The sequence below is a fragment of the Rhinolophus sinicus genome, chromosome 2 (assembly GCF_057876585.1).
Source record: "Rhinolophus sinicus isolate RSI-liver-muscle chromosome 2, RSI-T2T, whole genome shotgun sequence".
Lineage (NCBI taxonomy): Eukaryota > Metazoa > Chordata > Mammalia > Chiroptera > Rhinolophidae > Rhinolophus > Rhinolophus sinicus.
In genome coordinates this window covers 185,021,113-185,264,905 of record NC_142502.1, presented here as the reverse complement: position 1 = coordinate 185,264,905, position 243,793 = coordinate 185,021,113, and the positions used below count along the sequence as shown (strand labels likewise).

The 243,793-nt window shown below is 43.7% G+C and overlaps 5 protein-coding genes, 1 long non-coding RNA gene and 1 pseudogene across 15 annotated transcripts; 5 read left to right on the top strand and 2 right to left on the bottom strand.

Moving 5' to 3' along the window:
* Nucleotides 1-944: 944 nt before the first annotated feature.
* Nucleotides 945-70,276, top strand: TAF1B (TATA-box binding protein associated factor, RNA polymerase I subunit B). Of its 2 annotated transcripts, none has more exons than XM_019755962.3 (15): nucleotides 945-1,078; nucleotides 2,392-2,490; nucleotides 5,924-6,011; nucleotides 8,161-8,258; nucleotides 9,518-9,613; nucleotides 13,496-13,649; nucleotides 19,152-19,308; nucleotides 24,655-24,754; nucleotides 45,883-46,030; nucleotides 51,059-51,236; nucleotides 51,802-51,848; nucleotides 54,356-54,446; nucleotides 58,865-58,935; nucleotides 59,447-59,669; nucleotides 66,737-70,276. In XM_019755962.3, the coding sequence occupies exons 1-15, from the start codon at nucleotides 1,061-1,063 to the stop codon at nucleotides 66,936-66,938; spliced, it is 1,770 nt and encodes a 589-aa protein (XP_019611521.3). In that variant the 5' UTR covers nucleotides 945-1,060; the 3' UTR covers nucleotides 66,939-70,276. The 2 variants fall into 2 exon arrangements, with proteins under 2 accessions (XP_019611521.3, XP_019611523.3); XM_019755964.3 differs by lacking the exon at nucleotides 66,737-70,276 and adding an exon at nucleotides 61,536-61,957.
* A 12,976-nt stretch (nucleotides 70,277-83,252) lies between these two features.
* Nucleotides 83,253-134,025, top strand: GRHL1 (grainyhead like transcription factor 1). Of its 4 annotated transcripts, none has more exons than XM_088796303.1 (16): nucleotides 83,253-83,390; nucleotides 87,375-87,561; nucleotides 90,212-90,282; nucleotides 92,152-92,542; nucleotides 93,740-93,816; nucleotides 95,337-95,493; nucleotides 95,687-95,798; nucleotides 96,787-96,881; nucleotides 115,139-115,297; nucleotides 121,866-121,953; nucleotides 124,067-124,206; nucleotides 125,273-125,310; nucleotides 127,465-127,556; nucleotides 127,899-127,984; nucleotides 131,102-131,166; nucleotides 132,313-134,025. In XM_088796303.1, exons 2-16 carry the CDS (start codon nucleotides 87,496-87,498, stop codon nucleotides 132,425-132,427), a joined length of 1,752 nt encoding a protein of 583 aa, XP_088652429.1. In that variant the 5' UTR covers nucleotides 83,253-83,390; nucleotides 87,375-87,495; the 3' UTR covers nucleotides 132,428-134,025. The 4 variants fall into 4 exon arrangements, with proteins under 4 accessions (XP_088652429.1, XP_074187781.1, XP_074187780.1 ...); XM_074331680.2 differs by lacking the exon at nucleotides 83,253-83,390 and adding an exon at nucleotides 84,020-84,211 and having other exon boundaries at nucleotides 121,866-121,917; XM_074331679.2 differs by lacking the exon at nucleotides 83,253-83,390 and adding an exon at nucleotides 84,021-84,211.
* Nucleotides 108,583-109,085, top strand: LOC109460508 (ubiquitin-conjugating enzyme E2 L3 pseudogene; annotated as a pseudogene).
* A 26,105-nt stretch (nucleotides 134,026-160,130) lies between the features above and the next one.
* KLF11 (KLF transcription factor 11) lies at nucleotides 160,131-170,196 on the top strand. Its single transcript, XM_019755957.3, has 4 exons — nucleotides 160,131-160,363; nucleotides 161,985-162,254; nucleotides 163,509-164,469; nucleotides 167,552-170,196. The coding sequence occupies exons 1-4, from the start codon at nucleotides 160,322-160,324 to the stop codon at nucleotides 167,830-167,832; spliced, it is 1,554 nt and encodes a 517-aa protein (XP_019611516.3). The 5' UTR covers nucleotides 160,131-160,321; the 3' UTR covers nucleotides 167,833-170,196.
* A 4,256-nt stretch (nucleotides 170,197-174,452) lies between these two features.
* CYS1 (cystin 1) lies at nucleotides 174,453-187,995 on the bottom strand. Of its 2 annotated transcripts, XM_088796300.1 has the most exons (5): nucleotides 187,856-187,995; nucleotides 186,766-187,769; nucleotides 184,072-184,275; nucleotides 177,554-177,606; nucleotides 174,453-175,343 (listed from the first exon to the last, which is right to left on the bottom strand). In XM_088796300.1, the coding sequence occupies exons 2-5, from the start codon at nucleotides 187,615-187,617 to the stop codon at nucleotides 175,238-175,240; spliced, it is 1,215 nt and encodes a 404-aa protein (XP_088652426.1). In that variant the 5' UTR covers nucleotides 187,618-187,769; nucleotides 187,856-187,995; the 3' UTR covers nucleotides 174,453-175,237. The 2 variants fall into 2 exon arrangements, with proteins under 2 accessions (XP_088652426.1, XP_088652427.1); XM_088796301.1 differs by lacking the exon at nucleotides 184,072-184,275.
* A 23,513-nt stretch (nucleotides 187,996-211,508) lies between these two features.
* Nucleotides 211,509-233,991, top strand: RRM2 (ribonucleotide reductase regulatory subunit M2). 5 transcript variants are annotated; one of them, XR_016020504.1, is made up of 13 exons: nucleotides 211,527-211,709; nucleotides 211,801-211,884; nucleotides 212,228-212,371; nucleotides 212,648-212,764; nucleotides 213,318-213,451; nucleotides 214,987-215,081; nucleotides 215,207-215,340; nucleotides 216,201-216,305; nucleotides 216,392-216,505; nucleotides 216,584-216,747; nucleotides 227,208-227,297; nucleotides 229,515-229,688; nucleotides 229,767-233,991. XR_016020504.1 is itself a non-coding variant. In XM_019748247.3 (11 exons), exons 1-10 carry the CDS (start codon nucleotides 211,608-211,610, stop codon nucleotides 216,734-216,736), a joined length of 1,182 nt encoding a protein of 393 aa, XP_019603806.1. In that variant the 5' UTR covers nucleotides 211,509-211,607; the 3' UTR covers nucleotides 216,737-216,747; nucleotides 217,760-219,059. The 5 variants fall into 5 exon arrangements, 2 of the variants coding, with proteins under 2 accessions (XP_019603806.1, XP_019604050.1); XR_012496247.2 differs by lacking the exon at nucleotides 229,515-229,688 and having other exon boundaries at nucleotides 230,644-233,991; XR_002138822.3 differs by having other exon boundaries at nucleotides 229,515-233,991.
* LOC141571500 (uncharacterized) lies at nucleotides 219,094-228,606 on the bottom strand. The gene is made up of 3 exons (XR_012496248.2): nucleotides 228,007-228,606; nucleotides 224,587-224,724; nucleotides 219,094-219,424 (listed from the first exon to the last, which is right to left on the bottom strand). It is a non-coding gene; the product is annotated as an uncharacterized LOC141571500 (long non-coding RNA).
* Nucleotides 233,992-243,793: the final 9,802 nt, after the last annotated feature.

Here is a 243,793-nt window from a genome sequence, read left to right as displayed (position 1 = left end):
GTGTGTTCACCACCCAGTCAGTTCTCCTTCCATCACCAGTCAAATTCCTTAGAACCACATGTTGCCCAATCACATTTTCTACTCTTCCTTTAGCTCACTGTTCCAGCCACTTACTGACTACCTTGCTGATCCTTAAATGATATGGCATGAGGCTCAGAGCCTTAGTACTCACTGTTCCCTCTGCCTGGAATGCTGTTCCCAACTTGGCTCTTGCTTCCTTGCCTTAAAGGTCATCTTCTCAGTAAGACTTTTCTTGACCACCCTATTAAAAAGTGAAACCATCTTATAGCTCCCATTCTCTTTCCTGCTTTCTCTTTGGTACCCGTCACCATTTATCATACCACGTATTTCCTTATTTATTTTTGTCTCTCACCCCCCAAAATATAACCTCCATGAAGGCAGGGACTTTTGTTTACTTTGTTCACTGCTGAATCCTCAGGGTCTAACGAATAAATCAGGGAATGAATGTGCCCAATGAAGGCACAATAAAAGCTAAATTTAATGAGCACTTACTACGCGAGGCTCAATTAGAAGGGACTCATAGGTAATAGCTAATTTTTACAGAGAAGGAAACTGAGGCACAAGGAAGCAGAAAAGCCGTGATTAGAAACCCAGGTCTAACTCAACCTGCATTCTTTCCTCCAGGACCCTATGCCTCTGCTGTGCTATTAAAAGACAGTACGAAGTGGAAGGTGCCAGCGGTCCGAGAACGTGGGCCTCCATCGCTTCTCCTGCAGCCGGAATCAACACGAGGGTCTTACTGATTCAACACCGGCTGGATTAACTGCTGTCAAAGGAGAGCGTGATGGATCAGTTCCGTATTAGGCACCGCCCAGTTTCTTACTGGTTGGTTTTAGTTGCCTCGACCAGGAAAGGGATGCTGTCTGGGAGAGGGATGCAGGATTTGCGTGCTTCTCCCCAGGGGTGTTCCCGGCAGCCGTGAGGCCCGGAACCCAAAGTCAGTGTCTCAGTTTCCCCCCGGAGGGCTGCTTCCGCTGCTCCCGGAAGCTGCACTCGCTGCGCGAGTAACAGCCTGGACTGTGTCGGAGGCGGTGCCGTTATGGACCTGGAGGAGGCGGTGAGCGGGCCGTGAGCCGGGCGGGCCGGGACAGCGGGGCGGGAGGAGAACGAAGCTGAGGAGAAAGGGTTGGAGGACGCGGACACGCTGTGGGGGCGGCCCCAGGCCGAAGGAGGGCGGGGCGGAAGGCTGCGGGGCGGGGAAAGGAATGGGGCTGGCGGGCGTGTGAGCTTGCGATTTGGGGAAAGAGGATGGAGGTTCTGGCAGGATGAGGTTGTGGGTGAAGGGGGAGCGGTATTAGCCGATATGGGTGTGTTTCAGGAGAAGGACGAAGTTGTGGATTGTGTAGGGTGGCCCCCCGCATGGCTCATCCTCTCTGGAGAGGACCACCTACAAGTTCCCTTTGATGTTGGGGCGGGCGAGGGAGCGCCGGGGTTGAAAGCTGAATGCCCCCAAGTAACCCCTGCCCGTCTTTGGGAACCCTCGCCACCGTTTGGTGCAGGGATTCCAAATTCGGTTGTGAGGACACTCCCAGTATTGATAGTTATCAATATGGGGTTAACGAAAACTTGACTAACTTGTCGAGATAAATTTGGCATTCATTTTTCACGTACTACATAAAATGCCGCACTCTTTATTAAAGGAGTATTCCATAATTAGATCAACCATAATAATGTCAAACACCAAAGAGTTGGAAATCAGTAATTTAGGAACAGCCTATGTATGTATAGAAGAATGATAGAAATAGAAGGCCTTGCTTATTGTAGATGCTCAATAGATGTGTATTGAATGATGGGTGGGTAACATCTGTAAATGCTGAGTGAATGCCATTAATCATAACTCACCATCAGCCTGTATACCTCTGAGTAGGGATCCTGTCTACTTTGCTCACCACTGAATCCCCAGCACTTAAATGCCTGGTACTACATAGTTGATACTCCTTGTATTACTGAATAAGTTGAAACTGGAAACAACCCTGATAAAAATCTGGTTCCTTTGTAGCGAGTACGTGTTTAGTGTCCTGGAGGAAGTTACAATGTATGCTATTTCTATTTTTAAGTCTCTATACTTAAACCTTGTCATCTTTTTTCATCCTAGCATTTTCAAGTTTTATTTACTCACCTTTTTTCCATTTTACGCCTACCGCCTTTTTTACCCCCATTTTCTCCCTCACACACTGCATATTTTAGAAATTTTAATTCCATTTCAAACTGCTCAGGAAACCGAATCTCTTTTCTCCCCATGTATAGGTAATCTCTCTGATATGTTTTCTATGATTTTTAATGTATAGGGTAAAATTGCAGGGAACCCTGTAGTAGAACTGCAGGCTTTAGGGACAATGCATTGAATGTGGTTTTCCTCTTTTCCTGCAGAAAGAGTTCAGAGAACGCTGTACTCAGTGTGCTGCTGTCTCTTGGGGTCTTACTGATGAAGGCAAATATTATTGCACTTCTTGCCACAACGTTACAGAAGTAAGTAACAGATCTCATATATAAATTTGCTCATGTTTTAAAAATTGCAATTTCAGCCTGATATTTGAGATAGTTCCTAAAGAATTGATCTATTTTTAATCACTCATGCAATGCCCAAATTCCAAGAATGTAAGTAGTCTTCAAGTGCTTACACAGGGATTAAGGAATTTGTAAATCAGATTTAGGGTGAGTTTTTGAAATTATGTTGGGCCATATATATGTATATATATATAAATGATTTCCAGATTCAGACAGTATAGTCTAAGGGGAAATAATTAAAATTGTATTTAGAAGATAATGCATTTTTAATTAGTTAATACTTATTTAAGAGTTTTTAATGTGTCGTGGTAGCTTAGAAGTTTGGAAGATGAAATGTTAGAAAGATTGAGGGCTGTTGAGAGTATTGGAAATATGCTTCATTATTATTTTTCTTCGTACAGTACCTTACAGATTACCAAGTCTTTTCTTACCCATAATTGAATTTCCCCCTTGTAACAATAGTATTTGAGATATATACTATTATGCATACCTGTAGACGCAGCAAGTAGGGCTCACCAGTAGAATGAGTTTGCCAAAGTCACACAGTTATAAAGTGTTGAGGCAGGAATTGAACCTGAGTCTTCTGACTTGAGTGTTCATTTTACCCCACTGCACCTGCCTCTTAAAATAGAGATTGTCATACTGTCCTATGCGGCATTGGTAAATGAGGTTACCTTCACCCTGAGGGGGGCTAGGTCCTGTTCTGGTTACACATCTTCAGGAAAATAACCAAAATAATCAAGGGTATGGACAGCCTGCTGCTGTTGGACAGGCTAAACATGCCAGGGCTCTTCTCTGGAAAAGGATTTGCTCAAAGTCTACAGAGCCAGGGAGGAACAAATATTACCTTCACCACATTGGCTTAAGAAAGGCAAATTTGGGACAGATGAAAGTAACTGTGTAGACTTCTGCTGCTGGCCAAGATGGAGTAACAGGCACCTGATTTACCTTCCTGCCCTAAATAACTGAAAACATGGAAAAATATATGAAACAAGTAAAAAAATATTTTCCCTTGAGAAAAGTGGTTAAGTTAGCTTGCAACTCAGTCACACAAGAGCTTTTCCTTTTCAATGACTGAGATAATCATTGTTCTTCTGTCTGCAGTGGCAATTCTTACGTCTCCTTCCCATTTAGTCACACCGTATTAAAAACATAAGTGCTCATTCAGTGAAATTGTTGGGGTGATGGATCTGTTTATTTTCTTGATTATGGTGATGGGTTCATGGACACACACACACACACACACCATATTGTATACTCTACTATGTGTAGTTTGATCCTCTGCTTTGATGCATGTTAAGGCACACTGGTAGTTTTACTCACTGTTGCTTTTATACCAGCAGTGCAAGTGTAAACACCATGAAGGAAGGTTCTGTCTAAATAGGCTGTTTGTCATTATCAGGTGAAGCCCACGTACAATTTTTGTAGAAATTAGACTACATTAACTAATTGCTTCTTTTATTTCTGTCTTTGATAATGTTTTTGTTCATTTCTGTCTGATGCAATCTGCTGCAATCATATTTTAACCTGAAAGATCCTGATACCACTCCCTAGTTCCATGTTTGAAAGGTTGTCAACCTGTATGGAGTAACTTCTCAAGAATGTAGCATTCTTGAAAGTGAACAACATGTTTATATAGGCCAAGAACTTAACTCGGGCCCTCCATACGATGGACAAAACTGTGTGGTTATTCTTGGCTTTGTGGCAGTCCAGGCATGGTCTTCATAGAGAATACAATGTGATAGGTGCTTCCTGCAGGGTGGTATTGTAGTGTGGAGGTGTTGAGATCCGGTGGGCGGGGAATGGCTGAGGAGACGGTAGGTGCACCTATGAAGAGTAGAAGTCATGGTACAACTTAACCTATTTTCCTGTCCCTTTCATTGCCCTCCATCTTACTCTGTATATAGTCCTCAAGGTCTAGATACTCTATAATCTGGAAGAAACCTTCTGAATTGGTCAAGGAATTGGAATGTTCTCTTGGTATAATTTATTCAGGAAAAAAGTTTTCAGGTCTTAAATCTGGCCAATTTGTATAATAGATATTCTTGCAAGTATTTCGTGGGCGTTTAGTAAAGGTGTAGTAGGTTAGAATTGTGGGAGTTTACTAGACTTATGATTATAAGAGCAAATTTATTGTAGAAAATTTGGAAATTATGAAGATGAAACCTAAACTCACCAATAATCTCAACTCACAACATTTCAATAGCTTCCATTTAGTCTCTTTTCTTTCTATGTATCAGAAGGGAAAGGGGATGTGGGTAAGTCCTGTTGAATCTTCTGTCTTAATAAGTGAAATGTTTCCCTGAGTCATCCTAAATATCTGTGGACATTTTAATTGACTGTTTAAATAGTCCACAACACAACCAACCATTCAGTAACTTAATTAAGTACAGCTCCAATGTAGATATTTAGCTTTTTCTAGCTTTTGGTTATTTTAAATTTTATCTAGTCCAGATTTGAAAGCCCTTTTTTTCCTGCCTACTCTTGAGATGTTTTACCTGTGTCTCCTGGGTAACTGCTTTGGTATGTATTCTGCCGTGTCTTATGTTCTTACCGTGGCCAAGCAGGTTCACCAGAACTGCTTTGAATATGGTGTCTGTGACTAGGGAGATGGGTTCCAAAAATCCTGTTGCTGGAGACATTTCTTTTATTCTTAAAGTTGAAGATAAATTTCATTCTAAATCTCTAAATTTAGAGACGTATATAAATGTTCCCTGTTGGTTAAAACTCTTCACCTTTTTCCCATCATTAGGACTTAATACTTGTGTGTGTGTGTGTGTGTGTGTGTGTGTGTGTACACGCATGCACGTGCCAGCCAGAATATTAGGTATCAGCTCTTGAGATCACTTGGAATTGGAAACTTTGGGATGAATTGTACTCACCATCTTGTCATTCTAAAAATCTGATAAATTCCATTAAAAATAAAAAGTAATACTTTTATAATTTCATAAATAAAGCTGTTTTAGAGTATTATTCAAACACACAGAAAAGTAGGATGAAACTAATCTGTGTGTAGGTTTGACATTGCCGATTACAATAAATACAGAAATTATTTTAATTCCAAAGTGTGCTTTGGATGCAGAGAAACGTGAATATATTTGACTTTACTTTGGTTTAAAACAATTAAAAAGTGATTTGAAATAAAATTAAAGTTTATTCATCTGACAGACATTTATTTAGTGTTCACTATATTCCAGACACTGCTTTAGGTACTGAGTAATTTTGAATGAGAAACCAACAGAAAGGTTAATCAGAATGTTCCAATTTACATAATTTTCCCAAAATCATTGGTCCTGGCACTCATTTGGTTCATTATACTTCCAGAACATGCTTAGAAATATATTTAGGGAGCTGTAAAGCTGTCTTTTTAATGGTCTATTTCTGTTTCCTGCAGAGATCTCAGGAAGTTATAAGCACCGAGGCTATTCCTAATACTAAAATACAAGCCATAAACCGGGGACTTAAAAGAAAAAGAAAACTTGGTAAGCTCTGTCTTCATAGTGCTTAGCATTCTTCAGTCATGTTTTTCACCTTCATGAATTGGGGATGTGGAATGGAATATTAAACAGATTCTAGAGAGTTGCCAGAATTTTAAGCAGATAATCCAAAATGGAATTAAAGTGGGTCATTATTCATGGTAAAATTGGAAGCAAATGTTGTAATGCATGTCTTTTTTTATCCTGCTTATTGTCAATGAGTTACTTTTCCAGTGGAGCAACTATTATGCAAAAAATAGTGATGGCAAAAGGAGCATATCTCTTTTTATCTGTTGGCATATGTTTTTCTGTTCTATATGTATCATCTATTATGAATATGGTTTTCTGTGCTTTTAAAGGAAAATGCTTATTTTCTGAAGTGATTCAGCTGGAATTGTCAGGTTAGGTGAGTTAAACCTGTTACTCAACTTTTAGAAATCCATTTTTCACATTGAATTTTGGACACACCCTCTTAAAATATGGAAAATCATTTTCCATTAATATAGCCTCAGCATGGGTATGCTTTGAAAGGTAATCTATTTCATTAATCCAATATGTTTAATTAACCATTTTTGAGAAGAATCTGATGTAAAGTCTATGATGCCTTTTATTTCTGTGACTAATTACCTAGGACCAGATTTTCAAGTTTGAACCTAGACTAATGATAATGGTGGACCCTTCTACATGAGGTATATTAAGCATACACACACATGAAATATATTTTATATATACATATAAATTTAATGAAATACATTGACACTCTTAAATGAATAACAGAGAGAATGCCTAAATGCTAACTTGCATTCCTGTTTAACTTTTAATAGTAACTATTTTTATTAGACTAAACCCTGAATACTTTTAATTAAATTGTATTAGGGTAAAACCTGATTAATTTGAACTTGACCTGTGTAAATAATTAAAATGTACAGTTTAAACTTAAATTGCTGAAAGAACTTCAGGTGCTTCAAATTTGATGCCAGGTGCCTTAGATTCAGTCTCAGACCCTAGTACCCTGTTTGTAAAATGAGAATGGTAATTCCATTTGTTATGCAAAATAGGAGCCCAGACACAGAACTTAAAGTACAACTCCATCAGTTTGTGAGAACAGTGTGCAGGAGAAATGAGAGCACACATGTATACAGCTTATAAAGCTTAAACTCCTTCAGCCTCAACTTGAGGGGGGCATCAAAATTACTGGCTTTCTAAGACCCTTTCCAGACATTGAGTTAGCAGGGATGGGGAGACCATGGGACATGGAGGTGAGGGCAGGGAGTAGGAGTCCCACGACATGGTGTAGAGATCTTGGAGTCATAGTAACAGACTTCAGAAGCTATGTGTCAAAAAGCTGATCGCATACTTTTCGAAAAGTACAGTATTTGCCCCGCAGGGATGGGTAAAACATAAGGGTCTTACCAGATTTTGACATTTTCTTTAACTGGTAGTTCTATTTAAACATGTGGCTCTTGTCTATTATGGTGGCAGATGTCTTCACAATTCCTTAGAATTGTTTTGAGGATCGAAGAAAATAACCAGTTTACAATCCCTAGCACACATCTGGTACCTGGGCAGAACTCCTTGAGTATTTGTTTTTTTGCTTTCAATTTCTCCTTATAACCTTGAACCATTTCCAGAAAAGCAGAATGCCATTGAGCAGTTTATTATTTTTGAATGTTCTTAATGCGCTTTCTGTATGCCTGCACCCTCACGTCTTGGCTTTTGTTCATTTATTCTCCAAATACTCATTGTTCCCTTTCTTTGTGAGTTGGAATGGAGGAGTGTCAGAAGCAGTGGATGAGTACAGAGTATTCTTCCACTTAGGATGCTACTTGGGATATTCAGAACAGTATAGAGTTTTTAAATTTATTTTATTTTTTTTAACGTGACAGTTTTTCTGCCTTTTACATTAATGTTTCGGGAAAGTTACAGATAATTTAAAATATTTAAAATCTGATAAATTATGAAAATAATATTTAGCTTTAGCTTTTGTGGACAAATTTGCCACATTTGAAACAAGAGTAGGTAAGAATGGAAACCCTATTCAGGGATACAAAACAATTCCAGTAGCAATGTGTAAAACACAATTGTAACTATGTGGTAGCATTACAGTTAGTAAGTTAGGGATGCAAATGTCTGAAACATGTTATTTGTCATTTAGAGAAAGGCTGGGATTGGTATGTGTGTGAAGGTTTTCAGCACATACTTTGTCAACAAGCAGAAGCCTTAAAGACCCTTGGAGTAGGTCCAGAATTAAAGGTAAGCCCATTTGTGTCTAGGTGTTAGCTTCACATTTTGTTTTTTGAAGAATAGTAAGATTTAGAGTGAAACTAGAGTTTTGAGGAGAAAAGGAGGGTTATCGGTAATAACAGTAGGGCTACTGGAAGAATCCTTTTTCTGATATTTTTGTTTTAATCCTTTTATTAGATTAGCATTTCTCAAACTGTGTTCTACAGGATGCAAAAAAGCAATACATCTAAAAGAAAGTAAAGGTTTGCATCATCTGATATTTAGGAAACATTAGGCTAAACAAAGTAAAGCAACTTGGCAGACTTACTGGTGCCTTTTATGTGTCAATGTGCTTGTTTCATCTCCGAGGGCATGTAGTATGCAGTATTCACAATTTGAGAACAGAATCCTTTGGTGTGTGTATGTGTGTGTAGCCTCTATCAGGACGTGAGTTCCAGAATGCACTTTGGGGAGTGATACGTTAAACCAGTGGGTCTCAAACTAGCATTTGTGTTGGAATCACCTGGAGGGCTTGTTAAACTACAGACTGCTGGACGCCATTCCAGAGTTTCTGATTCAGTAGTTCTGGAGAAAGCGCCAGAGTTTGCATTTCTAACAAGTTCCCAGGTGACACGGGTGCAGCTGGTTCAGGGACCACACTTGGACTTCGCTGCCTCACAGGAGTACCGTAATAGCCCTGTTATTATTTGAATTTCATACTTCTTCATCTAGTTGAAGCCTTCTCAGGAATTATTTAAAAGCCAGTTACTTAGCAATAAGTGGTTATTGTACATTTGTTCCATGCCCATCACTGGAAACCAAGTGCTAAGAGATCTGGCCAAGATGGAGAGAGGGTTTTATGCATATGTGGAATGAATAAACACAACATTATATAACTGTATGCTCATAAGTGACATTAAAGGCAAAAAGAGAAGGGAGAAAGATCAATGTGGACTGACATCACCAAGGAAAGATTTGTAGAGGAGCCTTTGTTATTCAGACCAGTGTCTGGGGCAGCCAAACAGAACGGCCTCTAGACCAGTGCATGGTCTGAAAGGACTCTGGGCCTACCCTGAAAACTATTCTAGGAATTAAAAACTCAAAAATGTGAAACACCAGAGGTTTATGCATGACTGTCATTGCATTAGGTAAGATTGCTAGTTAAGGCAAAGTAGGTAAGAATACATTTAGATGGAGGGCATTATATAAAATACAAGCAATTTGGTGGTGTAGACGTGCCAGTGTACTTCTCATGACCTGAATCACCACTCATTTCCCTTCCACCTTAGAATGAAGTTTTACATAACTTTTGGAAGCGCTACCTTCAGAAGAGCAAGCAGGCCTATTGTAAAAACCCAGTGTATACCAGTAGAAGGAAAGCTACGGTAAGTGACAAGTCTGGAAAGTGGGTCAAAAAGATGTTCGTAGTAAGAGGTAGAGATAAAGATGGGTTCAACCCTCTCTGGGTTTATGATGCTTGTCAGAGGATTTTCAGTGACAAGGTTTTATTACAGTCCAGAAGGACGGGGTCACTGATCTAACATTGGAATTAATTTTGAGTTCTTATTTGACTAGTTGAAACATAAAGAAATATATGGTTCAGTTCTAAGTAGAAACTTAAGAAATTTCTATAATTGTACCATTAAAAAATTTTTTTGCATATGTTATTCCTTTTGCTTGGAATACCTACTTACTTTACCTGACATTTCAAGATTTAGTTCAGTTATTGTCTCTTCTCAGGAGCCTTTATGTGAAGAAAAATAAGTTTGGGTGTCTTACAAGCCTCCTCTCCTCATTCCCCAGAGCAGCTATATTTTCAGCAGTTTTCTTTTAAATGTGCCATGGTACATTTTATTTGGGGTAGGGGAGGCTTCTACTGCTGAGAAAGGCAGGTTTGGTAAACTTCGATGTGTTTGTTTGTGGTTCTTATTCTCCAGGGCTGAAAAGAGATTCTGAATCTATTTGACACGTATTTGTTGAGAGCTTGCAAACTTGGCCCAGTGTGTTTCCTTGTCTGGTTGGGGTCTCATGGGTCCCATATGCAGAGTTTATTGGCCCAGGACTGAGAAACCCAGGTCTCGTGAAAGGAATCGGTCGAATAGGTCTAAGAAGAAGAAGTTTAGAGGAGTCAAGCCATACAAGATACAATGATAAAAGTGGGAATAACCTAAGGAAATAGCTTAGGAAATATCCATTCTAAACATGAGACAATGAATTTAAATAAACTCAAGAGAAATTTACTTGAGAAATTTACTCAAGTAAATTACTGGGAAAAGCAACATGTTATAATCATAGAATTATGAAACATTATTCTATCTTGATTCAGGAGGCAGGTACTTCTCAAGAAAAGCAAAAGATGCTATGTGATCCTAAGGTGACCTTGGAAAGAGAAAAAAAACACCAGAATCATCCCAACTATTAAGAACCTCATATTTAAAATTAAATAGCTAAGGTATTTGTTGGTTACATTTATGCACTGAGGCTTTGCCTAGCACATAGAAAATTTGAATCAGAACCTGGGATTTTCTCTGACACTTTAATATTTTCAGGTTAACGTAAGATATTTAAAAAGGTTTTGTTGACTTGAGTAAGCACACATCTAAAGTACTATTAGCATCACACTAAAATCTTCCTTAGTGAATAAATAAGCGATAAGCAAAATTTTAAACTGATATATAATTGGTGTATCAGTTATATATGATTTTTATCAAAAGAATACAGCTATACTCTCATTTGAAAAGAAAAAGTGCTTTTAAACAAGTGCTTTTAAATTAAAAGCTAAGTTTTCTCAATTACTCAGTAACCTCATCTTGGTGCTTCGGGTGTAGATACTCCAAGAATAGGTCTACATGTGAATCCTGGCTCCACTGCTTTTGACTTGTGTGATCTTGGGTGAAATAAATTACTGAAAACTTACACAAAAAGCAAGCAAACAAGCAAGTATATAAATCAGGGTCAGGGGAATAGAAAATGGGGCAGCAACGAAGGGTGCTATTTGGTCTGGAGTGGTCAGGGAAGGCTTCCCTGATGAGGGATCATAGGGAAGTGAGAGAGGAAGCCCTGAAGACAGCTAGGGAGAGAAATGTGGGCCTCACCCACAGCTACTGAATCAGTCTTCGTTTCAGCCCAGCTCCTAAGTGCCTCCTGTCTGTGCTCAAGTTTCAGAAGCACTGCTCTAGATGAGCATCGATGACGTCTGGGACCAGCTGGTAGCAATGGCAATGATAAGTGATAGGATTCTAGATAAACTTTGGGTAGAACCAACAGAATTTCCTGATGGATTGCATGTGGGGTGTGAGAGAAAGAGAGAAGTCATCAAGGATGACTCTTAAGGATTTTGACCTGAGCAGCTGGAAGGAAGGAGTTGCCATCAACTGAAGTAACAGGTGGAACAGGAAGCTGAATGGTTCAGTTTGGGCATGTTAAGTTTGCGACAGCTATTAAACATCCAAGAGGAACTGTCAAGTACAATTCTTCAGTTTAGAAGAGGGGTCTGGGCTGGAGGTACAAATTTGGAAGCTGTCAATTTATACTATAGTCATCAAATCTAAAATGCCGTTTGTAAGATGCGCCATGATTTTAGAATTGAAAACAGTATAGTAAGTGGAAAACCACAGGATGAGATGACATCACCAAGGAGTGAAGACAGAAGAGGAGAAAGAATTGAGCTCTGGGCCACTCTAGGACGAAGATGTCTGGGGTAGAAGAGGAACCGGCCAAGAAGTCTGAGGAGCAGCTGGTGTAGCCAAGAGAGTGAGGGGCTCATTCTGGAAACTAAGGAACAAAGTGTTGCAAGAAGAGGGGAATGCCTGCCTGGTCAGGAGGGCAGGGAGCTCAAAATTGATGAGTGGAGCAGTAGGACCAAAAGATTTATTGGAATGGGGGTAGAATGTAGACCGGCAGGAGAGTAATTGGAGACATCAAGTCTGGACAACTCAAGGCATTTTTGCTGCAAGGAAGTACAGGCAGACCTCAAACATTGCGAGTTGAGAGCCAGACCACCGAAATTAGTGAGTATCTCAATAAAGCAAGTTGTCATTGTTTTGCTGGTGGAGGGTCTTGCCTTCAATTTGTGAAAAATGCAACATCTGTGAAGTGCAATAAAGTGAAGCGCAGTGAGACAAAGTATGCCTACACAAAGAAATTGGATCATAGCCGGAGTCAAGGAAAGTTTTTTGTCACGTGGGCTAAATGAGAGCATATTTATGTACTGAGAGGAATGATACAGAACAGAGAAGAAATGTTCAGGGGAGGACGAGAGAGAAAAATGAATGATAATCTTTGAGGAAAACGAGAGGTGAGCTTGAATGCACAAAGGAAGAAACAGAAACAGGCTTTAGATGGGAGCTGCGAGTCCGCCAGAAGAATAAGACAGATGGTCAGCAGATGGTTGCCTGCATGAACCTGTGGAAGTTTTCCTCTGATTGCTTCAGTTTTCTCAGGGAGCCCGTGCCCATCTGCCACTTTATAGTGTATCCAGCGTCTCATGTGCTTGCCTGCAGAGAGGGATGTGCTTCACAGAGGACACATGCATCTTATCCCGAATTGTTGTTTTGCTTTATTCTCTGAGTTTCCGTAACATCAGTCTTATTTCCTCTTAATAAGGTTGAGACTCTTGGCCTGCATGGCTGAGAGTGTGGCTTTTTCACTGTGATCAGTTCCCCCTGAGAAGTTAGTGTCAGCCAGCGGACCTTTCTCAGGAACTCTATAGCCACCATTCCAACCAGAAATGCGTGAACAATTAAACAGTGCTGTGAGGTAGTATGTGCTTGTCAATTAAGTGTTGTAAATAGTAAGTGCCACAGGAGTTCAAGGAAATAAGAAATGACTGAAGAAGAGTCTGTTGGAAAGATGGTGTGATAGAGTAAGTAATGAGTTGGAGAGAGGGAGAAAAGATAGTCCAGGCAGGAGAGATGGAATTAGCAAAAGTACCAAGAGAAAAAGTTCCCCGGGTGGGCTCGGTAAGGAGAGGCCAGCGGTGTGCATGAGTCATTCTCGGTGTAGTCACAGGGAGAAGGAAGCTGGCAGCCTGTTTCCTGCTCACCCTTGTCTGTAGCCCTTCTCTGGGAAGCGCTGCCGGGAGCCTCCTGGGAGCCCGGGTGGGAGTGAAGGTCTTTCAGTCTTAGGGGCTCAGCAGACAATTGTGATTCTCTAGAGTGGTTTCTCTTATGGTGCTAGTGATGGTCAGGAATTCTTTAAGGTCATGGAAATTAACTGCATTTTAAAATTTCTACACAATAATTTTATTTATATTATTTTGCAAATAGGTATTAGAAGAAAATCCAAGTCATTCAGACTGGGATAGTGCGCCTGAACTGCTAAGTGACTTTAGCTGCCCTACTTTTGTTGAAAGTGGAGCAGAGTCTCAGCCTGATGACCACATTCGAAGGCCTTTCTCCATCAGCAAAGCATCACAGTCAGGTAAAAATGAGCATCAGATTACCCAGAGTTTTAAAGCTGGTGCTGCATCTTAAAAATCATGTAGTCCAATCTCTTCATATTCCAAGGAAAGGAACTTGGCCTAGCAAAATCATACGAATAGGAGAAAGGTAAATTAAGTGAAATCTTAGTGTAATTTTTAGAAACGTACATTGTCTCCACATTAGTATTTTTATGTGATGTTGAAAGGGAGCTAAACAGTAAGTAGATCCAGAAAGAAGGAGGCTAATTCAGTAAAGGTCGTGTGTATGTGGGGGCTCAGAATTTTCTAAGAAAATTTGCAGTGGAGAAATGGTAGAACTTAGCCATATGGTAAGATAGACAGAAGTCAAAGATGATATGCCCAATTTCTAAGCCTAGACCAAAGCAAGCTGAATAAAGCTTCCACATTCCATGTGTGTATGTGTATCTATTTTCTGATTTATTTCATAATTTAAAATAGCCAAAAAGTATATTTAAGGTTACAGATACAGACCTTCTCCACAAAGCATTTATTCGTGATTTTAGTTGTTTTCATACTACATTAAAAAAAAAAAAAAAAACACGGTGGAAAACAGACCTCAAAGAACAGACCAGGCCTTACTGTATATTACTCAAGTCTGGGTGTGTGCAGATAGAATCCTTTGGGAGATACATAGTAGCTTCCAAACCCTCAGGTGTTAGATATTGTTGGAATCTGGGTTAAGTGTTGTTATATAAAATTTTCAACAAAACATTTCTTGTATGGGCTGCTGCTTTGCAAGCCCCTTGCCCTCCAAAGGTTAAAAACTTCTTTTATCAGCATATCTGCATTTCTTGCTAGACTGCACGGTGACACAGATGTCAGCTAAGTTACTTTTCTGTCCCAAGAAGTAAAGAAGTTAGATTCCTAGAATAATTGGGCAGCTGTGAACCTCTGGAGTTTCCTTCGTGCTTTCAGGAGCCTGAACTCCTAGAGGACTGTGACTAAAACCATCCAACCCTTTTAAAGCATCATAATTGTTTCCGTATGTGTAGGGTTTTGTGTGTTTGTTTTTTAGTAAGTGATGATCCTTGGGGCTTTATTTTAGTATTGACATTAAAAGTAACTATTAATACAACTCTTATTACAAAACTACAAAATACATGATAGTTCCAAAGAAAATGAAATCACCAGTTATCATACCACCCAGAAATAGCCACTATTGCTGTAGTAGATCATTCCAGAAAGTTCTTCGTGTGTGTGTGTGTGTGTGTGTAATAGAAAGGAGTTTTGTTTTTTTAAAAATGTGAACTATTTCTTCATTCCTTACCTTTTTACTCAAAATTCTATATGCACGTAATTAAAATATATTTATAAGGCTTGTTGTAAAAGTTTTTTTAAATAAGAAATATAAAAATTGTAGTCCACTGTTTCCGCTAAATGGCCTGCTTGTAAAAGGCCTTCGTTTTCAACTTTTCTGCAGCCTTTACATCTCTGTGTCACAGGGTCTCACACTACGTACTGATTTCTGGTTTGGGATATTAGCCATTAAGTTCCCTCCATGGAAGATGAAGTCTTAGCTCTTTCACACTTTCTTCACTGCCTCTCCTCCCACATAGTCACTAGTAACAATTTTGCATTTTTTACTCTTTATCTGAAATTATAATTACATAATTATAATTTTTTGCTAGATCAATATTTAGTGCTTTGATTATTATAAATGTATAAATGCTACTCAGAACTGAGCCACATAACTTACCATGATTACACTTTTTGCACATCCTTGGTTTTTCTAGTACTGGTAATTGTCTCATTTGTTTCATTTTCTATTTATTACTAATGTATTATTTATTAATAATGTATCTCCATACTTCTTCCCAGTTCTGAAGTAAATCTCTCAACTACTTGGATGTTCTGTCAGTTTCATCTTCTAGAAGAAGGCTTTCTGGAGCACCTGACCTGCTCTGATCTAGAATAAGTCTCTAGACCTGTGACCCGGCTGTCTGGGATCTCTTTACCACCACCCTAAGGTTTCTGTCACTTGTCTTTCGTTAAATTCCTTTTTCCTTGATCCCATTTCATCTTCTTTGCTGGTTTACCGCCTCATTTTTGTGGAGCATCTTTTCTTATTTTGCTGAGGATATTAATGATATTTCTACCACCCAATTTGACTGTTTTGGCCCCTGCTTTTTATACAGTTATGCGCCATATAACGACGTTTTGGTGAACGAGGGACTGCGTGTACGCTGTGGTCCCATAGATTATACTGGATTATAAGCAAAAAGTTTGAGATGTTAGAAAGAAAGGTTGGACCCAACCCTGATGATGAATTTACGGCTGGCTCTGGGTGCTTTACATAGAGGAGGAGGCTTCATGTGGTGTTTACCTGCCATGTGCCCCCAGGGCTGGGACCCAGAGTTGGGGAGGGAGCGACCATGCTGGGGAGGAGGGGAAGCCACCCTACTCCTGCCTCCTGCATGCACACGCCGTGTGCACAAACTCACTTCCCTTTGCTCCATTTGTCTCTTTCTCTTTCTTACCAGCCCCATTCCTCTCATTCTCAGTCTGAGTCTCTCTCTCCTCCCATTCTCTCTTTTATTATTTGTTGTCTCAAGCTTTAATCTCTCCGGATCTCTTTTGATCTCTGCTCTCCCTTTCTCTCCTCTTCTCTTCCCTCTCTGCCTTCTTCCTTCCCCCCCTTTCCCTCTGATGGGCTCCTCCCTCCCAGCCCGCCACCCCCAGAGCACCTAGGTGTGTAGTAGGCTATACTGTCTAGGTTGGTGTAAGTACACTGTATGAGGTTCCCATGACAATGAATTTCTCAGAACGTATCCTTGTTATGACTGTATTAGAGGCTTTCTTCAAATGTTTAGTGAGCCTAAGGCGGCTACTCCTGTTATAGAATGGAGACTAAAGGGTTGGTTTAAAGCGTTGTACCATGGTGAGTCGTCAGCTCTGCTCTGCGTGAGAGGCTGATCTAGCTGGGTTGTTTTCTTAGTGATCATCCAGCAGTCTTTTCCCCCAGAGCTGATCAGATTTCCCAGAGAAATCTCGTGGAGTCTTCTGGTTGGAGGGTGTAATCCTGGCTGTTCTGGGAAGTGGGCCGGAAGAGAGGGCCTGAGGGGAGTGGGGGTTGTTTCAAGACTCAGCATGTAAACTTTCACTTAATCTTGCTATTTTCAGTGAGATACTCCTACACTCAACTGACATGCCTTATTCCAGAGACCCGTTTTTTAGTCTCTCTAGAGGAGAAACTTCCGATTTTCTGCCAAGTTTGGGGAGGAGCAATCATTTGGCTGCATGGAGTTGGGGCAGGAATCTGAGTAACTGCTTCTTAATCAGACTTTTAAGCAGTTGTCCTGGTGTTAGCCCTACCTTCACCCAATTTCCAGGGGTACCTGCTTCAACCAGCTCCTGAGCCTTCTTTAGAGACTTTAGGGGGAAAACAGATGGGATTTTGGCTTTCCCTACTGCTGGCTTTGAGTCCATCTTTCCCAGTACCGCTAAGGCAGTAATCACCTGTCCGTATACTTTCCAGCTTTTAAAATTTTATTGCTGTTGTCTCCTTTTCCATGTTATTTGTTCTTGGGTTTATATATTTTAAAAAGTCTATATAATTGTTGTAGTGAGACAGAGCAGAGGCTAATGTGTGTTTCCAATTTGCCATCTTAACTGGAAGTAGTTACATGTTTCATATCTATATTTTTTAACATAATATTTTATGGAAATCTGTGCCCTTATGTATTCTTTTAAAACAGTCATCCTCCAACTTTAGCATCCATCAGGACCCCTGCAGGGCTTGCTAGAACACAGACTAGTACAGCTCATGGGTTCTCATGTGATGCTAATACAGCTGGCCCAGGAATGACACTTGAGAACCACTGAGTTAAAACATTGTATAAATTGCTATGTAGTCTACCATTGTATGGCGATATTTATTAAAATTTCTATTCTTGTCACTTAGGTTGTTGTAAAAATTTTTTTTCCACATCATAAACAGTGCTGCCACAACACGCCTTGATTCTGAATCTTCGCATGTTTTAAAAGTCATTTCACTAGTATGAAAATCTTAGAAGTAGAACTGTAAGACCTGTTTGCTCCCAAATACTTGTTGGATTCCTGCTCCGTGCTGCGGCCGTTCCGGGCGCTGGGACACTGGTGTACGAGGCTGTCTGCCTCCAAGGTGCTTAGGTTGTAGTGGGTGGAGCTGGGCAATAAATGCACATAAGAAAAGGTCAGGTACTGATAAATGCCCGAAGAAAGCATTTACGGGATTTGGGAAAAGGTATTTTCAGGAATAATTTGAAGAGTTTTTGTCCAAGAAAGCTCGGAGTCTCTCAGGGTCATTCCCACTCCTGCTTTCTATCTACCCTCACTTCTGGCTTTAGAATCCTGGATTCTAAAATTCCTTTCTCTAGCCCTGCCTCTCCTCTGAACTATAGATTTTTATATTCAGTTGCCCCCTCAACATTTCCATTTGTACATTTAATAAGATCTTACACTCACCATGTACAATTACGATATTTTGATTTCTCTCATCAAACCTCTTTGCCATCTTCCTTGTCTCAGTAAGTGGCGTCTCCATTCTTCTCGCTGCTCAGACCAGACACCTTCGGATCACACTTGTCTTCTGTTTTTCTGTCCAGTCCTTTAGCAGATCCTTTTGACTCTGCCTTCAGAGTGTGTTCAGGATCCCGCCATCTCTCCCCTGCAGTGTGTCCCCGGTCCAGGAGCCGCTCATACTGTGCTGGAGGGCTGCGGGCCTGTGTCCGCTCGCCCTCCTAGAGCTCCATGCTTCATCTAGCAGCCAGTGACCTTTGTAAAACGTAAATGAGATCAGGTTCTCCTCTGTTTACAACTCTCCAGAAACTTCTTATACTTAAAATAAAATCCAAAGTACAAGTCATGACCTACCCAGCCTTACGTAATATGCTTTCTTACTCTGTCCTGTGTCATCTCCTACCACTGTCTCTTCACCCATGATGCTCTTGCCCCACCGGCTTCCTTGTCCCTTCAGGTTCACTCCTGCTGATACACTTGGTGTTCTTCCTGAGATCCTCAAGACTTCTCTCTGAATTCATTCGGGTCTGCTCAGATGTCACCTTCCCCAAGAGGCTTCTCTGACCACTCAGATAAAATAGCACGTCTGTCCCCTTCCCTTCTCTTTCTTTGCATGCCCCTACGTTGCTATGTGCTATGTAACAGTTACCACCATCTGTCAGTTGTAATTTTTTTGTTTATTGACTGCCTCCCATTACTAGGATGTAGGTTCCAAGAGAGATGAGATGCTGTTCACTGTCATCTCCCCAGACCTAGAACAGTGGCACAAAGAAGTAAATAAATAAGTGTTGAATGAGCGAGTGAGGATGAAATAATGTCCTGTGCAGAGGATGCCTGGAGGATGGGAGCGAGAGGAGGTGCTGCCCTCGCTAGTGTCTGGGGAGCCTCTGAGAGAAGGGGGCTTGCAGGACAAGGCCTGGCTGGGAGGCTTTACACACCTCGGGCGGTGCTCTGTAATTGCACGTGTCCTCTTCTCCCCTCAGAAACAGCGTCTGTCTGTTCCGGATCCCTTGATGGAGTTGAATACTCGCTACGGAAGGAGAAGGGGGTTGTGAAGATGACTGTGCCAAGTACACTTGCTTTCTGCTATCTGGCATTGCTTTGGCAAAGAGAGACAATTACTCTTTCCGATCTTCTGAGGTGAGCGGGGCCGCTCGTGATGTTTGCTGATTATCTGTGTGAACTAGGGGACAACCTGTGGATATTTTGAATTTTATAAGGAGACTTGAGCTGAGGAAGGGACTGAAAAGATTTGGTAGCCTGAGTTCTAATTCTGATATTTAATCCTTCCTGAGCTAGTAATTCATCTCCTGGTTTCCTTATTTAAATAGTGGAAATAATAGTATTTACCTTACATGGGGTGTTGGAAAATTAATTATCTACTGTGAGTAAAATGCTTTGAAGATGAAAAGTGACATTTAAATACCCGAGTAGTGTTATTAAGTATTTTTCATTTCTGAGGGAGAAGATGAACAGATGACCTTCCCATTGGCAAATGGTTATTAAGTAGTTACACAAAAGCATACATTGGTGTTGTTAAGAGCTAAAATATAGGTTGTCTATGTTTATAAGGTAAAATTGAAAACAGAACTATTGGAAGAACCTGTTATGTAGATAGCATTTACGTTTTTCAAGATAGTCTACAGTAGGGTTTTACAGTCATGAGTAAATTATGGCATTGTGTGAATTTCTCATTAAATAGAAGATGTGCCAAAATCATTAATGTGTTCATTTTTCCCTCGATTTGTGTTCTAATTAATAACATCTGGGTTTAACCATTTGTAGAGTGGTTTTAAGAGCACAGATTTAGAACCAGACTCCTGGGTTTGAATCCCGGCTCTGCCACTTGTATGTTATGTGACCTTGAGTAAATTATTTAATTTCTCTCTGCCTCTGTTTCCTCATTGGTAAAATGGCTCTAATAATAATATCTACCTCATTGGGTTATAAAGACGCGCGATAATTAGTACTACATGAAAAGCACTTAGAACAGTACCTGCCGTAGTAAGAGCACAGTGCTGTCTGTCGTTTTGCAGTAGTCGTCGTCTTCTGTCTCCTCCTCGTCTTCTGTCTCCTCCTCGTCCTCCGTCATCATCATTATTGGCACTAGGCCCTTTGATTAAATAAAATGCCTCCAGTAAATGATGATAGTGCCTTTGAATTTGGCCACATCAACCCAATAACAAGGCTTTCTCAGGTGCGATGAACTCTGCATGCAGATAGTCCATGATTCAGTGAATTTTACTGTTGAGTTAAAAACCTCATCTTGCTCTGGATGCCCTCATTGGGTGATCTCATCTTCTCCCTAGGCTTTAATTACTCTCTCTATGATGATGACTCCCAAATTTCCACCTCCAGCCCAGACTTGTCTGCTGAGGGCCAGACCCACGTATTCGTATATACAGCTGCCTGCTGGACACTCCTTGGGTGTCTTTATGGTATCTCAAAATCAGCATGACTAAAAGAGGTTCATCCCCTTTCTCCTCAGTCCAGCTCCCTCTCCAGTGCTTTGTCTCTTCATCAATACCGTGCACCCTGTTGCATCCAATCCGGAAACCTGAGCATCGTCCTTGACGCTTTCCCCTCTTTGCATGTACATTAGTACATCCTATCAGGTGTACTTCCAGAATAACTCATGAAACCATTTTCTCTGCATTCCCTCTGTCTCTATCTTCACCTGGACTTCTTAGCTGCCTCCCAGGTGAGCCCTGTGCCTGTAGTTTTGTGCCATTCCTATCTATTTTCCTCCATAACCAGAGGGATCGTACAGAAACCGCAATTTAATCATGTCGTTCGTGCTCGATAAAGGGCAAGCCACCCTACCCAGGGAAATCTAGAAGGGGATAACAGAACTCTCCTAGAAATCTAGCAAGATGGAGAAAACAATATTTACTTGAAATTCTTTGCAAGGAGAATATTATATGATTGGAAGGATGAGGGTAAGATCCTATGCCTTTGTCTCTCTCTCTCTTCCTCTCTCTCTGTCACTCTCTCTCTCTCTGCCCCTTTCTCCCCCTCTCTCCTCCTCTCTTCTCCTCTCTTCCTCCCCCATTCTCCTCCCTCTCCCTTCCTTTGCCCACCTTCCCCTGCCTCTTTCCTCCCTCTGAGGGGAATTCTACAGTGCCTTCAAGGAGACTGCATCTAGTTAGCTGGAGGGCTTTTATTTTGCTCTGTGCACATACAAGTTTGGGAACTGAGCTTTATTGCTTGGAGTAATAGGAGAAGAAACTTTCACCACTGATCCTCTTTGCTTTTCTGGGAGAAAAAGCTCTAAGTCACGGGTTCTCAAAGTGTGGTCCCCTGATCACAGCAGTATCACCTGGGAACTTGTTAGAAATGCTAACCTTTGGACCTATTCTAACCTTCCGAATCACAAACCAAGTAATGCCTGGTAATCTCTGTTTTAATAAGCCCTCCCTCCAGGGGATTCCTCTGGATGCTGAAGTTTAAAACTACTACCAAACTGTGAAACAATAGTTAAAGAACATTGATTTGAAGAGCATCCAGGATTAGCCCGGCCACAGTATCCACATGTGTTATACTGATCCTGCCTGTCACTCCCCTGTTTAAATCCTTTAGCAGCATCCATAGTCCTTAGGGTAAATTGATAACCCTTAAAGTAGCCTTTGAAGGACCCCGCCAACCTAGCGATAACAATAATAAATAAAGATAGCGAACATATATTCATTTCACAAATGTTTATTGAATATTGACTGTATGCAAGTGTTATTTTAGTTTGGACCCTTTAGATACAGCTGTGAACCATATAGATCAAGTCCCTGCTCTCGTGAAGTTCAAGACTAGAGTAGGAAACAGATGAGCAAATACAAAAGTAAATATGAAACAGTGAAGTGCTGCGCAGAAGACTGAAATCGGATGATGTGACAGAGAATGATAGATGGCTACTTTAGATGGTTATTAGGGAAGCCTCACTGTGGTGGAGTTGAGGCTGTGCTTGGAATGAAAAAGAGCTCACAGGTGAATATCAGAAGGACTAGCATTCCGGGCAGAGGGAGGTTGCTCGTGCCAGGCCCTAAAGCAAGAGCAAGCGCTGTATGGTCAAGGGGCAGGTGCGGCAGATGAAGCTTATTTGAAAGAGGAGGAAAATGAGGGCAGGGAGATAAAAAACGGGCCAGATACAGGTCTTTGCAAGCCAGGTTAGGAGTTTGGATTTTTTTAATGGAGGTATAATTCATATACAATGAAATTCACCCTTTTAAAATACAATTCAGTGATTTTCAGTATATTCACAAGGTGGTGCAACCATCTTCTGTGTCTATTCCTCGACGTATCCATCGCTCCAGGAGGACACCCCATACTCATCAGGAGTGTGACAGTAAGCCTCTGGGAGATTTAGCAGGAGAGACATGATCTGATCATTCAGGCAGCTGTGGGAAAGTGGATTCCAGGAAGGCAAGGTGGGAGCAGAGAGACCAGGTGGGCTTTTGCTGGGAGATGGTGGCTTGGGTTAGGGTGGTGGTGATGAAATGAAAAGAGGTGAATGGCTTCAGGATATGTGTTGCGGGTCGACATGACTTCTCTGTAATGCAGCACTTCTTTTATTATCTGCAATGAAGAAACAATTTGTTAAATTTCCAATCTGTCACAGATTAAAACTTTTAAAAAATACAATACAATTATAAACAGAGACTGTTTCCAGGGGACGTGGCTAGAGTAGCGGTCTGTTGGTCAGGAGGAACTTTTGGTCTGTGGCATCCCTCTGTCAGCTTCCAAAGACCCAGCCGTAATACTTAACAAGGAACAAGGGAAATAGATCGTTCAGAACTTTGACTCAGTAGCTAGCTTTTGGAAAAGTATATATTTTTCTAAAAGAAAATTCAAATGGAAAAAAATATTTTGGAAAGAAATTAAGAGCAGCATTACGTATAAATGGTGAAAATTATTAAAACCCTAGATGCCCAAGACCTCTGTGCAGACATCTCTGCCTCCCCTGGGCAGGTTTCCGGTTCCTTCCTCTGCTCCTGCAGCACAATGTGTGCCTCTGTGGGGACACTGTGGCACCGTCTGTGCTGACACATCTCCAACCTGTCGTCTGACCTGCTCTCGTCATGGTGGGAGCTCTTTATGTCTTACTCATCGCGGAACACTTGACACCTCATACGGTGCTGGCATACATACATTATCACATGGGGGCATTGACTGGATAGATTGTGAGTTGTATTAATATCGTGGAATACTAGAGAGTTGTAAAAGTGATAAGCATGTGCTACATCCTATATACAAAATAGTATTGAACCAAAAAAATAGTTCTGAAATAATGTGAATACTGATTCTTATGTATAGATACTTTTATATAAATTAAAATAATGAAAACCTAAGTGAGGTGATTTTCCCTGTAGGACTGTTCTAATGAACCCTATTTCATCATAAGCTTCATCAAACACCATTCTTACATGAAATATTTACTTTAATTCTCAACTTTCAGTAGACTAAAGGTTAAAGAAGTCACATTTTTCATTTGAAGTTTAATTTCATTTGAATATTGTTCTTTAACTGTTAGCTCTACCAACTACGATGACTGATGCAAACTGTTTCGTATACTAACTTATTCCTGTCTCAATCTTATTTTCCTTAACAATTTTCTGATTTACAAAATCTAACATATAGCCATGTATATATAAATGGCACAGGTTGCGATACCCCATCCTCATTCTCTTCTTCCCTACTTTATTTTTCTCCTTACTATTTTTTTTTTTTTTTTACCTAACATACTATAGATTTCATTTATTGATTTTGTTTGCCATCTTTCTCTTTTCACTAGAATGTAAACTCCTTAGGCACATGAATATTTTCCTGTTTTGTTCACTGCTGTATCCCCACAGCCTAGAATAGTGCCGGGTGTATAGTACTCAATAAATTTCTGTTGAAGTAATTGTAAATAAATATGTATGTGTATTTATTTATGCATGTGTGCTATTTTCTTCAAATTCAATGATTTACTCAAAAAAATTTGATCACCTACTGTTTACCAGACATTGGGATGGAGTGGTAAGCAAATGGGTAAGGTCCCTGCCCTTAAATGTTCTTCCGGCGACAAGCATGAACCATGCACTGTCATAAGTACTGGGGACAAAAGGGTAGACAGGGGAGGTGTCCTACCAACACAGGGGTCAAGGAAACTGAAGAAGTGATTCAAAAGATGAGTAGGAGCTAATCATGGGATGGGAGCTGCGGAGAGAAGGAATGCCGCATCGCAAGCCTGGGGAGAATTGACAAAGAAGACACACACTTCTTAGAAATAGTTCGTCTATGTAGCCAGAAACTGACGAGATCATTAGGTAATTGACTATGTTTTCTCCACACCTGGGTACAGAGAATAATAGATGATTTTAGATTTATCATCCTTAAAAATATAACAACATGCTGATTCTTACTTTGTCTTTGAAATAACTTTTTAACTCTTTCATTTACTTTGCTGAATCAGTACTTATCTCTTACTGAAATTCTTTCTTTCTAAAAATACAGATTTGTTGAAGAGGACCATATTCCGTACATAAATGCTTTTCAACATTTTCCAGAAGAGATGAAATTATATGGACGTGACAAAGGAATCTTTGCTATAGAGGTAAGTTATTTCTTTTTTACTTTGCAGTCACTCATAAGATACAAGAGTACTGTAGTGATTTATATTCCTTGCCTGACTTCTTAATTTGATGTTGGAGGTTTTTTTTTTAAATGTCATCTAGTTTTTGTTCTATCCAAATATGGACCATTAGTCATAACTTAATGAAGGGTAGATTTGTTATTTTTTATTTTCCTTGTGTGGCTTCTTGTAATCCTTTAGGTTATCCTCAAAATATAGCTACAGTGTAAAGTACACACCTTACAGTACAAATAGGTATATTGTTGAGACTAAACTTTAAAAGCTTTATATAAGGACCTTTAAATAATTTCAAATTTTCTAAAAAGTGTTTTTTGTTGTTATTTGTACACTATGTTGCTTTGGAGAAAATAAAGTTATTACCTTGTTTCAAGAGACACTATTTTAAGTCCTTTGCTTGTGTTAGTCTTTCAGATGTCTCCACTGCACGGGCTTCTGTCCTTTAATTATGAGTCTTTATCACTATTTATAGTACTCAAATGTTGTCTGCCCTTTGTCATCAGATGGTTGTCAGTATACTAAATGTTAATATTAAAGTTTATCCACCATTTGCCCACTTGAGGAGTGATTTTCATAGGCCTTCCTAATCTTCACGACCTTCACATTGTTTGCAGTTGAAGTGGAGAGACACTTGTGATCCTTACTAAACCCCTGCATAAGTATGGTTCACTTTATCCCAATTTTACAGTGAGCAGACCCCTCAGAAAGGTAGGGCGATTTGCCAAGGTCATGCAGTTGGTAGTCTTAGACTTGGAACTACTACGCTTTAGGCCTTTGGCACATTGTGTCACCTTTGCTCTGTTTGCCTGCTACTCTGCCCTCCTCCTCACTCTAGTTCTTTAGAACATTTAAATAGGTGCTATGGAAATACAACAATATAGTGTGCTAATTTTGAAGCATTGAGCCAGAAGGAAATGGATGGTTGAAATGCAGATAAAGAAGCTTGTAACATATCATAACATTTTACATCTGAGGTTGTAAATATTAGCAGCACTTTATTGAATTAGAATATTGGTCACTATGAATGATTTGTAGAGAACATTCGATGTTTAAACCGGAAATGGCTCCACCCTCAGAACAACTTGTGTCAGAGTAGTTCCTCTAGACTTAGAGAGTAGAAAGCAAGCGTGGAGGTGGGTGCCCAGGGCTGCTTCCTCATCGTCACCATTTAGTTCACACCCAGGGGAGATCAGGCGAGTTCCAAATGCGTTTGCCATCCTTCGCAGCACAAGGAAGGAATGTAGAGCTGCAGCTACCACTGATCTGGAAAAAACAAAAATGAAATAATAGTAGTGGTAGCGCTTATTATGTACCAGGCCCTGTTTTAAATACTTTATAAGCTCATTTATTATTCATACCAACCCTAGGAAGTACATAGTATTATTATTACCCCATTTTATAGACAAGGAAACAGACACAGAGAGATTAGGTAATTTGCCTGATATTCTCACTGTGAACATAGTCCAGCGTGGCCAAGGCAGTCTTAGTTTGGAAGGAGATGAAAAATAGGGACCATACCACACTGTGAGGATTGGGTGAGGGGAGCGGGGCAGGAAGCAGCGAGGGCAGGAAGTGGGAGTAGGTTACTGAGGCAAAAAAGCGGCTCCAAACTGGTTATCGAAACCAAGAGGTGGCCGTATGGCAGAGATGGCACCCAGAACCAGAAAGCATGGCTAGAGGGTCCTACTGGAGGGGGGTCCAGGCTAGTAGTGACAGTGGGGCAGCGAGTACATGTGTCCTGGCAGGAGGCACAGCTGGCTAGCTAGAGCAGCCTTCTTGAAGGGTGAACCTTCATATAATAAAAAGGCAACTTAGCCTATTTCTCAGCTTGGGCAGAATTACGATCGTTTCGTTAAAGGACTAGACACACAGAGGACACATCTTGCTTTTCCAGCCAGCACTCCAGACCCCAGCTAATTTGTCAGAGATATGGTGGAACTGGCATAATATCGGGGAGGTAAATACTGACCTGTAAGGTACACCTAACACCTTAGGAGCCCTGTTCATGTCTGGGAAGAGAATAACAAGGTCTTAGTTTCAGAACTAGCCTGGACTCAAGATTGATTGGTTTTTCATCTTTTTTAATGGCATCTCATGCTCAATGAGACAGGAAGTGTGGACTTCCTGGGCATTCCTTGGACTCTGCTGATGCTACCCCGAAACTGTCACATAGAAGGAGGTTTTCTGTTGTTGTTGTTGTTTTTGTTATTTTAATGATTTAAAAACCTGTATGATACATTAATTCGTAATTCTAAATTTAGCTGCTAAAAATCGTTTATGGCTAGTCGTCTGAGCCTTGTTTAAATGTTCTGCTGAAAGGAAAAGACGGTTGGCTCAATAGTCCCAGGTGTGTGTTTTTATATTTGTTCAGTTTTCCTAGAGGGACCAATGGAACCGAGTTACCATTTTTGCATTAATTACCAGCTTAGTCTTGGTTAATAAAAGAAATTCTGTGTTTCCTCTCTCTCCCTTCTTTTCTCCCCTCCTTCTCTCTCCTTTTCTCCCTCTTCTCTCAATTCCGAGTATATTCTTTATTTTACATCCTAACTGACTGGGGTTTAATCTAATTTCTCAAAGCCATTCACCATTCAATTTACATTGATTTTTGCTTGGTTGAGGTTATTTGTATTTTTTTCTGGTGCCTAAAATTATTATTTAGCTGTCTTTAACAAATTGTAAGCTTCTCAGGAATATACACCAGAATCTTTTCTATAAAATCATGGAATATTAAAGCTGGAGGGAAATTTAGACATCACTTAGCCCACTTTTCTTATTTTTCCAATAAGGAAACTGGCCTAAGGAGAAATGTGATTTGGGAATACATATAGCTCTACTTCATTAGGGTTCTAATGAGGATTATTTGAGATAATATATTCACAATGCAGGCATATTGCAGATATTCAAATGGTAATAGCCTCCCTTCCAGGGTTCTGGATGGAAAAACTTTTCATCTAAGGTAGGGATTAAGAGTGTAATCAAGCTGCTTGGAGGATAAAAATGTATCATTTTTGGAAAATAAAGTTTTCAATTGTGCCCATTTCTTAGTTTTCTCAAAGTAGTTTTCAGGAAGTCCACAGATATGACTCTTGCGTTTCATTCTGATATTTTATAATTTTGGTTATCATAAATTCAGCTTCTTGGAGAGGGTAGTGCTTCCTGGGCTCATTTATATGCTTAGGATGTATAACTACCTTTTGAGTTAAGGAATTTGGTTTCACTTTATGCATACTCACATAGACACTCAAGTTTCACTCTGTAAAAATCATTATTTAAAAAACATATTCTCTGTATCCTTTCGAGTAGTAATGGATCCAGGTGTTGCCAGATGTTTAAATGACTGCAGCAGTGACATGTTATGTGCAGAATCGAGACTGTCACTGTAATAGCCAGTGCAGCTCCTATTTCCCAGCGTAAACTTCCTAGCGTAAGCTTTTAGTTCAAGTTTGCACTGCCTTCCTCTGCGCAGTGTGGTTAAGAAGTGCCTGCAACTATTACAGTCGCATTTGTTTCTAGTGATGATGCAGGGTTTCAGCCTGAAATATTATGTTCTTAGTATTGCATCAGATCTAAATTGTTCTCTGCCCCTCCTAAGTTTTTACAACTTGAGACAAGTTTTGTAATATTGGTAATATTTCTTGTTCTAACATCAACCTTGTCTGATATTAATGTAGCTACTCCAACTTTTCTTTTTTATTAATGTTTGCAAAGTATATCTTTTTCCAATCTTTTATATTTAACCTGTCTGTGCCTTTATATTTAAAATGTGTATTTGGTAAATACACATTTTGTAGATAAGTTTTGATTTTAATCCAATCTGATAATCTCTGCCTTTTAATTAAAGTCTTTAGACCATTTACATTTGACATAATCATAAATATGGTTGGGTTTAAATCTACCATCTTGTTATTATCCGTCCCATCTAGTCTTTATTCCATTTTTCCTCTTTTTCTGCCTTCTTTTGAATTAAGATTTTTTTATTCCATTTAATCTTCATTATTGATTTGTTAATTATACTTCTGGTGTTTTTTTCTTAAGACATTTTTATTGGGGAAGGGTAACAGGACCTTATTGGGGAACAGTGTGTACTTCCAGGACCTTTTTCCAAGTCAAGTTGTTGTCCTTTCAATCTTAGTTGTGCAGGGTGCCATTCAGCTTCAAGTTGTTGTCCTTTCAGTCTTAGTTGTGGAGGGCGCAGCTCAGCTCCAGATCCAGTTGCCATTGCTAGTTGCATGGGGCGCAGCTCACCATCCTTTACAGGAGTCGAGGAATCAAACTGGCAACCTTATGTTTGAGAGGATGCGCTCCAAGCAACTGAGACATTCGGGAACACAGCAGCAGCTCAGCTCAAGGTGCCGTGTTCAATCTTAGTTGCAGGGGGTGGAGCCCACCATCCCTTGTGGGACTCGAAGAATTAAACTGGCAACCTTGTGGTTGAGAGCCCACTGGCCCATGTGGGAATCGAACCGGCAGCCTTCAGAGTTAGGAGCATGGAGCTCTAACCGCCTGAGCCACCTGGCCGGCCCTATGTTTCTATTTTTAAGAGGTTGCTCTAGAATTTACAATATTCATTTTTAACTTACCACAGCCTACCTTAAATGATAATACACTAGTACATGTATAGTGTAAGAACCTTGCAACAATATACTTCCACTTTCCTCCTCCCAGCCTTCAGTAGCAAACATTTTACTTTTACCTTGTTATAAATCCCACAGTGCATTGGGATTCTTTTTGCTTTAAGTGGTCATCTGTCTTTTTAAGAAATTAAAATGAGGAAAACTACTCACGTATTTGCTATTTCTGGCACTCTTCCTGTTTACAAAACATCTTTTAACATTTCTTATAGTACAGATCTGCTGGCAATAAATTCTTTTGGCATTTCTTGATCTAAAAAAAGTCTTTATTTTGCCTTCATTTTTGAAAAGACATTTTCACTAGTAGTATATAGAATTCTAGATTTGTACTTTTCTTTCAGTACTTTAAGAGATGTCGTTCCGTTTTCTTCAGATCTGCCTGATTTCTTTCTGTTTTTTTCATTATTTTATTTTATTTTTTTCCGCTTGAGGTATAATTGAGGTATAATTCACAAAATTGTAAGATATATAAAGTGTATGTGGTAGCGATTTGATATATGTATGTATTGTGAAAGGATTCCCCCCATTGAGTTAACACTTCATCCCCTCACATATTTATTTATTTAGAACATTTAAATTCTACTCTCTTAGCAAATTTCAGTTATGCAACAGTGTTTTCAACTAAAGTCACCATGTCTTACATTAGCTCTTCAGACCTTATTTATCTGATAGCTGAAAGTTTGTACCCTTTTACCAACATCTCCCTATTTCCCCCACGCACAGCGCCCCCAGCGTCCGGCAACCATTTTTCTACTCTCTGTTTCTATGAGTTTCATTTTTGTTTTACATTTCACATATAAGTGATAGCATACAGTATTTGTCCTTCTCTGTCAGTCTTGTTTCTCTTAGCATAATGCCCTCATGTTCGTTCCATCCATATCGTCATAAATGGCAGAATTTGCTTTCTTCTCATATCTTCTGTTCATTCATCTGTTGACAGATACTTAGATTGTTTCCATGTTTTGGCTATTGTGAAAAATGCTGCAGTGAACATGAAATGCAGATACATCTTTGAGATCCTGTTTTCGTTTCCTTTGGATGTGTACCCAGAAGTGGGATTGCTGGATCATATGGTAGTTTGATTTTTAATTTTTTGAGAACCTCCATACCATTTTCCATAGTGGCCGCACCAAGTTACATTCCCACCACAAATGCACCAGGGTTCCTTTTTGCACATCTTCACCAACAGCTATCTCTTGTCTTTTTTATAATAGCCATTCTAGCAGGTGTGAGGTGATAGCTCATTGTGATTTTGATTTGCATTTTCCTGATGATTAGTGATGTTGTGTACCTTGTCATGTACCGTTTGGCCATCTGTATGTCTTCTGTGGAAAAATGTCTGCTCAGTTCCTCTGCCCATTTTTTAATCAGGTTGTTTGTTTCTGCTATTAATGTATGTGAATTCTTTATATATTTTGGTCATTACCCCTTATCAGATGTAGGATTTGCAAATATTTTTTCCCATTCTGTAGGTTGCCTTTTCATTTTGTTAATGGTTTCCTTTGCAGTGCAGAAGTTTTTAGTTTGATGTAATTCCATTTGTTTATTTTTGCTTTTGGTGTCAAATCCAAAACAATCATTGTGAAGACTAGTGTCAAGCAGCTTACCTCCTGTGTTTTCTTCTAGGAGTTTTATGGTTTCAAGTCTTAAATTTAAGTCTTGAATACATATTGAGTTGATTTTTGTATATAGTATAATGGTCCAGTTTCATTCTTTTGCATGCGACTGTTCAGTTTTCCCAACACTATTTATTGAAGAGACTGTCCTTTCACCATTGTATGTTCTTGGCTCCTTTGATGTAAATTAATTGGCTATCTATGTGTACATTTATTTCTGGACTCTCTATTCTGTTCCATTGACCGATGTGTCTATTTTTATGCCTATACTATACTGTTTTGATTATTGAAGCTTTGTAATATAGTTTGAAATTGGGAAGTTTGATGCCTCCAGCTTTGTTCTTCTTTCTCAAGATTGCTTTAGCTTTTTGGGGTCTTTTGTGGCTCCACACAAATTTTAGGATTTTTTTTTTTTTTTTTTCTGTGAAAAAGACCATTGGTATTTTGATAGGGATTGCATTGAATCTAGATTGCTCTGGCTAGTATGGACATTTTAATGATATTAATTCTTCCAATCCATGAGCACAGACTATCTTTCTATTTATTTGTGTCTTTTTAAAATTCTTTCTTCAGTAACTTATAGTTTTCAGTGTCCAGAGCTTTCACCTCTTTGGTTAAATTTATTCTTAAGTATTTTATTCTTTTTGATGCAATTGTAAATGGTATTTTTTTTAAATTTATCTTTCTGATAGTGCAGTGTTAGTGTAGAGAAACACAACTGATTTTCATATATCGATTTTGTATCCTGAAATATTACTGAATTTATTATTTCTAACAGTTTTTTGGTGGAATCTTTAGGGTTTTGCATATGTAATTTTATGTCATCTACAAATAGAGTTTTATTTCTTCCTTTCTGTTTTGGATGCCTTGTATTTCTTTTACCTAATTGTACTCACAAGGACTTCTAGTACTCTGCTGAATAAAAGTGGTGAGAATGAGCATCCTTGTCTCATGACTAATCTTAAAGGAAAAGCTTTCAGTTTTCACTGTTGAGTATGATGTTAGCTGTGGACTTGTCATTTATAGGCCTGCTTGATTTCTGATGAGAAATCAGTCTGCTGTCAATCTTATCTTTGCTATTTTCTATGTAATGTATCTTTTTTGTCTGTAGCGATTTTTTAAGATTTTTCTCTTTATCATAGTTTTTCATTAATTGGATTGTGACATGCCTTGGCATAATTTTCTTTATGTTTCTTCTGCTTGGGATTCATTGACCTTAGGTCTATAGGAGTATAGTTTTCATCAAATTTGGAAATTTTTCATCCATTATTTCGTCAAATATTTTTTTCTGTCCTTTAATTTCTTTTTTCTGGGATACCAATTACATGTTAGACCACTTGATATTGTCCCACAGCTCACTAAGACTCGTGTTCTTTTATTTCTTTTTGTCTTCTTTCTCAGTGTGTTTTTTGGGATAATTTCTATGGTCGTGTCTTCAGATTCACTGATATTTACTTCTTGAGTGTCCAATCTGCTGTTAAACGCATCTAGTGTATTTTTTCATTTCAGAGTTTGAATTTTTCATTTCTAGAAGTTCCATTTCAGTCTTATTTTTTCCATTTCCGTTATTATGTTTGTTTTCATTTATATCTTTGAGTATATTGACAATACTTATAATACCCTCTTTCCCCGAAAATAAGACCTAGCCAGACAATCAGCTCTAATGCATCTTTTGGAGCAAAAATTAATATAAGACCCGGTCTGATAATATATAAGACTTGGTCTTATATTATAGTAACATAAGACCAGGTCTTACATTAATTTTTGCTCCAAAAGATTCATTAGAGCTGATTGTCTGGCTAGGTCTTATTTTGGGGGAAACATGGTAGACAGCTGAAGGTTCTCATCTACTAATTCCATTGTCTCTGTTGTTTCTGAGTCTCTTTGTATTGATAGGTTTATCTCTTAGTTATGTGTCATATTTTCCTATTTCTTTGCATGCCTGGTAATTTTTTATTGTATGCAGACATTGTAAATTTTATGTTGTCGGATACTGGATTTTTGTTTTGGTATATAATTAGATAACTTGGAGATCAGTTTGATTGTTTCGAAGCTTGTTTTTAAGCTATTTTATGGCTGGTCCAGGGCCTTTATGCTGGCACTAACTTAGCCCCTTAGACCCTCTCCTTAGACCACTGAGACTTGTCTTTGCAGAAGACTCTACCCAATGACCCTGTTATTATGAAGTCTCTCCACTCCGGATGGTGCCTGTTTGAGCTCTGGGAATTGTTTTGAGTCATTGAAAAAAATCCAATGATTTTTCTCCCCTCTCTCAGGTTTTTTCTCACACATGCACAGATTGGTACTCAGCCAAAGGCTTGACAGGACCCCTTTTTAGATCTCTGGAGTTCTCTTTCTTTGCAGCTTTATCTTCACTGGTATTCTGCCTGCAAATTATAGCCACCTCAGCTTCCAGAAGTTCCAGTATTTGTCTCCTCAATTCAGCAAGTCTCACTCCCTGTAGTGCAGCTTGAAAACTGCCTCCAGGCAGTAAACTGAGGCCATTTGTTTCTCTTCTCTAAAGTGTGATAGTCCTGTGCTTCCTGTTGTCCAGTGCCTGGATCTGTTATTTTATACATATTTTTTCTAGTTCTCTGTTTACAGTGGGAGTCAATTCACATAGTATTTAATCCTTCATGGGCAGAAGCAGAAGTATTCCAAATGCTAATTTTTAGGCATTTAGAAATTGAGTCAATATTCAGATGCTTTTAAGTAACTTACTTAAACAGTTGTTTCTTAAATTCCTAAACGTATCTCATTGCTCATTCATTCTTGGATTTTTTAAAAAACTACTATCTCTATTCATGAATATGGTCAATAGTCTGATCTTTGCTTTAAAAATTCCCCCCAACTGGACCATGTTATTGGAAGATCGTGGTTATAAGCTTTTGTTTACACGAAATACTTTTCACAGTAATAATTTACTTTGACTTTTCTTTTCCCCCACACCCCCAGTTTTTAAGCCATTGTTTTCTCGGTCTAGTTGTAGGGCACAGCTCCCTGGCCCATGCTGCTGTTATGAGCCTTGTGCCCCCCCTTGCCCCTCCCCCCCCCCCCCCCCCGCCCCGGCTGAGGCAGTCGGTCGCCGGTCGTTGGTTGTTGGTTGGCTACTCACAGCAGCTCATGGCAGCTCTCATCAGCTGCCGGCCACTGCCGGCCACACACTGTCTGCCTGCCAGCATAGCCTACAGCAGCTCACACCGAGCTCGGCTATTCATGGATTCATGGCAGCCCAGCTTCAGGGAGAGCCATTGTTCACAGTCTTAGCTGTAGAGGGCACAGCTCACTGGCCCATGTGGGAATCAAACCAGTAACCTCGGTGTTAGGAGCACGCTCCAGCCGCCTGAGCCACTGAGCTGCCCTGACTATTTTGAAGTTACTCTTGAGTAAGGAGACGGGTAAAATAGGTGAGTAGTTTGTTATAGAGATGTTGGTACAAAGTATTAGTATTAAAAATAATACGAGATTATGCTTTGGTAACAATAACCATTGTACTTTGCCTTTTTCACTTATATCTTGGAGAAATTTTTTAAGTAAACTTTTTATTTTGGAAAAATTTTAGAGTTACAGAAAAGTTGCAAAAATACAAAAAATACAAAAAAGTACAAAGAACACCTGTATATCCTTTACCCAGATTCAATTATCGTTAACATTTCATCCCATTTGTGCTATCCTCTCTATGTATGTACATATGTATGTATGTATGTATGTATGTGTATCTATCTATGAAATTCCATTTCTAAATCATTGAAGGTAAGTTACATTACCCCTAAATATTTATGTATTTATTTTCTAAGAATAGGGATATTTTCTTACATAATTGCAATTTACTTATTAACTTACTACTTTTCTAAGAGCTACGCAATGTAGATAGGCCACAATTTACTTAACTAGTTCTCTATTGATGGAGTTTTGTGTTTGGGGATAAAAGGTAGAGAAGGCAGCTAGGTAATGTAAACACATAGCAAACGAAACTAGAAACCATCTAAATGTCTGTCTATAGGAAAATGGATAAAGTATGACCTAGTCAGACAATGAATGGTATATTTAACAATTACAAAAATGAATGAGCTACATTCACAAGCCACGTGAATGAATCTAAGAATCATTCTATTGCATGTAAAAGGTGAGACTAAGAAAGTTATACAGTATGATACCATTTTTCTTAAGCTCAAAAGAATCTAAAATAAAGATACTTATTTAGGTATATTAATGTGCGTGATAAAACTATGTTTAAAAATGCGAGTTCGTGATGAGCACAATGCAGAATACTGATTACTTCTGGAGGGGGAGGTAGAGGGTGGGACAGGGATGGAGAGTGCGCTGCTGGCTGCAGTGGTGTGGTGATGTTCCAGTTCTTCAGTCAGGTAGTAGAGTCATGGGTATTCGTTTTATTATGAATTCATTATTCATTCATTTATATGCTTCATAGCTTGCAGATATATCACATATATTTTTTGTATTTTTCAAGATTTTAAAGGCAGATAGAGGATGCTCTCTAAAAAGAATTTCTGGAACAAAGGAGTAAAAGGCAATATGTAATACATGGGCTTATTTGTATGAGTCTTGTATCCCCAATTATTCTTTGAGAGTAGGGACCATATTTAATGCTTCTATTTTATTATTCATAAGACCTAATGTAATTCTGTATACGTGGTAAGGACTCAGTCTGTGTTTATTGATTAAATGGTTTGAAATAGCTGAAAAAAAGAATAAGTTTAAATACTTTATTTTCAGATCTCAAATTGATCTGTTGGGGAGTATTTTCCACCTAAGTAGGAAACTTCCAGACTGCTTTTGGTGTATTTGTTACATAATATATCAGGAGGCCATTAAGTAGTGGCATTTGATGGAAAAAACTAAAAAAGCATTCTTATTAATATTTTAGTGGTAAATATGTAAGGGTTATAATTTCTGCTTATAAGCAAGGTTATTTAAAAATGCAAATTATGGGTGTGTTGGTATCACTCATGAAAACCAGTGTGAGATAAATAATCTTATCAGTTCATTTGTAGTCTTTACCAATATACTGAACACGGTAACAAATTACTTCGGTCAGAAAATATCTGTGTGAGGTTACATTGACGGCACTTCTTTTAGGAGAATCATACCTCGTACCGTGTTTCCCCAAAAATAACACCTAGCTGGACCATCAGCTCTAATGCGTTTTTTGGAGCAAAAATTAATATAAGACCCAGTATTGTATTGTATTGTATTGTATTATATTATATTATATTATATTATATTATATTATATTATATTATACCCAGTCTTATGTTATATAAGACCGGGTCTTATTCTTATATTAATTTTTGCTCCAAAAGACACATTAGAGCTGATGGTCCAGCTAGGTCTTATTTTCGGGGAAACACTGTATTTGCTAAGCGAAACCAGTGATTTTATGTGGATTATCTGTGATTTAGTTTGATCCTGGGCCGATTCCCTCCCCACTACCCAGCGTGCTCAGCCCAGGTCTCCCCTTACTTCTACTTCCCAGGAGAAGAGAATGGGAAGCCGGTTGTATGCTAGCCTAAAGAAAACTGAGTAACAGCACAGGTGATTCTGCTGCCAAAAGAATCACATAACCCTTCCAAAATCAAATAGAAATTATTTTGGGATTATCTACTTACTCTTCTGGATACCAGCTTTTAATCTTCTGTAGAACAGACATGTGAAATTTGAACATAGCTGTGCAACAGTCAGCAGAAGGCTGACTCCAGTAGGTTTTTCCTACCTCCGATCCTGGGGCCAAAACAAATTACTGTCTCCTATTCAGTTGCCAAATCTTCATTGGTCATCAGTTCATACATTTTTATTTATTCATAAGATTTGTCTGTCTGTGCAAGTCGACAGCATTTCTAAAATGGTCTCACCCCCAGAACCAAGACTATATTCACATAAAGCAATGTATTTACCATAGACTTCCAGTTGACTAGCCTTTGAACATGAAAAAGTATTTTTTGTTACTACTGGTAGATTCACAACCATTAACATAATTCCAGCAGGCTGAAATGAGAGGTAAACTGTTTTTGTGAATCATAATACATGTGGGATTCATTTTAACCTTCTTCCGTAAGTGTAGTGCTTTGTCATTACTTCTGACATTACTTTTATTTCTTATTAATTGTCCTTTGTAATAGAAAGTCTCGTTTTAAGTTTGGATTAACAGGTGCATATAGCATTAGCTTTTTCTCAGCTGAATCTTTGCTTCAAAACAACAATAAGAATAAGGGTGAGGCACTGCGCTCTTGTTTTAAATAGCTAAGCAGGAAGTTCACCTCTGACAGGCTATTATAATCAGGTTTATCACAAGAGTCTGCTGTTGTGTAACAGAAACTCTAGCTTGTCCTTACCTGTCTTAAGGCATTGCTTCATGAAGGAAAATAAACTCGCTGAAATATTTGTGAAATTCAATAAAATGCTTTCCCAAGCACTCTGTTTTTAATGCATGCTAGGACAATTTATTATAGCTTTGTAGTCTTTTACAAAACATATGAACCTTGTGATTTTTTACTATTGTAATTAAATGAATCTGTGTCACTCAAGAAGCTCTGTGTGTCATATTTACTATACCTCTTAGACACATCTCCACCACGTCTAGTAATAGTCTACATTCCCTCCACTTGTCCCCTCCTTTTTCAAGAAAAAGGGGGAAGGTTGGGATGTCTTCAGGTGACTGTTTATTTAATTGACAGGCAGCTTTTCTTCATTGTGTGCTTTCTCTTCGCTCACAGAAGTGCATTCACTCTTCCATAGTATGTTGAAACTTTTAAATGGAAACGGCTTTTCATTAACAAAGGAAGCATTTTCTTCCCTCCTTCCATGTCTTAGCTTTCCCCACTAAGTCTTGGCTTCTTCAGCAGCCGTACCTCCACCAGAAATGACAAAAGGTGCAATTGTTCTAGGAGATGGCGATGGAGATAATGCTGGTGGAGTTTTGTGTGTGTGGGCTGCCGGGGACTGTTTTTCTTCTGTGTTTGGTTTTGTTTTGTTTTTGTTATTCCAGAAAGTTGAGCACACCTTAAAAACAAACTAAGGGGGGAAAAAAGCAGCTTTAAAGACCCTTAAACCTTTATCCTAGGTGAACTATTTCTCTCCATTAAGTTGTTCTGTAGTTTTTAAGTAGGCCTCTCTGTCCCAATAAAAACAAATCTGACAAACAAAGCTCACTTAAAACATAGGGGAATGGTATACAGAATACAGAGAGTATTCATGTGGTTTGTTTTCTTTTTCCAATCAGGCCTCCTGTCATTACCCTGCCTTAAGAGCAAAGCTCAGGAAAGGAGACAGGTGTACTAATTTTTATTTCCAACCATCTCCTTTTTCTGAATTGTGATTCCCAATTCCAGGTGGATGGCCTTTTATTTTTTTTAACATATATTTTGAAGAGATCCTCCTCCTTTATCTGCTTCTGCCTCTTCTGCTGTTTTATTTTTTGACTCAAGTTTCTGGAGTATGGTGCTGATTCAAAGCGTCATTTACTTCTAGCAAAAATCTTTTAGTTCATTTGGTAGAATAAACTGAAAATCTGGTCTCTTTCTGGGACACCTTCTCTGTCGTACAGAGGACCAAATAATCAGTCACTGCTTGAACTGAACTTGGGCCTAGACACACTTGTCTGTATCACAGATACAATGTATTCTGCCAGTGGGGCTAGTACTTCAATCTTTTCAGCCTGATTTGCTTGATTTTTATATAGTTTCCACCCACAGACCAATTTCTAAACAGATAATATGTAACACATATTATTCTGCCGTGGTCCTGCTCCATGTTTCTAAACACTCTCGAGAATTAGTCATTTCGTCATCCCTCACTAGACTGAACACGAAAGGATAAAGAGGAAACTGGAAATTCATTCCGAAGCACATTTCCAGTGTTTTGAATGTTGATCAACAGCATTCTGATCTTCTCTCTGAATGAGTAAAAAGAAAGATGTCATGCAGGTTCCGCCAAACCCACTGAGTGGCACTTTGCCACAGTGACTCATTTTGCCTTGGAGCAATCTTACACCCTCTGTGAAACTAGGTCCCTGTTGGTTGAAGGAAGAAAAGACTCCTTCGGAGCTGTTGGTCTTTTCCATCGCCCCCAAATGAAGGCCTTATTGGATCCAGTTTCAGCACCCTGTGGGTCTTCAGACTTTATTCTAGACTCGTTCACAATCGTACTCTGTAGGCCCCATGCAGCTCATGGGATTGTTTGTGCAATAATAATCTGACAGGTTTAAAGTCCACCTGCGGGAAATTAAGGCAAGTGTAATGATAACAGGTGTTCTCAGTTTCTCTCACTCCCACTCCTCCCTTGCAGAATTACGCTGCCAGACAGCATGAATAGAAACCAGCGATGTTTTCTTTTCTTCCTGGCCTCCCACAACATCTGACTATCCTGGAATTTATGGGTGCACTTCTGTTTTCAGGCTTGTGGAGCAAGACCATCTGGGGGCTCTTTGAGCCTGCCAGAAAAATGAGGGTGGGAAGCCACTGCCTTTTATGTATTCATTCATTCATTCATTCATTCATTCATTCATTTACATAAGAATATCCTGGAGAGCCTGTTTAAACTACAGATTCTTAGACCCAACATCAGAGATTGAGTCAGTAATTCTGGTGTGGGATCTAGGAAAATGCATTTTTAACAAGCATCTTGCAGATGATTCTGAGATGGTGCTTAGCAGTACAGACAAGTCTTATCTCTCTACCTCTGTCTGTCTTTCTTTTGTTATTCCATAAAATATTTGAGGTTGAATTAGACTGATTAGCAGATAACCAAAGTCCAGTATAAAACAAATGCTGTCGTGCCTCACTAAACATGCCAAGTTTGCACAGGATTCTGGTAGACCTCCTATTCTACTTACTCCATACGCCTAGTGAAAATGTGGTGCGAATACCTAGCAACTTCTATGAGACCCTTCCCTTGGACATGCTCTGTACGTGAATGCGTTTTCTAAAATTCGAAATCAGATTGTTCTAACACAGTCATTAAATGTTTACTGGAATTATTATGTGATAGTCATCCATGTTTTAGAATCTTGTCAAAATTAGAGCCCAACCCCCCGGGCAAGGACAATGAGACAGAAGCAAAAATGTTTCACTGGGGTCTTATTCTCTAAAACAATGTATGTGACAGTGCTCTCCGCCTTCTGCCAAAGGTTAGCCTTTGCTGAGCTGGTGGTACAGTTGGAATGGGAACAGATGCATAGGAAGGTTAGTCCATAGCCAAGCTGTGTAGTGACAGTTGGGCCAAGTGATGATGGAGGCAGAAGGTAGCATTCTGATCCTTTTGATGACACTCCTGGACAGAAATGGCAGGTGGTGGTAACGTCCAGTTATCACTCGTACCTCATTTGAGTTACTAAGAAGATCTCTTTCAGTCTTGTGCTAGAACCGTTACGTGGTAATCAAGTATTCTCTCTGGACAGAAAGGCCCTGAGCGGGGGATTCGGCAGGTATTATATTTTCTTTTTGCTCAGTATCTTGGTATTACATATTTAATAGTTACAGTTTAATCATTTCACACACACCCCCAAATGTATGTTTCTAGTGCTAGGATATTTTACATAAGGTAAAAGTGGATATTAGCAAGTGGTATAGATTTTGAATGCTTGTAGATTTTATGTATGTTGACTTTTTTAAATCTTCAGTTTTATTATTACATTTAATTGTGATGTCTCTAATATGTTGGTTTTTTCCCCGTTAAATGTTGTTTAGATTCCTTCTTTATGCTTTCTTAAAATCATGGTAAAATATACAAACCATAAAATTTCCCATTTAAACCATTTTTATGTGTACAGTTCAGTGTAATTAAGTGCATTCACATTGTACAGCCATCACCATCATCCATCTCCAGACCTTTTTCATCTTCCCAAACTGACACTCCGTACCCGTTCAACACTGACTCCGTGTTGCCCTGTCTCCCAGCTCCTGAGGTCCACAGTGACCTTCTGTCACTGTGAGTTTGTGCTAGTGCCTCAGACAAGTGGAGTCGACAGTATTTGTCCTTTTGTATCTGGCGTATTTCATGTAGATTAATGTCTTTAAAGTTTATCCATGTTTGTAACATGTGTCAGAACTTCATTCCTTTTTAAGGCTGAGTAATATTCTCCTGTGTGGCTAGACCATTTGTTTATCCATTACTCATGGACATTTGGGTTGTTTCCACCTTTGGGCTATTGTGAATATTATTGCTGTGAACATGGGTGTACAAGTATCTGTTTGAGTCCCTGCTTTCAATTCTTTTGGGCATGTAACCAGAAGTGCAATTGCTGGATCCTATGGTGATTCTGTTTAAATTTTTAAACCACTGTAATATGTTATTGAATGCTTTTTTTTTCTTATTATGAAAATAATATGTTCATAATGATTAAAAAGAATGTAGAAAATAATGAAATGTATAAAGAAGGAAGTAAAAATCATCTGTAATCCAATTTCTCATGGATGCCATTAACATTGGGTATTTTTTGATTGTCTTATATAATGTGCATAAAAACACACTTGCAAACTTAGGATTGAAGAATATATATAAATTTTAAAAATATTTAGAAACAAATTTTTAAAATATTTAGAAACAACTAAATGCAAAATATTTTCAGTATTGTACTGTGAGTATTTTCCTAAGTTATGGAATAGCTATTGAAATGATTTTTAATAGCTGCGTCATAGGGATACATGTAATATATATCTAACAGCTATCCAATAATAAAGGGTTCATAAAGGAGAATATTTTCCAGTCACTCAAAATGATGTTTTCAAAGGCTATCTCATGACAGAAAATGCTCACAAAATGTTAGGTGGAAATGCAGGAAACAAAACTATATATACCTAATTTTCAACTTTTACAAAAGTTCTCATGTAGACAGGAGCTTAGCCTAAGAGCAATGTAAACTATTAAAGAGATTTTAGTAGGAGAGTGACATATCAGATTTGTACTTTAAAATATCACTCTTGATAATGGTTGCGAAGAGGCAAAAGCAGATATGGGGGTAGCGGTTAGGAGGCCTGGGTGTGGTGGGTTAGAGTGGGGTAGTCGCAGCGGAAGTGATGAGAAGCAGCAGCAGTCATGACCCCGCTTTGAGGTGGACTCAGCTGTGTGTGGAATTGAATGGATGTGGAGTGTGAGACAAGGGAGCTTTCAGGGATGATTGCCAAGCGCTTGTTTTCTGTGACTGGGTAAGGAACACCGATGGAAGGATACGACTTGGGGGTGTGGAAGATGAAGAATTCAATTTGGAATATGTAAGTTTGACATAGGGGAGAGATATCCAAGTAGTGGTGTCAAAGAGGCTGTTGGATTTAAATCCCAATGTTATAAATGTGGATGTGCCCCTAATGGCTGAGAGGAAAGTCCACCGAGACCCTAAAGTAGCTTTCTCTAAGTTGTGAGCAATTTTTTTTAAAGATTTTATTGGGGAAGGGACAGGACTTTATTGGGGAACAGGGGGCGCAGCCCACCATCCCTTGCAGGAGTCGAACTGGCAACCTTGTGGTTGAGAGCATGTGCTCCAACCAACTGAGCCATCCAGCTGCCCAGGAGCTCAGCAGCAGCTCAGCGGCAGCTCGTTGTCTTTATTCTAGTTGCGGAGGGCACAGCTCACTGGCCCATGTGGGAATCAAACCGGCAACCCTGTTGTTCAGAGCTCGCGCTCTAACCAACCGAGCCACCCGTCCGTCCCGTGAGCAATTTTTGTTGTCTTTATTATAGATTTTCTGTTTCATAAATTTTTATAATGATCATGTATTAGTTTATAATCATGTATTAGATTAAATGTTGCTGAACAGTGCGTCATGATGTTCATCATGGTCTTATTTATATACATATGAAAACTAGAAACAACTACATGCATAACAATCATTCTACAATTTAATAAGTAGAATGATTATTAAAAACCTACCCAGCTTTTAAAAAGTGTTTTCAGTGTCATTCAAAAAGAAAAAGTCTATTTAAAAATAAATGAAATTTATTTTTAAAGTCAGAGCTACTAACCTGAATTGAAACTGGGAGACTCTAAAATCAATTGTAAACTATAATATAAATATGTAGATTCACAGAGTAATTATTTCATCCTCAGTTCATATGTGAAAGAATGGTGGCCTATTTATCTATGACACTAAAGCTGATACTGTACCAGCTTTTAGTATAGACATTTAAAAAATATACTAAATCTCGTTAGCCTACTAGATTCCTATTCATTAATGGCCTTACAATTACCTGTCATGAACTTATCATCTATTAAATTGGTTTTTGAAATGATTATTTTTCTAAGGGGAACAGTCACTGCTCTATGTAGTGTTTGTTTTGTTTACAGATAAAAGCACTTAATTGTATCCCCTACCTGCATTATTGAAAAGGATTAGAGTTGCCATAAATCTTGTCAGTAATCTTAAAATTGTCTTAAATTGAAAAGATGCTTCAAATTCTGTGCAAAATGAAGCAGAGGTCTAAGTGAATGAATTTTGTAAAGAAAAAAAGAAGATCTCTGTCTCCCAAAGATCACTGAGTATTTGTTTTCCTTTTTTCTCTTTTAAATTCACAAAATAAAATACAATTAATAGTATTTCATTCTACAAGTAGAATTATTGTATATCAACATTAAAAAAAGACCTAAAAGGCTACATTGCTACTTTGGATTGATAGAAATTTACTTTGTATTCTTCAGCTACGGATAATCATATATTAATAATATAACATAAACTGAAGGCTTTTTTCCCCCTAATAAAACTCAGAGTTTAGATGCTGAAATAGTTGTATCAAAATAAATATTATGCAAAGATTGTAGCTTCAGGCAAAGTCAAATCAAGCATAATTATAAAATCTAGAAATTAATAGTATAATTTTCTAATAACCATACCCCTGTACCATTATAAAGTATTCCCTTATGCTTAAAATTATACATAAGCTGAATTTAACAAAGTAAAATTTAACAGAAATATTCATTCCTTCAATTGGCTCCCAAGCACATTCACACATTTAGAAGATGTTCAAGATACGACTTAACAGCAATATTTTTTAAACAACTTGAGGGTTTAATTGACTATAAACTCAAATTGGGAAGCAGATTTTCACTTAAAATACGGAAGAACTTTTTAATGATTAGACCCATTAAAAATGGACTAGAATACCTTCAGAGAAGGTATTGAGTCCCCACCACTGGGATTTACGATAAGGGCCAGACATCTGCCTGCTAGGGATCTTGTAAAGTTGGACCATATACATCTAAATGTCTTTCTAACTCTGAATTCACCAGTTAGATTATTTCTCTTACAAAGGGGATATGTGAAGTGGTCTGTTACACAAAATGGTTTACATAACTGTCATTCTTTCTGTTTCTATATTCTATCTTTAACTTTTTAAAAACTTTTTGAGGTAAACTAGACATACAGAAAAGTGAATATATCACAGATGTCCATAGCTTGATGAGTTTTCATGGGCTGAGAAGGTCCCCCCGCCACTGCCCCCCCGCCCTGTCTAGAATCCACATAACTTGTACCCCAGAAGCTCTACCCTTTCTCTTACTTCCAGTCATTGCCTCCCCTACTCCAAGAGGAATCACTCCTGCCTTCTAACCATTCCGAAGCTTGGTGCTGAGTTGCTGAGTTTTGTACTTTATGTACATGGAATCATTCTCTTTTGCATCTGGCTTCTTTCTTTTAACATTGTGTTTTGGAGATTTGTTCGTATTGTTGCATGTAGAGCGTTCATTTCTTTGCTGTATGTATTCCATTGTGAGACTGTATCAAAATGTACTTGTCTATTCTATCATTGACGGCATTTGGGTAGTTTCCAGTTTGGGGCTTTTATAAGTAGTGTTGTTATGAACGTTCTAGTACGTGTCTTTCATGGACATGCCCGCACGTTTCTCCTGGGTATGTGTAGCTCGGAGTAGAATCGCTTTGTCACAACGTGCACATGCTCAAATTTTATAAATACTGCCAAAGAGGTTTCCAAAATGTTTGTATTCAGGCCCAGTTTGAACAGGGTCCTACCATATTAGAAATGTTAGTTTTTCTGAAATCCCATAGCTTTTTTTTTCTTCAATTTTACTGTAATACTTTATAACTTCCTATCTTGTACTAAGGTCATTTTTACACACCTGTCTCCCCTTTAGATTATAAAGTCCTTGACGGGATTGTTTCATTCATCTTTATATTTCCCAAAGTATCTCACATAAAATAGACTCTAAATTTAATGTTTTTATTAAATGGGGGAAAAGTATATGTAGTATTAATATCACAAATGTTTATAAATTGTAAAAATGTAAGTAGCATACCCAATAAACTACAGGGGTAAACCTTAAAGTAAGCAGAATTTGATAGTATTAGCTCATAGATTTTCTTGAATTCTATAAGAAAATTTAATATGAATTGTGGATTTTTAACTATTAGATTTAAACCCTGGTGTTATCTCCCACATAGAAGCACTTGAATATAACAGCGAGCTAAATTTGTTGGCTGTGAATTTGAAGATTAATGAGAGGGTGCCTGTGTCAGAGCAGTTATGACAACATCATAACTCCAATTAGGTCAAAGCTTTATCCCTTCGCAGAAGAATATGGAATATTCTTCTATGACTGGCAATAAGTAATGATCTCGCTAGATCATGGGTAAGGCCAGTAAGAGTTTTATGAGCCAACATTTATGGAATGTTAGTGGCTTTTAAATTTAGTGTTATTACTAAATTTTGTGTTATTGCTAAGTTAGGATATTAGGGATTCAGGGGGGTTTTCTCTTCATGCTTTTTCCACATCCCCAATTTTATTCAGTGAATACATATTAGTTTTTAAATCAGAAAAAATATATTTTTTTTAATTTATGTTGCCAAAATCGCTAGCTTGACTGTCTCTCTTTTATTTCAGTCTTGGCCTAACTATGAGGAGATCCATAAAAAGATGATTGAAGTTGCCACATTTCTAGATTTGCCTCGTTTCCCAGACATAACCGAAGACTGCTATCTGCATCCAAACATCTTGTGTATGAAATACTTGATGGAGGTCAACCTCCCTGGTGAGTGTGTGGTATTGATGAGGAGTTTTTTCCTCCTAGAATCTTAGTGAGCAAATACAACATCCTCTCAAATCCTAGACTAGTAGAGCCAACTGACAGGGTCCACAGTAACGTGCAGCTTAAGTTCAGAATCCTTTCTTAAAATATTTCAGGCCATTCAGAAGTGAAGAGTTCTCTTTTGGTGTGAGGGACATGCTTGAGAGAACATTTGGTTTTGGCAGTAAGTTTGTTGAGTGCAAGTAACAAATGTTTCAGTGTGTGTTATTAGTGACCTGGGTGCACCTGCCCCCCCCCACTCCCCTCCCGCCCCAAGAAAAAGCACTTCTTCATTTACCTGAAGCATGATTATTACATGATAAATTCTAATTTTTTAAAATCCCAGAAACTAATTTATGGTAACATTTTTATTGTTTGGTGACATAATGCTATTTCCAGTCCCTAAAACAAATGGGGACCAAAGTCCGATGGGGTCACAGTGTACTCTTTAAGGCATCAAAACACAGAATATTAAAAGGGCCTCATAGACCTTATTCACAATATACTGAGACACAGGGAGATGGCATCTGCCAATGGAATCCATTCCTGAATTTCTTGCTAAACTAGAAATGTGAGTTCAGAACTTTCATTTTTAAGAGAAAATGCAAACATGGTGTGACTATACTGTTGCTTAAGCAATATCAAAAATGTGATTGAATGTATGTTTACTAGAAAAGAACAATAGATATGTGAGAAAAACAGTGTTTAAAACTATACGTATAATGTAATTTTAACTATAAAATAAATATAAGTATGCAGTAATACATATATAAATGTAAATATTAAGTCTGTAATTTTAAAATGTTTTATAAGGGAACAAAAATCGTTTAAACTTTTCAAATATATTATCTATTAAGCTAAAGAATGTATGTCTCTTGTTGAGATTTCAGAAGTCACTATTTGATTAAGATTTCAGAATTTGGAAAGTCTGATTTCTGCGTTTTTGACATGTTGGATAGATCAGAATTACTATTTTGGAGTTTGCTTTTTTAATTTACTTTTTTTATTGTTCTTTCAAAATCTGAAAAGTTCCTGTGTTCTCTCCTGTACTCCAGAATCTTGAACTTACAAAGGGAATACTAGGTGTGAAAGAAATAGCAGACATTACTAAAATATAACCAAATATAGCTGGGTTAGGGCAAGCACGGAGCTGACATGGCTGCAGTTGGACAGAGAAAGTGGCAGTGTTTTCTGGCCAGTGTGTGTAGTTTAGCAGTATTTGTCACCTAACTCTTCCTGAGAGTAACAAATAGAATTAAGCCCATTGTAACATGCAGTTCATCATGTTCATCTAATATTTATTAAGTGTCTTTTCGAAGACAATATTGTAAAAAATCAGGGTAGAGAAATTTCACTTCTCATACACTGTTCAATAGAAATAATTTTAAATTAGAAAAAAGTTACACGTAAATGTTATTGACCTCCTTATTTATTATACTGAAAAATCAGAAATAACTCAAATATCCGACAGAAAGTTTATGACTGAGCAAACAGGGGGGTGTGTATTCAGTGAATATTATACAGCTTTTAAAATCATGTTTGTGAGTTTAGAAAAGCATGGAAAATGTTTATGTTATAATAAAAAATGAAATAAGCCAAATTATAAATTATATATAAAATGAAAATATTCATAAAAATATTAGAAATAAATATACCAAAATATTAAAGTGCTATTTTTAAGTTACAGTAATGCATTTTTTCCTTTCTTCTACCTTTGTGTCTTATAAATGTCCTATATTGAGTCTGTATTACTTAATAGTGGGGGGAAAACAATAAACAAAATGGCTCTACAAATTAAGATGTGATAGTCCCTGCACCTTAGGATTTAGATTCTAAAATGTGACACTGATGTGCTAACTTCCCACAAGATTATAAGCAGACCTCTAGGATGTCGCCATTTTCAGTGTACAAATATACTCTCTATAGTGCCATCTGTTCTACGGTGCTGTTAGTCTAAAAGAAGAGACCTGTGTATTTGGCGCTTTGACAAAGAGAGGGTTTAGGCTTCCCAGAAAGCTGGAAGTAGTTTTTAGCATGCTGCGGTAGCACATGCCCTCCCCAAACCCTTTGCAACACATGCCCTCCCCAAAGCCTTCACGCATGACCATGTGGGCTCTGGAACTAGGTAGAAAGGTTTCAGCAAGCGTGTCTCACACACACACCCTTCCTGAGTGAGCACTGACTCTGACGGCTTTGAATGAGTTCCAAACACATTTTCTAGTATTGTTAGTCATACTGGGGCAGACACGCCTGCTAGAGAGAATTTCTGGCAGCTTTCCCGATCACATATGTAATTTGTGGGGAACTTGAGCATTTCCAAAGTGCTTCCATATATATATGGCAAGGCTCTGTGACACTTAACTGGTAGGCGGCAGAGTGCATACTTACAACCCAGTCTTCACATTCTAAAGCTACTGTTCTTTCCACATTATGCTCTGGTTCAGGATCCTGTACTCCTTCGTTTTTCTCTATTGTGCCTGATTCCTTTCTCGTAATTTCTTCCATTTGCTTTCTTATTACTCTGTACTTTTGGTGTAAGAGAAGTAGTTCAGGATATTAATTTTAAAAAATAGAGGAGATAGTTTTCGAGAAATGTCAATAATAATAAGTCAATTTTTAAAGCAGAAGTGACTATAGCATCTATAACCCGATACAGATAATACATAAAATTTTAGTAAATGTATTTTTAAAATTTTTTTGTCATGGTTTAAGTGTACGTGTTTGAAGGCGAGTCCCAGCTATTATTTTTCTGGTTTCCTCCATCATAGCACGATGTCTTTTACACAGTAAGCAGTAGACAGTCAGTAAATGCTTGTGGAATTGAGCAAAATTGTGCGTCGCCTAATTGTTTTGCACCGAATAATTCAGATGGAATCTGTAGGTTGAAATAATCTTAACAATAATAAGTCCAAATCCTCCATCACCAAATTCTCTGTTGTACAGACCTTCGTGATCTCGCTCTGCCTACCTCTCCTCATTCAACACCAAAGCCTTGTGTTGAGCTATTTGCATTTCCCCGAAGCACCATCGCATCTTTGTCTTATCCTGATTACATGGCATTCTAATTACTTACACGTTACTAAACCATGAGCTCCTGGAGAAAAAGGGCTGTGTCTTTATCTCCGAAACCCGAGCACAGTTGATGCTCAATAAATGTTTTTTGAAAGAATGGGTAAAAGCAAGTGAAACTGTAACTAAGTTATTAGGATCTGGTAGACATATAAAAATACTTTGATGCGTATTTTGAATTATCGTTGTTACATATGTTCTATTTTTCTGTGAACAGAGCATTGTTTAATCAGTGGAAACTTTTTACTTAAACGTTTTAGGAAAAAAATTACTTTTGTGTTTTACTCATTCTTCACCATAAACACATAGGTTCCACCAGTGATGTATAGATCGCTGCAGTTAGAAAGACAAATAAAACAAGGCTGCGTCTACCCTCAAGTTTAAGAGGGAGCAAAGAAGTAAACGCTTACAGTATGCAGTAGTGGGGTAAATGCCAGAAGAGCTGCTTTAACATTCAGAGGAGGGCTAATCGAAGGTGACCGGTGTCATGCAAGTGTTCTTAGAAGAAATGATCGGTATAGTTGAATTCTGTAAGATGAGTGAGACTCCACCCTACAAAACTTGAGATGAGAAACAGGGAAAAGAAATTGGCTTCCTAGGCAAAGGGACAAAAATATTTGTGTAAAGCAGAGGCCAGTGAGACTATGGCTTGTGTGGGTAACTGCAGAGATCTATTTAATGGGTTAGTGAGAGCAGGGGAATGAGATGATGGGATCACAGCAAGATCAGACAAGAGGAAGGAAGACCAGTTATGAAGGTGAAGTAAGGTGCAGCAGTGCAGTGGAGAGGGAAGAGACTGGATGGATTTGAAAGTAGTCAGCATAATAGCTTGCATTTATTAAGTGCCCACTCTGTGCCATTCACTGATCTAAACGCTTTAGGTATGTTAATTCATTTAATCTTCACAATAACTGTGAGGTAGGTACTATTGTTATTCCTGCTTTATACAGATGAAAAAAGCAGAGACACAGAGAGGTCATGTAACTTGTCCAAGGTCACTGAGCTAGAAAGTGATGGAGCAGGGATCCCAGTCAGGCAGTTTGGTTCCATAGTAGTCTACTCTATAGCTGCTGTATTGTGCACCACATTAGAGGAGGGGAATCAATAGGACATGGTGACTGAATGTGTGGAGGAGACTCAGTTCAGTTCACTACACTTTATTATGCTCTTGTAAATAATAGCTATTCTTCTTGAAATTAAAATAGAATATGGTACTTCTTAGATACTTAAATTAGTGAGTAAAGCAATTTAGAGTTTTCAACATCTATTCACTTAATACTGTCTTATCCTCACCATAACCCATTTTACAAATATAGAAGCTGAGGTTAAGTGACTCTAATCCTGAGTCAAAAGGCTAATGATTGGAAAACCTAAATAAAAGCCCTGGGTGTTCTGGTTCTAAGTCCCACATTATTCAGACTGCATCATAGATGAAGTCTATGCTGAGCATGTAATTTCTTTGGGAAAGCAGTGCATGTAGTTAAACACATACTGAGGCTTCCAGGTGCTTGCCAGGTGTCAGCCAGCCAGGGAGCGCTCATTCCTGCAGAAGCTCTTGGTCTCACAGGGGACTTAGTTTCAGGGAAGCGCTAATTGCTATAGAAACACAGACAAGGGATGTGTATGAAACAATAGAAAACTGATGTGTGCCTGATGTATTAGGTACCAAGGTGGGTCCTATACATAGTAGATGTTTTAGGAAGTCAAAATAGGGAAAGATATGCCTCGTCAGGGTCCTACCATTAGTTTTTCTATACAGATACCTTTTTTTTTTTTGGTTTATTTTATTCACAAAATGTGTGTCTCCAAGTTCTAGCATAGTACCATGTTTTATGATAAAGCTTATTTTATGGAGATATGCATTAGTATGGTCTAGTTAGCCAAAGAATTTAATTCACATTTTACTGGTTTTATCTTCAACAGATGAAATGCACAGTTTCACCTGCCAAGTGGTAAAAATGGCTGGAATAGGAGAAGTGGATTTTCTGACATTTGATCCAATAGCTAAAATGGCCAAAACTGTTAAATATGATGTACAAGCCATAGCTGTCATTGTAATAGTATTGAAACTGCTCTTTTTATTGGATGACAGTTTAGAATGGTAAGTGTATGCCACTTGTATAAGGGAAAAATTGTATTGTTTTTACCTAAGTATTCTGAGGGAGGGACTCCATACTTACCGCAATGAAAATAGAGACGCTCGGCTGTTACAGAACATTGGCTAGTAGCAACAATTGCTTCTTACTTAATATTTTAACTCAGCTAGTTGCCAGAGATTTCATTCTACCTTAGTAAGTTGTTGATGTTTTATTTCTATTTTTTAGGTAGGTACACGTTTCTCATTGTTCCACTGATTCCCAAGTTTTAAATCATCATACACAAATCCTAAGGAATTGTTTGGCACGTCATCTACATGCCTTTAGGCTCCTGGCACTGTGTCTCAAAGATTCTTTTGGAAAGTAGTCTTAAAATGTTACCCTCCCAAGTGCCAAAAAGAGTGGCAGTTTTTGCAATGTCTTCCTCCCCGTTTCAGGGATTGCGTCTCCATTCAAGTTGGCATCAGTTTCAAATACTGTTACATACTCTTCTTTCAGAAGAATTCAGAATTTCACTGTCTTCAAATAAGTGATCTCTAAATAAATTGACTTCTTTATTGGTATGTCTAGGTCTTTGTCTACGATTGCTGAGAAGTATAATGAAGAGAACAAAGAAGGTACTTAATTTTTTTATCAATCAAATTCAAAGCGTAAGCAATGGATTAAAAAGACACAATAAACATATGAAAGAAACTGAAAATATGCATGTACACACATACATATACATGGATAGAAATTTTACCTCGTACCAGGATTATTTTTTCATATAGTTATCTAATTACATCTCTATAGTTACTAAAACATTTCATTGACTTCCTACTGTGTGTAAAGTCCAGCTTGCTTTTTTATTCCCAGCGTCTACTCACTAGCCATAGTAGACCATGAACTTGAGGACCATTTTGTCACTGTGCCATCTATTGTAATGCCATCAACCTTTTTTCACACTGGTTCTCCTACCTGAGATGCTCTTTCCTTCTTATCCCCCAACTCTTTTAATCCCTGGAAAATCCATCCTCATTCTTCAAGATACAACATAAATGCGCTCTCCTACCTTCTCTCACAGCCACTCCCCACCTCACCATTTTCCACATTAAAATTAATCACTCCTGCTACAGCTACTACTGTCCAAACTTCTGTTAGATGTTTAGCACAGTGCATTACAACTAGTTGACTAATATGTCTGTCCCTATTGGATTGTCAATATTTGTAAAGTGCTTAGAAGACTATTTGGCATATAATGAGTCTACATAAATGATAGACAGGTAGATTGTAAGCTTCTAGAGAAAGGGATCATATCTTTCTTACTTTATTTTTTCCTAATGTATCTTTAGTGCCTAACATAATGACTGGCCTAAAAGCAACTCAGTAATGTTTGATAAATACATGAATTCTTAAATTCAATTCTGGTCTCTTAATGTTCTCACTAGGATTTACGTTCATTGTCCTTTTTTTTTAATTTCAGCTTTATTGAGGAGTAGTTGACATGTAAAATTGTAAGACATTTAAAAGTATACATTGTGGTGATTTCATGTATGTATACATTGTAAAATAAGGATTCCTCCCATTCAGTTAATTAACACATCCATTACGTCACATATTTTTTTGGTGAAAACATTTAAGTTTAACTCTCTTAGCAAATTTCAGTTATGCAATACAATGTTATCAACTATAGTCACCATGTTTTACATGAGATTCCCCAGACCTTATTCATCATGTAGCTGAACGTTTATACACTTTTACCGACCTCTCCTTCTTTCCCCACCCCAGCCCCTGGCAACCACGTTTCTACTCTATTCTTGTACAAATTTGACTTTTTGTTTTCTTCCATACGTTTGTTCATCGGTTTTAGGAGCTTAGATTTAATGGTAGCAGTTTGTGTGTTCTTTCCAGAACATGTGCAGAATCCTTCCTTCTGCACATTGCTTCACGTTGGCTCCTCTGTGGAGTAAAAGGTTGAACAAGATGTCTTCTAATGTCCCTTCTCGTGCTCAAGGATCACCTTAGACTGTGTAGATATTTAAGAGTCAATAGAGCACTTTGACACATTGTCTCCCCTAATCCTCAAAATAAATCTACACTGCCAGCGACACAGGGATTGCTCTTCCCTGCTGCCCACTGTCCCCACCTCCCCCATCCTCCACGAGGGGCTTTCCACCTCACTTAAAGTCCAAGGACCTTGTGTTTAATTGATCGTTATAATTTTCCTCTATCCTTATAGGTCGGTGGTCATTGCCTCGCCTCTGTGGTTGTATCCCTATAAGTCTCTATTAGTTTAAGTCATTATTTTGGCCAGTTGAAAAGATTTTTATCTGGACATTAAGAGAGACTGTCTTCATTGGAGAATATGTAAACAATTAGGCTTTCACTCAGCCATCTTCCTCCTTTCAGTATTCCTTCTAACTCCCTCACTCTATAATCTTCTGTTTTACCTTTTATTTTCCTTTTTTCCTTTTTTCCTCTTCCCACCCCCCCATACAGAATGAATAAAAGAGTGAGGAGTGACCCTATTTAACTACATTCAATGCTGTTATCTCTCAAACCTTGACATCTTGAACATACACTCACACCAGCTGTCCAATGCAGTCTACTTTCTTACCCCTAGAAGCTTTGGATTTGGATTAGTAATAGAAAGAACAAGAATAGGAGTTGAAATGGAGGAATAGGAGATGAAACTGGGTCTGGATTTAGCTATTATAGTGCCATTTCACACATCTGTTAATCATTTGTTCCTTAATTCATGAATTCTCAAACATATTGAAGCATATGTGCCAGGTACTGTGCTGGGTGTTGGGTTGGGAGGAAGAGGCCTTATTGTGTAGTGACAAAACAAAATATGTCTTCTGTTCCCAAGGAGGTAGTAGTCACATCTAGGAGAAACAGACATATAACAAGATGATTTTAGGATAACCTAGTTTATGGCCGTGCTATTGGTAGAAACTCAGAGGAAGAAGTGACTGATTGCTCAGGAGTCATGTTAGAGTACTGAGACAGTGACTCCATCCATAATTTCCAAGGGCTATTATATAAATATTTAGTTATGTCTATGAATGAAGATTCAGATGAACAGTGTAAATTATTGTATGTGACTTATTTGGTTAATAATTGTGGATTTCATTTTTTACAGATAAGCCATGGTTTGATTTCAGAAAATGGTACCAAGTTATGAAGAAATCTTTTGATGATAAGAAACAAAAATGGGAGGAAGCCAGGGCAAAGTATGTTATTTCTTTTAGTTTTAGGTTTACCTACTTTATTTTCAAGTCTGTTACTTTACATTTCAAAGCTGAAGTTTCATCAGTATAGGCTCATCAGCACTGTGACATTTTTCCTAGAAATGTTAGCCTGATATTCTAATTAACTTTCTTCTTTAATTGGAATGTTGTCCCAAAATAAAGATCCCTATAAAAATCAAAACAAAGGGAAGCAGAAAGGGAGTGTATTTGATTCAGCCTCACTGTTTGACTTTGAACTTGCATTCTGATGTAGGTCCATCATTGTAGAGAGGAAAGATTCAGTGCTGGGTTTGAATCCTGATTGTATTGCCGGGCTCTGTGATCATGAGCAAGCCATGGAACCTCTCAGCCTCAGTGCACTGAAATTCAGTTTGCTCAGAAATTTTCTGAGATACTATATCTTATATAATATATACTGCATTTCTGTTGGTCTCTGATTTGCAGTTTCATATGTATTTATAGAACTTTGAGTCTCTATGAGACTTTGAAGCAAAAGTTAATATCTCTGTGTTTTATGTAAATTTATAATAATACTCATTTGATCAAATAATTTATATCCTTTGAGAAAAACCAAGGTTCCTCAAAGTAGTTAAATGATTATTCATTCGGTTCTAGTTTCCTCATAAATATCAATAATAATGGCTGCTTTATGCTCTAAGAACTAAATTTCTATTTTCAGAGATTGAACTAGATTATATTTCTCTAAATTTAAAAGAACTTTGAAATAGAGAAACAGACTTATAGGGATGAATAAAGCACTATGGGGAAGAGGGTTCTTGCCAGAAAGGGGAGAGGAATAACAGTTTCCTCTCACTATTCATGCTTGATGCACAGTGAGGAAGGGAGGTGAACTTACTCTGGCAGCCCATGGATACCTAGGAAATGGGGTTTTCCTCTTCCTTGTTGGAGAAGAAATGTTTCTTTAGTCATTGGGTCTCCATGGGTGACACAGACCCAGGGAAGAGATTGTCCAGGAAATTTATTACCAAGATCCCACTTCATAGAGTAGATGCTTTGGGGTAAGTGAAGTCACATGGAAATCACTACAGACTAGTGTTTGGGTACAAAGCCCCTGTGCATGCTGGTTACCTGTCTGTTTCGGCCTATCCAACCCCCACTGTTGACATAAATTTCTAATTTTTCTTTATGCTTCTGGATGTCATGTTCCATGTTGTCAGATGAAAGTTATTAAAGCATAAAAGAAAATGATAAATTGGATTTCATCAGAAGAAAGAACTACTGCTCTTCCAAGGACACTTGTAAAAGAATGGAAAGCCACAAGCTGGGTGACAACATGTGCAAATCACATACCTGATAAAAGATTTATATCTATATAAAGAATTCTTTTTATATAAAGATTTATATAAAGAATTCTCAGACAATAAGAAAACAACCCAGATTTTTAAATGGACAAAAGATTCAAATAGATACTTCACCAAACATGTACAGATGGCACATGAAATGATTCTCAACATTCTTAGTAGGGAAGTGCAAATTAAAACCATGATGAGATAGCATTACACACCAATTTGAATGACCAAAAAACAAAACAAACAAAAAACTGACCGTGCCAAATGTGAGAATGCAAAATAGTGCAGCCATTTTGGAAAGTTTGGCTGTTTCTCATAAAGTGAAACATACACTTATTATACTGCCCAGTAATTTTCACTTCTAGATATTTACCCAAATGAAATGAAAGTAAGTTCACACAAAACATATATACGGATGTTTATAGTGGCTTAATTCATAGCGACCCCAAACTGGCAACAACCAAATGCCCTTCAGCTGGTGAACGGATAAAGAAACTGTAGTATACATACCTGAACACTGGAATACATTCAGAAATAAAAAGGAACAAACTTCTGATACATCGAACAATATGTGTGAATTTTAAATGCATTATGCTAAATGAAAGACTCAAAAGATTACATACAGTATGATTCCATTTATCTGGCATTCTGGAAAAGACTATATTATAGGGACAGAAAAGCAGATCAGTGTTTGCCTGAGATTAAAGATCTGGGGGTTTGGAGAAAGGTTGATTATCAAGAGGCCTGAGAGATTTTTGGAGGCATGGAGCTCTTCTATATATTAATCATGGTGGTGATTACACGACAGTGTGTGTTTGTAAAAGCTAGCAGAACCATACACTGAACAGGATGAATTTACTGCACGTAAATTACACCTTAATTTTTAACAATGGGAAACAAATCATATAGAGACTGGAGGGAAACATACAGGACTTTGTGGTATGTCTCTGTTTTTTGTAGCTTTTGTAGTTTGGGAAAGAGGTAAGCAAAATAAAGTCCTAAAGAAGGAGTCTGAAGAAGGAGTATAAACAGAGTTGTTATTTTAGAGCGCCTTCCCCATTTTCTGGGCATATGACCCCAAAGGAGTAACAATGCCTCCTTGGCTATATTATCATTGACACCTGTGTGGGCATTTGTTATAAATGCATAAGAAATTCTATCTAGATTAGGTATTCACAAGGAATTTTTAGCAGTGGGGTTATCTACAGATTGGGATTAGACTGTTTAGGGAACTTCTTTATTATTTGAGATTTTTTTTACCTTGAGTATGTTTTTACTTTTATTATTTAGGAAAATAAATAACAAAAGAAAGATATTTGAAAGAATCACAAACTCATTTACCATAGGCATAACATGACAAGCTTTCTGATATATTTTAAATGTGCTGTGGCTCATTAAAATTTAGTTTACACATAATTTTCAGGAAGACTATCATCTATCAACATCGATTACATCTCTGCTGCCCCCAGATGATGAGAGAAGTTTCATTTCTATTCTTAACATTTTTAATCATTGCGAGAACTCAAAGTAAAAAGTTAACAACTCTATTTTATATAAAGTCAAGATTTTACTGATTTTATCAAGTTCTTTTTTAAATCCTTGAGAAAAATCTCAATTCTTAAATTGGTTAAAATGATTATTTCGCTAGCAGAATGTTACTAAAATGTTTACTTTTTATGTGCATTTTCTTTCCCAACATTAAAAAAAGAATGGCAAAAAATTACCCATTATCAAATACCATAAATTTTTAAAAAAATATTTGAATTTTTGACTTTCTGTTTCTTATCAACTTTTTTGTAGAAAACCTACAGATATTTCTTGAGTGTCTACTACCCAGACACTCAGTCAAGCACTGGATAATAATTACTTCCAACAATGGTGTAGATTTAAAGAACCATTACATGCATTATCTTAATTGTACAGAACAACAACCCTGTGAAAGTAGAAGACAGATTTAGAGATGTTGAATTCATTTGTTCATTTGCTCATCCCGTCATTCTTTTTAAAAATATTTGAATGAGTCCTTACCATGTGCCATTCACTGCCAACACTAGGGCCATAGAGAAGGGTGAGACAGTCTCTAGTCTGCCCTTGAGAACCTCCAGAATTCGTCGCAAATGACTTACACAAGGTCATACCACTAGGAAGTGGTAGAGCTGGAGTCCTCTGATTCAGTCCTCTTCCTATTGCCACACTGCCTCTCAATAAGAAAGGCCTGGAATCAAGAAGAAGGCAGTTGTTATTTTTTACTATAAATTATGAAAATCCTCCACTTTAGGAAACTCAGAAGAAAAATGAGACTAAAAATGAACATTAAGTGTGATCTTTATTCCAGGGCAGCAGTCTGCTTGGCCAAGTTTAGCATGGGCCCCTGGAACTAGAAATAGAACATGTCACTTCCCTTTTAACCTGACTCCAGACTGGTCATCCCCAACCTGGAAGAACCCCACATGGCTCTTGGTCCTTTCTCTGGAGGAGGCGCTATTATGTACATTTTATAGATCAGTGCAGGATCTCCATTTTACAGGGGGCCTCCCTGTCTGGCACTCCCTCGGGAAGGATAGGTTAAGTCAGTGCAGGGCCCATTAGGACTGTCATACTGGAATCCTGATCTCATTCCCACCAAGGATAGGGTTAATTTCCAGGCACTAATGACAGAAGACTCGAACACATTGTTCACTTTGTCTGACTTATCAGAATCACAAGAACCGCTAAATCCTCAGCAAAAGGGCAGTTGGGCAAAAACACAGAGAAACAGTTTCTTAGGTGGCTTTGCTCTGTGAGAATAGGCAGCAAGGGAATTTCGTGGTGAGGGAAACCATCTCTACACTTTTTGTATAATCAACAGCTCCTTCAGGATTTCATGGCATCTGGGAGCAGCACATCATTCTGTTGGCTTGTTTTCTCCTTCAGGGCTGCGTGCTTACGTAGGACATAAGCTCTGCAGACACATGTCAATTCGTCATTCTAAGCCAGAGCTTTTACACTGAATATCAGGAATTTCAGGCATTGCTTCAGAGAACCTTCTCTGAAATGTGTTTAAGTCCATTTCTTCCCCATCCGCTCCAACTGTCTTTCTACCTTGTACAGGTATGTGTGGAAAAGCGAAAAGCCGCTCTACCACTCGTCCATTGACAGATCAGTGGTATATAAAAGAAGAGGTGAGTTGCATTTTCTCTTATGAATGCCAAGTAGCAACACCATTGTAGAAAAGCTAAATATCTTGAAAGTGAATGCGTAAGTAATTTTTTTCTTCTGTAACAAGTATTCAGTGCACATCCAAAGACACATCACCCGTGAGAAATCTCCACAGAAATCTATGTATTTCAGGAACGTGCCGTTATACCAAGCAGAGCTTAAGTTCCCACCAAAATATAAAATCCTGTATTTCTGTGACTTTCAGAACACTTTGTTAAGAGCCTTTAGATTGTCTTATTCATTTTTTAAAATTGTGGTAAAATATGCATAACATAAAATTTACCGTTTTATCCCTTTTTAAGTAGTTTCCCTCCTCCAATTTGTTTCCCTAATGTTATCCTCTTACATTACCACTGCATCTGTCATCCTAAGAAACCAGCATTGGTACATTACTGTCAAGTAAACTACAGGCTTCACCTGTAATTTAGCATTAGTTTTTGTTTTATTCCTTTCCTTTTTTTCCTCCATTTCCAGAAATGGTGGTAAATCTACAAAAACAGTTTAGCACACTGGTCGATTCAACACCAACTGTTGAAAAAAAAAGTCCTTCAAGTTTTCAGTTCAATTGGACTGAAGAAGACACTGATAAAACTTGTTTCCATGGACATAGCCTCCAGGGAATCCTGAAGAAGAAAGGCCAGTCACTGACAACCAAGAATTCACTATATTGGCTTAGTACACAGAAGTTCTGTAAAAGGTATGTGATGCTTTTAAAAATCAAAGGATAAAAACATGATAAAACCTCTAGTTTGGCCTGAAGTAGTATTCTTTTCTAATTAAAAAAGTCACATGTAATTTAAAGGAGTTGGCTATAATGAGAGCCAGATAGGTTGTTTGTTGGAAATAGAAAATGGTGAGCTCAGAATCAAGAAAATTGGAATTATGCATCGAGTCTCTTTTAAGAGTTTTAGGGATGGAGGTGTTAACCAATCTTGTGATAATTTCACAACCCATTCATGCAACCAATTGTTACATTGTACACCTTAAACTTACATGTCATATGTCAATAATATCTCAGTAAAGCTGGGGAAAAGTTTTAGATTATAAAGACTTTTGTCATTGCGGAAAGTCTTTTCTTACTAATCTCATTCCCGTATTGACTTACAAATTGTCCATAAGGCAGTTTCCCACGGTAGTTAAGAGGACTTGCTAATGAATCTGGCTGTTCGTATCCCATCTCTGCTGCTTGCTCACTGTGGGCAAGTAACTTACCATCGAAAGACCCTATGGAGCCTACAAGCCCCTGCTGTTCTCTGACCTCTCCTGCTAACTTCCTTTTCGAGCTCACTGCTCCTGTTTACACCGGCCTCCTAGCTGTTCCTTCAACTTGCTAAGTACGCTCCCCATGCAGGACTTTGCATGTGTTGTATCTTCAGCCTGGAATGCTCTTCCCCTGGGTATTCATACAGGCTCACTTCTTTCAGTTTTTTGCTCAAATTTCACTGTCTTGGAGAAGCCTTTCTTAACCATCCTGTTTGAAATAGCACCAACCCACCACTCGCACCTCGTCACTCTCTGCCTTGCCTGTTTTCTCCTTATAGCTTTTGTCACTATTAAATATAGTATTATAGATTTATTTTGTGTTTGTCTGCCTCCTGACACTAAAATGCAAGGTCCTTTAGCTGAGACTCTGTCTTATTTAAAGAAAAATCTAAGAGGCTAGAACAGAGCCTGGGTGCTCACCAACTATTTGTTGAGAGAATGAATGAATGAATGGATGGATGAAAAATGGAAGCTGCTCCATAGGGTTTGTATGGGAGTTAAATGAGATATTTGGTGTCTGTCACATAGTAAATGCTCAATAAATGATAACTATGATCACTATTATTATTTTAATCGAAACTAACTTTTTATTAACAAGTTTCACTTCCTGAGTTGAGTATCAAGATAATAAGATGAAGATGATAAAATGAGGTTATCTGTATTAAAATTAACTGCTCAAAAAAGTTTAGCTGAATCTAGAATGATTAAGGAGTAGCAGCAGCAATGAAAGGCCAGATCCCAGTCGCAGGGACAATTCCACATTTAAGACACTGCGTTCCTTTACAGTGGTCAGTGCAACATAGTACTTTCAGATTTTAAGATTTCATTGAGAGGAAGAGAGAAGGGTGTAGCCCAGGCCAGTGAGGGGACCCGCCGAGACCTCACCTGTCGCAGAGTCGGTCCTGAATGACTTAGCGGGGAGTTCACACCTTTTCCTTTTTCAAGTAGCACAATCAGTGGATTTTTGGATGATCTTCACAGATTTAATAGTGTAATATAAGACAGTCGTTATAAATAGACCTGGGATAATCAGAGATGAAGTAATTGAGATTGTTTTCTCTGCATGAACTATAAGGCTAAACACTAAAACCTACAGACAAAACATCAGTGACACCGTGACTTTATGTACTGAAATTCCTGTCAGCCCTGCTTCTTTGGACCATAGCCTAGAACCTCTGAGTAAGCACAAAAGGCTTCAGCCACCCAATAAAAATGTCACAAAGCCCATGACTAAGGCTTCTGCACTTGTCTCAGGAAGCCCATTAGTCCCTCACTCAAAGCCTCCTTACTCTGCCTTCAGGTGTGTTTCTGACAGGCTGAGTCGCCTCATTTCCAAACTCCTAATCATCTAAAGAAAGTAAGAGGGAGACTGAGAGGTGCTCTGCTGAGAGGCATCTTGACAGCAAACATAAATGACATCCGGCTGACAAACAGTGGAGGAGCCAGCATTGGGATCAGAAGCTGACAAAAGAACTCAGATTCCCGTGGTGTGAAGTTTATTCATGAGACACAATTAATAGCGTCACATAAGTTATCAACTTTAACACAGAGCATGTCCCAAAACTGTGTACATTCTCTTTGATTTCGGCTCTCTTACTGTATTTTCTACTATTTCCACAATAAAAATGGACGTGTAATAATATAATTGTAAAGGCTGAAAAAATTATGTTGACTATGCCCTAAGAAAATCAAATAATGTATAACTCAGTTTTTAAAGATTTGCATCCAAAATGGTTAAAATGAAATGTTTTGACGCCTAAGAGAGCAGATCTTCAATGACGTAGAGCATTTTGTTATGCAGAAGGTCTCATTTCTTAGGGTTCAAAGAGACAAACCCTCGTTTCAGGGTCCTGTAAAATAATTGTGAGAATACTCAGGCCTTGAGAACTAAGCAGAGAAAGGCTGCAAGACCACTTCAGATATGGGAGGTTTATCCTTTTTCTCTGAGGCAGAGCTAACGATCTTAATGAATCTAAATGCCCTTAATATTCCTCACATTTATAGAAGTCCCCATCTGTATATAGGCCAGTTACTGACAATTCGCTAGGTCCAAACACCTATCGTAGGCACTGGCTAATAGCATGTCTATGCCTGAGCTCCCTGAGAGGGGCAGGAAGCGAACAGCCAGGATTTCTCAAGTGGTCTTCCACGTGAAGTGGAGGGGTTTGGGGTATCCCACAGAAGTTTGATTTGAATTTTTAAAGATTTATTTTTAACTAATATTTTAAACTATAGTAAAAAACAATACTCAAATATGTCATATGCCAAATTTGAATATACTCGAAACCACCAAAACATTAACTTGTGTCACCTGGTTATTATATGTGTGTGTGCAGACTTTGGACTATTCCTTTGGCATACATTTGAACTTCTCATAAGGAAAGTTTTACCTTTACACTGCCCTCTCTTTAAATATAGATGTATGTGTATCCAATCACAGGAAGTTATTTATATAAGCATATTCATACAGCATCCATTTGCCACATGCATTTATTTTCAATGTCACACAAAGCTCAAGGAACATCACTTGACACATGTTCTACTCACAGCAGGATACTTGGCAATAACAAATTATTGTATATTATGTTTGGTTTTATCTCTTATAACTCTAGGATAGTTTTCTGAGTTTATGATTAAGAATGTAATCCTTATAAGGTATCATTAGTAACTCAGAAATAAAAAGTCCTTACTTGAGTGAATAATTTATGTACCTTTTCTTATCATTGTAGTGTAGAAACAGAGCTTTCCTTATAGTCCCTAGGTGAGAGAAATAATACTTTTATCCTTTTTGTGATAACATTTTGCCTGAAAGAATCGCTCTCAAAAAAGCTGAAGTTAAAAATTAGAAAGTAAGAAAAGTTAAGTGGCCACCATATTTATGAGAATTCCTATAAATAAAATGGCTTGTATTTTATTTCTATTAAGTCAATCAATGAACGATCAGAAATGAAAGAGGAAAAGTGACAACTAACACCACAGAAATAGAAAGGATTGTAAGAAAATACTACAAACTATTATATGCCAACAAACTAGACAATTGGGAAGAAATGCATAAATTCCTAGGAACATACAATCTTCCAAGACTGAATCAAGAAGAAATAAAATCTGAACAGATTGATTACTACTAACAAAATCAAATCAGTAATCAAAAAACTCCCAACAAACAAAAGTCCTGGACCAAATGGCTTCACAGGTGAATTTTAGCAAAGAAGAATTAACACCTATCCTCAAACTATTCTAAAAAACTCAAGAGGAAGGAATTATTAATTTTACAAGGCCAGCATTACCCTCATTCCAAAACCAGACAAAGACATTACAAATAAAGAAAATTATAGGCCAATATCCCTGATGAACATAGGTGCAAAAATCCTCAACAAAATATTAGCAAACTGAATTCAGTAATACATTAAAAAGATCATACACCTTGATCAAGTGGGATTTATTCCTAGGATGCAAGGTTGGTTCGATATCTGCAAATCAATTAATGTGATACACAACATAAACAAAATGAAAGATAAAAATCATGTGATCATATCAATAGATGCCGAAAAAGCATTTGACAAAATCCAGCATCTATTTATGATAAAAATTCTCAACAAAGTGTGAATAGAGGGAACATACCTCAACATAATAAAGGCCATTATGAGAAACCCACAGCTAACATCATACTCAACAGGGAGAAGCTAAAAGTGTTCTCCTTAAGGTCAGGAACAAGATAAGGATGCCCACTTTCACCAATTTTATTCAACATAGTATTAAAAGTCCTAGCCACAGTAATCAGACAAGAAAAAGAAATAAAAGTTATCCAAATTGAAAAGGAAGAAGTAAAACTGTCCTTATTTGCAGATGACATGATACTATATAGAGAGAACCCTAAAGATTCCACCAAAAAACTATTCAAACTGATACGTGAATTCAGTAAAGTAGCAGGATACAAAATTAATATTCAGACATCTGTTGCATTTTTATTATACACCAATAATGAACTATCAGAAGAGAAATTAAGAAAATAATCAATATACAATTGCATCAAAAAATACCTAGAAATAAATTTAACTAAGGAGGTAAAAGACCAAAAAAAAATCCAATTAAAAAATGGGCAAAAGACCTGAATAGATATTTCTCTAAAAAGGACGTACAGATGGCCAATAGACATGTGAAAAGATGCTCAACATCACTAATCATCAGAGAAATGCAAATTAAAACCACAATGAGATACCACCTCACACTTGTCAGAAGAGCCATCATCAATAAATCAACAAACAAGTATTGTTGAGGATGTAGGAAAAAGGGAACCCTGGTGCATTGTTGGTGGGGTTGCAAATTGGTGCAGCCACTATAGAAAAGAGTATGGAGGTTCCTCAAAAAATTAAAAATAGAACTACCACACGACCCAGCAGTTCTATTTCTGGGTATTTATGTGGAGAAATCCAAAGCACTAATTCGAAAAGATATGTGCACCCCTATGTTCATTGCAGTGTCATTTACAATAGTCAAGATATGGAAGTAATCTAAGTTCCCAGCAATAGACGATAGGATAAAGAACTGGTACATATATACAATGGAATATTACTTGGTCATAAAAAAGAATGTCATCTTAACATGGATGGACCGAGAGGGTATTATATACTAAGTGAAATAAGTCAGACAGAGAAAGACAGATACCACATGATTTCACTTGTATGTGGAATCTAAAGAAGAAAATAAAACAGAAACAGACTCATAGATACAGAGAACAAACTGATGGTTGTCAGATGGGAGGCGCTGGGTGTTAAAAGGTGAAGGTATTAAGTACAAATTGGTAGTTACAAAATAGTCATGGGGATGTAAAGTGCAGTATAGGGAATATAGTCAATAATATTGTTATAACTGTATGTAGTACCAGTTGGTTACTAGACTGATCAGAGAGATCTCTTGGTAAATTATATAAATATCAAACCACCATGTTGTACACCTGAAACTAATATAAAATAATATTGAATGTCAACTGTAACTGAAAAATAAAAAATAATAAAAATCAATCAATGAAAAAGCCATTGAGGCCTTTAAATTTCCTACTACTGAACATAGTAGGGTATTGGCTTTATTGTATATTATTAAAATACATAGCTTTAAGATTTTAAGTGCAATTTTAAAGTAGTATAGGGGAAATTAACATTTTTGGGCCTTACTATGAGCCAACTATTGAGTTAAGGGCTTAATATATATTCACACTTAGTCCTTTTATCCATCCTATAAGGTAGGTACTGTTATTTTTTTCTGTTTTACAGATGAGAGAACCAAGAGTAATTATCTGTAGTCACAACTGTTGGGTGGCAGAGTTTTGTAGTGCAAATATAAACGTCCTTTCAGGAATTTAGGACGATATATATTTATAAATCATAATATCTAAAAGTTTATATTCTCTGTATCTTACTTGTTTTTTAAACTTTTTATTATGCAAAACTTTAAGTGTATTCAAAAATAGAATAGTAGAATGAACCCTCCTGTGCTTTGTCATTCAGCGTCAACAATTGTCAACAAGACTAGACTTGCTTCATCCCTGCCCCAACTCAGTCCTCCACCCTCATCCCTAGATGGTTTGGGAGCAAATCCCAAGCATCAAAACATTTTCAAAGCAAAACCATAATATCGTTAATCAGACATTTAAAAAAACTTGATAGTAATTCCTTAATATTATCAAACATGTAGTCACTGTTTAGATTTTCCCAATTGTCATGCACTTTTTTAAATAACTCAGAATCCAAATGAGATCCTTACGCTGCAAGTGGCAGAGATATCCCTTAGGTGTTTTAGTTAGTAAATTCCTCCTTTATCTCTTTTTTCCCTTGCAATTTACTTGTTGAGTAACCCAGGTCATGTGTTCTGTACAATTTCCCACACCCTATAAATGGTATAGTTCCATGAACCATTAATATGTTCCTCTGTCTCCTGGGTAAACTATACCTTGGTATAGTTAGAGTTAGTTGGAGATTGGTAATTAGAATTAGAGATTTGGTGGTAGTTAGAGATTTGATCCAATTCAGGCTCTACTACTTTAAAATAAGTGAAATTGCTTTGTAAGTTCTTCTTTCTATTAGACATACAGGACTGCAAGCTACATCATCAAGTCTGGTGTCTTACTTTGGGGGGGTTGTGGATTATTTGTTTTCACTTGTTTGTTTTAAAAATATATACAGAATCTCTCCCTGTGTGCTTTTGTGTGCCTTTATCATGGTAAGAAGTGGGGGCCCGCCTGGAATGGCAGCCCCTCTGGCGAGGAGTTGTGAGACCTGGCTGTCCAGTACCACCTGTGTGTCCCTTGTGTGGGCAGTGCTAAAATGTTTTCCTTTGTAAAATTAAGTTTTTCCAAATTGTTCTAAGTTTTCCTTTCAGCTCAAATTACTATTTTAAGCCTAAACATATATATGTTAAATTATTTGGGAGATGTTCAAGGGACAGATGCATCCATTTCTAAATGGCCATGTAAAGTTAACGTCTTCCTTTTTTTTCCCCTTCTAGCTATTGTAAACATGTGACAACCTATGAAGAATCAAATTTCTCTCTGAGTTATCAGTTTATACTAAATCTCTTCTCCTTCCTGCTAAGAATAAAGACCTCCTTTCTCCATGAAGAAGTGAGCTTAATCGAAAAGAGGCTTTTTAAAACAAAATACAGTAAAACGAAAAAGAAATCTTCAAGATCCAGGAAAGTGAGAAAATGACAAAAATAAAATAGAAACTTTCTTGGGAAAATATTTTAATAGTGACAGTAATGTCAGATGTAATATAACATTCCAGAGAATTGTGGAAAACAGAATTTTTTGCATATATATCCATCCATACATAGATGTGCATACAAATATTTACATATATATATCACTGTGCTTATAAAAATGTATATTGGAAAACAAGTGAGCTTTGAATTTGTTTTTTAAATTATGAATTTTTTTTTAAGAAAATTAAAGCAACAATGTTACATAAATGGTATGCAGAAATTTGTATTCATTGTATTTTAGAGCTAAGTTTGCTTTTTAAACTAGGTCACTTCCTTACTCTTTATGCCCCAGAGTAAATCCGAGATGGATCAAAGACCTAAAAATTATAATCATTTATATATACATACATAAAATATTAGAAGAAAACAAGTGTGAATGCTTGGATGGTCTTGGAGCGGAGAAGGACTTCCTAAGTATGTCTCAAAACCAGAAGCCAAAGGAGAAAATTGATAATGTGACCACAAAGTCAAAGGCAAATGACAAACTGGGAAAAGGTATTTGTAGCATATGAAGGATGAAGGAATAATTTCTTTAACGTATCAATAGCTCTTGTAAAGCAATAGGAAAAAGACAAACTGAACAAAAGATATGAAAGGATAGCATTTTGAGAAAAATACAAAGGCCCCCAAAACAGGATAGTATACTCAACCTAACTCAAAGAAATACAAGCTAAAATAAAGAGATATTATTTTCCAGATATTAAACTGGAAAAGATTATTAAGGCTTCTAATACCTGGTGAGGATATTAAAAATCGGGCATTTTTATTGTTTGTTTATTCATGCAACACATTCTTACTGAGCAGCGTCTGTGTTCCAGGCACATTCTAGGCACGGAAATACAGCATTGAACAAGATCCCTGCCTTTAAGGATCTTCTAATTGGGTGGAGGCAGACAGTAAACAGATGCATAATATCTGGGGCAAAGAAGAAAGAGCAAGGTAGGAGCTGAGTAGTAGCGTGGGCCATTTTATAAAACGTAATTGAGGAAGAGCTCTCTGGGGAGGGGACATTGAGCCAAGACCAACCGAAGGAGCAAGCCCTGCAGCTTTCGCGAGGAAGGCCATTCCAGGCAAAGCAAAGATGCAAAGGCTCTGAGGCAGGATCGCGCTTGGTGGGTTCAGGATTCGCAAGTTGTTAGGGCGGCTGAGTGTTGTGGCAGGAGGGGAGATGGTAGCAGATGGGATGGAAGACGTCTTCACGGTCATGGTAAGGGCTTTGACCTTTATCCCAGTTGTCACAGGAAGCCATTTGAAAATTCTGAGCAAAAGAATGACGCAATCCAACCTACGTCATAAGAGGCTCATTTAGACTGCTCTGTGGTGAACAGACTGCAGTGGGAAATGGGCAGAGATGCAGAGAGACCACCTTAGAGAGTGTGGTACTGGCTCAGGCTAGAGATGGTGGTTGGGACTGCAGCCTGGAGTGGAAGTGAAGTCGGGAAGTCCCACATACAGTTTAATAAGCGTGGCATGAGTAAGGGTTTGGGGATGGGTGGGTTGTGGGCGTGAGAAATCAAAATGCCCATATTTTTTTCCTGAGCCACTGAGGTAAGGTACCATTTATCACAATGGGGCTGCTTTAATTGCCTTTGTATTCATCCTGTTTGTAAAGAAAGCTATTTCCACCCCAGGGTTGTAGGGATGGCTGAACACTTGGCAGCCAATACTGAACAGATGAGACCAACAACAGCAGCTTATTAATCCTCGCACATACACAGGGCCAGTGGAGACACACTTGGGAGCAGTGAACAATGGACTGTGGGAGGCAGGCTTTCTAGTATCAGGAGGATGGGTGACCCCAGTTCCTGCAGGAGGGTATCGTTAGCTAGTTAGAATAATTTTGTGAACTGGCAGGAAACAAACCCACTACTCAGGGATAGACAGGAACTGCTTCTGGTCGTCTTGACAAGGTGTGTTTGGTTAGGGGACTTGATTCATGGGAATGCAGTGGAGGGGAACTTGTAGTTAGGATATGTGAGGCCCTTCTGGTTTCACCAGCTGTCAAGGCAGCACATAATGTTGGGCCTTAATTTTAGGTCTTCTACCACAGGGAACTCTCAGAAGAGTGGGGATTGCGAAATCAGTTCTGTTTCGGGCATATTGAGTTTGAGATGCCTATTAGATGTGGAAGAGATGTCAAAATAGACAGTTGCAGGGAAACATCCATAGTTCAGAGGCCTGGGGCAATGTAAACGTAGGACTCACCAGAATATAAATAATATTTAAAAACTCTGAAACTAGATGGGATCTCCTAAGGAGTTAGTGTAGCTAGAAAAGAAGTCTTCACAGATTTTCTTTATGAGGCTGAGTAAGTTCCCTTCTATCCTTGTTTGCAGTTTCTTCTTTAAATCAGGAATTAATGTTGGGGTTTTTTTTTCAAATGCTTTTCTTGCATCTGTGAGATGATGGAATGGTTTTTCTTTTTAGCCAGTTACTATGGTAAATTATGTTGAGTTTCAAATGTTAAACTAACTTTGCATTCCTAGAAGAAACCTCACTTGGTCATGGTCTATTATTCTTTTAATATATTGTTGAATTTGATTGGCTGAAATTTTGTTAAGAATTTTTGCCTCCATGTTCATAAGGAATGTTGTTGTGTAGCTTTCTTTTCCTGTGATTTATCTGGTTTTGGTATCAGAGTAATGCTGGCGTCTCAGAATGAGTTGTATCTCAAAATGAGTTGTGAAGCTTTCCCTTCTCTCCTGTTTTTATTTTCTAGGAGCATTTGTGTAGTTATTCCTTAAATGTTTAGTATGAAGCTTATATGGTCTGGATTGGGAAGGTTTTCAACAACAAATTCAATTTCTTTAATGCATATAGGGTTATTCAGGTTAACTATTTCTTCTTTGCTTTTCAAAAGACACTTTTATGAAAATGAAAAGTCAAATCACCAGCTGGGAAAAAATATTTGCAAAACATATATCTGACAAAGGATTTATATCTACAAAAATAATTCTTACAACTCAATAGTAAGAAAGATACCAAATAAAAATGGGCAAAAAATTTGAACAGACACTTCATCAAAGAAAATATACAGAGAACAGATAAGCACATGAAAGGTACTTGACATTATTAGTAATCAGGAAAATTCAAGTTAAAACCATTAGGAGGGCCGGCCTGGTGGCTCAGGCGGTTGGAGCTCCGTGCTTCTAACTCCAAAGGCTGCCAGTTCGATTCCCACATGGGCCAGTGGGCTCTCAACCACAAGGCTGCCAGTTCAATTCCTCAAGTTCCGCGAGTAATGGTGGGCTCCGCCCCCTGCAACTAAGATTGAACACGGCACCTTGAGCTGAGCTGCCACTGAGCTCCCGGATGGCTCAGTCGGTTGGAGCGCGTCCTCTCAACTACAAGGTTGCCAGTTCGATGCCCATAAGGGATGGTGGGCTGCGCCCCCTGCAACTAGCAACGGCAACTGGATCTGGAGCTGAGTTGTGCCCTCCTCAACTAAGACTGAAAGGACAACAACTTGACTTGGAAAAAAGTCCTGAAAGTACACACTGTTCCCCAATAAAGTCCTGTTCCCCTTCCCCAATAAAATCTTTAAAAAAAAAACACCAAAAGCCATTAGGAGATATTATCACACACCCGCCAGAATGGCTGAAATTTTAGAAGAATGGCCATAGTGTTAGCAAGGATTTGGAGCAACTCGTGCTCCTACTGCTGATGGGAACATTAAACAGTACAACCGTTTTAGAAAACAGTTTGGTAGTTTCTTAAAAGTGAATAATATATCTACCGTATGTTCCAGTCACTCCACTACTAGGTGTCTATCCAAGAAAAATCAAAGCATATTTTCACACAGACGTATACATAAATAGTCACAGCAACTTTTTTTGGAATAGCCAGAAAAAGAAAACAACCCAAGTAGCCATCAACAGTTGAGGGATGTGGTATATCCATACAATGGAATACTACTTAGCTATAAAAAATGAAGGAACAATTGAAACAAGCAGCAACACTTCTGCTCAGGAGAGGGATTTGGCAGGGTATATAAAATGCTTACATTCATTGGCCAGAACTGCATCATTTGCCCAATAACTAGCAAAAGGGAATAGGATTACCATGATCGGTTTAGATTATCACAATGCTTTCCTACCTTCCCCAGGATTGAGGCTCTTTGTCTAATATTTGAGCAAAATTAGGGTACTGTTAACAAGGAAAGATGGGGGGACTGTCTGCTGATAAGCAATGAACAGTGTATATGTAGTTTTTTCTCTCAAGTTCAAAGTCTTAACATCTAATTTGTGTAAAATATGATGCTATAGTATTATGGGTAAAACAATTCCTAACATCTGTTAATGTTAGATACTTTATAGCTGTTAGCATCCAGATTTGTTCTAGTCTTATAAGACCTAATAATAAATGCTTACATAATGTCTATTATGTACCACTTTTCTAAGTGCTTAATATGTTTTTTCATATATATTAACTGAATTGAATTAATAAATAAGATATTAATTTTATGCTCACAAAACCCATGTGGTGTATGTACTGTTGTTCTCATTTTACAGATCGGGAGCCTGAGACACAGAGGGGATGAGTAACTTGCCCGAAGTCTCACAATTAATCTGGAATAAACTATTGCAATACACTGTCTCTCCAGAGACTTCAACAGTCTTTGCTCTCAAGGAACTTACAACATTAGCAGAGTCAAAATTTATTTCACTACATGCAACATACAAAAACAATGCCATTTGACTTTATTATCTACTTTTCCCAAGCCTTTATTCTGCTGGGAGGGCAGCAAAGAGTGAGAAATACCACCTTGAACCTTTAATCTTACCGATTAAAGATATCTTAGTCTCTTTGGGGTTAAAACAGTCCCTTTGGAATAGATATTTAGTAAAGTTCAAGTTCAGATCCCTATTAGGGCTGTTTTTACTTCTGTCTCCTTCCTCAGATGGCCTCTGGGTTCAAGGGTGAGATGGCAGAAGAGACCCTGCTCTACATGTGTCCTCTGGTCCTTGGCAGTCTCTGATGTACTGGTGCTGGCCAAGGGGCAATAGGGCCCCCACAGCAGAGCCTGGTCAGGGGAACCCCCTGCTGATCGCTCCTCTCAGCATCCTGTGCCCTCAGGTCTGTCTGGCGGTCCACAAGGCTGCAGATGCTGAGTTCCACCAGCTGCCTTCCGTATCCTCACTGGGAGCATGAAGGTGCTTCTAGAGCCCCTCCACCCTCAGGGGTGCCTTAGTAGGCTGGACCGCCATTTCTCCTCTGCTGCAGTCACCCTGTATTGTCACAGGGCACTCTGCAGGTGATCTCCACAAGCCCTATGTCTGCCTCAGCTATTTCTAAGCTGCGGAGGTACACAATTGTGAAATAAAGCAGAAGCAGGCTGTGCCATAATAGATGTACGAACAGAGCTCAGTGGGAGCATGGAAGAGGGAGAGATGGACGCCACTGGCAGGCTCAGGGAACCTCAGGGAGCTGGGTGCCCAGGGAAGCGTCCTGTCGGGGGCAGGGATCAAATGTTTAGTCTCCTTTCAGGGGAAGTTTGCCACTTAGAGTGTCTCGAGATATTTGTTGATTTGGGTGGAATCTCTTTTTATGAGCAAATCTTATTTTTTTTAAATTAAGTTCCATACCGCTGCAGAAACATAATTTTACTATCCAGGTGACCACCCTAAAGGGAAATAAAACCAAGTGAGATTTCACATAATCTCAGATCCAGTAACTATTGTAATAGTGTGAAATCAGATACTTCTCAGGGCTGAAAATAGAATGTAGCAGATACTTCTGGAAAAAATACTTTCAATTTTTTTTTTGTCTCAATAATTAGTAAAACCTCATAGCCATGTAAATATAGCATATATGTGCTGAAATTGAGTTAAGTTTTATGTTTTATTTGTCTTCAAAAACATCATAGAAAACACAGGTGAAACATTTATTAAGCACCTACTGTGTTTCCCCAAAAATAAAACCTAGCCAGACAATCAACTCTAATGCGTCTTTTGGAGCAAAAATTAATATAAGACCAGGTCTTACATTATTATTATATTATATAGGACCTGGTCTTATGTTATAGTAAAATAAGACTGGGTGTTATATTAAGTTTTGCTCCAAAAGACACATTAGTGCTGATTGTCTGGCTAGGTCTTATTTTTGCAGAAACACGGTATCTTGTATAAAATATTTTACGTGTTTTCCCATTTAATCTATCTACAAGTGTAGTAATTAAAGATGTGGTCACAGTAGATTAAAACAAAAACGTTTTAAATTTCTAAAATTAAAAAAATTAAATCAATGAATATACCATGCAAGTCTTTTCCCACGAGAATACAGAACATTGGCCTAAGTATTTCATAATCTACAGACATATCTCATACATTTTGAACATAGTTTTTTTTTTTTTTTCTCTTTTAATCCTTCACAAAAAAAATGCAGTTTTCTTTAGGCAGTTTGAGATTCTGTGTTAGACTTAAAAGCAAAGGGAGTGTCTTCTACCTGCGAGCTTTGGCTCCTCTCCCATCAGGTCAATCAACATTATTATGGGGATGTAATGATGGTTAAGGGCTATGAGCCACGGGGTGCGTTATCTCACCCAAGGGGACACAGCAGGCCTGTCATTGCAACTTCAGGAATGGAGCCTTCTAACGCCCAAAGGAAGGAGGAGAGCCCTGGGCTGGGGGCGTATCTATAGTTCTTTGTTATCTCTTTGGGGTTTTTTTCCTCCATTGGCACAAAGCCACCTAGAAAAAAAAAATCGGTATTAACCCAACCCTATATTTACAGAAAAAGATGTATTGCTTCAAAGAAGAGAAGGACACTGAGTCTTAAGGAAAACCATGACTTGAATTTCAAAAGTGTAGCTGCTGTAAAAGTTCTGTGGACATTGCAGACAGTTAAAAGTATGTATTTTTATCTTGAGTATGGAGACGATAACTTGTACATTTAAAATGCCACTGCGTTCTTGAAAACTGAGTAAATTCACACAGTATTAAGTTCTCTCACAAAATGTTTTCAAGAAGCTCTTAGTTTATGTTTCCCGTGTTTTGTGCGCTTGTGAAGTATTTAAGCATAAAGTGATTTTAGTGCCAGACTTGCCTGATAATTCGCTACGGCTTAAGAAGAGCTTACAAAGGAGTTCTTTTATTGACTTTATAAATTAAGAACCTGGTATTTCAGCTCACTTGGCCTTTTGCCCTTCTGCAACAATTATTTCCTTCTGGAACAGTTAGTGCATGTTTGATGGATATTTGGGTTGAACTGGCTGACTCACAGATATTCCCAAAGGAATTTTTAAGTTAAAAATCTCACTTAAATATAATACCTTTTGTCACCGTTGTTGTCCACGTTAAGTCAGATGAAGTGATGAAGTTAAACATTACCCCCAATGAAAAGGTGGTCTATGAATTTTAAAACTCCCAAGGTGAAAAGTAGGACAAATGTGTTCTTTACCATGTTAGAGGTCAAGAAACTATTATAAAACACCTTTACTTATTTTTACCTTTCTTGCCTTAGAAATTCACACCAGAATAAAAGTCTCCCTGGGAAGGTCTCTGCTTAGAGTCCCTTGTTTCCTAGGCGCTCCCCCAGCTGGGGCCCTTGGGCTGCTCTCAGTCCTGCCAAAACACAGTTTGCAGGTCCGCCCTGCTCCACTCCTCACTCTCTGCCCAGTTTCTCCAAGTGCAGCCCAGGGACCTGCCTCTGAATCAGGGTGATGCTTCTTAGCTCTACCCGGGGCTCCCATGCCAGCTCCTCCTCCACAAGGCCGGAGGATCAGAGTGGTGGGGTGGCCTCAGAGCCTGCCCTTTATCACCCAGCACCCCACACCCACCCGATGCACAGAGGTGGGGCTGCCCAGGCTTCTCCCTGCCTTTCAATTCCTCAGTACGCCCTTGTTTGGGCATTTCATATGGACAGCCTATGCTTGTGTCCTGTTTCCTAGCTTTGCTAAGCCTTTGAGACTGCAGCCGTTTCTCATGGCTCCCTATAGAACCCTCCATCTAATAGATGTTTAATAAATGTCTCTGACGAAAGTAAAGATGATAAAAAAGGGGAAAATTACAAAAAGCTTCCTACTGTCTGGTCAGTTATAACAGTGCAAGGTTCAGTATTTCACGAATGAACTCAGGTGTCTGTCTTCCAAATGTTGGTTTTTAGATCAAATTGAAGTATTTTTGAAACAAGGGGGAAAGATGGGCATGACTTTTGCCCATGGTGTATCCGTGGCCTTCCCAAATACCGTGTTTCCCTGAAAATAAGACCGGATCTTCTATTAAGTTTTGCTCCAAATGACGCATTAGGGCTTATATTCAGGTGATGTCATCCTGAAAAATCATGCTAGGGCTTATTTCCTGGTTAGGTTATTTTCAGGGAAACACAGTCTATATACAGTGCTTAGAATGTGCCAGACACTGTTATGAGCATTTAACATATGCCTACATCGCCTCTGTTAATCCTCTAAATGATCCTAGGATGTGGTCCTGTGTTATTTTACAAATAAGAACACTGAGACCTTCTGATCCCAGGCAGTGTAGCTCCAGCATCTGTACTTTTCAGCAGCTTCCAGCCTCTCAAAGACCTTAACCCCTGGTGATGTCGGTTTGGAACTTAAGAACCCCCGTGCTACTGCAAAGACGAAAACATTAGCTTTTATGACTGGAGCATATCCTCACCCACCCCCTTCCAAACCTGCACCCCAAACCTGTTTGTCCTCTATGCTCCCTGTCTCTCATTACAGCACCATTCACCTAATCACCCAAGCTATAAATCGCCAACCCCTCCCTATCTGTCACCCCCAACATCTCATCCGTCACTCACCCTGACAGTTCCCCCACCAGGTACCTCTTTGGCTGGTCTCCAATTGGTCTCCAATTCTCTGGAGACATAGTCACTTCAGCTCAGGCCCTCATCATCTCCTTCCTGGTGGGTTGCAAAATCTCTCTCCGTTCCAAACATTTGTCATTCCTCTGCCAGTTGTTTTCCAAAAATAGATGTAAGAACGCTGTGAGACTCAAAATCCTTCGATGGCTCCTTGCTGCCCACAGCGATGGCTTGGCAGTGGAGGTCCACTGGGGTGTGGCTCCTACACAACTTTTCCTGTCACCTGCCCCACCCCTGCTCCCTCCATCTCAGTCAAGGGGCTCCCAAGCAAGCCAGGACATCTCCCACCTCAGGGCCTTTGTCCCTGCTGTATTCTGTCAGAAATGTCCTCCCTCTTCTCAAGAGAGCCCGTATTCTTCCTTTGTGACCCTGTTCCAATGCCGGCTCCACTTTCCCCACCTCAGCTCCCCCAGGCAGAATCCACCATTCCCAAAGCATATAGCATACACCCCCATGGGGCACTGACAGCATTTGTGCTGATGTGACCGGTCTCCAGATGGAGCAACCTGAGTGCTGGACCACATTTAGTTATGTACATATGTACCTGAGGGCTGGTGCGAGATTTTGAGATTAAGAAACATGAGACCTTATGTGAAAAATAGAGTTCACAAAAACAATATGGGCAACACGCCAAAGAAGCGTATCTAGGACATTTTACACATGTAATCTGTAACAATGGAGTCTGTACAAGGAATTCCACCTACCCCCAATGGCTCATCAGAAACTTTGCAGGACCGCTCTTCCATGCATTTTCAGGGAGATGCCTGTCCATTTGTTTTGCTTGTGAAGGACCACATACCTACTAAGTATTTTTTGTGCTTTGCCTGATCCTTCATCTACATGTTAAAATCCTCAGACTTCCTGTCTCAGAGTTAGTGTCCCCATTGGCTAGTGGAGTTATTGTCCCCGCCGTGTGGCCTGCTTGGAGTTTTGTGATGCCTTGGGGAGCTTTCAGTAAAAGGGCTGAAGGACACCAAAGCAAGGACACCAAAGTAAGTGATACGCGACAACCTCCTGATACCCAAGTAATATGGGCTCGGGATCACTTCAGACCAAACACATACCAGTCCCCCCTGCCCCCCTCCATGAGAAGCAAACCCACAAGTGGAAAAGCTGATTCCATTTCTTCTCTCTCTCTTGATGCTGTCACAAAATTCTCCTGATTTTTCCCTCCTTTTTTTTTTTTTCCCCAACCACTAGTTTTTCCCTTCCCCATAACCACCAACAGGAATAACTCAAAATTCCAGAGGCTGGAATTGATAGTCTCATAGTTTAGAAAACATATACAAAAGTGAGTCAAAAAATACTCGAATTTCAAATAAAAGAAACTCTCATCTGGGGAAGGATTGTACGACTCGTTATACGACTCGTGTAATAAAATGTCAGTTTGGGGCAAGTGACGTAATCCCTCTCTTTGCTGGCTACCTACAAAATGAGGATAGCATCTCAACAGTTTAATATGGACATTGTTGTGTAATGAAAATGTTTTACCACTAGTAACATTTTCTTCAAAGAGTAAAATACGCAAATAGGAGCCAGCAAACAGAGCCCTGGCCTCCCAGCTCCCATCTGGGGTATTTTGACTCCGGGTGGTGAACCCACAATGCAATATATAGATAATGTATTATAGAATTGTACACTTGAAACCTATATAATTTTACTAAACAATGTCACCCCAACAAATTTAATTAAAAAAAAAAAAGGGCAGTAAGCATAATACCCACCCCCCAATTTGTCACAGGCAAGAGAAGTTTACTAGAGGTTAAGGCCAGTGTTCCTCAGTCCGGAGCCTTCTGGCAACTGTGTTACAACTGCTGAACCTTCACTGGAAAGATCGATCGACAGTGAAGCCATAGGAAAAGAATGTGAGATATCTTGTTGCCAGCAAGCGGGTGACACCCAACTCGACATAGCTTCTGCCTCCATTCACAAACGGAGTGAGCCTGGATCACATCCCAGTTGTTCGACAAGACTCACCTGAGACTGCCGTCATCCTGGCATAACAGGCAAGCACGGTGGGGAAGGGGCAAGGCCTTCCTGAGCAAGTACACTCACAATAATGCCACTAAAGACATTTGAAAACAGTGCATGGACACCAAAACATGGAAAGAGCATCCTGAGAGCCAACGTGTTCTCTGCATGTGAGAATCAACTCAGAGAATAATCAAATGCCATCTTCCAAGCCAGATGTCTCTAGGAAGCCCCAGCCATGGCTCTGCCACATTTCAAGTGTCCACATTTCAAGTATCATGGTGGCCACCGGCTAAACCCAGCATATCAGTAAGAAATACGTATCAGCAGTACCACCACTTAGGAGGGAAAGTGTGGGATTCAGAAAACAAGAGTCTGGGTCAAGTCCTGAATTTACTGGCCATGAGACTTTGAATACATCATTTGATCTCTCTGGACCTCGTTTCTCCATCGCCAAGATGAACATATCCCTGTCTACCTCAAAGGGTTGTTTTAAGAATCAAACGAGTTCAGGTATGTGATCGCTGAACACTACCAAAAGAAGGTTAACGTCTTTACCACCCTGAATAACAAGTGTTGATCCTCTATTATATGCTTATCCCTATGCTAGATAATGAAGGATTTTTTCTTTAATATGAAATATAGTTTCTGTCCCTTAAGCAGCTTATCATATAGTGAGGAAAACTGGGGAGGTGGAATATTTAATGTTTATTGAGTTTCAATAGGTCTGACACGCTTCACAAAACAAAATAAACAAAACCCTTGGTGATAGGAATTATTATCCCATGTTCCCCAGTTGAGGAAACTGAGGCTCAGAGGTTATATAACTTTCTTGAGTCATAGAGCTCGGAGGCAAGGGTGGGGATGCCACACTCTCCCTTCCACACCCCATTTCTCCAGAGTGGAAGACTTTCATCTCACAATAGTGGAAGTCTTGCCATCTCACTGGCAAACAGCGTGAGACACAATGGATCTGGTGAGCTGGGTGGGACAGACTCTTGGATGTCAGGCAGGGAGGTTCTGCCATTATCTCGCAACTACTTCAGATGTCCCTTCAATACAAGCTGTGTCATCAGAGTGAGGCCCCTACGTGCATGTGATGAGCCCTGCAAATGGTTGGTGTGGTGAGGGAGGATTAGGTTGCATGGCCAACCAGCAAGCGCTTGGAGGAACTGGACAGGGTTCCTGCCCTCTTAAGGTGGAGGCCAACTATCAAGTATCTTTGTGCCAGGCACTGTGTGAGATTCTTTAACTCCATTATCATATTTAAGTCCACAAAATTTGATATTGTTTCCCTCATTTACAGATGAGAAAACTGAGGACTGGCAGAGAAGTAGATTGCTGAAGGTAAAAATAGGAGGCAGATCTGAGATTTGAATTCAGATCTATAAACTGTGGGGATCTAAGATCAGATCTACTCTCAGAGCCATGGGACATTGGACATGAAAGGGACCAGATTATCTATCCAACCTCCTCCTTTTTCTGAGACCCAGAGAGAAATGACTCAACTGAGGTCACCCTCTGGGTCAGTAGAACTTGAGCTAGAACCCAGATCTCACTCACCCCACCTCTTTATTTCCACAAGTCTGTTAGAACCATGTGTTAGGACTACTGGGGAGGTGTCCAAAATTCATTCCCTACTCTGAAGCCCGTGATTTGGGAAGGTACCTCAAAGACCCACCTGCTCTTTAAAAAACATGGCTTCATCCTTGAACTTAAGAAAATTATTGCAAAACAGATAAAAAGATGCTAAACCTCAGTCATAATTTTTTAAAATGCAAACCAAAACAATGAGATGCTATTTTGCATCTAACAGACTAGCAAAGCCAAGTTAGATAATGCCCATGGTTGATGAGGGTATGGCCCTTTAGGCAGTCCGATAGCCCATTGATAGGAGTCTAAGTGGGGTAGCCTTTTGGAAAACCATTTGGTAAGATCTCTAAAAATCAAAACTATGCGTACCTTTTTCACAGCAACTCCAATTCTAGGGATTTATCCTATGGCTGTATTTGATCGAGTGTGCAAAGTGTATAGATGGATATTTATTGCAGGGTTTTTGTAAGTGTGGAAAATTGGGGAGAAAAACCCTCATTACTCACCAATAGAGTCTAGTTATCAGACATCAATACGAAGAAATAATATGCAGCCATTTGTAAGTGCATTGGGTTTATTTGTGCTAACATGGAAAATGTTAAAATATAGGAAGTTAGGACGTAGGAAGCAAGCAACCTGAGGAGAATGTGTACAATATGAGTCCCATTTGTGTGAGAAAATAAAACATAAGTATATTGGCAGATACATAGGAAATAACTGAAAAGATACACAAAAATTGTTAACAGTGGTTATCGCTAGGGAGAAGGATGGGATGGAGAAGGGAGTACTCCACTCTAAACCCTGCATGTTTTAAATTTTCTTTCTTTTTTGTCTTTACCTTTTTTGTTTACTTGTCCCTCTCTTTTGGTTTAGCTTTTTTAAAAAAATACTATGAACATGTATTATTTTTATAATTTTAAAAAATAGTAAGAAAATTCAAAATAAGGTATTGCCAACAGCTCATAGGTATGGGTTTTAACTTCTGTTTGAGGGAGCTCTTAGAGACAAACTAAATAAGCCTACATTCAAATTTACAAGATAGACCGAACCTAAGTTCTAGTAACCTGGGGCCCTTACTGCTCTTATTTTTGCTTTTATGGCTTGATATTTATTCGTTCACCCCATATGTATTTTATGCCTACTGTGTATCCGGTACTGGGACTGCAGCCCGAGACCCATCGTCTTCTAGCGCAGGAAGATCATGTAAATGAATCCCAGACGGGGTACAGAAGGGAGGAGATTGAGAGGCAGAACAGATGCCTACAGAGGAACGTACCCACTCAATAAACACCTACTGGGTATTTTCTGTGTGTACACCAGGAGGCCGGGGACTTTCAAATGACAACAATACAAACCCTGCCTGCCCTCTCTTGAAAAGTTTCCACTCTGGTGGAGATAGACATAAACTGAAAATCATGTTATTACCAACAGAACGTGGTAGTGGGTGATGCAGAAGGTACGGTGGGTGTGCACACGACACGTAGCCCAGCCTAGAGGGCCAGGGAGGCCACCTGGAGGAATGGGGAATCCTGGCTGAGTCTGGAAGGTTGAATGGAACTTGACAAGCAGGAAGAGGAGGAGCAGGGAACTCTGGGCAGGAGGTTCTTATCGGAGAGCAGCCCTGGGGAAGGAGCAGAATTGCAGAAGAGCAGATGGAGCCATTCATTTACCCGCCCTGCTAAGGAGTTTGGACTTGATCTTGAGTGTAGTAGGGTAACATGATCTAAAATGGGGCTTTAGAAATGTCACTCTGACCACATTTAAAGATGGATTCCAGGAAGAAGGGGAAAAAGCGAGGGGGGACATTGTTTCCCAACTTGAGTTACAGTGGTACCTCAGTTTTCGAACGCAATCCATTCCAGAAGACCATTCAAGTTCTGAAACATTAGAAAATCGAGGCATGGTTTCCCCAAAGAAAGTAATACAAAATGGATCAATCCATTTCAGACCTTTAAAATCAACCCCTAAAACTGCAAATTTAGCATGAATTTTACTATCTAATGGTACCATAGAGCCATAAAATTTACGGCGTTCGTAAACTGAAAGGTTTGTCATTGGAGACGTTCGAAAACCAAGGTACTACTGTACTTCAGTGGCACAATTCAGATGATTTACACCATATCTGTGGGCCACCCATACTATTATTTATTTAATACTTTTCTTAGATCATTTAAAAATATAATTTATTTAAACAGCAAACCAGTGAATAAGAAATAAGAACAAGCTCCATGCTCCAGCATTGTACCCAGGCTTAACGGATAGAAATTGGAAATGGCTGGATGGGACAGTGAAAAGTGTCTGGTTGCTGATTTAGATCCCAAGAGTCCTGGAGAACAGGGAGCAGGAAGCTGGCAGAAGTAGACGAGGGACAGCTGGTGCTGAATGATGGCCACAGTGTTAAATCATTTTGCGAAATCCTGGTTTTTGTTGACCTCCTGGAAGCAGGCAACATGTGACTTGCTGACCACGCCTTCCTCCTATCTCACTTTCTTCTCTCAGCTTCTGCAATTCCATTTTTCTCCTACATTGATGATTCCCACTGTCCCCTCCATTTCCGTCTCCTCTGCTGGATCTTCTCCCACTCTCTCTGTGTTGGAAGTGTTGGTCCCATACTTTCTTCCCTCACTGCCATGGAGATTTATCCCATCTCCAGGCTTTCAATACCACCTCTGTGCTCATGTCCTTCAGCCCAGACTTCTCCCCTGGACTCTAGACTCATGTCCAACGTCTACTGATACATCCACTTGGATCGCTAATAAAAATCTTGAACTTACGAGTATGCCCCACATGGGACTCCTGACCTCCCTGTCCTACACCTGCAGTCTCAATGATGATAGATCATTTCAGCTTTCAACTGAAGACCTTATATTAATAGTTGTCCTCGACTCTCTCTTTTTTTCCCCCCTCATACTCCATATCCAACTTTCAGGACATATTGCTGATCCTACCTTCAGACTAGATCCAGAATTTGTCCACTTCTCCCCACTGCACTCTACCACCCAAGGCCACACTACTAGCGTCTACTTGGTCTCCCTGCTCCCACCTTTGTCCCTCTACCATTCAGCAGCCAGATTATGTAAAGACATGAGTGAGATCACGTCACTGCCCAAATCCAAACCCTCCAATACTTCCCCATCTTGGTAAAAACCAAAGGCCTAAACGTCCCCCGTCCTCCTCCTCTGTCCCCTCCAGCCATACTGGTCTCCTGCTGTTCACTGTCCCCACCTTCTGCAAAGCTGTGCCTTTACTTGGACCACTCCTCCCCACCTCCTTGAAGGCCTTTCCTCCTCAAGTCTTCTAAGCCCAGCTCCACCCCATGCCCCCCAGCTGCCTGCTCTGCTTTATTTTTCTCCCACAGAACTTGCCACTTTCTAACACACCATGTAATTGACTTGTATTTTTATGGTCTGTTACCCAAGTAGGATGCTGGAGGAAAGCAGGGAGAGATTTTGTCCCTTCTGTTCACTGGCTTATCCCCAGATTTAGATCACTGCCTAGGATATAATAGGTCTTTCAGTAAATATTTGTTCAATGAATGAGCAGACCCGGGATAAGAAGGAAGCTTCTGATCAGGAAGGAAAATTTGGGCCTGGGGTAGAGGTGGAAACGAATGGAAGGGAGGTGGTTAAGAGCAGTGGGACTGCAATAGGACCGCTGGAAGGAGCAGAGTGGCTAAGCGAGATTGAGGAAGGAGCTCCGGAGGGGACGGGAATGCAGGGTGGGGGAGTTGAAGCCCAGACGGAGGTTCTGAGGCCAAGGGCTAGGTGGAGATTAGAAGTGGGAGACTGGTGGGGCCAGCAGTGAGGTGGGGCCCAGAAGAAGGGGAGCGGGGGGCACTTGGGACAAGGTGGCTCAGGCGAGGCTGATGCGACCACTCGGCAGGTACCCACCCTGGCCTCACCCTAGGCGGGAAACATCGGTTAGGAGACTGTAGCAGTTGTCCAGTGACTGTCACATACCGGACAGTATGAGATGGATGAGCAGAAGGTTGGAAAACCGGACAGCCGAGGTGGGTAAGGCGAGGAGGGAGACATCTGATTTTTCTCGGGTAGAAGCCAGAGGCCTCCTAAGTAAGTGGACGCGGACTGAGAGGTGAGGGCGGACATGAGGAGGGCGGGGCGCTTCAGAGACCCCAGGGAGGAAGGTGCATGAGGCGGCCGAGCAGGGAAACGCGGGGCGCCCGTGAGGGGTGCGGCTGCCGGTAAGAATCCTCCCCGGCTGGAGCAGCGCAGGGCGTGGGTGGGCGGGCGCCGAAGGAAGAGCTCCAGCGCCCAGGAAGACGGAGCCAAGTCACTGTCCGTCCCGCAGGTGGGCGAGCGAGGGCGCGACCGAGCGGCGACACATCGCCTGGGTGCCCTTGGGTGGGCGCGTGGAGGCCTATCGGGGGGCGGCAGGTGCGCGCCGGGGCCGCGCGGCCCCACGAGTCGGAGCCCGAGGGAGGTCACTACAGCCTGAAGGGCTACAGAGACGCGGCTACCCCCACCCGCGCCGCTCGGCCCCGTCGCCCCCGTCCCGGCGCCCTGTGCGCCAGCCAATCAGATGGCACCGCTGGTCGCCCGGCCCCAAGGCCCCGCCCCGGGCCGGCGCGCCGCCAGCCAATGGGCGCCCGAGTGCGGGCTCCCAGTGCGCGCAGCCCGCGCGGAGCCGGCTCAGAGCGAGAAAAGCGAACCCAACCCGTCGGGGCCGCTGCTCCGGACCCGCAGCCGCCGCCGCCGCCGCCGCCGTCGCCGCCGCCTCCTCCCCCCGGATCGGGTGTACTGTCCCAACCCGAAAGTCCAGTTCTGCGGCCCGGCAGCGGCGAGCGAGCGCGATGACACAGGAGTACGACAAGTGAGTGAGTGCCGGCGCGCGAGTTCGGCCGGGCGGCCCCGGGAGGCCGCTGCCCACCGGGCCGGCCGCACCTGCCGCGAGGCCGGGCCAGCCGAGGGCGGGCGGGGGGCGCGGGTGTGAGGCCGGGCTCCCGGGGTCCGAGGCCGGGCGAGGCGAGGGCGGGTGGGGGGCGCGGGTCCTGTCGTCTACTCTGCGGCAGCCTCTGCCCCTCAGCACCCCCCGCCTTTGTTTCACCGAAACCCCTGTGGAGACCCTTGGTGTTGGGGTTGGACTCCGTAGAGGAGCCCTTCACCCCGCCTCGGCGTCCTCGTCGGGAGGACCACCTCACGGGCGCGCTCCCTTCTGTGGTGTCCCGGTGGCCCCGGTGCGCGGAAGGAGATTCGGGGGCGCCTTGCCTCACGGGCTGCGGCGCTAACGTGCGGATGTGCCCCGTGGCCCCTACCCGGGTCGCTCTTGCTCAGTGGAGCCAATGGAGCTCTTGGGGAAGCGCCCCGCGGCTGGAAAGGTAGAGGTCTCCAGGTAATCTCTTGTCGCTAGCCGTGTCATTGGGCCGGACTGCTAGAACTCCCGAAAGGAGAAATTCAGGGAAAAGTTGAAGTGCTCCGGTGTTCTGGCATTTTCTTTCCCCTGGCTGGTTGTGAGAGTGAGAAAATTGCTGTAGGAGTTATTTTGCCGCTTGCATCATTGATGGTAATTACAGATATACTGTAATTTAAAATACTCAGTAAATATCAAGAGGATGAAACTTCGAAATTAGGGTGATAAGCTTGAAAGTACTGTGCTAATGTGTGCCTTTTGGAATTTGTGATTAAAGAAATGTTTTGACAGATGTAAGGTGGTAATATATGACATTAACATTAGAGGACACTGGGTGAGGGATATTTCTGTATTTGCTTTGCAACTTTAATGTAAATATAAAATTGTTCCAAAATAAAAAAAGAAATTATTTAAAAAAAAAGTAAATCGCACCAAGCCAATCAGTATATTTCAGGTCAGTAAATCCAAGGCGAAAGGTATACCTCCCAGTTTTACAATTATTTCCTAAGGATCCCTTTCTTTAAGTGTACTCTTTCTGGATGAGAAGGTTACATATTATGTATGGACTATTTTAAATAGATTAATCTTTGTATAATGTGCAGTTAAATTATCGCTTGAAATATAGTATTTCGGAAGTCTTTGAGAGATCATTGATGAGGGCTTTAAGATTCCCCCAAGGCAGTGATGAGCCTTTAGGGACTAGCAACAGCCTGTCATATGAGGAAGTAGACTAAGAAAAGCAGCTGGTTTCATGTTTATTTCTCTCGTACAGTTTAGATAAGACAAGTTTCCAAAGCTAAAATTTTGGCTTCAGGCACACTTTGGAAATGTAAGACACTTTCAGGGTGATCACAAACAAAACCTTTTGCAAAAAATACTTTATTTTCTGCTGCTTCCACAAATCTGGACTAGGCGTGGGAGAAGAAGGGAAGCTGAAAAACTAGCGTTATGGGAATTGAATGAGCCAAGTACTATCATAATCTTTTGGAAGTAGCTATTACACTATTAATAATAGCTTAGCAGTATACCAGTAAATCACCCCAAGGTAGCTCTTATGCTCTACCCCTGGTGACATAGGGAATGCCCCTTTGTGTATTTTTTTTTTAATTTGTGTAAATAGTCTTCATTTTTAAACAAACTGTCTGCTTTGAACAACCCATTGTGTTTGTTTTGTGTTAAAATACGACACCACCTTGAGACTTTTTTCTACCAAATATAAGCTCCTATGACTTTATGCCTAGACATGAGTAAAAAACATTGCCTTTGAAATAAGACTTAATTTTGACTGAGATAAATTAAGTTATTGGATTCTTCCCCACCCCCTTTTTCAAAGATGTTCTCCTTTTTCTAAATCTGTATCTGTTTTTAAAGGGCCTGGGTGACTGCCAAATCCTAACCTTTGTTGATTACTTGAAAAGATAATCAGTCTTTCTACATTCACTTTTCGAGTAGGTAGGTCACCTTTAGGCCATTTACATATTTCATTTGTGTGTTGCAATGAGAACTGATCCTTAAATTTGCTTGTTAGAGTAGTGATAATTTAGAGTGATTCTGAACATTAAAATTTTTTTTCCTTAAAAAAACAACAACCAAACCCACTTCATTTTGCTGGAGTTAGTGTTCCACTTTTTCTCTTTATTGACTTATCAAATAGTACCAACTGAACAGTTGTAGAGACTGTTTACATTTCAGGTTTTTGGAATCATAGTGTTTGCTTTAATCTTTTAAATTAAATCTTCTATAAGAGTTTACTAAGATTTACATTGATTTTCTGGAGTTTTCCCATCAAACTACAGTGTTAAAATGAAACAGTTCTTGCCCAGTGTGGAAAACTGGTAAAGATTTTTAAAAACAGATTTCCCCACCTATTTTCTTAAAAATCTTTTTGCTCAGTGGCTTCATTTATTGTTGTAGATTCTTAAGTGTTTATCTCTAAGATAAACAGTTAACTCCCATGCAAGAAAATTATGCCTCCTTATTGATTTACAGTCCCCTTTGGCCACATTCCATGTTCAATCTGCTGGTAATCAGTAGAATATTCTAACTTTCTCATATACCCGGGAGGATTAAAGAAGTATCCCTTTTTCATTCCACCCCCTCCTCCACTCCCCTTTGTTTGTAGGTAGGAAAGTTTTTAAGACATGGCATCAGCAGGAGAAAGAGAGAAATAACATGTAGCAGCATGATAATTGAACCATATATACTGTCTCGAAGAGGGTACAGTCCTGATTGCATATGTCTAAAAGAATAAATGTTCTGTTTTGTCTTAGTTTGTCCTTATGTTTGTTTATGTGCAGTGTTTGAATAGCCTGCATTTTTTTGGAGTGTTGGTTTTTGTTTTTTCCTCCCAAGTAGTATATGCTGCATACCATGTGTAGGTTAACTGTAGGTTCCTTGGCTGCCTAAATACCCTGTATCTTGCTGGGTGACCCATTGGCTTGCTTTTCAGTGGGTTGTCTTCTGGTTTTGTCTTAATTTGCTTTACTAGGATCATTGATGAAACAATGGACTATTTTATGGGAATATCAGTGAATTGGTTGTTTGGTTCTTTAAAAATTAGCTTATGATGCCTTGCAGTAGAAAAGTGTGATATATATATATATATATTTTTTTAATTTCTCTGCAGCAAACGGCCAGTGTTGGTTCTTCAGAATGAAACACTTTATCCACAACGGCGCTCCTATACCAGTGAGGATGAAGCCTGGAAATCCTTCCTGGAAAACCCTCTCACTGCAGCAACCAAAGCGATGATGAGCATCAATGGAGATGAAGATAGCGCGGCTGCACTGGGCTTGCTCTATGACTATTACAAGGTAGGTTGGCCTGCTCTTTAAAAACCCTTAACAACAGTCCACGATGCACTTGATTCAACGGCATATAAAACAGTAATTTGCTGGGAGAATAATGCAAGTTGCTTCTGTAGTGACTATAAATAGTTTAATGAGTACTTTGAATTACTATGGTTCAAAGCTGAAAGTCTGCGATCATAGAATCAAAGAGTTGTTTTTAAAACATGTGAAGTAGCCAGCTGTTCTGGCTCTGTCTGCCAGGTAAAGCTACCATAAAAGAAGATGGTAGATGTGTCTTATTGAGATTGAATATTTTCCCAAAGGTAGTTCTTAGTGCCATCAGAGTGGACAGTGGTTCATTCCTCTGTAGTCAGAGTGATTTCCTTTTCCCTTAATGATATTACAGAGCCTTTGATTTGATTTGATTATAGGATTCATGAAAAACAAAACAAAACATTATTTTCTAGTCTTTGACTTTCTAGTTCTAAGATCAGAGCATATTTTGTTTCCTGTTTCTGGATGAGAATTAAATACAGTCTCTTCTCTGCCTGGAGATTTATGTGGTGTTCCTATCTGGACATGAAACCACTGATCTGTATCATCATTGTCCTAATAATACTAGCTACCACCTACTGAGTCCCTGTACTGTGCTAGCCATGGTAACAGTGTGGGTGTTATTTCTGATGCTTCCAGGATCCCTGCAAAATATGTGGTATTATCCCTAGTTTGCAGATGAGAACAATCAAGTTCTCAAGTCACACAACTAGTAAGTGTTGCAGCCGGATTTCAGACCTGGTCTGGTTTGTGCCAAAGCCATCCTCCAGTAATGCCATACCATCGCCTGTGGGATGTGCTTTGCTTGCTGGATTCTTTCAGACCAAGAGCAGAATGTGCAGAGGGCTACATATTATAGTTTCTTTTTGTCATCGTATGGTTTTTAAACTTCCAAACCTATAGAAAACTTAAAATAACAGAATAATGAATAATTAAATCCTGAGTATTTTCACTTAGCTTGACCAATTGCCCGCTTTTTGTTACATTCTGACACTATTCTTTTCTGAATATAAGAAATGCAGAGGGAAAAAAACAAAGAAGATAGTTTGATTATCAAAATTAAGGTGGGACCGAAACAAAAGATTTAATTGTTTTCTGGTATGAGTTCATGTGTCCAGCTTGTTGTGTTTGAGAGACTGAGGTAAGGATATTTTTCTTTGAATCTGAATGGAAACTTGTATAGTAACTAATGATGCAGGAAGAAAGCCTTGCCTGGGAAGTGTATCCACGAAGGGTTCTACTTTATAGTAGAATTTGTTATATATCTGTACTGTTTATGGAATGTTTTATTGACTCAATCAGTGTAAAAACCGTAAGTTCCTAAGTACTATGAAGTTTAAAATTACATATTTTTAATTGAAACTTTTGAGAATGGGAGAAAACCACCAAGTTTAGTGCCAGAGAGACTGACAGAATGACACGAATTGCAGTGGCTGTATATGTGTGTTTTAAATAAAGGGTCCTTAGGGTATTATACATCTTAGGATGAGATAAATCCTCATGTTTGTCCATTAATGGTGACAATCTATGTCAAGCTTCTTTTGGTAGGTGTAGGGTTATTATTATTTTTCTTAATGAACTGTTTTATTTGTTTTAGTTCTTTGGATGTAACCATCAGTCAGTTTTACGTAACTTTGTTAAAGCTTGAAGGGCACATTGTTAATACATGTTAGAATTTATTTTGTCTTTAAGGGTAAAACAATGTAGGAATAGAATTCCTACATTCACGTTGAATACCAGTTTCAGACATCTTAGAAATGTTGGAGTACGTGTTGGGAATAAGTCTCAGTTGGGCTCATGTCAACAGTACACCCACTAATGTTTGCCTGCTTTCACCTTCAATGCAAGGAAGAGCAGACTCAAAAGAAATAGAACAAACTGAATTCAGTTTGGCCTTTCGATAATGGACAGTATGAATTCCAAAATAGCTAAAGAAAATTATCATTTGAAACCAGCGTTTGGATCTTGGGAATACACTGGTAACACGGCTGATCCTTTTCATTTTGCATTTGATCTACAAGGAACGGTAGCAGAAAAGAGCAGCAAGAAAGTTTGAAGAGCCCAGTTGTGTTCTCAGTAGTTTATTATATTATTTAGATAAATGGATAAAACCACTGGAGGTTTTTTTTTTAAGAGATGAAACCCAAACTCAATGACAAAATAAATTTGTGATGCCCGGAGTTTATTTGGTAGTAAATACAGTAGTACCTCAGTTTTCGAATGTAATCCAGAAGACCGTTGGAGTTCTGAAATGTTTGAAAACAGCCCACAGCTAGGCCTCAGGATCTTCCACTCAGTGGAAGCCGCATGATATGTTCGACTTACGAGGCGTGTTCGAAAACCGAAGCATTTATTTCCAGGTTTCCGGTGTTCGTAAACCAAAGTGTTCGTCAATGGAGATGTTCGAAAACCGAGGTACTACTGTAATTGGTTTTTACATATCAACCTCGTGACCAGATTGAGGGCAGACACTGTCGTATTCATTGTGTTCTCCCAGAGCCTGGTGTTTCGTAGGCATTCAGTAGACATATGAATGGTTGAACTTACTGAAAAATAAAAGGCTGTATCTGTACTTCACTAAGTAAGGACTAAGTTGTCATCATGTGTGTTAATATCTAAGGTTCCAAGAGAGAGAAGATCATCAACAGCAAAGGCAGATGTTGAGCATCCAGAGGCAGATCACAGCAAAAGGTAATGTCTAACACAGAGCATAAAACAGTGCTCTTAAAAAATGCCAGGTTTCTGTGAAAATAAGATGAGCGTTTATTTAAACGAACAAGCACTAGTGGAAGAGATAGATAAGTTGGAGTCTTAATTCACATTTCCTCTTACTAATTATGATTCTATTACTCTGAGAAGTTACCAGTTTTTTAGATGTAGTTGCCTTTTCTAGAAAACAAAGCATTAACTTTCTCCTCCTCCAAAGGGATGTTTTTAGTAATAACATAGTGTTTGCTGATTTGTCTTTGATGTTCTCTTAAGAAGGATGTGGCAGTGGTGGGTGTCTATTAAAAAACATTAAGTACCAATGATCTTGAATAACTGCCTAAGCAAAACTTACTAAAGTACGTTTAACTGTATTCCAAACTCCTGTTGAAGTTATTTTTGAAATGCTTGACTTTAGAGCCATGAAAAAAATTAAATATACCTTTTAAATCACCCTGTGTTCTACTAGTAATAAAAGAATACAACATTTTTAAAGAAAGAATGATTACTCACAATCCCACTATCCTGACGATGTATTTCTTTACTCTTGGGGTGTGCATGCACGTTTTATGTGGTTGTGGTTGTGGTTGTATTCATGGATAGGATTTGGTAGTAAGGTTACTCCTATTTAGTATGTTTGATGAATATTTTCCATGTTGCTGTTTTAATCTTCATAATTACCCTTTGGCAAAGGCCTTATGGCCTTTATTTTCTATTTTTTTATTATGGGCATTTTCAAACATAACAAAAGTAGAGAAATAGTATAAGCCCACACCAATCATTACTAGCTCCAGCAGTTATCAACATGAATTCCTCCTGTTTGATTTACCCTTCTTCTTCTCTAACTTTTAAATTAATTAATTAATTTTTAAATTTACTTTTGCTGGAGTATTTTAAAGCAAAACGTAACTATCCTTAAGAGTAAGGCTGTGTCTAATGTTTTACTGTTGTAAAGCTTTAATGAACAACTTTCTAGATAGTTTTTTCCTTACGACAAATTCCTGGGGGTGAATTTATAGTTCAAGGTTTGGACATTTTATTTATCTTGAAATGTATAAAATTGTCAAATTGCTTTTTTTCTTAAAGGTGTCAGCCTGTATGATTTGAAGGGGCTTTGGAAATTCATTAATTTTGCCCTAGACTAGAAATCATCTTACACTGCCCAGGGTATTCATTAAACCAAAACTAATTTTATGCAGAGTATCTACTGGTACAATGTAATCATAGATTTTCTTTTGGTAAAAGAGAAAGCCAAATAAGTACTAGGAAAAGTGGTGGCCAAGTAATAATAGCTCATATTTCTTGAACTCTTGTGTGCCAGGCATTATTGCACACATTGCAGTGTATCATCTCATCTTATCTTCATCACAACCTCGTGACAATAGATACCATTATTGTCCCCATTTTATAGATGAGCATGTAGTTACTAAGAGATGAAGTAACTTGCTCAAGATCACATAGAATTGGAACCGAGACAGTCTGACTTTAGAGTCTGTGCTTGAACTATCATCCTAGACTGCTCCAGCTAACCACGTTTGTAGCTTCTGGGTTCTAGTAAAATATGATAATTTTATTAGGATTATTGACAATAAAGTGTAATAGAGGAGAGCTCTGAGTTCTCAGTATTCAAATGAAATTTTACTTATGGCTTTTGGACTTGACTTATCTATTAACTATGAAGTCTTTTCTTTCTCTAGTAATGGGTTGTGCCATTTTCTGTTTATTTGGTTTCTACCAAGTGTATTATTATTGCGCAGGACCCAAGAGTCCAGTGCCATTAGGAAAATAAAAACTGTCAAAGAACTGTGTCAGCATTGAGTTTGAAAACACAGTTTTGTTTTGTTTTTCTTAAAGAAACAGCATACCAAATGTGACTGAGCAGCCCCTCATTTCTGCTGGAGAGAACAGAGTGCAAGTTCTGAAAAATGTGCCATTTAACATTCTCCTGCCCCATGGCAACCAACTGGGCATTGATAAGAGAGGCCATCTAACAGTTCCTGATACAACAGTCACTGTCTCCATAGCAACGATGCCTACCCACTCCATCAAGACAGAAACCCAGCCCCACAGTTTTGCTGCAGGAATCCCCCCAGCAGTGTATCATCCTGAGCCCACTGAGCGGGTGGTGGTTTTCGACCGGAACCTTAATACTGACCAGTTCAGCTCTGGTGCTCAACCCCCAAATGCTCAAAGGCGAACTCCAGACTCTACCTTCTCAGAGACCTTCAAGGAAGGCGTTCAGGAGGTACAGGAAACAAAAGCATCTTCCTAAGATTGCTGTGTGTTTGTATAAGTATTGGGTTCCACCTCTTCCTTGTTATGTAAGCCTGAAACTCAGCCTGAAATGAATGGATTAGGAACAAAAGTGATTTTTTTTCCCCCCAGAGAAAAGGCCTATGGGTATAATTTGTAAACTAAACCCATAAAACCAGAAATTATTATCAAGAGCACATGGCTAATCTTACCAGCAGCTGAGTTAACGATTATGATTTCAGCTATGTGATTTGCTGGAGGAGAAGGAGAACCCCATACATAATTTTCCATCGACAACAGATACACCGTTTCCCCGAAAATAAGACCTAGCCAAACAATCAGCTCTAATGTGTCTTTTGGAGCAAAAATTAATATAAGACCCAGTCTTATATTATAGTCTTATATAAGACACGGTCTTATTTTATTATAAGGAGCAAAAATTTTTGTTCCAAAAGACAGATTAGAGCTGATTGTCCGGCTAGGTCTTATTTTCAGAGAAACACAGTATCCACAGTCTGTTTCAGCTTTTGTCCTACATAGACCAAAACAAGCTCCCTGCAACTGGTCTTATTATAAAATGATTATCATGTGTTTGCTTGGTATGTCTTAGTTGGTAGTTTGTTAGGAAACAGGTGGGTCTTAAAAAATGCATTGTGTGAAATTTACAAATGAACTGCAAATACTTCTGAGGGTTTTGTGGTGATGAGCACTTTAATCAGATGAAAGGTAGAGACTGAAGATATTTGAAACTGTTTAATGATGGTTTGGGGGCGGGGAATTTCTGCTTAAGGAGTTAGGAACAGAGCAGTAACCTTTCTGGAGAAAGTGCATCCAGCTGAGTGCAAACTTGATGCAGTGGTAGCACCAACTCCTGAAAATCATGAGACTTTGGTTGCAAATTCTGGAATTTAACCAGAATTGGGATGTGTGGGAAAGATGGGAAAGGGCGTATTGAAGCACTTTGTGTTGAGTACCTATATAGATTGCTTTAATGCAACTGACAGACTTATAAAATGACTGTTTCTTTTTAATTTTCTAAGTTTGCATAATTAAAATTTATATTTTCAAACGAATGTTGAAAGAGTAGGGGTGGCTGTAAGCCATGAGCTTTCATGCTGTAATGGATGTCGGTCTTTAGTCAGCCTGATAACCAGTTAAATAGCTGTGGTTCATCACATTGATATTTCAGGTTTTCTTCTCCTCGGACCTCAGTCTGCGGATGCCCGGCATGAATTCAGAGGACTATGTTTTTGACAGTGTTTCTGGGTAACAGTTGTCTTTTAATTTGACTTTTCACTTTCAGCTTTTATGGTATTTCTTTTTAATTTGATACTGAAAAATCAGAGGTGGCTTTAGCGGGCTTTCACCTGTATCTTCCTACAGTTACTGTGGTAATAAAATCTTTCGCTGCTAGAGGCCATTTGCTTCAGTGCATTCAGTTTTAAACTCTGAGCTGTGTTTCATGTTTCCTTAATTCTTGGTGTTGGTGCTTTTTCTTTCCTTTGGTTTCTCTATGTGATGGTATTAGAATGGAATCTTAAAAAAAAGAGATGAGGGGATTAAATTGCTCTCTGAGATCTCTTGTGTTTCCAACAGTGTATAATTCTGTGTGAATTTAGGAATAACTTCAGGTACATAACCTTTTATTTTTTTAATTAGCCTCACTAATGATAAAATAAATGAAGTCAACATTTTTCTGACCTGATAACCTCTTTTAAACTTCACAAAATGTTATCTCATACTAGTAATATGAATATCTTCCAAGTTAATTATGAGCATATATAAACACCTTCAGATTTGTTTGAAAGGGTCTAGGATTTCATTTTATAATTTTGCTTTATGCATTTTTATGTGTCTATATTCTGAAATAAAAAAAGTTTTATTTAAAAGTCTACGATTTTATGGGAATCAAGACTTCTCTTAAAGACCTGCCTCAGGGTGCAAGAGTTACAAACTCAAATGCCTTTAGGATCTAGGCTCTAGGGGTTGGCAAACTTTTTCTGTAAAGGATCAGATAGTAAATGTTTTAGGCTTTATGGGCTGTACAGCCTCTGTTGCAACTACCCAGCTCTGCTGTTGTAGCACAAAAGCAGCTGTGGGTGATGCGTAAACAAAAGGTGTGGCTGTATTCCAATAAATTTTTGACAAAAATAAATGTACTTCATATACAAAAACAGGTGTGATTTGCCAACCCCTGGCCTAGGTACATTATTAAACAACTTCAGGGGGTATACAGATGGTACTATAAGGTAATAGGAAATGTAGAGAATTGTGGAGTGCCCATCTAAAGACATTTAAACTACAAGCAAAAACAACAAAAAAGTTCCGTGTAGACCAAATCAAATTTAATCAGAGAACTGCCAGCCACCTATTTGCAACCTTTGCTGGGTAAATACCAGACTGGCAGCATGTTTTGTGAGATTTCCTTCCAAAGTCCTTTTCACTTATTAGTATCTTTAGTACCCTGGGCCTTCAAACTTCTTCTAATGGTTAACATTACTTCATGAAATTTCTAGTAGGCACTGTGTAGTCCATCTGACAGATTTGAGAATTTCTTAATTCTCAAGTTAAGATTATATTTATTCTCAATCTTAATTCTCAAATTGCTTAAGATTATATTTATCACAGAAAAGGTAGCAAATGCTACTTCTAATAGGACATAGTCCTATTAGATGTTTCCTGGTAGTCTGCTGTTTCCACGCTGAAGCATTTCAAGATTGAGTTAAAACATAATAGGAGCTTCCAAGAGAGTGGATTAGAGATCTGTGACTTCTTTTGTTCTTTAGGAACAACTTTGAATATACCCTAGAAGCCTCAAAATCGCTTCGACAGAAGCCGGGAGATAGCACTATGACATATCTGAACAAAGGCCAGTTCTATCCTGTCACCTTAAAGGAAGTGAGCAGCAATGAGGGAATCCACCACCCCATCAGTAAAGTGCGAGTAAGTTATACTCTAAGTCCTGTTGTCTGGGAAAGCTACCAGAGCTTCATATTTCCAGGCCTGAAGCAGATTTAATAAATGAAATTCTAAAACTGCAGTTTTAAGCCTTAATTGTAAAATCTGACACTGAATGAGTTTTCCAAAGAAACTCACCCCTTAGTGTCTTTATGTTATAATGCATTCTCTTTCCTAGAGTGTGATCATGGTAGTTTTTGCTGAAGACAAAAGCAGAGAAGATCAGTTAAGACATTGGAAATACTGGCACTCCCGGCAGCACACAGCCAAACAAAGGTGCATTGACATCGGTAAGTGGCTCCAGAACCTGCTTTTATTCCCAGAGGCGCAAGCATCCAGTTTTCTAAATCCAGTTATTTTTGGCAGTGGTCAACTTCCTGCCGAAAACATTTGCATTTTTATGCCAGCTACTGATCTGTTCCAAACACTGTCCTCGGCCTCCTGGAATCAGTGCTCTTAACATTACTTCCTTCGTAAGGACATGTGCCCCATGCAGTGGTCTTCCATATGACACTGGGGCCAGAAGCTATGTAGCCAGCTCACATAAGAATGTCCCGCTTTGGGGCTGTAAATTTTTTGAAGGGTAATGTCTTCTTTAAGAGATTTTGATTATTTGGAGATGGGGGGGGGGGAGGAGGGGGGAGGGTGGGGGGGGCGGGGCAGGCCAATTAACAAGTAAGAAAAGACAATTAACAAGTAAAGAAAGAAAGGAAATACTGCCGATGTGCAATTACCTAACAATTTTCCCTAGTTACATGGTGAGTTGCAGTGCCAGGCTCTTGTATCTATCTCTAAATAGACCCAGAGAGTCATCATCTGGGGGGACAGCAGCAGACCTGTGCAAATTCGTAGTGAAGTAGCTTTATGAAACACCCCTGCTCTTGCTGTATATGTAATTTTTGCATAAAACTATTATTGTGTTATAAGATGACTCTTAATCTTAGTGTTACTTCTTTGTCTCTTATAATATTCATGTTCTCTTTCCAAAAGAATTAAAAGAACAGAGTTCTAATTGTGGTTCTTGACCTTGGGACAATTATTTAAACTTTTCCAGACCTAATATTCTAATTTTGACATAATAAGATAAAATTATATCTAAGCTTGCCTCCGTTACAAAAATTACTTTTCTTCATTTTTTTGAATGTCTTTCAACCCAGCAGAATGTTAATTTAAGTTATCTAGTGGTGATAATATGAAAAACTGAATCTTACTGTGAACTATAATCTCACGTTGGAACAAGAAATCACAAATGTCTTTTTCTTTTCATCACTCATATAGCTGACTATAAAGAAAGCTTCAATACCATCAGTAACATTGAGGAGATTGCTTATAATGCCATTTCTTTCACTTGGGACATTAATGATGAAGCAAAGGTAGGTACTGAAGTCCAGGGACTCCTAGACTTCCAGCTGTTTGAGGATGGTGGGAGGAGCTTAATGATTTGACAGCTGAAATTTTTTACAGTTCTGCATGTTTTCTTTGCTAAGGAATGGGGAGAATAAGCTCGGCTGAGAAGATAGGTTATAGTCATGAAGTGCATGAAAATGGGACAGAACTTTGGGAGGAGAAATAGCTATTATCTCATCAGTGCTATGCTTTCTTCCTGTATTTCAGAGCCGACTGGATTCTTTACGTTCTCTCTTTTCATTATTTCAGATTTTCTGAAAGTACAGCTTCTCCCCAGATGTTAGGAGACTATCCTCCCCTTTCTATCCTCTCCTCCCTCAAAAAAAGACAATTTTTGTCAACACACTTCCATACATGTAGTGCAGTGTGTGAGCCATCAGAGTGGGGTCAGAAGCTATGGGTAGGAGCCTGCCACCACTCACTGTTTGGCCTCAAGTCTGATTCCTCATTTACTCTGCTTCCTTTCATGATTTGCAAAGTAAAGTTTAATACCTGTCTTCCCCTCCTTCAGGAATGTGGGAAGGATTGGAACAATGTAAAGCTGTTGGAGTTTCTTCAGAAAGGCCCTTAAATACAAGTTATCATTAGCAATAGTCTGTTTCATATCGTTGCCTTTAAAGACAACTCATGTAAGATTCTTCTTTATCTTGGGCTTTTACAAGTGAAGAATTGCCTCCAATTCAGATGGTCATTTGGATAATTGGAATTTTTAGTATCTTTTAAGAAAAATTAAACATATTCTTAGGTCATTTCTGCTTTTCCCACAGCATTCTTCCCTTTTAGTAGAATTCCTCTCTTCACTAATTTGAGTTCTGGTATTTATTTCTTTTCATTAGTTTAAAAATCGGGAGTTCAGGCAGCACAATAGAAACATACATTATTTTTCAGACTGTTGTTAAAATAAGGTTGATCTTTAGTACTTGTTGTAATATTAGAAATACTTTTCTATATCAAGGACCAGGTACAAAGTTATGATCACTTTTCTGTCTTCTCTCAACCTTTTTTCTTTTATTTATTCAATAAGGATTTTAGTAATTATGAAATGAAACACTGTATTAGGTGCTAAAATATTGCAGAATTTCATTTTTCACTACCTAGGATTGCTTTCAAAAAATCATATGATGGGATTCTTGAGAACCATGTTAAGCTTTATTATAGTTGCTTTCCTTTTTTATTGTGGTCGTTGTGTCTAAAGCAAAAATGTGTCTTTAAGACTGCAGGATGTGGTAACGGGGTCCTCCAGTCTGTACGGAAACTTAAGTTATTGTAATCGCATTATTTTCCTGCTGACCACTCGATCCTATAGACATATCCTCAGGCTGCTTTAGTCCAGAGTTTGGTGCTGGATTAAACAATGAATTCATTACAGAGGCACTACTTTGAGGAAACGTAAACTTTTCATTTTATATAACTGTTGTTACAGTTATTTTGAAATTAAATATCATAATAAGACTCAGTGTACTGGCTGCTAACAGCCTTTAAGAAGAGTTGGCCCTGTGCCCTCCAGGTACTTCTGTTCTTAAAGCAAACTAGAGAAATACTTCCTGTTCGCCACTGAGGACTAATTGAGAAATTTTGGAGGAGCTGAGTAAGAACATGAAAACCCTGAATTCACTATTCTGACATATTTGTGACCTTGGGTTAGTCTCTTGGTTCACTAGTTCAATTTTCTCCCCTAGGAAAATAAAAAGGCTGTATTGGCCAACTCTCTTCTTTGTTGGAGTGTCGTCAGGATTAATAAACACTTGTCAGGGTACGTGGAGAGCTGGGCAGAAAGGCCCTGCAAATGGGCAGGGTGCTCTGTTTGTTTGATGTGTCACTCTTTGGGGTGGGAGTAATGAAAGCCAAGATGACGGGTAGGGATAACAGCTGGTTTTATTCTGAAGGCCTTCAGCGTATTTGTTTTGAAGAGAAATATTGTTGGAGGCGTGTCCTAAGTAGCTTTAATAGCATCGTTAATTGATGTAGGTAAATTCATTTTCATTTCCCCTTTCAGACCCCCCAGCGCTGACTTGATTTTTAAGCCTTTACCTGCTGCTGGAAGGGGGTTATGCCATTTCTTAATGAGGCTGCTACCTTTTGAAGCTGATATCAGGCATCAACGTTAAGTGTGTGTTGGAATTAAGGATCTGGATTCTTTGCTTTCCCCGGCCAAGTCGATGTTTTCTGTTTTCACACTTAAAGTAATTGATGCCTTAGGGCAGCTGGAGTGAACACGTACATGCAGAATCCTGTAGAGACTGTTTTTTTACTTCTTTTTCCGAAAGTATCCACTTGCTTGTTCTAATTTAGGATACGTTTGTTGATTCTTCCAGTTCATTCTTCCCCACAAGCATAAGGGTTTATTGGAGATACATGACATTCCCTCCTCCCTCTCACACACTTTTTTTTGTTGTTGTTAAAAGATATCTAATACACCCTTTTGGCTGTTCCAGGATCAGTAAAACCAGATTTCTGGCCCATTGTTGACATCTGAATCTTCCCTGTAGCTTCTGCCCATTTGAGAGGTGACTGTATTTTGAGGACATACCAGGCTGAATCTTGAACACCTTGTCTGAGATTCCAGTTTGGGGAAAACACTGTCAAAGCTAGACTCGTCTTGTGCTGTCCCTGTACACACTCCGTTCATCAGCGTAATCATATACCTGCTATTACCATGGAAACTTGAAGTTGCGGGACTTGTAAAAAAAAATCATTAGTTTTCAAAGTAGTGGTGGAGAAGGAAGTTGGTTTGCAAAGGAGAAAGATTTTAGAAACAGTCCTCGAGGCATCACTAATCTCGCCCCTGTGTAGACCTATTTCATTCATTTTTCTGTACTCCACACAAAGTTAGATTTGTTTGGGTAGTCGGGATCTTTTAAAGAGTTAGAAATCTCTGGACAAGTTAAAGTTCATCAGATATTGACATTTCATTGTGAAGTAACTTAATCAGATTTCTTCCCTCCTGATGTACAGGTGAGATCGGGCTGCTTAAGGTAATGTTGGCAGGAAGAAGCAGCAGTTACTTTTGAAACATTAAAAGATGGTTCTCTGGTGAGGTGCTGAAGTTTAGAATCTGTAAGCTAGGAGGGCACGAGTCACTTTGGGAGAGAGTGCTAGGACATGAGGGGGTGCATGATGGGAGGAAGGTAAACACACACTTGGCCTGTGTCAAGACGACCTAGAGCCAGCTGGGCACCTGGCCCCTATTGCAGGAATTCATAACTTGATCTAACAAATATCTGAGAGCCTGCTATGTCCAAGACATTCTGCTGGATCCAGGCTAAAACACTGAGATCTTAAATATAACATGATTTCTAAGGAAAAGTGTGCTAATACCACTTTACAAATAAACTTTGGAGACACAATTTATAAATTGTGGTTATCTGTTCTGCTCATTTCAATAGTCCCAAAACCAAGTGAGTCATTCTTCATAGGCTGCACATCTTGGCCGAGGGTTTAATTTCTTGCTTGGATTGTAAATCTGAGAGTTTACAACAGCATTGAGATTTGGTTAGTGATATGAAGTAAGGGCCTCTCGAGGCCTGAAGAGCTAAGATAAATAGAGGCAAAGGCACTTACGGAGAGAGAATTAACTTCTTTGAATGACTGTTTTATGCTAGGCGCTGTGGTAAGGAGTCTTACCTGTGTTCACACCTGCTTAGTACCCATAAAAAGTACTTCGTCCTCCAGATGGGAGCGAGTTTGCTGCTTGGTTGTCAAAATGCGGCAACCCGAGGAGGCAAGAATCTAAACATTGAAATGGACAGAAAGTGTTCTTGATGGGAGAGTATTTAAAAGTGTAAGAATTCTTACTAGCTGAGTAACATTGTGGATTCACTAGTATAAATTCCTATAGTAGAAAAGCAGTTTTGCTACCAGGAAATAATTTATCTTGATTGTTAGATGAGTGATGTTTAACTACAGAAGAGGAGAAATTATAAACCAAAAACAACTGTATGGAAACAAGTGAAAATTGGGCAACCAACTCTGAATCCAGGGCAACAAACGGGAAAGGATGTCTCTTGATGGTATACGGACATAGTTGATTATGGTTAACTAGACGGTATGGCAAATAGGCAAACCAGCTACAGTTCAGAGCAGCGCTCAAGGTTTCTTTGATCATCTATATGTAGCTGTGATCTCCATGAGTAGTAAGCAAACCTTTTAAAGATGTAATGAACCCCAGAAGTACAAAATAACTCCCAGGTTCTTTCCAATAGTGACTTGCAAGTCTTTATGCTAGCACGGAGATTCCGCTGCAGCTGCCATTCACACTTTCATTTTTTAAACATTAGGAGCAGAGAACTTAACAGTCAGACCTGGACCAGGCTCCTGCCAGAGTGAGCACTCAGAGAAGTTAGACAGATGTGGGGTCTAATTTTGTTTTATTGTACTGTGCTTCCATGGCTTAAAACAGCGTGCAGCTTGGGGCGTTTCTCCAGCAGTGCTGCTGTGGGGCCTGGTTCTTTTGTCACATCCTCACTAGCGCTTCAGCAGGCAGCACTCGGTTTCAGTTTGTGACCAGATTTCTCACAGACAGATGTAACTGCATCTTTTTCTTGGTGGTATGATCTTCTCTCTGGGTGTGCTAGAGCCAATCTCAACACACTTTTCGTCTCTGTGGTTCAGTTCCCTTTAGTTTTTTGCCTCTGCCTCCAGTGTGGTGTCATGGCCTGTGGAGAAGGGAACGGCAGTCAGGGATAGGACAGAATCAGTGTCCCATTCCCCAGAGGAAAACCCTGCCAGTGAGAGCACTTTGTGCTTCTACTTAGATTTCTATTCTATCAGCTCTAAGAAGGAATTGCACGGCCAAATCTTTTATGTGCCATGTAAAGGCTTGTGTTAACAAAAGAAGGAGGATTAAAATAGAGTGCAAAGCCCAACTAGAGTACCGAGAAGTTTCACCACGAGGGGCCTGTGTCTGGATGAAGTCTTGCTATCTTTTTCCCTTTTGTCTCCTTGTCTCAGCAAAAATGCATGGAGTTCCTGGTGAGGGATTATTGAGGCTGGCAGAGTTCATTCTGTCAGAGGGGTGTGACCATTCTGGTAACTTGAACTTAAGATTTTCTGTGTGTGCTTGTGAGATGCAGGTTTATGAGTTTAATAACAGTTTGTTGTTTTGTCTAAGCATAATATTTGGAATTCATTGTGAGAGTAATTTTTAATTTGTTTGCACTGAGCATACTGCCTGCATTTATAGGGATTCCATTCTAGTGAAGCATCAGTCAAGTGCTCCATTAAAATAAGGTGTTGCCATGTTTGGTTGCGTTAAGCTGAGACAGGTTTGGTTTGTTTCACAACTTGAAATTCCCAGTGTGAATAGGAGGGAGGAGGGAGAGAAGTGAGTCAAATATCTTACTTGCAATTGCAATTAAATGTAGGCAGGAGATTTAAAACAAAAGTGTCTACTCCCTGGCCTAAATAGAAAAAGAAGTTAAGAAACATTGTTACTTTTAAAACAAAGGATAAGAGACTTTTTTTGAAGTCTAGGCAGACAGAGGCAAGGCTGACGTCATTGAACTGGATTATCCGTGTTCCATCCTCAGATCCCCAAGGAAACTCAACAGTGGCTCTGCAGGCTTCTGCAATGATGTTTCTTCCACTCTTGCGGTTTCCTTTTATGCAGCTTATACATACACATTTATCAGAGTAAAAAGTTAAAAATTTTGGTGCCAGAAAGCCACATTCCTTTGTAGAAATGAGTTTGATCAGTATTGGAAATGGCAACACATTTTTCTCCATTAGATATTTGTGGAAAATGCCTTTAATTAGCTGACATGAAATAATAAGTTCTTTACTTGGCAATGGGAAAGTTTGCTTTGAAAAAACTGTTCCGGGTCTGATTATGAGGAAGGTTTCTCCTTGAAACTTCTTACACATTTTTTTTTAAAGTAAGGTTTGTTGGACTTCAGCTTGAAAGCGTATCACAGAGTGTACTCCAGTGTTTAAGCAAGAGGTTCTGTCCTGATGTAAAATAAAATGCACTGACTCCTGGGGGAACTTCAGAGTCCGCAGGTAACAATAGTGCACATTTATCATAGCACACGCCTGAGGGTAGGTAAGGGCCAAGTGCATGATGTTTTTGATTGGACATGGGAGACACTTGGCAGCTGAAGAAAGCCTTAGTTTGATAGTGAAACCTGCATCTTGTGAAACAGGTTTGAAGCACCACGTCTGTTTAGCCACAATTTGTGCTGTCACTTGAATTAGTTTTCTTTCTTTCTTTTTTTTGGGGGGAGGAGAGTTCAAATTTTTCCCCTTCTTCCACCCTACCACTGTCAAGAAACAATAAGCTCCTCTGTAGAACTTTGCACTTTGACAGCTTGTCACTTTAACCCTCCTTCTCCTAGGTCCTTCCTGGAAATTCCATCTAAAGCGGTTTTCTAAATCTGTCATTTCAACCAGTTTTGCTACTTGTGAGCTAAATCACAGAGCTTTGACTCTGACCTGACATTATAGTAGTAACTGAATTTACCAGGACTAGAGATTTCAAGGCAATATGGGGCCATGAAGTTCAGGTTTCTTTTATATGGCAGATCTTCTTCGTGTGAGACTCCAAATCTTTTAGTAAAAATATAAGTGAACTCTACATTAATTACTCACTTAGGGACTTTTTCTTTAGCTTTTTTTAAAGCAGAAAATATCTTATAAGAAATTTTGAGTGGAAGTCAGCTTGCCTGCCAAGTCTCCCCTATTACCCATATGCTTCCCAGTCCTATTCTGTACCTAGAGATGCTGGAATGTGGTCTGTGTTTGCCTTGTGTAACACCTGCATCCAGTTCTGCATATTTCAGAGCAAACATTCTACCTATTTGGGACAACAGGTGCCAAATCACTGTATCTGCCAAGTATCCTCAAGTTCACCAGGTCTAGGATATGACAGAGGGAAGACAGTGTGCAGGTACCTCCAGAATCAATCAGTATCTGTCTACATCTCTCTCCCTCCCTCCCTCCCTCCGTCCTCCTCCTCTCTCTCCTTCTCTCCTTCTCCTCTCCTTCTCCTCTTCTTCTCTCCTTCTTCTCTCCTTCTCTCCTCTCCTCGCCCCCTGGCTCTCTGTGCAGAAACTAAAGGTGCTGTGTGGGTGGTGTGGGAAGGCCGCACTGTGGCAACAGTAAGGGTGATGACTACATCCTTGTTTTTTCTTCAGGGAAACGCCCCACGTAGATGTGAGAAGATTTCAAATTAGTGCTTTGCTCTTCCCACATCCCTCTTCTCTCCATCCCCAGCCTTCCAGTTCTTTTTCTTTTCTCTTGATGGTCATTTGACAGTCTGAGAAATAATCCAAATACTAGTTGCATATTTGAAGGCTTTTAGTCCATGTTGATATTCTGTGGTGGGATTTTTTAATCACCTCACATCATCCGAGCGCTGGGGGAGTGTGACTTTCCTAGGATTAGCCAATGAATTAGTGGTGGAACTGGGTTCTCCTTCTGCGTTTATGACTCAGTCTTTGGTACCTTCTTGGGCTTAATTAGGCCTGCACACATGGAATAAGTAGGGGAACTACAAGGCTTATACAGAACTGAGATAGTCGGTTTGGGGGTAGGGGGAGTTAGAGGGCAAGCAATATTGATTAGGATTAAGTGTCTGCTTATAAAGCTGAATAAATGTTCGTGTCTAAGTGGACTTCAGCCAAGAACTGGATCTTGATTTTTTAGTTTAAACTGTTCCCCACTCCATTGGGTTCAGTTGACATTTTTTAAAAATTTATTTATTTTTTAATTTATTGGGGTGACAATTGTTAGTAAAATTACATAGATTTCAGGTGTACAATTCTGTATTACATCATCTATAAATCCCATTGTGTGTTCACCACCCAGAGTCAGTTTCAGTTGACATAACTTCATATAAACATGTTGGAAAATGATGATTTTATTCTCTTTAATTAGTGGTGTTGGATCTGGGAAGAGAATAAGCTATGTTATTGACCTCACATTGTAATTTCATTTGTCAGGGGTTTTCTAACTAAGAAGAACTATTTAGAAATACTTTAGAGCAATCTTTTTGACTGATATGGAAGACAGTTAAATTAAAATTTGTTTGAGTGTCTGCTTTCAATTTAGTAGATCATTTACATTCTAGGAATGAAATTATGGGTATTATATCAACCTTCTGCTCACAGCTATTTGGGGATCACTTTTTCCCCTGTTTTTGTACCTCACCAAGCAGTTTTTCCATTAGATGCTTCTTCAGCTTTCTGTGCTTCATTGTGGCAGGGTGGTTTTGAGAGCATTCAGTGTGGACCATGAGAGACATAGGGGCTTTGTCTTTGCCATCTGTTTACTGTGTCTTTTACTGCCTGTGTCTTCAGAGCCTGAGCCTCAACCACAGCTAGACACTGCCTCTCTTGAGTTAAAAGGTATTGAGTAGCCAAACTCTGAAGCATATGATGCTCATGTTAAATAAAGTTAAATGTTTTTAGGGTACACAGCAAGGATAAGTGCATTTTTTTTAATGTAAAACATTTTTCATTTACCAACTTTCTGAAGCATCTTGCATAGATAAATCAACCCACTTTTCTTTCTTCTTCCAACAGACCTTTTTTTCTTTTCTTATATTTACCAGGCAGAACTCACTTGAATTATCTAATTGTGCGTCATAATACACAACAATGTATTAATACTGACACTGCTGGTCAGACATGCTCTCAGCTCTGTATGCTAAAAAAAGTCTGCTGCGTATAATCTGATTTAACCATTCTCCCTGGAAGTTTGTTTGTTTGTTTGTTTGTTTGGGATTTTTGGTTTTTATTTTTATTTTTGTGTTTTTGTCTTTATATAGCAATTTAACTCATTTCTAACATCCCAGGAAATTCTATGTGAGGTAATTCATCTGTTACTACTGTGTGGAAGAACTGGCTTAAGTCATGTTGCAAAGAGTTGACTTTCTTAACTATATGCATCCATCCAGCAAATTATTCACTAGTGTACTTCTCTGTGCAAGAACTGTGAGAGAATTTTTAAAAAAAATGATTCAAGCATAACACCTGTCCTCAGAAGAGATTACAGTTTCTATGTAATGATAGAGGTCATAAGTGAGGTTATAAAAAATACTTCTAAGATTTCTAAGGAAAAAGAGTACTTTCAGCTAAGGGAGCCAGAGAAGGCTTTATGGAAGAGATAGCATTTGACATGATTCTTTGAAAGATGCACCTGCAGAATATTTTTGCAAAGTCTGTCTGATTGGACCGTTTTTCTTTTTCCTTTTCTCTTCCTCCACAGAGTAGCTGTTGTAAATTTAAGTGGAAAAGAGGCAGCTGGAATAGCTTAGTCTACTGGGGTGCTTTGGCATATTGAGGCCCAGACATTGTGTAGTGCAGGAAACAATTGGGACTTGTCTGCTGCAACAGCTGAATCTAAGAAAGTTGTAGACATTACCACACCTGTCAACACGACACGACGCTCCAAGTGAAGGGATAACGTGCTTAATTATCAAATACAAAATTGTTAGGTGCCTGCAGTGTCTATAATGTAAAAATGCTCATTGTAGATAACGTTTTAAAGTATAAAAGTGAATAGATGCAACAGAAAATTACATCATAGCTCATTATGTGGATTTATCTCTGCCCTAGAACTTCCTATCTCTCTCTATACATATGTCAGTGAGCCTCTAAGTACGATAATCTTTTCCAAATATATTGAGAGAGTATATATAGTTAATTATTCATTTAACAAGTAATTATTTAATGTCCAGTATGTGTAAAAAGCTGCTTGGCATTCTGGGTTCTATCAAGATGACTTAGGTGTTGAAGTTTGCTTGGAGGAAAGATGTGAATGTAAATAACCTGTGTACTTGGGCAATAAGTTACCTAACCTCTATGCCTTGGCTTCCTCATCTGTGAAGTGGGGTCAGGATAGTACCAATTTCATAGGTTGTTATGAGGGCCAAAGAGTCAGGTACGTTGTAAGAATGCAGTAAATGTAGCTCAAATATAATAACAGCACGTGGTGTTATTTGGCTGGAGTTGAGGAATTTGGGGATATTCCTTTAGTGAACATGTGTTTCTTATTGGACAGGCACTGCCAGGAATCTGGGAATGTAAAGATAAGTAAGACATGCCCCATTTCTCAGAAAACTGAAAATTTAGTGTGGGAAATTGCCACTCTAGTAAGTACAGTCATAGAAGTATACACAAAGGAATAGAACTTCCCCTAGAATAAAAGATCAGAGAAGTTTCCTTGAGGTGACACTTGAGTGAGTCCTCAAGTATAAGAAGAACTGGCTAAGTGTTCAGAGCCCAGCATGAATGAGCCTGTAACCTGGATGAGTCTGAGTGCAGAACTGAAACTCTTGGAGCTTGACATCTGAGGCAAACAGTGGTGTGGGGACGCGAGGCGGGAGCTGTAGGGACCTGATCCTGGGAGCCCTGGGGTGCCCTTGGAAGGACCTTGGACTTCACCCTTTAAACAAGTTGTCTCAAACTGTTGGGTCTGTGGACCAAGCATGTGAATATTGGGATTGGAGTTTCTCTGAGATTTTTAATGCTGTCTTTTCAATTCAGTGGTAAGACTTGTTAAAGTCAGAAATATATTCTGGATGTCAGTTGTTGCTAAGAGATTTCAGTGCTAGTGTTTGTCTTAGGTACTAGATTTGAGCCAGGCAAAGGCCAAATGAGTTCTTGGGATGCTGTGCGATCAAACGTTGTGCAGCAGTTTGAATAGAGTAGTATTTCTCAAACTCGGATCTGTATATATTGTTAGGGGTTAAGCACTTTTTTCTCTTTTAAAAGGGGTACACATACTACTGGTATTTGAGAAATACTGCTGTAGGTGGTAGAAAATATGGCTGGAAATGTAGATTGGAGTCACGTATAGCATCTTAAATGCTAAGGAATTTAGTAATAAAACGTGGACAGTGGTGAGCTATTGAAAAATTTTGAGTAAGAATAAATTATTAAGATTCTGTAGTGATGTTAGTATTTGGCGATTGCCTAATGTCAGTGAAGCGCTCTCTTTTTTTCATCTCATTACCTGCTTTGTAGCCATTTTATTGTTGAGAGGGCTCTCTACTGGAGGTTGGAAGAAAGAAGGGTTAATTTGTGTAAATTTGTATTAGCTTTTTTTTAGTCTAGTTTTTTGTTGTTTCTTTTAGGGGACACTATTGTGTATATTTCAAGTTTTGTGAAGATTTGAAACTTGTTAAATTAAGATTGGAATATACGATGTCGATTTTTGTATACCCCTGATTTTTTTCTCTCTCATTACCAGCATTTAATTTAGTACCATTTAGTAATAGGCATTGGGAGAAAAAAAAATGTGCCAAACACTGAAATAAATTTAAAAAATGAATCACACATGATCCCTGCTGTCAAGGGACTTAGAGCCCTTACAATTGCAGTGTGACAAAGTGACAGAAGTGTTAAATAGAGGTGGCATGTTCAGGCTCATGAATTCCATTCTCTGACCTAGATGACCAGGGCATAGAAACATGGCTCTTCACCTGAAATAGAAGCTCATAGTCTGGCCACTGTTATGAGCATAACACTTCGTTACTCTATTTTAGTTTAAAAATCAGAGCCTTAGAAAATTATCCAAACTGTCATAAGGTGGTTCATATAGTTCTTAGCAAATCTAAATATTCACATTTTGAAATATTCTATTCTACTTTTTAAGAAAACCATTTATGAAAGTCAAAGGAAATTGTTTTCGCTGTTATAGCAGCAATGTTATAAAAACATGCAAAATTCGGGGAAAGCAGCAGCACCAGATCCAAGATGGCAGCCAGCAGGAGGCTGAGGAAGGAGCTTGAAGAAATCCGCAAATGTGGGATGAAAAACTTCCGTAACATCCAGGTTGATGAAGCTTATTTATTGACTTGGCAAGGGCTTATTGTTCCTGGTAACCCTCCATATGATAAGGGGGCCTTCAGAATCGAAATCAACTTTCCAGCAGAGTACCCATTCAAACCACCAAAGATCACATTTAAAACAAAGATCTGTCACGCCAACATTGATGAAAAGGGGCAGGTCTGTCTGTCAGTAATTAGTGCTGAAAACGAAGCCAGCAACCAAAACCGACCAAGTAATCCAGTCCCTCATAGCACTGGTGAACGACCCCCAGCCCGAGCACCCCCTTCAGGCTGACCGAGCTGAAGAATAAGGACCGTAAAAAATTCTGTAAGAATGCTGAAGAGTTTACAAAGAAATACGGGGAAAAGCGACCTGTGGACTAAAATCTGCCGCGATTGATTCCAGCAAGTGTGAACAGAGACCCAGAGCAGTGCAGACACCCCGCAAAGCAGGACTCGTGGAAAATTGACACGTGCCACCACCTGGAGTTTGCTTGTGGCAGTTACTAACTTTCTACAGTTTTCTTAATCAAAAGTGGTTTAGGTAACCTATAAAAGGATTAAAAAAAGAAAAAACCATGCAAAATTCTACCTGAATCTCTCAGTGGGAAAAAAAAAGTTAAGACTATCTTATTTGGATGTTGGGATCATGAAGAATAATATAGAATGAGCATTACTGTTAAGGAGTAAATTTTTTAACAGGAACAGCTTTTCGTTGGTTCATTAAAAAATCCTAATACCATGTAGTTAAGTTAATCACTTTTCATCATTTAGCTTCTGACTCAACTATTTACAGTTTTTGTAACTTTTGACTCATGAATTCCAAGTGCTTTATTAACACTTTCCCTCCGTGAATTAGGTCGGTAAAAAATATTTCTATGATTTCTACCCACAAAGGAAATTCACTTGTGAAAGCTCACATATCTGACTGCTCTCTTTAGACAGCACATTTTATCGGAATTGTGGCTGGGTGTGTGGTATTGATGATAAAGCCCCCATAGAGTAGGTGAGTTGGGCGGGGGGAGGAAGGAGGTTTATCAAATTTGTTCTCAGTTGCCTTCACTTTATTGGCTGGGAAATGAACCTCTAATGGTGAACTGTGTTTTGAGCATACTGTTTTCTTAGGTCTTTCTCGCCCTGTTTTTTTCCCCACCTTGAGGAGTAAGAGTAGAGAAAGGAGCTAGTTCTGTGAACAGTATTGTGTGGCTGCCATAAGGTTTCCTGGAAAAAGCATTATAAATTAGTCCAAGATCTGATTTCTTGTTGGTTCTGTGCTTGTAAGCATTGGGAATAAAAAACCCATATAATATAAATCTTTATTTTGTTGTTTTCCTCTGATTTTCAAGCTGAGGTTTGAAGGAAAAATTAAATCTTTTGAAAAGTTCTAAGTACGTGAATTCTCAGCCAAGAATGAGGAACTGTCTCAGGAAAGTGGGCTGGACGTTGGAAAAGGAATCTCGCAGAGCATCTCTGACCTGTTTAGCAGTTTATTTTTGTGGTTAGTTTTTTTTTCTCTTCTAGTGATTTTGGGTGGGAACATAAATTGCTCATCTTTTGAGATTTATGTTCCAATTATTTGAATAAAGCAAACTTTTCCTCCAAATCAATGGCAAGGAAGGATGAAAACAGAAAAGGTCATCATCATTTGAGGTCTTAAAGATCTGTGTACCATTCTAGAGAAGGAAGGTTGTGTATCATTCAGCCTACTCTCAGAATTCAGGACTAGGACGTTTTAAGAGTATTTTCTAGAGGAGTTGCATGTGTGATAATCCATCTTACTTTTTACCTCTTTCCCACCCTCTGTAGGAGATACTGGGATTTTTCTGTAATCACATTATAGAAAGTATTTTTCTACACAGTGAGAGTGGTTTGAACATTTGTTTTACCCGCACTGGGGTGACTTGGCCTAGTGTCCTGCTCATTCAGGGCGTTAGGTAGAACTACCATAAATCTTAGTGCTGTGAGGAACAGAACACGCCTGTCTGTTGCTGCCCCAGGACCCGTAGGAGAGGTCTGTCTCATGTTCCTACATTTGCATTCTTGTCTGTTTTGGGTGCTCCTGATTAAAGATTGTCACCTTCCTAAAGAAAAATTCCTAGATGCTGAGCTTCTCCCTCAAAACTTACTCTAGTTCCCTGCATGAAGCAGGTCATATTGATAAAGAGTGTGGTTTCATGGGTCAGTGACACGTTAGCAAGAAGTAGGTAGGTCCACACTGGATGTCTTCTCAGCAAGTCACTTCTGTGGAAAGTGGAACTATTGAATTACAAACAGGGAACTAACACTTCCTCCCTGTTTACCACATTGTGATGATGTAAGGATAAATTACTGTCTGAGCAACTTAGAGAATGCTTTAGATCAGGGGTCAACAAACCGCAGTTCTTGGCCCTGGCCAGCCAGCTGCATGTTTGTGTAAATAAAGTTTTATTGAAACGCCACCACGCCCATTTGTTCACGTATTGTCTGTGGCTGCTTTTGCACTGTTACTGGAGAGTTAAGTACTTGCATGTGGCTAACAGAAACAAAAATACTTTTGGGCCCTTTCACAGAAAAAGTTAGACGACTTCTGGTTTAGATAAGTACATACATGAAAGCTGTTTTATGTGTCTCCATTGTATTTCCTTTTCACCATATTTGTTCACTACTCCCTCTGCATTTTCCTTCTTTTATTAAAACCCCTGTGTCGTGTGGCGCTCTGTACCAGGGCCGGTTGAGTGTTATCTCCATCATCAGGAGCTTGCAGCTCAGTGGGGACAACATTAACAAGTCAACCTCGCACTGTAGTTCAGAGACACGCCTTACACCCTCACCTAAATACACAGTTCATCCACACGTCAGCCCTGGGAACATCAAATGTCACCTGAGAAATAAACATAAGAAATGAGTTTGATAGGTTTTTAATAGTTTTTAGTCTGGCTGCTATTTTATGAACTATGAGGTATTAAAGATGTGCCTGGCCTTATTAAACAGCAAGGTTGCGCGTTTCCTTTACTATTAATAGATACGTGTCCATTGATTAAATGAATAGTTTTCTTATGTGATAGGGCTATGCCTCTGTCAAAATGTTTTATTATAGAAGTTAATGGGATACATATAAATACATATAAGAGTATCTAAACTCTTTAAAGAAAAGAAACCATGTACTGGGACTTGTTTTAATAATCTCTGGGTTTTGGAGCCAAAGGAGACCTTTTGTGGGTTAAAGTGTGTAAGTAGAGAAGATAATCACTCAACAGGAGTGGTTTTTATCCTGGCTGATCACTAGAATTCCCTGGGGATCAGCCGTAACAGCCCTAGTGTCTGGAACCCGCCCCAGGCCAATGAGAGCAGAGCCTCTGGCTATGGCCGGGGTGGCAGCGCGGGCTGACGTGTCCCCAGGTGGCTCTAATGGAGTCAGGTGCAGAGCATCAAGTTCCCAGGAGGTGCTGAGGCGCCTCGCACCCCCCGCCCCCGCCCTGAGAACCACTGCTTTTAGAAGATGCTTACTTTCACATGAGCAGTTATGATTACTTTAAATGGCAACCTTATGTATACTTTTTAAATACTATGATTTATAAGAAGTTGACTGATGAATGTATGACACAAAATGATTGTCACTAGTAAATACAGAGTAGGGATGAAGGATTCATCATCTTTCAGTATAAATGCAGTCGCGGAACTCTAGTGTTGGCAGTCATCTAGAGGTCACCGCATTCAACCTTGCATTTGACAGATGAGGACCCTTTCCCAAGGTCACAGTGCTAATTAGTGATGGAGCTGGGACCAAAACTCACATGTCTTTTCTGACCAAAGCCTTTCCTGTTGAGCATGTTACCTCTTGCTAGAACATGCGTAAGGCATCTTGCCCCCTTGCCAGCCTTCGGTTGAGGCTTAAACACGGCATATACGTCCCCTTCAGTGTCAGTGTGTCCCCTGATCGTCCTGTGTGTTCTTGCCGTGGACACCGCGGCAGGCGGCTTCATGAGTACTGCTCCCATTTTTCTCGTATGGGTCTCCTGTGCTGGTACCTCATGGCCCTGGCCTAGCTTGCTTATATTGCACGTCTTGTTCACTGGCTACTGGTATGTGTGAGTAGTTATCTAGCAAGGCGGTGTTTTTAATGCTGACTTACAAATGCTGTTGATACATTTAGGAAACTGCTGAGTTTGGAAAGAATTGACTTAAGAAATAGGAGGAAAAAAGTACCTAAGCAAGAGATTGTGAGTGATGGTGGGGTGAAGCCTCTCCCAGGGCTCCACGCTTGTACTTCTCATGAGACTTGGCTCCCGCTTCTTTCTGCATGGAGTAGAAACTTGACAGTGGGAAGCAAGGGGAGGGGAGGTTTTAGGCTGGATCACCACGAGCTCCTCCTGTGAAGGGAGTATCACTTTGGGTCAGAGACTTGCTGGAATTGTTGAGGGTAAAGTGTAACTTTCCCAGGCGGCCGTTTTTGCGTTAGGAATTGAGCCATGTGGCTGGCCTGGGATGATGGAGAAAAGTTTGGATTGTCTACTGGTTGTGAAATTAAATGTACATAGTGGTTTGGTTACTTTATGTGCTCAGTTGTTTCCATGGACTACTGCCTTTCTGTCTTTCTCTCTGCTTCTGTCTTTCATCCGTTCCATAGACTTATCTCCTTGACTTGGATTTATGGATTGTGTGCAGAGTGTTCTTTAAAAATACATAGGATACAGTCAAATCACTAAGTTTCTCTAATGGATTTGAAATTCATGTGTGCGCTTTTGCCTATATGTCTGATTTAAGTATCTAGAAATTAAATCAATTTGCTTATTTACTGAAAATGAGTTAAATGGGAAGGCAAATCAGAGCAGACAAGACAAGGCCATTCTAGATCAGGCACTGTGCTAAGTACTGAGAAAGGAACAAAGCAGAAACTATGGACCTAGCCTGCATCTAGTCAGGGAAATATAAATACTCACGCACAAAAATGGCAGACCATTTCAAGTGGTAAAAAGCAAGGTGCTTAGGATAAAAAGTTGATTTGAGAAAGAGAGGTAGCATGGTGTGAAGGGGGGGCGTCCTGGATACGAACTCTAGTCCTTTGCTTTCTACCTTGGAGACAGTTTTAAAACTCCGTCTGCGCTTCCCTGTAGAAGAAGGGTAGTCCTGGCTCTCAGGGCTGTGGGATGATGCAATGAGGTCTGTGGATGAAATGCCAGCACAGGTCCCAAAACATCAGGTGCTCTGTGGATGGTGTCAGTGCTGCTGGCCCCATGACACAAGTCGGGGTGAACGCGAATGTTCTCTGGAAGTGGGACTTAGAGAGGAACTGCGGAGGTGACCCAGACTGGGACGCCCGGGGGACAGGAGGAGGAAGAGTGACAAGGACAGAGGCCAGGCAGGAAAAAACATTCGAGGGGCGTTCTAGGCATGGTGAGTAGACTAGTCTGAGTGGAGAGCTTGTGAAGGGCCAGGATGAGAGATGACTTTCAGTCTGTTAGTTTGGACAGGTCCTCAATCTTTTAGCGCGTTTTGGGCTTTTCCCACATAGACTAGAGCAGGAATAAAAACTCTGTTTCAGCATTTTGCATCCTTAGAGAGCATTCTTTGCCATTGTGGCTATCCTTTTACTCCCTTCTCTTTTATCTTACATTCTTACAGGTTTGGGTTTTCCCCCTTCCTAACTTAATTAAACTTACCCCCTGTGGATCTTGGTTCAGCCAGTGGCGCTCACACTTCTCTGGTGGACCTTTTCTTGGTTGTTAGGGCTGAGGCTTTGTGACCTGTGGACTGGAAGGAATCTAGCCTAAGGGTCTTAGGTCTTTGAAATGTGCCAACCTGCCTTTAAAAACTGTAATTTCAGTATTGTCCACTGTGTGGTGCTCACGCATCAGAAATAAATTCCAAAACTAAATAGTTGAACGGGAACTCCAAAAACATTGTATGACCATGTTTGTAGAGGTTAAAATCCAGAATCACAAAATTTGGGGGGAGGGGAGGTATGGTGAACTGGAGCTGTACAAAGATTCACCTGGTTCTCTCTAGCACCTTCAGTACCACTTTAATAATATGACTCACTGATTTCATAAATTCCGGAATATTCGGACATCAGGTACTACAAGTCATCCTAAGTGGTGGTACAGACATGAATCCAAGCAGATTCCCAGAGAGTTTGTACTATGCTGTAAAACAGCTGCAAAGAGAACCTATGCTATTGGTAACATTTAAAAATGATACAAGAAAGACAGCTAGACTGGTCCACTGTGTGACGCTAAATAACTATTCTGGTTCAAAGCTGCTGGATGTTTTTTCCCTTTAAAGTCTGCCATTCCTATGACCAAGCATAGTTTTAAAATAAACACTTTATTTTTTCAAAATTTTCTTTTAAATGGGAGGTTGAGCTCTCATTTAGAACACATTTGAGTGATTTCAATGATACTAGTATTTTTACAGGCTGTGTTAAGGTTGACCATCCATGCCAATTGTTTATGGCACCTTTTCTTTCCTTTGCAGGTTTTCATCTCTGTGAACTGCTTAAGCACAGATTTCTCTTCTCAGAAGGGTGTGAAGGGGTTGCCTCTTAACATTCAAATTGACACCTATAGTTACAACAACCGTAGCAACAAGCCTGTGCATCGGGCATACTGCCAGATAAAAGTCTTCTGTGACAAGGTAAGACCGTCAGACTGGGTAGGGAATAAAAACTGAGCATAGAATAAAGCCTATGAGGTAACTCTTCCTCGCAGAGAAAAACAGGGTCTTTTTAATATTTAAGTTCAATATGAATGTACTGTTGCTAGTATAAAATGATACTTTAAATTAGCAATTATTGTTTTAGCTGTGCAAAGACACATTATATAGGGAAGGAAAAAAATCTCGTTTTCATGGAAAAATGACAGGGGTCAATAACTATAGTTTGTCAGGGGCGTGTCTGATAGAGTCAGGGTGGCCACACGGGACGCAGGCCGGGCTGTGCTGCCCTTGGTGTCCCCTGGGCTTATGGGGTTGTAGGCAGTGGCCGCAGTGGCTCTTCTTGAGCTCTGTGTCTGAGGGCTCCTTGTGGAAGATCGCAGAGGGCTGCTCTCCTCCCTCCTCCCTGCTCTCCCCGTCCCTGCAGGTGTCAGCCGGCTGCTAAGGCAGCAGAAGAGGAGATGCAGTTAGAGTCTTCTCTAAGCCGCATGGAGGCCAGAAGAGAAAGTGCAGGCCCCAAGGATTCAGTGTCCTTTCTTTTCTCTGGTGTGGCTTCTTTTGTCTGGAGAAGCAATGCTCACTTTTGCCAGATGCAGAGCCAGGGGTTCAGCTGGATTAAATCCAGAGAGCAGGTAGTAGGCCCGCTGGGCCTTGAGGTCTGGAGACAGTGGTTGCCTGGAGAGCCGGGCAGACTCCTTGCACGTGTGAGTGGCCATTTGAACTGAGATGAAAAACACTTTCTCTTTTCCCACTCAAAAACATTGAACTATATATTTTTGCCAGTTGTCCTCTTTTCATCCTGTTAAAAAACCTCTCTGTTACTAAGATTTTTGGAAGGCACTAGATAACTGGAAGTGTTTCTGCTGTCAGGCCTGGTGTCCTGACTTTTGTGTTGGGCACATAGAGCAGGCCTCTGGCCCCAGTGGATGGCCTAAGACCTTGCAAGTTCAGACAGCTTTCTCAAGCACCCAGATTCAGTAACATTTATGAGTACCTACTATGTGCCTGAGAACGTGCCAGGTTGTAGTAGTTCTCTGTTGTTGCTGTTAACAAATTACCACAAACTTAGTGGCTCAGAACAACACATATTTGTTGTGTTATGGTTCTGTAGGTCAGAAGTCTGACCCAGGTCTCATGGGGCTAATTTTGGAAAGCCGCATTCCTTTCTGGAGACTCTCAGGGCCAGCCTTTCTTCTTGCTACTGTGCCTTCCAGTGGCTGCCCATACTCCTTGGCTCATGGAGCCTTCCGTCTTCAAAGCCAGCAGTGGCTAGCTGAGTGTCATGTCTGCTTCCACTGTCACCTGTCCTCCTCTGACTCTTCTGCTTTTCAGTACCCTTGTGTGATGATGTAGGATACTCTCCCGTGTTAAGTCAGTGATTAGCAGCCCTGACTCTCCTTGGCCATGTACGCTGACATGTTTACAGTCTCTGGAGGTTAGGACATATCATCTGCGAGGGCCCATTAGTCTGCTCACCATGATGCTGTCACATCATGTACAGATGACAAGTCACATCAGCATGGAGCAGAGATTTCTAAGTCAGATTTCTGTCCTTCAGACCACATTCCTCTTTTTCGCCAAACGAAAACGTTTCTTTTTTTTTTAAAATAAAAAAGCTATTTGAATGTCCATGTTCTTTTTCTAAAAGTCTAGGGAGAAATTAGTTTTATTGGTTGAATTCAAAATTTCACATCTGTTGTTTCTTAAAAGATTTCATGTCTATTTAATAATTTTCCTCAACATTATTTAGAATTCATAAAAAGCTTCATTTTTTTTAATGCTACGAGGATGTTTATTTTTCGCAAGACCTCAAGTGACACACAGTGGGGGCTTGCTCTGACGCCATCCTTGAGGCCGTCTGTGAGACTGCAGCTGAGGGGGCGCTGTCCAAAGGCCAGCAGGAGGCGGTTCCTGCATCGAGGACCTTCCTCGGTGTTCAGAATCATCTTGTAGAGCAGTGGCTCAAATTATCTACAGTGAAAGACCATTTCTTTATTTCTTATGACAGCATGAACTTCTGTAGAATATGATCAAAAGTCAAATGACTTGCTGGGAAAATGAAATGAAACATAAAACAAAGTCATACAAACTACAAGCCTCAGTTTTAATTATTTGAACAGACATCAAATTATCCTATCTACTTGCTTTCTCAATTTCTGATACGTTTTTCATCAGATCGGACCATAAGAGTTCATGGGCCGATACTGGTCCGTGGATCACACTTTGAATATCGCTGTATTTGGATGTCAGCACGAGTTAGCACGAACTAGAGTTTTCCATATCAGATGGTAAAAACTGTACGGGCAGTTTTGAAGAGAATGAACAGGATTGATTCATGCTCTTAAACAAATTTAGTTTTAACATCAAGACTTTTTGAGGGAGGCTCCTTTATTGGTGGCTGTCTTAGAAAATGAAATACAGGAAAGTTTTCACGAATTGTCCAAAGTTATTTTATTGATCAGTGGTCGTACAGAATTTAGAAACCAGTTTTCTTTGCTGTGTGAGTGCCTGCTAATGTATTCTGTGAAGAAGAACGCCTTCTCTTCAAGGTTGCAAAATTGAGTGTGGTTTGGAACAACACACGGTTCCATCTTCTGGTGTTGTTGCCTGCCCATGTGCTCGTTCCAGTCACGTGTAAGGAAGCGTGTTGTCCAAGGTCTTGGAGAGCATGTCAGGTGTGCAGGCCAGAGTCAGTGGCTGTTTTCATGAGTTGGATGTAAGCTCTATCCAGTTTTAAAAGGAAATCACAGAAGCGTGGTGAGAAACAAGGCGTCTGTTTCCAGCAGTGCTTTGTGGGCCTGTTAGCAGATGCCCAGACACCCTCAGCCTTCATGGGTATGGCTGTCTTTGTAAGGCCCCTAAAAGTATTCCTTACCTGTTTTTCCCTGTTTGCTGGAGTAGAGATCCTCATGGAGACGGAGGTTGATCTCCATCCTTTTGGGGTTTTCAGCCCTAAGGCATATAGGAGTGGTAATAAGTGTCGTATAATAACAGCAAGGTACCCACGGGGCATAGAAGGTGAAATTATACACTGTTTTCACCCCCAGTTTTTAATCTCAGAGCTGTTATGGATTGACAGAAAATCTTGCATGAGAAGAAAATAGTATGTGTGTGCTGGGTATAATTAATTTTCAAAGTCCTTAACCTTTCAACCACATGCATCCCCCTCTGACCTCTCACCCACTCCTGATTCTGGTGCATCTGGTTAGAACTGGCATCCATGTATATGGTTGTGGTTGCTTCTTCTATTGTAGGTTTGTCCTCTGCTGCCTCTCTCTCTGGAATATCCCTCCTGCCTTCTTGATTCTCTCTTTTCTGATTCACGTGTTATTTGGTGCCTGTCAATTCATTTCCTTCTGTTGTCTCTTAAAACGCGCACATTTTACGAATCTAGTCGATATTCACAGTAAGAAACTAGAAATGAGACGTGTCTTGGTGTCCTTCAGAGATATTTATGTCGGTTTGTTTCTCCCAAGAAGACATTTTATCAGTACTTGATTGTGAGTTGCTTAACAACTGCAACAAATTGAATTTTCTGTTATTTCAGAAGCAGCAGCAATTTAGCACTTTTTCAGAGAAAACAGGAACAGAAATTGGATCACTAACCAGTGCAGATTTGAGCTTGTATATATATATACCTGTTCCATCCTAACACTTAGTTTCCACAGATAGTTTTCTTCTTCATCAAAGCAATATTCACTGTGGTTGTAACTGGGAACAAATGTGAGTTCCCAAGGTCAGTCTCTAGTTGTTGACTGAGAGAAAGAGTCGAGACAGCCTGAATTTAGATGGGTCTCCAATGTCATGGGATGTCCTTCAACATTTCTTTCAGTGTGTGTCTACTGATGAAGAAATCTTTTAGCTTTTGTATGTCTGAGAAGTCTGTTTCACCGTCAGTTTTGGAAGGTCGTTTGGGTATAACATTCTGGTTGACTGGTTTTTTTCCTTTAATGCTTTAAAGATGTGGCTGTGTCCTCTGGCTACGTAGTTCCTGATGAGAAGTGTGTTGTCATCATTACCTTTGTTCCCCGGTGCTTAACATGTGTTATTTTCTGACTGTCTTTAAGATTTTCCCTTTTTACTGTTTTGAGCACTTTGATGTGTCTTTTTATGTTTCTTGTGCTTAGAGTTCACTGAGCTTCTTGGATCTGTGGGTTTATTTATAGTTTTCATCAAATTTGGAAAATTTTCAGCCATTGTTTCTTCAAATATGTCTTCTCCTTCCTCCTCCTTTGGGAAAGCCAGTTCCACATGGATACAGCTGCTTGAGGTTGTCCCACAGCTCACTGCGGCTCTTTTTTTTTTGGATTACTTGTTCTCTCTGTGTTTAATTTTGGGTTGTTTCTATTGATATGTCCTAAAGTTCACGGTCTCTTTTTTTTGTTTTTTTGTCTTGTCTGAACTGCGGTTAATCCCATTTTGTGTATTTTTCATCTCAGACATTATAGTTTTCACCTCTAGAAGACCAACTTGGCTCTATTTTATATCTTTCAAGTCTCTGCTTTAACATGTTCAGTTTTTCCAGTAGCTTTTGGAACACGTGGACTGCAGTTGTAGGAGCCACGGAAATGTCCTCGAGTTACCTGTGTGTCAGTGCTGGGTTGGTTTCATGGTTTGAGTGTCCTCCTCACAGTTTTCCTGCTTCTCTACGTGCCTGGTGATCTTACTGGATAGCAGACATTGTGAGTTTTACCTTGTAAGGTGCTGATAATTTTGTAATCGATGAATCTTCTCAAACTTTGTCCTGAGAGCTAATGAACTTACTTGGAAATAGTTTGATCCTTTCAGGTCTTACTTTTACAATTTGATGGGTGGGTCTGGAGAAGTGTTCAGTGTCAGGCTAGTTATTCTCCACTGCTGAGGCGATGTTTTCCTGATTGTTCTACCCACTGCCCGGTAAACTGGAAGTTTTTCCAGTCGGGCTGGTGGCAACAGGCACTGTTTGGGGCCCTGTGTGAGTTTCAGGTGCTATTCTCGTCTTTGCAGAGCTTTTCCCCCAGCTGCTGGTCACTTCCTCACACGCGTGTGCTGTCAGTGCTCTTTGGAGTACTTGGGGGCCCCTGTGAAGAGCTCTGGGCTTCTTTTCTCTGGTAACTCCTTCCCCATTGCTACTTTGGCCTGCTGCCTTGACCTCTGAACCTGGCTCAAGGAGACTACCAGGTATCACCCCCTGTACCGCAGCCTGAGAAGGGTGACAGCGTCAGCAGGTGCACCTGAAGGCTTACCTCACTGCTCCTGTTTCTCAGGGGCCATTACTGTTTGTTGCTTGGTGGCCAAAGCCTTCAAAATCCTTTTCATGCATGTTGTGGGGTCTTTTTAGTTGTTTCTGGGTGGAGGGTAAATCTGGTCTGTGTTACTCCATCTTGACTGGAAGCAGAAGTCCTTTATTCTTTAGGGATGTAACTGATAAATAAGGAGGGAAATGACTTATTTTATAAAACTACCTTTTGGGGGGTGTAATTAATCATAAAAATGAAGTTAATAGACTATTAGGAAGGACTGAGAAAGACAGAGGCCAGTTCTATTTAGTGGTAGCTGGGAGATTGGGCATATTTACCTGTTTCTCTACGTCAGGCAGGTAATGTTTGTGTCAATATTAATAAGCAGGTTGTATGTTTACCATTATGTTAGTATATTAACACCTAGAAGAGGCAGAAGTGGTTTTATATTCTGGTTTTTTTAAATGTGGTTTTATTATAAAATAGTACCAGAATCATTGGGATGGTTTTTATTGCCTCTCTGCCATCAGGGAATTACAGAAAAATAAGCCACCAATTCAAACTTAACTGGATAATATAGTAAAGAAATCTGTGCCATCCAAAAATAAATGCCAATAGGTCAAGTGAAATAATTAATTAATAGTTATATTTTTAATTGCTCTTGCTTAATTTCAGGTCATGTTTATTACTAATATGGCTCTTTTTATTTTTGTGGGTTCAGTTGTGTGACGCTGCCACTGTTTGCATAGATGGCACATCTCGTGTGTAATATGTCCTCTCTAGAGGATTGGGAGTACATTTGGTCTCCTTTAAGTGATCGTGTCATTTTCTGGTTAAATCTTTGCTCTTGTGTGTTACAGTTAGTCATATTTTTCACTTGTTTGATGCCAAGTCCTTGAAGAGAATCACAGCTTTCAGTGATAACATTGCCCATATAGGAGAAAACACTTAACAGAGGGTCAACTTCTATTTTTCCTTTTCATTTTCTTGTGATTGGGCAACAGGAAAAGCCACTCATGCCTTTGAAGGCAGTGCGGTATACTAGCAGATCTTCTCAGCTTGTCATTTAACCTGGCCACATCCATTATGGGGGGAATTTTGTGCTGTTTTTCTGTTTTTAAAATAAATGTTTCCCTGTGATTTCATAGAGTTAAAAATTGTTTTTAGAAGGAAGTATTATAATAAGCTCACTGAATATAATAGGTACTGGAATTCATCTCCAAAGAAGAGGTATTTCCACCCTACCCCCACTGGTCAGGATAAGGGTTAAATATTTTAAAAGAATCAGATAAACAGAATCATGTCTTGTCTTGTCTTGTCTTGACCTATAGGGAGCCGAACGGAAAATCAGGGATGAAGAACGAAAACAAAGCAAAAGAAAAGGCAAGTGTACTGACCCCAGCTCCCAGTTGAATGCCTGTAAGTAGAAATGTTCCCTCCAAGCATTTCAGACATTTTCCATTGGGAATCATGACTTGATTTTTCAAGCAGATGATATAAGAGAGAATATTTTTTACTACCGTGCAGTGGTAGCATTGCTCCCCTACCAGATGCAAAAACAAATGAATGACTAAGTCATTTTCTTGAGGAACTACAAGAAGATTCTTGAGTTTTTCCAGAGTGTAGGCTATTTTGGTTGTCAGTTGTAGCTCAGGTTGCTGGTTCCGTTCCTAAACATAATACACATTCCGAACACCTGAATAGCCAATGATAAAATAGGGACTTGTCTAGATTTAAAAGAATAATTAACACGCTTGAGAATTCAGGAGGTCTTTTTTTTTCTTTACCCTTCTTCTGTCCCCCAACTCCCACTCCGGTTCAAGCCGTTGTTTCTCAGTCTAGTTGTATAGGACCCATCTCCCTGGCCCATGCTGGTATTATGAGCCTTGCGCTCCCCCGGCTGAGGCAGTCGGTCACCGGTCGTCGGTTGGCCGCTCACAGCAGATCACAGCAGCTCTTACCAGCTGCTTACACTGGCTGCTGGCCACTCATGCTGGCCGCCGGCAGCTCATGGCAGCACACAGCAGCCCACGGCCGCTCACAATGGCTGCCGGCCACTCACACTGGCCACCGGCCACTCATGCTGGCCACCAGCCACTCATGGCAGCCCACAGCAGCATGCAGCAGCCTGTGGCGGCACTCAGCAGCCTGTGGTAGCTCATAGTAGCCCACGGCAGCTCACGCTGACCTCCGGCTGCTTAGGGCAGCCCAGCTCCAGGGAGAGCTGTTGTTCACAATCTTAGCTGTAGAGGGCGCAGCTCATTGGCCCTTGTGGGAATCGAACTGGCAACCTCGGCATTAGGAGCTCGGGGCTCCAACCACCTGAGCCACCAGACCGGCCTTGGAGGTCTTAATTCCAAATGAGTGTGGTTTTTCTTCTGTATTGTATTCTAACATTTGCAGAATCTGTAAGGCCTCTGGACATTTCACCAGGAAATCTTTTTTCCTTCTTTTTTTTTTTTTTAAGATTAATTTAACTTGTAGTTTCTTTTATTTTCAAGATCCAATTTTTTTTCTCATTTAAATTGACTGCATGCTCAAATACCATTTAAACTCTGTACTTACATTCAAATGTGATAGAGCTGCAGTCTCAACGTGGCGTCTTCTTTATATCCTTAGTTATAAAACCTCTGTTCAGCTAGACTTCAGATGGTTCTCCAGGTTGATTGGTCTATAATTCAGTTGTAATTTTGATGTGTTCATGGGATGAGGCAAGCACAGCATGTGTTTACTCCGCCATCTTGGATCTCTCTTTTTTTTAATGTGACCAATATTCATAGTCACAATATTGGTCTCTCTCAGCTAAAATGAAAAAACATGCTGCTCCATGCCAGCAGTGTTTCATCTGCAGTACGTGGGCTGCTGGCATCTGTTCTTTGAACATTCTGTCTGGCTCAGCAGACATTTGCCCTGGAGCATGTTAGTCAGGGTTCTCCTAGTGGCATCAAAGTGCAAACTCCCGGTGTCACTTCAGAGAACAGCTAACTAACCAGGAAAGTTCGTCACTGAGTACTTCAGGGCCAGATGAGGAGGGAAGACGGAGTCTAATTCCATAAATTAAAAATTAGACAGTCGTGCTTACTCTTAACCTCCCTGAGGTTCAGTTCTGAAGTCGAAGGTATGGTGTAGATTCCAAGGTAGAAAGAATACGTTGTTATTAGAGTGTAAATTATTTCATGAGGCTAGCTAAAGTGAAATCATTTCTAAGTTATGTCTGTGCAATCATAAGTGTTAGCCCTTCAGACAAAAACTAAAAATGCTTAGCCTCTGTTTCCAATTTTCTGTGTGTATGTGTGTGTTTAAAGATACCTTTTTCTCCTCTGTTTTTCAGTGGGTTTTAACGTAGTAAATACAGACAACACATTCCTTCACATAAACTGATTTTCCTCTTAGTTCAGAGGACAGGACCTGTGTGTTACAGCGCTACAATTTAAGTTTCTTAACCACTAAGGAAAATACTCTGTGGCCTGCATCCAGCCTGTACATATAAGCTGTTGACTGTGGTGTTCTCATTTTTTTTTTTTTTTTTCAGTTTCTGATGTTAAAGTGGCACTGCTTCCCTCTCACAAACGAATGGATATCACAGTTTTCAAGCCCTTTATTGATCTTGATACCCAGCCTGTCCTCTTCATTCCTGACGTGCACTTCTCCAACCTTCAGCGGGGCGCTCACGTACGTAACCAGGATCCCGGGGTGGCTGTAGGAAGTAAGATTCGACAGAAAGAAAGTCTTTGGTAAACAGCAGCCAGAACTGAGTGAGGTCTGAGCACGTTAGGGTCAGCTCTTTGGGATATTTAGTGGGGGCGCCAAGACGTCCTGGCAGTGGAGAGTGTTTAAGCACTGTTAATTTGGAAACACAGTACCAAAGCGTTCCACTAAATCCTGTTTGTATTTATGTATTTATCTTTTAGCTCATTTCAAAGATGCTAGAGTAGTCACACAAGTTGAAGTTTGAGTCTTTGACCTCATGAATGTAACTCATATGGGTCTGGACAGGAGGGAAAAGCTGGAAGAGTCCGTCGGGTAGGCGGCCTCATGGCATAAAGAACATCTGAAGGCTCTGTTCATGGTTTCAGTTATTGAGTCATCGCTGGCACACGGACAGCTGTGTCTTGGCAACTAATGTGAAATTTAACAAATAGTCCTGCCCTGCTCTGAGCAAAAGCTTAGTAGAGGTTGGAACTGAGGAGCTTGGAGCATGCCTTCTATGCTGAGTTCAAATAAATGTCGAGAAGATGATCTGCCATGCACTTTGTAGACAGATTTTGTGGACTGATGACTTTTACAGTTCTTGAGGGGAAGCCATTGCCAGGATATTTAGTTCCTAATGAGAAGCTTTGGGGTGAGCAGGGGTCGGCAAACTTTTTCTATAAAGAGTCAAATAAGTATTTTTGGTTTTTTCGGTCATATGGTCTCTGTTGTGACTACTTAACTCTTCCACTGTAGTGCCAAAACAGCCATAAACAACACGTCAATGAATGAGTATGGCTGTGTGCCAATAAATGCTTTATTTACTCAAACAGGCATTGGGCCAAACTTGGCCCCTGGGGCATAGTTTGCCAACCCCTGAGTTGGAGTTCAAAATATCTCTAAGAATCTGGTTATTGAAAAAGAAAGCTAAAGGATTTTGTGTTAGATTAGTCAAATTCAAAATTATTTTCATTTTAGGAATAATTTATTTGCGGCCTGAAATATTTTGAGCATATAATTGAAAAGCAATCTGTTTTTTTGGTCTTAGGTCCTTTCTATTGCCTCAGAAGAATTGGAGGGTGAAGGGTAAGATTTATATTTTGTTTTATTAAATTCTTTTTATTTTGAAACAATCTCAAACTTATAGAAAAGTTGCAAGTACGATACAAAGAACTCATTCTTTCCCGAGCCATTTGAGAGTACATTGCTGATCCAATGATCCCATCATTTCTCAATACTTTAGTGTATATTTCCCACAAACAAGGATGTTCCCCTGCGTAACAAAGTCGGGGTATTGACATTGAGGCTTTAGTACCAGTCAGAGCTCATACCCTAGTCAAGTGTTGCCAGTTGTTCCAATAATGTCTTTTATAGCAAAAAAGGATCCAGTTCAGACTTACTCAGTGAATTTACTTGTCAAGTTTGTTTTAGCGCCATCAATCTAGAACAGTCCATCTCTCCTTGACTTTCCTGACCTAACACCTTTGAAGATTACAAAGCAGTCGTTTTGTAGAATGCGGTCCGCTTGGGTCTGTCCACTGTTTCCTCAGGATTAGATTCGATGATGCATCTTGGTAGGAAGGGCATACGTACAATGCTGCCTTCTGGGTGCGTCCTGTCGGGGCGGCACACAGCCGGCTTAGCCGTCATTAGTGATGTCCACTCTGACGACTCGATGAAGGTGGCGTCTGCCAGCCTTCTCTAGTGTGAAGCTGCTCTTTCTCCTTTGGTAGTAAGTGTTGGGGGCAGTGCTTTGTAGCTTTGTAACTGTCTCATTCCTCATCAAACATTCCGTTTATTCATTTATTATATCAGTATGGACTCATAGTTTCCAATTTTATTCAGTAAGTTATGTACTTAGCTCAACTCATCCCGGAAGGTCAGCAGAGACTTTCAGGGTTGCCCCTGGATCCCTTTGACATGACCTTCCCACTCCCCAACTTTCTCGAGCATTTTCTCACTCTCAGGCACAGTGCGTTCCAGGCACTTGGCACTTGTATTTTCCTTTCTTCAGCTCTAGAATCAGCCTGTTTTCCAAGAAACCCTGGCTCCGTGTGGTGGAGAATGAGTTCTAGAATCCCAGATGGGGCCCTGGGTGTGTCATTGCTGTTCAGGTGTGGCTGCTCCGCCCACGTGGGCACCCTGCCTGCCCGGGTGGCAGCCCTCCGACTCAGTGCTCTCTCTCCGGTCCCCTCCTCGGGCCTGATCAGAGCTCCTTGTTCCCACCATGTTGCCTGCGGTGTCTTCTCACTGAAGGTCAGCTCTCCGCTGCCTCTCTAAGTCTCCCTGTGCTCAGACGTACATCTTACATGGCTTTCGCTGGATGCTGACGTGTCCTAGAAGCTGGGACAGACGGTTTTAAAGCCCAAACCTTATTCTGGAAATGATCATTCTGCTCAAAACCAACACTCACTGTCTTCGTTTTCAGTTACTTTCCTAAAATTCTTGCTCATCCACACTAAACCTCACAATGCTGAACACCGCATAACTTGTGTCTTTGACAGCCAGTTCCGCTGATTTTTCTCTTCTTTCTTCAAATGCACTTACTTCCATCTTCCCCTTTTCAGTTCCACTGACACTGCTGTATTTTAACCCTTCAGCATCACACGCTGTGATTGTCTCCAGACTCCTCTCACTGGTTCCTCTGCCTGGAGGCCCCTCCCGTCTTTACCACACACTTTGGTTATAGCATTCTCGTCTCTCAGAACTTTCAGATTCCCTAATACCAGCAACATAAAATCTAAAGTTCCTTAGAGCCCAGTGGTCAAGATGGTCCACAGCACAGCCAGGCTGCCCTTCGGGATTTGTCTTCCTATGGAGCATTCTGTATCAGCCAGCCTGGCTTTGCATTTTCCTGCTCACACTTTCTCCCTTTTTGACATGCCCTCTTCTGTGTTAGCATCTTTACATATACTACAAGTCCTACCTCCTCCACAAATTTTTCCTGAAAAGGGACTCTTCATTCCTGAGAAGGCAGCTTGATCTAGTGTAAGAGCAGGGGAGGGTGTTTGGCAGGCGACCTGAGTGTAGTCTCAGCTCTGCCTTTTAATAGCAGGAGCCCTGGTTCCGTCAGCATTTCTCTTGGCGCCTCAGATTTTCATCCACAAAATAAGGAAGCTGGACCAGATAAGGAATGATAGTCATTGTAAATCTAAAGTTCAGTGATAGACCCTGAAACTTTTTGTTTCTGCGAGTGCTTTAAGTTGAAGTCGCTAATTGCATACTTTGGGTCGCCTGCAGATCAAACTTGAAAAGGGGGCCATATGGGTCGGAAGATGATTTTGTGATTCCACCTCCTGCGAAGCTGACCCGGATAGAAGAACCAAAGAGAGGTGCGTTGGCTTAATTTCTTAGTAGGAGTTTTAAATTAGAAGTGAGTTCTGAATCTGTCAGAAGCATCAGTCACTCAAACAATTCTTGTCCAGTTTGACTTCCTTGAGTATTCTTCCATCAGACCAACTCCCAGTTTGAGCTTAAACGTCCAGCAGCGTTAAAAGAAGCTGAAAGCTATGTTCCTCGAGACATTTCATATTGGTTCATGTTTGCTGTCCTTGGTGTGGATGTCTCTTTTTATTTTAACCAGGACCCAAGATCTGTTTTCTTATTTTGCTCGTATGAATGAACTGCATCCTTTTTTTTCTTTTTTCACCTCCTTATTCCCAATTGGGGATTAGTGCTGCTCTATGTGCGAAAGGAGTCAGAAGAAGTCTTTGATGCCCTGATGCTCAAGACTCCATCTTTGAAAGGCTTGATGGAAGCTGTAAGTAGTATAAACTCTATAATTCTCTTTAAAAAGTGAAAGCAAACCTACACAGAATTGCGCTGGAACAGATCTTACAGACCATGCAGATTCCTTTGCTGTTCTGAAACCTCGGAGGCTTTTACTGAGTGGCAGTGCCTCGTCTGTGCCTGTGGCATAGTTCACGTTTCACCCACCTCATGGGTCCTCAGTCTTTGCGGGGTTGTCACCATCTTGTCTCAGACCACTGCACCCAGCATGCTAGTTGGTAGATAGTAATCACTTGGTAATGTCTAGTCCACTGAATTGAGTGAATTTGTGATGACCTATGAAATAGTTAGATTTTTATTGTACTTGGTTAAAGAGAGATTGCCATTTAACCTTTTAGAAGCCAACAACAACAAAAATTTTTTTTGAGAGGGTGTGGTTTGTTTTTTATTATTATTTTATATTTTTATTTTATTTTTTACTTTATCTTATTTAATTTAATTTTAATTTTAATTATTTTTTTAAAGAGGGCCCAGCTCACAGTGGCCCATGCGGGGATCGAACTGGCAACCTTGGTGTTATCAGTACCATGCTCTAACCAACTGAACTAAACTGGCTGCCCCCAACAAAATTTTTTAATCAACTAAAACCTTACAAACTTCATGCATAGAAACAATGGCTCCTTGGTCTGCCTTTGAAATTCCTGATTTTAGGGAACAACTGAACTTGCTCTAGGACCTTACCCAAAGTATATTTGAGAAAATGAGAGGTATAACCAGTGATGACCATAAAGCCTTCTGATAGGCTCCCAGCAAAGGGTTGACAAGCAAATGGATCCCAGCCTGCTCTTTGGGACAGCAGAGGGAGGTGGCATGAGAAGGATACCATGCTGAGTCCCCACTTTGGCTTTACCCCAGGGTGGAATTCAAAGACTCAGCACTGTCTCCTGATACTTACTAGAAATGTGTGTCCTCTGGCTCCCCCCTGACAACTGCAGTGTGTTGAATTCATTTAAGGAGTATTTGTTAAGGGCCTGCTTTGTGCCCGGTACCGTTCTTGGCAGTAGAGTTACAAGAGCAAGATAGAGTTTAGGTTCTAGTTAGGAAGATAGAGACAATAAAGCAAAGAAACTAACCTGTAATTTGCCAGGTGCTGATAAAGGGATGAAGAACAGTACAGCAGCGGGAGGGGACAGTGAATTGGGGGAGCTGTTGCCTGGCTCTGAGCAGCACATCCCCTTCCTCCTGTACCACAGCCAACACCACCATGCACACTGCTTTGCTACGTCACTTTCCTGCTTCCTGCCATTTCTCCTGGGTTCCTCTTACCTTGTCTTCTGACAACCCTTCCTCATTTCTTTTATTTTTCTTTTCCCTTCTCCCGTCCTTCCTCTCTTTCCCCTCCCCACACTCCAAGTCAAGCCATTGTTCTTAGTCTAGTTGTGGAGGGCGCAGCTCACTGGCCTATGTTGGTATTATGAGCGCTCCACCCAGCTGAGCCAGTCAGTCACCGGCAGCTCACGGCAGCTCATGGGAACTTGTGCTGGCCGCACACGGCAGCTCACTGCATCTCTCGCCAGCTGCCGGCCGCTCATGCTGGCCGCTGGCTGCTCACAGCAGCCCAGCTCCAGGTTGAGCTGGGAGCGCAGCGCTCCAACCGCCTGAGCCACCCGACCACCCCACCTCATTTCTTAAGAATCATGCAAACCCTTGGTTATGGAGAGAGAAGAGAGTGTGAAAGAGATTGAGACTTACTGTGCCAAATATAATTGTTCACGACTCAAAAGATTGCATTATTATGTCTTACGTCTCTTGGAGCTGGGATTTCATAAATATACCAAGTTATTACCCAGCGATACAGAAAAGAAATGGACTTGTGTGTATGATGGGAGCTTGGGTTTGGTTTGAAATGTATATTTTTATAAGATTGAAAGCGATCTGCTAGTTGGTCTTCTGAGGCCCCATTTCTCAGTGCTGCCTCTAGCTTTGCTCTTCAGATTGAGAGTAGGTGGTGATCCCAGTGTGGGAGTGGCCTGCACAACAATGTCCAAATAAATCATTTGATCTAGATTGAGCCAGCTGCTTGTCCTTGGAGTAATTCATTCTCCCTCTGTAAAGATAGCTTCTGTGCCCTGAAAGAAAAACATCCAAAGATTACACCACACTCATTTCACTGCACTGTGTGGATCCACTCATTGGTCCCAAAAAGGGAGGTGCTCAGGCTGAGCATAGGCTGAGGCCATACCCCAGTGGCTGCAGCCACATTAGCCGAACCTTGGTGATTTTGTGAGTCTTTACAGCTGTCGAGAGGCTCTGGGTAGAACGGGCAGAGACACAGACTTAGTCTGTGACTGAGACATGGAGGTTTCTTTGAGGCTATGGGATATTTAAATGTGTTTTCCTTCCCATAATTCTGTATCTGAAATTAACAACAAGTGCCTTGTGCTGGACTCGCTTTGATCCTCACAACAGCCCTGTGGTGTGTGAGGTGAGTCTCGCTTTACTGAGGAGGAGAGGCTGAGGGTCAGAAAGGTCACCTGCTAGCTGAACGTGAATCAGAACTGATTCGAATCGTCTGACTCCAAAGCAAGGCCTTTGTACACTTGACCAGCATCCCCATGACTATGGATACGTGTCATAATGCATCTGTCAGAACCTATAGGATGTACAGCTCAGAGCGAGTCCTCATGTAAGTGCTAGACTTTAATTCATAATATTATAGCAGTGTTGGCTCATCACATATAATGCACCACACTAATGGAGGGGAGGAACTCTACTTTCTGCTCACTTTTCTATAAACTTAAAACTGTATAAAATTATTCTTAAAAAAAAATAACTATGACCATATAATGCATTTGTGGACATGCATGAACTAGGGAGAAATAACAAAGCACCTGATTCCAGCTCCCTCCTAAGGTAGGTAACACCCCTCCAAGATATGGATGGCTTTGCATATGCATTTTTGAAAAACAGAAACTTAAGTGACTATGCCACTATATATATATATATATATATATATATATATATATATATATGTATATATGTATATATATATGCACATATATACACATACACACACACACATATATATAGCTTTTTTGTTAAAATCGTGAAAATGGCATTTTGTAATTATTTTTCATTGCTCTTTTAGATCTCAGACAAATATGATGTTCCCCATGACAAGATTGGGAAAATATTCAAGAAGTGTAAAAAAGGGTGAGCATTGACTGGCATTCTTAGTACCAAATAAGATTAACATCATATAACATTAACGTTATGCACTTGCATTGTACCCAGTCCAGAAACAGTTACAGAAACATTAACGCAAGAATGTTTTTTCTTAAATTATCCATGTAAAATTGATCTACTTTCTGAGACATCCTTGTGGATTTTTTTTCAATCAAAATGTTTATTTGCGCTTCTCATGCTTGGCAGCAGTGACGTGGCTCCAAGTTCTAGAGCACGTTATAAAATTTACTAAAGATGACAGCAATTGCTACCCCATATTGAGCTCCCATCGTGAGTCAGGCACGGGATCGGGCACTTCACGTATTATTGAATTTTCACGTTACCCTCTGAGATGAGTGTTACTGTTCAGAGTTTATAGAGGAGGCAGCTGAGGTACAGAGAGCCGAAGAGACTTGTCTGAGATCAGATTAGTGCCAAGCCCATGAGCTGACTGCAAAGCTTTGCTCATTCCACTCCACTCTCCTGCCCTGGATTGTGTTTTCAATCATAGAGCATTGCTTCCTTGTGCAGAAATTAATATTTTTAGTTCTGTTTTACTTAAGTGTCTATGCTGTTTGGCATGGGTAAGCAGGGGATGGCATAAAACTATTTTGGCTTAATTCTAAAGCAAATCCTAAATGGAATTTTGTAGATGGGCCTATGGGAAGGGTTGGGCTTAGTGTAGTTCAATTAAACTTTGAGGATAATTTGCCATTTGTTAGGGAACTGTGGCTTCAGATTCCATAGATTAATTCTATTTATATTCTTTCTAAAGCTGGACCAATGAAGTGTTTCGTCTGTGGATTTCTTGCATTCATTATAATAGCCACTGTTTATTGAGTGATTGCTACATGCTGGAATAATAACAAATAAACTAGTATGTTTTGTTTATCGCATGCCCAGTACTTTTATACGCGTAAATGCATAAGTGCTTTACTTGAGTCCTCATTCAATCCTCACAAAAATCTTACAAGATAGCACTATTATCCCATTTCATAGTTGAGGACATTGAGGCTTAGGGAGTTTAAATATCTGCCTCGTGGTCACAGCTGGTAAGTAGCAGAGCTAACTGAAATCTGGGTCTGACTCCGAAGTGAGCGGGCTGAGCGCGTCTCTCTGGCCTCTCCTCTCTAGGATCCTGGTAAACATGGACGACAACATTGTGAAGCATTACTCCAATGAAGATACCTTCCAGCTGCAGATCGAAGAAGTGGGGGGGTCGTACAAACTCACCCTCACTGAGATCTAAGGGCGTCCTGGCCCGCAACTCCCAGTGAGTTCTGTGAAGGTGTTCTGTAGTTCTTACTGTTCGGCAAGCCACAGTACACCGGTCGGCAAGCTGCCTTCCCAACGGGCGGATGTCAATGGAAGGGACTCCTTTGGAGTTGGAGATGGTGCTGCATTTGGCTTGGAGACAGCATTGAATATATCACATGGCGTTTTTCAGATGACAAAGAAATCCATAGACTATTATGTTTGAATTTTCTGATATAAATGCTTAGGATTAAAAATGAAAACTTTATTCCAAGTTTTAATACTCTCTGGGAACCTTTTTAGGATATCTGCTACATGACTGATAAAAACATTGGGCTGTCTCCCTTGTCGCTCAGTGTCCGTGGGCCTGCTCACTGGTGTAAGTCAGAAAAGGCAGTGGTGTGGCATTAAGGTTCTCGTGCCCTGGCTGACACTCGGTGTGACTCTGCCTCCCTCAGGGTAGTGGGAGTAGCGTCCGGAGAGCAGAGGGTGCACCTCTCAGCCCCCAGGAAATGTTTACTCAGATAGAGCATGTTACTGAAATCTTCCTTTGCAACTTTCTTGAACATATCAACTGCCTTTCTTATGAAGAACTTCAGTGGGTTACAGTATGAATCAGTTAAGCTAAAGCTGCATTGTATATAAGTGCAATACATTTTTGAAGGCCTGTGTCTGTAAATGTGTACATACATGTCTTATATAAATAGATAATATATAATATGGTATCTGTGTACATACAGTGAAGACATACAGTAAGGTCGACCTTAAAGACTTTCCTTAGACAAAGGTTAAGTTATTTTTGATAATGTGTACCAAGCAGATAGAATACTATACTTAGTGGAACCCACTAAAATGCTCTCTCTGTGTTTTCCCAACACAGCAGTCATTCCATAGCATAGCAAACAAAACCTTCTCAAATGGCAGAGATTCTGTTTGCTTTTGAGAGTGTTATTATTTGGATTTCTGCACTGTTTAGCAAATGAAGTAAAGAGAAAACTACGGTAATTCATGTCTGTTTTGTATGATAATACCAGTCATATGTACCAAATAGAGTGAACAAACACAGTAACTACAAAACATACCGTGACTATTGTATACCAGGTTATACAACTCAAAATGGAGTTCTTCATAATCTTCCTGTTGTAAGAAATGATTTCTAGTTTATCATGTTTCAGAGCCTCCATGTTTTGATTATCTTATATGCTGACAACTGTAGAAAGCATTCATGAATTTATGAGACTATTATTATGGCAGGGGACTATTTTGTATACATGTTTAAATATATAAAAATACTGAAAAGCATAGTTTTTAACACAAACAAAATCACGGGTATCTTTAGGTTCAGGGAGCTAGAATAGTTCATTTGTATAAGTAGGATTGGTAGTTAAATCTTTACATTAAAATATTCTAATGAAGTATGTGAACCAAATTGCTGGTTTTCTAAGATAAGATATGGGACACGGGTCATATGACTATTTTATATTTTGTTTTATGAAATTGATTTTGTCTTGTTTATTGTTTTTAATTGTATCATTGAAGATGTATCTTAAACCAAAGGGATTAAATTTTATATGTCTATTTCGTAATATGTCATTTCCTGTTATTCAGTTTGACTTGATCCTTTCATTAGTCATGACAGCAGAATGTGAGATCTTACAATGGTAGAGCTAAAAAGGATCTGCTTAGCATTTTACCCTGACTTCCCAACGTGTATCCTCAGGATTCTTTCCTTCGTCTTAATTTTCCCTTACAGGTGTCTGAAATGATCCAAGTAATTGTGAAGTTAGGGAGCCCTAAATGTTTTCAGCTATTAACCAAAATTGAACCACTAAAGCTGCAGGTCAATGCTTTTAGACCCAAAATCTTTGTGTTTTTAGTTAAAAGCTTAACAGGAAATGTTTGGTTTAAAAAATCTACCAGTGATGTTCCAGTTCATCAGAGTTTGAATCCAGTGGCTGTTGTGAGCACATTCAGATACTCCGGGGCCTAACTGTGATAGACACGAACATAGATTTCTAATGGTCACACGATCAAGTTAATGAAGCAAACGCCATAGATTTCCTGCGGCGTCTGTGCAGTTTTCACTCCAATCCTTGGGCCACAAGAATCCTTGAGGGCAGACTCCACTCCTGGTCACTCAGAGTTCCTGAGCCACGGCAAGGCTGTGGGGTGGGGCTCACATGTCCCCTCCACCAGGGCTGTTCCTGGACCCCACCTTTCCCAAGGCTCCAGGGATCTCCTCGGGTTCCCTCACGCTCCCTGCCTTCCCACATTCTGCTTTACTTCTTTCTCTGTCATTTAGCTCTTCAGCCTCAAAATTTGGCTTTCCCCTGGAGGTGGGGGCCTCCCCCTGGTCTCCCTAGTGGATCACCCGGTTCCCTGTCCTGGCACTCACTGCTCCATGTCGTGACCAAAAACCTGCCAGGCCTCTGCACGGCCTCGTCTCCTTGAATCTCTGGGACCCAGCCCAATGCTCCTTATGGAGCAGATGCTCATTAAATGATTTTGTAACTATTAAGTGGCTAGTTGGTGCCGTTGAGTAGCCCAGTCACTTGGAAACAGCAGGGAGGTTGTTTAGAAGTTAGAAGCTCTTAAATTGGCCCAGGCTGGAGCTAGACCAGGGGGCCATAAAATAGGAATCGTCTATTTCACGAGGCAGCAGTCAATAAAGCGTAAGTCCCTGAGACTGCTCAGGAAAAAGGTGGTTTCAAGATACCGCCGACTTCGTGGGGAAGGAGACAGGAGAAGGCGATTGGGGACCCTCAAGTGAGAGGCAACTGGCCCGTAGCTTGGTAGGACTGCAAAGTGCACTCATGTTCGTGATTTCCTTTACTCCTTTTACCGTATGGGGAGGGAGCATTATATTAGTATCGTCCAGTATTAGCAGTATTTGCATCTCAACCTGCAAATACTGTCACCAATGTACAGCAAATGGAGGCCAGTCAGCCAGTCAGTGTGTTCAGGTCTTGAACCCAAGCCCACGGGCGTCACCGCAGGTGTGGAATAACAACAAGAGGCACACAGACGGTTTCTTCTGTCAAGTCGTCTAATGTGTACACACCCTTGGTCCTGAATTCCTGTAGCCACCTTCAAATCTAGTCAAATTTTGTTTTATTATGAATGTAGCGCATGCTAAGAAAAAAGCATCAGTCATTCGGGTGAATGTTGGAGCTCCGTGAGAAGATTTCTCTGAGGGATCAGTTACTACCTCCCCAACCCACTCCTCAGAGATCACCTCTGATAAGTTCTCCAAGGCTGCACAAGAGTCCTCTGTGCAAACTCAAGTCTACTATGTGCACTGTTTTGCAAACAGGGTCATACTGTTGTTTGCAACTGTTTTGATTATCACCACCCTATAGACGTGTTCTTTTGAGTGACTGTATTGTGTCCCCTTCTGTGGATAGCATCGTCCAGTCAGCTGGCTCTGCATATAAGCCTCCGCAGGGAGGCTGTTCCTGAAGCTCACCGTTCCTCTCAGGTGGTCTCACAACTCTCCCTCAGGTACTGGAACTACTTCCTTGTCCCTTCATGGGTGACCTGCCACCTGCTGGTGGTCACAATTCTGTCCCTTAGGTCCCCCTACATTCCCTCTTGGTAAATCATCCCTTTATAAATAATCGCTTCGCATTAGGCTGTTATGAGTGCGCCAACTGATTTCTGTTGAGATTCTTGGTTGACACAATGATCAATAAATTTTCACTGAATGACTGACTGAATCACTCGATCCAGTGTTTGTAAGATGAGGGAATAGTTGGCATCCCCTGGAAGATCACTGGACTTTCCGAATCCCCACTGTTCTTTCTAGAATATTCTCCCGTATGTTGCTGTTGAAGAGGAACTCTGCCACACTCTCAAGTTGCAGAATGCTGAGGCAGGATATTTAGCAGGCTTTCCAAGGATAATGCATCTGGCACATGGCTTTTCTTGCAGTGATTAGGAAAGACAATTTAATTTTATTTCCCTGAAATATTCCCAACCAGTGTACACTGGTATTCAGGTTTAACTGACCTGTGCACACTTGAAAGAAGGTTGTTTCAGTGACCTGAACGGATTTTTCCTTCTGATCTGTACTCCTTTCAGTGCATGATTTTCCTGTTACTCTTTATAGAAAATTAAGTCCAAAGCCCAGGGAAACCACCTCACACATAAATGCACACCGGCCGTGTTCAGAAATCCTTCTGAGGTCACACAGCATCTTACACAGTTGCACCAGGATGATCTGTCAATTCGTCACATGACCTACTTAAAAAAAAACACAATTTTCAGGAAAATCTTAAATGATAATTAAAATAGTGCAAGTAGTTGGTTTTTTACTCCCCTTTCCCTTTGAGGAGTTCCTCCTTCCTCCTTCATATCTCCCTTTCCCGCCCCCAATCACTTTCTTTTTTTCCCTTTCCTTCTTTCTTGTCTGATCATATGTTAAGACCTCAACCACTAACCAGGGTAATTATTAGATGTGAAAATGCTTAAGGGTTCCAGCTGGCCTGTTGCCTAGGCCAAGAGGAGACGCCTGTCCCTGTAAAGACTGAGGCCTGATTCCTTCTGGTTCCCAAGGCTTAAAACTCCCCAGGGAGTTTATCCCACACATGGCTGTGCCTGGGCCACCATGAAGGAGGGCGGGAATGGAACATGTGGTGTGGAGTTCATGTTTTACCCATTGTAATGGATACAGAGCTTTCCCCAAAAATGAATCTAGACCTTAAAGCCTTCACAAAAATTAACTCAAATTTGATAACAGACCTAAATGTAAAACGCAAAACTATAAAACTCTTAGAAGATAACATAGGAGAAAACCTAGATGACCTTGGGTATGACGATAACAGAAATAATTCATAAGCTGTACTTCATTAAAATGAAACAATTTTGCCCTACAAATGACAACGTCAAGAGAAAGAGAAGACAGCTACAGACTGGGACAAAATAATTGCAAAAGATAAGTATCTGATAAAGGACTGCTACCCAAAATATACAAAGAGCTCAGTAAGAAAACAAACTACCTGATTAAAAACTAAGCCTTAGGGGTGGCCAGTTAGCTCAGTTGGTTAGAGTGTGGTGCTAATAGCACCAAGGTTGCCAGTTCGATCCCCACATGGGCCACTATGAGCTGTGCCCTCCTCAAAAAAATAAAATAAAAAGCCTTAAACACCTCACCAAAGATGATACACAGATGGCAGGTGAGCATATGAAAAGATGCTCCACATCATATGTCATTAGGGAGGCGCCAATTAAAACCACAGTGAGATACCCCTCAATACCAACCTATCAGAACAGCTAAAACCCGGGACACTGGCAACGCCAAACGCTGGTGAGGGTGTGGAGCAGCAGCAACTCTTCCTTCCTTGCTGGTGGGAATGAGACCGGGTGCAGCCACTTAGGACGACAGCTTGGCCGCTTCTTAATAAACTAAACATATCTCACCACGGGATCCTGCCATCATGCTCCCTGGTATTTACCCAAAGGCGTTGAAAACTTAACGTCCACGCAAAACCCTGCGCACGAATGTTAATAGCAGCTTTATTCACAATCACTAAGACTGGGAAGCAATCAGTCGGGGGGCCCAAGATGCCCCCCAGCAGGTGATGGATAAATAATCTGTGGCCCATCCAGACAACAGAATAGTCTTCAGCGCTACACAGAAATCAGCTCTCAAGCCACAAAAAGACATGGAGGAACCTTCGATACATATTCCTAAGTGAAAGAAGCCAGTCTGAAAAGGCTGCATACAGCATGGTTCCAGCTACGGGACGTTCTGGGAAAGGTGAAACTATGGAGGCTAAAAAGATCAGTGTTTGCCAGGGTTTATGGGGGAGGGATGGATAGTTGGAGCACAGTGATGAATCTACGTCAATATGTCATTTTACATTTGTCCAAACCATAGAATGTGCAACACCAAGAGGGAACCCTAATGTACACTATGGACTTGGTGTGATAATGTATCACATAGGTTCATCAGTTGTGACGAATGGCTCATTCTGGTAAGGGATGTTTATAATAGGGGAGGCCGTGCATGGGTTGGGCAACGGAGTATATGGAAACTCTTTGTTCCTTCTCAATTTTTCTGGGAACCTAAAACTACCCTAAAAAAGTAAAGTCCTAATTGAAAAAACAAAAAACAACTTATTCCCACACAAAAACATAGACACGCTTCTTTCAGGTCTGAGGCACCTGAGGAAGGGCTGAGGGCCTGTGAGAACCGGCCTGCCCTCCACTCTGACGTGGGTATCTAAACCCAAGATCAAAGAGTGCTCCTTTGGAGGGGTGTGTGGGGGTGTGCAGGCCACCGTCCAGCTCCCCGCCCTGGGCAGTTTCTGGGGTGACCCTGTTGCCAGGGTCAGCACTGTAGGTGGCCTGTTTGCCCAGAACTTGGGCTCAGCTGTGCAGGGAGGATGGTCAAGGTGGATGGTCCCAGGACCTACTGCCAGCAGGTCTCTCTGCTTCAGTCCCGCAACCCCAAGACGGACTTACCCTGGCCTCACCCTCCCACATCCATGTCCCACGGGACCAGACCGAGGCAGTGGACAGCTTGTCCCTCGGCTGCAGAGAGAACACGAGGTGAGCCTGGCAGCCACGTGGAGGCCCCGTTACCAGGCGCCCGCACGGAGCACTTTACATCTGTTTGCATGCGGGTTGTGATAAGAGTAAGCAAACATCCCGCAGGCCACGCAGGCTGGAGGGCTGTGGCTCCAGAGGGCAAAGGTGCCCCAGGGACAGTAGCCCCTCTCCAGGAGGAGCCTGGGGGAGAAACCAAGGGAAAGGAGGAATCCACCCAAATGGGTTGTGAGGTTGGTGGGCAGGGGCCATTATCTCCACTTCACAAAGAAGCCGACAGGCCCAGCGGCCTGTGCACACCACACAGCAGTGAACAGCCAGCCATCTCCTGGCTCTCCCAGAGTCGCATGACGTTGGCTGTCTGATGGGAGTGTGTCCCTTCCAACTTCCACCACACTCCCAAAAGCTGACTCCCCTTTTCCATTTTTATTCTTGTGGAGTCTATCCTCTAAGCAGTGTGCCTATCTCAACAGGAGCAGGCAGGGGTCTCCTCAGTCACAGTCCCAGCTGGCCTACTGCTTTCCTTCCCGCTCCCTCCAGGTTGGGGGTGGGGTTGCAGTTAAGGGGCATCTAGTGCCTCCCAGCCCTGATTTCCAATGGCAGCTGTCAGAGGGTGAGAGAGAGAGGAGGACGGTGGAGGGGGGCCCCGAGCACACCATGAGTGCGTCTGGTGAGATCAGCCTCATGCTTTTCATTCTTCAGACATGTTTTCCTTTACGGCTGTGAACTGACTTAGTAACTGATTGAAATGAACTGATTTAAAGTCCCTGTCTAATAAGTCCAGTGTCTGGGATACCTCACAGAGTTTCTACTTTTTTTTTTTTTTTTGCCTTGTTTTCTGTTTCTTTGCATGTCTTGTAATTTTTGTTGAAACTGAACATCTTAGACAATGTAATACGGCTATTCTGGAAGGCAGACTCTTCTCCATCACTAGAGTTTGTTGTTTGCTCAGTGACTTTTCTGAACAAACTCTGTGGAGTCTGTATTGCACGTTGGGCACGAACCCTGAAGTCCCTGCTCATTTAGCTTCATGGTTGGCCAGTGGATGGACAGAGACTTCCTGAAACACCTGGAGCCAGTGAGCCTCCCAGTCTTTGTGGGGGAGAGGGCTTTGTAAGGGTGTGGGGCGCAGCTTCCAACTCAGCTGGGAGGCCCACAACTCTGCCTTAGCTCTCGCTTCCCGCTGGCTCAGAGCCTCCAGGTCAGTCAGCGATGAGAGCCTAGGGCCTCCTCAGGTCTCTCCTGAGCATGCGCACAGCCCTGTGAGTGTGGGGCCACCCAAGGTCCCAGGAGCATGTCCGAGCCTTTCAAAGGACCTGTGCACTGTCATCACCAGTGTTTTCTTTTAAGCCTTTTGGTTGGTCTTTGTCTGCCACAACTGTTGTCCACCACCTCAGGCAACCATGAAATTGGACACTTTCTTTCTGATATTCTTGACAAATGCCCTTGGGGAAAAGGCCTTTTGCACTGGGTAGGCTCTGAGCCAGGCCAAATAAAGACAGTCTTACAAGCAGGGTCTTCCAGGGAATCACCAAGTAGGCCACATAAAGACCGTTCTCTGGAACTGGGTCTTTGAATGGGCTCGGGCCGCTCTGCCTTCTGTGGTTGTCATGGCTGCCAGTTGTCATCCTGACTGTGGGCTTTTGGTTCAAGGCTCCCTCAGAGCTGAAGACAACAGGCTACTACTCTGCAGCAAAAGAAAAAACCCTTGACATGCCCAAAACAGATAAATCACAAAATAATTATGCTGAGTTAAAGAAGCCGGGCGAAAAAGAATGCATACTATAGGACTCCATTCATATAAAACTCTAGAATACGCAAAGTAATCCATAGTGATTGCCTGGGATTGGGGCAGGCACGGGGAGGAGCAGGAGGGAGGTCCCAACGGGGACACGGGGACTTTGGGGTTGATGGAGGGGTTTGTTATCTTGATTGTGACGATAGTTTCATGGGTGCATACATGTGTCAAAATTTATTAAATTGTACACTTTGAATTGGTGCAGTTTATTGTATATGAATTATACCTCAATTAAGCTGTTTTGTTTTGTTTTAATTTTAAAGATTACCTGGATCTACTACCTGGAAACAATTGTTTCTCCACAGCTCCAGTCCACCTGCATCCAGAGCTGACGCCATCGTGTGTCCCACTAAGTCATAGGGTAGGTCACTGCCCAAGTCCCCATGGATGTGGGGCTCCCCCCGCAGCTCTGGTAGCCCTGCAGCGCCCCCCTACTCCCACCCGCACCTCTGCTCCTGGTACTCACCTGGCCCGAGAATGCCCATGCTCGGGACCTGCCCTGGTTGATGCCTGCTCACCCCAGCTTAGGCAGCACCCCCACGCTGGGTCCAGTCCCCTGCTCCTGCTCTCTGTCCAGACTCTGGCTCCCACTGGACTGGAATCTTCTGTTTGTACAGCTGCCTTTGTCCGGGGCTCTAGACGTAAGGTGGCAGGCTGTGTTTTATCCTCCTCTAAGTCCTGGGAAGTTCTGAGCAGGAACCTGGCTTAAATATCTGCTGCTTGAAACAAACTAAGCAAAAATCTAGAAACAACGTAAATGTTCAACCGCTGAGGCCTGATGGAGAGCGGGAGGCACATTTTTGTGGGACCTTTGTGCTCTGACCATCAGGAAGGCTTAGGGGGCATCTCGGATGAGGTGAAGTGAAGTGAATAAGGTGGACACCGCACGGGTTAGCTGCAGCAGGTCACCTATTTCCCAGTTATCCACACCCTCCGACACACTGCCCAGGCCCCTCGCTGTGGCCTGGTGTGGACAGGCCTAGCTGAGGGAGGAAACTGAGCGTGCGTCCCCATCGGCCTCTCCTTTCTGTCCTTGTGTGTATCCTTTGATAGCCTCTGCCTCTGGTGTAAAGGGACATACAGTTAGCAGGAACCCCCTGGGGACGCCCCCACCCATAAGACCCCTATCCCACCATCCTCTTCCTGGCTCTCTGCTCCCAGAAAGCCCTCCTGTTAGGAGGTCTGGCCTGAGCCTGCAGAAGCCTGGGTCAGAGGGTCCTTCTTCCACGACCTCCCCACACCCTGACTGCCTGCCTTGGAGACCAGATGCTGGCCAGGCCTGCACGAGGTTTGTGCAGCCTTCCCAGGTGGCTGACAGCCAGGCAGGGGCTGGCCTCTGGGTGTCTGGCCCAGCTGGACATCAGCCGGCTTTTTCTCGCTGACCCTGGCGCACAGCCCACAGCTGGCGCGATGCTGCTACCTTTCCCCCACTTCCAGCTCTGGCCTACAGATAATTCCAGGCCCCTGAAGTTTACGGGAGTCACATGTGGCTGGTGCAGGGCTTCCCAGGCCATTCCCTCCCTGCCTCCCTTCTCCTTCTTGGGCCTCAAGGCCTCACTAGTGAGTTGGGTGGGTGCAGTCACAGGACCAGGGCTTCAGGCTGCGTCCTGCAGGGCTGGGACTGGCCTGGAGCCAGATCACAAAGCCCACCCTCCATGCAGCAAGGCCCCCAGCACCTGCCCCAGCTCCAGCTCATCGCCGGCTGCCCTTTCCAGCAGCAGGCACCATCCAGCCCCTAAATGTTGCTGCTCACATGCGCATGAGTCCTCAGGGTGGGGGCTCCGTGACCCACTTTCTCATAGCTGCTGATACAGCATGCCAGTCCTTGCCAGGATTCTGTCCTCTGCTTTCAGTTCCCTCGACCACCACCCCAGGCCCCACGAAGCTCCCCCAGCCCAGTGTGCCATCCCCATAGGGTTCGCCCATCCCTCACACCCCCAGACACCATCCTCAAGACAGAGAGTAACAACTATTTTCCTCCCATCAGTCCCACGACAAAACAGGGACAAGGGACTCCACCAGAGGCTATAGGATTGACAGGGCCCAGATGTGAATGCAGGGCTGCCTGCTCCTCAGCCATTGAAGGCTTTGAGCTCAGAGCCTAGGCCCACTTTGTGATATAGAGAGGTGAGTCTGGCTGCAGCTGGACAGGGGAGAGGAGACAGAAGGCAGGAGGCAGGGGACCATTGAGAAGGCTATGGGAGCAATCCAGATACAGACAGGGTGGTGCGGGGGACACAGAGAAGGGGCCCCATGAAAGGTGGGTCAGAGCCAGGTGGCCTACTGGGAAAGTGACTCTGATTTCCTGGAAGAACCAAAACAGCAAACACACAGCATTTTCTGCATTTCCAACTTGCCCGGGCCTCTGCTCAGGGAGATAAGGCTGTGTACATAGTGTCCACAGTAAAAGGGTTCCCTTCATTTTCCCAGCAGCTGTGGGGACCAAGGGGAGGGAATGTGAAAGGTTCTTAGGGCACAGGGACCAGGAGCCCTGGGCTGTTCCCCATGGGTCTGCACCTGCAACAGGGGTTACCAGCTAGAGGCCACGATGCACTGCCCAGTACCTGAGATCCACAGACACTCAAGGCATGGCCATCTGAAGACTGCGTTAGTCACATGTATGTGCACGTGTGTGTGTGCACATGTGCTGCTTCATTCCTTTGTTCAACACCTGTTGAACAGGCCCGGGGTATAGGAAAAAGGTGTAGTGGGACCAACATGGTGGAACCTGCCCTCATAGACTCTTCAGTCTCTGGGAGAGACAAATAAGTTGTTACATGCAGGGAGTCATAGGAGCACACAGATGGGCCCTGGCCCTGCAGGGAAGACTTCCAGGAAATCTAAGTGGAAGCTGAAGGGTGAGTAGGAGTGTGTGTGTGGTGGGGGAATGGTCAGTGTTCTGGGCAGAGGGGATGAGCATGGGACAGTCATGTAGCATAGAGCAGGGAGCATATGTAGATGCACTAGTGAGGAATAAGACAGAAGCCCTGGAGTAAGGGCTGCTCCAGACCTGTCCAAACAAAGCCTAAAGACAAGTCTTGAGAGGATAAAAATAATGTGCAAAAAATTGTAATAAGCTGCTGAAACAAAATTCTTTAAAGGAAGATAACAAAATCCAGACGCTCAACAATGTAGTAGACAATGTCCAGCATCCAATCAAAAATGATTAGGCATGTGGTAGAGCAGGAAAACATGAGCTATAACCAGAACAAAAGTTAGCCGATAAGGAGCCCTATGAAATTCATGGAGCAGAAAGGAGGAAACTTTTGTCATTATGCATTTTCCTGTTGCTAGATGGTATAGTTCCCATGAAAAAGTGTTATCATTAAAAAGGAGTCCTTGGAAGCAAAAGAGAGAGAACCATAGGCATAATAGTCAGCCAGAACCTAAGTAGATCAAGATGGCCAGTTGGTGTACAGTATGGTCTGGGTTGGAGCCAGACATTGGGACCCAGAGATGTGGGCTACATAACCACATCCCTTAGGGGTTCAGCCTGGGTGAAGACAGACATGAGCACAGCACAGATGGTAGATGCCATGAGGGGGATGCAACAAATGCTCCAGGGCTCACAGGGTGAGAGATCATTTCTGCCTGGGGAATTATGGAAAACTTCACAGAGGAGATTCCTTTTGAATTGAGTTTTAAAAGATGGTTGGATGTTAATTATAGCTCAATAAAACTAGAAAACAGATAAAATTAAATTTAAAATATATATGGTTGGTAACTAAAAACTGTTTTTTAAATCACACATAAAAATCATCCATTATCCAAATGTGATCACTATTGGTGTTCTGGTAAATGTCTTCTCTTTGAATTTTCTTTTTATTAACTTTTAAATGTAGCTCAAACTCTTGTCTCCTCAATTCTGCTTTGCATTTACCAGTTAATGTCATTTCAAAAATCATTTTCTGAAAATTATTTATAACATCAATTTTTGATGGCTGTGAAATATTTCATTAAGTGTCTATGACATGGTCCAATTAACCAGTTCTCTGTTGTTGCATATTTAGCTTATTTTCAAGTCCTAATTAACGCTGCAAGAAGCACTTTGTTCTCCGCCATTTCTGGTTAGTCCCTTAAGTTAAATTTCTAGGAATTGAATGATTGGCTCAAAAGATATAAACATCGTGAATTTCCTGATACATATTGCCAAATGACTTCTCTAGAAAGTTGTACAAATTTATACTTCCTCCATACTTACTCTCTTATGTTGTAGTATGTGTTTACATGCCCTCTGCCCCCAAGTATGTTCCATCCACCTTCCCATCCTTAGTGCCCAGCACAGGGCAGAGCCCAATGACACCCTTACATCATTTGTGACCTTACTTTTGCAAAGGAAAGGAATTACTTAGGATTGAGGGGAAAGCCCTGAGAGACTCTCCAGGAGCCAAGACTTGGCTCAGTGCGGGTGGGCACATTTGCCCTGGACCCTGGCAGGAACACTGGGCATGGAGGTGGATGGCTGTTAGGGAACTGTAACCTGATTTTCCTTTGACGGTCAGGGAAAGAGATCCAGGTGGGGCAGGTGGCTTTCCCAGAGCACAACACCTGTTTCTCGGGGTTATGGCCTCAATGGTGTGGATGGTCAAGCTCGGATGCTGGGGCCTCAGGCCCCCAGTGGGACCCACACAGTGAGGGACCCTAATCTCTGAGTCAGCCTCACTGCTGTGTTGTGAATGCGAGGAGGGGGAGGTCAGAGGGGGTGGCCAAACCCTTCTGAGCAAACTATCCTAAGGAAGACAGGAGGGAAAACGATGTCTGACTTGCAAAAAGCAGTTTGCTCTCCCTCTCTTCCTTGAGAGTTTCCTCTTCCTACAGTCCACAGAAGACCCTAAAGATGGAAGCCACCCCTTTCAGAGATCCAGTGTCCCAGAATCACACCATCTAAGAGGCATTTGAAGCAGAAATCTCTTCCTCAACCTCTCGGACCACTAGGTGGCCAGCTTTAGCCTGAGAAGCAGGGAAACCAGGAACAAGTGTCTGGAACTTTCTGAGCCTCTGCTTCATCTGTAAATGGGGACTGGTCACACCGGTCTCAGAGGGCTACTGTGACTATCCAATAGGGAAATGTGGGTAAAGCCCTCATGCCACATTGCCCGCATTGCGCTTGCACCACAATTGGACACATGCCAGCACTGAGAGGTATTTGGAGACCCTCATTCCACATCTCCCGACTGTTACACTGGTGGCCCCTGGGGAACCACAGCGCCCCATGTTCATGAGCTTCTGTTGTGCCTGCCCACCAAAGCCAGCCAGGCCTTGTGACTTGCTTGACCAACAGAATGTGGGGAACTGGTGCTGTGCCAGTTCCAGCCTAGACCTCCAGAGACCTGGCAGCCTCTGCTCTCCTGCTCCCCTGGAACCGGCCACCATGCTATAGGGAAGTCAGGCTTTCCTGCTGAAGAGAAAGGCAGGACTACAGCTGCAAGAGTGCCTTAGCCAACACCACACAGAGCAGAAACACCACTGCGTCCACCCACAGAATCATGAGAAATAATAAACCACTGTCATTTTAAGTTGTGAAGTATTTTGGGGGGATGATGAGGTTGTTAACAATAGATAACTAACCGCCATCCCCACCCCGAATCCCAGCCTTACCCTCTGGCTCTCTCTCCAGTGGCATCCTGGTGAATGTTTGACAAACAGCTCTCTGGAGTGGGGGGCAATAATTTGTAGGCTTTACCAATTTCTGTGGTGTAAGTATCCCTGTCATAGTTGATTTCAAGCTACAACATGACATCAGTGAACATGGAACTGAGAAGATGTGCACAGTCAGCCATTGTGAGCTGGCTCCCGCCACCACCGAGCTCTCCTCCCTCTAGACCAGGGGTGTCCAAACTGCGGCCCGCGGGCCAACTGCGGCCCATGATCCATTGTTAATTGGCCTGCAGCAAATTCCAAAAATATATTTAGTTTACTTAAATAAACCAGGTGAGGCAATACTCAAGTACTTCACCTCGAGTGAGTGGCCCGGCTGTTTGTGTATTTTACCGCATATGGCCCTTGGTGAAAAACGTTGAAAAAAGTTTGGACACCCCTGCTCTAGATCATGACAACCTGCAGAAATTGAAGGTCAGCTGCTCAGATAAGGTGAGTGAGTTCCAGGCAGGTGACGTGGAAGCATTCTTTTTCATAGGGACGCAGAGTTCTAGGCTCAGCCTTATCTTCAGGGCAGTGGGTAGAGTGGAAAGAACTTGGGAGTCGCCCACCATGCCCGGTTCTCTGTTCTCCTCCTTTGAAGTGTGGAAACGGAGCCCTGGGCTTAAGAACTGGAGCTGCTCCCCACATCTGGGCAGGTGAAGGCCTGGGAAGGTGGCAGCCAAGCTGACTGTGCCAGGCCAACCAAGACATTGCCCCTATAGTCACAGGGCACGGGCTGGTCAGAGGAGAGCAGTTCTGAGCACTGTCCTTTAGCTCAACCACTGGGCTTGAGTCCTGGGCAGGGAGGAACGGAGGGCTCCCATCTCTGTGACCCTGGGGACCAGGGAGCCTGCTCTGCAGCCGCAGCCCTTTCTCTCCACCACACAGCAGTCAAAAGAGGGGGGTGTCAGAGCAGTGAGAGCACAACTAGGACGATGACATGGGAGAGCTGGTGGCACCTGAAAATGGTGGCCACCAGGGCTGAGACTCTTGTCCTTACCTCTCTCCACCAGGACTTCAGCAGCTCTGGGTCCTGGATGTGACGGTCAGTGTTACATGTCAATTAGGCCAGGCTCTCATCCCCAGGGATTCTAGGGGCTGCTGTGAAGGGATTTTGTCTGTGTGGTTAACGTTGACATTCAGGTGACTTAATTAAGGAGCTCAGTGATGGGGGTGGGCCACATCCCACCCACAAAACGCCTTAATAGTAAAGCTGAGTTCTCTCTGAAGACGAAATTCCACCTTTGGGCTGGGACATGAGTCCTGCCCAGAGGGCCTGCTGCCGCCTACCCTGTAGGTTTCCAGCTTGCCTAACCAGCCCCACCACTGTGCACATCAATTCCTTACACTCAATCAGTCTCTCTCTCTGTCTGTCTCTGTGTCTCTCTGTCTCCCTCTCTCATATATATAGTCACACATTTACATTATCTATGTAAACTTCATATATATATATGTATATAGACTTATTGCAAGGAACTGGCTTCTGCAATATCTATGTATGTATGGTGTGTATATATACACACCTGTATCCTACTGGTTTAGCTTCTCTGGTGGAAGCCTCCCTGCCTGATACACTTCGGGTTCTCGGAACCCTCAGTGTCCTGCTCAGTAGTGCAAGGCCCCCATCGCAGCCCCTCAGCTCAGGCAGGGGCCCTTTTCTCGCTCTATGGGTGAAGCGGGCCTCAGAGGAGCATAATAACGCCAGGGGCGGTCCCCATGGTATCGGGCGCTATCTGCAGTGCCACAGATGGTGCTGTGGGAAAGCCTTATCTCCATGAACAGTTTGTCCCCTGAATTCTTTCTCTTCCCTCAAGGGTGGGCTTAAGCTTTGGAACCCAGAGCTTAGAAAAGGCGCACCAGCCAATTCCGTGTGCTGCCCTGTCCAGTTGTCACCAAGGCAAGGAGCCCAGAGCCACCAACCTGAACAGGCAGCAGGGCAGTGGAAGGATTAGAGGCAAGAAAGGAGGACTCTGGAAGGGAGCTACAAGCGCGAGGCTGGCCCGACACTAGCTCGCTGGGTGCGGACGGGGCCTAGTAGAGAAGTTGCTGAGAGCTGGGCCCTCGGAGCTGCCAGAGCTGCTGGAGGCCGAGGAGCCAGAGGCCACACAGAGGGCTTCTGGAGAACTTGAGCCCAGAGGGGTGGGCAAAGGGCTTGTAACAAGTGCTGACTGGCAAACAGCCTGTAGAAGGCGCGGAGGTAGGAGAATAGCATAGCACAAAAGATGCCACCAGCCTGCTTTGTGGCAGAGAGAGGAGCATTGGGGGAAGAGGCGGAATGTGGGTCCCTCTTTCCACCCTGACATTTTGGTTGACACTGAGAGTAGTTGTAGGGTGTGGATTTGAATTTCAAGAACCTTCACGGTGGCAAGGCTTCTCTGGAGGATGGCAAGAGGTATCTCAGAGGGTTCAGCGCCCTAAAGCTTAGAAACTAGAAAAAACAAATGAGAAAAAATATTTGAAAAAGAAAAATCACTAAAGAGTACGATCCCAAAACCCCACGTACTTTCCTAACAGGAACGACAGCCTTTCCCACAATGTGTGAGAGGCTTCCCACGTGAATCCACCCTCACTGTCACTTGCCTGCTGCTGTCTTTTGGGAAGTCCCACAGGGAACATTCCAAGCCCAACTCCCCAACCCAGGCCAGACTACAGTGATGGATATTCGCTGGGAAACATAAGAGCTTTAACTCTGGGACACCTTTTCATTTACATGGGTCAACTCGGCTCAAGCCAAAAAAAAGAAGTAAACAAACAAAAAAGGGGGAGATTACCTGCTCATAGTTAGGGACATCCAGGGCTCAAATGAGTCAATAGGTCACTAATTAGATCTGCCCTGCTTCCCTCTAGTTTGGCCTCAGTCTTTCTTGCTGCTGACAGACTCCCTCCACGTGGTTAGACCTATGGCTCTGGCACATCCTCCCAGCTGCCTTGGAGAGGAAGAGACTTTCATTCCTGCCAACCCCAGCACAAGTCCCAGAAGAAGCCCTATTTGTCGGGTTTATGTCACATGCTCATCTTTTAACCAATCATTGTGCCCCAAGGAACACAGAAATGATGATTGGCTAACATGGGCCATGTGGTGGGAGAAGGGGCTGGTAGAATACTGGTCCTGTGTTTCTGATGAGGCCTTTTTTCACCGCTCAGGTAAATCCCTGGATAGAGACAGATGATGAGGAAAAGAGCTTCATGCAACTTCATTGCAACCTCTAAACCCTCCAGGACACTTGGGGGGAGGAAGGAGAGTTCTAGGCCCTGCCCAGCCAAGAAAGCCAGCTACCTGTGAGGATTTATATATAAAACCCCCATTTTAGGTTTCCATAGATATCAAAGGGTGTGTATACAAATAAACAGGAGGAGGCTGTGATTTCTCACCCTGGTGTACATCCTGCAGAAGCCCTTCCCTTTGGCTGTGGGTGGGACCTTTGGCTGACTTCTAGCCAATGGAATATGCCACATGTGATGTCACTCCCATGACTACATCTTGTCATACAAGACTGTCTTAGCTGACAGGAGAAAGAGCCTCTCCTGCTGGCCTACAGGAAATAAGCTGCCATGTTGTGCTGCCTATGGAAGGGCCTGTGGCAGGGAACTGCATGCCACTTGTAGGACCAAAGCATAGCCTCCAGCTGACAGCCAGTAAGAAGCCCATTCCTCAGTCACATAGCCGCAAAGAAAGGAATTCTGCCAACAACCTGAGAGTGGAAGCAGATTCTTCCCCACTCAAGTTTCCAGATGAGAACACAGCCCAGCTGATGCTCCACTGCAAATTTATGAGACGCCAAGCAGAAGACCCAGCTAAACCATATCCAGATTTCTCTTTTATTATCTCATGGAAACTGTGAGATAATAAATGCATGTTGTTAGAAACCTCTAAATTTGTGGTAGTTTGCCACACAGCATGGAAAACGAATACACCCCCATTTTTTCTCTGCATCAGAGAATTATTGCAGCTGCCTGCAGACTGGTCTCCTGGCTTCCAGCCTTGCATCTGCTCAATCCACTCTCCACCCCATGGTTAGAAGCATGGTCCCAAAATGCAAATGTGATTGCCTGTTCCCCTAGTTTAAATCCCATCAATGTGTGCTTTTGTTTCTCAGAATAAAATGCGAACCTTCAGCTCAGCCTGCAAGGCCCTTGATAATCTCACCTTATAATGGGCCGTTACCCTCACTCTCACCTGTCGTTGTGATGGGGAGACCAATCTCCCTCAGCCCCTCATCCTCCAGGCCTTCATGATTTTCCTGTGGACCTTGGTTCCCCCAACACACACACACACACACACACACACAACTTTGTCTCTTTTTCCTTTCCTCTTTGAAGCTCAGCTGACCCTAAGATGAAACACCTGTCTGCCTTGGGGTCCCCACTCCCTGCAGTTCCTCTGGCCTAGTTCCCAATACTTGGTCACCTGTGTGTCCCCCACCACCACCCTCCGCTATACTGTGCACTCAGGAGGGCAGCAAAAGGTGGCTGTGTCAGGATCCCTGGGGCCAGCTCAGGGCTGGCTGACAGCAAGAATCTGTTGAAATTAATTAATAGCATATCCACTTTCTGGACGGCAGTGGGGGCCATTTCACCCTTTCATGTCCTCTCAACGAGGAGTGGGAGCTCCACATGAATCAGGCAATCTGGGTAACGAATGCTTCCCAGCCCCAGTGCTCCATCTGGACTGCCTGGGTATCTGGAATCTAGCTGACACTGGTGGGAACCCAGAGGCTGGTCAAAGCCCATGTGGCCTGTTTTATCTGCTCTCTGCCAGCCCATTGCCACCATACTAACCATAGCCCAGAAAGGGAAACTGAGGCTGGGGCAGAGAGGAGCCTGCCTCCCTATGACCACTCCCCTTCCCCTCCCCACTGGCTGCTGAAGCAACCAGCTTGGGTGTGTCCCTCTGCAGGGGAAATGGTAGCCAGGCCCACCCATAGGCTGGGGAGGGCTTTTCCCGGGGGGTGGGGGGGGGGAGGGGGAGGGGGGAGGGGGGAGGGGGGAGGGGGGAGGGGGAGGGGGAGGGGGAGGGGAGGGGGGGAGGGGGAGGGGAGGGGAGGGGGGAGGGGGAGGGAGCGTCCTGCCTCCCAGGTACCAGACAAAGCCCTCAGTGGGACCCCTGTGAGACAAGGAGCTTCCAGCACCCCTTCCCACCGACTTTCACACAGAGGAATGAGCTGGGCCTGCGACACTCTCATCTCCTCCCTTCCTTCTCCACCCAGAGCTTTGTACTGGGAGCCAGGAAGCCTGAGGGTTGGGAACTTGAATGGTCTCCAAGCCCTGCTCTGAACTGTCTGGGCAGTGCAGTGTGACAGTGTGTCTGAAAATGCTCCAAGGCCTGGCTGCAGGAGAGTCTGAGCTCCAACAGCACCCTGGGACCACCCAGCCTGGGGGTGGAAATTGTGATTCCATACACCAGAATTGGGGGCGCTCCCCCTGCCCCTTGGGACTCCAGCCCCTGTGTGAGGACAGAGCCAGGAGTGCAGTTTCCAGGCTCTCGGCCTCACGTGGAAAGGTGCTGGCTCAGGAAGTAAATGGCCATCAACTGTGATTGTATGGCCATCAGCTGTGGCTAGTTGGCCGTCAGCTGTAACCAGTGAGCCATTGGCCGCTAATATAACTGCTGTGGCTACACTGGCAGCAAATGGGGGCTAGCAAGGGCGGACTGTGGATTGCAGTTAGCAAGTGAGGTTGGTTGGCAGAGAACTGGATGGCGGGTTGCGAATCGTGTGGCTCCTGCTTCCTGTGTCTCCAACCCAGCCGCCAGCGAGACTGTAGTGGTATGACTCCCCTATCTGTGGCTCCGTGGGTGTTCCTTTTTGGCCTCACTGTGTCCTGAGTTCTTATGTAGGGAGCAGGACTAGAGAGACCCTGTGTGAGTCCCTGCGTGACACCCTGCCCAGGTTTCTGGGGTCCCACATCTGGGGCTATCGATGCAGTCCCACAGTGTGAGGTTCCTAGCTGTCTGTTTCTCCCCCAGGCATAAAATAAAACCACACACATACACGCACAGACTGGTTCTAACATGAGGGGAAGATCGGGCCCAGTTAAGCCAGAAACAACCTGCTCTGAGTGGGATCATTTGATTGCCTGTAAGTACCCTGTGCTGTGGAATAGCTCTAATTCTCAGAACGATTCCGTGAGGGAGGTGTTATTACTCCCATTTTAGACTTGAAGAAACTGAGCATTCGGGATGTTAGGAGGGCTCCTGGAGGGTCTCTAGAACTCAGGGGCTAGGGCTGTTGGTGTGGGTCTGGGCAAAAGACTTCCGGAAGCGTGACTGCAGTGTGATGTGGACAGCACAGCATCCATGTGTGCACTGGTTACCTGCCTTGGGAGGTAAATGGAATAGGGAAAGACTCACTTTTTTCTCCATATGCTGAGAAAGAGGGGGAGGGGTAAGAGACGGGAAGGGAAAGGGGAGCGAGAAAAAAGAAAATTCTACTTTCTTTCTATGTACTTTTCTGTATTTCTACTTTCTATAATGAGGATGGACTACTTTTGTAATGGTAATATTAAAGTTTATTTAAATTATTATCTAAAATAAGTAAATTTTCAACTGTGCCAGCCACGAAAACATTGTTTAAGGACATAACCAGCAAATTCAAACGCCCAGTGTTGTCCACGGACAACAGTACTGGATGGCCCAGAGGCACGCTTCCACTCGTGGGCAAGGCCAGGGGGCGTGGTGAAGGGCAGTGGACAGAGCAGGGCCTCTGGGGCTGACTGAGCTTCCACCCCAGACAGTCGTATGACTTGGGTAAGTTCCTTACCCCTCACCCTGTCCTCAGTTTCCCCCTCTGTAAAAATGGAGGTGACGATGCCTACAATGCAAAGTCTATGTAAAAATTAAATGAGATCATGGGAAAACATGTATGATAAATGGTGGCAAATATGACTATTTTTTACTTTATATTAACATTGTTCATATTACTTTGTGTTATTGCTCAGGGCAAAGCGGGACGACTCCTCCTGGACCTGTTGTGCTCAGCTCTAAGCTGGGAGCTGGCCCGTGTGGGACCACAGGGGCAGTGAAGCCCAGCTGCCCCAGAGGGTGGGGATAAGGTGCAGGCTTCCCACGGATCCCGGCTCAGGCCCCTCCTGAGCCCACACAGTCTCCCTGTGAGATGCTTCCCCAATGGTCACTGTGCCAACGTTTGAACTACTGCCCGGCTGGGCTGGTTCCAATGCCGCACTGGGTCACTGGGGAAGCCGAGCTGGCAGCACACACAGTTACAAGCTTTTTGGCTGAGCAGATGGGCCGGGCGGCCACGGGGACACTTGGAAGGTTGCCCTCGCAGGCCAGCAGATAGTGCATGCTGTTGCCCAACACCCCGCTGGCCTCCAAAGCCTTGCTCCTCTAGCTGATCTGATCTGAGGACAGCGGCCCTGGGGCATCCATCCAGGGGGCCTTGTGGCGCGGAGGAGGCACTGAGTTTGGAGTCCATCTGGAGGCATGGGCTGCTGGCCTATCTCTGCTTACAATCAGAGGGTGATTTGGCCAAGTTGCTTCCATTTTCTGGGTCTATTTCTCTTCCCACAAACTGAGGGGTTTGGACTAGATCAGCAGTGTTCATGGGCACGGCCAGGTCTCTGGATCAGTGGTATCAGCAATACCTGGGAACTTCCTAGAAATGCAACTTCTCAGACTCTGTCGGAGACCTACTGAATCTGGGGTGGGCACAGCAGTCTGCGTTTTAACACACCCCCAGGGGATTGTGACGCCTTCACGTTTGACAGTGCTGGGTTGGATGCTGTCACAGGTCTTTTCCGGGCTTATTTCGATCGATCAGGCACCCACTGTATATGCACAGGTGGTGCCGTGTGTTATCAATACTGAAGTCACCTCCGTTCTCTGGATGAAAAATCACTCCTACTTGTCCCTTAATACTGGCTCCAGTGACGTCCCCTGTGGGAAACCGCCCCGGTCACTGGCAGGGGGAGTCAGGTCTCTTGTGTGTCCCTGCCCCTGTGCCTCCAGCATGACCCTTGGTGTAAGCACATCCCCTTGTTGGTGGGCCCGTCTCTCCTGCCAAACGATGAGACCTAAAGGTCAGGGTTGGTCTTATTCCTCCATGATCCCCTATCGCTGAGCACATAGTAGGGCTCTCATTCCCCTCACCATAGGTTGTCCTGCCTGTGTTCCTGCCACGTACCAGTCCCCCCAGAGAAGCCTCCAGGGGCCCACTGTACCCCCAGCCCCATCCTAGAGAGCTGACCATCTCCTTGTGTCTACTGGGAGCTGCCACAGCCCCAGGCGCACTCACAGAGATCACAATGTTCTTAGTGCCTGTTTTTCTGGAAGACAGTTGGGAGAAAGAAGCCCTGGACTTGTGTAGGAGAGAAAGATCCTGGCTTCACCCACACCAGCCAGTGATGGACAGGCTACTTTACCTCTCTATTCCTCAGTTTCTCCATCTGTAAAATGGGGTTGAAAATCAGAGGATAAAAAAGGATGAAGAGCTAACACTCACGCAACTCTTGGCCCACGTTTCATGTTTAATAAATGTTGAGCTGAACCTCCTTTGTAACTCAAACATATCGCAGACAGTATCATTATTTCTCTCCTGAGCGAAATGGCTCCATGTGGACTTGGTAGGCCTCAGTTTCCCCATCTAAGAAGTGAACAGGTTGCTCTGGATGGTATGTGCCACAACCACCTCTATAAGGGAAAAAGACAGGAGTCCTGGGGTGTTAGGAGTGATGGATGCCCACTGCCAGGCATGGATTAATCACTCAACAGCTAGGGGATTTGTGGGTCAGTGATTCAATAATCCATTCACTAGTCAGTCATTTATTAAGTCATTAGACCACCAGTCAAGCAACTAGTTATTTTACAGCATATCCTGGTCCTTGTGCAGCTTCCATCCCAGTGAACCCAACCCAGGGAGAAAGAGAAAGGCAGGAAGGATGGGCTGGACCCAGCGCTCCCTGACCCACCCACCCAGCCTGGCAGGCAGGTGGGGCGAGGAGGATAGCCCCCAGCCTTGCTTTATTCTTTTTGGCTCCACAGCTGAGCTCTGACCAAAGGCTGAGTATTCGCCGAGGCCTGGGCCAGCCTGTCTGCAACCTGCGAGGGGTACTGAGGGTCTGGAGGAGGAGAGTCTGCCTGCTGTGGGTCCTCGCCTCTCAGCAGCTGCCAGGCCCAGGGCAGAGTGAAGTGGAGTCTGCGCCAACCGTCTGTTTCAGACTAGGCCTGAAATCAGCTCCTCCGAGTTCAGTGTGAAAAGGAGACCAGCCCTTATAGAACCATGGTTACCAGAGATGGAACAGACCTCCAAAAAACATCTAGTCCAGAGATTCCCAGATTTGGGCATTTCACTGACCACAAAATTTCAGAACAAATTGGGGGGTCTGCCATTGGGTTGCCAATGTTTTGCTTTCATAAGTTAGGGCATTATGTAGCATCTGCTCTCACCAACTTTTCATAAAAGACAGGACATTCTAACAAGAAAAGATTTGGAAGATATAATCTCTGAATAAATGATAGTCCTTAAATTGTACTGAACTACATGACAAAATGCATTCTTTGTCCTTATTTTTCTCATTCAAAGCAAATCCATGAAAACTAACTGGGCCATAGCTCAGGACTGATTCAAATCACAAAGCTAATCCAACTCCACTTAGCAGGTCAGAAAACTGAGGCTCAAAGATGACAAAGAGACATGCCCCGCGTGACCCAGGAGTTTAACACCAGGAGCTAGGTCAAGAACCCAGTTCTCTGTTCAGGGTCACACCAACATTCTGACTGGGTCTTCAGTGCAGTGGGCAATTGCTGTCACCCTCCCTGGTCAAGTCCTTGACATGTTTCTCTCTAAGTCCAAAGCTTTCTCACCTCACTAGGGCCTCCTCCCCGATGGCTTATGCTCCCATGTCACCCTTGGTGGATCCCATGTGAGCACCCTTAACTTCTCTCCTATCCCAGAACCTTCCTGGATCTGCAGCCATCTAATCTTCCCTCCCCTGTCCTCCCTCCTGAGCAGGGACAGCTCTCCTGTGTGTGCCTCCTGGGTCCTCCCCCAACACACACACCCCCAGCCTCTTTCCACCATCGGCCCCTCCCTCTCTCTCTTGCATCATCCGTTTTTCTCCACTGACCCCTTCCCTTCAGCATATAAACATGCTTAAGTTTCTCTACTGTCGTTTAAAATTCCTTCCAAAGTCCACAGAAAAAGAAATCAAGATGGCTTTTACATATACGAAAATTCTCAAGTAAACTCCATCAAAGAAATACAAAATAGTCTTATGAATTCTCATTTTTTTTCCACTTAGCTTGGTAAAGGACAGAAGGCCCACATTAGTAAAGAAACAGGGAACTGGCTTTGCAGCCCATTGTTGGTGGGATCAATGCGCACACAAGCACGTTTGAAGGGTAATTTGACAATCTTTCCAAATCAAAAATGCACATACGCGTGTATCAGAATTGTCATAGCAGCTTTATTCATAACAGCCCTGATTGGACACTACCCTGATGGCCACCAACAGAAGAACGAGCCAGTACACTGCATGTTCTACAGCAAAAAGAATAAATGAATTTCACCTGGATGCAACTACATGACAGACCCAAAAGAGAATGTGCTATATAATTATCTTTGTACAAGTTTCAATACAGGCGAAAGGAATGTGGTGTCATGATAAGGGTTATCCTGGGCGGGCATCATGGCGGGGGCTTCAGGATTCTAATATCTCTTTCTTGATCTGGGTGCTGGTGACATAAGTGTGTTTGCCTTGTGAAAATTCACTGAGTTGTACACTTAAGGTTTTGCACTTTCCTGTATCTGTGCTATACTTCAAATTCTTCAAAAACCAAAAAAAATAATAATAATAATAATGATTAAAAAATAATAAAGTAAAGGAAGGAAAGAAATATAGAGCAGTTGACCCAGCAATTCCAGCTCCAGGAAGTGATCCTACAGTTATCCTTGCTTGTGAACAAACAATGTGTGGGCACCATGTCCTGACAAACTGGAAACAACCTAACCCCCCTCGTGACTTAAGTAGTAGTGGTTAAATAAATTATGACACATCTATATGATATTATTTAACCATTACAAAGCATGAGGTTGCTTTTTGTGTGCTGATATATAATAGCCACCAAGACATGTTGAGAAGTCAGCAAACAAGGTTCAGAAGGTACACAGAACACGATCCTTTGTGTTACAGTATGTATGCGTGTACATAGACTCTCTCTGGAAGGACACGAGACAGTGGTGGCAGCCTATCAAGTGGCATCCTGCTCTACTTTCTGGAGGAGTTTCTGTGTCCATGTTCAGTCTACCTGCCAGTCTTTGCTCTGCCGGAAGTCGTGTAGCCCCTGGTGAGGACGAGGGCCTGAGTAACATCTGAGAGAATGACCTGTAACTGTCTTTAGTTTACAAACATGTCAATATCCTTCTGCTACAGGCAGGTCCAGAATCTGGGGTTTGGCAGCAACCACAAACTGGTGTGTGTGTGTGAGCACGCATGTGTGTACAGAAAGCCTTCATGGGAAAGAGGAGTCTGGGTAGAGATGGGAGAGAAGGGAGGACAGACCAGCATGAGTGAAGATCTGTCTGTCTGCAACATGGGCTAGTCGTGGGAAGAATAGGGCTTTATGCCTGACAAGCCCTGAGCCAGTGTGCTGCCCAAGTTTCCAGCCATTGCTGCTCTCCAGGGAGCAGAAACAGAAGCTGAGGCAAGAGAAGCTCAGGTGCCAGACTCCTGGAGAGCTGCTGCCACCTCCTACTCCACAGAAATGAGACACGGCCAGCGCAGCCACAACTTGGCCACAGTGGCAGTTGGGATTTGGAACCAGGTCTGACTCTAAAGCCCTGTGCTTAGCTTTCTGCTGAGTGGCCCTGCTGTTTGCCATCCAGGAAAGTCTTCCCTGAGGAGTCACACTGCAGTCGTACAGAGTAAAAGTGGAGAAGGGTTGGGGTGTTCCTCATAGAAGGGACACCATGTGCAAAGGGTTCTTTATTTGAAGAACTGGTTGGAAATGATGCAGGAAGCTCTGGCTGGGGCCTGTTTATGTGGAGTCATAGATTACTGTCTAAGAAGCGAGATTCAGTCCCGTCGGAGCTGTGTGGATTCCCACTGAGGGCTTGAATAATGGGTTTGGTACCATCTCTACTTCTGGAAGATCATTGTCAGTGAGATGAGGGGCAGACTGTAGGTGGTGAGGCTGGAGGTAGGAAGACCTGTTGGGAGGCAGCTTCAGTAATTCAGGTGAAAGAGGATGGTGGCGCAGACGAAGGCAGGAGTGGGTGACAAAGAAAAGTTAATAGTTTGAGAGGTATTTAGGAAGAAGGGCAGGAAGTAATTGGAAGAAAGAAGCAAGTGCAGGAAAGGGAGGGATCAAAGATGACCCTGGAATTTTGAGGTATCTGGAGGTGAGAAATCCAGATTTGGATAGAATATGAGTTCAGATTCAAGGATACTGAATTAGAGGTGTCTGCAGGATAGATGGGGACTGGGTGGGGTGGCACCCAGTAGGTGCTCACCTTTATTCACTTATTCAACCAATAGTTACTGTGTGCCTGCAGTGAGCCAGGCACTGGGGGTTCACCTGAGTTAAACAAGCTCCCTAACCTTGGGAGCGTTCCCCCTGATGGGGAGACAAGAACAAAAACTAAAGAAACAGGCAAGTTACAGGTCAGGAAAGGTGCTGTGGAGGACCCGAGGAAACGGAAAGAAGTCGGTCACGTTACTCAAGCCCTTTGCCCCACTAGACCTGGCCTCACCTGGGAGCAACAAGCGCTTGACAGAACCCTGGCCCCACTTGTTTCCTTCTCAGCATGAGGGGAACGGAAGTACACGGGAAAAGAAGGTGCCCTGGGCATCTCTCTCATTCAGGCCTGAGGACTTCCCAGAGCAGGTGACGCTTACACTGGGTGCGGGAAGAAAGGGCAGGTTGCACTAGGCATCTTTCAGATGATCAGCTGTCTTGCTCCCCCTGCCTTCACTTAACAGAGTGGAAACTGCAGACCAAGGCTGCCGGGGAAGGGGTGTCAGACCCAGACACAGGCCTAGAAACTCGGCTCTGGGTGCCTGCAGGAAGAAGCGGATGCAGGTGTGTCAGCCGGAGCCAGCGAGCTTTCTTTCAAAGCTCTTCCTGGTCAGTGATGCACACTTAGCAGTGGACAGTAGATCAATAAAAACTAAAAACAAGCAAGCAATACCGGGTTGAAACTTCCAGGTAAGTCCCCTCTACTGGACGAATTCAGTCCAGGGGGGTCCGCGCCCGGGAAGGCTGCGGGTAGCGGCCCCCTTATTTATTTATTTTTCTAGGAGGGCGCAGCTCACAGTGGCCCATGCGGGGATCCAATCGGCAACCTTGGTGTTAGTATTAGCACCGTGTTCCAACTGAGCTAAACCGCCACCCCGCTGCGGGCCCTTTAAGCCGGATCCTCCTCCCCAGCCAGCCCGGGCGGGCCCAGGGACTTCCCTCGCCGCAGCTGCGCCGCCCGCGCCACCCGCGCCGCCCTCGCCGCCACGCCGCCGCCAGGACCTTTCCCCTACTTTCCAAGGCCTGAGGCCCCGCCCCTTCGCCCCGACCAAAACACGTGCCGCATCCCTCCCTGCCCGATCACGCCGCGGCCAGGCTTTGATCACGCGGCTCCCTGCGGCGCCCATTGGCCGGCCGTGCACGGGTCGGGCGCGGATTGGCTGGCGGGCATCCGGCCGCGCCCCTGTGGGGCGCGGTGTATTTTGGTTTGCCTCCGCGCTCCGCCCCTGCGGCCGCGCCCTCCGCGTCAGCCCCGCCCCTCCCGCACGGCGAGGGCCGCGCCGGGGCAGAGCTGCGCGGACCGGAGGAGGCGCGTGCCAGCCGCCAGAGCTCTAGTTCTCGGACGCCGCCTCCGCCACGCACGTGCGGCCGCTGCCGTGCTTTGAGCTCCCGCCCCGCGGCCGCTTTGTTGCCCCTGAGCCGCCGGCACCATGCACACGCCGGGCTCCGCGGGTCCGGGCGAGACGCGCGCGGTGAGTGGCCGCCCATCTGAGGGGCGAGGCGGAGCCGCGCCTCTTGTGCGGGTTGGAGCGCGAAGGAGGGCGGGGGCGCGCGGTGCCTCGCCGCAGCTGCACCGTTAGGGTCCGAGACAGGCTGCAGTGCTGGGAGGGGCGGCGGCCGCGTGGGGCGGGGTGCGGGGGTGTGCCCCGCGCGGTCCTACGCACAGCTTTGTCTCGCGCTCCCGCAGCGGCAGGGCAGCCGGCGGTGGGCGCGGGGCTATTTCCAGGCCATGACGTCACCTGGCCCTGTGAGGTGGTGGCCGTTGGGCGGGGCGCGGTTGGCGGGACACGGCATGCGGGTAGTGGAAAGGGCGAGGGGGCGGGGCAAAAGCTGGCGGGAACGCGGCATGTGGTAGGCGGGGCGGGGCAAAGCCTGCGAGGGGCGGGGTCAGGGCTGTGGGAACGCGGCGAGAGCTGGCGGGAACGGGGCACGCCGGGGTTTGGGGGACATGGGAGCCGGCAGGGTGCCCCTCGCCTCATCCAGGGGTTCCTGCAGTCCGGACCTGAGGGGCTCCCGGAGGTCGCTGGCTACACCTGGGACCTGGTCGTCGAGAGGTGCGGACTGCTGAGGGGCGGGGAGCGCGCTCTGGCAGCTCTGCTCCCGCTGGTCCCCTGCTGCTTGTGGGGGCGGAGCAGGCGGCAGCCCCCACGTCTGTGACTTCACTGCCCTGAGACTAAGCAGAAGTTGGGCCAGAGTAACATTTGTAAAGGCAGCCTCATTACCTGTGTGCTCTGGGGAGAACCAGGGCAGGACAGAGGGTTTGATGCTTGCGCAGGCTGAGTGGAAATGTTTACAGATTTGAAGTGCCTTTGGGAAGAGATCAATAACTTCCAGCCACTCCCCCACCCCCGTACCTCCCGCTTAGAAAGAGCGGGTGTGATACCTGGAAGACAGCAGTCTCCTAGGTTGTGGTAGATCTTGTAAGTCCTTTTTCTTACCGCCGCCCCTCCCCCCCAACCCCTTGTGGCATTAAGGAGTGACTTACGTTCCTGACTCAGGAACAAGGCTGCACCACCATAGGCCTGACCTTCATGGGGCCGTGGAGTTCAGCCTCCCCACTCCCAAAGTTCTCTGTGGTAATGCCCGGACTTGAGAGGGCTGTGCTGAATGCTCCAGAGAGCTGCCAAAAATGCATCTGTAAGGACGCGCTCCTAGTGGCTCTGTCAACTCAAAAGAGCCATCCCGTCATTTCAACCAACCAGAAAACTTAGAGTTGATGTCAGTTCTACCTCCCCGTGTGACTAGCCACTTTTTGGCTTACACCTTTGGAATTAAAACCTCATTAATTGTTTACCAAAGAAAAATACGAACTTCATATCAGTAATCTTTTTAAAGGGTTTTGTAAGGCTTTTCTGTGGACACCTCTTGCCAGCCAAGTCCAGTCATTTTCTTTCCCTCTTCAGAACATTGGCTTAAAAGCAAAATTGTCATGAATGTTGTTGACATCTTTTCCTAGAACAGAGCTTGTTCTGTGTGGAGTGTCGTATACATGTTGCGTATGTTGTGGAAACTCCTGGTGTGTGTATCCACGTGCCCATCGGGGTTACCCCTCTGTGTTTCCCCTGGACTGAGAAGCCATTGTGTTGCCTTCAGGTTGACATCATGGACATATGTGAGTCAATCCTGGAGAGGAAGCGGCATGACAGCGAAAGGTCTACGTGCAGCATCTTGGAACAAAATGATATCGAAGCTGTGGAGGCTCTTGTTTGCATGAGCTCCTGGGGTCAAAGATCCCAGAAAGGTGACCTATTAAAGATAAGACCCCTCACACCAGTCTCTGACTCAGGGGATGTCAGCACCACTGTGCATGTGGACGAAGCTTCAGCTGAGCTACCAAAGGACTTCCATTCTTTATCGACCCTGGTAAGAGGTGGGAGAGAGGAGTATTTTTGTGCAGTGACTAGCGTACCTTGAATAAATGTGCTGTGGAAATCATGGTAGATTCACTGGGATGCTGGCAAGCAAGTTCATCGCCTCCCCTTGTGGAGGACCTAAGGGCAAAACTTCTTTTATCTCTTGGAAATAGGTTCTTTCCATTGATAGATTATAGCTTGCAGCCACAGGATTAAAATGTCCATAGGACAAAACCTGTTACAGATCGATTCAAGAAAGTGAAATGTACTCATTGCCCTGGGGAATTTCAGGGTGGGAGCTAGGTTCCATCCGATGACCCAGTCCAGGCTCAGGATATGTGGGTGGCAGCTCGGGAAAGCCTGTGGTTTGGCACCAGACACCCTTTGTTAGTTAGGTCAAAAGACTGGCCTCTCTGCCTCCCTATGGCAGCCAACTTCTTTCTTGTGTGAGCTGGCTGCAGTCAAGCCCTGTTTTGTGTTTTCTTAACTTGCTACATTATGAAATTGTTGGGAGAAATTGCTTCTCAGCTTGGAGGAGTGGAGAGCCGTCGGTTGCTATACGAAGTGAAAATCGTAATCTAATTATCCTGGGCTGGAAGCTTGTACTGGAAGGAGAGTGTGGAAAGCAGACTTGGAGAGAGATGAGAAGGGACTTGGAGACGGTAGAGAGGATTGTACGAGTACTGGCCTGGCTGCTGGGAGCCCTTCTCAGTTACTTGGCATTGGGCTCTTCCACGGGGAGGCTGAAAAGAAGTGGGAATGTTGGGAGCAGTACAAGGAGAGGCATGGTTCAGGCAGGACCCCTGCTTAGAGCATGGCTTTTCAGGATCCTTCTGCTAGGTTTACCTTGAATCTGGTAGGCACTGGCTAAGTGTGTGTGAAGTGATTACTACTAGGATTTTTAAAAATTTTGAAAATCTAAAATTATTGTGAAACGCTCTCCTTTTGAATATAAACTTTTTTTCTCATCTGTAGTCCTAATGCTTGAATTGCTTTCAGTAGCTGTGCAAACCCAGGAGAGGCACTGACATTCTTACAATCCAGCAATGGGTGTGTTTGGGAGGACAGGAAAGGAAGAAAAGTAGGAAGTGAAGTGCCTCATGCAGCCTTGAGATCTACTGCGGACTATTGTGAGCAGGCTTACACCAGTCTTTTCTCGATTCTGCTTTCTAAAGGCATTGGGGCAACATGATCAAAGTAAGCCCCTTTTAAACTTTAACCAAAACGACATTTTCACACAGTACCTTTTTTTTTTTTTTTTAAGTGCATGACTCCTCCTCAGAGCCCTGATCTCGCGGAGTCTTCGACAGGGACACTTGTTCCTTCCCAAATAACTGATTCCAAAGCACGCGTGGCCATGGCCATCCCCCGAGCCTCTGGTGGGGCAGACAAAGCGCCGAGCAGGAGGGCAGAGAGGGGCCTGCCTGGTTTGAAGCCAGAGCTGCTGGAGCCAGCCCCTGGCCCCCCCTGCAGGCCTGTGGTGACGAGTGTCATCCGCCACACCATGGGGAGTCCTGTTCCTGTCCACATTCCTGCCACCCAGACGCAAGAACACCAACTTGCAGACAACAGAAAAGGAGAAGCACAGTCTGTGGGACATACTGAAGCTTTGCAGGACGCCCACCTCACAACCAATTCACTCAACGTTAAATCAGTTTCCTGTCAGCCTTGTTTGCATAAGTCTGGTGGCCTGGTCCCCACTGACAAAAGCCAGCAGGCATGTTGGCCAGTTGCAATTCATACCTGCTCACCAAAGAATTATGAAAATGACGTGCCAAGGAAAGCCACCCCTCTGATTTCTGTCCCCAGTCTCCCTTTTCTTTGCCAAATGATTCCTGTGACTGGACAAAGTGGCATGGTGTCAGCTTTTTTGAAGCCACCTCCCCAAGTAGCTGCCGGGACTGTCAAGCCCATCCTACCCCACGCTGCTGCTCCACTGCCCCAGCCTGTGTTTGTGGGACCGTCTGTGCCTCAGGGAACTGTGATGCTGGTTCTGCCCCAGGGGGCACTCCCCCAGCCTGCCACCTGTTCATCGAGTGTAATGGCTGTTGGGAATACCAAGTTACTGCCTCTTGCCCCGGCTCCAGTGTTCATTGCCTCCAGTCCAAATTGCGCTCCTCAGGTAGACTTTTCCCGAAGGAGGAACTATGTTTGTAACTTTCCAGGCTGCCGGAAAACCTACTTCAAAAGTTCCCATCTCAAGGCTCATCTTCGCACTCACACAGGTAAGTACTAAGGCAGGTAGGGCCCTGGGAAGTCAGACCCTGTGGTTAGGAAACACCCTGAGCCTTCTTGGAGTGGGAGGGAAGCATGAGAACCCCTGGAGAAAGTGGAGTGGTTCTTTTTCCTGTGGTTCTGAAAGGCCTTCATAGTCTTGTAGGGGTTGGGGTTAACCTTGGTACAATCAGCAGTAGTTTTTCTAGAACATAGCATCTGCTCACCCCAGTACGTAAAATGTAGTATAGTCCCAAGACTGAACCTTTCGTGGGCTTTTAGGGTCACGCTCACGTTGCCCCTTTCTCTTCACATCGCACTGCACATCCCGTTCTTTCCTTGCATTTTAGAAAATATACACTCACGTTCAGTAAACATCAGTGTGACTGACTTAGATTTGTTCTGCGGAAGGTCTCTCCAAAGCATGGGAAAGTTTGAATTCTAGAATATTTGAACTTGAATATAGATTTCTTACTTTCAGGAGGATACAGTGTTTAACTCAGGAGAAATCACACAAGAAATCAACTATAATGACTTAGTGATTTCTTGATTGTCTTATCAGCTGCTTCCAGTAGAATTTTCTGCAATGATGGAAATGTTCTCTATCTTTCCATTAGGATAGGCACTAGCCACCTGCACTTGACTGAGGACCTGAATTGTACGCTCTCATTAAGTTCACATTTACATAGATACATGGGGCTGGTGGCCACCATGTGTTGCACTGGTCTGGAGGTTGCCTGGTAGAGTTTCTGCTTTAGTTGATTAGGGCAGAGTATCTCAGGTGTCTGTGGCACTCTTGTTCTTTGAGGTAGTGTTCTTTTGTTTTTAAGGGTCCTATGGTTAAGTAGTCAGCTTGTTAAACTCGCTTTTCAGGGTTCACACTAATACATACATATAAGCACGGTGACAGGTCACAGGTTCTGCAGTGAAGATGTGTTTCATAAACTCTCTTGATCATGAAACCTCCTTCCTCCAAAATACCTGCTAATGATCTGTGGGACAACAGCGAATTGTGGAATAGAGTGTAGGAAAGGCTGAACTGGAGGTACTTATTATTGTTCTTTATTCCAAAATGCACTTGAGATCGAGTGGCTTCTGATTAGCTCATTGACGCTCTAATCGTGGCAGCTCCCACTTGCAGAATGAAGCCGAGTCTGGGGTTCAGGCATTACAACAGGAGCTTCACTGCCTCCCCATTCTCAAGTGGCTGTTTGCTTCCAGATGAGGATCCAAACCTGGCCCTGGAAGAACTTGCCTCTCGACCTTTACCTTCTGCCTTCAGTCCCACATTTCTGGCCTTCACCCTCTGTCCTCGGCCCATCTCTCCTTACTGAAAACCCTGTGAGGGCCTTCCCAAAGTCACTTCTCAGACGGGTTTCCCGGTCTCTCCTTCCTTCTTTGACCCTGGTAGTTGATTGTGTATCCCACCACAGTTTTCTCTTTTCTTTTTTTTAGTTCTATACTTGACTGGTCTCACTGGCTATAAACTCTTGCTGTCTGACACAGCCTGACACTGGTCAGTGATGGTTGCTCATTGGTGCTGGAGAGGGGCCGTTGTGGTCCTCTGAGGGGTTCAGTGACTTGGTGATTCTGCTTTTCACTGAGGCTACCGAGGTGAACCTCCGATCACATCCAAACACAGATTCCAAATGGGGGAGTGAGGTTTTACTGTTAATTCAATCTGCTTCCCTTGGTAGAAATACTGACAGGATGGCATAAGAGAAGGCTCTTTTCAGGTTTCCCAAAATACTTCAATTTAAATAACCATAAAGGTTCTGAAGAATCAACTTCTTATGCCATTGTGTCAATACTAAATTGGAATTTTCATAAGAAACAGAAACTTTGGGTAAGTTTACCTTAGAGAAGATAGTTTTTCATATATTTCTACCAACCTGAAAAAATTTCTAATTAGAATAAGGGGGAATGAGCAAAAGCTACATTTTTGATATGTTGAAAACAGGTAGGGCACTTTATAAATCCCACGCCAAAGGGTTGTTTAGCTCCGCCCACACCTGGCCATCCTGGAGTGCTGCCAATGGTGGTGGTTTCCTGGGAACAGGTAGTCATCCTTGTGCTTACAACATGGGGTCTTTGAAATTCATGAAGTTCACACTTTTTCTTAAAATGGTTCATAAAAGACCATTGTGATGCCAAATTTTCCCATTAATTCAACTTTGAAAAACATCAGATATTTAGTTGGTGTCTCTTCAACACTCATTCATGCAAAACCATTTATTTGCCGCCTGCCACATGAAGTGCCGTGCTGGGGCTAAGCTGTATGGAGATGGCTGAGCTAGACAAGTCCTAGACCCTGAGAAAGGCAGATTACCTGGCAGTGCATACCAGCCTGTTCCCTGGCAGTGCATACCAGCCTGTTCCCTGGCAGTGTATACCAGCCTTTAACAAATCAGTGCACGAGGTGGCACAGCAGCGGATGCTTGTCACACCCTGGTCAAGGTAAGAAGAGCGTCAGGACACAGGAAAGGGAGCCCTCCTGCTCTGTGGAGAAGGGTTCCACCTTTCCTGCGGACAAAGCTCCCCAGCTCACCTCTGCAACTTCAGGAAGACACAGTATGGGGCAGCTGCTGGGTACTTGGAAACTGAATGAAGGAAAGAGACTCGTGGAGCTGGTAACGGTACAGGAAGGTGGCTGTAAGAACTCTAACCCATTTTGTAACTAATCTCTGTCAGTGTAATAACAAATATGAAGATGGAATTAATGATTTTAAGAAGTCTTACAGGTCCTAGGAGGGCTTTTTTTAGATGTGCAGCTTCTTCAGAGGGAAGGAATTACTCCTTTCAAGAATCTTCCCCCCCCCTACCGCAAGCTAACAATCGGAGATAACATTTTAAACTATCTTTTGAAAGATTAGTTTGACATCTTTGGGCCCTGATATATTACATCTTAGGTGTGGCAGGAAGAAATGCATCTTAGAGGATTTCTTGACTTCTGAATAACCTGATACCAGAATAATAGGGTTATTCTTTCTTTCCAGTTTTTGATGAACAGAATTTAAAAACAACACGAATTCATTTGTCCAATAAGGTGCCAAGCCTTTACGTTTTCTTTAATGTGTTTTCTCACCTCTTTAGGAGAGAAGCCTTTCAGCTGTAGCTGGGATGGCTGCGATAAGAAATTTGCTCGTTCAGATGAACTCTCTCGCCACCGCAGAACTCACACCGGGGAGAAGAAGTTTGTGTGCCCTGTGTGTGATCGGCGTTTCATGCGCAGCGACCACCTGACGAAGCACACCCGGCGCCACATGACGACCAAGAAGATCCCTGGCTGGCAGGCCGAGGTTGGCAGACTGAACAGAACTGCCTCGGCAGAGAAGCCCAGGCGCCCACTGGTGAGCACGCCAGCCTCTGCCTGAAAGGTCAGCGGGGACTTGCCGATGGGGATTTTCAAAAGCCTCCTTTCAGGGAAGGAACTGATGGTTTTCTCTCCAGAAGAAATTGTCTTGGGGACTAAGGAAAAGTAGGGAGCTGGTTCTGATTAAAGTGTGTTAACTTTTCTTTTTTGGTTGAGACCCTGTTCAATAGCTTTTGTAGTTTCAGGAGTTTTTTAAGGAAATGGAAGAGAATTTGATAGTCTAAATCACCAGCATTCAGTCATTTCGGCAGGAAGTTTTACAATATCTGGATTTTTACAACCTTTCTATTCGTGTTTTATAGAAATGAGACGGTACTAATTTTTATACTGTTTTTATGAAAACATTTATAAAATTTCTAGATGGGAGATTTTACAATCTTCTTTTCAGTGTTGAACAATGTTCTTATAATAACCCTCCTTTTAGTAGTCTTGGCATATTATTCAGCCCAAGAAAAAAAAAATCACAGGTTTGTAATCAGGCCGTTTAGATCTAAGAATTCTTTAGAAATGCAACTGGTTGAATAGAGGTCTCTTAAAGAAATGGGGGTGGGGAACTTTGCAGTCAGCTTCTTCATAGCATTTTCCAGGGAAATTCCAGGCAACCATTCCTTTAAAGCCTATAACCCAAGGAATTAAAATTTTGGTTAAGTAGAGCTAGTCACCTGTGTCTGTGGTGTGACTTGTGGAGGATGTACCCAGAGGCTAACTTCAAACACTCGATACCCTGTGAGCCGGAAGCTGCTGTGGGATCTGAATGTCTGCTCTGCCAAGAGCAAACCATTCACAGTTTCCTGTTTGTACCTCAAACACCAAAAAAAAAAAAAAAAAAAAGGATAATGTAAGCACTGAAACCCAGCTGCTTTGTCAATTATCAGTTGACTTCTTTTGCTGTGGCCTTATCTGTAGTATTCTGTGGGTAGAGTAACTTCCTAGAGAAAAAGGAAATACCCTTATTGGTTGAGGAACTTTGCACCAAAGTATAGCTTATCTGAGGTGAAGTGTACATGCATATGGTCCAGCTGCAGTATTCTGATTCTTTTATTAAGTACTAAGAACTATAGGAAATGCGAGTTATGTATGCTAAATGGCAGTGATACTACCCAGCTGCCCTTTCATGTTATTTGAAGGAAATTGTTTTGGTCAAATAGAAAATTACGTGGAATGGGGGTGTTTTGCAGTCTGCCTAGAAACTAGATGGTGGACACCACTTTGAAGCTGTGTGAGCACAGACCCCAGGTATAGAGATGACACCCCCACCCCGTCCCACCCCACATCCAGGAAGCCACCGAGGGAGACTGCTTAGGTGGTGCTGGGAGTCCAGGCGACAGAAAGAAAGCGTGTGACGTACACAGGGCGCTGCTCGGAGCCTGGGAATGGCTTTTATTGTGCCGTGTTTTGATTTTGTCTTTGCCTCTTAGTTACTGGCATTTACCTGTGTTAAAATGATGGTAAGATTAAATGTTGAATAAAGATCATTAGTTCTGTGTTCAGGTCTTTCTAGTCTAGAATGGCCTCACCCGGTCATTCATTATACATGAGTTGATACCCATTAAGTTGCCCCTGAGTATCAACTGCTCATTGACGTACTGGTCTGTAAGTGCTGGCTGTATGTTTAGGAGATTTTCACATTTGTGGACATTTCCTTAGTTGAGTATTTGTACTGGTCATGAGATACAATACAGTTGCAAGAGAACCATAATTAAATGTACATAGCCCACCACCCCGCTCCTTTCTCTCCCACTCGTATCTGAAATCAGCATAAACATTTCTGATGATGTGCATACCATAAGTGGCATGAAATTTGGATATTTTCCTTAAGTATACAAAATAATGTTAGTCCTACTAACGTTCTGGTGGATAAATACAAGGTCTGCGAGTATCTGGTTGCTTGTCATCTTGAACTTTATTCTCTGAGCAGTGTTGGTTCTGAAGAATAGATGTGTTAAAAATGGTTTTGACTTTCGCTTCCATTCCCTGGTTAGATTTAGAAATAACTCCTAGAAACAAATTTTTTTTTCCATTTTTTTGCCTTCTGTTTGTCGATTGAAAGATTGTAAATAGGGCAACAGTTTTTGTCTGGAAAATACTGTCCTGAGAACCAAAACCCTCTGGTGGTTGTTTGACCCTCTGCTGGTGGCTCGGGTGTCAGAGCCGAGCACGTGGCCCGTCCCCAGTGCACTTTATTTCCTGAGCAGTTTTGCTTGATCTTTGTTGACTTTGAGCCTTTTAAGTAGTTTTAGTAATAAAATATGTAATGTTTTGGAATTATGTTTTATGTAACAGACTTAGACTTATTATTTAAGTGAATATGTGATGTAACTTTTTTCTTTGAATCTTATAAAACTTTTTTAAGTTGCAAACTGGACTTGGTGTGCCATTTAACTGCGCTACAACGTACCCGGTCACTTTTCAGAAAATCATCTACAAAATTCATTGTGTGTTGGCCCAACCTGACCCTCCTCCTCTGTTTCCTGGGGTTCCGTTCTGCCCTCAGGGCACGCTCCAGATTCCTTGGAGAGCTCTTCCTGAAAGAAACGTATGGCGAGACTCTTCTGTGTTGGTCTCTTCTGACGTTGGGTCTGGTCCCGGCAGAATAGGACCGTGGGTGCTGGGCAACCCTGTGTCCCTGTCCTCGAGCTCTCCCTGTGCCAGGAGGTGGGCTGGGAGGAAGCCTGTCTCCCCCGCCTCCCGCCTCCCGCCTCCCTCCGCCCCCAGCCCAGGCTGTAAAAGGACATCACTGACCACAGTCTGCATTCCTGCTCTTGGGGTGCATTCTGTCTTGGGGTGAACCCACCCCACTGAAGGAGCTGTGGATGTCGCCAGATCTGTCATCGCAGTTGTCTTTCGGCAGCATGGACAGTTGGTTGTCCCCCTGCAGGCCACACACTCCTGCTTTTCTCCTACCTCACTGTCGCTTTGCTGGACCCCTCTTTTCCCTGACCCTTTTTCTACTCCCCTTCACAACCTTGGTGACTTTTCCAGCCTTGTGACCAGATAAAAGTAGTGTGTCTACCACAAAGAAAGACCCCGAATGTATTGAATGTATCTTTCTCCTTTGTACGTCCTGCCTGAGCTTCAAATTCCTACATAACAACTATCTACTTGAGACCTGTCCAGTCAGCATCTCAGACTTAACACGTTGCGTACGGATCACGAGAATCTTCATCAGGGATTTAAACCCCGCCGTACGCAATGTGTTAAAATGGCCAAGCCCCTCATCTTCCCACACCTGCTCTTCTCACAGTTGACCCCATTGTCTTTAAAGGAACAGTGAGTCCATCCTTGTAGCTGTTCAGGTGCAAAGTCACCCTGGACGCCCTTCACACTCCACATCTGTCTGTCACCCATCCCAGGCTGTGATGGTGACAAAGCTATGTAATGGGATTCGTGGCCCACGCTGGTCCTGGTCATGGGTGTGCGTGTGCACGTAGGCGTGTTGGGGAAAGGCAGTAAATGATCACAGCAGGCTTTGCACTTAGCAGTCCACCTAGAAAAGTCTCTCTACCTCCAAACCCCTCAGCGTCGGGGTGACAGCCACCAGCTTGTTAGCCTCAGCTTTGTGACTTTGTGCCTGCTGTCCTCCCTCTGTTGTCACCAGCTTCTACATTCCAGCTGTAACATCCCCTGGACCTTTGTTTTCAGCCTGCCTCTTTGCTTAGGGACTTTCATGAGGAACGTGAGACGTTTTCTTAACAGCTGGACCCCATCCTGGGAGGAAGCCCAGGCAGCAAGGACTCCCTACCCCAGAGGGCTGCAACAGTCACTTCTAAGTTAGGGACACCCTCTTCGAAGGTCTCTCCCACTCCCTACGAAGCCTTGTGGGTCCCAGGATTGCTCGGAGCTGGCTCAGCACATACGCTTCCTCCCCCCAGCATGGTCTTGCTGAGCTCAGCATACAAACTGGCCAACAAACAAAGATGATACAAGACAAGATGCCACAGCCAAGTGCTGGGGAGGATATGCACGTACGTGAGATGACAGTACAGCACAGTAGCAGCTGAGTGCTGAGCTTCCAGCTCTCCCCACCGGCTCTGGTGGCAGCCTCTGGGCTCCTTCAACACTCCAGGTTCTGACCACTAGTAAGGCCCTGGCATCTTGGCTTTGGCAGGTACCCTTGAAGCCACTGAGTTCACTCACAAGGTCTGTGGTCAGCCTCAAGGGGGCTCAACTGAGCATCAGCTCCCAGGGCAGGTGACACACAATTCATGGAAACACCTCTGGGGGAACCTCTGAACCATTTATTTAGAGACCATCAGAAAAATGCAAAATTCCTGCTAGCAAATGGGGTGGGGCTCGAAGCCAGGGCACCTCATTTATAATCTTGGGGGGGGGTCCCTGAGGAGAGTTGTGCCTCTTGGTAGGCCAAACCCCAAGCCCCAGTCCCAGCTGTGGCCTCCTGTGGCACAGACGAACTCCCCCATCTACACCAAGGAGCCCGACAGGGTCCCCCTTCCACATAACCAGGCCCCTACTTCCTTACGTGGGCTTTGCAATGACAGAGCACGTTCAGGCCTCCCAGTTATCGTGGGTAGTAGGAAGATCAGGCACTGTTTGCCCACTGAACACTCAGGAAGCTAAGATCCCGAGATCGCATACTAGAGTCTGGGCCCCCTAGCAGCTCCCCTGTCCCCACTTGCTGCACAGGAAGGGGGCCTGGCTACTGCCAAGGATGGGTGAGCAGCGTAGCCTGCAGGAATTCTGAGGAAACGCAGGCAGAGTTATTTGCCTCTCATCTGTGCTTTCACTGCATTTGGTTTATTCCTGTGGCATCTTTATTTTTTACTTCCAGGGCCGCCTAGCATAGAGCCTGGAATGGAGCAAGCCCTCTTCAAGTAGTTGTATATATTTTTTAAAAGAAAGGAAAAAAAGAATGTTTCTGTAACCTGTGCTTCACTAACGTAAGGTGCTACTAAGGTCGTATTATTTTTATTTTTCACTCAAATCGTTTTCTGCCAGATTAGTAGGAAAGTCAGCCCCGCCCTCTGCAGTTTCTCCCCTTCCTGCAAATTGTCCTAAACCTCTTGGGGCTGAGTTAGCTCACAATGAGTGTTGGCCACTCCCCAGGGAGAAAGCAGGAAGTCCAAGCAACACCACGGCTGTGATTCTTGCTATGTAGTGTCATTGTTGACAACTGGCCACAGACCCCTGACCTTGGTGAAGGCCTGGCTCTTAGAAGGACCGCCCTGCACCCCCAGTGTCACATGAAATCACACGTTCATTTTGTCTCTGTCTCCGTGCCCCCAGGCACCAGCTCCACGGAGTGTCCATCAGATGTCATCCACCACTCTAGGACTTAAAATAAGTGTCACCTTTCCTTGCCAGGGTCCACAGCTCACAGAAAAGGCAGCTTTTCCTTTTCCAACTCTAGAAATTAAAGGATTTCATCACACCAGAAAATGGAGCCCCAGTTCCGATCTGATTTGTTCCTAGGGGACCCAGATGTCACCACACCAGTGGTCTGACTTTATGTTGCGTCCTTCCTATAGGAGGGCACTGACCTTCAGAGCCTCAGCTGTGATTTATCCTTTTGATGGCAACTGAGGCTCTTCTCCTGCCTCATGATAGCTGGAACAGAAAAAACCCCACAGGTTAGACCTTCGATGGCGCTTTGGCTACAAGTCTTTGACGGCCTTGACCTTTGCCAGGTGAATACACTGGTGGGGACCAGATCGCGGTGTTCCGCACAAGCCCCGCAGCTAGCAGGGTGCCAGGCTCAGGGCAGCAGGGGCTCAGGAGGTGTGATGAGGGCCCCGCTGAACAGAAAGTAGGGGCGTCCACCCATGCTGACTTGGCACAGCCAAGACTGGCAGCCCTGGGAGAAATGGCGCCAGGACTTTTGAACGTCAAAGGGGAGGGACTGTCTTAGAAAAGCTCATGCTGCAGTGAGGAGGAGGGAGCCTACACTGGGCCCGAGGAGGCTTAAGAATGCTTGTGACAGCACGGCGTGGAGCAGCTCCTTCCCCAAGAAAACGGAGCCGGGAATGGGGCATGTTGTCTAAATTCCTGGTGCTTTGTAGCATCTCAGAGGCAGTCACACAGCACAGAAACCAGGAGACACGAGTGTGGTGCTGAGCCTGCTCCAGACATTAACATGCGCCCTCGTCGCTTCGGACCTGGAGCCCTTTCCCTCCTGCCTCTTTCAGCCACGGCCCTCCCTGTCCAGGTGCAGACCCCACACGCAGCTCCAGAGGAGAAAGGCTCAGGCTCAGAAGCAACACCCACCTACCAAGAGAAGGCCCGAGGTGGCACGTGGCCGTGGTTCATGCAAGCAGGGCTCCCCTGGGCCCAGCCCGCCCTTCCAGGACCCGCGCCCTCAGCTCCCCAGTGGGGCGGTGCTTCCAGCGGCGCACACAGCTTTATCTGGCGAGCCACTGATCAGAAGACACTTTTTCTGAATTCAAAGAATAAAGCAAAAAGGCCTGAGAACAACTGCTCTGATTTCTTAGCTTTGATGAAGTGCCTTCACTTTGACACTGACAGACTGTTTAACTACATGAGGGATTTTTTTTCCTTAGCACTTTTACCTCATTGAGGGTTTTATGACGTTTCCACTGGCAAATGCAGAGATATCATCTTTCTCTTGGAAACCAGCTGAACGTGTTCCATTTTCACAAAATGATGTGAAATTGTAAACATTTTATATCATTAAATTCAAGGCCTGATCCGTCTTGTGAGAAATACAATTTTAACTTCTTATAAAAGAAGCATGTGTATTACTAAAATAGTAATGTCTTTAGTCGTTATATCCAAAGAAATGGCTTGGGCTTGGATGAGGAATAGCTCTCGCTTTGGGGCGGTTCTGAGCCAACCCTACAGGCGCTGTGGTACCATCCTCTGACTTTGCAGGAAAACATTTCCCGGCTGTGGAACATCTGATCAGAGGCACTCTCGTCAAATGATGGAAGTTCGTGGAAATGCCCATTTGCTCATGATGGCAACAGGCCTGTGCGTCTGGGGACAGTGCCGAGTGGCCATGTGTCGGTTTCTGAGGCGATCCTGCATTTGCAGGTCATGCCAGGGAAGCTGCTGTGTGGGGTAAACTTGGGACAAGCTGGGACCGATTCCGGCTTAGGCCAGAGCTGCCGTCGCCTGCAGTGCCCCTTTGTGCCAACGCTCTCACCAGCTGCTCAGGCCTGCCTCCTGGCCACCCGGTCACCCTGCCCTTCCAGAGCGCAGCCACACCTGGGTCCAGCAGAAGTCCCACCTTCCCGTCAAGCTATGGTTCTCCTGGCCCTGCGGGGCGTCCTTGTAGGCTTTCTCATTGGTCGGCGGGAACGTCCTAAGGCTCTCATGGCCTCACTGCTATGGTGTTCCACCTTCCACCAGAGGGAAGACAGTGCAAAGGTCCCATCGGGCATTCGTCAGGTGTGGAGAACTGGGGCACCCTAGCCTTGGCTGGCGGGGCCTCAGCGGCAGTACTCCTGCTCGATGCTGGCCATCAGCTCCTCCTCCGAGTAGTCGTAGGCGATGGCTGACTGCCTCTCGGGCCTCTTGTGGCTGCTGCCTGGGGCTCTGGGGGCCAGAAGCACAGACAGCGGTGTCAGGAGACAGGGTGTCGCCTTCAAACTCATTATCTCTACTGGACAACCAGAATGGCCCCTTTATGGAATTCTGATCCATCCTAAAACCAACCCAAAGCCTTTTTGCCCTGGGGACACGTCTCAGTCTCTTGCATGAGTGGGCAGGCCTCGGCCTGTTCTCTGGTTTCATCTCCCTGGCCTCAGCCACCAAGACCTTCGCTGATGAGGGAGCCAGCGCCTGCAGGGTGAGGGCTCGAGGGTGGGAGGACCCTCTTCAAATCCCAGCTCTGCCACTTATTAGCTCAGGTACAATGTTTTTCTCTAAAATGGAGCTGTGGTCATAGGTTCATTCTGAGGCATAAATAAGATAATGCATGGACAGCATGTGACACTGAACCTTGCCCTCAGCAAATGGGAGCTATGGCGTCACAGCCATTTGCCTGATTTACTCCCTGCTCCTGCACCTCCAGGGTGCTGGGAGCTCACAGGACCTGCTGAGGGTGAGCTGAGATGCCGAAGGTCATGTGTCTAGCACGGAGCTTGGCGCCAGGAAGCAGTGGGCAGAAACAGCTCCCAGCACAGCAGTATTCTAAGGTCCCAGCAAAGAGCCTGGTATGGAGGAGAGGCCCAACCAGCGCTACTTCCTGTCCCCTCCCGGGCTCACTGAAGAGGCCAGTGAGAAGGAATGCGGAAAAGGACGAGGCACCTGGAACACCCTGAAGGGCAACAGGGTCTCGTGGCCAAGCCAGGGGATTGAGCAGGAAGCCAGCTGTCCAACAGGCATCCCAGGGCGTCACTGCTGGGTCTGGGGGCTTCCCAGCAGGAAAAACACCTCTAGGGAGTCACCCAAGCCAGCACCGTTAGCAAATGAGAAATGACTTGCCCACAGTCACAGTGACCTGGCAGCAGACCCCTCCCACTGGCAGGTGCAGGGCAGTGCCCTTGGGAATCTGCATAGTGAGTGAGGAGGAGGAAAAGGCCCAGGGCTCTGCGCGGTGCTGACAGGGCCGCCCTCGGCCTTGGCTGCCGGTGTGAGCGGGGAGAGCCGTGTACGCGTTCTGCTGCTGCCATGCTGGTGCCCCAACGCCCAGAGCCAGCCCCAACATCCTACTTGACAGCAGTGGCCAGCGCATTCAGCTCGGCATTCAAGGCCCTCTTACATTTCCAAACACCCCTCTTGTCCACTCCTTTCCACAGACCTTGTGCTAACCGCCAGCAGCCTGTGTGCCGTGTCCCGAATAAGTGATGTGTTCAGACCTGTGTGTCTGGCTTATTCGGCTCCTGCCACCTGGACCACCGGTTCCTCCCTTCTCTCTCCTCCCTGAACTCCTTCCTCCGAGGGTCCTGCCAACCATTTAAACACCAGCTCCTCCGTGAGCCCAGGCTGCTTCTGTCCCCTCTGACCTGCTGTGGCCTGCACTTCTGAAGAGGCCTCCCTGTCCAGGGAGGGACCTCTGCCAAGGTTTGGTACGTAAGGGAAGCCAGCAAGATTCTTGCCCCCAAACCATTTGGAATTGGTAATAAGAATAGCCATTAAGCCAGAATTTTCACAACTTTTCACATCCGTGGTTTTGAGCAGTAGTCATCGGCATCCAGGGACAAGGTGCAGATCACTGTCACCCCATTAGACACAAGAAAACTAAAGTGGGAATGGGTCAGGGGTCCAGGGTCACCCCAGCCGCTCCTTCCAGTGTGCCCCCTCCCACTGGCTGCTTCCGGTGCCCTGAAAGCCTCACGCAGCGCAGGGCCGTGTGGAAGGCCAGGAACAGACGAGCCCAGGTCTCTGGGCCTGGGGTCCTCAGTGGGCACTTTCCGGGGGTTTTAAATACATTTTCCTGATAACACCATCATGGGACAGTGGAGTCCATCTGTCTCCCCTCTAGGCTGCAAACTCCTGACGGCCAAGGTCTGTGTCTCAATCCAGGTGAATGAGTGAGAGGGGGATGGGAAATGCCCTGTGTGATCTGGGTCATGGCCTTTTTCACGGGAAGGCCAGAGGTGCTGTGAGACTGTAAGGCTTTTGCACTTTCCCAGGACAGGGACCGTCCTCTGAGGGGTAGAGCTTTGCATGTAAAGAGAGAGCTGCATCTGGAAAAGAAGCTGGGACCTGGAGAAAAATGGGAGCAATGAGCATTCTGGGAGCAGCTGGAGCAAACAGAACAGCCTGTGGCTTCGGGCAGAGACGAGCTTCCCTGTACTTACTCGGAGACGCTGCTGCTCTCGGGATGGCCTTCAGCACTCTGTGTAGGGGACACCTGGAGAAGGACAAAAGGAAGAGGCATCAGAAGGTTGTCAGTGGTGCAGCCTCCTAACGTTCTGGCTTTCTGCTGATGGACGATGGACATTCAACCAACCCAGGACCCGAGAAAGCAGAGCCAGAAAGGCTCCCTCCAGACATCTAGTTTACCCACTCATTTTACAGGTGGGAAATTGAGGCTGCAGGAGGGGGGCACCTTACAAAGCTCACACAGGCTCCCCCTTCCTAGACAGCTACCTGGCCAGCACCCCCATCTCCCACCTCACGACCTGCACCTGAACGCCTTCCCTGAGGTGCCCCAGTGCGTCTCCATCCTAAGTCAAGGGTGCACACGCGTAGTACATGTGACGCAGCACAGCCTTGACAGTAAGCTGAAGCAAGTCTTCCCACCTGTTTTGTTTTCAAAAGGCTTGACTATTCTTGGTTCTTTGTACTTTCATATGTATGTACTGGACTCAGCTTGTCCCCCCTTGGGGATTTTGTTGGGCTTGTATTTACTATACAGATCATTTTAGGGGGAATTGATATCTTTATAGTAATAAGTCTTCTGATTTATAAACAGGGAATATATTCATTCAGGGCTTCTTAGACGTCTTTTAAGAAGTCTTATCATTTTCCCTGTAGAGGCTGTGGATATCTCCTTTTAGACCAATTCCTAGATATTTGATACTTATGCTGTTATCAGTGTTATCTTTTTTAGATGGAATTTTATTTTTTACCTGCTTGTTGCTGTAGATATATGACTGAAATATATATATATGGTATGTGTGTAGGGGGTGTTTAGCAGTCTTACTAAACTCTTTTATTAGTCCTAATTATTTATAGATACTTTGGTATTTTCACATCAGCTGGGAATAATGACCATTTGGTTTTTTCCCTTTCCGGTCCTTATACAGTTTTTCCCGATCCTTTCTGCACTGGCTAGGACCTCCAGTAAGTACTACACTGGAAAGAAGTGATGATAACAGGCGTCTTTGTCTTGTCCCTTTATTGAAAGTTTTCATTGCTTCACAGCTTCCTAGGTTTGCTGTGGTTTTCTCCTTGAGCGATCCTGTATCACATCCTTGCCTCTCTTTGCTGTGTCCTCTGTTTTCTTCTATTCACCTTTGTCTAATCTCATGTTAACCCATACCATAAAAATCTTTCATTTTGTTTATTGTATTTTTCATTTCTACAAGTTCCATTTGGTTCTTTTTCAAAAATGCTAGGTCACTTCTTATAGGTCCATGTCCTTTGCAGGTAGTTTCCTTAAACGTAATAAACATAGTTGATTATAGTCTCTGTCTGGTAATCCAAATAACTAAAGTCTTCATTGATCTAGTTTTGTTATCTATTGTTTCTTGGTTCCTTAGGTAGTTGGTTATTTTTTAGTGTGTGCTGCGTTGTTATCCTTGGGAATTTCTTTGTGGGTATTCTCTGAGGCCTAAGTGGAAGATGACTTCCTCCAGAGAGGACGTGCATTTGCTCTTGCCAGGCACCTTAGGAGGCATTCCGGTCTGAGACCACTTTAAATTAGTAAGCGGGCATTTTCCCGCCAAATCGCGTCGTAACACGGGGCTTTTTTGACATTTTCTCGCCAAAATTAGACTTTCCGTAAATATTCATATCTTTCGATCTATTTGATATTTTTCTATGAAACTTTCAGTGTTTTAGTTTAAAAAGAGGTCTCTATTTATTTACTTTGCAAAATATGTGTTATTCTATTTTTTATGTACACAAAATTACTACATTCTAGGTAAACATAGAAAAAAACACTCTTTCACAGTCAAAATAATTTTATGTATACAAAATTACAATATGTTTTCGAAATTTTCAACAGATCTTATAAAAAAAACTATAACCTAATAGTGCTTCACTGTGTGGTAGCGTTCAAAACACTTTCCTTTGTGCAGGGGTACATTACAAAACTTGCACATGTACCGCGTTTCACTGCGGTACGCTTTCGCTTTGGCAGGAATAATTAGATAAATTGTCAACAAACAATTCATCGTCACTCTCGTATGTATCTTGATTCATGTCCAGGGATAATAAAATTATCACTTTCAAAAATAGTATTTATCAGAAAAGAAACTAGAGGCAGTTCAAAAAAAACTATGATTTTGCACCAATCACAACAGTAGTTAGGTATTTTGTACGAAATTTCAGTAATTTAAAACAAAAAATATTTTATAAAAGCAGAATGAACTCAGAAACACGAAAGTAAGACGTCCGAACGAAAGCAGTATAATGGAGTCACTGGAGACACGAACAAAAATGCAAAAACTAAATCCTTTGTTGGAATCATTGTGTCTTTTTTTGGTAAATATTACCGCTATTTACTTTTATGGCTATTGTTTTTGTTCGGTCCCAAATTTATTGTATCGGCAGGTAGACGCATAAGGTACCGCTGACAATAGATAATGCGTAGTCCGTCACCCGTTTGGCGCCCTTGTTTACAAGTTTCCCGCGTCCCACCGCTTAGCGGAACAAAACGAGTTAACTCGTCTCCCGCGCTTTGGTATCAAAAGCGATATGACGAGTTTACTCGTTTCCCGCAAAAAATGTGTTAAATCTATGTGTGTAGATATTTTGGGCCACCCAGTGATGGGAATTTGGGCTGCAACCCTAAAAGGTGGTTAGACCGTGGTTATAGCTTCTCTGCTTTGTTACCCTCCTGCTCTCTTCTGTGCTGTTACACATTACTTGCAATCCCTAGGGATACATACAATGGAATATTATTCAGTCTTAAAGGACCACTGAGGGTCCTAGTTTATGAGGGATCTACTATTAGATTCCTTACTTTCATTGGACCCTAAATTCTGTTCCCTTTACTCTTGGACACCATCGGACACAAAGCCAAGTTCACTTCAATGCACTGGCCAGAAAAGGTTGTTCTTGCCGGCCTGGCATTATCTCCGAGGGGACACTGGCCACATAGCAAAGGTGCACAGCCCTGCTCCAGGGGTACCCAAGGAGCCAACTGTGGCTGCTGGTGGCTGCTGAGCTTGCGACGGGAGTCAATCTTCACTGCACATTTCTCGGAAGGCTCACTGTGCCTTTGAAGAGTATAAAGATGAAATGACTCCCAAGTCAGCAAGGAATTCACAATGGGAAGAGGGATAGAGAATGGGGATGGGGCAGTGAAGGACAGAGAGAGGAGGGAAAGACACACACACATACACACACACACCCTCCACTGCTGCGAGAAGCAGCCCATTCCAGCTCAGGGCAGCCCAGACTATCTCAAAGTTCTTTGTAATTTTCTTTTTATCAAACAAAAATTTTAATTGGCAAACATAACCTGAAATTTACCATCTTAACCATTTTTAAGTATACAGTTCAGTATTAGGTACATTCACATTGTTGTGTGACCAATCTCAAGAACTCTTTCCATGTAACAAAACTGAAACTGTCCCCATTAAACAACAACTCTCACCCCTCAACCCCCTGGCAACCACCATTCTACGTTCTGTCCTATGAATCTGACTCCTTTAGACACCTCGTCTAGGTGGAATCACACAATATTTGTCCTCTTGTGTCTGGCTTATTTCATTAGCATAATGTGCCCAAGGTTCATCCATGTAGCGTGTACCAGAATTTCCTTCCTCCTTAAGACTGAATAACACTCAGTTGTATGGAATACAGTTGGCCCTCCATATCCACAGGTTCTGCACCCCCAGATTCAGCCAACTGCTGATGGAAAATATTCGGAAAAACAAAATGTGTGGCTGAAATGCACGGTGTCGTCAGGACAGCGAGGGCTGCATCGTACCGGACACGTATGGACTATTATTTGTCATTAACACAGTATAACAAGTAAATAATACAGTAGAACAACTTTTTACATGGCATTTACATTATATTAGGTGGTATTAGTAACCTAGAGATGATTTAAAGTATACGGGAGGTTGTGCATAGGTTACATGCAAAAACGACACCATTTTATACAAGGGACTTGAGCATCCGTGGATTTTGGTATCCGCAGGGGGACATGGAACCAGTCCCCTATGGTTACGTACTGAGGGACAACTGCACCACATTCTTTATCCATTTTGTTCATGATTTTGTATATCCATCCGTCGATGGACACTTGCATTGCTTCCACCTTTTAGCTATTGGGAATAACGCTCCTATGAACATGGGTGTACAGATGCCTATTTGAGACGCTCAAATTCTTTCAATTCTCGTGGGTAGATAGTATAAGATAGTATATGTCTCTTACATTGACACAATCAGCCTCCCTACAGCTTCCAATACTGGGCCTGGTTATAGTCTCAGGGGCAACACAGAAGAAAAGTAATACTTCGACCCAACCATCCTTCAGCTGTTTTTTATAAAGTCTTTCTATAGAGACCCTAGTTCCCTCTTGTCAGTTTCTGCTGGAACCAGCTTTTGCTGTCACCTGCCGTGGCTTTGCTTTTCATCACCAGATTTCAAGGTGTTGTTACAGATGCAGTTTTTCCCATCAGGAGGGCACAAGACTAGAATCAAACATCTCCAGGAAGCCCGGGCTCCACTTCTTCACGCTGCTCTGCTTACTACTAACGGGGACATACTGGAGGCCTCCCTTGCAGGGCAGGGACGACGGGCACACCATCACGTCTGAGCTGTACACTCTAAAACTGCATTCCGAAAGAAAGGTCATGCTCTTTCCTTTGTCATTTCCCTAACGGCTCAGCCTTATTACACCTGTTCAGTTTTCACCCGTGTTTCTTTCTGTGCCTGCAGTTTGAATTTGTGGTCCTTTCTCTCATCAATTTGTCGCCGCCTTTAACTTGCCTTTCTCAGGTGGGAAATGTGTTAGACGCCCTCCCAGCAGTACAGCTTGTTAAAGCAGCCAGGGGAGCTTGGATGAAACGTGAAGACACAGCAGCCCCTGCTGGCTGGTCCAGGCCTAGCGCAGACACAAGCTTCTGCCACCAGCCCGCTGGCGTCCTGCCATCTTGTGGTCAGACATCTGAACCATGGGGGGGGGTGGGGCGGATGGGGGGGGCGGCGCCTGGGCTGGGGCCCTGGGAACCCGGCTGAGCTCAGGAAGACGTGCGTGTTTGGGCGGGGCAGGGATGTGTCATCACTCGAGATCCTAGGCAGGCTCTGAAAAACTACAGCTGAAGGAGAAGCAGAGAAAATACGTGGTCTGACAATTAAGTTCGCGAACTCATCCTAGAAAAAGTGCTACATCCCTCATTGCTGAATATCAGGACAGTCACCTTCGAAGGACTCCCCTTAGGAAGCTATGCACCGACGCCAGCACCTAGTCCACCTTCCAAAGCAACTTTGGAACTCTTTTTCTGGAATGGCCATCAGAGCTGTCGTCATATTACCCTTGATGTCCTGAATGTCATCAAAATGTCTTCCTTTCAATATTTCCTTATTTTCGGGTAAAGAAAGAAGTCACTGGGGGCCAGATCAGGTGAGAAGGGAGGGTGTTCCAATACAGTTATTTGTTTACTGGCTAAAAACTCCCTCACAGACAGGGCCGTGTGAGTTGGTGCATTGTCGTGATGCAGGAGCCATGAATTGTTGGCGAAAAGATCAGGTCGTCTCACTTTTTCACGCAGCCTTTTCAGCACTTCCAAATAGGAAACTTGGTTAACTGTTTGTCCGGTTGGTACAAACTCATAGTGAATAATCCCTCTGATATCAAAAAAGGTTAGCGACATCGTTGCAACAGGTTACCAACTTAATTGTCAGGGCTAGTATGGGAAGAATTGAATGAGATGATCTCTTAGTCTCCTGTGACTCTTACAAGTAGGGTTTTTTGAGAAAAGCGAAGTAGCAACAGTGAGAAAATCCATGACATCGCTTATTTACCAAAATGTATTATATTCTGCTTCTTCTGTTTACAGCGTTCTCCCCTTAACTCTCAATTCTTAACAGCTTTCTATGTACTATATACGTGCACATACCAATGACATATATCTACAATCAACATAGAAGCAGCAGATGTTTGTTTAAAGGATACAGTTTGGTAGGTTTTGACCTGTGCGTATACCTGCTAACCCATCACCACAATGAAGATGCTAAACACGTCCCTCACCTCCTCTGTGCTGCCTCACCTTGCCCCCCCCACCAGCCCTCCCACCTGCAGGAACCACTGACCTGCTTTGTCGCCACTGTCTCAGTCTCATGTGCACCCTCTAGTAGCCTAGATACGTGGAATAGCACAGTGTGCACTCTTTCTTGTCTGGCTTCTTTCACTTAGCATAGTGGTTCTGCGATCCACCCACATGGCCTGTATCAGTAGTTCACTCCCTGTTATTGCTGGGTAATACTCCACTGCATGCATAGACTTCCCCCTTCCTCCTTATCTAAGAATTATCCTTCTTTGAACCCCAGGCTTATCTGATTGGTTGGGTTTTTTTATGTTTCTGTGGGAAATTCTAACATACAGTAGAAAGAACAGTGTACTGGCTCTCCTGGCACCTTGTCTCCCAACCCCAGCAATTTTCAGGATTTTGCCAATCAGGTTCCGCCCTCTCACCACCAGAAGGCGCTGTTGTCCGCACTTCACGGCGTCCCTGGCAGCAAAAGCTGCGGGTGCAGGTGGCCTCGACTGTGAAAGCTGCTCTGCATTGCTAATATGACAAAGAACTTTTTCAAAGGGACCCTCTGACTCTGAGGCCACCAGTCCTAGGGTCCTGGCCTTCAGGAATGTGTTTCCAACGAGAAAGAAATTCAGGGAGACCTGGAGAAGGTAAAGGGAGTAGGATTGGAGGAAAATAACAATAAATTACATTTGTGTAGTGTTTTGTCACTTTATAAAGCACATTCACATACATTTTCACATAATTCTACCAAGCCTCTAGTCAATCAACATTTACTGAGTACTTAACTAGACTCATGAACAGGCGGTAGGTAGGTGACCTGTTTCCTACCCTGTTCGTCCTCCAGACTCAGCCATGACGGACAGCCAGGTCCTTGCACCTGGCCTGCATCCTGGTCCTTACTGGAGACTTGGGCATCACCGTGCTGGACCCACAGGTCTCCAGTGTACATGACAAGACAGCCCTGGGTGGTTGATAAGGCCCTTTACAGCTCTAGCAATCTGTGATTCTCAAACTGTCAAGAAACTAAAGGGATCCTGGACATTAGCCGTCAGGAGGCAAAGTCCAGTGGGAATCGGAATTGGTATCCTGGGGGCTGCCCTCCTTGCTGGTAATGGGGCTCCTGGGCTTTAGGTGTGGAAGGACGTCTGTTCTGGCCAAACCACTGCTGACCATCCTCACTGGAGTCCCCTTTGGGCTTGTCCCAGCTCTGCGGGAACTCACACTCCTGTGCCACGGTTTCCTCAGCATCTCTCAAGCATGCTGCAGCAACGTCCTGTCCACTTCATTTCTGTGCCTTCCCGTGCCCACCAGCACGTGGTAGCAACTGCTGAGGCCTGGCATCAGGCAAGGCACTGTGAGACTCTGCTTCCAACCCTTACAGAGTAGCTGCGTTCCGACCATGGACAGCAGCCAACAGCCGGGTCAACCTGTGTGTTCCTGGGCCACCCCTGCCTTTGCATCTGAGGTTCTCTCTGCCCAGATGCTTTTCTCCAGTTTGCCTGGCTAATGCCACAGACCCTCCTGATTCAGGTCAAGTGCTGTCCTTCTGGAATGCCACCCTGACTTCTCAAGGGCTCAGTGCTCCTCCTGCGGACTCAATGCAGATCTTGAACTGCACTGTATTCTGCTTTCTGTCTGTGTACCCCACCCCTACCCCCGTCAGATTGTGGACTTCAGGGCAAGGACTATGTGACATTTGTGTTCATCTCCAGCACCTAGATCAATGCCCGGCGTACAGTAGGTGCTCAAACAATACCTGAGAGATGACTGAGAGGATGAGTAAGGCGGCCCCTGCACCCTAAGAGTCTATGATACTCAGCGAAGGTGGGGGGGGGCATTCTTTCTATTTTCTTCTCATTTTCACTTTTCAAGTTTCCAAAGCACTTGAAAACTGAACACTAAAAGATTGCTTCTACGCTATCTCAGAATTTCCCCCAATTTTCTCAACTGTTTATCCAGTTTTAGTGTTATATAACAGTGCTGATGCAGCCGTAAAGGAATCCTGTTACATAATTCAGTCCTGCTTACTGCAGCTCACTTTGGGAGAGTAACGGGGAAAGTGAGTAACGGGGAGGAGAGTAACGGGGTGGGGTTGGGCGGGAGGACGGGGTGGGAGGCTGTCTGCAATGTCCAGGGTGGGCCAGTCCCCCCCACCCCCACTGAGGCGTTTCAGGATGCTACTGCTTAGTGGCTGCCCAGGAAGACATTCCCTCAGGTCCCTCAGTTAAGCAGAGCCTGCGGTTGGCTCCCCGGGAGGGGTGCTGCCTGCAGCTTCGCCCTCAAGCCCAGGAGCTGACATTAACCATTTTGTACATTCAGCTCTGCTGGAGGGAAGACTGTCGCCAAACCAGAGTTCTCATTTTTATTGTTTTTCTAGAATAGCAGGGCTGTTGTTACAAGTGTTCTGGAAAAGAGAATCGGAAGCCAAAAAGAGATTCCAGGCATCTTAAAAATAGGCAGTAGTGTGCGAATTGCTTGGCCAGCCAGTGGGAGATCCTGAGGGGTCTGACTCGCAGGGCATCTGTGAACCACTGTTTGGCTCCCGGCCACACCACTTAGCACCTCCTCCACCGGTGTCCCCAGGGACTGCCAAGCGGGGAGGCAGCCGAGAGAAAACAGCACCCCTGGCCAGCTCCCTCCCGGGCTGGAAGGAGCCCGGGAAGCTGCACTTTGCGGGTGGACACAGTTCCAAGAAGAAAGAAAGGGGACCTCTGGCCAGAAGAAAGTCCGAGAGATGCCTTTCTGCCAAGAGACGTCTGTCCCCCTACCCTTTAAGGCTGCTCCCAGCACTGTCACCCCAAACTAGAGGCAGTGAGCACCCAGAGGAGGCAGGCAGGGAGAAAATCAGATGGGAAGGAGAGGCCCTGACCTCGGAGGAATTCGGAGACCGCGAGTCAGCGGGGAGACGCGAGGGGGGGGGGGGCAGAGCATCACGCAGGCCAAGAAGCCCACAGGGGGATGGAGGCGGCTGGGAGGACGAGCAGAGCAGCATCTGGGGAGGGAGGAGCAGGGAGAGAGCAGGGAGGGCATCGGGGTCTGGGGGCCAGGGCGGAGGCCCCGCAGAGACCGCTCCCGGGCGCGGCCGTCGGGGAAGGGACTCCCGGCAGAGACGCGCACACGACACTCACCGGGCTGAGCCCCCCCGCGCCGGCGGCGGGTCGGGGCTGCGCCGGGCCCCGCGAGGCCAGTTCCTCCGCGCCCCAGGCTGCCGACTCGGCCAACAGCTGGTCCAGCAGGCGCAGGGTTTCGTCCCGGCCGTCGCCGGGCGCCGCGGGGCCGGGGTCGGGGCCAGCCGCACCCTCCGCCGCTTCAGCCGCTGCCTGCGGGGCCTCCTCTCGGGCCGCGGGGGTCGCCGAGAACAGCGGCCCCGTCCCGCCTTCGGAGGCCGCCCCGCTGGGCCCCGCTGGCCGGCTGTCGGGGCCGCGCAGCCGCCTCAGGGCCCGGCCGCTCCGGCTGCTGCCGCTGCCCATGGCGCACCCGCCGCCCGCTGAGCAGGCCGGTCGCCGCGGGAGCGGCCCAGGGGCGGGGACGCGGCCGGGGGTGAACTTGGGCCGGGTGGGGGCGGCCAAGGCACTAGCGCTGGGGGGGCGCCGGGGGCGGGGGTGAGAACCTGGGCTTGGGTGGGGGGACGAGATCCGGGGGCGGGGACGCGGAAGGGGGCGCGGCTTGGGGCGGGGGTGTGGACCCCGGCCTGGCGAGTTGGTGCGAGAGCGAGAGCCAGGGGCGGGGTAACGGGATGGCGGGGGGACCGGGGCGGGGGGCGCGGGGGCTCGATGCAACTGGGTCGTGGAGACACCCCCTACTCCGTCTCCCTCCACCGTCTCCCTCCACCGCCCCGCCACCGCCTCGGGTCCGGCCCCTTCTAGCCGGGTCTCCGCAGCCTGGAAGAACCGAAGACATTGGGGCTCCGAGCGGCCTGGGGTGAACTCCGCAGGGCTTTCTGTGCGTTGGTGGGAAGCACACCCAAGGCAAACGCTCATCGACAGGTTTGCGTGGGGTGCGGGTGGGATCACTGAGGGGACGTCACAGACTTGTCCTTCCGGAGCTTACAGGACCACGGGCGACTTCACCTCTCGCAGCCTCCTATTCCTCAGACGTTCAATTGGGGACGCGGCAGGGCATGAAAATACCGCTGAGGGTTGAGTAATATTAAGGAACGTGCAGGGCCTGGCACCTCAGGTGCCTGCCCCCCCACCCCCCCCCCGCGCACCCACAGACCTGAGACGGACAGAAGGAGGGAAGGGGCGATCCTCACGGACGGCCCCTCCTGCCTTTCAGCGGAGGCGAGCGCAGCAGCTGGCAGTGAGGCCCCTCGTTTTCCCATCCCGCTCCTGCCCCTTCTGAGATCTGGCTCCTGAACGCTGAGACTCATCAAAAAGTAATCACGTTTGGGAAAGAAAAAAATTAAAAAGAGGGAGACAGAGAAAGCATGCTTTCCGCACAAGAAGAAAGCAAAGGAAATACCAGTAGTACTGATCATAATTCATTCTAGGTTTTGGTCAATGGATAGAGAAAAAAGAAAGAGGGAGGAAGGGAGGGAGAAAGATGCTTATTTTTAAGTGAACTAACCCCACAACAAAAGCAGGAAACGCCCCAAAGCTGTTAGGCTCAACCCCAGTGATGTTAGTGGTGGTCGTCCTTGTATTTTTCTTCGACTTGGTTGCTGCTTCTCTCTTCCCCACTTATTTACAAAACTAGCCTTTCCCAAGCTGGACAACTCACATGTCCTGGGTTTAACTCATATGTGTTGACTTGACATTAAGCTGAATCCAGAATGGACTGCAGAGTAATTGTATAAATGAAATGTTGGCCAACTTTTCCAAACCACACACTTGAAATTTTATTATTTTATCACTTTGGGAGCAGGCATCAAAAACTTTTGCCCAAGAAAAAGGAATAAACATGGGATACAAGTCCATAGCCATTTGTTTTAGTATCCAGAGACTATGGAGGTATTTATAACCTCCCTCTTTTTTTTTTTTTTTTTTTTAGATGTACTATCTTAACCATCTAGGTGCAGGAGTTGGGGCAAATACCTTATTTTATGTCATTTGGGTGTTCTAAGTCCACAGATGTGTCTACTTCAGAAACTATTGACATAAGTATTCTCTTTAAGAAAACAAATCTCATCTTGAAACTCTTTAAGCATGGGGGGGGAAAGCGTTCAGAAGGAAAAATATTTCTTGAACTACATTCAACCAAGTTTAATCATTTAAAGGAAAACATGCTTTACTTCTGCCTAAGCAGAGTCTCTTGTCATGTGACTCATAGTTTATACTCACAGCTCCCTGCGTTTACCTCCCAAGGCAATGGATTTTTCTGACCATTTGATTCCAAGCTTGTTTGCTCAGACTTTCCTAGCTTGCTCGCTTTGGTGAGAGGAATGCCAACCCTGTGTTCTTTCTACTCTGAGAGTGCATTTAAAACCAGCTCCATTTGGAGACCTGGCTCCCATTAGACGTGCAAAAACCCCAGACTGAGTTTATGAGGAGCTTTCTGTAAGCAAACAACCCAAGTTTTCCCACATGACTAAGGCCACCTGAGATCATCTCTTGAAATAAACAAGAATCTCTTTTCCCAAAGGGTTAGCAAAGTCCTAGGAATATTGGCACATTGAAAATGGGGTGTAATCCCTCTTCAGGAAGCATCCTGGCAGCCACACTTCTCCAGCTGACAGATTTCTTTTGTGCAGTAACTGTGGTGGTGGCCGGTGAGGCGGGTGGAAGATGAGGCCCAGTTTGGGAGCTGTCTGCCTAACTCCTGGAAAAATAAGAACGAATTATACTTTGGGAGAGAACTGCAGTTGTTGGTACTCTGAGCAGGAAATGTGTCCTGAGTGGTGTTTCCCTTGGCAACAGGACTAGCCTGGCATCTGGAGATGAAGGGGGTCCTCTCCTTACCACAGCTCCAGGACCACCCCCATTACAGTGGGATGCCAAATGCTATCCCCCTGTCAAAGCCCTACTCAACTGCTCTTCTTCAGGGACCCTCCAGATCTGCAATCCCAGCTCAGACCTCTACAATTTTCACCGCCGCTGACACGTCACTAGGTGTTACACAGGACAGATACATTGCGTAGGGGTTGGTTATTCTGAATATGCAGAAAGGTAACATTTACGAGTATATTCAGATGGGTAATGAGGTAGCATTTGGAACAGGCAAGCCGGGCTTCTATTTTGAATACTTAATCAGTAATGTGAGAAAGCCACAGCGCTATCAATTATTGCTGAGACATGGACAGTGGTGTCTCATAGAATTGCTGTTGTCTTCGTGCAAAGTGTCCAAGCTTTGCATCTGGACTCATGGTTTCCCCACTGAGAGGGCTGAGGGGAGAGATGTAAGGAAGAGCCAGCGCTATTCATTAAAGACAATTAATGAGTTGCAGAACCCCTTTGCAGTATTTACTCAGAAATAAGATTAAGTCCTCAGAGCTGGCACGCATACATCGTGATTAATTTGGCCCATTCTGTAACATTGTATCCTATTGGTTCTGTGTCTCTGGAGAACCCTGACTAATAAAGTAAGTCACATAAAATATCTGAGTAATAGAAGAAGCATTATTTTCCTACATTTCTTAAAAAGTTAACACTTCTAGTTGGGACGGTCTTGGGCTTGCTCTGCCACACTGCCGGCCCACGGTTCTGGATAGTTTTGTGCTCCCTTGACTCTAAAGTAAACAAACATAGCCAGCAGTCTCCTACTGGGCGCAAGAGACCTAGACCACAGTGGGTGACTGGGTAAGGATGGGATCAGAGAGAGCAGGAGGTGGGCTCTGACCGGACAGGAGGCAAGTCATTCTTCTGGATCTGAAACGGCCATCGTGACACCCAAATCTGGCCTCCCAGCCCTGAGAGGTGTGGTTCTTTGCACTCACTCAGAATTTGATCACTGGTGTTAAAATTACAAATATTTATAATGCCATAATAACCTTATGACCTGGTCAACGCAGCTTCCTTTTGTATGTGCATGGTGTGTTTAAGAGAACGGATACTTAGAGCTGAAAATAGAGTGTTTCGTTGAGGGGTCAGCAACCTATAGCCAACAAGCCAAGTCTGGCTTCCTTCTGCTTTTGTAAATAAAGTTTTATTGGAACACAGTCATGCCCCATTTTTGCACATCTGGCTGATTTTACGTCACAATGAAGCGCTGAGTAGCTGCTTCAGACACTGTCCTGCAAAGCCTGAAATATTTACCTTCTAGCCCTTTACAGAAAGCTTGCCAATCCCCGGTTTAGTTAAAGCCCTGAGTTTCACCCATTAGTCCCAGATGATATGGTTTATTCATGAAAGAAAAGAAAGTTAATATTAACCACCTAAGAGTTTCAGTAACTTATTTCTGCCTTCATACCTAACAGCATTCTCATCTGGGGCCCCAGGGAAATGTTGAGTTATGAAAGCCAAAGTAAAAAGATTCTTGTAGACAAATCATCCTTCTGAATTTTTAAATTCCTCCTTTTGTACAAACCAGAAGCTAGATCTGAAAGTCATCTTTATTTTTCTACTTCTTCTACAGTTTCTTTTTTGCTTAGAGATAAAATGTTAAAACATTTGCTTTCCCAGTTCTTTCTCTTATTCAGACACAAATAAAAGGGAAAAATCTTTTCAATGTCCAGTTTTGCAAGCATCATCACACTACACTAGGAATATATTAAAAACTATTTTTAATCCACTCAAGAATACTTACCTAAGTGTGTTTTGATTACTTAAACTGAAAGCAAACTTACACCAAAATAAAATTATCAGAAAAGAAACTCAGTCTGTTTGAACAAGTATAAACACCACATACAGTCTATTCGATTCCACTGTGCAAACAAGACAGCTGTGGTAAATAATTAAAATAGAGAAATGTGAAATAACTGGTACAAAATACAGAGAAAGGAAAAATTAACACGAGTTAAAAACTCTGGGAGAGGTCAATTAAGGTCACAGAAAAAACACCACACCTGGGTTTTAAAGGAGGCGCAGAAGGAGAGTCTCCCAAAAAGCAGAGGCCAAGTTACCCGGATGTGGAAGGCACGGGACATTCGGTGCCTGGTATGCCCAGAGGCAAGCACAGAGAAATGCCCTTCCCTGGCGGTACTTAGCTTTACTGCCACAGTGTGGGGAAACAGTACTCTGATTTTTTTTAAAGAATCCTGTGTTGGGAGTGAAATAAAATCCTAAAGGAAAGAAAGGCTTCTATCGGCCCCAGCCCATTTCTTCTTCTGAGTGCCGATGTCACTCTGTCACTTGGATCTCAGTGTGGGGACAGAGCCCCAGAGAGCAGTTTCCAGGCTCTTGGCCTCACGTGGAAAGGTGCTGACTCGCGTAGTAGATGGCCATCAGCTGTGGCTAGTTGGCTGTCAGCTATAACCCTTGAGCCATTGGCCACTAATATAACTGCCGCGGCAATACTGGGGAGTGGAGTCAAGGAGAGTCGTCAGTCAGTTGGCAGAAAAGCGGACAGCAGGTCGCACGTCGTGTGAATCCAGCCTCCAGTGAGACTATAGTGGTATGACTCCCCTACCTATAGTGGTATGGCTCAATGGGTATTCCTTTTCGGCCTAGCCACATCCTGCGTTTTTATGTGGGGAGCGGGAGCAGAGACCCCGCAGGCGCTGTGTACTAACAGCCAGGGCCAGCAAGAGCATCCAGCAAACACCAGATGGTGGAGGCAGCGCTGGAAGGATCTCTGGGTAGCATGTGCTCAGAACAGTCCAGGAAGAGGAAACATGACTCCTCCAGGCCCAGAGCAAGGATTTCAGATCTACCATTTATCGAGGGCTACGGTGTCCTGAGCACTCTGTGAGGTTCTCACGGTTTAACCCTTGGCAGCATTATGGGGTAGTTTCTGTGCTCCTGCATTTGACAGAGCCTTGAGGCTCAGAGAGCCCAAGACACTTGCCCACAGTCACACAGCTAATCAGTGCCAGAACCTTGGACAGTCTCGCTGCAGAGCTCATGTGTCCTGGTGTCTGGCGGTGCCCTCCATGACCAATGAGCCACCCCAATCAGCAGACCAGCAGACAGTTGCATGAAGAGCTTTGGTGGCACTTACAAAGCATGTACCCTGTTCTCTGAGAAGCCTCTCCCAAACGAGGGCTGTACCACCATCTTCCATGCCCTGAAAAGATCCCAGTCCACCTTTCAGTTTGCACAGCCTGGCATACGCGTGCCCACCTCTAGCGATCAATTGCAGGATTTATTTGACTGTGTGTGGTACCTCCACCATCATGACATCGTACATCTCTAAGTCTCTATTGCATCTCTAAGTCCAAATAAGATCTGAACACCAGCTGCCCTTAAGCAAATTTTGGTTCCCATGGTAACTGGGCCACCAGCTTTTCCTGACTGGAACAGTACCAGCAACACCACTGCGGTCTTAGCTCCAAAATGCCACATGCATCTGGTGCCCCTGGCTGCACGCTGTGAAACTCCGGATGGGGTAAGAGGGGTTGAAATGGGGCAGCGGGCGCTCTTCTTACTGGCTGCGTCGTTCTTCCTCCTCAGGAGCAAATTGGGTAGTCGGTACTTCAATCCTAGTGGAGTTCAGGGAGGCTCAACCCTTTCCTTAGCCGTCTGTGTGCTGTGGGTGAATAGGCACTATTACGCTAAAACACAACGGGGCTGTTTTCCTGCCTCCCAGATCCAGCTCTGTTGATCAGAAGTGGCGGTGGTGACCAGGCACTCAGTCCCCAAGGGTAAGAACTGCAGTGAGCTGGGGGCCAGGGAATGGCCCAAGCCAGGGAGGGAGACCCAGCTTGAGCCGCTCCTCTCTTGGTGCTGGCTCCCGGCGCAGAGTTCTACCCCTGACTCAGACTTTGCCCAGACCTGGGGCTCCAGGAAAAAGGAGAGAGGTGCCAGGCAGTTACCAAGGAGAAAGTGTCTCAGACTGGAGACTAAGGAGACATGACAACAAATCACAGGGAGGGGGTCCTGCATCACAAAAATGACAGTAAGGGGAAAAATCGGGAAATGAGAATACAGTCTGCAGTTTAGTTAATAGTGTTGCACCAAAGGTAATGTCTTCTTTTTGTTATTGTACTGTGGTTATGCCACATGTTAACAGTAGGGGACGCTGGAGCGCTCCAGACACTGCTCTCTGGGCAACTCTTCTGTAAATCTAAAATTATTTCAAAATTAAAAGTTTTAAAAAATCATATATTTTTCTTCATGAAAATAAAAGTAGGTACTGTCTCTTAACTCTTGATACATTGTAAAATAATTTTGTCATACTTCCTGATTTCTTTGCGCCTCCCACTGTCCCACGCTGGCACAGGCATGTCATCCAGACCACTGGGCAAAGGTCTACAGAGGCCATGGGGATAGAGAGAAAAGCTGGCCCCTTCTTAATGCTACAGCATTGTTGTAAATTTTTTGTTATTCCAGTTACTTGGGCCAAAAACCCTGGGTCCTGTTGACTCCTCCTCTCTCTCACATGCCACCTTCAAACCATCAGCAGTTCCTTTAGTTCTGCCTTCCAATTACCTCTCTAGAACCTGGCCACTTGTGACCACCTCCGTTGCCCTCTGTCATTCCTCTCCAGGCCCCAGTCTCCTTGACTGTCCTCTACCATGTTAGACACACACATACCTCTGTACTTTGCGCTCACTGCCTGTGTTACTCTTCCAGAAACCTGCACAGCTCACATCCATCCACATCCCTCACCCCCCTTAGTCTCCACACCCATTTCATCATCACGGGAAGGCCTATTTTAAATTAAATCCCCCTCCTATCTTCACATACTCTTTATTTTGCTCTATTTTCTTTTCATGGCCCTTTCTCCCTGAATATACAATTTAATACACATTGTTTATTGTTTGCTTCTCTTATCCTCCTGTAGAATACAAGCTCCCAGGAGCATGGATTTCTGTGTGGATTGTGCCCTGCTATGAGCCCAGCACCTAGAATAGTACCTGGCCCTCAGTAACTATTCGTTGAGTCAATAATTAGTGTGAGGGAAGGGTATATGAGAGCCACTCTTTCTCTCTAGGGACAAGCGTGGGCAAACCATCCACAGAACTGTCCTTTTGTAGGGTTTTGTTCTTCAAGAGCAGAAATATGTCTGGCTGCATCAATGTGATCCAGCCAACGTCAACACAGAAATGGGGTCTGTTCTCCGGTGCCAGCTTTATGGAGTAGTGGCACTTTGGAAAGAAACACACTCACATGTGAGTCCCGTCTCCACCATCTTTGCAGCTTTGGATAGATTATTTAAACTCTCTGTGCCTCAGTTTCCTCATCCATCAAATGGGAATTAACACCTGCCTCATTGTGCTGTCAAAAGTGAATAAAAGTGAACATGGTAATGCATGCCAAGCCACCAGCATGGAACAGTGTCTAGCACATAAGAATGTGAGCTAAAAATGAATGCATTTGTAAATGGCAACTGTTCAAATTTCACAATACAGTTTCCAGAGAATTAGCGGAAAAAACTAATTGTTCCCTAGAGCTCATGAGAAAAGTTTGGTAATTGAATTGAAGACAGATAATATAACTGGAATAACTGAGAACCAACTAATGGCTGGTATCAGTTTAGTGAACATTTATTGAGGACCTGCTACATGCCGGCCACTGTAATGGTGACAGTAGGACTTATTCTTTTTTTGTTTTAATTTTTTTTATTAGTTTCAGGTGTACAAAGCAATGTAATAGTTAGACATTTAAACCCCTCATAAAGTGATAACACCCCCCCATGCTACTACCCCTCTGACATCTTATACAGCTGTTACAATACCATCGACTATCTCCCTGTGTTGTACTCCACATCCCGTGACTATATGTACCTGTATATTTAGTTATAGTTGACCTTCACTATTATTCTACTTCAGTTTCATGTGTATAGTACATTGGTCAGGCACCTACACAGTCTATGACGTGATCCCCCTGATGTGTCCAGTGCCCATCTGACACCTTACATGATCTTTACAACATTGTTGATTGTATTCCCCCTACTGTATTAACTACCAGTTTGTATTTCTTAATACCTTCACCTTTTTCACCCTGCCCCCAATCCATTCCCATCTATCACCCTGACAAATCTAGCACCTATCTGGCACCATACCTAGTTATTACAATATTATTCACTATATTCCTTATGCTATAACCTACAACCCCATGACTACTGTGTAACAACCAATTTGCAAACCCCTTCCCCTTTCACCCGTCCTTAACCCCCCTCCTATCCTAAAGAAATCCCTCCAAGATTCCTTGTAATACTGGTTTGGTGGTGATGAACTCCTTCAGCTTTTTTTTGACTAGGAAGCTCCTTATCTGTTCTTCAATTCTAAATGGCAGCTTTGCAGGTAGAGCAATCTTGATTGTATGTCTTCGCTTTTCATCACTTTGACTATTTCCTGCCACTCCCTTCTTGTCTGCAAAGTTTCTTTTGAGAAATCAGCTGCCAGTCTTATGGGGGCTCCCTTGTGGGTAACTAACTGCTTTTCTCTTGCTGCTTTTAAGATTCTCTCTTTGTCTTTAACCTTTGGCATTTTAATTATGATGTGTCTTGGTGTGGGCCTCTTTGGGTTTATCTTGTTTGGGACTCTCTGTGCATCCTGGGCTTTTATGTCTATTTCCTTCACCAGGTTAGGGACGTTTTCTGTCATTATTTCTTCAAATAGGTTCAATTCCTTGCTCTCTCCTCCTTCTGGCACCCCTATAATGTAAATGTTGGTACGCTTGATATTGTCCCTGAAGTCCCTTTAAACTCGCCGCAATGTTTTGGATTCTTTTTTCTTTTTGCTGTTCTGATTGGGTGTTCCCTGCTACCTTATCTCCTACATCGCTGTTTGGATCCTCTGCTCCATCTAATCTACTGTTGATTCCCTGTAATATAGTCTTCATTTCCATTATTGTATCCTTTATTTCTGACTGGTTCTTTTTCATGGTTTCCATCTCCATTTTTATGCTTCCTGTTTCTCTGTTGAAGTTCTCCCTTAGATCATTGAGCATCCTTATAAACCAGTGTTTGGAAATCTGTGTCTGATAGATTGCTTATCTCCGTTTCACTTAGTTCTTTTTCTGGAACTTTGTTCTGTTCTTTTATTTGGGATATGTTTCTTTGTCTCCCTATTTTAGCTGCCTCCCTGTGTTTGTTTCTGTGTATTCGGTAGGGCTTCTATGTCTTCTGGTCTTAGTAGAGTGACCTCATGTAGTAGGTGTGCTGTGGGGCGCAGTCTTCTTGGTCACCTGAGCTGTGCACTCCAGGTGTGTCCCTTGTGTGGGTTGTGTGTGCCCTCCTCTTGTTGAGCCTTGGTTGATAATTGCACATCAGTGGGAGGGACTGACCCTCGGGCTCATTGATTATGAGAACTGGCCTTGACTACAGTGCAAGAGTTGTGCAGGGGCTGACCCTATGGAGCAGGATCTTCCTCAGCAGGACTCTGCCCAAACTGCCTCTTGGGTGTTTGTACTTGGAGGTGGCTGGGTGATGCTCCAGCTTGCTTTGAAGCTGGCCACTGGGGGCGCCAGCTCCAGGACCACTTTAAACAGGATCCACTGTAGGTCAAGTTCAGCCACAGCCCGTGTCCCACCTGGGGCCACCCAGCAGGAGCCACAAAGAAAAACCACTGATGGCTGCCACCTGCCCATGCTGTACTTAGAAGCATCTTGAGAGGCCAAGCCACGAACCAAGGCTGGCTGCTGCCAGTGCCAGCTTAGGGCTGCTCAGCCAGAGGTACAGGACATGCTCCAGCCAGATGCTGACAGAGTCCCAGAGAGCAGTTTCCAGGCTCTCAGCCTCATGTGGAAAGGTGCTGGCTCGGGCAGTAGATGGCCATCAGCTGTGATCAGGTGGCCGTCAGCTGTAACCAGTTAGCCGTTAGTCACGAATATAACAGCCATGGCGATGCTAGCAAATTCGGATTGCGGCTGGCAAATGTGGTTAGTGAGCTGATTGTGGATCGCGGATCATGTTGATCTTATTTCCTATATCTCCCCAGCCGCCAGCGAGACTGCGGTGCAGGAAGACCCCTAGTTGGGGTACTGGCAGATGTTTGCTTTTGTGTCTCGACCAGCTGCCATTGAGAATATAGTGGTATGACTCCCTTGTCTGTGGCTCCGTTGTTGTTCCTTTTTGCCCTCACCATATCCTGCTTTCTAGTGCGAGGAGCGGGAACTGACACCCTGCATGACACTGCGTGTCTGGGTTCTGCAAACCTTTGAGAGACCCTAGGAAAGTCTGCAGCTTGAGCCAAGGCAGGCGGTCTGCACATAAAAGCCATTGAAAGAGGCCTGGGTGTGCCCGAAAATTGCGTGGGGCCAGGTCTTGAACTGCCAGGGTGGGGCAAACGATGGTTGAAGACTGAGATATGGCTGCCACCTGCATCTACACATGGGGAAGGGGGGGGGGCTCAGCAATGAAACAATGGCCTCCACCAGCTCCCCCGTCAGGAGAAAGCCGCCTCTCCAGCCCCCATCCAGAGCCGGACAACTCAGTTCCCCACCATGTGTCCCTGCCACCTTTCCAGCTTCTGCCCCAGCACTGGAGCTCAAAGCGAGTGATTCTGTTGGTGGGTAAGTCCGTGCGCGGTCCCTTTAAGAGGAGCGCCTGTGAGTGCAGCTCACTCAGTCTCAGTCCCAATCTCCACTGGTTTTCACAACCAGAAATTATGGGGACTTCTCTCCTCAGTACTGGAACCCTGGGCTGGGGTGGGGCTGGGCTCTGTCACTCCTCTGGGGGACGAGGGGGATCCCCACAGCCGAAATACCCCTCCTGATCCTTAATGGTCACACGTGGGTGTGGCACCAGCATTTTCCACGTCTCTATCCCTCCTCCCAGTCTGGAGGGGGCTTCTCCTGCGTGTCCTTAGTTGAAAGGCTTCAGTTCAGCTTGATTTTAGGCGATTCTCCATAATGGTTGTTTGGTAGATTAGTTGTAATTTTGATGTGGTTGTGAGCGAAGGTAAGCACAGCATTTACCTATTGCGCCATCTCGGTTGTCCCAGTAGAACTTATTTCTTGAGCACTTTACCTTCTGGCCCTGGACTCAATAGGATGAGAAGTCAGAGTTGGACAGAGCGCAAGGGACACTTAGAGATGATGCAGGCTAAACGCCATCCTTTCAGATGAGCAAGCAGAGGCCTGCAGAGGGTGGAAATAACTTGCCCAGGGTCACACAACTGGTGTGTGCCACACACAGCTTGCCCTCCTGTCGTAAGGACCAAACGAGGTACTCAGGCGAGGCACCTTAGCCAGGTGGCTATAGGTTGAGTGCAGTTTCCCCTATTATGTGGAATAAAAATGCCTCTTTTGTAATAAAAATGTGGCCTGGTGTCTTCTATATAATGAACTGTGTCCCTGCTGTCAGTCTCTGAAAGTGAAGCCTGCGCTCCCTTCTCATAGTGTCTTTATGTCACGTTTCATAGCAGTTTCCCTCAGTTCCTAGAGAGCATTGGGACAGGGTTCCTCGTTTGGCTTCTATCCGGGCGCAAGTGAATTTGACATAAAGGCCGACGGCGCCCCCTGCTGAACACCGTACATTCTCTAGGACACGATGGCCGGCCAAGCTGTGTTGGGCTCCCAGAACCTCTATATGGGCGGGGCTGAGGAGCTGTCATCTGCCCTTCAGCTGAGGGTGTTAGGGAGGCCGTGTGACTTGACTGATGCCCTTTGGAAAGCACACTATTTGATCTGAGTTGTATGTTAACATGAGGAGAGCTTAGGAGACCAACCCCCCCACCCCACCACCCCATCCCCGTGTCTTGCACCATCACTGGCTCATTCCTTCAATACCATGCATAATGCAATTTAATATTTATCAGGTCCTACCACACGCAAGGCAGTGTGCTCAGGGCTGTAGGGAATATGGAGATTAAGCTTAGCTTTATGTCTACTCACAAAGATGAAAACACAGCATGTTGTTCTGATAACCCTGAAGCATCTGTTACAGGCCGAGGAGTGTGCCCTGCATCAAGCTTGCTGAGTCCAAAGTGAACACATTGTGTTGACCCCTTAAAACAATCCTTGGGGCTCAGTAGGGTTTCTGGCTCCCTCATCCTTACTGTCACTATAGTAGAAAGTCTTAGTTGTCCATGAAACTCTTTATACACACACTCAGGCTGAAACCCTCAATGTGCAAAACTGGAAAACATTATGGGAACTCACCACCTTTGGAAAACATCTCATCTCTGGTTTCTGCCTCTGCTAAAAATGGCTCAGTAACAGTAGCACTTCTGCCCACCACCTTCTCTCCTGGGACCAGTAACACCAAGGTTAGGCCCTTCAATACTGTTTACCACCGCGAGGAACTAAGCTTTGGGAGGGCAGCTGATTCCATGTCTTGGGGCAGGAAATAAGTCAGGAGGAGCCTGGAACAGCTTGTTGTCCCCAGAAATCCAGAAGAGCATCAAACACGTCAGGAGCGGTGCTAAAGGAAGACCTCCCCACTGACCTAGCTGTGCACCAATACCAAGATTTATTATAATTTTTTATTGAGGTATAATTGACACATAACATTAGTTTCAGGTGTACATGATTTCATACATGTATATATTGTAAAATGATCACAATAAATCTAGTTAACATCCATCACTACATATAGTGACAATTATTTTACTTATGAGAAAGTGTAAGATCCGTTCTCTTAGCAACTTTCAAATACATACATGGTACAGTATTTTTAACTATAGTCACCATGGTTTGCATTACATCCCAGGACTTATTTATCTTACAACTGGAAGTTTGTATCTTTTGATTATCTTTACCCATATCATCCACCCACCACCCACTCCCTCTGGCAACCACTCATCTGTTCCTTGTATCTATGAGTTTTTTGTTTGTTTGTTTTGTTTAAGATTCCACATACAAGTGAGATCATATGGCGTTTGTCTTCATTTGTCTGACCGAGTCCAGGCCTGTGGAGAAGGCTGTTGGACAGGGGTTGGGACTTGGTCAAGGGGTGCCAGCAGCCTGTGTGACGCTTCAGGTAGAGAGCCAGGGAGATGAGTGCCCTGCCCCCCATCTCCTCTTTCCCTCCAATCTCTTAGTGACACCCACATTGGCGGGAATTGTGGAAGCCAGGCAGCAGGAGGCTCTTTGGTGCCATCTACCCAAGGCCTCCTCCTGCACAGGGCAGGGTGGGGAAGGGTCAGGTGACTGTGCAGAGCCCGACAAATGGAATCCAGCACAGCACCTACGTCAGTGACGACACACGTGTGAATATGGTTTACATCCCTTATGGGAATTTACATACATGTGCAATAAAAATGCCTTAAACATTTAAGAATCATGATTTTTAAGATTTTGTTACATCTATGTATTTTGCACACGTGTGTATATTTTTTCAATGTAAGGGAATATTGTCTAGACACCAGGGAGATGTCTTTTGTTATCAGGATCTAAATTAATCACTAGGCTCTTTTTATGAAGAAGGAGGTAAAAAGTACAGATTTTAAAGAACTAAATATCAATTGGATTTTTTTTTTCTATCCAAGCTAACATTAAGTAATGTTTAGATCAGGGGTGTCCAAACTGTGGCCCGCGGGCCAACTGCGGCCTGCAATCCATTTTTAATTGGCCCGCAGCAAATTCCAAAAATATATTTCGTTTACTTAAATAAACCAGGTGAGGCAATACGTACTTCACCTCGAGTGAGTGGCCTGGCTGTTTGTATTTTACCGCATATGGCCCTTGGTGAAAAACATTGAAACAAGTTTGGACACCCCTGGTTTAGATGTTTCCCAAACAGTTTTTTAGCTCTCCTTGAATTGTTTTCTGTGTCAAAGCAGAACTCACCCACAGGTGAGGTCTCAGCCACACACATTCTCTTCGGGAGGGCGAGAAAGGTGGGGCTGCTCCATGTAAGAAGATGCTTAGGAATTAAGCTGGCCTGGGGTGAGGATGTGAGCATCCCGGGAGATGAGGTGGGGGTGGGTGGAAGGTGTCAGCCAAGCTGATTGCACTGGTGGGTGCTGGGCGCAGGCAAGCGGGAGATCTACTCTGGGCTCTTCAAGCACGTAAACCAGTAACATCTTTTTTGCTTAAGTGTCTGTCACTTGCAATCAAAAGATTCCTAACTAACAGTCTCTCCATCTCTAGGTTCTGCTTTCCTCTGCATTCATTCCCCTTTCCACTCTGGGCTCCCATGAGTCTCAGGCTTAGTTCTCCACACTCCAAATGCAGCAGGAAGTCAGAGTTTCTCTTTCCTCCCACAGCCGGCAAATGGCCTGAAATTGGGCTTCCTGAGGAAGGCTTGAGTCGGTTGCCCATTCCTAATGGGTCAAGAGACTAGACATTTTGGGGGTCACGTCCCTCCTATACACCTTCAGGGGCAGGCAGGGCAGGTGGGGAGTTGACCCACTTAAATATCATGGGCCTTGTAAGGACTTGGATGTCTGCTTTGCCTGAGATGAGGCAGGTTTAGTCAAAGTGCATCAGGACAAGCGCTGAGTGTGGAACTCAGGCAGCTGGGCCCAGTCCATGCTCTGCCCACTACACCATCCTGTGTCTACTTCCTGGAATACTTTCTTGCCACTTTGGGTTATGTCAACCCAGCCTAAGTCTGATTCTGCAGGTTTTGATAACGTGCATCTAAGCTCTCTAATCTCCCTGCACTGCCCTGGGGCCAAGCCAAGATAAGACTCCTGGGCCTGCCCATCAGCACAGGCAGAGAAAGGAGCCCACGCCTGCCCTGGGTTTCATCAGGCAACACAGTGGGGCTTTTGGATGGTGGGTACAGGGTGGGGGCTTGGGAAACCCTTAAGCAAAGCCTTAATCAGCATAACAGCTACCCTTTCCTGAGGGTTATGACCTGCCAGGCACTGTGCTAGATCTGCCATAAATTCTCTCATTTCAACCTCACGACCTCCTATTGAAGTATTAACACCCCATTTTACAGATGAGGGAGAGAAAACTCAATGAAGAGTAGCTTGCCCAGGACACAGCTAGGATGTGGCAGAGGGGGTCAGCCTGACCTGCCTGACTCCAAACGCCATGCACTGAAGTTACGGCCCCTCCATTTCCAGGTCCCACCTCCAATCTCTGGTCTCTTGTCAAACGTTTTCAGCCTTTTTCACCAAGCAGGGTTATGTGATATGCAGCAGATAATAGTATCAATTTTATTCCAAACTGGACATTGTCAATTTGTTAAAATATTCCTATAAAAATTAATGCTGGAAATATAAATCAAAACCACATGGTTATCATTTTAAAAGACTATAAAATAACAAGCGTAGGTGAGGATGTAGAGAAATTGGAATCTTATGCATTCCTGGTGGGGATGTAGAATGATATAGCCACTATGGGAAACAGCACGGCAGTTCCTCAGAAAATGAAATTGTTCTCTGTATTTTTTTTTTAACTTTTAAAAAATGAGGAAGAAAAGAAAAAAATACGTGCCATGCATTTTCTGATCACAAGGTAATAACAGGGTAGAAATTAAAAGCTATCAAACACTGAAATCAAACCACATGGATAATTAACATTTTTGACCTGCCAAATAATTCAAAGCAGAAATAAAAAATTCAGACTATTTAGGAAAAAGACAGCAAAATTGAGAGCACTACCTATTAAAACCTGTGGGATTTGGCCTGATTTCATTTTTTTTTTTTTTTTTTATGCTAAAAGCAATGTGGATCCTGGAACAGAAAAACAACATTAGTGAGAAATCTGGTAGAACCTGAATAACGTCTATAGTTAATAGTTTGGTACCAATGTTTTCTTTTAGTTTTAACAAACGTAAGATGTCAATATTTGGGAAAGTTAAATGAAGGGTACATGGGAACTTTCTATAAATGTAAAATTATTCCAAAATAAAAAGTTGAAAGAAAAAGATGGCAGTTTATATAGCTACATGGGTGTCAAGAGGAAGGCATAGAGCATCCGGTTGGTGGCATAGATCCTGCTTGGCCAGTGTGGACCTGAATTTGGCAATGGGGCACTGGCTGCCTGATACCAGTCCACTTATCACAACCCTGGTAGCAGCTCTCCTGGGGGCCAGGTCTGCAGTGTTCTCGGAAGTTGCTACTGGAAGCTCAATCTGGTATCCTACCCTCTAGCCCTTCCAACTTTACAAGCACTAATTCCCCTTAGTAAATCCTTTTCTCCTTAAGTTGGCTACAGTAGTTTCTGTCACTCTCAAACGACCCCTAACTGATAGGCAGATAGAAATACTGAATATATTCACCCAGTGGAAGGAAGTGAAAAAGAAATATTTACCTCCCTCCACACAAAAAATGTGCTCATCCTTGATAGGTTTTACAGGCAAATTCTATCAAACTTACACAAGACAGATAATTTAAACTATACCAGAATAAAGGAAAATATGTAAAAATACTTAATTTTATTTTAACAAAACTACTTGGATTCCAAAAGATGTGAGAATAGCGAACATGATAAAAGATTAACAATTCTATTTATGAATGACGTCAATTCTAAATAATCCTGCTGATTCTAGCAGAGTAATAAAAGAATAGAAACCATAGCAAATACAGACTAGCTTTGCGGTTAAAAGCACAGATTCAGGAACAAGACTGGAGGTTCAAATACTGGTTTCACCTGTTTGATTCTGGGTAAGTTACTTCCCCTCTGTATCTCACCTTCTCATGTGTATGATGATGTACCTACCTCATGGGGTTGTTATGAGTTAAAATAGGTAAACACAGAAAGTGCTTGGTGGGGTGGCAGGTTAGCTCTGTTGGTTAGAGTGTGGTGCTGCTACCACCAAAGTTGCCAGTTCGATCCCTGCATGGGCCACTGTGAGCTACATCCTCCTTTAAAAAAATAAAAAAATGTTTGGGACAGTCCTGATATACAGTAAATGCCATGTTATCATTAATATCATTCCAGGATGCAATGTAGCAAATTACGTCTATAGATTCAAGGAGAAAAATCATGCAGTTTCATTGGTAGATGCCAAAAGAGTATGTGTATTTGATTACATTGAACATTCCTCATAAAAACTCTCTGTGATTTAGGATATATAATGAATGTATTTAACGTAGTAAAGAGTGTGTATCAAACATCAGCAGAAACTTCTGGGTAAAGAGAGTGAAGTGAAGCCAGATCATGGATTTTCTTTCCTGTGATTCATCCGATGAATATTTGTCAAGAACATACTGGGACTGTCAGTGGTATGTTAGAGAGAGACAGAACAGGTACACCATAATGAGATGTGAATGAGAAGAATGAGCCAGCCATGAAAGACAGCGGGACAAAGCGTATCTCAGGCCCGGAGAACAGCTACTACATGGCTCTAAGTGGGAGTCAGCTTGGAACAGCGACGAAACAGAAAGAAGGACCCAGCACTAAGCTATAAAGATACTGAGAAGTAAATCCAGTGAGAAACGTGCAAAACCTAAGAGAATATTCTAAAACTTTACTGGTGGTCATTGAAAAGCTTAATGATGGGGCGGCCGGATGGCTCTGTTGGTTAGAGCGGGAGCTCTGAACAGGGTTGCCAGTTCAATTCCCGCATGGGATGGTGGGCTGCGCCCCCTGCAACTGAAGATTGAAAACGGCGACAGGACTTGGAGCTGAGCTGCGCCCTCTACAACTAGATTGAAGGACAATGACTTGGAGCTGATGGGCCCTGGAGAAACACACTGTTCCCCAATATTCTCCAATAAAAATATTTTAAAAATAATGGGATCATTCCAAACATATTGTTAAAAAAAAAAAGAAAGAAAAGAAAAGCTTAAGGAAGGGGTATACTGTGTTCATAAATGGGAGGACACACTGTTTAAGATAATATTTTCCCCCAAATCATCTATAAAATCAATGCAATTATAATTTTAAAATTCCATTATTTGCTCTTAGTTTTAATTTGGAACTTGACAGACAAATGAATTGTAAGGTTCATCTGGACAAATAACTGCAAGAATAGCCCAGAAATGTTTGAATAAAAGAACAATAATGAAAGAGTCATGCCTAGCCGGCATAAAAAATAAATTATATAACTAATTAAAAGAATGTGGACAGGTCTGGTAACAGATCAGTGAAACATAATTGAGAATCCAGAAATAGGCTATAGACAGATGGAGGTTTAGTATCTATAGGATAAAGATACATTTAAAATTAGTACAGAAAGGATAGACGAATTATTCAATAAAGATATTGGAGCAATTAGCTATCAATTTAAAAAAAAGTAGAGCTTGATCTCACCCTTATCAGCAAATCAGAGATTCAAGTGTAAAATATAAGCCATTGATGTTCTATAAGAAAATGCATCTTTTGGCGGCCAGTTAGCTCAGTTGGTTGGAGCACGGTGCTCTTAACAACAAGGTTGCCGGTTCGATCCCCACATGGGCCACTGTGAGCTGTGCCCTCCACAACTAGATTGAAACAACTGATGGGTCCTAGAAAAACATACTTAAAATAAATAAAAGTTAGAAAAAAAGGAAAAGAAAATGCATCTTTGTGTGGTGTTTTAGCAAGGCAGCAAAACCAGTGTGGCAGTTTCTTGTAAAGTTAAATGTACACTTACCCATATAATCGAGCAATTACACTCCTGCATATTTACCCTAGAGAAATGACAACATATATTCACATTAAAACCTGTACATGAATATTCATAACAGCTCTGTTATAGCCAAAACTTGGGAATAACTCACATGTCCTGCAGCAGGTGAAGGATAAACACGCTGTGGTCCATCCATACCATGGGCCACTCAGAAATAAAAAGGAACAAACTAACGATGCACTCAGCAACCTGAATCCCTTTTAAGGGCCTTGTGATGAGTAAAAAAGCCAATCTCAAAGGGTTACACAGTGTGTGATTCCATTTATATTATTCTGTAGGTGATAAAATGATAGTGATGGAGACCAGACAAGTGGTTGCCAGGAGTTAGGGTTGGGGAAGGGTGTGACTATTACGGAAAAACAGGGATTTTCATCATGGTCATGGAACCGTTCTGTGTCCTGATTTGGTGATTACTCAAATCGGCACATCTGATAAAATTTCCAAGAACCATGTACACAACCACAAGTGCATGTAGAAACTGGTGAAATCACAATAAGGATTGTAATTTACTTAATAGGGTTGTTCCTGACTTGAACAATGTACCCCGTGGTTATGTAAGATATTGCGGGAACCTGGGTAAAGGGTACACAGGAACTCGACTAATTTTGCAACTTTTTCTATGTCTTAAACTATTTCAAAATAAAAAGTTATAATGTAAAAAAAAAAGAAAAAACACACAAATGAAAAAACTTATTGTAATTAAACTATTTCAAAATAAAAAGTTATAATTAAAAAAAGGAGTAAAAAAGACATAAATGAAAAACCAGGAAATGAAACTGCAACAGATATAACAGAAAAAGAGGTACCATCCAAAAGATATAGAACACCTATAAATATGCATCAAAATGATAAATAACCCAACCAATAAGTGGACAAATATCAGGAAATTCAGAGAAGAAATATAATTATCTATATGTCCATAGTCAATCTCACTAATAATCAAATAAATTCAGATTAAGACAACAGGGAAATATTAGTTTCCATCCATTAAAGATTCCTGGCCGGGATATAGAGAAAGTGGCTCTCCCATAAACTAAGTGAAAGTGTAAATTGGCCAGCATTCTAACGTGTCTAACTGGACAGTACCTATCTAAAATTTAAATGTTTACACCATTTGACCCAGTAATTCTACTTCTAGGAATACAAAGATGTTCACTGAAGCACTAGTTTATAATAACAAAAATTTGTTACAGGGAATTGGATAGAAAAACTATAATGGCAACTAATATTTATCTGGTGCTTTCAATGTTCCAGGAATTTTCATAAGTGCTTTACATGTATTAAGTCATTTAATCCTTTTATAACAATCCTGTGACGTAGGTTCTAGGTACCATTATTTTTGCAACGGAGGACTTACATTAGGAGGCTGGGATTCACACCCAAGCGCCTGGGTCCAGGACCCACCCCCCTAACCTTCCACCACATTTCCAGGCACTAGGCATGGAGGGATGTGCAGGCGTTATTACACATGAAAAGCGAGCTACAAAGCAGTGTGTATACTAGGATCCCAGGGAGTGTACACCTAAAAACAAAGGTCTGACAGATTATCTTTGGGGCTTGACGTTATGGAAAACATTTACTCTTTTGTTTATACATTTTAATATTGTTTGCATTTTTTACAATAAAATGTATCATTTTTATAATTTAAGAATAAGAATATTTAAAGGTAATAGATGCAAAATTTAAAACAGCAAGAAGAAAAGAAAAAATATATCTCTAGTAGGAATTGCACAGCATGGGGCCCTCATTCTCCAGAGCCCTCACCCCCTCAGACAGGGGATGACCTTCCAGGGAGGGGCTCTCCTCAGGCTGGGGCTCCTTCTCTGAGGGTGAAGGTGAAAGCTCATGGAGAAGCCTCTAAGTGTTGACGCAGGGTCGGTGGTGGGCCACCCTCTCCAGAACTCTCCAGAACTGGCCCTTCCCTGAGGAGCTGATACTCCCCCCAGGGGAACATGAGATCATGGCCGAAGTAAAACTACTTCAAAAGGAAAACAAACTGGATTACAAATACCATTAAAAACTGGAGATTAGAAGGAGGGACAGACCAAGAAATTAAAATAAGCTTAACAAAAATACAGAAGTCTGTGGAGTCGAGGTTCTAGGAATCACACGTTAAAAATACTCAGATTGGCAACTTGGTGGAAATTACATCCCCTGCAACTACTTAAAGCGATGAAAGAGTTTAAATGTCAATTTAAACGTGTGCAAAGGGGCACACTATTTTTTACATCACTTCAGGGGCCACTTGAGCAAAAAGAAAACCAGATTCCAGCCCTGCATGGAGCTGGCTGCAACTCTGAGTCTGCGTGTCCTGGACTCATGGCTCTGCTAAGGCCATGAGGTCTAAATTCTCCTGGCTAGAAAGCAATTTCTTAATTGTGATCTGTCTTCTCTGGGAGGCGCAGGAATAGGGTCTTGGGGTCAGCAGAGGTGTGTGTCTGTGTGGGGTTCACAGGAGGAGTTGTGTGGAGGGGGAGGGCCCACAGAGGGTACTGAGCATCCTGCAGCTCTGAAAGGGGAATGTCAAGTTCCAAAAGAGGAAAGGAGGTGCTCTGGAGCCAGACTGGAAGGAGCTCAGTGTTGAGGAGGGTTGACCTTGCTTCCTGGTGGTTGGGAAATAAAAGAGCTCCATGGAGGGAAGGGGCACGTGGGTCTTAGAAAGGAAATCTCATAAACAAAATGTGGTCCGTCCATACAATGGACTATTATTCCTTAAAAAGGAAGGAAATTCTGACACATGCTACATCATGGATGTACCCTGAAGACATTATGCTAAGTGAAATAAGCCAGATATAAAAGGACAAATATTTCATGATTCCACTACATGGTACTTAGATTCATAGACAGAAAGGCAAATGGTGGTTATGAAAGGTTGATGGGAGGGAATAATGGAGAGCGAGTGTTTCACGAGGACAGAATTTCAGTTTGGGATGATAGTTATGGAGATGGATGGCGGTGATGGTTGCACAACATAAATGTACTTAATGCCACTGAATTGCCCACCTGAATGTGGTTCAAAAGGTAAATTTTAGCTTATGTATAGTTTACTACAATAAAAAAACAAGCTAAATCTAAAGTCTTTAGATCTAACTTCCAGTTTACAGTAAATACAGGGGATAGAAGAACAAGTTAACTTGCAATATGAAATCACAATCAGGCAAATGTAGAATGTGGGATATTCTACAAAAAAAATTGGCCTGAACTTCAAAAAGTCAATTCATGGGGGAAAAAGTGGAGTTGTTTTAATTAAAAGAGATTAAAAAATACAATAACCAAATGTAATGCATGCACTTAATTGAATCCTGTGTCCAAAACGAACAGTCAAAAGACATTTGAAACGACTGGGAAAGTTTGATTATGGACTAGATATTAGGTGGTATTAGAGAACTGAGTTTTCTTAGGTCTGAATATAGGATTATGTTAGGGAATGTCCTTATTTTTAGGCACTCCATGTTGACATATACTGAAATATCTAGGGGTGAAGGGTCATCAATGCAATTTACTTTCAAATGATTCAGAAAAACAAATGCCTCACACACCCATAAAGGGGATAAAGCAAACACGGCAAAATGATCCTAGGTGGTAGGTGAACACTGCAGAATTCTTTCCATTTTCCTGTAGGCTGAAAACTTTTTTTTTTTTAAACTTTTATTGATTTTAAGTGTGTTTTTCCAGGACCCATCAGCTCTAAGTCAAGCAGTTGTTTCAATCTAGTTGTGGAGGGCGCAGCTCACAGTGGCCCATGCAAGGATCCAACCGGCAATCTTGGTGTTATCAGCACCAAGCTCTAGCCAACTTAGCTAATCCGCCGCCCCTGACAACATTCTTAATAAAAAGTTGGGGGAGAAAAGTTCCAGCTGTGCGGTTAAAGGAGCTGCGTGACCTTGGGCAGTCTCCTTGACTCTCAGGCCTTAGTTTCCTCACCTAAGGGACAGAGCTAAAACTACCTACCTCACATGGTTGTCTGGATTAAAAGTGTAAGTCACCTGGTCCAGGTGCCCAGTGGCTGTAGGGTATGATTATGACAATCCCGCCGGTGTCTGGTATATGGAGTGATGAATAGCTCTGGGACAATCACTTGAGTTCCTCAAGCCTCACTGAGTTTCTCCACCCCGAGCACAGGACCGGTAAACTTTCAACTGCTGGGGGCAGGGCCGCCGGAACGCGGGAGAAGAGAGCAGGGTTTGAGAGGGTCGAAACCTATGGGGACTTGGGGAGCACCCTGCGGACCAATGACGGGGTTGCTGAGCAGTCCAGTTGACTGCGGAACTAGCGAATCCCAGCGCTTCGCGCTCAGCGGCTGCGGCTGCGTCCCCTCCTCCTGCGGTTGGGCTGCCTGCAAGTCCTGGCCGGGCGGGGCCGGGCCCTTCCCTGTCTGGACCCCAGGGCTGCAGAGAGGGCACTGCGGACCAGAAGCCCTGCTGGGCGGTCTCCTCCGGACGCGACCGCCAGGGAGAGCCACGCTGCTTTCTGCGCTGGTTTCCTTCTTGCAAAGGAAACACCATTTAGGCGGAACAGAACATGCCCAAATGACTCAATCTGGGGGATAGTGAAAGAGAATGGCGACTCTTGCCCTGCCTCGCGGTACTACGCACATGTTCAAGTTTTCTACAATGCACCTATTTTGGTGGCCAGGGAAAGAAAAAAGAAACTCAAAACGGAGTCATAATTTCTGGCTAGCTCAGTTACTTATACTTAATGGTTCCAGTACACACAGTGTTAACAGGAGCTCTCCATTCATTTCTGGTTTTTTGCCACTTACAAGGCAAACGTCTGAGACAAATCAAAAAAAGCAAATACAAAGTAAAATGAAAACTTAAACCAAGTACACGTCGCCACCCTCACCCCAGTGGAGATTTCCAACCTCTGCTGGCTGTTTGGTGCCCAATAAGCAGTCAATGAACTGGTTCTTCAGTCATTCTCTGAACTTTCTCTCAGGAATTTTTGCTCAGTTTGCCAATTTTTAAAACAATGTTGACACGGGGCAGTGGCCTGACAGCAGCCACATTTTCAGTGGGAAACTGCACCAAAGGCTCTCTCTGTCATTTAATTGAGGGTTTACAAAGGCCTGAGCATTTTACACGAATTCTATTTAGTCCTCCCATTAATAATCTCAGGTTAAATGCGTTATAAGTCCCAACTGTAACTCATTTGTCCAAGTGACAGCAACTGCACGTCGGGAGCCCACAAATGTGCCTGATCTCAGGGACCTTGCATCCCCACCCCCAGGGACACAGAGCTCAAAGGTCTCCACAAGGCATTTCCCCTGAGGACAGAGCCGTTTTGCAAGCGTTTTCGTCGATCTTACTTGCAAAACCTCTATCGCCGCCAGCCAAACAGCTTCCAAGAACCCACACTGGGGAGGTGGGGTTAAGGGTGGGCTCGCAGCACGTCCAATGGGAAGGCTCATTACTACCCGCCAAGCCTTTGCAGAGCTAAGGCGCCGCTTTAAATAGCTGCGCGGGACCTTGCAGGCGACTCCCCCGACTAAGTACAGCCTCACCTGTGTGAACTACTCGCCGCCGCCTCAGCCATGCACTGTGTCCGCGTCCCGCTCGCTACCATTGGGAACCAGCAGCCGTCGCTGAAGCTCTCGCCCCTGAAGGGGCTCAGCCTAGCGGATAAGGAGAACACGGTGAGCATGCTCGGGCCGGGTCGGGGTGGCGGGGACCTGTGGGACTTGGGCACGCCTCTCACCGCATGTCTCCCCGCATGCCTCCCCGCAGCCACCCGCTCTCAACGGCACCCGCGTGCTGGCCAGCAAGGTGGCCCGGAGGATCTTCCAGGAGGCGGCGGAGTCCGTGGAGCCGGTGAGCCTGAGACCCGAGGGCGGAGACAGCGCAGGGGGCGTGGCCAGCGGCGCCTGGGGGCGACAGCGGTCCTCCCCGGCTCTCTCTCTGGCGCCACGGTTCTCTTTGTCTTTCTACTTACTCGTAAATCCTACCGCTTCCGGCCCCGTGCTCGGTTCCCGCCCGTTCTCTCGGTATCGGTCATTCAAATTTCCGCGGGGATGGATTCGTGTGTAATAGCTGACACGTAAGACAGGGAACCGCAGGAAGTTTCCGACCATTGAATGTAGCTGGATGGGAAAAATGGCAATTTCATATGGTTCGATGGATACTTCGCATTTTCATTACTTTCCCCCCCCAACAGAAAACTAAGGTGTCTGCCCTCGGCGGGCAGGATGAACCTCTGCTGAGAGAAAACCCCCGCCGCTTTGTCGTCTTTCCTATCGAATACCATGATATTTGGCAGATGTATAAGAAAGCGGAGGCTTCCTTTTGGACAGCTGAGGAGGTAATCAGATTCAGGAACCAGGAGACTTAGAAAGTTCAGGCGTCGCCCCTAACGGGAGGAAGACCCCCTGCAGTCGCGGTTATAACTGGTTTGAAATCTACTTGACTGTCCTGTTGTTCCTCGTGGGGCTGGTTGCCCACGAGGCTGTTAGATGTCCTCAGTGGCCGAGGGAACTCGGAGGGATCTGGGAACCAAGTGGGCCCCGCAGACTTAAAGGTTCAGAATTACGTAGGAGGTCCTGCAAGCCTGAATCCCTTGTGACCTTGTGCACTTCAGGTGGATCTTTCCAAGGACATCCAGCATTGGGAAGCCCTGAAGCCCGACGAGAGATATTTTATATCGCACATCCTGGCTTTCTTTGCAGCGAGTGATGGCATAGTAAATGAAAACCTGGTGAGTGGTCCCAAAAAAGTCCATTTTCATTCACGTCAAGATTTAAGGGAGAACTAATTCTCTTTCCTCGTCTATTAAGTTTTTCCATTCCGAATGTATCGAGAAGGTAATTTTTATGTGGCATTTCCTGATTTATAATATAGTTCACAGTTATTTCTTCCTTACGGTGATTTTTTTTCCCTGACTGGAGAAGCTCAAAGACAACGTTTAGCGGTAATAGGTTTACTCCTGGGGGGATCACGTTTGCTGTCCTTTTTGTGCCTTTGCTGTGTTAATAATTTGGTCGCATATGCCGCTTATGCTGAGTGGATCCTTCTCACAATGAATCAGGAAAGAATGAATCAATAACCAAGGGTTCGCAGAAACCTTAAAAAATAGGGGTTATCTATTTCCTGAGCTGTACATTGAGCACATGACAGGAAATGCCCACCTTTACCACAGAATAATGAGTTATATAGAGAAACACACCTTAAAATGGTACCGAAAAAGGAGAATGATGCAACCAATGTCCAGTAACCCAAATTGCGCTGAACTTTGATGTGTTTGCCACTAGGTGGAGCGGTTTAGCCAAGAAGTTCAGATTACAGAAGCCCGCTGTTTCTATGGCTTCCAAATTGCCATGGAAAACATACATTCTGAGATGTATAGTCTCCTCATTGATACTTACATTAAAGATTCCAAAGAAAGGTGAGTATTTGAGTGGTATGCCAACATGTTTAGGACTCACTAATTGTTTATTTCAAGTTTTTGGATTCTGACCGGGATAGAAAAATGACTCAAATGACTAAATCAAAAATTCCTAGCTAGCACCCATGATCGTGTCTGTTTTGAGGAAGAAACCTAAGTTCACTTTTAGCCAATCACTAAAAACAAAGTTATGATGAGGTTACTCCATTTTTAGAGGTGGCAGTATACTTACTGTTGGTCATTCAATCTAACGTCTTCTTTTGGGAAAACATCCCGTAGGCTCTGTATGATGAACTAAAACCTTAGTCTGACAGTTTTTACTCGTGGCAGACCCTAATTTACAATGTAGGGTTGGGCAGGGTAAAGGATATAAAGTAGAATGTAGCTTGCTTCTTAAAGAGCTAGTAATACCGTGTTTCCCCGAAAATAAGACCTACCCCGAAAATAAGCCCCAGTTAAGATCTCAGCAGACGGAAGCATTTAGTATGTTATGACGATGTTCCAGAAGAAGATGATGTCTGTATTTGAATAAATGTAGATTGTTGTACATTGAAAAAAAATAAAACATCCCCTGAAAATAAGCCCTAATGGAGCAAAAATTAACATAAAACCCGGTCTTATTTTCGGGGAAACACGGTACAGAAAATAAGACCTAGAAGTGTAAGTGAGGAATTGCATAATATAGTAGTCCTCCCTTATCTGCCGGAAATACATTCCAAGACCCTATGGATGCCTTAAACTGAATAGTACCAAATTCTGTACATACTAGGTTTTTTGCTATATATACATACCTATGATAGTTAAATTTATAAATTAGGCACAGGGAGATATTGACAACAATAACTAATAATAAACAGAATAGTTGTAACAATATACTATAATAAAAGTTACGAATGTGGTCTCTTTCTGATAACAGACAGCTAAGTGACTAATGGGTGACAGGTGGCACATATAGCATGGATACACTGGACAAAGGGATGATTCACGTTCCAAGAGGGACAGCACAAGATTTCATCAGCTACTCAGGATTGTAATTTAAAACTTATGAATAGTTTATTTTTGAAATTTTCCATTTAATAATTTTATTATATACATATGGCATTTGGGGACCGTTGATACAGACTTGGTAGGAGAAATGCTGTCTGTTTAGGGTAAAAATGGTCAGCATAGCTTAAATAGTCTTAGCGATTAACATTTTATGGTTCTTCAAATTTAAGGAAGATAGGGCCTGTGAACTTTGTCGTGACCTGGACTTGAAATAATTAAGCCAATAAAGGCTCTTCGTGTAATGGATTAAGAGTTTTAGTGTTTTTAGTCTTGGGGCTCAACACAAATTAACAAACACCTAAATTTGTATTAACATAAGTCAAATCAATGTTGACATTTTAAAGAGGTTAGTGAAGGAAAAAGCAAACCAGTAGAAAAAAACACATTTCAGTTTGAGCCCCAATTTGGCCTTGGTCCCAGTGTTCTGCTCCAGAAGCCTGTGACAGACGGTCTTTGCTGGAATTGCTGATGCTCTGTGTGCTTCCCAGGGAGTTTCTCTTCAATGCCATTGAGACGATGTCTTGTGTAAAGAAGAAGGCAGATTGGGCCTTGCGTTGGATTGGGGACAAAGAGGCTACCTATGGTAAGGCTACCTGTGGCCCTCCTTATACCTAAGCTTCATTTTCTAAATGCCATTGGTTTCTTGGCCCTTTCTATGAATCCGAACAGTTACTCACTAGAAATATTTTGGTGTTACCTCTTAAATAGGAGAACGTGTTGTAGCTTTTGCCGCAGTAGAAGGAATCTTCTTTTCTGGTTCTTTTGCATCAATATTCTGGCTCAAGAAACGAGGACTGATGCCTGGCCTCACATTTTCCAATGAACTTATTAGCAGAGATGAGGTGAGTCTAGTTCAAGTACTAGGCTAATCTGGACCCCAATCACCAACTTTTAGGCAGGTTCTCGTGTTCATTGATGGGAACTCCCAGTATCAGGTTGCCTATATTCACATTTTACATGTGAATTCAACCATATACTTGGCGGGGAATGAAATACTTTAAATAATATACTGAAATTATTTTACTCATTCTTAGTATATTACAGTATATTTATATATAGGTATTTCTCTATGAATGATGGGATTTTTAAAGGGATGTGTTATTTTTCCTAGTATCTTGTGTGATTCTACTGTATTTGGAAGTCAGTTGATAAGCATCTCGATGAAATGAGAACCCATTCTGATCCATCGTATGTCTTTGAATGCACTTGGATTAAGCTGCAGACAGGAGGAGAAGGTGCCCCGGGATTCTAGTTTAGGCCACATCGGCATTACTTGGGGTTCAATGCACTAAGAATTGCAGACTTGATTCACTTGAAATTGAATTAACGATTTCCTGCGCATTCAGTTGTAATTCTAAAAAGTAGCCTAGTCAGAGTTTTGCCTTTCCTGCTGCAAAAGGATGCTTTGAGCGGAAGTACTGCCTCCTCTCTCTGCCACATCACAGAGCAGTGAGGACCACACCTAGCCTGCTGTCAGCATCTAGGTGGCAGCATTGAGAGCCTTGGGTGTGGCTGAGCCCTTGTCGTGGGACATAAGCAGAGTAGGGAGCAGTTAAGCTGGCAGTCCTCTCAACAGTTTAAGTGCTTTTAGTACAGCCAAGCAGGATGTATAAGGAGAATGCAGAAAAAGATAAAGCCATTCCCTAGTCCATATTAATGATGGAAGTCTGGTTTTACAGTGATCTTAAACCTTTTCTTCCAGGGTTTACACTGCGACTTTGCCTGTCTGATGTTCAAACACTTGCTACACAAACCTTCGGAGCAGAGAGTCAAAGAAATAATTGTCAATGCTGTTAGGATAGAACAGGTGGGTGACGTGTACAGTCTCGTGCTTGCCAGAAGAAGACACTTTCGTGCTTCCATTTTACTGAGAAGCTGTGTTTTGGTCCCTAGGAGTTCCTCACAGAGGCATTGCCGGTGAAGCTCATTGGGATGAATTGCACTTTAATGAAGCAGTACATTGAATTCGTGGCAGACAGACTTATGCTGGAGCTGGGTTTTAACAAGGTAAAGTATTGTTCATAGCCCTGTGGTTCTTTTAAAAACTGGTGTTTTGTATTTATGTTTTGCTGTGAACTATTTCAGATTTTCAGAGTAGAAAACCCGTTTGACTTCATGGAGAATATTTCACTGGAAGGGAAGACTAACTTCTTTGAAAAGAGAGTAGGCGAGTATCAGAGAATGGGAGTGATGTCAAGTCCGACAGAGAATTCTTTTACCTTGGATGCTGACTTCTAAATGAACTGAAGGTGTGCTTCTTTTTTATTTTTCTTTCCCTTCTCATCAAAAAAAAAACAATTAGTTTGCTTAGTGTACCACCCGGCCATATGCTGAGTTATCCATATGTTTGTTAATATTCATAGCAACTTAAAACTAGCTACCTCTATATTAATACTATTTGTTACTAATGCTAGTCTCACCTAGAATGAAGGTGTGTACAAAAACTACGCTTATGAAAGACCTGCTCAGTGTTTGACTTTTGCAAGCAGGCTGGCTGGCTATCCACGGCGTGACCATCCACGGCGTGACCATGGCTCTGAACAGGTCTTGGCCTCAGTGTGGGGCCTCAGGTGCTTCTGATTAGCAGGGTTAAACAGTTCAGTGACTACCACAAGGTCATTAGAAGGTGTCAGCCTCACAGCTTCAAAGCAGATTTTAAAGTTTATTGTATAGAAAACTGGCACTTTACACACAAATAAACATAGTTTGTATTATCAATGTAAAGGCCCAATTCAAGCTAATTTGGTTTAATACACCAAACGTAAAATACGAGGTATGATTAAAAAAATACAGTGAATGTTTGGATAAAAATGAAAAAATTACAGTAAAAGACACATTGCCATTAATCTCCCTCAAAATAATCCCCTTTGCTCAGAATACATTTATCCCATTGTTCTTGCCACTTTCTAAAGCGGTTCCGAAAGTCCTTTTGTGAGTGTCTTTATCTTTTTCTTAATTCTTTTTTTAAGCAGGGCGCAGCTCACTCACAGTGGCCCATGCGGGGATCGAACCGGCAACCTTGGTGTTATCAGCACCAGGTTTTAACCAACTAACCGGTCACCCTTGTGTTATAACCAAGCTAACCGGTCACCCTTGTGAGTGTCTTTAGTTGCACTGTTTTGGCTGCCTCAATGCCCTGGGTCAATAGAAAATGTTTTCCTTTCATGGTCATTTTGACTTTGAGGAAGAGCCAGAAGTCGCACGGGCCAGATACGGTGAATACGGTGGATGCGGATACACCGTAATGTTTTTATTTGACAGAAATTGCTGTACCTGAAGCAGTGTGTGACATGGAGTATTGTCATGATGGAAGATGAAGTAAAGACACGAAAGAGGACTTCCAGAACTGCTGCAGAAAGTGGCAAGACCGATGGGATAAGTGTGTTCGAAGCGAGGGGGCATATTTTGAGGGAGATTTATAATGGCAATGTGTCTTTTACTGTAATAAATTTTTTTTTATTTAAACATTCACCATATTTTTTGATGACACCCTGTATTCTACTGACCACTAATTGGAGCCAACTCAAAATTGTTCAGGTGACCAAAGTAAGATAAGCCTGTGTAATCTAGGCATGTTAATTTATATTCTTTGTTTTCTTTAATGAAATGCCTTTTCATCAACTTTATAAATTCAATCCTGTGCGTACCTAAGTATTAGCCATTTGGTGCCACGTAGATGGGTTGTATTGTGTATTCTGTAACCCAGGTTGAGTTTCATGGGATAAGAGATAAAGGGGAAGGAGCTCTTATCTTAAATCATTAGGAATTGAAGGTGATCTGGGCTGACAATTGGTAATCTGGGTGTGTGAGCGTTAGTTTCATTTTATTTCTCAAAGTGTATTCTGCCCAAATGCAAGTTAGTATGAGAGATTCATGGCTGGGATCTAAGATAGTAATGGCAATTGGCTTTCAAATCATCCTTGAATAAAATGATCCAGCTGAGATTTTGCTCCTGCTTACGTGGTAAAACCAGGACTGGCATGGGCTCTCTGAAAATTGTTCTGAATTCAATTTGTGTGTAAACAGGTACTATGGACTTAGTCCATTTATGTTTACTAGCTGTGTTTTAAGGTGGAAAATATTTTTTTGCTTTGTCTTTTTAGATTATATCTATAGTTTATACTTTGAAATAATTACCCAGTCTTATCTTTCAGATTGTAACTAAGTATATATTGTTCAATGCAGTTACTTCTGGTGCTAATACCTAACTAACTCTGAGGGCCACCTGGTGATTTAGGAAAGTAATTTTGCATGAGCTTCTAATACATGTGCCATTCAGACATTTCAGAAGCAAGTATAAACTAATAGATACACATATCAATCCTTTGGCCACATTTGTTAACACAGGTTGTGTGTTGGCTGACCACTGACCTGTTCTATTGTCAGTTTTCTTCATTGATTGTGTAAATGATCCATTTAAAAACTAATATGCGACCCTTTTCTATCTTGTTAGTTATTGTTAACAGAAGTTAATCCTGATTCTGTGGTCCTTGCACTGGTACAACAAACATGAATAAAAACTGCCTTGTGCTGTTCAGGTACAGGTGGAGGTTGGAGGTGGGTTTAGGATTCTGCGTCCCATTTGCTGTGTCATGTAGGAATTCACTTCCAGCTAGGATTCAGTTTCCTGGTCTGCTTAAAGGGAAACCGAGTTTTGTCTGAAGCATTTCTGAGTCTTAAAATTGAATACTGCACAAGTGTTGAATGATTAAAATGAAACTTCTCAGGGGATGGGAGTGTCGAGGAGAGCCGGGGAGGGGGCGCCGTGGTTTCCCCTGGTGGACTGGGGACTAGCCTCCTGCCTCCCTGCAGCAGGGTTCCTGCCAGTTTTCTCCCGTGACGAAGAATGCTCACTCGAGGCACGGGTTTTGTCCATCTCCCCATCCTGGCACAGCCTCCAAGCACCGGGCCCTCCATGAGTGGCTCCTGAAGGAGGAAATGAATTTGAGCCAAGCGTTTGAGGTGGATAATGGGTAAAAAGCTGTATCCTGGAGGAACCCAGTGGAGAGCTTTGCCTTTGCACCCCAAAGGTGCTCAGTGAATGTCATTTGATGGGTAATGTCAGGTTGGTGACACCACTGTGGACGTTCAGGGCAGCCCTGCTCTAAGGATCATCAACTATTACAACAGTCTCCCTGTGGGCAGCCCACCGTCATGTTCCCTTTTGTCGTCCGCCTATGCCCACTACCCACACTGTTTCTAGAACACACCTCCATGCATCCGAATAAGTGTTGTCAGACCACGGAGTGAGTTGCCTCAGGAACCTGGTAGATGCAGAGACTCAAGGGCCGCATCTCAGCCCTACTGAGTCAATCTTGGGGTGAAATCTGGGAGTCGGCAGTTTCAACAATTCACCTTAGTTCCTTTCAGATAGTTGAGATCTGGACGGGAAGGGCTCCTTATATAGTGCAAACCAGCGGTTTTCAACTCTTGGCATGCCTTATAATTGCCCACGGGCTTTAAAAAATACCAGTGCCTGGATCCCACTTTTGGAAAGGGCAGCCCTGCTCAGTTTTAACTGGAGGTGCTTGCTGATTTGTGTTCCAGATGCACTGAGCCTGGCCACTGCAGAGGCACATTTCATCACATTCTTGACTGGTATTGCAGCTGGAACTCAATGAGTGTTTGTTAAAGCCATCCGGCCCTGGAGTTGATTCTATGTTATCAAGGATCAATAGCCCTGCCAGTGTGGGTCTGGAGACTGCTAATGGTTTAACTTAACTCTGCAGAGCAAGATAGTTCCAGCCTTATCAATGAGTAGCTGCATGCCTTACAGGCAACAGGATTGCACAGCTTGGCCCTTTTAGACCAGAGAACACTGATAGGACCCCACCCCACCCCCGTACAGGGGTCTACCTCCCGGTGTACTCTGGGCATTAAAGGAGGAACATGGTCAGTGGTGTCTCCTTGTCATTCTGGGAAGGGATTCTTTACATCAGAATGTTTTATGTCAAGAATGGTTGAATCCATTGCTGTGTATAAGGTTCAATAACTTCATGGCGTGGCCGTAAAGCCTGGAGTGGCTCCTGCACGATGACAGACTGAGGTAGTCTAAAACCCCTCCTGCTTCAAACACCTACCAGTGACAAATAAGAAAAGTTAAATGGGTAATGACTTCTCAAGAAAGGGGAGTTCCCAGGTGCTGGAACCGGCAGGGACCCTGGAAGCCTGAGCTTAGAACAACCCTGGGGGGGGGGGTGAGTCCCTTAGAAAAACCGGAGTGTGAGGGACCCCAAACCCCCTTGGGTTTGGAGGGAGGGATTGACCTGCACTAGGGGAAGAATTGGAACTGAAACCTCCGCATAAAGCGGGGACTGGCCCCCAACACCCAATGAAATGGGTGCCAAGGAATAATCCCACCAGCGTGGGGTTCCTCTTTTTGCACTCAAAACCCCAAATTCTAGGCCTGAACCTCACAGATTTGTGGGGTAGGAACCCATGGAAGATGCATAACCCCAACTCAGCTGTCTGATTCCCACGGGTGGAGCTCGGTCATAAATCACAAAACGTGATGGTAGGAAGAAAAATTGGGTGTAAAAATCCCAAGAACTTCCGTCTAATAAGATGAAAGGTAATATGCGATCAAAGGGAAAAAAGTGAATCAAAACCCAAAGAACAGTACTTACAAAAGGTTGTGAAAAAGAACCAGCTAGGATTTCTTGGACTACAACACAATTACTCGATTAAAGCTCTAGCTTTAAAGGAACCTGCTTAGGTAAGGTTAGACATAGTGAGAAATAAGTGACCTGAAGAGATCTATCTGAAGGAATTGCCTGAAAGATGAGAAAACAGAAGAGATGAAGATAGGATGGGAGTACACGTTATTTCTAAAGGAAGTTTTTTAGTCATGGAGAGAAGGGATAGACAGAGGAGATGGTGACGTAACTTTCTGGAATTGACCTTGTAAAGTCTAAGGAACCCAGACAAGACGATGTTCCATCCCATGTCCAGGCAGGACCACCAGTGCAAAGTTCTGGGGCCACCATGGTCTGGGCAGGTGTGATCTAAGCTGTTTATGATGTGAGCCGTGCAAGTTACATGATTTGGTCACAGTAACTTGAGGTTGAGGCTCGTGATGGGTGGAGAGACTTGAGGGAGACTGGTTCTAGGCACAAGCTGACTAGTTTGGGGTGGGCTGAGCCTTGCCTGGGTAGGGCCCAACCTGACCTGAGTTTAAAGGATGAGCCTGAGGCTGCCTGACTCAAGGCCCAGTTCACTGCACCCCTCTGATTGGGCGGCAGCACAGACTTGGAGAGGCTGCTGTCGCTGGCAAGATGGAATCCACTTCATGAGTGGTGGGCAGGGCCTTAGAAAGGCTTGCTCTGCCCCCAGAAGCCACCAACGGACCCCTGTTGTGCGCTATCAGAAGTCCCCTGGTCACAACCACTGGGATTCCAGACTCCATGCGACGAGGACCTGGTTCCTGCCCGCCAGAGGCAGGCTTAGGACTTGTCCTGGGTTTGGGGGGTGGGGAGCTATTTTTCCCCTTGGTCTTGGAGTTTAGGGAACAGGGGGGCTGCCCCAGCCACCTTGCAGCTATGAAGGAAGGCAGGCCTGCCTTGAGGGGTCCACATATGGGAAAAGGAGAGCTGATCTACAAAGAAATGGGGCCCTCATGGCTTCGTTTCCTGGATCCAGCCATGCCTGAATCCCATACCTGAGCTTACACTTAAGTAGGCTTATAAATTCCTAATAGAATCAGGTTGACTTTCCTACCACATGCAACAGAGTTCAACTTGAAGGGAATGCACAGCCCTGTGTTCCTCTGATACACAATCACCCTGGGGCAGAGATAATTAGCCCCATTGTACAGATGTGACCAAGAGGCGGGAAGTCATGTGCCTTGCTGAGGACCTCACATAAACAGCAGCAGGACTAGAACTGAGTGCTGGCCATGGCCATACCCTTGCCCCTTTATCACATACCCCCCATTGTGAGAGAACAGGCACCCCAGGTCTCTACCCTGGTCCCAAGGAAACCACTGCTGGAGCTGCTGCTGCTCAGCGAGCAGTGTCCAGGGGATTGTGTCCTCACTTCCCTTGTCCTGGTTTCCTGTATGCCCAGCATGGTGGGGAGGGTATGCTCTGCATTGCCCCTGTCACCAGCCTGTGATGAGCCACACACTGCACTAGGAAGGCCGGTGGGGAGCGGTAACTGACCTTGGTGGAATACTGGGGGATCCAGTTGTTTAGAAAGTGCCTAGAGCGATAGCTGCCTCTGAGGTGCCCCCTGGGCCCCTGCAGGCTCCCCAGGACTTGTCCCTTCTCACCAAGCCCAAGCTGAGAAGGGACTTCCTCTGGAAGGCACCGCATAGGTGCCTGGGGCTCTTCCAGCCTCCCAGTGGGCTAATCCTAATCAGAATCCCAGTTCCTGAGCTGCGTTTCTGTCAGGGCGTGGACAGTGGCCAAAAGACTGGCTTTAGAAATGTCTTGGTGAGGATTAGGTGACTAGCGCCTGGTGTATCTTTTAAACAGCTTTATTGAGATAATTCACATACCATCCAAGTCACCCATTTGTAATGCACAACTCAAGGGTTTTAGGATGGAGTGGTAGTCACGGCATCTCAGCTTTAGGGCATCTCAGCTTTAGAGCGTTCTCACTCCCCAGGGAGACCCTAGACCCATTAGTCCCCCTCCTTGTGTCCCCTCCACCCTCCAGCCCCGGCGCACAGAACTGATTGGCACTTTTGAGACAATAAATAGAAGTTTTTAATGGAAAGGGCACTGGATTTTATTTCTAAAAGAGCATTTGGAATGCTAGAGCTAACAAAAGGGATGGCTCTGCCTCGCAGACATTTGATTTACATATTCAGCTTTTTTTCTTGGCATATTACAAAAACATTTTGCATGAAAGATTCCTGACATTGCCTGGAAGGGGGGGACTATGCCTGCTGACAGCCTGTGAGGTGGCTGATAGACCTTCAATTCCTTCACTTCCCATCGTCACACATTAACTCAGCCCTCCCTCTGAGCTGGGGGCTCGGCGGAAGAGAAGCCAGGGGTCAGATCTGGTCCCCTGCCTGTTTTTGTACAGACTCCAAGCTGCGTGTTTTAAAATATAGCAGAAGAATAATAATATTTCGTGACACATGGAAATTATATGAAATCCACATTTCAGTGCTGTTGAAAAAAGTTCAGCTGAGTCAATCTGCAGATCTAATTGGCTTTATTCAATGATTCATGAATTGAGCAACACCCTATCTATTACAGCAAGTAGAAAGGAGCTCCCAGGGGCTGTACAAAGTGGAAGGTTTTTATGGGCAGGAAGAGGGTGGGACAAGGGAGTTACAAGAGTGGATTATTTCAGGAAAGGACACCTGCCCTTAGGGGAAGGCAGTGGATCTTATCAGGCAGGTTACCTCCCTAGTGCCAACCAGGAAATTCCAGACTGATTTAAAATTCCACTCCTGGGATAGGCTGAAACTGCCGCCAGGCTACTTACTGTTTCCCCGCAAATAAGACCTACCTGGACAATCAGCTCTAATGGGTTTTTTGGAGCACAAATGAAGCTAAGACCTGGTATTATATATATTATATTAATTTATTATATAAGACCCGGTCTTATAGTAAAACAAGACCGGGTCTTATATTCATTTTTACTCCAAAAGACGCATTAGAGCCGATTGTCCGGCTAGGTCTTATTTTCGGGGAAACATGGTATTAAGTGGGGCTTACCACGAGTGAGTGTTTTGGGCCTGTTTTTCTTTTTTTCATAGCACCCATAGTGTTCTTGGCACACAGCCACATCACTTGCTTATGTTTTGTCCATGGTTGCTTTGGTGCTACAATGGCACTGTTGAATCATTGTAACAGGCCATTTTTTACCTAGCGCTACACTATTTTATATCCGACCCTTTCCAAAAAGCGTTTGATGACCTAAAAGTGAAGTCTGAGCGTCCTCTTGAATGGTCCACGGTGAAGTCAGAAAATGGACAAGTGGCAGGTGGTCAGGAATGGAGGGCTGGAGCCAGCAAGTACTCGAGCAGATCATGAAGTTTTCAGGCATTTTGTGAGTCTTAGCTTGCCAGGGCAACCAGAACCAACTACCACAGGCTGGGGGGCTTAAACGACAGAAATGTATTTACTCACAGTTCCGGAGGCTGGAAGTCCAAGGTCAAGGTGTTGACAGGGTTGCTTTCTCCTGAAGTTTCTCCTTCGCTTGTAGATGGCCGTCTTCTCCCTGTGTCCTCCTCACATGGTCATCCCTCTGTGTGTCTGTGTCCCGATCTCCTCAGGAAAGGACACTAGTCAGATTGGTTTAGGGCTCCCTCACGTGACCTCATTTCACCTTAATTCTCTCTTTAAAGACCCTCTCTGCAAAAACAGTCACATGCTGAGGTATTGGGGGTTGGGACTTCAGCGTATGAATTTTGGGAGGATTCAATTTACTCCATCTCACCGAGCTAGTAGTTAAATACAGCCATTATTAAAAATTAAATTACATAAGCTTCCAATTAAATTAATATTAAAGACAAATACAATAAATACTCAAAAGTCTATTTTACTATTATCTATGCTCCTGAAGCTATTTACATCTGTTCTATCCGTGTGGAGGAAATAACTGTAACAGCGTGTTACTGAGCAAGTCTTTCCAATTCCATGACCAGTGAAGTCACTTAGGTAGCTCAGAATTGGCTTTGGTGGGAGTATTTACACCATGGAGATGGGTACATGCTACAATTCAGGGTCCCCTCCTCAGAGAGCTGTTAAACATTTACCAGCGTTTGGAGGGGTGCTAAGCGCTGAGACAGGTCAGCGTGAATTACGGGGGGCACTAAGGAGGATGCCAGGCCTTGGGGAGTCCGCAAAAGTTTCACAGACCAAGGGATGCCCAGTGGCACCTTGAACATGAGTAAGGGTTGGCCAGATACAGGGGAAGAAGGGGTAACATCGGTTTGCAAATGCCTAAGGCAGGAGAGGGCACCCTGAGTGGGGGGGTGGGGGTGATGGCAGGTTGGTAGGAGTCACAGGTGGGAGAGCTTGTGAAGGGAGTTGTGAAGGGAGGGTGGGCACGACCCAGAGTTCTGTTCGAAGGCGGTTCTACTTGATCTGGCAGTAATGGAGAGCCAAGGAGGGTCTTGAACCAGGTAGTGAGGGTGGTCACTGGCTGTCAGTGGGGTTCGCGGTTGGGACTGTGTGTGGAGTGTGTGCAGGGTACTGTGACTTGCTTTCTCTGTGTCCCTTGCAGTGGGAGGTTCTTGGCGAATGCTGAGTGGCTGAATCATCCCATTCGTTCTGAAATCGTGAACAGGGGCCTCAGCCTTCTGTCTCCAATTAGAGTTGGAGCTGGAAATTGCCCAAATGTTAAGCGGAAGGGGAATGGTTAAATCACAGATATCTATACCATGGAGCACTAACCAGTCATTATATATAATCAGTAGGAAGCTTACGTAGCAACGGGGCGAGCTGCTGACAGACAATGATAAATGGAAACAGCAGAACGTAAGATTCTGTGTGTCTTTACTAGTCAAGACAAATATAAATACACAAAAGTCTATTTTACTACATACTACTAATACCTGTGCTCTTAAAGCTATACCTCTGTTCTATCCGTATGGAGAAATAACTGTTACTGTGTCACTGAGCATGCCTTTCCAATTCCATGACCAGTGACATCACTTTGGTCATAATGACATGACAATATGGATAAAGATGGGAGGTGTCACAAATGGAGAAATGGAAATGGCGTCTCAGGGTGGTGGGAAGGAATGTTTCTTTCTGTTCTGTCGTTGTCTGTTTGATTTTCTTGTAACAAATACTGATGAGCAGTTGCGGCCTCCCCAGGCAGACGGCCCCTGCAGGAGCCCAAGGCAGAGGGAACCGGCCCTGGAGGCACGGCCGGGGAATGGGGGCTACACCATGCAGGGCATCTGGTGATTCATGCATGCGCCCTGGCCTCTGCAGTTGCCTCTGGAGGTTGCTTCCAAGGCTCAGCATGTCACTGGGAACTGGGAACCAGTCACCTCCAGCCAAGAGGGTTGGCCAGGGGTGCAGTTCTGAAACCCTTTTCAGTATAGAGAATCTTGGGCTTTGGAGCCCAATGGACCCAATTAAGTTCCTTCACTGTCTGTGTACAGGCTGCGCTCAAGGGCTCAGAGGGGTTAGGTCTGCAGGTGGCAGAGCTGGGACTTCATCTGGGGGTGTTGGGCCCTCAGTCCCTCCCACCCCCACTGCGTCCCGCTTGAAACTTCAGAGAGTTAGTGCCACCATGCCATGCTCAGTGACACCCATCTTAGGCTATACTAGGATGCTGTTCGTTGTATTAATGTGGCCTCTCTAGGGACACTGTCAACCCCTCGTGGGCAGGACCCATCTCCTTCCACATCCCTGGTCACTGCCAACAGAGGCCAGGGCACATGGTGGATAGACGATAAATACTTGTGACTGAATGGAGGGAGCCTGGGATCTGAGGCCTGGTTGGAATTGAGAGCATGTGGTTAAGGGTCATATGTTCAAAGGTCACATGGAGGGTGATTAGCTCCAGGGAGGGAGGGAGTTGGGAGCAGGGGGTGACCCCTCTATCTGTTCTTGCTGGAAAGGAAAGAGGGGTGTGCAGAGGCGAGGGAAGCGGAGGGGTGCTGTTCCAGGGCCAGAGACTGAGCACAGGCAAGGGATACACAGCAGTCGGAGGAGGGGTGAGGTGTGCGGCTGGGAGGCCATCATTCCACAAGTGTTTACTGAGAGCCCTACTCTGCTTCCCCTCTGCTCAGGTGTTGGGGAGAAAGAAGCACAAAGCGGGTGAAGCCCAGGCCCTCGTGGAGAGCGGAGAGCGTAAGACAGAAAACCAGCCAACTTGTGTGGTAAGTCGGGCGGAGACAGTGCTGGAGGAAACGAAAGTGGCAGGGACAGGAAGGGTTTGTGCTCTTTCACATGGTTGGTCAGGGGAGGACTCTGAGGGGAGAAGGGAACTGGGGGAGGGAGTGGGGGACAGAACGAACACATGGCTAGCAGAGGAGAGCAGAGCGCCTTTCAGGCAGCCGCACACTTGCCCTCCAAGGGGCCAGGAAAGGGCCAGGGAGGCCCCTCTGCTGGTGGGGGGGGCTGGGCTGGGGGGGGGCCTCCGGGAAAACCCCTCTAGTTTCCGGGCTTGGCAGTGGCTGAATGGATCTCCCAAAGGGTAATGGACCCAGTAGGTCTTCCAGGAGATCTGGACCAGAAGCATTGACATTTTCTCGGTATTTGCTAGAAATGGCAATTCTCAGGCGCCACTCCAGACCTACTGAATCAGGAGCTCAGAGGGTGGGAACGCTGATGATGGGGAAGTCTGAATCCCCACTGGTGTTTCCTAGCTGGGTGGCCCACCTAGGCCTTCCTTCAGCAAGTGGGCATGAGGGAACCTGGGTTGTAATCACGCCCCTCCCCCACGCCGTGGACCCCAGGTGGTTTGGGTCTGAGAGTCCACCTTCCTGTGAAGCAACTCAGGATGCACCTGAGTGGTTTTATTTGGGGGAGGGAGGGTTGGGGAGAGGAGGGAGGGAGGAGGGTGGGGCTAGGATCAGAAATCATTACCTGTCAGCCAGCACTGCCTGAATACCAGGTGGGGTGCAGGTGTGTGGGGCGAAGGGGTTGGGCCCCTCGGAGGTTTCCCAGACCCCAGCTCTCGGGTTTCGGTTTCGTTCTTTATCCTTCCTCCTGGGTTGCATCCTTGGCAGCTAACATCCGATCCCTCGATCCCTCGAGTCAGCCCGCCTCTCTCCGGCTCCGCCCAGCCCTCTTGAAGGAGGAGTCTGTAGTGACTGCCACCTTCTCCAGCCTCCTCACGCCTCAGTCATAGCTATCTGGCTTCCTCCTTGACTTTGCCACTGCCACCGTGTCCCCACGGTGCTTTCTTTTCACCATGCACTACCCTAAGCCCTTTTTATATGCTTACTCATTCACTCCTCACAATAGTCTTTTACAGAAAAGGGGCTAGAGGCACCCACAGGGTAAGTGACTTGCCCAAGGTCACAGCCAGTAAGAGGAACTGGTGTCTAAGCTGGGGCTGCCCGGTTCCAGTCACGCTGAAACTTTCTATCCGTCTTGCCGCCCCCTGGTGGCCAGTGGCCGCGTTTTGGTTCTCACTGAGTCCCTGATCCCAAATCCACCTCGTTTCACACCGATTGCTCCTTCTCAATCCCTTTTGCCTACCCACCTTCCTGTCTCTGCTCTTGCAGGATTTTTTCCTAGAGCCTCTTCACACCTGTCTGTGGAATTACAACTCTCTCTCCTCAGTGCAGGTTTTGAGTTCCAGACCTAACATTCAACTAGACATTTCGACTTGGGTGTCCCACAGACAGTGCCCCAAACTGCACCCCAAATATGCTCGTCGTCTGCTTTTTCCACGCTCAGTGAATGGCACCTCTAGTTCCGGTTGCTAGGTCAGATGCTATTCCTCGTGTGGCCAGGAGGGGGAGCCTCCCGCTGTTTTCCTCCGCTGCTCAGCATGTCCAGTTGATCCGCTCCTAGACTGCGCTCTAAAGCAGCCCCACTCTAGTGGAGATCAGGGCCATCTCACCTGGGTTACCACCTGTCCCACTTCTGCTCTCTCAGGTCTCAACCCCGAGGTCACATTCCTTAGGCACCTCCCCAGACCTAGCAAGGCTGTATTAGGGGTCCCTTTTGTTCCCATGGCCTCCAACAGTACCTGCTCTGAGGTCTGTCACTTTTCTAACACCGCCGCCCCAGTTGTGAGTCCCCTGAGGTCAGGCACGGGGTCTGCTGTCCCCACGTATGTTCAGCCAGCATCTGGCATAGACATGGCACTCTGGATCCTCTCAGTAAGAGTTCATTGAATGAATGACCGGGGGAAGCTGCTGTCTCTGACACAGTAGCAGGGAGGTCACGCTGCTGGGGATTAAGTGAGACAGTGATTGTGGAGGCCCTGGCCTCTTAGGGGTCGTTGGTAAATGGGGCTCACTGCCTCGCCCCGCGCTTGTCCCTCTCTCCTTCTCTCCCCGTCCTGTCCTGGCTAACCTGCGAGTGGCTGCAGATGGCTAACTGAATGTTATGTCTGTCCTGCCATTGCTGCTCACTCACAGGGCCTGCCGGGTCCCCTAACCCGGAGTGTCTGGCCTTCGGGGTCTGGAACCTGCACCGAAGGCAGAATCCTCAGGGTACAAGGCTCTTCCTTCCACGAGTGTCCCCAAGCTCTGGGCCAGGCTGTGCTCCCTTCCAAGGTCTCGAGAGGACAAAGACAGCAGCCAGCACCCAAGGTATCTCCTTGGATCCTTGCAAGCTCAGGGACAAGGTCTCACATCTACTTCCTAAAGCACAATTTATTTCTTTTTCAGTTTTCTTTGGAACCTGTATTTGTCCAGATGTTCACCTGATGTGGTGGGAAAGGAGTTTTATGAAGCTGTTGGCAGAGTACCATTTGGCATTCTTGTGGTTCTAGAGATTTCCGGGGACTTGGAGCTATGGTTCCAGCTGCAAACAGCTGCCTGCCCTCTCGCAACATTCAGCTTTTGAGCCTGGCAGCTTCCCCAGCCCCAAACATGCAAGTGACCTTATGATTTTGGCCCGTCAGTGATCCTAACAAGCTGTTCTGGTGTGTAGGTGGAATTCCTATTTTTAATAGCCAAGTTGTTGAGAAATTGTAGGGCTTCTGCTTCCTTCTGACTGGAAGGTTTCCAGAAATATTTATATTTGCTTCTATAGAATCTGGGAAGTCATCTTAGCCTAGAGGAGGTCAGCGAGTGGAGTGGGATCACATAGGAAACAGCCCAGTGACACCACGCACTGCTCACTCTGTCGTGCTCTCAGTAAACTGAGCGCCCAGGGAGGCTGGGTCGGCCCGGACTGCCCCACTGTCTAGTAGGGAGGGTGGGGTTGAGAGTGGACAGGAGCCAGGTGCTGAGGCACTTTCAGTGCTGGGACGAGGGATCTGAACTCTGTTCCTAAACCCTCACTGACTTTTAGCTGGGCAGTGACATGATCAGCTGTGCATTTCAGAAAGGTCGGAGGGTGGTGGGTTAGAGCTGTGTTCTTTCAGTCTTTCCTTCATTTTACAGAGACCTCGTGTGCACCCAGCCAAAGTGTCATGACGCAGCAGTCACTTACAGGCATTCTGGTGCTTTCCAGTCCTTCTGTTTCATTTGTTTTTCTCCAAATGCTGTTTGCACCCTTCTCCCTTGACTTCCTGTCTCCCTGAATGTTTTTGATCTGCAGTTTGAACAGCGCTGGATGGAGAGAGGGAAACGGAGGCAGGAGTCCGGGGACAGAGGCAGCTGTCACTGTCCAGTAAGGAAGCGCCGAGGGCACAGGGTGCTGGTCCCTGGGGCAGACAGTGAAGGTGCCATCATGGCACTGGCCCCCAGGGCTATGTGTGTCCCCTCAAATCTTTGGGCTCAGTGAATCCCCCTCAAAGACGTGGAGCAGCTCCCAAAGCAACAAGAGGGGCCTGTTGTGATTCATGTTGGGGATCCAGAATTTGTGGTTTCATAACTCAGCGCGTGGGGACCGAAATTCATTTCATTAAATGTCGCATGGAATCAAAATAGAAATTCCAACTTTGGGACAAAGCCCATTGAGCCAAGAGCCAGGCATTCTACACTGGAACCAGCAGATCTCATGGAAGCTGTAACTGTGGATCCAAGGTGGCCTTGTCTACATGGCCGGCCTCCGCTCGCTCTGGCTCAGGTGCTACAGCCTCTCTTCTGGCTCACAACTGAGTCTTCAGGTGTGGCAGGTGGACCTGGAGCCCGGTCCGCTTGTATAAATCAGAGGCACCTTAAGGGGGGATAGTGACGACAGCTCCCCTTTGTCACTCTCCTAAGTGCCTTCCCAGAGCTGCATCGGTACATGTATCATAATTCAAGGATCCCCACCCACCTTCTGGGAGGGACACGTCTCATATTTGAGGACACAGGTCACACAGCTGGCGAGAGGTGGAGCTAGGGTTTGAACTCCAGACCAGCTCCCATGCCCCCCTTCCTCTTCTGTCTCCTGGTTTTTGCAACTAGGTGACCAAAGTGGACAGACATGTACTCATGTCGGGAGAAGGGCTTGGGCCCCGACCTGCTTACAGCTCCCATGGTATCCTAATGTGCAGTGAGGGCTGGGACACTGCTCCAGAATGTAGGGAAGGGGTGTGGGTGGCCTCTGTCTGCCCTCCATCCCAGCCTCCGCCAGGTGGTCCATTCAGCCAGTGCACAAAAAGGATCCTCTGGAGACTGGTGGCCTGCACTTGTAGCCCTGTGAGCTCGCGCCCCCACCATGCCTGCCCCAGGTATGTGCTCATCCCTCCCCCTGTGCCTAGGTAGGGTGGGAGAGCTGAGGTGGTGTAGGGGTGGAGCAGCCCTGAGGGGTGCCTGGTGAGCCCAGAGGGGTAGGGAGGAGGAGGGGATAGGGAGGGCAGTGCAGGGGCCTTGCACCTACTCTGAGCCTGGGTGGAGGGAGGTCCTGCATGGCACTAGGAGGAAAGGCCTGGGCCTGAGCTTCCTAATCCATTGCTCTTTGCTTTTATGTGTGTTCTTTCCTTCTACTTTTCTAGGTTGATTTTGTTCTTTTTCTAACTTCCTACTCTGGACATGTAATTGATCTCCTTTTCTTTCGTTTGTTTATTTAAATATAAGTCTTTAAGACTATGAATTTTCCTCTGAAGACTATCTTACCTGAACCCCATGGAATATGATGTGTGGTGTTTTCATTATTATTATTTCTGCATGTTCTGCTCTTCACGTTTTGGCTGCTTCTTTGACTCATGAGTTAGCAGAATTTCCTCACCCAAGATGGTAGCTTTTTTTCCTCTAGATTTTGTCATAAAGTTTTGTGGTTTTTTTTCCCCCCACTTTCTTCCACCTCCCCACCCCACCCCCACCACTCTGGTTCAAGCCATTGTTTCTCAGTCTAGTTGTGTAGGACACAACTCCCTCGCCCATGCTGGTATTATGAGCCTTGCGCTCCTCCTAGCTGAGGCAGTTGGTCGCCACTTATCGGTGGTCGGTTGGCTGCTCACAGCAGCTCATGGCAGCTCTCGCTGGCTGCCGGCCGCTCACAATGGCTGCTGGCCATTTGTGCTGGCTGCTGGCCACTCACACTGGCCACCAGCTGCTCATGGCAGCACATGGTAGCCCATGGCAGCCTACAGCAGCACACAGCAGCCTATGGCAGCACTTAGCAGCCCACAGTAGCTCACGCCAACCTCCGGCTGCTCATGGCAGCCCAGCTTCAGGGAGAGCCGTTGTTCACAAGCTTAGCTGTAGAGGGCACAGCTCACTGGACCATGTGGGAATCAAACCGGTGATCTCGGCATTAGGAGCAGAGCGTTCCAACCACCTGAGCCACCGGGCCAGCCCGTAAAGTTTTAATTTGATTGCACAGTTATTAGAGACTGTTTTACATTATTTCAGCTTTGGGGACTTTATTGAGATTTTTCTCCTTGTTGCTTTGGAGTGATTTCTTTTTCTTAACCTGCCCTCCCCCCCCCAACCCTCCCACCCCCGGCTTTCTTAAGGTATAAATGACATCTAATAAGGTGTGCATATTTGATGTATACTATTTAGGAAGTTTTGACATATGGATACACCCATGAAATCATCACCACAATCAAGCTAATGAGCGTCTTCATCATCCCAATTTCTGCACACTCCTTTGTCATTTCTCCCTCTGGCTTTTCCTGACCTTCACCCCATCCCCAGGCAGCCACTGATCAGGGAAATGCCTAGGAACAGAATGTCTGGTGATATGGTAGGTGTACTTTGAACTTTTTAAGAAACTGCCAAACTGTTTTCTCAAGGGACTGTCTACTACATATGCCCATGAGCACAAGAGAGCAACAAGAGAACAAAGTGTGGGAATTCTAGATGCTTCACATCCTTGTGTGGTCAGTCTTTTCCATTTTAGCCATCCTAGCGGGGGGCTGGTGTACCCCCATGGTTGTAATTTGCATTTCACTAATGACTGATGTCACTGAGTGTCTGCACATGTGCTTGTTTTCCACACATACATCTTTGGTTAATTGTCTGTCCAAGTCCTTTGTGTTATTCAGGTGTAAGGATTCTTTACATATCTAGATATAAGTCCTTTGTTAGATATGTGATTTGTAAATATTTTCTTTAGTGTGTGCCATCCGTTTTCAGTTTCTTCAGTGTCTTGAAAATTAAGGGTTTTAAATTTTGGTGAAAGTCAAATTTCTTTTCTTTTGTAGTTTTGTGTGTGTGTGTGTCCTGTTTAAGAAATCCTTCCCAACACTAAGACCATGAGAATTTTCTCCTGTATTTCCTTGTAGAAACTTGGTAGTTTTCACTCTTATATTTTGGCCCATGACCCATTGTTTAGTTGATTGTTGTGGATGGTGTGAGGGAAGGGTCGTGACTTGTTTTTTGCATGTGGCTCTGTCTGAAGTGGTTTCTGAAAGGAGAAGCGGGATATGCCATCGCTGCTGTGTTCTGGCTACAAGGCCCGGATCCACTGGGGCTTCTTTAATTGGTGAGTTTACATTTTCCAACAGGGTGGAGTCTTGTGAAAATAGTAAGATAAACTATAGAGAAATAAATGAGCTAAATATTTTAAGTATCTCAGTGTCATGTGTTAAATTGCAACCTGGCTACGTGAGACTTCCTGAGCTGGGTGCTCTTCTCCCTGTGACTTTGTTCTGCTGACGGAAGGTACCAGCTCCTTTGTCCATTCAGCCGGTCAACTACAAGGCAACACGAGGAGTGAAGAGGATACGACTAGAATCAGACTGAGCTGGGGATGTCCCCAGCTTGACCCTAATGCCAGGCCTTCTTTGGGTTACTTGGGTAAAGTGAGGGTGGGGCAGAAAATCTGGTTCCCCACCCCACACTACAGTTGGGTTCTGGAGATTTCCTCTACCTTTTCTGATTCCTTCCTCTCTTCTCCTTTGGGCCAAAATGTTTCCTTTCTGCCTCAATACCTCTGCTTTTCACTTGCCTGACAGTAGTCCCTGAGCTGTGGGCCACAGGGCCTGGCCTGGGTGATGGCTGCTCCATCCCCACCCTTTCCAATCCTCTCCAGGACATAGGATTTCCTCTAGGGCTGCAAAGAGCTCTCCCAGAGTCAGAGCCCCTCCCTAATTGAGGAGTGATGCTGAGCCAGGGTTATGTGACCCCATGGTGCCCCCAGGGAGGTGTAATTATGCCGGAAGTTCTCACAACAGCATTGGCTCTGCTGTAAGGAGAAGGAGGATGCAGCCCAGAAAGGTTGTTCCACTTGTCCAAAGTCACACAGGCAAGTTTCGTCTGGCTCCGAAGCCCCCACCCTACCCACACTGCTCTCCAAGGACTTGGTTCTTCTAGCCAAAACCTGCCTGGGTCTATGGGAAGGGCCCTGAAGGCATCGCAAGGAGTCCTTCTAGACTTTAGCTAAATTTTAAGTCAAATTAAAATGGAACAGAGCTGTGCAGTCTCCTTAGAGGGAGAATAGCTTCCCGTCCTGTAAGACCTAAAGGGGGCGGAGTGAATGCTGTGAGCAGAGAGACAGGCTCGGTGGTGGGGTCCTCACGGATGGGAACAACCAGACATGTTTCCCCTGGGATGAGGCACATTGGAGGCATCTGGGGAGCTGAGGGACAGCACCCCCCATCCCAGGGTCTGTCTCCTGGGGAAGTGCTCACCTGCAGGAAGAGAATGGAGGTGCCAAAGTTAGGCCATGTTCATGCATGCATTCTTTCACTAACTATTTATTGAGCTTCGACTCTGAGGGACTGTTTTAGACTCAAATGCAATGACAAATGTCGAAGGGAGGAGTTTCTGAGCCCAGTCCATTGCCAATACTGTCATTTCCCCAAAGCCTTAGGGTGGGGGGCTGCAATGGAAGAGAAGTAAAAAAATAATGGGCAGTGGACTTGGCCTTGGTGAGAGGAGGTGGGGCCTGAGCTCAGCAGCCCGGAAAGCTGCGACAGCCCAAACCGTTACCGGGAACAGGACAGGAGAGCCACCTGGAGGCCTGGGGAGGGCATTGTGCCTGGTGACAGGACATCCAGGCCCTGGGACCTCATCCAGAGAGAGGCCTGGTGTGGCAGGAGAAGGGAAGACCATCTCTGGGAGAAAGTAGTCTAGTCCTTGTTACAGCTCAGTTGCTCATTGTCAGTGAAAAACATGGCTTCTGGTTTATACATCAGCGGTGTGAGCTGGGTAATGTGAGTCTGCCTGCAAGTTAATCTGCGTGCCCGCTCTGACAGGGCAGTGAGATTTTTGAGCTGGGTCAGCTGAGGGGTACATGCTGCTTAAAGGCTCTTAGAGGACAACCAACCCTTTCTGCCACCAGCAACTTAGCAGAAGGTCATAGTTCATTCAGGCATAAAGATTGTGAAGCTCATTGGTGAAAAGCCAGATGAAGTCCAGTCACCTCAGCCTTTTGACCAGCTTCTCACCAGCCTTTGCTGCCCAGGCTGGGGCTGGAGTCATGATGAGAGCTGGGGAGACACCTACATTACCTAGGCTGTCCCCCCATATGCTGGAAAAGTGCTGCCAGGGGCTGGGTCAGTCTTCCTTTATACATGTGCTGTTTTTCTGCCACTTTCTGAGCACAGCCATGCCATGTGCAGGACGTTGCCCTGAGCCCTGAGGGCCTGGAGAAGCAGCTACCCCTGAGGGAGGGGGGCCGCAGTTGGCTCACCTGTCTGCCCCTGATATCCTTGTGTGTTCTCACTCCGGAGGGTGGTGGCTGCAAGCTGGATCTCCATAAACTCCATAAATTTGGTATGTTCTGAAATGCAGTTATGGGTAACATTGTTTTTGGAAGTTTTGACAGAATGCACAAGGAGCTAGATTAAATTAAAACAAAATTGCAATCACTGAGTTAATGACTGTGAAAATACAAATAATTCACAACCAAATTAATGCAATATTAGATCTCATCATTATTCTAATAACCTTCTCACAGCAATACAAAAACAACAATTGTTTGGGGAGGAATGATTCATTCCATGGGAGAACAGAGTTCTAGGAAAGTCTCAGAATTGCCTTCTGCCATTTGAAAAGGGAAGGAGAGAGAGGAGTTAAGAATTGTGAAGCACCTACTGTGTGCCAGGATACAGGGGTGACAAACACACTGTCCTTGTTCTTGGGGAGTTCCTGGGTCACATTGTGGGGACAGCTTTAAGTGACTGTAAAGTGAAGTGGCCTTGAGAGGAAGAGGGCCACAGGGAAGGCTTCCTGGAGGCGGTAGCATTGAGCTGAGCCTGGAAAGATAAGTAGGGTTCCTTGGGTCTTGCCACCTCCCTTTTCTCTGCAGCCAGTCTTTTCCCCTTTTACTTCTCTTCCATTGCAGCCTCCCACCATGGGGCTTTGGGGGAAATGAAGGCACTGTATCTGGCTTTTGTCCCCTCTTCATCTCTGAAATGCTCTTATCAAGCAACCTTCATGGGTCATGTCCAAAGGTGGCTCCTCAGTCCTTGTCTTCCCTGACTCCTGGCAGCCTGTATCCCCGGAAGCTTCCATAGCCTCTGGGCTGCCCACCAGCATCACAGGGCACCCTTCTTTGTCTCCTCTGCTGGGTCCTCTTCCCTTCCCGGCCTCTGAACATGAGCGGGCCCCAGGGCTCAGCCCTCACCTCCCTTCCCTGTCTCATGGCTCCCAGTGATGACCCGACACTCACGACCCAGCCCTGACCCTCTCGATCCCCACACTCAGGTAGCTCACTGTCTCTCCCTGGGACGTCTAATAAATTTTTTTTTTTGAAGCCAGATACCATAATGCAGAAAAATGCACATGTCATTAGAGCCCTGCTAATGCCTTTCCACAAAGTGAATGCCCTTGGGGCGTCAGCTCCCAAGTCAGGAAAGAACACGAGCAAGCCCCGCAGCCCGCCGCGGCCCCACCACACGAGTGACCGTGTCCTGACTGACACCGAGGTGGGGCGCGCCTGGCCTGGTACCTATGTCAGTGCATCACGGGGAAGCTGCCCGGTGTCTGGCTTCTTCAGCTCAGCATCCCAGTTCTGGGCTGACTCATCCACGTTGCCAGGTAGCTGTAGTCTCTCTGTCACTGTAGAGAGTATTTTATTGTGCGAATATACCAGTTTACTCATTCTACTCCCATTGGCATCTGTGTGGTGTCCAATTTTAGAAATATGAATAGTCCTAGTAGAAGAGCTTATGGCTTGGTTTTACTCCTTACTCTGCACACCCCTCCCCTGCAAGGACTGAGCTTGACGTGACAAGGGGAGGGTGAAGGTGACGTGTTTTAACAGGGACCTGCAATGCCTTGGCCAAATAGAGCGCCTGCTGTTGGAATCTCAGGTACCATAGCTGACCTTTTATTTTAAATAGTGCATGAATGAAGGAAGGAATAAATGAATGAATGGAAGGAGTGACAAGTGAATGAATAAGTGCGTTTCTGGAAACATGATTGCATGTCGCCTTGTTTCAGACATTGCGCTGGTCATTGTCATGTTCCCATATTTAATCCTAGTCATTTTCATAATGTTAGCATATTTAATTCTTGCCACAGTCCTTTGAGACGAGGATGATTACATTGATTGTATGGATGAAAAAAAACTCAAGGCTCAGAGGATCCTGGTCATTTAACTTTTCTGGGCTCAGTTTCCCCATCTGCAAAATGGCAACAGCAGATCTCAGTGGGCTGTTGAGAGAGTGAGTAGATGATACACATAAAGCACTGGGCATCGTGCTGGCACAGAAAAGGGCCCCTAAGTCATTGCCTGTCATTTTGTTTCGTGGTCACATAGCTTGTAAATGGCTAGGCCAGGATTTGAACCTGTGCTTCTTACATCATGCCACAGCACAATTTCCACCACTCCACGTGACCTGCCCTTGGGAGATTTGGGAGAGTGAAGGGGTCTCGACTGTATCTTTCCAACCTCAGCACATCTTCCTCTCTCCGAGTGGCGGGATATGAGGGGCTCACACCCGAGCCCCCTCTCTCCTCTCCCTGCCTGTAATCGGGACAGTAATTAAACAGAACCATTTAGACTCAGCGCTGGGACCCTGGCACTCTCCCTCCTCTACCCTGCTTACCCAGAGGAAGAGATTGGAATACAATTGCAGTGGTCTCTGCCCATTAATTTCATTTTCTGTGTCTGGAGTAATAGGGCCTCTTGAACGAATTATGCTAATTTAAATGCAAATAATAACCTGCTTAGCGTGTGACTCTGGAGTTGGGGCGGAGGGTCTGCCCTGAGCAAGGCCTGGCTGTTCCCAGGAGAGGGACGGCTCCGTGCTTCCAAAAGGCGGCGGCCTCTGCCAAGAGCAGTCAGCCAGTTGATTGGTCAGCTGTAACAAAGCTGAAGCCACACTGACCCAACCCGGGTAGGCCCGGGAGAGCTAGTCCCCTGCACCTTTACCTCGGAGAACCAATTAGTAATTAGAATGGTGACCCATAAAGAGTGGTGCCCCTGGGGGCCTGGTGGGGGTGTTAGCCCTTTGGATGGGACAGTCTCTTGACTCCTTCCAGGAATTAATCGTTATATGACACTCTTGGGCCAAGAGATGGATGTCAATTTCAAATGCGGACCAAATCTGGCCCTAATTTTTATTACATTTGGTACTGAGAGCTGAGGTGGGGGCGGGTGACATTTTCAAAGGGGTCCACGGCCCCAAATAGGGCAAGAAGCACTTCCTTAGTGAGTGGAGACACCCTCAGCTCAAGCTTGAGTGACTGAAGAGCTGTGAACAGTGGTCCCCAGGTGCTCTGGGTGCCAAGTCAATAAGGAAATGTCCCTGGGTGTCCCCTACTCAAGCCCCCGAGGGTCCCAGGAGGCCACGTCAACGTTTCACTCTTCACTGATTCCTGCCCTTTAGCCTGTTTCTTCCAAAGACCAGTGCCCTTGGCTGGTAGTGTTTGCTTAGTGTCTACTGCTGTATCTAATTCTCAGGAGACTGAGACTTACCCTCCTCGGGTCTCTTGTCAGGTTTAGTTCCACCAATACCCCGTGCCAGTCTCTGTGCTGGTGATACCAAGATCAGCCTGTGAGGACCTCACAGAGAGACGGGGACCACAGCGATTTTTCCCAAAGCAGGATTTTAATAATGCATCCAGAAGAAATAGCCCCAGGAGGAGCAAGGTTTAGGAACCAATAGTCCACCAAGCTTCCTTCCTGCAGGACTGCTCAGAGCCTTTATTGCCTGCTACACAGTGTGGCTGTCTGACAAGTACAGAATGGGCCATTTCCCAAACGCACGCATGGGCATGACCTTTGTTGCAGTGGGTACCACGTGGCAGACTGGACCAGGCATTTTCCCGGCCCTGTCAGCTGGGCAGCAATGTCTCCATTTTACAGGTGAAGGACAGAGTTGCCAGGCGGTGAGGAACTCGCCTGGGTGCACAGAGCTCAAAGAGGGGGAGCCAAATTACAGCTGGGGATCCCTCACTTGGACTGGTCTCTCTCAAGTTGCTGGTCTCTCTCAAAGTTATTGGTTAGTGGAACGGTCAATGGCGAGGGCTCTCTGAGTCAGTCAGGATGCTGTCTTGTTAGGGTTGCAGATACAGTATTTGGAGGGGTGGGGGTTACTGATAATCAGTGGTGAGTGCTGGCCCAGGAATCAGGGGACATAGGATGAGTCTTGGTGCTGCCATTTATTGGCTGTGTGAGTTGAACCAGTTCCTTCTGGGCCTCGGTTGCTGTACGTGGAGATAAAGAACCCCTCTCTCTGCCCCAGGAAAAGTACTGGCCACTGCTTCCTCGGCCTGTCTACAGTTTGATGCATGCACCAGCTTAGTGGGGAAAAACGATTTTCCTTCATTGGCTGGAAGCCCCGACGTATTTCTGGCCAAGATGACTGTGCATCTTAAACAAGCTGTATGGTCAGCATGAAGCAGGAGCGCCTGCGGGAGACTTGCATTTGAGTTGAGGCTCTGCCTGGAGTTCCTGTGTTATCTTGGGCTGTGCGTCTCCTCTCTGGGCTTGGGTGGTCCATCTTTATTTTAAGATTTTTATTAAAATACAGCTAACATACAATAGTATATTAGTTTCAGGTGCACACCATAGTTATTCAACATTTACGAGTATATACCTAAAGAACTGACCACCATGATAAGTCCAGCAACCATCTGACTATCACAATATTATTGACAATATTCCCCATGCTGTACATCACACCCTTATGACTTATTTGTTTTATAGCTAGAAATTTGAACCTCTTACCTCTTCACTTCCCCTCCCCTTTTTTAATTTTTCTTTTCTTTTTTTCACTGGGGAATATTGGGGAACAATGTTTTTCCAGGATGACAAGTCATTGTTTTTCAATTGAGTTGTGGGGGTCACAGCTCAGCTCCAAATCAAGTCGTTGTTTTCAATCTAGTTGTAGAGGGTGCAGCTCACTGACCCATGTGGGAATCGAACCAGCGACCTCAGCGTTAGGAGCACTGCGCTCCAACCACCTGAGCCACCAGGCTGGCCCCTGTTTAGTTCTTTTTCTAGAGTTTTTGCCTGTTCTGTCATTTCAGATGCATTTCTTTGTTTCCTCATTCTGGCTGCCTCTGTGTGTTTATTTCTATGTACTACTATGTTTCCCTGAAAATAAGCCCGGGTCTTATATTAAGTTTGCTCCAAAAGACACATTAGGGCTTATGTTCAGGGGATGTCATCCTGAAAAATCATGCTAGGGCTTATTTTCTGGTTAGGTCTTATTTTCAGGGAAACACAGTAGGTAGATCTGCTACATCTCCCAGTCTCACCAGGTGGCCTTATGTAGTAGGTGCCCTGTGACACCTTGGCACATTCTCCCTGGTCACCTGCACTGTGTGCTCCAAGAGTATCCCTTGTGTGGGTTGTGTGTGCCCTCCTCTTATAGTTGAGACTTGATTACTATTGGCACAACAGTGGGTGTGATTGACCCTCAAACTGATTGGCTGTGGGGTTTGGCCATGCCTACAATTTATGGGCTGTTGTGTGGAGGCCTTACCACGTGGAGCAGAATTCGCCCCAGTGGGCTCTGGTGCCTGTTGAGACCCCCTTTGTGTGTGCCACTTGTGGAGCGAAGTGGGCATTGTTCTGCTGTGGTCTGAAGCCACCCGCCAAGTGTGTTGGTTCTGGGGCCTATGGGAGGGACTGGCCAGGGACTACCTGGTTGTTTGCTGCCTGTGCTAAACCTAAAGGTGTGTGGGAGAGGCCTCGTTGAGAACCGAGGATGGCTGCCACCTGTACTGAGCCTGGGGTAGCTCTGCAAAAAGCCAGACACCCTGAGGCCTGCTGGCTTCTGTAAGGTTCAGCCGCTGATGAAGCCTCCTGCAGTATGCAAGTTGGATAAGGCAGGATCTCAGGGAGTCACCAGAGTGGGAAGAATTGTGGTCACCAATTTAATGGTTTGGTGCCAGTGCTGAGCCTGGAGCTACTCAGCAAAAGTCTCAGAGCACAGTGAGGCCCGCGGACTCAGATAGTTTTCCAAGAAAGAGTGCAGTGTGGGCGGGGCTGGCTGCTCCAGCGAAAGTGTCTCTGGCATTGGGAAAGCTGGGTGGGGCGGGGCCCCAGGGAGTCAGCAGGGCAGAGCCGTGGAGCTCACCAGACCAATAAGATTCAGATTTGGCCTTTGGGGGCGGGCTCAACACCGAAAAGATGGCGCTTGCCTGCCAAGTGCACAGGAGGAGGACCCCTTTACAGGGAAAATGGCGGCTGTGCTCCAGCCATTGCCTTGAAGCCACACTCCTCAGTCTGTCACCCGTATGTCTCCAAGGCCCCGAGTCACTGCCCCTGCGCTGGAACCCAAGGTGAGTGCTTGCGAGCGAGTGAGTCTGTGTGCGGGCCCTTCAAGAGGACACCTGGGTTTCCCACAGCCTTCAATCCCACATGGGTGGTTTGAATCCCCACTTTATCACAGCCAGATGTTGTGGGGGCTCCGGTACTCTAGGCTGGGGAGCTTGGTGTGGGTATGGGGGTCCCTCTGTCCTCCAGGGGGAACGTCTGCAGCTAAGATATCCCTCCCGGTTCTCAACCAGCACATGGAGGTTTGGGGCCCGTTCTGCGTCTCTGCTTCTCCTACTAATTTCAACGTGGTTTCTTCTTTACATCCTTAGTTATAAGACTTCTGTTCAGCTGGACTTCAAATGGTTCTCCAGGTTGATTATTCTATAATTTAGTTGTAATTTTAATGTGTTCATAGAAGGAAGCAGGCACAGTGTTTGTCTACCCGCCATCTTGGATCTCCTCTCAGGTGCTCTATCTTTACAAGGAGGTGATGGGACTTGCCACTCTCAAAGGGTTCGCTGCTCCAGCACTTCATGACTGGGGTTCTTTAGGCCAGGGACTAATGGCCTGGGGTTGCGGCTGGCCAGGCCTGATAGGGGAGGGGGTTTTGAGGCATTGCCACCCCACAGCATGTTTCAAGAATAGTGACCCACAGGAGTGAGAGATGGGGCCTTGGCCGGGGCGGGCCGACAACAGGCTCTCCTGCCAGCCGGGCCCTGGGGTCCAGGGCTCATCAGCTAAGCAGGTAATTACGTGTGTGCTTTGTTCCCCGGCACAAAGAAGCTCTCAGAGCACTTCCGAGAGACTCTGCTTCCTGGCTGATTGGATTTTTTTTCAGAACCAGAGTGTGAAAGCCAGGCTGAACCTGCCTAATTGTGCCTGCAAAGGCTATTCAGAGAGATCGTTCTTGGAAGGAAATCAGGACAATTAGCTCTTGGCTGTGGGTAGAGGGGGAAGCGAGCTCATCACGGTGAATGTCAGCCTGTTCCCCAGGGAACCAAAGGGCACAGAATTGGGAGAAGAAATAGGAAAGAAATAAAATAAAAAAGAGAGGCATCTGCCAGGCCTGCCTCTGGGGGCTGCATAGTCCACCGTGGAGAAGAGCCTGGCCTGGCCAGCGAGCTTGGCTGTGCTCACCTCAGGCTGCCGTGGTTGGCTATGCGACCGTCGGCAAGTCACTCAGACCCTGGGGACTCAGTTTCCCTGAGTTTGCAAAAGGAGCAGATGGAGCCCATTCATTATGGGAAATGACAGGTGGGAGCCATGGGGTCCAGAGCAGATGGTGCCGGAAGGGCCTGAAGCGAGAGCTCCTGCAGCCAAGTGCAAGCCCTGGCCCGCTGGCCACTTCTCAGCCTCTCCTCCTCCCTCTCCACCCTCCCTGTTTTCTGCCAGAACGAGAGGAAAATTTCTAATTCTAACTCAACTGCCTCATTAGGCTTCAGAGAGGTGAAGTTCAAATCTCAGCTTTGCCTCCTCTTAGCTCTGCGACTTTACGGACATTCCTTAGCCTCTCTGAGTCACATTTTCCTAACAAAATACATTACAGTACCGTTAACCTGAAAATAAAAGATCAAAGTGAGAGGCAGCAGGCATTTGTTTGAGATCCAGACGAATAGCTATTCAGGAAGCACTGATTCAGGTAGAAGCCCAAATAGTGTCCCGATTTGGAGGCAAAGGCAAAAGGTATTTATGAGATGGGAAGGGGAACAAT

What these genes read in the sequence shown, in the direction of transcription:
- TAF1B (XM_019755962.3), top strand. An exon ending in TTGGATGACAGTTTAGAATG is followed by an intron (nt 51,237 to 51,801) that starts GTAAGTGTATGC and finishes TGGTATGTCTAG; the next exon opens with GTCTTTGTCTACGATTGCTG. An exon ending in AGTGGTATATAAAAGAAGAG is followed by an intron (nt 58,936 to 59,446) that starts GTGAGTTGCATT and finishes CTCCATTTCCAG; the next exon opens with AAATGGTGGTAAATCTACAA.
- GRHL1 (XM_088796302.1), top strand. Translation starts at nt 84,681, where the DNA reads ATGGAGCTCTTGGGGAAGCGCCCCGCGGCTGGAAAGGTAGAGGTCTCC. An exon ending in TCAAGGAAGGCGTTCAGGAG is followed by an intron (nt 92,543 to 93,739) that starts GTACAGGAAACA and finishes TTGATATTTCAG; the next exon opens with GTTTTCTTCTCCTCGGACCT. An exon ending in ACAAAGGTGCATTGACATCG is followed by an intron (nt 95,799 to 96,786) that starts GTAAGTGGCTCC and finishes TCACTCATATAG; the next exon opens with CTGACTATAAAGAAAGCTTC.
- KLF11 (XM_019755957.3), top strand. Translation starts at nt 160,322, where the DNA reads ATGCACACGCCGGGCTCCGCGGGTCCGGGCGAGACGCGCGCG. An exon ending in GTCCGGGCGAGACGCGCGCG is followed by an intron (nt 160,364 to 161,984) that starts GTGAGTGGCCGC and finishes TGTTGCCTTCAG; the next exon opens with GTTGACATCATGGACATATG. An exon ending in TCATCTTCGCACTCACACAG is followed by an intron (nt 164,470 to 167,551) that starts GTAAGTACTAAG and finishes TCACCTCTTTAG; the next exon opens with GAGAGAAGCCTTTCAGCTGT.
- CYS1 (XM_088796300.1), bottom strand. Translation starts at nt 187,617, where the DNA reads ATGAGCGTTTGCCTTGGGTGTGCTTCCCACCAACGCACAGAAAGCCCT. An exon ending in GCGCGGGGGGGCTCAGCCCG is followed by an intron (nt 184,276 to 186,765) that starts GTGAGTGTCGTG and finishes TACCTTCTCCAG; the next exon opens with GTCTCCCTGAATTTCTTTCT. An exon ending in GACAACAGCGCCTTCTGGTG is followed by an intron (nt 177,607 to 184,071) that starts GTGAGAGGGCGG and finishes GTCCTTCTCCAG; the next exon opens with GTGTCCCCTACACAGAGTGC.
- RRM2 (XM_019748491.3), top strand. Translation starts at nt 211,608, where the DNA reads ATGCACTGTGTCCGCGTCCCGCTCGCTACCATTGGGAACCAGCAGCCG. An exon ending in CCTTTTGGACAGCTGAGGAG is followed by an intron (nt 212,372 to 212,647) that starts GTAATCAGATTC and finishes TGTGCACTTCAG; the next exon opens with GTGGATCTTTCCAAGGACAT. An exon ending in TGGAGCTGGGTTTTAACAAG is followed by an intron (nt 216,506 to 216,583) that starts GTAAAGTATTGT and finishes GAACTATTTCAG; the next exon opens with ATTTTCAGAGTAGAAAACCC.